Source organism: Chrysemys picta, chromosome 1, assembly GCF_011386835.1.
Source record: "Chrysemys picta bellii isolate R12L10 chromosome 1, ASM1138683v2, whole genome shotgun sequence".
NCBI classification, from domain to species: Eukaryota; Metazoa; Chordata; order Testudines; family Emydidae; genus Chrysemys; species Chrysemys picta.
The window spans coordinates 22,959,055-23,181,012 of record NC_088791.1 but is presented as its reverse complement, the minus strand read 5'-3'; the positions used below and the strand labels follow the sequence as shown (position 1 = coordinate 23,181,012).

At 41.2% G+C, this 221,958-nt stretch overlaps 1 protein-coding gene across 6 annotated transcripts; it reads right to left on the bottom strand.

The window, feature by feature from the left end:
* Nucleotides 1-19,155: 19,155 nt before the first annotated feature.
* On the bottom strand, nucleotides 19,156-180,309 carry SEMA3C (semaphorin 3C). Of its 6 annotated transcripts, XM_065554556.1 has the most exons (19): nucleotides 179,554-179,906; nucleotides 176,146-176,286; nucleotides 106,955-107,001; nucleotides 86,672-86,832; nucleotides 83,743-83,805; nucleotides 79,025-79,144; nucleotides 72,925-73,015; nucleotides 67,676-67,795; nucleotides 65,503-65,645; nucleotides 61,329-61,443; nucleotides 59,035-59,104; nucleotides 56,122-56,266; nucleotides 49,018-49,240; nucleotides 36,753-36,841; nucleotides 33,737-33,778; nucleotides 32,145-32,302; nucleotides 28,981-29,048; nucleotides 25,191-25,321; nucleotides 19,156-23,409 (listed from the first exon to the last, which is right to left on the bottom strand). In XM_065554556.1, exons 3-19 carry the CDS (start codon nucleotides 106,959-106,961, stop codon nucleotides 22,996-22,998), a joined length of 2,160 nt encoding a protein of 719 aa, XP_065410628.1. In that variant the 5' UTR covers nucleotides 106,962-107,001; nucleotides 176,146-176,286; nucleotides 179,554-179,906; the 3' UTR covers nucleotides 19,156-22,995. The 6 variants fall into 6 exon arrangements, 5 of the variants coding, with proteins under 5 accessions (XP_065410628.1, XP_005297022.2, XP_065410588.1 ...); XM_005296965.5 differs by lacking the exon at nucleotides 106,955-107,001 and having other exon boundaries at nucleotides 179,554-180,287; XM_065554516.1 differs by lacking the exons at nucleotides 106,955-107,001; nucleotides 179,554-179,906 and adding an exon at nucleotides 179,154-179,434.
* Nucleotides 180,310-221,958: the final 41,649 nt, after the last annotated feature.

Below are 221,958 nucleotides of genomic sequence, written 5' to 3'. Positions count from 1 at the left end.
TGGGTACATGTTGTCAGCCCCCTCCTCCCCCTTCCGTGAAAGCAACGGCAGACAATCGTTTTGCACCTTTTTTCCAGGGTCCCATCTGCTGGACCCACTGGATGATCGGAACCCCAGGCAGGCGGTGGGCTGAACAGGGCCGGTAGATGGTGCTTCAAAGGGGCAGTGGGCTGAGTGGCTCAGCCCGCTGCCGGTCTGGGGCTCTGTCTGCTGGCTCCTGCCAGCCGGGGTCCCGCTCAGCTGGCAGACCTCAGTGAGGTTGATCAAGGGTGCCTGGACAGACATGGCTATCCTCCTCTTAGAGCACCAAATGGGAGTGAATCCAGGTCATTCTCTTCTTTAAGTTTTGTCTCATGGAGATTCAGTCCTGCCTGGAATATCATGCGAGCTGGAGGCTTCTGCCTCAGGCTGCTCTCCCAGCCGGCAGCACCGTGCGGTCGCACCAACCCCAGCCTACCCCTTGCTCCCATGGCTCATGAAGCCTGGACAGTAGTAAGGAGCAGTTCAACTTGTGGAATGACAAATCCAGAATGAAGGATTGCACTCTATGGGCCACGTTAAGATTATTTCAGAGTCCTAGATAGCATTAGTCCCTATAAAAGCCTTCATGAAAATTTTCAACTGCCCCTTACAAAAATGTTAATTTATCAGAGCAGCTGAAAGGTTAAGGAACGCGGGACTATAACTTAGAGAGAGCTTCCATATTATTTAACTCATAATTGATGTAATTCAAAGTAAAATTTCACAGCGCGGTCTGTTCTAAGACTAAAAATGCAGGAGGGGAGTCAGAAAAAGGAGCAGTGACCTGTTTCCACCCAGTTTCAAACCAGGGATGTTTTGCGTGTTAGGTGAACATGATAACCACTACACTACAGGGCTTTTGTGTGTAAGTGAACATGATAACCACTACACTACAGGGCTTTTGTGTGTTAAGTGAACATGATAACCACTACACTACAGGGCTTTTGTGTGTTAAGTGAACATGATAACCACTACACTACGGGGCTTTTGTGTGTTAAGTGAACATGATAACCACTACACTACGGGCTTCTCTTTTTTTGCCACAGACTTTGCTGAATGCACAGAAATGTTTTCTCTAGCTACAGAAGCTACCTAATGCAATGTCTATATCTATGGCCTTCTTGCTCACAAAGTGGTCATGCCCCCGCCCAAGGCTGACACAGCACGGAGTGCATGTGACACAGTGACCTGGCTCGGGCAGGATCGCTAGCAAGGCATGATACTTTTGCCATTAAGCAAACACAGCAATTCTTTCCTGGCCTCTGCCACTGAATGCCTCCATGCATTACACAGTTCCATATCAGTGTGGGAGGACTGCATGAGCTCAGAAAACATGTCATAAATTGATCTAACACTGCTAAATTCGACCTAAACTCTTAGTGTAGACCAGGGCTAAGAATGTTTGGTGTTCCTCGTCTATCACTTCCCCATGGGTCTGTAGAAAGAACAACAAATGGAATGTATAAAGCCAATGTGATTGTGTCTGCTGTTTGGATACTGTTTTATATGAATCCAGCAATATTCTCTTTGCTTTAAACAGAATTGGAGCTCTAACTATATCTGTTTAATCTACCCTGAAACGTGTTACCAATCCTTGCACTGGCACGAGAACTGAAATCCTTTCTTTACAGAATGGTTAGTCACCACTAAGACTTATGTTCTTATCTGATGACCTTTAGCACCTTCCCTATCTCTACTGATCCCTAATGAGTTACCAGCTGCCTTTCCCTTCACGTACTAGATGAACTCCTCCACAAAAACATCTTGTCACCTTCACCAGTGTAAATCAGGAGTAAAAGTATTGAAGTCTATGACGTTTCACCAGTGTAAAACTGGGGTAAAAGGAGTATCAGAATACTGTCGCTTTTCACTTATGCACTTCTTATTGCTGTTATTATTAACAGCCAAACACTAAAGTCCTTACTGCGTAGAGCTGCGTTAAGGGCACAAAAATTAGATGCAGCTAGCTAGTCATTTGAATGCAAAAGCAGATTTGTATTCAGCTGTATATCCAGGCCCTTGGTACTCTCTTTTGTAGACAATTCAAGTGCTCAAGCTTTACTAGAAAAAATTGTAAGCTGAAAGGCGCAATTATTGGCTGAAACTTTGAATGGCATATTCAGCTGTAAAATGTACCATTTGTAACTTGTGCTGCATTGATTAATTAGGAGTTATCTAGTCAGAATATAATTGCAACTGAATTAATGTGTTAGTGATTGCCTAGGTGTTTCAGTTGCTCCCCCTCCCTTTTCGCTCCCCCCCACTCTTTTATAGTCTTATTTCTTTAGGCTTCCAAAGGGTCCAGTCCAGCGTTGTTAGAGAAAATTCTCATTGAATATAATGGGGATTTTACTCAAGTGAGACCTGCACGATTCCTAAACAAAGTAGGTGCACACATCTGCTATTCAAAGATACATTCCGTTCTACTTCTGCAAGGACCAGCTGGCACCGCTGAAGGGGAGAAATATAAATACCATGTGATGATGCAAGTAACCAGTGCACTGCAGATTGTCACTATTCACTTTTCTAAAAAATCTACAAACTCAGTCACTAAAGCAATGAGTGTACAATTTTGAGTAATAAAATACATCTTTTGCAAAGCTTACATCCAATTTGCAATCTGTTTGCAAGAAATTTGTGAGCAGGAAAAAAGGAATCCTGTTGCACCATTTAACTCAGAGATTATTCTTTTCCTGGTCAGTTTCCTCTGTATTCAGTTAGGAGTGTGGGATATGGCAGAACTCCCTGACTTTAACACCAGGTCCCTCACCAGAGCTAGTTCTTGGTGCTTTGGGAAATGAGTCTTGAGATTCTGAGGATTTCCATAGTCATGGGCCTTCTTCTTCTCTTATGTCTCGTCAGAAATAACCAGGCTCTGAAGTACTCTGATGACCCTGTTTATATTTGTAGACATTTTATTACTGAATATCTTACATTGAATATAAGGTGACTGTTTTAGTGTGTAATGTCCACAATGACCACTAGATGGCAATGCTATATCTCAACTGACTATTATTTTGTGTTTTCCAAATGCTTGTTCTACCCTTTAATTAGGATGGACAAGTTGCAGTGGTTCTTAACCTTTCCAGACTACTGTACCCCTTTCAGGAGGGTGATTTGTGTTGTGTACCCCAAGATTCACCTCACTTAAAAACTGCTTGCTTACAAAAAATACATAAAAATACAGAACTGTCACCATACACTATTACTGAAAAAGTGTGCACTTTCTCATTTTACCATATAATTTGAAATAAATCGCAACCCCCAGGTTGAGAAACACTGATATAGCATATAGAGCAGTATAAACAAGTCATTGCCTGTATGAAATTTGAGTTTTTACTGACTTTGCTAGTGCTTTCCATGTATTCTGTTGCAAAACTAGGAAACTATCTAGATGAGCTGATGTACCCCCTGGAAGACCTCTGTGTACCCCCAGTGGTACATGTACCCCTGGTTGAGAACCACTGAAGTAGGGAATATTAAAACCTTGACTTTTGCATTAAATTTAGCACATAAAACAATATTGCAACATCACCTCACAAATGAATGTTATGGTGCAATAACTGCATAGTTCACTAGCATAGATATTCGATAAGAAATAAAAAGGTATTTATTTTTAAGCACTTGTGTTTTATAAAATTACATTTTGGCTTCTGAACACATGAGAAAATATTTGAATACAGACAGCTCTCATGTTATCCCTGGCACTGGTTAGTGCAAAAATTCAGAAATCATTAGCCAGTTACTTTACTCACTATCTATGTGTCTATCCAGCCAGCCTTCCTCTTTTTTTGTAGTCTATGAGTCCTTCCCACAAATTTAAAAATAGCTGTAACTATGAAAATCTCTCTTTTCCTTCCCAACCAGAACTATCTGGATTTTTTCCAACAAAAAAGGTAGGGTTTTTTTTCAAAATTTTCCCCAAAACTGATTTTTTTTTGTAAAAAATTGCTAAAGTTATTTTTTTATATATATATTGTTTTTTGACTGAAAATATTATAAAATACTATCAAAATAGTTGTTGAAATTTTTACTTAAACTGGGCTTTCGGTAAACAAAAAAAAACATTTTGCAAATCATTTAAATCAGATTTTTGATAAGCATTTTGAAATAATTGGGTAAAACAGCAAAAATCATGGGGAAAAAAACCCAAACAATGCTTCAGAATTGAAAACAATTTCTAAACCTCTAAATGTTTGGCAAAAACAGATTTTCATTTTTTGACCAGCTCTGTTCCCAAAGCTTGATTAGTTTATAGTTATGTTTGGGTGAGGATGAGTGGATGTACAAAAGCAAAGTCAACGAGCTGAATTTTGCATTTAGTTCCGAAGGAGGTGTGGCCTAGGTGCTTTCTTACTTACCTCTTGCCAGTTGGAGTTCCATAGTTTATGTGAATGTTCTTCCTCCCACATACATGAGCCTCCCCTTATTGGCTGATTGATTCATTTTTCCAGTGGAGGATAGCAATCACAGGAAGTCATGGTGAGGGAGAAGCAATCTTTCAGGGATGGTGTAGAATATGAGAGACATTTTATCTGGACTCTGCATTCAGTGTGCAGAGAGTGAGGCACCAGGGCGATATGTTCACAGCCACCTTTGTCAGTAAGTAGATGGGCTGCTGAGTTTTATACCAGTTGGAGATTCGTTGTTCGTTTTTGTTTACAATAATCATGCCTGAGTGTCATGGTGCCATGGACAGGCTCCTGTCTGATAGGAGGGAGAACAACATTCTGGCCAGAAATATAAATACTCTATCTCTTTTTAATCTATATGCCTCATGGATGCATTTGGTAGGAAGTCCTGGCTTATGGTCGCATTCTAAGTTGGTTTACAAATGGGACATAAACTCCTGTTTTTTTCTAAAAGTAGATTGTCAATTGGTGTGATATTGCACTCAGGATAAGTTTGTATTGTCCTTTAAATGTTCTGTGTAGTCTTTGGTTTCTCTTCAAACATTTTGAATAGGAAACCTTTGACTTTGGGCTCTGTCTGAAATTTTTTCCTTGGCAGTCCTAGTTTTCATTGGAGACCAAAATCACTGAAGAAAACATTATCTACAAAGAACTTGGCAATGAGGGGGCCCCTGAGAAGAACTGGTGCAATGGAGAGGATTTTTTTTGAATGTTGGATTTTTAGCCATTTTTCACACTATAACTAAAAATGTATGTGTTATACATGCAAGCCTGATTGATGGAGGCTTGGCACATGGCAGTCTGATTGTCTGATGAGGACTATTTACACTGAAGCTGATTGGTTGATGGTTGAGGAAGCCAAACACACACAGGCCTGATTGGTTGATCAATGGGGGGAAGCTGGACACACAAACGTCTGACTGCTGGTTTGGGGTAAGGAGGGACTGTCACATACAGACTTGATTGATAGAGGTGAAGCACACATAAAACCTTCTCCTTGAGGCGCTGCAACAGAGAAGGGATCATGCAGGGCTGCTGACAGATGAGGGATCATGCAGAGCTGCTGACAGATAAGCTATTCTCCTCCTGTACTTCTGTCCACAAAAGTCTGCCTGCCTATTGGTGCCTACTGTGCTCAGATCCAGGTAGGCATTAAAAAGCCCTCGGCTATTAATACACAAAAAGCTTTGCCATGAAGCAGTTAGGGTTGTTCCACACACAACGTACCAGATGCAAACCCACAAAATCAAGAAAATTAAAGAAGAAGCCACAAAACAGTACACACCCTCTACTCCCCCACCCACAAACACACACCTTACCATGACCACCATGCAGCACAACCTAACTCTGCGCTCAGGGATGCCAGGCTGCCATCACCCACTTTGGCCAAACACCCCTTTACCAACCTGCCATCTCCCGACACAACCAGCTACTATACCAAATTGCTGCAACTGCTAGAGTTAGGGAGCAAATCTGGTCAAAGGATGACTCAGAAGGGTGAAATTCAGGCAGGGGTCAGTAATGTTAAAGAAGTGAAATATCTCATGGCACTTGTCAAAATGAGTACGGGATTTCCCCCAGCTCCTTGGTCAACATTACCATTCTTGCAGAGAAAAAAAAGGGGGGGAAATTCAGGCATTGTGGATGACTAATTGCTGTTTTGTATTTGTAACACATTGTCAAAGTGAGTCTTCCCCTCCCACCCCCACATCTAGAGCCTGAACCACACAGGGGGTTGCTTCCAGCTAGCAGGCAGTCCTTTAGCCTAGTGGCAGAGGTCTGTGCTCCACAATGAGAGATTTCAGGGTCAATTCTCACTGACAATCCGGCCAGAGCATTAGTACATACCTGTTACACGCAGCTAGTGTGCTCAGTTCAGCACAACCGCACCCTCGTTGCCCCAGGAACATACAGTGTACATAGACGAACAAGAAAAACACAGTGAGGACCCGATGTCCTAGGGGGCTGTGAGTGCTTTGTGTGATGGGCTGAGTAGCCTCAGGTCCCAGAGACTTTAGCACCTTGCAGGACTGGGTCTTACAGAGATTTAAACTGAATGAAGGGTAGTGAAGGCAGCTCTCCTGGCAGAAGCTATTGATGATAACTAATGTTCAAGGATGTAACTCTTGACTCCTTTCCCAGGCAATGCTCCCTTGAAATCAGCTCCCCTTGGTCACAGCCAGTGCTCAGACTGAGCCAGTATGCAGGGGCTGGCAGACCTGCACCTCTTTTATGCAGAATTATTGTTCCCCAGAATCTAAGCTTTCGTTCTTTCATTTTTAACAACAGCTGTAAATCTCTGGCTATTCTGGATGCTCGTAGCCGTGACCTGAGCATAACTGGAGTAGCGACTGATATCTCCCTATGTTTGCAGACCCTGGATCACTAACTGAGAAGTGTGACTAACAGCTAAATCAGCGGAACTGTTGTGCACGTAAATAGTGCCGGATTGTCCCCATAGCTGTGTGTGAGCTATTGCAGTGCATATGGCTGACAAGTTTTCCTGCACGTTTTAGCACCCGATCCAACTTCCACTAAAATCAGTGGGAGTCTTTCCATTGACTTCAGTAAGTCTTGGCTCAGGCCCTTTAAACCAGCAGAGGATCTGGCCTTCAGGCTGTTTCCTGTTCTGCTGTATCTATCTGTTTGGAAGGTAAATGCTGGGAACTTACACACATGTGAACTTGGTCATTTGTTGGCATCCACTGAAAGTCCGAATAACACTACAGATGACAAATTTTTGCTCTTCTGCATGTGTGTTTTTCTACTGGCAATCAGTGTGAACTGCTGTTTAGCCAGTGGTTAATAAATGTACCAGCTTTCAGCATCTGGAGGGATATTAGTCCAAAACAAATTGAACACTTCACATATTGTTTAGCTCTGGTGTGGTCATTTGATTCCTGAGAAATGAACACATTCTGCATGTGCAGGACAAACTCTTCACCCTAAGAACTGCAATATCTAGCAAGCAAACACCAGCTGCATAGGGCTTTAGCCAGTAGAAAGGAGTGTGGGGGGGAATAGAAAGTTGTGTTTGCAGTTGCACTAGCACTTAGCAATGCGAATTGCTTTAAAAACGTCAGAACAAAACTGGCCTGCAGGATTAGCAAACTCAGGTCTTAAAGGTGAAACATGGCCCGATTATGAACTTTGGCTTGGAACTGCAGCTCGGTTTGCTTGCCATGCTTTCCCAAGCAGACAATAAATCTGTCCTTCGTGTGTGTTTTGATTTAACAGAATGGCTCGTGCGATTCTTTCAACTGATGAAAACATGCCCTAGACCAGGAGATTCTATCATGGATAAAGGAGCCTGTTTTTGGGCTGTCTAGTTCATGACAAGGCTCGGTGTGCTGAAATGCTGCCTGCCCATGCAGATGCAGTCAGCTATTGATTGGAACTGCAGATTCAGTTACAGAAAATGACATTACCTGGTCTCCTTCTGAATTATTTAATGCAATCCCCTGGGGCTGCAACAATTTCCATATTGAAGTGTGCGGTTCAGATATGGCTGTAATGAGTGGAGATGAGACAATCTCTCTGAAAGCTGCTACACTGAGGCTTGAGGCCAAGGGAGGTTTTCTGTGAGTGAATTAAACAGTCTTAAAAGCTATGTGGATCAATAGGGATGCCAGGGTTAAACAAGAAGGCTGGGCAAAATGAATCAGTGAGTAGAGAGAGATGAAGCTACAGTTGTTCATTTCTTGCATGTACAGAGTAGATATGGACAGAGAGACCGATGGTGAGAGGCCAACGGTGAGCATTGCAGTGGGATGAAGGGGTAAAGGAGGGCGGCTCTACCACAGATTGTCTATGTGGCCTAGAGAGGCAGCATGGCTCAGTGGGTAAGGTACTAGACAACGAAACAGGTGATTTGGGTTTTAGTCCCAACTCTGCTACTGAGCTGCTGTGTGACCTTAGGCAAGTCATTTAACCTGTTTTCCTCCCACCCTTTGTCTGTCATGTTGATTTAGAATATAAGATCTTGGAGCAGGGACTGTCTCTTATTAGCATTTGTACAGTGCCTGAATCAGAGAGGTTCTGATCTTGGTTAATAATAAAATAATAATAATAATGATAGTAATAATAATAATAGGCTCAAAGGAGGTTAGGTCCTGCAAAGGACTCCAGTAAATTACATCTCATGTAAACCAGGGAAGTAGGAGGGAACCCAAAGAAGGAGTTTTGACCTTCACTGTATTGTTCCTGAGGCAGCAGAATTACACTCTGAATTAACACAATTAGACATGACTCTCAATCAAGCCCATACTCCAAAAGCACTGCATACTTGTGGATTAAGATACTTGTTCCCCATCACCTTTGCTCAGGAAGGGTGGCAGAAGCAGGTCTAAAAATAAGGTAGTGATTTCTAAATTTCACACCACACTTTCCTTGTTGCAATAACCTTGGGAACTGCTCCTCCAGAATGTGTAACCCCAAAGAGATATTGTTTTTCTTAGATGGCTATAAACAGCTGCATCAATATTTACCTTAACAGAAATTGTTTGATCTGCATCGGTTCCCTTCTTTTCTTGAGCATTGTTGGGCTGACATCTGGGAAGAACATGATTTTGGTTGCTTAAAATTCCACACCTGGTATTTTTGTTTTGTCATTTTACTTTTAGAATGATTGTTATTGTTATCTTGGGGAGCTGCATCCAGGATTCTGTTTCTGTTGCTTGACAGGGATTGTGTGGAGGTTGGCATGTTGCTGGCAGTGTGTTTTGTTGCTGAAGGTCCATAAAGATTCTCACCAGGTTTAGTCTCAAAGTAGAGTATCAACAAGTGTTTCTACAAAGGCAGTCAGACAAAGATCCATCTATATATGCAGACCCAACAATTATATGATTGTATTTCATTCTCGTGCTGTTCCAAATGTCTTTCTAAGTTTATGAAATTATAAGTAGGCCTGCTTTTTATGGTGGGGGGAGAAGTTGTATATATTGGAGGTTATAGATCCCCTGAGACACGCTCCTTGGTGGGTCTGTAGGGGAACTGAGGCCTTCTGTATATTTTGGCTTCCAGGCCATGGACCATGCCATAAGCAGTCAAAGTCCATCTACTTAGACCCCTTACTTCCTCCTGGGACTACTTCCTACCCTAGCCTATCTTTAGGCATTTCCCACAGCTTCTTCCCAGGTTCACTGTATCTGCATCTATCTCAGCCCAGAGAGCTTCCTAGACCTTTCTGCCATCCAGTTGGTTCTGCTGCAGGTGAGTTGGCTCAGCTCCCCTTGCAGGTCACTCCCTGACCCTGCAGAGCAGAGAACACTCTTCAGAACTGCTTCAAATTCCCTGTTTCAGCCACCCTTTTCCCCAGGAGGCTCTGACAAGCAGCCATCTCTCACAGACCAACAGGCAAGGTGCCGCAAATAAACTTATACTATAGTTCTGCTTCAAGCCTGGCTTCCCTTAGGGAGTCTCTGTCTGCCAGTAAGCCAACTCAGCAGCATCTGTCCCTGCATGAGAGCCAGAGGAGCTGCTCTCCTTTCTGAATTCAGCTCTTTTATCTCCTCCTTCCAAGCTTGACACCTACGGCACGTGCAGCAGACAGGGCTGACTGGGGCCCCGGTGTGCCTTTTTGCACAGTGTGGGGTTGTACAGGTACAACGAAGTTTGAGAATGCTGCTCTCTGACCAACAGTAAGGAGAGTGTGAGCCGCACAGTTACATTAATATACCAACAGAGAAGTGTGCTGTAGCACTATCTAGCTAACTTCTAGGGTAACTCTCATGAGCAAACGAGACCAAAACGCTCCTTAAGAGAAAAATCTGGACATGCTGAACACTTCACCAAACTAGCAAAACTGTCTTTATAAGACAGAACTTTTGCTAATGTATAAGGGGAAGGAGGGTGCTAGAAACCATTTATTTTGAAATTCAAGTATTTTTGGAATGTGAAGAACGGAAGATTGAGCCCAATATAATGACTACCGCTACAGTAAGACATGCCAGAGGAAGACAAAATTACATGTATTTTAATTACTATTCTGTTGTATAATTGTGTTATTGTGTGATGGAGTTAGCAGAGTTGGTTCTAATTGTGACCTCTGAACCTCACTCGATAATACAGTGTGCAAAAATGTCATATTTTGCAACATGCTCTAGTTGTTTTGTTCTGTGACATATGGTTAGTGTCACCTAAAACAATTTGAATTTTAGTTCTTTATATCTGGATCTTAGAAACGCAGCAGAAACTGAAAAAAGGAACTTTAACGTGAGCTGTTCAGTAGCCATTCACAATCAAATGAAGTTGCATAGAATGGGCACAAAAATAACAATACCCAGATCTTATATACCACATTTCATCAGTAGATCTCAAAGGGCTTTACAAAGGAGGTCAGTACCATTATCTCCATTTTACAGATGGGGAAACAGGGGTATATAGTGGGGAAGTGACTTGCCCAAGATCACCTGAGTCCCAGTCCAGTGCTCTATTCACCAAATGCATCCAGTTCCTGGTGTGATGAGGAGCTGCAGGATTTCAGAGCTAGAAGATCCTAGACACAGAGGGCATGTTGACACTGCAGCTGGGAGCATGTCTTCCAGCCCGGATAGACAGCGTTGCCCAAGCTAACATTAGCAGTGTGGCTATTACAGCCCGGGTAGCTGGCCACCCAAGTAGAGGACTACCTGACCCCTTATGTCTGTAATCAGGTGGCTAGCCCATGCTGCAACATCCAGACTCCTATTTTTAGTGTGCTACCTCGAGCAGAGCTAGTGGATGTCTGGCTACCTGAGCTGGGTGGTGCACTCCCTGCTGCAGTGTAGACATAGCCATAGAGACTGAGACTGTGCACACTTTTCAAAAGGCCAAACCCCGCAGCCCTTGTTCAGTCTTTATGCGCAGCATCTATTTACGTCAGTGGGACTCTTGACTAAGACCTGCAGAATGTGCCCAAGAAGCTGAGAAATGGAATATACAGTAGAACCTCAAAGATACGAACACCAGAGTTACGTTCTTACTGATCAAATCAGGCAGCAGTGGAGGGACACACACACACACACACACACACACACACACACACCCTCAAGTATCAGTGCTTCAGCCGAAGGGTGGGTGTGAGGGCTGCAGCTGCAGAGTGTGGAGGGGGTCAGGGGTCCACGCAGGGGTGGGCGTTAGGGCTTCTGACCCTCAGGAGCACTGGGGCTCGGGGCTTCAGCCCCTTGGTTCTGGTCCCGGCTTTAGCTGCGCGGGTGCCAGGGTTCGGAGCTGAAGTCTGTAATGTCTTGTTCAAAGTTATGGACATTTCAGAGTTATGGACAACCTCCATTCCCGAGGTGTCTGTAACTCTGAGGTTCTACTGTATTGGACAATATTACCTTCCAGTTTGTCTGCAGAGAAATAAGAGTTGAGTACATGTCAGCCAAGGGAGTTTATGACATCTGCACAAGAACTGGGGTATTCTAAGTGAAACTCTCTTGAACTGGAGCTCTGTACCTTTCATGTTTCCCTCACCCCCAGTTTTTTCCAGTTACCCAATGTTGAACGTAAGCTGCAGCCTTTGTTAGGGACATTTGCTTTCATCAGCAAAGGATATGTAGCATCAAAAGATCTTACAGCTAAAAAGGTCACAATAAAAAATAGTTTGTAAGTCATGGATGTCCCAGTTGTCACAGTGAGTATCAGGTGTGTCCTGATTTAGATTTACTTCGCTTGTGATCTCAGGTTGTGCCTCTGCAGAAATGGTGGTTTGGTTTGGTAAAGGAACTTAAAATAACTGGCCAGATTCAGTGGTACACTGTGATTGCTTTGCCTACTCTCATTATGAAAAACAGCTGTGAAACCGACTTAACCATCCAGTTAAACTGTTTACGGCTGGAGTGTACCATGAGAGAGGCCCACGTTCTCCAGTCTGAGTGTAGCTGTTTGAAATGAGCAGCACTTTCACCCTTGCTTCAAGTAGTGAATGTCTGAGGCTGAAGAGTAACAACATCTCTTTGCTCATGACAAGGAAGATGGAAGCTGTTCTGAATGGGTGACTTCAGCACCTGGCATGGTATGGCCCTCTCTGCCATGATCAGTTGTGCCTTCCCCAGGCTGTAATAGTTCAGTCAACAGCAATTACTGCAGAGGGTTCCCTCAGAATGACATTTATTCTTGGCATCCAAACCTGAATGTTCTCTGTGCAAAATGACTTGTACAATTTCCAAGATTACTGCTGGCTGACTTTAAAATTGGCTGGAGGGATGCAGGGGGGAATTTCTGTTCAGCTTATAAGGCTTTTGCCTTCATGTTGTTAGCTCCTTCCAAAATAACGGCTTGACTTCTTGACAGGAAAAGAATAAACTAGCTGGGCAAATTTTTCTTTGTTAATCCCTCACGGCACTCAAGCAACACTGGAAAATGAGCTGTCTCTCATTTCAGTTAGGGGCCCTGGGCCGTAATATGTACCGCACCGTAACAGCACTGGTGGCAAGAACCAAGTATTGTGCTTCACGATGTCAGCTGGTCACCAAATGGTATCAAGGCATATTCCCTCCATCTATACCATTGCATAATCAACCAGGTGCATTCTGAACTATCGGGCACCTGACACTGCCAGAGGCCGGGCTTGATGGACCAGGTCTGGGTAAATCTCATGTGTCTGGATTCCCTGAAAATCCTAGAGAGGGGAGAAGGCTTCTTAGCTATCCCTGGAAAACTCAGGGCCTTATTGCCAGAGCCATGTGACTGTCGATATGTACAGCACTGCAGAGGTGCATCTGTACTCCCCCCTCCACAAGCGGCAGAAGCTTTGTCGGTGGGAGAAGCTCTCCTGCCGACATAGCGCTGTGCACTTGAGCGCTTATGTCGGTGTAACTTACGCCGCTCAGGGGGGTGGTTTATTCACATCCCTGAGCAACGTAAATTACACTGGCAGAAACTATAGTTTGACATAGGCTAGTATAGAAATGAGGTAAGGGAGAGCCCTTGCCTGGGTCATTCAGTGACAGACGTGGTCTCGGCATTAGGGGCGGCAGTTTGCATGGGCTCCATAGTTTCAGGTAATCAGACTAGCGATATATAAAGATCTGAATTTTTGGCTGTTTTTCTGGGCAGAACCCCAAAGTGATCGAGCGATCGCTCTACTTAATAGATGCATTCTGAGTTATGTCATTTATTTTTAAAATAAACTAATCAAAGCTAATCTAGTTACACTGCCCACTACCCCATCCTGTGCTATCAAAGAGCATGAATACCAAACATCCATATTACTGTGTTTTGAGCTTTCTTCTGGAAACTTATATGAGGTATGAAATAGGGCATATGCTGCCATTGTCATACGAGACCATACACTCTGGCAATATTGTTCTTCTGAGGAAAACAAACCCGAAATATGGCCCAATATGTCTTTTTATCACGGAGGTTTGAGAATGCAGTCAAGTAAATAACAAGGGCTTGAAATTTAATCACAGACCTGCATGTATTGAAAGGTTCTATGGTCCTTAAAAGTGGCTCCTTTAGTTGTTTTGGTTTGGTTTTTTTTAACCAAACATTAAAACAGCAAGCTCAGCAAAGCACGAACTGTTGTTCCAGACGTGTAGCATCTGCTCAAGAACAGAACAGACAGTACATTTGAGCGTGGCATGGCATAATGGATAGAACTTTGGACCGAGACCCTGGTTCTGGTCTTTGGTTTTCCCATCTATAAGTGGTTAGATATATACCGACCTCCTTTGTAAAGTGTTTTGAGATCTACTCTTGCTGGGTATTATCTTTATTATAACTGGTTTTTATAATCAAAGCAAATTAGCACAGAAGGGACTTCTAGAGACTGGCTGAAGAAGGGGAAGGGATTAAAGAGGCTACAAGAAGAGAAGCCTGGGGAAGAGATGGCTGGAAGAATTTACAACAAAAACAGAGGGGGACTTCTGAAACAGAGACAGGGAAAGGGCTTAATCCAACTTCCATTGTAGGCAGTGAAAAGATTGATTTCACTGAGATTTGGAATGGGGCCCAAAGAGGAGGGCGAGGCGAAAGAGAATCTTCAAAGACCAACACTCCTTCCCATATAAAACAAATACAGTATTCAGTAATAAATGCCAGTTTATATAGTGTTTGAGCTCTTGCTATGGAATATTCTATTATACTGCTTACTTTGTCTCCTTAAATCGTCCTATTCCTGTCTGTCTGCCACTTTGATTAAACCCTTGAATAGTACTGCAGTATTACTGCTCCAAATACCACATAAATAGTAACATTTTAGGAAGATTGCTGTAATGTTATTTCTATTAAGGCTGGATTAGATATAGAGGGCGAAATGATGTCCTGGAAGGAGAAGAAGAGAAACATGACCTTGGAAGCAAATAGAGACCCTGTGTCTCTGTGGGACCTTTGAAAGGGAGAGAGAAAAAGAACAGATACTAGGAAGAAAAGCACTGCAAAATAGCTGAGTGGTCAAACCTTGGGAGGCCCATCTGGCCAAGACAATTGTTAACCTGAGATTAAATAAACATATTATTTACTCTCTCCCCATCTACAAGTTGTTATATAAGTTGTTTAGTCAGAAAACAGTCTTTTTTTGTTGACTCTAAGTAATTTCTCATGGACATTTGTTGAATGTAAATGTCTTTTATTTCTTTTAGAAAAATTCGAGGGAACTTTAAGATGTAGGGTGTTTTAAAATCCCCTTGGATGCAAAACTCAGCATACATTCTGGGTCATGTCTGAGCCTGGCATTCAAATAAAATCTAATGAAGACGATGGCATCCTCAAAGTACGTTAAATATTGTTTGCTCTGCAGAGCTATATATTGAATCCAGTGGTGAATCCTGGGCTACAGAACAGTCTATCACTGTAATGCAATTACTTGGTGACTTCTGAACCAGCTGTGTTGAATTTGCTTTTTGGAATATTCACAGCTCCAAAGCATCCTTAAATCTCAGTCTTTAGTTTCGATTAGACATGTTAAATTATAGCACAGTTATGATATCTTGCATTGCACTAGAAGGGCTAATAATAGAAGAGCATTCCTCATCTTGAGAAATTCACCAACTTCTACAGGGTATAGAAAAAGGCAAACTAGAAACACAGCTGATTAGAGGAAATGGGTGTTAGCAGCCCAATTACTTGGCTGTTTGAAATGCAGAGCTTCCAGTGAAGTTAATGGGCATTCTGCCCACAGAGCTGTTGAAGGTTTGTGTCCTGGGGCCTGATTCTGCTCCCTTTGAAACAATAGAAGGAGTCCCAGTGACATTAAAAGAAGCGGGATCCGACCCTGTATGAATTAGGCAGTGCAATCTGAAAGGGAAAATTGTTTCTCATTCCACCCCTCTGAAAAGGGCCTGCTAGGGGTGTGTGTCACTTGGGTTCATAGCACACTAACAAGTCACTTTCATTTTGGGGTTTAAGTAAAGGGCTAAGTATGCACTGGGGAGGGGGCTGGGGATGGAGGAAGGCCCTTATTTGGCCCTTGTAAAAACTGGGCAGAATTGTAGCCTGTGAGTTCAGCTTGCTGGTCCCACTGGGAAGGATTATGCTGCACCCCTTAAAAGAGTATGGTGGTTTGTGTGGTTGGCTTGTGCACCAGGCAACTCCAGGGGTCTCCCCCGAGGGTAATGCAACTGCATGCCCAATGCAGAGTATGGCATGTAGAACTGTGATGTAATAACTTTATGAATACTGTGTGACCTCGGCATTGAGAGAGACTGTACACTCACACTGGGCTTGCAGAATCGTTATTTTATCCCGATATTGCTTTAATGCAATGGGGGCTTTCGCCAACAAGAAGCTAATAGCTCTCAAGTAAGACGCATAGTCTTGAGAGATGATGGGGAAAGCTATTCACTTGGAGGATCCCCTCCAATGCATTGGCAAGCCTAGGCACTAACAGATCAAAGGGCAATATACAGCTAAAAAGTGACGTAAACCCTGTGAAGGTGTTGGGGTGAGGAGCTCAAAAGACTGAGCAGGATTTAAAGACACATTCCCTGAAGAAGCAAGAGTGAATTTTTTTCTCTGATATGCTTTGGTTCTAAATAAAATAATACTTTGCTTTAAAAGGCTGGTCACTGGGTACCACTGGGCATAGCTCTCACAGGGAAGTGCACTGCAGAAGCTGAACCTAAGTCATCTTTCATGATCACTACCTGGGTACTGCAGCCCAAAGCCCGGTCTGAGCGTGGGAGAATCACATGATTCCATCCCAAAGGATAACACAGCTCAAGGCATGAGACCTGGGAGGTGCACTCAAAGAAACCAGGAGGGGGTTAGTAACTGTGAATAGGGAATCTCAATGGAAATGTTGGCTTGCTACTGTTTTTGCCATAAAATCATATGGATCCATGCATTTCACACACTGTCTATACAAGATCATAAACTGGCCAAGGCTCCCTCAAGCCCAGACTCCCCTTTGCTCTAACCCAGGGATCGGCAACCTTTGGCATGCGGTCCATCAGGGAAATCTGCTTATGGGCCGGGATGGTTTGTTTACCTGCAGCGTCCACAGGTTCGACTGATTGCAGCTCCCACTGGCCACGGTTCACCATACCAGGCCAGTGGGGGCTGCGGGAAGTGGTGGCCACCACATCCTTCGGCTCCCGCACTGCTTCCAGCAGCCTCCATTGGCCTGGAATGGCAAACCGCGGCCAGTGGGCGCCGTGATCGGCCGAACCTGCAGCCACTGCAGGTAAACAAACCGTACTGGCCCATAAGCAGATTTCCCTGATGGGCCGCGTGCCAAAGGTTGCTGATCCCTGGTCTAACCTGAAGTTGCTTTCCCTCATACCTGGGTGTGACCGTAAGAACCCCTCAATGCCAACTGGCAAAGGGGGTCACTGTTCTGTACAGTACCAACTGACAGGCCTGGCCCTAACTAGCACACTGCTTCCATAGTATTTCTCCATAAAGAATGTGATGTGAGGTCTTCACTGACAGGCGGGGTCATACTGGTCATTAATGTTGTGAAATGGATGTACAAATACCATGTAAAAAAGTTATGCGTATACTATAAATATGATCCTAAAAAGTCTAAATCAAGGCAGGGTTACAAAAAGGTTCTGGCAGACAAAGGTTGTGTACTCACCTGTCTGTCTTGGTTCACATAGAAATTAAGCATTGTAAGCCAACACAATGGAGGCTCTGTCTGCATACAAAATCAACATGAGGATGTGACCTCAGCATACAAGGGAATAAGCCCCGGGGAATGGGGGCATCATCCTGACTATGTGGACAAACAATGGATTTGAGGGGATATAAGGAGATGGCAAAAGGACTACTCTTTATCCTTTACCCAAGGAAGTGCAATGCAATTAGTCATGAAAATGGCATCCAACCAACCCTGTTTGGAAGCACTGTGAAGGCCATTTAGGTGAGATAAGCCAGCTTTTAGACAGATGGTTAGCCTGTTAAAGTTAAGTTGAGTCTTGAGACAGTGTGTATGGATTTTGTATTATAGGTAATCTTTCTGTCTTAATCATTATCTTTACTCACTATCTCTTAAATCTTCATATTTGGTAATAAACTAATGGTTGTTTTCACTATAATTATATGTCGGTGCTGTGAGGTATATAAGGGACAGCAAACCTGGTGTTTCTGTGAGTACCCAGTGACAGAGGCTCAGAGATTGGGGGGCACCTACTGTTAACCTGCAAAGCATAGTGAGAGCTGGCATTGCCCTGAGGAGACTGGGTGACTAACAGATTGGTGGTATCAGGGAGCTGACACCCAGGTAAGCACCAGCAGTGCTTCTTCTAGTTGGAGGCACAGGGGTAGCAAGGACACGCCAGGGCACCCTGAGAAAACATCACACCGAGGTTCACATTCCCTCAAACCTGAACTCACCTCCCTCAAAACTTGGTTCAAGTTTACTCACAATTCATTGAGCCTTTCAACCAACATGGGCTGGTTATTGTGCTTTCATTCTGTCACTGTCACTCAAGTTCAGTAGTACCTCACTGACATGAATAGTATCTTAGACTGTGTCCCAGCCCTTTGCAGCCAAGTAATGTGGAGTAAAACCCCTTCCCTTGCTTCCTTGGCAGCTCCCAAGAGGGAAAGCAGGCTCTGTAGGTCCTCTACTGCTCCCACATCAAGAGTGGGCAGAGGTGTTTGGCCACCACCACAGCTGAGATAGCACATTGTGCCATGGAGAAGAAAATTGTATGGTACAGGGGAGGGGCAAATTACTTCACCCAGCAACAGGGCAGGAGATTTGAAGGAATTGTGACTCTGAGTTGTCGTTCTGTCCTTGTGTCCCTCGTTTAGAGCTGCTGGAAAAAATGTTATATAATTGGTGCAAAAATTCCAAACAAGAATGTTTCATTTGAAAATTTCCATTGAATTTTTTTCAGTTTTTTCAATGAAACAAAAACGGAGGGGGAAAAACTAACTCCCCATTCCCCTCCCTTTCTAAATCCTTTTTGTTAAATAATTGGAAATTTTGAAAATGTCAAAACAGAAATTTCTTGCTAAATTATATTTTCTGTCAAAAACCAATTTCCTGCCAAATCATGGTCAAAGAAAAATTTCAGTCTGATCATGATGGGGTATACAGATCCTTTATGATGCTCATTCCTAGAGCTTCAATCTTGATCTTAGATAAGTTCCAGACTTTTCTAAGAAACCAATAATATTAAACTCAATGTGAGCCAGGGAGGGCAAAAAAGGCTTATTACAAATCTTGAAACCAGCATGTTTTGCATGGTTTTGTTGCAAAGAGGTATGGGACAGCTGTTCTTCTGATAAGTAAGAAAGTTTTTGGGTTGTTAGCAAAGATCTACAAAGGGAAAAGCAAAACAAATCCTTAAGTTGTTTCAACACACTTTATTTTGTCAGGCAAATAATAATTCCAATTAAATAGCACTGTGTTAAACTACATTTTGTTCTTTCTTTCACAGGATATAATGAATATTCACTGTAATGACAGTTTCATCATGCTAGGAACTATACACATACCTACACTTCTTAAAAAGAGGGTTTTCTGAATGAAACACGTTTATGTACAGTACTGAGGATTCAAAGAACACATTGTTAAATCAGGATTTCAGCAAACTTTACAAACTACACAAAATAAAAGCAGCAAAAAAAAAGTACTTATGGAGTTCTTGACAGAGAACTTATCTTTACATTTGGCAAAGTTATATCTAGAAGGTGTTTCTTTAAAAAAGGGAATAAAATTATATACATTATTCAGTAATCCTCAAAATAGGAAGTTATTAAATAGCACAAACAATATTACAATCTTAAAAGTCCATGTTACATACAAATGGGGACCGGGGTCTACTTTAAAAAGAAAAAACTTGTAGTAAGTCTAGCCTGTACATTTAGGGCCAGATCCTCAGCAGGTATAAATCCCTGTAGTTCTATGGAAATCAAGGAAATTACACCTATTTACACCTGCTGAGAATCTGGTCCCTACCTACATTATACACAGAGGAGACCTGCTAAAGCATGAAAGGCTGGACTGGCTACACATTGACAGAAGTTTGTTATGTATACACTTAAGTTTTCATGCAGCAGAAAAAATGTTAGTTTAAGTATAATCCCTTAAACAGTCATACCATAAGAATTGTACGTGAAGCAGCTTTAAAAATATTATTTTATAATCATACGAAACTCAGAGCTATGCTGATTGTTTTAACTGAATCCCATATTGCCAATATTCAGTTATAAACAATGTAACTATCATTTTTGAGGCCTGATGGGGGCCTATTAAAATATCAATGTAGTCAACCGCTCAAAGAATAAATCGTACCCTTAAACGCTTATTAAATGCCATATTTCATCTGGAATCAATTATGAGCCTCACAACAGACATTAATGTTATACTAACTGTGCAGTGAATCTCCTGGATAACATTGGAAGAGCAAGTGCAGCATACAGAGTATATGAACTAATGTCAGTCTAGGAGGTAGTTTTGTTTTGTGGAGCCCAAAACAACTTTTTGGTTTGTAATTTAAGTATTGAATCTTCAGAAAGTCTCCCATCCTACCAAATGGATATTTTCTCCACTGCAAGACACCTGGCAAAAAGTGATTTTCATTTACTCATTTTCATTTAGTCTTTGTTGAATCTACCCTGCCAGCTCTTGAGGCCTGATCCAAAGCTCAATTAAATCAATGGGAATCTTCCCATTGGTTCCCATGGGCTTTGGTTCAGGCCACTATACACCAGTGTACATAGTTCACTAATATGCATTTAGGCCTTGATTCAGCAAAGCACTTAAATACAGGCTCAGATTTAAGCACATGAGCCATCCCATCCCCCTTTAAGCAAAACAATTCAGCGTGTGCTAAACTTGCAGTTAATTATGAGTGGTCCCACTGATGACAATGGGACATAAGCCTGTGCTTCCGTGATCTGCTGAATCAAAGCATATTTCCCAGCTGTTCCGTCACTGAACGGCAAAATGGTAACACGCCTGACTGCCAGCGCATCAGTTTGAAACCAGAATCATGTAATTGTGACATACTCTTCATCACACTACTGTAAATCTTGAGTAATTCGACTCACTTCAGTAGACTTACTCCCGATATACACCAAAGGAAGTGGGCTAAGAATCATGCTCAAAAAGCTTTCACAAACTGTTTTAAAATAAAGTTAAAATAATAATGGATAGAATAAGGGGTTCTCAAACTTCATTGCACTGAGACGTCCTTCTGACAACAAAAATTACTACATGACCCCAGGAGGAGAGACTGAAGCCTGAGCCTGTCTGAGCCCCAGTGCCCCAGGTTGCGCGGGGCAAAGCCAAAGCCCAAGGGCTTCAGCCCCAGGCGGGGGGCCTGTAACCTGAGCCCCACCACCCAGGGCGGAAGCCTTCAGGCTTCGGCTTTGGCTCCAGGCCGCAGCAAGTCTAACTCTAGCCCTGGTGACCCCATTAAAACAGGGTCGCAACCCACTTTGGGGTCCTGACCCACAGGTTGAGAACCTCTGGATATAGATACTTTGTTTGAAGGCATCATTTTATTAGAACGGCTGGCATTTTTTTTGAAAACCGCCTCTGGGTTTAGAAGTTATTTTTCCTCAGTTCATCATAAAATTATGTTATTTTGTTTGAATATAAAATATCTTTAATTAGCTTATTTTGCTGCAGACAGTCGCAAAATGTCATTGCATTGCCTGTGATATTCTGTGGTGCTATCTGTTGCTAATAACTGTCTTATGTGAGTAGTCTTCGTGGACCCCAGGAAACTTCTCACATATGTAAGGCTAGCAGGATTTGCCCCTGATATTTTGCATTACAGATGGTTGGAAAATGGTGACATTTTTGTACCAAGCTGGATGGATGGACAGAAAGACATTCACCAAGTTTTCAACCAGTTCTATTTGGCATGTTACAAATCATGAGCTGGTGAAGATTTTTTTGTAACAAAAATGTTTTTTGCTGAAAAATGGCTTTTGAAAATGAAAATGTCACCAAAAATCTTATTTTGAAATGTTCCTTTTTTGCGGGGGGAGAAGGGGGAAAGACAAAAAACAGTTTTTTCAATTTTCTTTTTTTCCCCATTCTAAACCGTTCCCTTGTTTCCCCCTTTTCAGCAACAAATAGCACATGGGTTAATAAAAAAGGAGAAAAGGATGAAAGAAAGGAAAAAAATTGAAAACTGGACATTTTTGAAATCAAATAATTTTGGAAAGCAATTTTCTGAACATTTTTTAGTCAGCTCTCTTGGAAAACTTTGAAAAGATACTGGTTTTGAAACTTTCAAACATTTTCATGATATTTTCTGCACATCTTTTAACCAGCTCTAACCTTTATCATTTGGGACATTATAAAAGAAATCTGTGGTTCTAGTATTTGAGGAAATGTTGTACCAGACATCCACATTCTGCTCACATTAAGGTCACATTTTCAAAAGCACCTAAGTGACTTATATACTTTTGAAAATGTTACCTATAATGAGAGTCCTCATGTTGCTTACAAAGCTATGAAGTGTTATAGGGCCAATATGCTATTTGATGTCAATATGAGCAGAGATATTTGTAAATTAAGTCTCAGAATGTATTACAGCTCATATTATGGACAATAATTAGTGTTTCCTGAAGTATAAAACCATTTTTTCTCTTTTTGTCCTACTTTTACCTTAATTTGACCTTGAGGGTTTTTTTTTCTGTACTATCCACTTCTACTGTACTTTACTTTTGCCAGCTTCTTAGCTTCATGCATTCACATGACTTGTACAGTGAATGAAAATTGTAAACCCAACATTGAACCGTAAACAATTAGAAACTCATAGACTTAAATGCAGTGCAAGAAATCCCTGGGCATCACCCTCATTTGAACAGCCATCTTAACCCAAATTATCTCTCTCCCCTTCTGTTCTGCTCAATTCCAAAACTGCAAATTAATGCACTGATTTTCTTTCTTTCTCTTCAACTGTAAGTAAATATCAGGATATCAAATGGATTAAGGTACATATTCAGTTTTGCTGCTACAATAGGGACCTATGCAGTGCCAGTGAGCATCTCACAAAGAAAACGCTGGTTTTATATTTTCTTTAATTAAATTACACTGCATTTTACTGGGAGAAGACTGTTTCTCAGGCATGCTTTACTAATTTTTATTTTAATATGCTCTCAACAGACAAACAAGAGCCCTCTTCAGGGAGAACAAACACATCTGAGGCTCCAAATGAAAAAATTAAGATCCTGGTAATTGATTCCTTCTGTTCCTACTTTTCCTGCTGTTAATCAGGGCCTTTAACTTGCCATAGTCCCCTCTCATCTTCTGGGATTCTTCTCCGCGCTGTCCTTGCTGTCTGCTGTCTTTGCAGTATTGGTTAATCATCTGCATTTCTGAATGGCTGAAAGCTCCAATGAAGTCCTTTGGGTGGAACTGCAGTGCTCGTACAGAGCTGGCCCAGGTCCAGGGGGACCACTTGTCAGTCATGAAGGCTACCATATCTGAATCTAACACTTTGAAGTTGATCTTTGCTATGGTTTGCTTGAAGCTGTTCTCTGTCGCAATGCAATGGTAGAGTCCTCTGTCAGTATCCTGGACAGAGCGAATCAAGAGTCCTTGCTCAGTCAATATGATCCTTTCATTAAGTTTGACCTACAAGGATGAAAGGCAAAATAAACTTCTTATACAGGATGATGGGCCAATTAATTATACAAGATGCATGTAATATCTTCTGGTGACTCTTTTTCACATATGGGAAGCTTGTTCTGTGGAGAGTTTTTCTGAATTTAATCTTTATTATGAGTTTCAACAGTTACTATTAACATTTGAGAAGATCAAGCCACAGAGACCAACCTAGGCTGTTGGGAGGAGCCACACAAGGCAGGATTTTCAACCACCTCTAAAGAGGGTAGACCCCTGGGTGTAGAGAGACTTTTCTCTGCCAGCATTACAGACCTGGGGAGCCTGCCTGCTAACATCAGAGTGATCTGCTAACATCTGCTGAAAGGAAGATGGAGTCCGTAAGACTCGTGGTTGATGTCTCACTGGACACTGGGTGGCTTTGGGGTAAATGCTTTAATTGGATATTGGCACCAGAGGGCAATTCTATAAAGAATTATATATCTGGTGTAGATTCTATACAATGGTGTAAAAGTGTCTGGAGGATGGATGTCAATCTGTATTCAGTTTTGTAGGGTTTGGAAGAAATTTATACAGCACACTATTTAGTTTTTGTTTCATGCCTATGACAGTCGATGATGGTGTTCTTATTAAATATTTCTATGTTGCGGCAACTCACATGGCATGAGGCTTTGCAGAAATCTCTTTTGAGTAAGTCTATTCTTGTGAAATTTCCAGCCCAGTTCCTCAAGCAAAGGGGTTTTAGAATTCAGAAAGACTCAGCTTAGCTGAAAAGAAACAACCCTCTGATCCTTTCATGGTTCATCCATTACTAATTCCAGCATGTGTTATTCCGACACAATTACAAAACAGAAAGACAAAAGGGAACTCAGCTACGGTGTATGTTTTTCTTGAGTAAGGAATAAAGAATTGTATCTACGTTGCTAGCACAAGGTTTGAGCCTTCTCTGAGTATACCTGAGAAACAGCATGTTTTACTCAATAAACGCCTTATTAGTCCTCTCTCTCATTTCACAGGGTGGCTTGACATGAGTGAGTGTAACACTTTCCATTATTTATATTCTGTCACCTGCACCATGTTACCGTCTTACTCTTACAACAGAAGTTCCTTTTTTTTCCTCCAAAGAATATCTGCCTCAGATTGGAAATGGAAATGATGTTTCCTTTTTGTATCACTCAAGGAAAGCATTATACTGTATGTGCGAGTGCTGAAACTTGAGAGCCTTGGAGCGTGCAGTAATGGAAAATGTGATTACACCACAGTGGGGAAAATGCTTGTAGCCTAAAGTGTTTTTAGCTCAGGCTAATTTCTTGCTAAGGAAACCTGCCCCATTTCCCCTCGCTCTCTCTTTTATCTTCTCCATTGCACAAAGGTGCTGCTGTAATCAGACCTAGCTCCTTGATTTTACACATCTTGTTTCTTTTATGCCTGTTTCCTCAGATCAACAGCATGTGCTGACTGAGCAAATATTCCCATTACAATCAACTTGTTGTAGAGGAAAGATTTTCTACTTTGCGTTTTGAATATAGGTGTACACTGGAATTTTCTAAGGGAATTAGGTGCCCAATTCCCATTAAAAGTCAGCTGGAGTGAAGTGTCTAACTCTCTTAAGCTCCTTTGAAAATCTCAGCTATAATTTATAATGCGAGCTGTCCCTCCTCATGCCAAAACACTAAAATATGCAACTCTCCTAACCTGCTTCATCATAACTAGACTGTCTGAAGCCCCTGACTGAATGCACTCCCCTGCCCCCCACCCCCGATTGATCTGTGGTCCTGAGCTGCATTACTCACCTCTTTCCTTCGGTCATTGTCTTTCTGTAAGAGCCATTTAATGGATGCCTGGGGAGATTTAGGGGTGCACTCAAGAAAGGTGGTGTTGTTTTTCACTCCGTACTGAATGACTTCTGCTGCATTTCTGTACGCTAGAAAGCAAGAGGGGGCAGATAAGACTATTGTACTACCGATGCCTGATTCTGACTTGGAAAGCAAACATTTACACGTCAGCAAAACTGGCAACCAAGGCTCCTTAACCTAGCTGAGTCACACCCTGGCTCAGACTCGCTAGACTGAAGGCATCCAGGAATCTGTAATTTGGGGCAAAAAGCTATAAAAGAAAAAGAATTAAGTTTGGAGAAACTTCAGGCCAAATCAAACTGCAAATATTTCAGCTCTGGGCACAGACTGTTATGAGAAATTAGGGCACCTGCTTGTGGGTCACTTAGCAAATCCTGGGTCAAATCCTGCCTGGTGCAGCCCAGGAATAATAAAAGGACAGAGGGAACTTCTTCTACCCAGTGCTCTCAGGCAGCAGCAGGCCAGGGCATCATCCTAGTGCTCTCTGTGGCCCATCAGCGACTGCCAGTAGCAAAAATCCCCAACATCTGGAGACGGGACACTAGATGGGGAGGGCTCTGAGTTACTACAGAGAATTCTTTCCCAGGTATTTGCCTGGCAGGTCTTGCCCACCTGCTCAGGGTGTAATTGATCACCATATTTGGAGTCAGGAAGGAATTTTCCCATGGGTCAGATTGGCTGAGACTTTGGGGGGGTTCGCCCAGCTTTGTAGCATGGGGCACAGTCACTTACAAGTTTAAACTAGTGTAAATAGTGGATTCTCTGTAACTTGGAGTCTTTAAAACATGATTGGAGGATTTCAGTAACTCAGCCAGAGGCTAGGGGTCTATTACAGGAGTGGATGAGTGAGGTTCTGGGGCCTGTAATGTACAGGAGGTCAGACTAGATGATCATGATGGTCCCTTCTGACCTTAAAATCTATGAGTTTAAAGAAGGATGAGCTATTTAGCATGCCTGTCAATGTCCCAGCATCAAAAAGATACAGCCTGCTACTCCCAAGGATGTGGTTAGGCCTGTAGCTGTTCCCTGAATGTGCATTTTGAGGTGAGGTAGGGGCTAAAAATGGCCAGAAACAGCTTCTTTTTCAAAGCAGCATTAAGATGCTCTTCAGTCACCCTTTAGCCATCATATAGTGTCACTCCACCCCCACCCAGTAGGACAGGACTTAGCTCTAAACCTAAAGTCCAATGAAAAGCGTTGATCAGACTGAGTCCAGGATACAGAAGGAGGTGATGCCAGTCTTCTCCTTGGAAAGGCTTTCAATTGATTTATAACACTCTAGCAATACTTGGGCATATGTTGAGTTTATATCATCACCTAAATTTATTGTGCCACTTCACACTCTTTATAGATGAGCGATTGTCTGTTACCAACATCAAGTGTTTAGTTTTTTATTAGTTTGCTCAAATAATAATATTGTCCCAGGCTTAATTTTTCTAACATTACATCAGATGTAAGTTCTATTTTTGAGTAAACAGTAATGGTTAAAAATAAATACTGTAAATTGAACCACCTAGACATAGATGCCTAAATCAAATAATTGCGTCATCATACGGTTCTCACCCTGTCTTTCCTCATTCTATCCCCCATCTCCTATTTCTCACCCTCAGTCATAGAGTCACTTCTAAAATTGGATTCTAAGCTAGTTGGGCAAGGAACCTTTGCTTTCTATTTGTTCTGTAAAGTGTCTAGCACACTTTGGATTCTGTAATAACAACGGTAATAATATTGTAAATGCTATGGAAGCAATCCTGAAGTACTTGGCATTCAAAGGCCCTAATTTGGCAATTAGTAGGCCTTTGTGCCTGCATGGAGCTTACTGCAGGACTGGGGTCAAAGTGAGTTTTATAGATATACTTTAGGATTGAGTCATATAGGAACATACATCATACAGAATGAGAGTCGATCTGTCTACATTTTCTACAGATTTTACAGTTTTCTATAGCACTGTAGTATCTACATGCTTCCATCCTTTCGCTAAACTTTTATCTATTGCATATTATTTTTACTTGTTATGTGCGCTTTGAAAGAGAGAGAGAAAGAAAACAAATGCTTTTTCATAACAGCCCAAAGAGCTAACAATAATTTGGTAATGCTATAAGCCTTTACAGAATATATAGAATATCTATATGTAGAGTGGCCATACAAACCTATTGGTGCTCAATGCTATATTTAAATGTAGCACTGTGTTGAAAAATGTTAAAGCCTCACATGTTAAAGCACGTTGAGGCATGAAACAGGGCATGCTTTATGCCTCAGTTTCAAAATTGCATTATAAATTTGCTAATACATTTTACTCACATCACTCTTTTGTCTTTTTGGTGGTTGTCCGATGTTTTTTTCTTCTCAGTGTATTAGTTTGCCATAAAATGGCTTAAAATATAAATTATATGTTGAAAGAGTCTAAATTATGGTTTCTTTATTACCTTTTATTACACTGGAAAAAGTGGGAGAAGGGCCACCTATTATACCCTAGCTCTTCTCTTCCCCACTCTCACCAAAACTTCCTTGAAAAGAGAGAGTGAAACACCCTCATTAAGATTAGTCAATAGCTCAGTGGTTAGAGCACTCATTCAAGCTGTAGGAGACCCATGTTTAAGCCTCTGCTCTGTCTAATTCAGAGTAAGGACTTCACACTGGTTATCTTTACTCCCAGGTTAATTGGCTATTTTGGGATCTCTCACTCTCTTTTCCTAGAAATTGCATCCTGGACCTGAGAAACCTTCCTGATGAAGGTTGCATTGAAACTAGATAGGTTTCTATGAAAAGTTTTGTTTTTGACAAATTGACATATCCCAGCAAAAGACATCAACTTTACAACTGATGGCACAGAGTGAAATGGACAAGAGTTCAAAACAGGATTAAAATTGCAAGTGAAAATGTTCTTGATCCCCTAATCTCAATTTGTGTGGATTACAAAGCACTAGACTGTCACAGCCCTTACTCAGCCATGCAGGGGAGTAAGATGGAGTAAGACACTGGTCCTCAAAGGTATTTAGGCACCTAACTCCCTTTGAAATCAATGGGAATTAGTCGTCTTTTGAGGATCTGGGCCTAAATTACAGGTATCACCCTTGTTTGGCCTTGCTTGGAATTGGAAGTGGAAGGAGCCTTAGCTCCACTGCCTCAACTCATTGGGCAGTGTAGATGGTCTGGTGCACATTGGGGTGTAAAATGCTTCATGAAAAGAGATGAAATAATGTATTCGTCCCTCAGTGCAAAGAGGGAAAGGGGAAGAATTGTGACTCAGAGTGGTGTCCAAGTCACAGTGCGCCCTGAGGCTATTCCGGGGTGGGGGGTGCAGGAGGGGGCGCAGCTTACACACCACCCCTTGTTCAGGACTATGCCCAAAAGCACAATCTAGACCCAAATGACTTTACAGTTCAGCATAATCATCAGGCACAAGATTGGAACAGGTGGGTTTAAAGGACATGGGCAGAAGTGTGTGTGGAACTAGAGCAGTCCATGATTTCCCTATAGCTGACTCAAGTCAGTGCTACTGGACTCTCACTTTATAATATCTCATGCCATGCTATCATACAAAGGCAACACTTCATGTAAAATGCAAGGAAAGGATGTTAAGGAAAAAAGCCTATCTCAGGTTTGGAACATGACTGTGCTTTTTTGCTGCTTTACCAGTAAACCACATGGCTGACCTGAAGGATGAGTCACATGAAGGAAAGTTCAAGTGATCTTTAACAGTATGATCATCTTTCAGTTACAGTACCTTTCAAGTTAAATCCTCGGCACTGAGTCATAGGATTTCCATGTCTCACATCTTGTCTACGACTCCGCCTGTAATATTTGGGAAGCACAAACTATGACTCTAAAATAGCCACACTGTAAAACTATTCACCAAATTATATATTAGTATCAGTGGTCATGACTTACTGTCAACAATTCCATGTTTTGCAATTGGCATGCATATAAGGCCCAGACCTTGGTCCTATTTAAATCAATGGAAGTTTTCCCACTGAAGTCAAGGAGAACAGAGCTGGGTGCTAAGATTGACCCTATTCATGAAAAGAACAGCCTCTTCTGAACCTCAAAGAAGATGAGTTGTATTCAGGTTTCTGAGAAAGGTTTCAACTGGTTTGTATTGTATCCATACTGGTTCATCCATTCTTCACTATCAAGCAGTATGTCCTTCCAACAGTCTCTGTTGTACAGTGGAGCAACATAAAGCTCAGAGGTTTCACATACAGGGGTTCATACAAATGTTGTCAGTTCCTTTTGAAGGCCAGGGCAGTCTTATAGAATCAATGACTGCTCCTCATCAATTACTCACTATTTGACTTTAGATAGGTTACTTAGGCCAATGTTTCCAACTTGCCTAAGTAATCTGATTACCAGAGGTACTGAACACCCACGCCTGTCATTAGTTCTCACTGGTGAAGTTGAGGTTGCTCTGCATCTCAGAAAATCACACTATTTATTTTGGTGCCTAACTATGGATTTACCTGTCCTGCTCTAGGCAACTGGTATGGAAATGTGTGCCAGAATCTCTCTGTGTCTTGGTTTCCCCATCTGTCATATAGGATGAGTAATATTGCTCTGCCTTAAGGGGATATGGAGAATTTTAAGTCATTAATGTTTTTGAAGTGCTCTGTGATCATCAGGTGGTCATGCTTTATCCTATTATAACTATTTTTCTCCACATTAATTCATGCCTCTCAGCCCAACACAAAATTTGCTGGATGTCTCTCTGTCTCTCTGCCTGACTTTAGAATTTGCAGCAAAACCTGAAACTAGGCAAGTGTTATGTGGCTGAGGATTTGTTGTCCTCCTTTACATTTAATACTCAATTTTAAAAATGCTGCAGCACTATAACATGGCCTGAATGATATGAGAGAAAATGAGATGAGAGATGAGATGAGAGAGAAAATAGTGAACACCAGAGTAGGAAAATATCTAGGTAAACCATAATTTGCGGTGGTCTTTCAGAAGCTGCTTCCACACGCCACTAACCTAATCAAGAGATCTTATCCTGACAGTTTACTATTTATCCAGAAATAAGAAGTGGAAATGTTTATTTGCAGAGGATGTGTTTGTGGGTGTTTTCAGGACATAAGGAAAAAGTCAGGTGTTTTGAGGTTATGCTGTGTGGGATGACACACAGCAGGCAGAGAGGTGGCGAGAGAAAGATTGACCGTAGAAAGATACTACTGTCTAGACTTGGGGATTTGGCTCAAATTACTGATGTTTTCTCCAGCACAAGCTGTTTCTTTAGATAAAGAAACAACTCATTTCCTTAGCATATGAAAAACAGATTGTTTTCCATACTGTGTTTGGTGTTTATTTTGGTCTGCTATAAGAAGCACATTACAAACAAAATGTTAGCAGCAATATAAAACCCAATGGAAATAACATGGATATACATTATGGAAATGGCAGGAGGTCAACTGGAAATTATATATGTTGGGCTTGAGTTTCTACTCTGTTATATCTCTCAACAGTTTAAGTTGTGTTGGCTTCAGGTGGGCTAAGAATCAGAGAGCTGGAGTACCATGCACACAGTCCCCGGGCTCTTCCTTGCATCTACAACTGTGATGCAGGGAGGTTACACAGGGGAAGTGGGTCTCATTCCCCTTTTGCTCCTGCACAGGCCAGGCCAGGCTAGAACCCACTTGTAATGAAAAGTTTAGTTTGCTAATATTTCACACAATATTCATTAGATATTCTGTAGTCATTTGTACAAGCACTGAAGCCCCAGTAATATGAGACCTCACTACAGCCTTCTGCTATTAAATATTTCCCCAGAGAAGTGGAGCGAGATTGCTATTTTGCATAAAAAGTATAGTTTGTGCCATTAACTCAGTGAGAACTAGAGACCTTCTGTTGTAAATTAAAGAAAAATTGCTTTCTATGTCTGCTTTAATGAACTTCATGTTGAAAATCCCAAATCTAGTGGGTATGATATGGAAATGAAATTTGCCTGTATTGGTCTGTTTCCCAGAGCACGGTGGGAGTCTTCTTGTCCTGTGAATATTTTTGAGAGTTAGAAAATATTTACCATCCTGAATGGGATTGAAAAGTCAAAATCTCAAAAATGTTTGCAAATTGAAAAATTTGTAAAAATCGGTTCATGTCAATCAAAACCTTTTGTTTCAATAATTTGTAAATGTTTTGTTTTGATTTCAACTTTTTTATTTTTTTAATCTTTTTTTTTTGTCTAATAAGTGTACATTTTTAACCAGAATAAATTATTTTGGTATTGGTTTGTTTCAAAAATATTGAAATGGAATATTTTGACAATTTCCAAACTTTTTTATTCCAACATTTTTCAAGTCAAGAGATTTGTCGAAACAGACCCAGCTCTATAAATAGTTTTGGTGTCAACAAATCAGTGTTTTCTGATGAAAAATGTCTCTCTGAAAAATTCCAGACCAACTTGTTTCCCTATAAATAGTCCTTTTCAGTGAGGAGAAACACAGAATATGAAGATTTAATGCACCAGACACACTCTCAGATATTATGCTGCATGAAAGGGATTACCATGATAGTTACATCCACAGCAATTTTAAACAAAGGCAAAGGCATCATTGGATTCTGATTCTATTCCCACATCAGCATTACCTCAGTGTAACTCCATTAAAATTGGTGCACATATTGTATACCAGAGGAGGATTAGGCCCTTGTTGCATTAAAATTAGAATGAAATCTTTCTTTCACAATATACTGCTTTTAATATAAAAAGTGATCTCTTTAGCAGATAGTTTTGGTCAGCGTGCAATGCCAAAAACAACAGGTATTTCAGTATTATTTTTAAAGATGCCAGCAACAACAACAACAAACAATCCCTTTCTGCTATCACATTACATGACCCATGACTACATATGGAAGTAAACCCCTGACTTGTACTTTTCTTGCAAATCTCATCAGACTCCTCACCTCTTCCCTGTTGGGTAGAACCTGGAGCAGGAATTGCCATCCCAAGCGCAGTAAGGATCTCTAGCGAGGCAGCAGTCAGCGCAGGCTGTTCCATAGATATGACAGCGATGCAAAGATACCTGCGTGATCCCTTCCTCCGAGCTCACATATAACTGTTGCTGTTGAAGGCAATGGAAACCACGATTTGAGGATTTCAATAACTCAGGCATAGGTTAGGGGTTTGTCACAGGAGTGGGTGGGTGAGATTCTGTGGCCTGCGTTGTGCAGGAGGTCAGACTAGATGATCATGATGGTCCCTTCTGACCTTAAAGTCTATGAGTCTATGAAACATTTATTTCAGATGTGGAGCCTAGAGGAGCAGCTTCACCCAGGAGCTTAGTTAACATATGCATAAAGCCTTCAATTCGTTTTGGAATTAACTAAAAACCAAGAGGTGAGCCACTAAAGGGTTCAAAGCCAAAATAAATAGAAATCTCCCAGGTTAATATGCCTATAACATTATCATCTCCTGTTAGAAAATATTTAAAATGCTATGGAGAATGCTAATGGTTTTTTGGACATCGAGTCTCATTATTTTGTCCTGCTGCAGCAGGTCTGAGTTAATATAGTTCAGATTTGAGGACTTGGTCCTTAGTGAGGATTATTGAATCAAGCCTTTGAGCTCAGTAACTTCTCTGCATACAGTCTCCTTAAGAAATATTGTGCAAAGATTCTAGTTGGATTTCTCCAGGGCATAGATTCCATAAACACAAAACTTAGAGGTCACTATGGACCAGATTCTGAGAATCTTACCTTAAATAGAACCTTACTCCAGACCAATAGGGCCACTGGAGTCAATGAGACTACTCATGGAGTAAGGATCATTCAAGGTGAGTGAAACCATCAGAATCTGGAGCAAAATGACTGGTTCTAACCAAAAGTCAGTTAAATAGCATTTCTTAAAGTGGAAATAAACCCTGGATATGAGCATACCTGAACTGTGGTGACCTGAGTCCCTCTCTCTCATAACACTGGCAAATCTCATTGAGTTTAATTTCATAAATAGTAATTAATTAATTAATAATTCTGAAAAGTCTTGGGCACAATTCAGTAAATTTAAATTGTTTGAATACAGAATTTTAGCTACCTTTTATTTTGGTTGTGCAGTCACACAACTATTATGATCACCATCACCACATTAATATTCATGTCAAAATAGCCATTATGAATTAGCTTGACAGACATAACCTCATTATCGGCCCCATACTACCATTCCTACACTCCCCAAGCGATGAATGAATAATTTAGACAAATAGCTTCAGTCTATGGATTGTGATGTGATTGGTTATATGGTAATTTTTTTGTTCCCTAATTGGACTGTTGACACTTTTTATCAATTGAAAATAACCAATATTGAATAATGCACGAGTGGATTTTGTCCTACTGGTGCTGGAACAGATCCTTAGCCAGTGCAAATTGGAAGTCAAAGGTGCTACACTGAAGATCTGTGTGTCCGTATGTAGTATGGTGCATCCTAGTTAGCCATTTTAGGACCTTAAGTTAATGTTGTCCTCAGATAATAACCATTGAATGAGTGTTCCACTTTTCTTTACCTTTTTAGATGAAATCTTCATTGTTGTTATGGGAGCATTATTCTGAAAGACAAATCACATTTATATGCCATCTTTTATTTATGTCATGACATTAAACTTTTGTAAGCCACAGGCATTTCTAGATAAACCATTCTTTTCCAGACTCTCGAGGGGATGTCATTCACACCTAATCATCTTTTGCCACAACTCAACAAACATGACATAAACACAAAGTTTGAGTCAGTAAATATATTGGCTACATGAACCTCTGGACTTGACTCAGACACATTAACAAGTTCTCACACTTCTGGCTGAACTGCTCTTAAGAGCTGACTCACTACTACAGATAGGCAGTATGTGTTTGCAAACCATCACTCTCTCTCTCTTTGGAAGGCACAGCCTTTGTTCTTGGAAGGTGACAGCATGCAGGAATCATGTAACAGCTCATACGTAATTAGCACATGATCCAGACAAGAAGAATTAATATTTCTTCCACACTGTATCTACAATGTGTACACTTTGGTTACTGTCCAACACATGTTTTTAGATTATCAACAAGAAATGCCAACATTACAAATGATGTGTTGTGTTACTGATTTTTTGTTTTTGCTCAGTGCACTCAGTGGACACTGCGCACTACTGTATGTAGTTTTCAGTATCATTTATTATCTGTGTCAAACTGAATGTTAAAAAACACCCTTTGGAGTTATTACATCCACTGTATTAAGTCAATGAAACAATCCATTATTCTCATCAAAATTAATGGTGTCGGTGATGGCAACAGTAATGGCAATCATTATTTTGGGGATCAAGGATTTACTGTAGTAATCACAAGAGACGGATGCCATTGTGGTAGGTCAGGATTAGAGCGTGCCACACCAGCAGAGCTGTGAGGAGGCCCAGGGCTGGAATTGCAAGGGGATTGCAGAAATTGGAAGTTGCTCAGAATTGGGGCTGTGGGGTTGTAACACTTCAGGACTGAATACTTGGGAGCTGGGAAATCTGAGTTCAATTCCATGTTCCACCAGAAGCTTCCTGTTTGATCTTGGGCAAGTCGCTTAGTTTTTCTGCGCCTCAGTTTCCCATCTGTAAAATGGGAGATAATAGTACTTCCCTACCTCACAGAGATGCTGTGAAGACAGATACAGTAAAGATTATAGGGTGTTCAGATGCTACAGTAGTGGGGGGCATATAAATACCTGAGGTGAAGATAAGCGCATTGGCAGATGTTGGGGCTCAGGACTGGAGCAGTAAAAGTTTAGTAAGTGGGAAATGAGTCATATTGACATAGCTGCAAGGGATAAATGGCCAGATTAATAAGGTGTTGCTGCCAGTTCACGTCTAATGGGTAGTAAATTTGCAGAGGTCAGTGTGTGGGAAGCATACAGTGCCTATTCCCTCCTTGCTTTGAACAGTTCTATCAGTCTCATTTTCACAAACACTGAAGTAGATCAAAATGTCCCCGATTTGTGTCTGCAGTGCTGTCCTGGGGCTCTGTCTCTTGTGTCTTGCATGGAGACGAGATTAAATAGCTTTGCTCCAGCCGTCTTTCTCACTGCAATCTGTCAAATGCCACTTTGGGCCTCAGATTCCACTTTCCCTCTCAGAGCTACTTTTCAAAAAGAAAATACTTGACAGCACTACTGCATGCTTTACTTAGGATAGGCCTTTACTTACACTAAGCCTCTGCTACCCTTGTCCCTTCTGTTTTTGAGAGTCATTAGTAAAGCCCCAGCCCAACTATCATATGTTTTGAGCCCTGAGTTTATGCTAATATGATCTTGAGGGCTCAGGATGTAATGAGAAGAAGACCAAGCAGGGGACTGAGAGTCGTGACCCTGGGTTCTCTCCCAGGCTTTGGTACAGACTTCCCATGAGCCCTTGCTTTCCCTGCCTAGCGTCCTCTGCTCTAAATGGAATGAATAATATTTCTGGTGAAAGAAGTCCCATAAAATATTATTCATGTGTACTTTTTGAAAAAAGTAGGCTCAGTTTTCCACACAAGGCATAACAAGACCATTTAAATTCACAGGGAACTCATCCTGGGGTACAAAGCAACTGAGGAACCTGGGTTGGGACAGGCATGTATGAAGGTGTGCAGAGGAGGAGGTTGTGCAGAGATGGCAGTCCCTTGTATGGCTTGCACAAGGGAGGGCCTCTGTCCACAGGGGATTGGTCCTGCTTTGAGCAGGGGGTTGGACTAGATGACCTCCTGAGGTCCCTTCCAACCCTGATAGTCTATGATTCTAGGGGAGAATGGGGTATGCTTCCTTGGTGTGCCCAAAAGAGGGCTGGGAGGAGATGGAGCTTGCCCCTTCCACACCTGCCCACACAGCAAGTTAGCTGCACCATAGCAAACGGGCTGCCCAGTCCCTCTGCACAACAGGCTGAGCTGTTCTGGGAACAGAGACGCTCAGCCTAGATTTGCATCACTTGCCCTGAGTCTACCTGGTAAATGGCAGTCCATTCGCAAATTTCAAAGAGCTTTCACCAGTCGGGGGAACAATTCCTTATTATTCTAACAGGCTGCTAGAATGATTGACAGAGACTCTTTTATCGTTTTTGCCATTAATTGTCTATGCCTCTTTTCAGCTTAGGGTGATTTAGGCCTAAGGCTTTTTGACTCCAGTGACATCTGGCTTTAAAGAACTTGAGCAAAGTAAAAACAACACCAGTTTGCTTCAAATCTGTGGCTCATAATCAGAAAGCTTATCGTATAATCAATGATAAAAGTCTCCTGCTGGCAGCCAGTATAACATGACCTCTTAAAAAAAATGTGATTATCAAAATCCTTTGAGCCAGGATGACAACCTAAGAAAAACAAGGCATTTGAATGCAGAAAAAAAGATTTAAGCCCATTTACCCTCCACAGTACACTAGACACCACCTTATTCCTACTTCCTTCAGTTGGAGGGCATCAAGCTGACATTCTACTAATTTATTTGATCTTTTATCAAGTGCTAGTCACCCTTGCTTTAGACCAAAGTGTTTGTGTGAACATACGTGTTAGAGGAATGAAAGGGGGAGCAAGACAAACCTGAAAAACCTCCAATTCTTCTAAAATGAGCTCTCCACTTGCAGAAGAGTTGGTGGGTAGGACAACAACTTTCTGTACAGTCCCCTGATCTGGAACATAGAGAGAGGACAGATGAATTCTTACCAACTAGGAAAAAATATTAGAGGAAAAAGCATAGTGGAGAGAAGGGTGGAAATGATTTTCATAAATTCATAGATTTAAAGACCTGGAGGGACCATTCGATCATCTAAGTTTGACCCCCGTGTAGAACACAGACCATAGAACTTCATCCAGTTACTCCTGTAATGAGCCCAATAACTTTGTGTTTGATTTTAAAATATCTGTAATAAGTCTTTCTAGTGGGATTCATTCAAGCAGGCAATAGATGTATAAAGGGATTAGACTTTTCTCACCCAGTTTTTTGTTTAAGTCATGGTCAGATATTTATTTATTCATTCATTTATGTATTATTATTTTATAGCACCCATAAGTAACAGTCAGAATTAGGTCCCCGCTGTACTGGGCGCCATACAAACCCAGAGGAAGAGGCAGCCCCTGCCAAAAAGAGTTTACAATCTAAAAACACAAGAGAAACAAAGGAAAGGAGAAACGGATACAATGCCAAATGTTATGTGCAATTCATGGCAACATATAACAGAAACTAATAACATGTAAGCAAGCTGCATGGTACAAATTTCAGTGCAGGAATCAGTTTTAACGTGGGTGAGATGCAAGCCCTAGACAGTATGGGTTGGTGTGTACCATCAATAATTGGGGCCTTATGTAGCAAAAGAAGCCACTTTTTCGATCCACATGGCAATAAAGGATGTCCATGGGAAATGCACGAAAACTGCTCTCCCCACAGTGGCACCATAAAACACATAGTAGCATGTAGTCTCTGTCTCCAAAATCAATTTGCTAGCATTACATTTGAAATGGGGATTGTGGTGGGACTTGAAGGAGGGCAAGGTAGTGGCTTTATGGTTCAGGGAGGATGTTCAGGGATTGCTTCAGGAAGGATGTTCTGTGTGAAAGGGATGGCATGGAAGGCAATGTATGAGGTGACAATATGATACAGGAACAGATAAAATGGGAGAGATTTATATTATATTAATTATTATTAATTATTAGTAGTAGTGTTACCATTGCACCCAGGGGCCTGTGTCATAGGCCCTAGAACACTGGAGTTCTGGTCTCCAAAGTAGGGACAAATGTATTGCATTTGATGCAGTGGAAAAGGCAGTGTCAGAAGATGGACTCAAAGGCCTGGTCTACACTAACCCCCCAATTCAAACTAAGGTACGCAACTTTAGCTACGTGAATAACGTAGCTGAAGTCGATGTACCTTAGTTCGAACTTACCGCGGACCAGACGCGGCAGGCAGGCTCCCCCGTCGACTCCGCGTACTCCTCGCGCCGAGCAGGATTACCGGAGTCGATTTATCGCGTCCAGACAAGACGCGATAAATCGAACCCAGAAGTTCGATTGCCAGCCGCCACACCAGCGCGTAAGTATAGACAAGCCCAAAGAAAGGTTTGAGATGGTTAGAGTGATAGATCAGAAAGATGATCTTAGCAGCTAATTTTATGCTGCTCAGCCAGGACTTTGTTGGCTCTTTAGAAAACCAGGCGCCTTGGGCTACATCTACACTACGAGATAGGGGCGTGATTCCTCTGCTCATGTACACATAGCTTGTGCTGGCTCTCACAGAGCTAGTGTGAGAATGAACAGCAGAATAGCTGCTATTGCAACGCTGAGCCCTGCCGAGCAGGCACCTACCGGTTTCCGGTGGGTTGTATGCAGCAGCACTCAGCTGTGCTTCCGCTGCCTCTACCTGGGCTACTGAGGCTAGAGTGTAATTTATACTCATGCTAGTTCAAGACAGCTAGCACAAATGTGTGTACATGAGCAAGGGAATCACACCTCTATCTCGTAGTGTAGACATAGCCTTGGATGAAAAAAGGGCTATGGGCATAGGTGCTGGAACTAGGGTGCAGGGGAGGCTGCAGCACCTCCTGGCTTGAAGTGGTTTCCATCACATACAGGGTTTACAGTTTGGTTCAATGGCTCTCAGCACCCCCACTATACAAATGATTCCAGCACCTATGGCTATGGGTTCCTCTTGTCAGGAAGGACTAGAACTCAGACTGACTATAACAAACCTATTTGTCACAGAGGAGCAAGATCAAATAGTTTGTATCCCCCTTTTGTCATGAAATGTTTCAATAATAATGTTGAATTGAGCAGGTCAGTAAAATGTTAGGGCTGCCGTGTGTGTGTGTTTGTGTGTGTGTGTGTGTGTGTACGCGCGCGGGCTCATTTCTGCCTGTAGGGAGGTGATCTGAGCTTCCCATCAGGCAATCTATGATGTTGACAGAAGAAAGCAAAAGCGGGAGACTTGTGATTTTGTTTTTAAGGTCAGTGACTACATTCCATAGCTGGAGTTAGAATGCAAGTTGGTTGGTATAAATAATTTAAATCATTCTTTTTCCCCCAGTGTAAGGCAGCAGATAGGCATACTTTGGCTTCAAAATAAAGAATTGTACTCATGTATAATAATCCTGACCACACACCTAAACCACACTGTTGTTTTTTAACATTAAATCAAGAAACCTAAAGCAGCCAAGATATAAAAAAAATGTATAGCTATCAACTGTACATGCTCAGCAAATGTTAGCCATGAATATTTCATGAGTATTTGTTCTATGGTTATCGTCCTCATTATGCAATGACATGATAAACCAGTTCTTTCAGAAGAAACTTTCTTGAAACTAAATCTTTTGACAGTATCCCAGTGGTCTGGACAGGGTGCCAGCATTAGCAAAACTGTGAGGACCTGAAACAGATTTACTGGCTGCCAGGACCTACATGATCCCTAAACTCCCTGAGTATTGTGGAATGTCCTTCCATGAAGCTGAGATGAAGAGCACGTGTGTGTGTGGATAAGGCACCAGCCTTTACCTCTATAAAGCCATCAAGTAGTCATGAATACGTGTGGCTTGTACACATAGTCTGTCTCTACTCCCTCTCCTTCTTATCTCCCTTCACAGCATTGTGTTATGACTCTTCTCCAGCAATGTTCTTTGTTCCCTCAATATCAGGATATACAATATCCTGGTGGGGAGGAGTTGCTGATTGTCATGAATTTTGGAATACACTCTCAACTGCCTGTCTTGTGTCATCTAAACCTCACTTACAGGATATAAAATACTCAAACGCACATTGGTACAGACCCTTCCTATCCTCACACGTGCAATATGGGTCTGACCCATACAAAAGTAAGTGTGTTTCAACTATGCAGCAATCCATGCCACGCGTTTAAAACTGTAAACTGGTCTTCAATGCACAAACCCAGAAATGGGATGCTGAAATTAGAACTTACAGTAGGAGACCAGCATGGGCATTTACATAACTAAGTACTGATATGAGCACACAAATTCAGATACTTGTGTCCTTATAAGGAACTCCACATCTGAAAACTGAATCATTAGCTGCTGCAAATCCTTGATAAAACAGGGCAAGCGGACAGTATTTCCCATATGTATCTCAACTTATTGCCTGTTGTCGCAATATTATTTTAACATGACAAGCCAGATCCTTGTCTCCAGATACATTCATAAGGAATCCCCACACCACTCTACTGTGCTTACTAGTCCTGCTATAATATTTCAAGATATTTTATGCAATGTAAAGCATGACAGTGGAAAATTGCTCATTAAAAATTTTTTATGCAAGGAGTAACCTTGGCCGGTAGGCTGTTCCCAACAATACACAATAACACCAGTTTTACTGTTATTGTTCAATCTTTTCCTTGGTAAGTGAAACAAAAATAATGGTCCCCAGATGGCTTTCCTAGTCCCTTTTCCAAAATGTTTAGCTCTCTAGACTATAAGTACAGTGGTTGTCAAACAAGTGCTCTTCTACATATTCATCTCAGAATAACTACATTTGAGTTTTGTTGCAAATCTTATTTGTTAACTTCTGTTAATGGAATTAAGTTCCTGGGTCAAAAGGAGAGATGGAAAGGATACTGGCAAAATAGTAATGGACACAAGAGGTATGCAAAATTACATACATTCTGATGTGTTTTCCAGTTCATTATTGTTCTGCAAGCAAGATACAAGAGGACACAGAATGAATGTAAGTCATTTATGTTCACAACAAGATCCTATAAAAATCAAACAAGTAGAGGGACAATTTCCTTCCCGGAGTAACTCTACTGACTTCCCTAGAGTCACTCCAAAAATGAATTTGACAAAGAATGTGTTAGTTCTACTAAATTAGGAGACAAGCCATTGTGTCTGCTAAACACTAGAATATACCTAGCTACATGGCAGACATATGCCTTTCATTGGTCTCTCTGTAGGTAATACACAACACTTGACCTTACTACAGTAGGTGTCAATACCCATGTTGTAACAGAGAGAAAGAGAGAGAGCCAAGGAGAGGCGAGACCTGGCTGAGCTCTAGGTGGGTGCAGCCTTAGTTCAAATAGGTGGTCTATTGGTTGAGCTCTGTAGAATGTGAACCAAAAAGGAGTCTTTTCCCAGCTGAGACCGTAGGAGCTACAATATATTAAGCTTCTGTCATCTGGAAGTTACTCTTTGCATGATAAGATCATTTGAGTTCCTAGCTCCCCACTTATTTTTTTCTTTTTTTAAAGCAGATTCTCATTTACACATTACTTTTCCCTTCAACGGCCTCTTTGGTCTCCTGCTATAGTTTGTTAAACATGTGGCCTTTACGCTACACAGTGAAACACTGTTTTATACTTTTTTTCCTCTGTCTTGTTCCACAATTTCCAGTGGACAAAATTCTGAGAGTTGCTGAGCACTTGCAAATTCCTCTGACATCAACACCTCTCAGGATCTGGCCCATAGCTTCACATAACAGATCTCTTCTTTCCTTACCTCCCTCTGTACAACATGGGTATTATCACCTACTGTAGCAAGGTCAAATACTGTATATTAGCTTCTTTCGAATGCAGACAAAACTCTTGGAATGATAAACTTTAATCCCTAATCGAGACCTGATAACTTCCATTACCGACTAGTGACATTCACCCTTTCTTTGGAGACTACAGCCACATAAACTAATAAAGAAAGCTGCTATGATTGCTTTCCTGCCCCACAGTTAATAGTATCCTAGCCACAGATAATCATTGGCATTGGCATTATATAACCCACTGGTCAGTGTGCATTATGGGTACCTCCAAGTCCCTTGTTCAATGCCTGGTATGTTGACCAACATAGCAGCTATCTCAATAGCACTTTCTGGAAATACTGAGTTAAGTTCCAAAGATGAAGCAGTATTTTTATTTAGAGAGCAGGTACAGGGCTGGGGAAAACCCACCAACGTTAGTTTGCACAGGTTTCAGTGAACCTTACAAGGCTGACCCATAAGCTTTGCTTTGAGTTTGGGGTTAATTTGAATTCCAAAATATAAATTAAACTCTTAAATAATTTGGAACAAAGTAATCACGTACATAGAGCCTGACCCAAAGCCTAATGAAGTCAATATAAAGACTCCTATTGGATTAGGCTTATAGTTAACCTATTTAATAACATGATCTTATTACTATTAACCTCATTCTCCCTTCCTCTTCTCTTCTATTGTTTTTCACACTCACATCAGCACGGGGATCATGTCTTCCTCTATGTTTGTACTGTGCTCAGCACACTAGGGGTCTCGGTCCTGACCGAGGCCTCTGGGCAACCATAATACAAATAATAAATAGTGAGAGAATGCAATTTCTTTCATGCCAAACCTTCTCAAACAACACAGGTTTCAAAGTTTGACTTGAACTCGAATGTTACTGGGATCACTTCTGTTACATACGAGGGATTGGAAAGAGTGAACAGCATGAGGAGAAAGAGCAAACATCCCTTAGGCTTGGAAATTGAGCAGAGAGTAGACAGAGTGGAAAACAAACAGAGAGAGAGAGACTGTGAAGAAAGGAACACAGAGAGAGGAAGAGAACAATGTGAATGAAAAAATAAATAAGGTGCAAGATCCTCCGGTGGTGCAAATCAGCAGATTCCTGTAGAAGCCAGTTGAGCTATGCCTGCTTACATCAGCTGATGACCTGGCCCACAGTGTATAACAAAGGAGGTAAAAAATAATGAATACTGATATCTATTGCAGATCTGTTTGGCTGAAATACAGTGGATTGAACAGAAGAGATTTGAGTTTACATCTCTTTTTCCAAATTACCACCAACCGTTGTTTTCCACAATGACCATTGTAGCTCAGTATTGCCAACTTCAAAGAAAGACTTAGAACAAACAAACAACAATCCCAGAAAAAAACAACAAATCAAAGGGCTGGCTGTCCACATCCTCAAAACCACCATCACAGTTGACACTAACTGCAACCGTGCTAAACATCTTACGGAGAGGGCTCTTCCTTTGAGGGGGTCCCTCATGTTGAAGCATGAGGAAGATTGGTGGGGCAGCGTGAGAAAACCTGTAGTGCTTTTGCCCTGGTTGTACCTGTAGCAGGGGGAGATGGAGTCTGTGAACTCATGCCTTAAGGTCGTTGATTGGGCACATTTCATAAGCATTACATTGACTTGAAATAAATAAATAAAAAGAAAAGAATAAATTGTCCATGCTGCCCAAACTCTCTTTGTGTGAAACCCTTTCAGTCATGGGACAGCACGTGAGATTCTGAGATGAATGATTGTACTGCTTAGCAGTTAAAGCTAAGGACTGACAGGGCTCTCTCTTTCTGGCTCTGTCACTGTTTTGCTGCATGGCCTGGTCAAAGTTACTTAACTGTTCTATGTCTCAGTGTACCCCATCTTGAAATGGATATAATAACTAGAACCAGTTAAGGCAGGCAGGCTAATTAAGACACCTGGAGCCAATTAAGAAGAAGCTGCTAGAATCAATTAAGGCAGGCTAATCAGGGCACCTGGGAATTAAAAGGAGCTCACTTCAGTTTGTGGTGTGAGTGTGAGGAGCTGGGAGCAAGAGGTGCAAGGAGCTGAGAGTGAGAGGGTGAGGGTGTGCTGCTGGAGGACTGAGGAGTACAAGCATTATCAGACACCAGAAGGAAGGTCCTGTGGTGAGAATAAGGAAGGTATTTGGAGGAGGCCATGGAGAAATAGCCCAGGGAGTTGTAGCTGTCATACAGCTGTTACAGGAGGCACTATAGTCAGCTGCAGTCCACACGGCCCTGGACTGGAACCCGGAGTAGAGGGCGGGCCTGGGTTCCCCCCAAACTTCCCAATTGACCTGGACTGTGGGTTCTTCCAGAGGGGAAGGTCTCTGGGCTGTTCCCCAACCCACATGGTGAATCTCTGAGGCAAGAAAATCCGCCAATAAGTGCAGGACCCACCAAGATAGAGGAGGAACTTTGTCACACTACTCATTCCATTTCCATGAAAATTTGAGTAAGAACTGAGTAGGGATCTCAGGATACAGACCTTGGGAGGGAATTTGCAACTCCTAAAATGGCTGTAAGGGTAAAAAAGCTTTGGAGGAGATGATCATCATAACACTTCAAATGATTCACTCAATATGCCTGAGCGGACAGGGGGAACCAGGCTGCCTTTAGTATCACTCTTGTGTAAAACCTTCTTCCAGAGTGCAAAGACAGAACTCAAACTAGTGAATTTAATGCTTGCTTTTCTGACCAGATTATCTAGCTATGTAACAATCTGTAGTTCATTACATATTATGGGTTATTCCATTGCTGGATACTATTGTTGTTAGCGAGAGTTAGTCTTCCAAAAAGATAGCCATCATGTAACACTGCAAAAGCAAGTACTCCAGGGATTTAGTCACATATGTGGCATCCATATTTTAACCTCATGCTCTGAAAGTGCTAAGTGCAACCAGTCTTTCAAATGATGGGTTCAAACAATTGGACGAGAGAAGGAAAGATAATTAGAAACACTGAACAAACACACACAACCGTAGACATTGGAGACAAAACCACATGCACACGGCCCAACTTAAACATATGAAACTGTGCTAAATCATCCTGAAATCTGAAACACCTTCTACAGTAGTAATTTAGCCCCGTTTTCAAAAGCTGCATGACATCGTGCCTTACAGGAGCCGAGAAAGTTCTTAAGGATGGCCAGTGATTGCTGAATGTGCCTGAACCTGACATGGATATTTAAATATTTTCATAACAGTAACAACAATAAAGAAAGCATGTAGAGTCCAAGGATTGCACAATCTGGTGCACTCTGTACAAAGACTTTGGAAGTGCAAGTGGTAGGTCGCAAACTTAAAAAATAAATATTAATCTCAAGAAAACGCCTGCATGCTGCTTTGCTGCTTTTCTTAAACAAATGGAAAACAACCTACCAGGGGATAAAGTGGAGAATTTGGAGGCTTGAGACATGGAGTAATGTAATTACAATAAAATGCAAGGGAAACGAAATGCTTTATGAGCTGCAAAACTAGACAAGCGGAGAAGCAGAGTAAGTGAAGAAGAGATCTAAATCCAAGGTCTTGACCAGACGACATAGAGGAAAGGGTATTAGCCTCATTGTCGTTGTCAAATATGCAAATGGGTAATTACACTATGACCAGCTAATTACAGCTGTGGCTTCTATTGGGATGATAAGGTATTCTACACTTGTCTATCTACCGCTAAACTGTTGCTGCTTTTCACCCCACAGGCACCTCCATTTCAGTGGTGGATGTAGAGATCCCCATTGTGTCAAGCCTTCGCATCAGCCTGGCAGGTTTTGTAAAGTGCTTTGGGATTCTTCAAGACGAAAGGCACAGCGTAAATGCGAGATCATTATCATTAGAAAAGCTGTGTGTAATGTTTCAAGAACAATGTCAGTCTATGGGATTTATTTCACTAGTCATGTAGCTTAGAAAAGAAGTACTGTACTGAAATTAACTCTTGGAACAGTTGCAGTGAGTTTGACATGCCTGGCTGGGGGGAGCAAAGGAAATATTACATTTATTTCACGTTAATGTAAAAAAAGACATGGCTGTCTGTACCCTTCCTGTGCCATGGCTACATGATGAAAAATACAGGGGTTCCTAGAGCTACTTTTGTTATCGTTCATTTGCACTCAGGAACTGATTTACTGCTGAGAATCTCATGGAGGAGGAGGGGGGAAGCTAAACATTTTTTGTGCTCTGCATCTGGCAAGACATAAAACACTCCAATTTGCAGCATGAGACAGGTCACTGACAGTGACAGACGTGACTGGCAACATCTCAGTTCAGCAGCAGTAACTAAGCTTCAGATACTGAGTGTAATTGTCACCAGGTGACAAATCCCATTCTCCACTGCTGAGGGGCTCACGGCTCCCAAGAAATTATGAAATGAAACTCTGTTATACAATGTGCATTTTGCATTTTCCAGGATGAACTTACATAAAAGGAAACCCCCTCTGCATTTCTTCTGACTGTTAATATCTTTATCGAATGCTCCTGAGTCTCACAGAAAGCACAGAGCCAAGGAAAAGGGTAAAGAGTCTTTCCTCACAGAGACAGAAACTCGATCATTTGTATTTACAAGGGTTGAGAGGCACTGTACCTATGTCATATCTGTTTATTTTACGGCAGGGCTATGTAGCTATTAGCATCTTAGGAAGAATCTCTGCATCACCCAGGAATTGTAACATCCCAAAAAATAGATTAGCAGAAATTATAAATAGTACATATCACAGGGCATCAAGTCTATTATTTCAGTAGTTGTGGCTCTAATCTTAACTCTTTGAGATAGTGCACTATATTGGATTTCATAGAATCATAGAACCATAGGGTTAGAAGGTCCTGCAAGGAGGGTGTGCTGGCAGATTATAGAACGAAAACAAACACATATAACCAGCCCAGGTAATTTAGTACTTTTAATGAGCCACCTGCTCATTGTTTATCCATGGCTGAGTCACTTAGCTGCTCTCTGTGATGCCTAACCAACCTATATAATGAGGTTGCCTGTACTTATTCCCCTCAATGGAATTTGATGAGGAGTAATTTGTTAATATTCAGTAGTTGACTTTGAGACTTGATCCAACTCCCACTTCAAGTCACTGGGAGTATTTTTATTGACTCAAGTTGGATTGGGTCCTAAGTTATTGTTCATCATTAAAACCTGTGACATCATTAATGAGTTTCAGTTTAATAAAGTTAGTAAAGTACTTTGAGAACCTGAGGTGGAAAGAACCATTGAAATGCTAAATATCATTATTGTCCAAAGCTTCAAAAATGTAAGGCACTTTATATGTACAGCACATTATTCATTATTATTACTACTATGTATTTTGTAACTGATATAACAAGTACCTTGTGTTAGCTGGAGACTTATATGGCTTGGCTTCTTAATTAATCTTTAGCTGTATTTTTTCCTCTAGTTAAAAAAAATCATATGTTTAGACAAATGATACTAGTTTAAAAACTATACTGACATTTAAATGTTCATTTGAAAGCTCTATTCTTGCATGCCAAAGTACTTGTGTGGTTAAAAACAGTGAATTGGCACCGAGAAGCTATGCTGGTAGAAGACCAAGATTTTTTTGTTTGTTTGTTTAGACATGGCTGATGCTAATCCATGTGAACAATAAGTAGGGAGGGCACGTATAAGCGTTCCTCTAGAGATTTCCACAGTAGCATGCACAGCACCCTTCTTTGCTTCTTCCATAGGAAAGGCAATATAGGACCTACTGTGTCAAATTAAACCCTGAAGGATCCAAAGGTCCCGGGTTGTCATTGGATTCACTAGGCCTACTAGTAATGCTGATACTTGCTAGGAAAAAAAGTGTCTTAATTAGTAATTAGTTTCTTATTTAGTCTGATGACCTGACAACTAAAGCAAAGCTGAGAGATCTTAAGGCAATTTTAAAACTAATTTTGCATCAGATGGCCAAGAAAAATAAAAGTGCCCAGATCCAAAGCTCACTAAATTCTTACTGTAATTCAATACCCAAAGCTCTATGCATCTTCTATCACTGCCATGCCTTACAATGATGTACACTAGCCACTAGAGAGAGTGAGTGTCATTCTGATGAATCATGACATAGTGAATGGAGGCCCTTGGTGATGGTTTGCCATGGGAACAATAACAGAGCTTTTCTGTATTCTTATTTCCTTTGGTGGTTGGGGACTTGCTTTAAGAAGAGTGAAGAGAGTTTCTTTTAATCCCCTCCTCATAAAAGTCTGGCGATTTGAAAGATTTTTAGCCTTGGCTTCCTGAGTCTAATACAAGGATGGTAATTCCCAAACCCATGTGGTCTAAATGGTAGTTTGTTGGCAGAAACAGTAGTTCCACATCTCTATAAGACTTGTCTGATGTTCAGAGACAAACCTGTTCTCATAGAATTATCTGCCTTATTTTTAGTTGAAACTGCTCTGTTCTAACAAATAGAATCAAGAAGACTGGATTGTAGTTTATCAGAGCTCCAGTCCCCAAGCCCTTCACAAGCACAGCCCCCCACTAAGTCAATGGCAGTTCCAGATGCAGAGGGCTTTCAGGATCCAGCCCTAGATCATCTACTTTAGTCAATTTCCCTGACACTGATTGATTGTTCTCTGCAATTCCAATCATGTCCCAATAAATTTGAAAAGTAAATTGGATCACTATCCTCTAACCTTACAGTTCTTAGTGAAAATCACTAGACTTGTCAGTTACACTGGTGTCAGTTCAGTACATCCATTGACTTCAATGGAATTGCTACAGATCCTCACTGGTGTAACTGAGAGCAGAATTTGGTTTGTTATGTTATAAAGGAAATATTTGTAATCATTGAATCAGACTTAGAAAGTCCTACAACACAGTCCCACTAGAACTACAGTTTTCCCTTTTCTATTTGCTAAAACCCTCTATATTTTTACATTACTGTGAAGTTATTTCTGCCCCTGTAACTTTCTGGCCAAGTTACCATTCTTTTCACAGGCACCTTACCTCATATGATGATCGCAATTAGTAATAATACAATGTCAGATTCCCATATTCCTACTCCTGGAAAATAGTACAGTAATCCGTGAAAGTTAATGGTACTATTCATGGGTATGATGCTACTCAGGGTGAGTAAATCTAGACCATACATTGCACACAACAAAGTTGGCTTTTGTTGCTGATGAGAACCATTCTATTTTTTACCATAAATATTCATTTTATTTTCTTTGTATTTTTGTTCTGATTATAGCTCTTAAAACATATTTGTATATATAGTAATTATATTTTAATAAGCACTTGTGAAGACAATAGGCTGTACAGGGTTTGGAGTTGACTAAAAACTACAATGCAGTACATAAAAGTTAAAAAAATAAAATAATTCCATGCATATCTGCTGTTGAGTGCAGCTTACCTGTTCCAAGAAATAAGACATGGTATCGTCCGTCAGCAGCATTAACTCGGTCCACTGCTATCTTTGTATACTTGTAGTCTGTTCCTGTCCGAATGATTAATGGCCTTTTGTGTATTGGGTAAATGGGATTGAACATCAAGGGGTGATTCCTAATAAAGGTCACAACGTCGTCGGGGAATTCCTTGGTTGTCCGCATGTTGGGTGTAAAGGCTCCTCCAGGACACTGTGAGGAAGCATTCATAATAATGCTTAACAATGCATAGCATCTATCAAGGATATTTTGTCTTCAATCTATCCACAAACATTGACTGATGTTCAGGCGACATGGTAACATTTTTTGAAAAAACACTTCATACTCCATGTGAAAATGATTATATTTATATAATGGAAAAGCTGTACTCTAATAACTATGTCTGTAAACCGCCCTCACTTGGGACAAAACAAACAAACATATTTGTGTGTTGTTAAAAGCTAGGCTGATGGCAATGCTCCATGCTTGGGGGGCCTTATTTTTGCATTCCTTGAGCTCCCAAAGTTCTCACTGCAAAGAATGCAAGTGACTGGTAAGGGGAAAGATACAAAGATCTTGCCTCCGTGTAGTACAAAAATAGATGTAAAGTCCAACAGGTATATTTAGATGCCTAACTAGGTACCTACCTCTGCCGTATGTTATAATTGTTCAGTGCCCATAGGGCTAGATTTGGACAAACCCTGTGCAAATGCACAAGAAGGGAGAAAATGCAAGGAGCCTTCCCAGATCCTTTGAGACTCTACATGAGTACCTAGGGTAGCCTAACCCCGGTGTGAGGAGCCTCACTGCAAAGCCATTCCTGTGTTACTGTGTCCTCACTGGTTCTGTGCTCACGTGTGTATTTCACGAAGACTTCTGGTGCAATAAGCTGAGCCATGCTGTATTTCTTTCCCAGTGACTCGTGAGAGAACTGGGCGGACAAGGAGACTGGTGGAAGGCACTGGAGGTATTACACCCACCCTCAGCCCACAGGTGAGTTAGCCTGCATCCTTACTGCAAAGTGGGTAGGTACCCAGCCCAAATGGAAACAGTATCTGGGCTTTAACCCACACCCCCAGCCAGGACAGTTACCTCGGGTTGAAAGCACTACTGAAAGCTAAGAATGTGTTTACGTGTTTTCCTGAATCAGGCTCAAATTTCGGCTTGCTGCACACAACTTATGTAAACAAGTGACATGGCCACACCCCTGCCCTGCCCCTATCTATGTTACCATTGGAAGAGTCACCCACAATACACTGCTGCATAGCACAGGGTTTACAAGGCAGCTTCTGTGCAGTTCATCTAGCTCTGGAGTTCTGCTGCTTTTAAGGCCCTGTAAAATGTGAGGAGGTCCGGATTTGACCCTATATCTCATCAAGGCATGAAGAGACATTTGACAGGTAAATTCTGAGCCAGGGGTTTGTCAGAAGAATCTGTAGCTTTCTGTAGAGTGCTCGGAAAAGGCCTTACGATGACCCTGTCCTCCAAAGCCCCACAAATTTTCCAAGCTATCCAGCTGTCAGGGACGGCTCCAGGCACCAGCTTGGCAAACAGGTGCTTGGGGCGGCCACTCCAGAGAGGGGTGGCAGGTCCAGCTATTCGGTGGCAATTTGGCGGACGGTCCCTCACTCCCGCTCGGAGCGAAGGACTTTCCGCCGAATTGCCGCCGCAGATCACAATCGCAGCTTTTTTTTTTTTTTTTTTTTTTGTGGCTGCTTGGGGCGGCCAAAACCCTGGAGCTGGCCCTGCCAGCTGTGAAGGTTATTGCCCAGATTAGGTACTGCACACCTGCCAGTAACAGTACCCACACCCTAGCTTGATTCCAAGTGTGCCAAATGGATGTTGGTAATAACAGAGATGCACTGAGCTCAAAGATTCCTCTAGCATCCTAAACTGAGAGTTCTCACTCAATGTCTGTACAACTTTGGGGACAAAGACAGCAGAACCTCCCTGCCTTTCACCTTCACTCCTTGATTGTGAGACAATGAAAGGACCCCAGGGGCAGATGGCTCATCCCCCCTACAAAGAAACAATATTTTGTGGTTGGTGGGATAGAGATGGGAAGACCCCATAGAGAGAGGTGTTATTAGGGACAGGTTCCCTCCTGCCCCTCCCCCCGCAGCAATCTGGGATAACAGAGTCCCACCCAACTCTAACCCTTTCTTTACATTGAATGAAGAACCATCCCATTGATCCATCCTGTGATCTATCAGTCCCCTTGGGTACTCACAGGGGAGTAATTCCAGTCTTAGAGAGCTGACAGGCTGTGAGTATCCAGGGGAAATGTGGGGAAGAAGTCAGGGAGAGGAGAAATCAACTCCAATATAGAAATCTGTGCTGTGCAGGGACTTCTCTCAGCCCCAGCCAACTCCTTCACTTCCTGCTGCTCTAGAACTCTATTGGCTTTCTGCAGCTCATGGACCTTTCATTTTCCAGGAAACGCAGGGCAAATTTCAGAAATTTGTAACTAGTACTGACAAACAAGGATGGCTACAGGCTTTTGAGGGCTCCAAGTAAGGTGATTCTTGGCAAGGGACCCCAAAACTCAAAGGCACTCCCAGATCTATGTCAGAGAGCCCCCTCCCCACCTGCATCCTAGACCAATATCACCTGTCCTTGCACTCCTTTCTTAGAAGACAGGTACCTTTTCTGTCTTCTAGACCAGATTTCCCAGATGCTAGGAGTGGACAACAGGGGATAGATCACTCGATAATTGCCTGTTCTGTTCATCCCCCCTGAAGCAGCTGGCATTGGCCATTGCTGGAAGACAGGAGAGTGGGTTGGATGGACCATTGGTCTGACCCAGTATGGCCGTTCGTATGTTTCCCCACCTTCCTGCCTCAGAGATCCTAGGCCATCTTCCTGTGTATTCCCAGATTCAACTGTCCCTATTTATTCCCACCCTGGCATATAAATCCTCATGAATTGCAGCTGGATAATTAGATGTTTCAGGCAAGTCCCAGACATCCTTCTTGGACCAGTTCATTGCCTCTATTACCAACCTAAAAACCCATGTCATGACAATTATTCCTTTAGCCATGAAGGACTGGACTCAGAAAGCTTCATTGCTTGTGTCTCTCCGCTGCCAAACAGAGAAGTCACTGAAGAACAAAATGAGCTGTTCCCTTCCTCAGAGAGTTGAGTGTACCTCTGCTGCACTCACCACCCTACAGATGATTTAACCATATGGTGACTGCACTCACAGTACATTTTGCACCCACAAGCCTGCTGGGATAGCCCCACACATTAGAGATGAACTAAAGGAAGAGAGGAACCCTTTGGTTTATAGTACATTCTTCAACAAGCTATGGGTACAAAAATATTTCTGTAAAGTCTGGATAATGGAAACAACCCTTAAACAGCTCTGAATGTAGTAGGAAGCTGCCAATTATGTCATAAAAGTTTTTCCATAAGTAATTTTAGTTTGTGGAAGAAATAAGAAATGATTGGTATGTAGTAAAGGGGCAGCCAAAGACTGCAGAGTCTGACGGTGGCCTAGCGAATGCATTACTTTATTTAATTCCATTTAAGCTATGCTGAAGCATTTGTGATGTTTACAGTTACAGCATTTTGGCTGATTGTAAGTGCATTTATATCAAAATGTTTAATTTGAAAGATCTATTTACGCAAGTGGAACATATGATTTGCCATATTGGGTCAGATTGCTTGTCCTTCTGATCTAGCATCCTGGTAGTGACTGATATTGATGTTCATCAGGAAAGGGGCTCCTAACCCAGAATGCATTTTGGCCAAACTTTTTGAACTTGGATGCCCACAAGTAGGCATCTGAATATACATTTAAGCTTCTAAATAAAAGTGGTCATATTTTCAAAAGCCCTGCACCTACACTGACTTCAGTGGGAAATAGAATTTAACCCTTAATCCTTCCATGATGTCAAAGACAGAATCTTCTGCCAATGGAGAAGAGCAGAGATAAGCTACAGAAATCTCATGTCAGAAAATGTTTTGTTTAGTGACTGTGATGAAGTAGGGTGGTTTGCGGAGAAGCATCAGGGGAACAGATGAGAGGATAAGGCAGTTTCACATGATAAGGATGCAGAGTTTAGTCAAATTTGATGAGATTATTGTCCTGATTTGAACTGGATTGGATTATGCAGAACAATGGAGGTACCATGGGAATTGGCTGACATGACAACGGAAAATCAGTGACACGCTTCCTTGTGTGTTTGTGTAATGGCTTGTTAAAAGACTTTTGTGTAGAAGAATTTGGAGAGTCTTGGGGAAAGAATATTAGAGTCCAGTCATGTCTTGTCTTGGAAAAACTGGCAGCATAAGGGGGAAAATTTGGCTGAACGCTCAACATGGGGTGATTTGGATAGCTGTTCTCATGGCCTTCTCTGAACTACTACCCGGCTACTTGAGGTTTGGATTTGACCCGAAGAAAAAATATAGGGATGAGTTCCAGTCAAAAGATTCAGATCCAACTCTCCAATCCCCTAGAAATGTGCAGAGCTTTGGTTTTAACATTCCAGTTTTGTCACTAATCATGTCCTTATATTATACTATCTATTTTCGCCTTTCTTTATTAATGTACCAAACCATCTTTCTGGCTTTTCTTTTCATTGCAGCTTCACACTGAACTAATGCAAATACTGAGGTGTCCATAACAATCCCCAAGAATCTTTCTTCTCAGGATCCTTCAAACTCAGAGCCCATCAGCATATCTGATAACTTTAGACAATTTTTGCCACTATGTAAAGCCTAATTCTAAGTTAAATTTTCCTTTCCTTTGTGTTGCCTGATCCCTTACTGTGTTTAGCCCCATTTGGAATACTTCACAAGCCTTCATAAGATGAACCAAGAATAACATGGCAGTGGTTGAAAAAATACATAAATACAATACTCCTGAAGCAGCAAGAAACACTGAAATGTGACTAATCACCAAAGCATGAAACTTCCTGGTTAAATGAGCCATTTATTTTATATTTTCATACACAGTAAAATTAAAGCAACAGTGAACTCAGGCGATTAAGACTGTTTGAATTAATCACAAGCAAGAATGCTACCATTCAACCACAGCGGAACATCAGGTATTTATTAACAAACTCTGAAAAGATTTTGTGATATGAAAGTCCTAAATCTGACAGCCAGTAATATCATAAGAGGCTGAACTGATATTCCCGAAGCTACAAAGAATTACATTTCTCTTGTCCCTGGGACTTTTATTTTTGCAAATCCCAGGTGTAGTTGTAACCCACACACCTCCTGGGCGCAGTGTTCTGTCCCATCTAGTGGCACTGGGACCACTTAGAGAGAGAGAGAAAGATGTAGAGGCTCATGCGCTAAGCTCCAGAGTCCTCAATTCAATCCTGCCCGCTGACAACCAGGGTCTGTCGGCGTTACACAATCACTACTGTTATATTATACTGGGCTAATCAATTTCTGTGTTTTTGTCACCACCAGTATCAGGTATTATGCTTCAGTTTTAAGTTTATCTACAATGCTCTCATAGGTAATTAACCGCATGAACGATCGTCGCTAATAAAGGTATTTTCATTTGTCAATTCAGAAGCAATGAAAGGTTGCTATGGTGCCAATATCTAAGAGCTGAGATGTTCATCACAAATATGATACAACAAGCAGATGCTTCTAAAGTTATGAACAGAGTATTTAAGCCACAGTGCACAGGGTTGCCTGACAAGGCTACAGAGTCCACTGAGGCCTGTACAGGGATTGGAGCCTGTCTGATCTGTAGCCCACAAAGAGTTTCATTACTAATGACAGCTACTCACGGTGGGCATAGTAGGCACTTGCCTATCCCATTTCCTCAGGCAGAGGAGCAAGCACTAAGAGAGGGTATAATATTTGCAGGACTGTTACATGGACATGTGGTTAAAGGGTCTTGTTGTGACAGGGAAAAGTTAAAATAAATAAAGAGGTGGTGGGAAAGTGGGAGCCCTTTTTTCTTCTTTATGACATAAGGAGCAACTATTTAACTCAGGTGAATATAGAACAGTTTAGAGAGAGGCGATTTTTAGTTAAAGGTACAATAGTGCAACTCTTCAGTTAAGATGCCAGGTCTTAGAATAAACATATCAGAGAACCTCCATAGATCCTCCAGTAAAAATAGAAGACTCCTGATATTTCTGAAGTAAAATTCAAGCAGTTTTGCGGGGAGAGGGTGTTTTTGGATTTTTTTTTTCCTGCAGGCCTTCTCTATACATTACCTGTACAAAAAAGGGCACAATTCAATTTTATAAAAAATCCTTACAAGATTTGAGGCATAGACCTGGCCATGTTGTTCTATGCATTCAGTATCTCCAGGCTGATTATTGAACACATTATATCTTGAAACAAAGCCCTGAGAAAGCTCTGACTGGTAAAAAAAGAAGCAGCAACACAGGTTGCTGTGAAAAGATTATCATGGCCTCTCATCCGTCACACAGTCCATTTCAAGGACTGTTTTCTAACTCTCAATACCGTCCATGGGATTGGCATAGTCAATTGAGACACTCTCTCCCTCAGCAACCATGACCTCCCACCACAGCTACTCAAATGTTCCATTGGAATAATGAAACTGTTGAAAATTGGGGAAGATTCATGAGCGCAGGAGACAGACTTTTATGGGCATTAGACCTAAAATATAGAACTCGATACTATAAGAGGCAAGAATGATCAGGGTGAAATATAAAACTCTTCAACTTGGCTTCTCTTACTAGTCCCTCGTCTTTCTTTCTTTCTTTCTTTCTTTCTTTCTTTCTTTCTTTCTTTCTTTCTTTCTTTCTTTCTTTCTTTCTTTCTTTCTTTCTTTCTTTCTTTCTTTCACTCTTTCTTTCACTCTTTCTTTCACTCTTTCAAATATACACATGCTCTTAAAAAAATAACAGACATCTAATGAAATAATTTACTTCTACCTGCTGGACAGAAAGAGCAAGCGAGAGAGAGAGAGAGATTTTTTAATAATTTTAATAGTTCTCAGGTATTATAGTGATGTGCATGATAGATTGAATTACAACTAACTTTAGATATAATTTATAGTCTGTGCTTTAGCACCAATTTTAGGATATTTCATTACATTAAACAAAGACAATTAGTTGTCAAGCCTGACTTGCATAAACATCTTTAGTACTTACTGTGCCAGGTCGTGGATATGGAATTCTGCCCTGATATGGAATTAGCTGGTGGTTAGGACCTTCCTTATGTGCAAAGGGTCCATTGAACACTGTTTGGATCTCAGACAAGTGATACACACACACTGCTGAACCTTTAAATACAGAGCTGGAAAAAACAAGGAAAATATTTGCACCACAATCTGCCATTTCTTACATAACCTTTTCCATCATCACAAAGGGTTCAGGTATCTAAAAGGGTGTCATAAGGAGGAGGGAGAAAACTTGTTCACTTTAGCCTCTAAGGATAGAACAAGAAGCAATGGGCTTAAACTGCAGCAAGGGAGGTTTAGGTTGGACATTAGGAAAAAGTTCCTAACTGTCAGGGTGGTTAAACACTGCAATAAACTGCCTACAGGGGTTGTGGAATCTCCATCTCTGGAGATATTTAAGAGTAGGTTAGATAAATGTCTATCAGGGATGGTTTAGACAGTTTTTGGTCCTGCCATGAGGGCAGGGGACTGGACTTGATGACCTCTCGAGGTCCCTTCCAGTCCTAGAATCTATGAATCTATGCAACGTTGCCCATAAAGATAACACATTTAATAATATGTAGCACTTCTATAGCATCTTCCATACAAGGACCTCAAAGAACATTGCACACATTAATTTACCCTCACAATACACAGCATTAACCTGTAAGGCTAGGTAACATTTTCCTCATAAAGAGTATCTATCTTCCAATGAGAAGGGAAAGTATTATCATCCCCATTTTACAGATGACTGGTTAAATCACTTCCCCTATATTGTACACATGAGAGCATAACCTTTTCCCAATGAAATGACTTCAGTGAGACCAGGATTTGACACTCTGTGTGTGGTTAAACTGGAAACAGAACACATCTCTCCTGGCCCTCAGCCCATGAGAGCCCATAGCTGCCTTATAAAACACCTGGATAGAACATTCATTAAAACAATAATCACAATTAAGTGCAGTTAGAATACTGTAATCAGTGTTCTAATATGGGCTCAGATCATGGCGTTACATGCAAACACCCCCATAGAGGCCAGGAAACTTCATGAGATTCCCCTTACAGAGTTTCCTATACATTCTTCCTCAGGAGTGGTGAGGTTTGACTTTCCCACAGCCTAAACTAGGGTTCTGACCCACTAACTCCAGGGATCCCCGGAGATTAGTATGGATCCAATTGCACAGGCCCTGTGCCTTCACATTAATCGGGGCCCATTGAGGCTCTGTCTGGGTTCCTTGGTGCTGTGGAACCCTATTGCCAGGGACTTTGCAGCCAGCACATGTCCCTAGCACTCTCCATTAAGGATGATCTCCAGTGTCAAGGAGATGATCTTCAGAAGCTAAGACATTGGCTGTGATATTAACAGCCCCCTTCTTGTCCACTGTGTGAAAGGGCGCAATGTGTGTGTTAGAGGAGGGGGGAAAGGCACACTTTGGATGTTTATTCAGATATGAACATCCAAACATTCCAGATTTGCTCAATATTAAGTGTGAGATGAGGAAATTGAAATTGCTCTTTGTTGTGCACTGAACAGGTAAAATCACTAAAGAGGAAAATGTGGTAACTGCTACAGGACATTACCGAGCAATCACCATTGCTCTATACCACAAGTGCTACCTTGAGAAAGCCCTCAGATGCATTATAACCACATCTGTTGTCTGAACGCTCTCTTCCTCACAACTGGTTTATGACGTTTTCCCCGGTATTCATGGGAGCTATAAGATAAGGTTTAAAGGATGCACTTGATCATTGCAGACAATGCAGCTTTATTAGTTTTATAATAGTTCCTGCTATAAAAATAATTCACGTCAGTTACAGCCTAGACCAATATAATTTAGTTAAAGTTATAATTATTTTTATCTCATAGCCTGTTTCTCCAATTACTGTTCTCAGGTTGGGGTCTGCAGAGGTGAAAAAGATATGGGCAGTACTAGTAGATGAAATTCATTATGACTGCTAGGTTTAATTACACAACATGTTCAATCAAAAGTAAAAACAAACAAACAGAAGTCTTGTGGTTTGTGGAAACAGAAACCTAGACAAAAGTAAAACTTTGTATAGAGTGAGAAAATGTCTAGAGGGTCTGGAATAGACCAAGTGTTCAGTCAGTGGCATTTCCATTGTTCAGATAATTGAGACAAGAACCAAGAGCAAAAAAACCCAAAACAGCAAAATACAAGTAAAGTTACTATCTGTTGTTTCTCAGAAAGACTGTCCCAGCAAACTTAACAAGAAATCTTGAACTTTCTCAGAAAACTATCCATTCTGTCCTTATAGCACGGTGGGCCCTTATCTGCCAAGAGATGAGGAGTGCCCATCTTTTGCAGTGATCTGAAGACTCAGGTTGTGATTAAGGAAGGACTTTTTCAAACAGGATATAAGTGTGCCTTTTGAGAGCCAAAGTCCAATGGCATAAGTCCCTGCCAACTATGAGACTGGGAACTATTAGCATTAATTTATTTAGGAATTCTGGGCTTGATGTTTCAGGTGCTAAGGACCCCTGATGAGATGCTGAGAATCCTCAGTTGCCACTGAAGTCAATCACACACTATGTCCTTGTTCTTCCCCGCTATCTAATAAACATATGGAGACAACAGGAAACATTTACTCAATATATTTTTTAGAAAGCTGGGAGCAGAGGGGAAATTTATCTCAGGTACAGTTGTATTGAATATACACCAGGGATCAATTTGGCGTCTACAGAGATCACAAGTAATTGTGCTTCTAGTTGATGAGAATAAGCAGAATTGAAAGGACATCTCCTAGGTGGCAATGATAGTTGTGGGATATATTAGTAATGCATTCAATCCCAATAGCCTTGACACAAAATACCTCTGTCTGTGTTTATATGGAATTGGAACTGAGGCCACTCACAGAGGCTGCATCTACAAATCTTCAAAATTACCTTGATGTTGTAAAAATTCCATACACCAATGTTGTTCTAGGGTTATCTGTTTCTAGGAGAAATACATCCTCTGTGAGAAAGAAAGAACACAGGTGTTGAGTAATTGCTCTAGCTTGACTTTCAAACCTCGAAATTTAGGGCCCCATCCTTCTCCCACTGACTTCAATGGGAATTTTGTCTCTGACTTCAATGGAAGCAGGGTCGGACCCATCATATTTAAGGTTGGTCATAGTAAAACTAGCATTTACACATTCTGAGCCAGATTTTCAAATGAACTCAATACACAACTGCCCCCATTTAGAGACATAAATAAAAGGATCAAATTTTCAAATATGCTCAGGACCCATCTTCTCCCATTCTTCTCAGCAGGACCTTAACTCATGAAAGCATTTAATCATGTGTTTAACATTAGGCAAATGTTTAAGTCCCACTGGAATTGAAGTTACAGTGCTTTCAAAGATGTGTAGAATTTAAGGCTAGAAGAATCTACCACTTTCCTTGGGAGTTTTTTCCAGTGGTTAATCACCCTCACTGTTAAAAATTTGCACTTAATTTCTAATTTGAATTTGTCTGGCTTCAGCTTTCAGCTACAAGTTCTTGTTATATCTTTCCCTGATAAGTTAAAGATCTCTTTAGGACTTTGTAGTTGCTCCCCATAAATGTACTGAAACACTATAGTAAAGTCATCTCTCAGTCGCCTTTTTGAAAAACTAAGGATCTCATTAATCCTTTTTGCCACGGCATTATCCTGGGAGCTCTTACTCAGTTGCTAGTCCAACATGATCCCCAAAAGCCTTAATGCTCAAAGCTAAACATAAGTGCTTTGCTGAATGGGGTGGATTGATGAATCAGGGTCTTGAAGCTGTTGGGAGCAGAGTGCTTTTGAAAGGTAACTCTCAAAGTATCCTCTAAATTTTGAATTTGGTCTTGTTTGTGCTTTATTGCAAGGACTGAGACCAGCAATACATACCATACGGTGTTTTATCATAGGATAAAAGTACAGTGATCGAGGATCAGGTTCTGATAACCTTACTCACATGGAACATTAAATTAGGATTTGATCCAACTACCATTACATTCTGAATCAAAACAATTGCACTGAAACATTTGTAACAATCCATAGCCACAGAGATTCTGGATCCCATTTATAATGGTGAAAATCAGGGGCAATACCACTGAGGTCAGTGTAGTTACACAAGTGTGGAAACAGTGTGCACGAGTCAGATTCAGACCTAGAATGTGGTTCATTGGCTAACAACATATATCTTATCTGAAATAGAATTTATGTCCTTAGCTTCTCAAAGCAGAAGACTCTACAGTCTATTCATTGAGTTAAAGAAGGCCAGGGGCAATTGATCAAGTTTGTCATTTTTACCTATTGAGTGGTGCACAGACAAGCCCACTCTCTCCAGTTGAGATAAAGCTTGTCTGAGGTTATCTGTCCAACAAATGGGGTTCAGATCTGTGACCATGCCTATGCCAATCATAGACATCAGATGTCTGCAAACACACAGCATTAGATATGTGATCATGACATTAATAACCCATATTTATGTTGGAGACCCTAATAAGACCTTACACAAACAGAACCTCACACAATTGTTCTGAGGGTTAGTTAGTTAATGTTTGTAAAAAGCTTTGCAGATGTAAAAGCGTGCATAAATTCTAAAAAATTATACTTAGTAGTAGTAGTATTTAGTATCCTCATCATTATCAACAACAACTTCTGCTTCCAAAGAGACTTCTACCAAGTGACCCAAAGGAGCACCTGTCTTGTCATCAAAAGGACATTAGTGGTACATAAAAACTGACACACTGATACTCAGTTTTAAATACTATAAGCAAATCTTAATCGTCAGCATAAACAGTAGGAACAGCAACAATTATATTTTGCATTTACATCTCTCCTTCCATCAGAAGCTCTCCATGTGTTTTGCAAACATTAATTTAACCTCTTACTACTCCAGTGCATAGTCAAGCATTATTATGTCTGCTTCAGAGATGAGGATGATGAGGCAAAGAAATTTATAATGAAATCTTGGCACTATTGAAGTCAATATGATTTTTGGCATAGACTTAAATGGGGCCAAGATTTCACACTTAGTGACTTATCCAAGGTGACATAGGAATTTTGTTGCAGAACTGGGAATCAAATTCAGATGTCCTTAACTCCCAGTATCTGTGGCTTAAGCACAGGTATATCTTTTCTCATTTGAAGTTAAGATTTTCAAATACTCACAGATACAGAGATAACATGATATAGATGATACTTCATAAAGACTACACTGCTATACCTAATTCATCAAAGTATGTCTCCGTTCCATCCTCGTCCATTACTGAGCACACAAGTCTTGCTTTCAAGAATGTTGTCCACTTGTTTACAAGACTACGCTGTCCACCAGTATCATTCTGAAAAGCAAAATGAATTTGACACAAGTATAACAAAGCAAAACTAAAATCTTACTTAATCCCTGCAATCTTTTCTCGGGTTATTATGATCCATCATCTAGCAAATACCTTGTTTATATTAATGACAATAAACAGAGATAGGCATGAAACAAACCCCTCTCCCAAACACCGCCAAATCTGGGAAAACACAGACCCAATTATGAATGTTGAAATTGAGGATTATCTTGAGCAAACAAAGGGAGATTGAAGTTCCACTCTATCAAATGGCCTCATGGGAGTATCATAGAATATCAGGGTTGGAAGGGACCTCAGGAGGTCATCTAGTCCAACCCCCTGCTCAAACCAGGACCAATCCCCAGACAGATTTTTTGCCCCAGATCCCTAAATGCCCCCTCCCCCCAAGGACTGAACTCACAGCCCTGGGTTTAGCAGGCCAATGCTCAAACCACTGAGCTATCCCTCCCCGCATCAGACAACAACAGTGCTAACTTTACAAGCTTGTGATGTTAGACATAAAAACGTAAGAACATAAGAATGGCCATACTGGGTCAGACCAAAGGTCCATCCAGCTCAGTATCCTGTCTACCAACAGTGGCCAATGCCCCAGAGGGAGTGAACCTAACAGGTAATGATGAAGTGATCTCTCTCCTGCCATCCATCTCCACCCTCTGACAAACAGAGGCTAGGGACGCCATTCCTTACCCATCCTGGCTAATAGCCATTAATGGACTTAACCTCCATGAATTTATCTAGTTCTCTTTTAAGCCCTTTTATAGTCCTAGCCTTCACAACCTCCTCAGGCAAGGAGTTCCACAGGTTGACTGTGTGCTGTGTGAAGAAGAACTTCCTTTTATTTGTTTTAAACCTGGTGCCCATTAATTTCCTTTGGTGCCCCCTAGTTCTTATATTATGGGAACAAGTAAATAACTATTCCTTATTCACTTTCTCCACACCACTCATGATTTTATATACCTCTATCATATCCCCCCTTAGTCTCCTCTTTTCCAAGCTGAAAAGTCATAGCCTCCTTAATCTCTCCTCATATGGGACCCGTTCCAAACCCCTAATCATTTTAGTTGCCCTTTTCTGAACTTTTTCTAATGCCAGTATATCTTTTTTGAGATGAGGAGACCACATCTGTACACAGTATTCAAGATGTGGGCCTACCATGGATTTATATAAGACCTCAGGCTTCAGGGTTTAGAACAATCTCTAACTATAGGGGATGACAGGAGAAGAACTCATGTAGAGCAGTGGTTCTCAAAGCTGGTCCGCCGCTTGTTCGGAGAAAGCCTCTGGCGGGCCAGGCCAGTTTGTTTACCTGCCTTGTCCACAGGTTCGGCCAATCGCGGCTCCCACTGGCCGTGGTTCGCCGTTCCAGGTCAATGGGGGCTGCAGGAAGCAGTCCGGGCCGAGGGATGTGCTGGCTGCCACTTCCCACCGCCCCCATTGGCTTGGAGCGGCGAACTGCGGCCAGTGGGAGCCGTGATCAGCTGAACCTGTGGACGCGGCAGGTAAACAAACTGGCCCAGCCCGCCAGGGGCTTTCCCTGAACAAACGGCGAACCGGCTTTGAGAATCACTGATATAGAGGGCAGATGATCTCATATCTGCCTAACGCAAAGTTTTTTGAACCTTCTTCTGAAGCATCTGGCATGGACTCCAGTCAGAAACAAGACACAGGACTAGATGGACTCTGGGTCTTATCCATTATAGTAATTCCTATATTACCTATGTTTGTCCATGAGAATCTTTTCAACAAAGCACCAAATGCCACTCCAATCAGATTCATTCAGATTTCCTCTCTCATCCTCCAGTGGACATAATAGATAGAGCAGATCTTACAACTTTTCTGAGGATGTGCAACAGTTACCTGGAGACTCCTGTTTGTCAGCCAACCAGACAGTAAACAATGTGTTTAATGCTAGCTGTGATTATAAGAAACGTAGGCAAAAGTACCAATAAAGTATGAAAACACATATTTAACCCAACTCTTGCCATGGTGAAAAATGCTAACTAATTATTTAAATCATATTGTAAGTGGCACTATTTAGAACTTAAATAAACATCATAAAACACTAACAAGTAACATTTATACTACCATTAAGAGACTAGTTTTCAACAATTTAAATGCTTTCAATTTTGCACATTTGTGTCTATTACTGGTAAGCAAAATTGGTATTTGCAAGCCTAAAGTGGGTGCACAAGCATGACACTTTTGCATGTCTAGCCTTTGAAAATCAGGCTTTTAATCATTTTTCTATAAAAATCATTTAAAAATGTGGTTGCTGTATAGAGTAAGGATCACAGTGAAATATCTCAGGAAAATTTTAGGTGGAATCCGAAAAAAAATGTTTACAGCAAAGTTCACCGCTTAGTCTCTGTCCCTCTGACCTTTCTGATTGACAGGGCCTCTAAAGATGGACTATTTTAGTTAACAGAACTAAGATTAAAGTGCTGCTTTAATAGAGGCATTAATAAAAATGTGCACATAAGATGAAATAAGTGGTAAAACTTTATGATGCCAGATTCGGACAAAATCTCATTAATGTACTAGTCAGGTAATTGTTATCTGAGGGCAAGTGACCTGGAAGGCTCAATTCATAAAACCTAAATAACCAATTTTGTTCTATTTAAACCACGCCAAAAATGGGAATATGTTTTGTGAAAACTCATCAAAACGATGTTAAATTTTTGACCAGCTCTAGTTTTATTCTGCCTTTCATGTGCATGTGTAAGAGGAGTTTTGCCCAGCTATGAAGGGGGAAAGTGACCTCTTATTTTAAACTGGAATAAAGCCTTTTCGGCCGCCTGTCCATACTTTGTTTGCAGCTGGACCATCAGGCTCAAGAGGCTTGGGCATTAACTTTCGTGCTACCAAAAATGCTATTAGAATAGGTCTCCTTAACTGACCTAAAGTTAGCAGAGCTCATGGCAAGTCAGGCTGACACCAGGAGGCTTGTAGCAATGTTCACTCCTTACTGCGGTTGTTACAGTAGATTACTATCAACATGAAGGATCAGCTCTTGTTCCCTTTGGAATCTATAGGAGTTTGCCATTGACTTCAATATAAGCACAATCAGGTCCAGAGTTTAGAAGCAATCTGGACTTTATTATAACAATAACAACAACAATAACATCCTACTAATGTTTAATGTCTTATTGAAAAATATCCAGAGGCCATTGGGCACCTAACCAAAAATACAAAAAAATAGCAATATTATAAAACTAGGTCATATGTCATACTGAACTGCCAGAACAGGAATGGAGCAAAAACCAAAGCGCACAACCATTCCCCTGCACAGCTACATCACAAACCTCAATGAATACAAAACCCATATTAACCGGGAGTGGGAGAGGGGAGACCTTCAAACTTAATCTCCAGTTTTGTCCCTAGGTAATGGGTAAAGAGTTTATCAGAAAAATAGAGCATTTTACAGTTTTAATTTTACATGCATCCATAACCTCAGAGAAAGAGATAGCTGCTTCAATCACATTGCAAGCAAAATTGACTCTGGTTACAGAAAAAGGGAAATACAGGCAATAACTAAGGCCCTGATTCTGCATGGACATATGCACATGCTTAACTTTGACCCACTGAAATCAATGGGACTATTCATGTGCTTAAATTAAACAAGTGCATAAAGTGTAATTGTTTTAAGAATAAAAACAATGTTTTCAAATGCCTTTACATTGAATTTCTTGTGGGAGATTTGGTACGTCTGTGATTCAGTAAAGCTCACATCTGAATTATGGAAAGAAAAGAAAGCTCAGGAAGTCAATGTTATTAACTACACTGCACCAGACACCAAGGTGCACAGATTCATCAAGCGCTAATATTCCTACTAAAATTACAGATATATTCCAGATATATCTAACCAGGTCAGGGCTTGGCTGTGTACTCAACAGCCTTTCTTCTTAATTATGGAGATGGAAGCAGGAACAGGAAATGTGCTTGTAACTGGAATTAAAGGCTTTTAAATAGTTTTAATGCAATGGATTCATTTTGATTATTCAATCAAGCCAGCAAATCAGCCCCTGAACAAAAAATGATTCTTACTGGGCATATTCTAGCAATCATTGAATGAATCTGTTTGGTGCTGCCACTGTTGTCTGTAAGCCTCTCTTTGAAGAAGAAGTACACTTTGGCATCATTAGGGTCTGTGCCGTCTGGGATGAGATGAGCATCCACAAAAATAGGCTCTGAAAAGAGACAGATACAGAGCAAACAATGTGTCAATATAAGCAACTCTTGACAGCTACTGATCTCTCTGGGTACCTCCACAGAATCCATCTGCTGCTGCTGTCCAATGAGCTAGGGCTTGGCCCTACTCACGTGTAAAGTTAAGCACTAGTGTCAGTGTTTTCAGGACTCAAGTTAATACTAGAGCAGATTTGTCCCGGTTTTCAAAAAAGCAAGTCTGAAGCAGAAACAGCAGTGCTAGTTTACTACAGAGACTGAAAGCCTTGCAGCAGAAGAATCAGTGAGCAAGCTAGCGAAGACTCTTTGAGGAAAAAAATTTGAGAAGAGAAACAATGATCTGAAAAACTGTTAGGGAGAAAATGAACAAATTACTTTTCAAACCTACTCAATCAGAGGGTAAAGGATGTGGTAAGGCTACTGAAAACCAAAGCAAGGGAGACTTTGAGGATGTGAGAATGCTTGAGGAGTGAAGTTCCCTCAAAGGTATTCATATTAGAATATGGTGAACATATTTATTTCAATATGTCTCAATGAGCACAGAGATAGAGGACTGCAGCGAGCTAGTGTCAAATTGTTTGTGTACCATAATATCACTGCAGACTACTTTTAGGTAGTCACAGCTATCAGTGTTGCAGCCTGTGGTACACTTGCTTTCCTTTGGCAATTTTCTTGGCTAAAATCTAATGAATAGCATTGGAGACCTCAAATGACCTATATTCTCCAGTCTGGAGGTCAATTACTTCCTATTATTCATGCCATTTGATTGGTTGATATCCAATACAAACCACTTTTGACTTTTTGGTGACCTCTGATGGAAAGGTCACATTTTCAATTTTGGATATCTTCTGTACTCTTCAACCCATTATCAATGAATATGTCACATTTCATGATGCTAGCTCAGGAGGAACATGGAAATACATTGTGTGTGTCAGTCACCTTTTCCAAGCAACTGCATTATGTACGTTTTCTAGCAATGAAGCATTTTCTGTGCAGTCCATTTTCTAAGATAGTTTGAGGAGAGTAGGCAAGCTTAAGAGAATGAAGACAACTAAAGGCAAATTTTAGAAAACAGATAGAGTTTCCCTCTTTTGACATATTTCATTTATTCTGTTACAAAAAGTGCAAGTTAGTATTATACCACGTGCTATCACATTAATTATGAATAAAAAGAATAGACGTGTTAGGATTTGCCCTGTAAAATTGCATGAGGTAGAAAGACCGGATTGGTTTCCATCAATGTACCTCAGCAGGCTTGGCAGCAATAAATGCAAATCTTCAAATCAGAATGATAAATTTGGCCTATTCCTATTGGGTGAAATCCACCACTTTGCAGAGGGCCAGCACAAAACCTATTGCATATGATTAACTTTAACACAGTGAAATCAATGGGACTATTTATTTGCTTAAAATTAAGCACGGGCATAAAGTGTGGCTGTTTTAAGAATAAAATAAAGCCTAGCGTATAAGACATGGGTGGGATCCTGGCCCCACTGAAGTCAGTGGGAGTTTTCCCACTGATTTCAATGAAGCCAGGATTTAACCCCTTGTACCTCACCATTGCACAGAGGTGACTTTTCCTCATTGTGCCATTTTATGACAATCACATAGTTAATCAGTTATTTAAATATACTACAGTTGAAAATTAAATGTAAATAATTAGAATCAAATTTTCCTATATCAGACGATCTCAAATAATTAGGGGTTAAGAAGAAACTTCCCTGGGAGGCAGATTATCCCACATCTGTCTATAACAGGCCCTTTCCTCCGCAGTAGCTAGTTTTAGCCACTTCAGGCACAGCGTACTGGAGTAGATGAACCAGGGGTCTCCTCCAGTATGGCAATTCCCATGTTGTGTAGAATTCCTATTCATCATACAGAGTGCATTGTCTGTGGTATGTTTTTATTCCTATTTCTTGCCCACATTTTCCCTTAGTAGATTCATTTTAGAATGGGAAATAAAGAACTCTTTGTTGAAAACAACCATTCTCTTAGTCACATATCAAAAGCTTTAATGAAGCAATAGTCTTACCACTCAACCACTTAGAATTGTGTTGGTCAGTTCTCACTGCATTCCGTTTGGTTAAACTGCGAAAAATTGCTGCATCGGTCCCCATGAAATCTATGTACATTCCTGAAAACAGCTCTTCGTCTATAGAAAGGTAGAAAAGGAAAAGGGGGGAAAAACATGAATGTGTCTATCTTGGCTTTTTGGGAAATCCATTTCTAGTGACCTATTTTTGTTTCAGACAATGCCAGTTCTTTATTTGCATAGCAGTCACCACATAGAAATATCAGTCCGGTGGGAGAGGAGTTTCCTCTGAATCATGGAGCAATCATCTAGCCTAAGGAGGAAGCATCAGATGTTGCTAAGAACTTTAGGGAACTGCATGATTAAATATAGCAGCTAACCACATGTGTAGTGAACCTTTCATTTGAAATACAGCTTAGTGACTGAACTTACATTGTTAAACATCAATGCACAGACAGGGTAATAGTATAAAAAGGAATCAAATTCAATTTTTTTTAAAAGTACTTGAAAAAGCTTCTATGTTATGAAAGTAGCCAAAAATACTGGGCCAGTATTTGCAAGTGGAAATTGGCATAGCTCCAATTGAAGTCAACGGAGTTGCTACTGTTTTCAAGGCTGACTTCAGACTCAAGCACGATTCTGTATTGCAGAAACTGGATGAGGAAGCTATGAACCTGGCTCAGTTTAAAGTGAAGCAACAAATACCTGTATTATATACTAGAGTCAGAGTAAATTTCAATGTAGTGTGAAGGAAATTAGACATGCAACTCTAGTTTACTTTAATAGGATTAGGTACCTAAATTCCCTGCGCAGGACTCTGAAAATTCAGCCTATATGTCAGTGTATATATATATATATGTATATTTCCACTGGCTAATGGCAAGGCAACCCCAGAGTTCAACACAGTAGCTAAAATAATTTTTAACTTCCATGCTGGGAGCAGCGTGGAACGAACTCCCAGACAGCTAGGTTCTTCAATGTTTTCACCCAAATGACAGGGCTGCCATGAGTGTGTGTGGTCAAGCTGGCAAGAGCCACAAATATTGAAGCAATTGAGGCTTCTTTTAATTTTTTGTTTGTTCAACAATAAGAAATACCCGTTCACCTTTGAGAGATGAAAACTCTGGTGGGTTTTTTTTTTTTCATTGCTTGCTAGGTCATGAACCAGATCCCTACTGATTAGACAGTAGGTAGTGCAGGCATTGTGTCGCCTACATGTCTTTCCTTTAGCTGAGGTTCAATGTATGAGGGAATCCATTGCGCGGGGGTAACAACAAGGAGAGTAGAGAGGAGTTTACACAATGTGATTTGTTCCACTATTTATATCTCTATGTAGTGCTGTTAGATCAATAGCGACTTATTATGAATCTCTACATCAACGTGATTTCCCCCAGAACCATCTGGTGTCTTATTCCTCTTGTTAAATAGATTGCCTGCAATGGATCATGCCTATGGTTCTCACAGAGCTCTCACGTTCATTCCTGGAAAAAAATAGAAAGGCTGGAATGGGGCTATGGAATTCTTAATCCTATTGCATACCAGCTTTATTAGTTATGTCTTAAGCATTCCTAGAGCCTACTAGTCTAATCAGGTATCAAATGATATCTGTCAGCTCCACTTCCTTTTGGTTTAATGCTTAAATTCCGCACAACAGTTTGTCTTTGCAGGGTAACCAATTCACACTGTTTCTCTTTGTTACTGGGGGAATTGCTGAAGTGATGTAGGTCTGCTCTTGTAAATACCTCGGAGCATTGGTTGCGGAAAGAAAGGGGGTGTGCATGTTAATTATTCCTTGCCTGCCCAAAGATACATTTTTCATAGCTTTGCTTCTAAAGCGTTTTTGTAGAATGGTGAATTTCTCCTACCTTCTAATTTGTTTGTCATGTGGTGTTTTCCTCTATGGGGCCATTCACTTTTCCTGTTGTATTTCAAGCTTGTGTTCTGTGTTGCATAGGTGGAAGGCGATGCCAGAAATGGACACAAAACAGGGACCACACTATAAAACGATTATGTCATTATACTTTACTAGTTCCAGCGGCATTCGTCAGTTGAAGAGGAGGGAGGAAAGAAGGTCTTGTGATTAAGGCACTTAACCAGGAACTCTGGGTTCAATTCCCAGCTCTGTCTTTGATTTCCTAGTTACACAAGCTCTCTACTCCTCCCTTAGTAGTAGTACAGTTCTCCAATTGGTTGAATCTTTTAAAAAAGAAGAAACTTTTTAAAGTGTGAGCACTGTACATTGTGTAATCCAAATAATTCACGGTCTCTGTACACCGTCTCTGAGGGCAAGGAGCTCCTTGCACCGAATGCACACATATGCCACCTGCCCATAGGGCAGGTAATCAGACATGCTGCATTGGGTGCAATAAACTGGATACGGAGAAATATTGCTTTGGCGATTAACTAGATATTGGGCCTGCTCAGTCACATAACTGGGAGATTAAAGCAGATAAAGTAACTTCTACTAAAATGAAGAAAACTCCCATGTGTCCAAAGGAGACAAGCCTTTGTCCTACTGTGTGTACAGTATCGTAGAAAAGAAGACTTTAGTGGGCATTCATAAACCCCAGGATGAAAAAAGAAAGTCTCTATTCTTTGATGGCAGTAACTCATTTAAGAATGTGAAAAGCACAATTGGCGTTTATGAGTGGACTCGGCTATAACTGACTTTGATTAAATTCCTTTACATGCTGCACACAGATCATTGATGAGGTAAGCTGGAAATGCAGCCAATCATTTAAAGAGGTAGAATATCATGCTAGAGAAGTGACACTTTCCCTTCTTCCATGCAGATTGGAATCCCCTTCTGCTCGCATCTCTGCTCCCTACCATGCCAGGCGGCCTTGGAACTTTATATTTTTGAAGGTAAGATGCTGAGATGATTCTGTTCAGTTCCTTGTCTTTGATAGAGTTTTGAGGAGAGGACAAAGGACCTGTCCCTGGAGCCCTACTCTTTCAGTTGAATGCCCGGCACTTCCACTGTGTACCTCTCATTGATTCCAATGGGAGCTGAATGGCTAAGACACCACATGGTAGTACTGTGAAAACTCAGGGCTAAATGTCTTGCTATATTGTGTGCAGTAGCTACGAAACTCAACATACTGTACACAGAGGTCAACAGAATTCTTCTCTTTGTTTAAAAAGAACAGGAGTACTTGTGTCACCTTAGAGACTAACAAATTTATTAGAGCATAAGCTTTCGTGGGCTACAACCCACTTCTTCATATATGCATCCGAAGAAGTGGGTTGTAGCCCACGAAAGCTTATGCTCTAATAAATTTGTTAGTCTCTAAGGTGCCACAAGTACTCCTGTTCTTTTTGAGGATACAGACTAACACGGCTGCTACCCTGAAACCTGTCTCTTTGTTTAACAAATTCCTAAGTAAGTTTGAGAAATCTGTGCAACTCCTGCTCTTTCCCTTGGCTAAAAACATACTATGTTTGGGTTGCTAATTTAGGTTATGTCTATCCTAGGTGTGAATAGCAGTGCACACCAAAGTGCTGTCCTGGAACTCCCCCGTGTGGATTCTGCAGGCACCAACTCAAAGACTCCCAGTTCGCATTTATGTAGTCCGACATTAATACCAACTAGGAACCTATTAGTTCACACCCATAGCGCCACACAGGGGAGTTACAGCATAGCACTTTGGTGTGCGTTGTTATTCGCACCCCTACGATCAAAACTGCGGGGCAGCACAGATGGGCCCTCAGAGATCAGGGATTAGATACAGATTCAAAATCCAAGGCTTTGGTATCAGTAGTCTCTGAACACACTGCAAATCTAAATGGCAAAATGTATGTCTACATTGCACATTCAAGAGCACATGTGGCTCAAGTGGTTGTAGCATTGTCTGTGCAGGCAGCTGCTGCTCCAGCCCGGCTGCTAGCATAGTCCTAAGAATGTACTGCAGACGGTGACTAAGGAGAGGGCAAACAAAACCATCGATTGAGCATGCTTAATGAATTCAGGGCAACGTTTAAATTAATCACCTAAGCCCTGCCATCCAAAGTAAATTCTTTTCATTCCTTGCTGTGAAAGCCAGTGAGGAGTTCATTATGGACTGACTAACTCAGAGTTATGGCTATAGCATATCTTGCTGCAATCTGGGAAATCTGAGGGTCTGATGACCCCTTTCCCTGTGCCTGCTGTAATCTTTTTCACTAATGCAAAGCCAGTGCAACTGAGGATAAAACGCTGCTAAATCAAAGTGATAGGGCCTGATTCTCCTTTTGCATTAAGGCCATACACATTTGCATCCACTTGAAGGCTCTTTATAATGCCACCAGAGTGTAAAATGGTCTTAGTGTAAACCAGAATTAGGCCTGTAGTGTTTTACACCCACTTTGCACTGGCATAGGTGCAAGTCAAAGAAAGGGAAAATCTGGCCCTTAATATGCTGGCTTTTTTTCCAGCCCACAGACCATTGGAGATCAGGCACGTTGAAGTGAGGATATGTTGTTTTCTCCAGGTGGAATTTGTGAGCTGTCCTTTTGTTCTCTTTCAAGGTGAAATTCACCCCTGAAGGGCTACACCAGGCCTAAACCCCACTTAAATCTCAACAAAGAGCTTAGGTGGCACTGAAGTGGAGCACAGGCATTGTGCTTGCCCTGTGTGCCAAGGTTTCACTCTCACTGAACACTCTGCCAGACAACCTACAGTGAGATGTCAAGGGAACCAGCTGTCACACTCTCTGCCATTTCATATGGAAGTGAGTTGCTAAATTTATAGTCAGTGATACAGTGGGGATGAGAGAGGGGTAGGTAAAAACGCCTGCTGCAGAGCAAAGAGCCTGGCAGTAGCTGGTGGCCTCAATAGCAGAGACAACAAATATGAAATGCAGAATAACTCGAAAGACTCCAGCAGGTTTTGCTTCCCTAACTACATGGCAATGAGACACAAGAACTGGCCATGATGAATGAAGTCAAAAAGTGTTTAAACATTAAAAAAAAATGGTCAAGATGTTTAAAAGTTGTAGCTAACCCTGGGAAAATGTGAAAGATGAAAAGGGGACAATCTCTTGCTCTCTATTCCTCCCTCCCTCGTTGCTGCTTCCTTCTGCATTTCCTTCACACATCCATGCTTAGCTCCATGCAGACCTTCAAAAGACGTCTGACAAGCAGTATGAACACAATGGTTTCCTTTTCACGGGCTGTGCCCTGTGCTCCATTTGTTTATGACACCCCATCATTTCACACTCGGCTCAGTAATAATGATTTAAGCCTCCAGGATCTTTGGTTATTTTACTTACTGATCATAACAGATACTGTGTTCACATTAGGGTTGAAAGAGCAGCGCCCCTTCCCCGATTCACACTTGGAGTCGATCATGAAGACTTGCTCCTGTAATATAGACATGCATGTCACTGCTGATGTTTAGAAATCTTAGAAAATGAAAATAAAGTCAGAGGAGCCTTTTTTCCTGTGTTGTTATCGACAATAAGAATAGTCAGCACTGGTGTGGGTTTTTGCTTTACTACTTACAATAACACTGTCTTATGCTGAGTTTTCATTATCTTCTCACTTGTACCCAATTATTTTCACTGTAATTACAAATGCAATACACTCTTATATGTCAGCAATAACATCTGCAGACATTTTTTCTATAGTCCTGAAATTACCTGTGAATTACTTGATGAATTCATGGTGGTATTTATACCAGGGGCCTAGCCTAAAGCACTTGCAATAAACTACTTTAGTAATAATACACAAGAATGCAAGCCTCTCTTTTCAATTGTCAGCTTGTCATATTATAAATCATAAGGGTTAGATTTTTACACCTGTTCAGATGTTGCTGTGCTCAGTGTCGCAATGCCTAACTGATTTAGAAATCTAAATCTCATTTTCAAAAGGGATTTAGGCACTTAAGAATCTAAACTCCATCAACAGACAATGGCATTTAGACTTCTAAGCGACTAAATCTCTTTTGAAAATGAGACTTAGGCTCCTAAATCAGTTAGGCATTGCAACACAGAGTGCAATGACACCTAAGCAGCTTTAAAAATCTGGGCCTGTCTCCTTACTCCTTACTCCAAAATAATTCCTAAAGCACACACATTTTCTTCAGAGCCTTGTCTTTTGGACTACACTCATTGCTCAGACACTATGGTGGTAGGTGCCTTATAGATAACAAAAGCAAGTGTAGGACTAGTTCTCTTGCTCCTGTTAGAAGATTGAGCAATCTTGTTTAGATGGTATAGGTCATGCACAACACTACAATTCAAAAATGGGTGAGGTGTTTAGGTTAAGAAGAAGCAATCTGGACCTTTACTTGTTCCTTGAACAGAAGCAATCTTTGGTTAACTTGCTTTCCCACCCCATCTTGGTGTCCCTCTTAATTTACTGACTCCAGCCAGTACCAGAAAAAGAATTGCAAGGATAAGAAAGGATTTTAAATATCAGGGGGGTAGCCTTGTTAGTCTGTATCCACAAAAACAACAAGGAGTCCGGTGGCACCTTAAAGACTAACAGATTTATCTGGGCATAAGCTTTCATGGGTAAAAACCTCACTTCTTCAGATGCATGGAGTGAAAATTACAGATGCAGGCATTATATGATGACACATGAAGAGAAGGGAGTTACCTCACAAGTGGAGGACCAGTGTTGACAGGGCCAATTCGGATTTTAGGCTATTTCTGTCCCAACCAGAAACAGGTAATTCACAAATACTCATAAGAAAGCCAATCAGAATGAAGTTTTTGTGATGTGGATGCCAATCCAGTAGAAACTGGAATGAGTCATGTGACGCTGGCAGACCAGGTGCCAGCTCGTGCCAAGGCCCCTGGGTCTCAGCTGAACACTGACAAATACATAGCTGGAACCAGTCTGGCTCACCTGTGTGTGAGTACTGTTAAATATGTATTAGAGTTATAAAAATGTATTTAGTGTTCAGACTTTAACACAGGCAGCAATTTACAAGCATTCCATAATCTCACTTATACCATCTGTATCCCATCTTATAAGGTAACATTCAAGTGTTTGCTCTGCAGGGGCGTGAGCAGGAATTTTAATTTGACCGCTTTTGGAGGGGCACATTAGACACACACAAGGAGGCAGTGGCTCCCAACAGGAGCACACTCCGTGTTCCTGCAGCATGGGGAGGGAGGAAGCAGCACAACAGTTGCCCAACAAAAGAAGGCCCATAGACACCAGACAAACCATTGAGGAACATCAGAGGACAAAAGACTTTGTTGATTGCTCCCCCACCTGCTAGGAAGAGACATACAACTGAATTCCTCCCAGTGGCTGAATTTGCAACTCAAAGAGAAGTGGGGAAGGGATAAAAAGACCTAAGAAGGAAAAATGGTATTTTTTTATGCTGCTTAGTCTCTGAGTGGCAAGGATTACTAAGTATATACAAAAGATCCCCAGTGCTTTGCCTGGGTTAGCCCTAAAAGACATAGAAGCTTCTATTGCCCTTAAGACAGGAATTCTTTTGTGTGTGTATGTGTTTACCTGCTTTAACTTTGTAAATAACTCTTTTATTTTTTTCCTAGTTAATAAATCTTTAGATAGTTTATTATAGGATTGGCTACCAGTGTTGTCTTTGGTGTGAGATCTAAGGTGCAATTGACCCGGGGTAAGTGACTGGTCCTTTGGGACTGGGAGTAACCAGAATATTGCTAAAAAGAACAGGAGTACTTGTGGCACCTTAGAGACTAACAAATTTATTAGAGCATAAGCTTTCGTGGACTACAGCCCACTTCTTCGGATGCATACAGAGTGGAATATTGCTGTGATCTTTGGTGTAAGTGACTGTCTATCCCAAAGGTAAGCTTATCTGGGTGGCAAGATAAATCAGAGTATCCAAGGGGACTATCTGTGACTCTATGTTCAAGCTAATATAGTGACTGATGAGTTCACACTTGATAATGTGTTGGCAAAATCTAAGTATAGAACTCACAACCAATATGGGGTTGATACCCTGCTTCTTAACAGTCTGCCCTGAAGTTGGTACTCATGCTGTTGATCCATTGTAAGACAGCTTGACAAGAGCACCAACTCCTTACTTACTCCTTCCCTAATAAGACCAAGCATGATGGCACCTCGATGCCACACAGGCTACTAAACAACCATCTGAGGCTAATAAATTTGGTCTCTACTAACTTGAGACAGAGTTTAAATGTTCACTAAAAGCTGCAAGTTCCCAAATTCCATTACTATCTATCTATCTATCTATCTATCTATCTATCTATCTATCTATCTATCTATCTATCTATCTATCTATCTCATCTAATGCTATGGAATCTTATCTATGTATCCCATCACTATAGTCATTAGACAGATCTTGTAAACAAAGTTTCAAATCTAAGTATAAGTCTGTCTATGTTCTCGGTTTTCTTAATGAATATGTAGTTTGATACTAATGTATATTACTATTTTATGCTTACTGTACACTACTCCAAAATGCCCAACCATTGCACTGGCAATTTGCCAGAAGCCCCAGGAACACATATATTTTTCAAACGTGTTAAGTTATTTTTTCTTAGCCCATCATAAATCCACACAGCCATAACATTTGCTTCTACTTGCACCCACTCTGATTTTAGAATAACACTTGGTTAAGTTCACAGTAATCACATTCTGCAAATGATTAGCCTTTTCCTCACCTGTTCTTGCAGGGAGAGTTTAACACAAGTCTACATTTTATGATAGCAAGAGGGGCATTCAGCTTTGCGAAGAACATTTTCCTTTGGCCAGTGTATCAAGGCACAGGATGAGAAAGGGAAGCAAAGAAGTGTTTTCATAAACTGCGACAGGGAAATACAATTTAACCAGAGATGGCCAAACACTGCCTCCCCAGTGAGGGCTCGCTAGCTGGGAACACGGTGCCCTCTTTTTGCAATCATGTACTAACCAAAACCTGAGACCTGGCTCCTATGAGTGCTAGGCTATGGTGCTGTCATGCTGGGTGGTGTTTTATGGTTTCCAGGGAGCGTTTGCAGCAGAAATAGATGTGCCTGTTTAAAATAGCAATTTTACACCTGCAAAAACAACCATTTGTTTGTGGAAAATAGTGACAAATTTGAAGTGAAATCATGGTTTTTGCAAAAGCAAAGGAAACACAACTTCTCAGTAGTCCCATCAGCACGACATAATTTTTCACTCAGCTCTCCTAATTAGGCATTTGCAAAGGGAAATACTTGAATTTAAATCTGTACTCTTTAAAGTGCTTTGCTATTGTTGGCCTGTACAGTACCAGCAATGAGAGTGCAATGCCTAGTCAAGTGTCTGACAGACTCCAGACGTCTGAGACAGCAGTTTATTTAATCAATAGTTCATAGGCATGCAGCTACAGAGACAAGCTAAGTGAAGCCAACTCTACTCTCCAAGACGTGTATCTGTATTTTTAACTTCAGAATTTTAACATCTTGCATCATCTTGAAGCCTCATGTGTTATTTAAAGTGAAATCACATTTCTGACAACAAAGAAATCATCAGATTCAATATTTCTGTAGTGCTTGGTATAACTGCTACATACGTTTTAAAAGATATCATATTGATTATTCTACAGATGGGATCACTTTCAATTTTAAAATTAAATTTCCTGATAAAATTAAATTAGAATGAATGTCACCAGATGGTACGACTGAGAGTTCCTAACTAGTTGAGAGCAGAAGAGTAGATTTCTACTGTAGAGAGATCCATTCATTCCAGAGATTCATTCCCAGCGGTTCTGTGCTGTTGAACTCAGGCTCCTAAGCCCCAATGGCAGGCAGTCTTCTAGGAGTGGAAGTACAGTGATTCAGTCTGCAGAGTCTACTTGGGGGCCTGGAGCCAGCCAATGCGCCCCCAAATTGCTTGGGACTATTCCATGGAAGGATGGGGCAAGGTCTTCCAGGAGATGCACTGATTTGTAGCCCCTCCATAGTCTGTACTTGAGGGTTGAGAATTTCGAACCCAGTCCTCTCCCTTTGAAATCAGTGGTCAAACCACATGGACTTCTATAGAAGCAGAAGCAGACATTTACAGCTGCCTTCCCCTGGCAGAACTCAACTAGCAGTGTCTGCCCTTCCCCTGCAGCACAGCTGTTTCTCCATGTGCAGCAAGACATACTGCTCCTTCCTGTGCCTGTAAGAGTCAGTCTGACCCAAACTCTACCAAAGTGCCAGGACTCAGATAAGAACTTTCCTTTTTCCTTCTCCCTACTCCATTTATTGCTTACTACATTTGTATAGAAACAAAAATTTCATTTTCAAATCATGAAGTCTGGAAAATGCAGACTTCATGATTGTCTGGAAAATAATCTGGGCTTTTACATGTTTAGCCAATACAATGAAATGAAACCAGGCAAACTGACTCAGGTAATGTACTAAGAGGCTGCTCTTTACAAGAAGCGCTTTGGCTAGCTATTATTCCATGACAGTGCAGTATGTGGGAAGGAAAAAATGTTTTATGATTTAAAATGTAGGAGGACATGTACTACTTAGTAGCACAAATTGTGCTGCCTGGAAGGGAAAAAAAACCCCACAGGTGTGTGGAGGGGAATCTTTTAAAAATGGTAGATGGGTGGTAAACTTTACAGAACAATTAGACTTGTCACAAGAAGACTTTAGAAAGTTACTGTGATACTTAACCCTTTAATTGTTGAATTCTCTGTTACCATATGTAAACTAAGTTGCTTCAGTGGTTCTTAGGAATTAAATCAGCATACCTCAATTGGAGCCATCAATGGAAATAAGCAGATTTACACCAACTGAGGCCCTCACCCTAATAATCGATGACCCAACCTTGCAGCATCTATTCAGGCACAACTTTTCTTGTCAATGAGGCTTCATGGGGAGTTCTACCCAAATAGAGATTAGACGTTCAGGATTGTAGGTCCTCCTCCTGCAAACACTGACACCTATGAGTACTTGGCCTACAGGAGTAGTCCTATTGAACTTAACAACACTACTCCCATGGATAAATGCTTGCAGGACTGGGGAATAAGTGAAGGACCTTATTGAGTTTTCTTCTACTGTTATTTATTTCCAAAGATTTCTCCCAGTTTTGGACAATGAATTAGGAATGAATGAACCAGTTCAGATAAAATGAAAAGTAGCCAAACCTTAGCCCAAAGTCTGAAGTGAGCTTTTTCTGACCCAAAGTCTGAAGTGAGGCTAATGCTATCAAACCATTTTCTATTTTTATGCATGCCATGCTCTCTGGTAGCAGCTGGGACTGGAAACAGAAGTATCAGAAAACCAGGAGAATGGCTGTCCTTGTGCTATTTGTAGCCTGACTGGACAAAGTAACCTCATGAGATCTCCAAGCCCAGTTTCCAGACTCATCCTCTTTGGATAAGTGTATTTGCCCAGCACTAAAAATATCCACTACAGGAGCATGGGAACAATGAATGAAAACACTTACCTCAGACCTGCGCCCTCTGTTGAGGTATGTGCATACTGGACTGAATGCTCCACTCCCACAGACGTACAAATGGGTGCGATTGAAGGTCTGTATCACACGTACATAATTTCCACAGCCATGCTGTAGAGAAAGAAAAAGACTTAATAAATATGCTTATTGAATGTTGGGAAACACCAAGGAATAGGAACAGCTGATCATTTTAATGCTATCCTTGTCAACTTATTTATTACAATATGTTCTGTTACAATCAGTCTCATTAATTAGGACAAACTCCCTTGCTTCCTTTCTCATTCCTTGTATAGAGCCAGATCCATGACCCCTGTCCAAAACCTTCAGTCAACAGGCTTTGTGCAAGTGTTGGGGGCTGGAGAAGGGACTCTTGTTCTCATCTGAAAAGCTATGGCTACTTCACTTCCCATCCACAGGGAGTTTTGGCCAGTGGGGCTATATAGACATAGACCTACAAGCCATGTCTGTGCCCTTTCTTCCAGCCTGTTCTGATCTCTGGATTGCCATGGATGGGCCAGCATGAAGTATGCAGAAATGGAGGACTCTCCATGTTCAGCTTCTCTATAGCCTGCTCTTTTTGCTCAGAGAACCGCAGCATATCAGGCCAGGAGTAATTCTCATTTACTTCAATGGGAGTTACCCATACCCTGCAAAGGGAGAATCAGGCCCCCGAGGGAGAGCAGGCTTTTGTTCTTAATCTGCAGTGCCCTCAAGGAAGTCTCTGCAAATAGGTCATTCCTTTTCCCAGTTACTGATGTTAAACACCACTAGTTCAGAAGTCATTGGAAAACAACAGCCTGTATTACTTGTCTAGACAACTTCCCTCCAAAATAATAAGAGCCTGAGAAGCTCATAACATAAGCAAATCCCCAATGGATGTAAAATGTTGCCCCATATTGAAAACCTGTTTTAACGATTTCTAAGTGGCATACATACAGCAAATGTACACGTAAAATCAGCCTTGCTCTGCATTCTCTCCCATTCTCCTCCTATCATCCCTTTTCTTTCATTCCCCCTTTTTTGACACTGATCAGCTGCTGCTGCTGCACTTTAGATTAGGTCATGTACCCAGATGTTTCTTTTCCATATTTTTAGTTATCAATATCCCAGTTCTGCCCTCGTATTCAACCGGGTAACATTCCTTGAAGTTACTGAGATTTGGGTGTGTATAAAGAGTCCAGGGTTGGAACCTAGGCCAATCAATCACTCCCTTGCTAATCATTGGAGCTAATCCTTGCTCAACAGGCTGCACATTTTATTTATATTTGAAGACGTTCACGTTTTCAGTCCTATATATAATGGCACTCTGCTATGACACCTGTTTATAAAGGCACCCAAAAAGTGGTTATATAACTGTCAGGAGCTCTGTGTTGGTGGAAATAAAAGCTTCCCCATTAGGAATGCTGTGAAGCAAACAGCAAGGAGATTTAACTCTTGGTGCATTAAATGAGTTATTATGGTAGCCTTATCAAAATAGACAATTTTCCTAAAGCTGAGAGCTGTCCCTACATCCTCCCGCTTCCCCACATCTAATAAGTCACTGCTGTGCCTGCCTCAAGAACTGCTTTGCTGTGCGGTCGTGCTGTCAAAATCAGTCCTGCACAGGAAATATCTCAGTGTTGTCTACTTGTGCTATGGGTGAAGAGGAGGAAAGGAGCTAGTCAAAGACGCACTATTGGCTCATATGCACCATGTAACTTCATGCCAGGAAGGCAGAATGCTGCTTTCATGTCTGTTCCTGTCAATGGGGGCTTTACTGCAACAGCTCTACATAAAGGATTATTTGTTGGGTAATCATATAAAAAAGCTCCTCGGAGAGTAAGACAGGGAGACTATGCGTTGATGAATAGTACCTGAGTGTAACACAGGCTTGTTCTCTACTGTTACCAAGGATAAAGCCCCTCCAGTACCATTGTGTCTTCTTTCCACAGTATCTGCAGCCAGGGTATGGAGATAGCTAGAGGAATCTGACATTCTTTTATGGAGAGCATTGTGAGCTTATGTTTTAACATTTACTGTGTCCTCAACTCTCCTCTGTGGTGATTAACAGGCTAGTTACACAATCTGGCTCAATGCTAATTTTCTGAGATTTTAATTTTGCCTCACAGAATGAGGTCAGGGAACCAGTTCTGAAATTGTTCTTTCAATCCCTTGCTGATGTCTAATATTCTCCAGTGTAGTGCCAATGAATTCTCCGTATGATTTTATAAATGATTAATCTGGTGATTCTCTTACAGTCCCCATCCCATTAAAACAGGGCATTGTAACTTAAATCCTTAAAAAAAAATAACATTGGGACCTGAAGAACTTTGATTCAGCAACACTTATCTTTCTAGTATCTTATTTGCCCTTTCTAGCTATTATGTTACTTTATTTTCCTTTTAAAGTCTGACTTGTCTGAGGTTACATGATAGCACAGAGACAGCTTTGGTTGGGAATGCAGATGATCAATTTGTCAGTGCTGATGCTGGTTTGTCATGAGCTCATGTATTACTGGGTATTTCCACTGCAAATAACGTCAATAATCATGAAATCAGGGTGAATTCTTTGGAATCTTAAATTTCTTTGACAAGAATTGCACTTGATTGATTTTGTCATATTTAGCTGACAGTGTGTAGGCTTTTCCCTCTCATCTCTATTTCTACTGTTCCCCTTTCATCTTGTGTCCTTCATGGTTCTCTCTTACATCCAGTATTATTCAGCATTTACCAAAATTACTTCAAGTGACATGGACTGGAGTTTTACTTCTATGTATCTGACACATTCTAATCTATTTGTAAAATCAGTCTCATTTTTCCTCCATGTCTACCATATTATTAGGACTTATTTAGATTCACACAAAAATATATAAATGCTATTAAAATGGAGCTACCAGTTGCTGGTTCCAGACATTGACTAAGGTATCATTTCTCTCCCTCCTTTGGAAATTTTGATACACAGCCATGGCCTCTAGAAAAGAGACTGGGAATTCTGATTGAGCTAAGCCTCATTTTGGCTTTCCATATCTCTTCAGTAGTAAACACGGATTTCTTACACTTGAGAAATATTTCCAGAATTTCTAAATGTCTCTGATATAATAATTCCAACCCAGATATTCACGTCCTTCCATAATGGTTATTACAATGTGCTACCTATTGGAATTTTGACTTTCAGCCAACATTACTGGTATTCAACAGGAACGGAATATAATGGCTAAGATTCTGAAGGGGACTAGAGAATGTATTTGTGCTATCCTATATGCGCTGATACCTATTGAATTGTGGACTTACTATATAAACCTTCGCCAAGAGGGACATTAATTTTTGAATATTAGTGATTTCTCACTTTTCTAGACATTGCCTGAAGTAAAGTATGCTTGCATTTGCATATTTTGCTCTTTGCATTGTCAATCAATTAGTTATTATGCATTGGCTTTTTGGGATCTACTGGATTTTGAGCTCACTATCAATGGTGTACATCGGGGTGGCCAACCTGAGCCTGAGAAGGAGCCAGAATTTACCAATGTACATTGCCAAAGAGCCACAGTAATACGTCAGCAGTCCCCCATCAGCTCTTCCCCCCTCACCTGCTCACAGCGCCTCCCGCCCACCGGCCCTGCCAGTCAGCACCTCCACCTCCAGGACCACTTTACTGAACATCAGTGGTGTGATCCTGTATTTAAACCAGCACGAAAGCATGATACAAAGCCCATTAAAAGTAATGGAAAGTCTCCTCTTGACTTTGTTGAGCTCTGGATCAGAACATCAATAAAACCGGAATTCAACCAAGTGCCTCCTGAAGATTGGTGCTGGGGAAAAACAATTTCTTTGTTCACATTAGTAACTCTGGTGCTTAAACTCTTATATGGAAAAATAGTTGTGTCTGAGGCGATGATGTAAGTGAAGACTGGGATAATTTCAATAAGGGGTGTGGCATCTCCCCATTGGTTAAAATTGGGGAGAACAGCAAATGTTGCTGTCTATTTGTTTGACCATACCAATTTTCTATCTGTGTGTGAAACAAGCAAATGTATACAGGCCTTAGTATCTGGTCTTGCAATGAGAGGAATGCAGGTCGATACCTACACCCACACACAGCTTCACACTGAAATCAGGATCTGCACAGACCCAACTTCAGTGTATAACTGTTTAACACAGCATATCTTTGGTTTTCATTTCCCACGTATAGTTATCGTGTGTGTCAAATTTACAGGTTTTAAGGAAGCACTACTATTTCTCAGATATTTGCCTAAAACATTGTTTTAGAGAACTAATAAAAGTGGGTTTTTTAATGACCAACGCTGTGTGCTGTTGGAATGTGCAGAATAACCACTGCCCATTCGCAAAGATTCTTTCCATAGAAAAGACTATATATTGTCTGGGAGCTAGTCCAGGCACTGACATTATCATTAGCTCAGCAGTCTACAATATAGTTTCCAGGAGATACTTGGAACAAGCATTATTAATGCTATCCATCACTAACAAAAAACAAAACAAAACAAAAATCATAAATCCAGTTTTGAAAGTGAGCAATGTACATATTTTTTCCAGACAAAATATGAAGACATATACTGTGTAAATATTCTCATTTCCCAGAATTTCACTTTACCATTTGGCCTGGAGAGTATTAAAAAAGAAAAGCCCACACCCCTTACATCTTGCTTTCAGCTGCACTCAAGGTGCACTGACTCAATGGCCAAATATTTAATTGTGTGTGTGTATAAAACTTACTGTAGGATCTTTGCCAGCCATTTTGCACTCTTCAACTTTGATTGCTGATGCTGGCCAGAAAATCTATTTGGAAAGAAATAATAATTTAAGGAACTACATAATTTTAGTTGAATATATACAACATTCATCACCCCACCTAGTTTATGCTAACAGGTTTCCTTCAAGGTATTTCTGAGTTCACAAAGTCAATATTTTTACAGATTTCATACCTTTTTTGCTAGGGAAAAATATTTCCTCCACATATTTTTCTGACAGAAATCCAGTTTAAACAGTAAAGAGAGTTTTACTTTTCCCCACAAGTCTGGATTAGGCATGCATCAGTTTAAAACAGGGGTCCTGAAAGACTGTTGCTTTTATTCTTTTATAAAAGTTTATTTTTACATAAACACAATGGTAAATGAGCGCTTTGTATTTTAGGGTGCAGCACTGAAAATAAGGGGCCAGATCCTCAAATGTAATAAATTAGTGTAGCTCCCTTGAAGTCAATGGAGACAAGCTGATTTATATTAGCTGACTATCTGGCCTAAAGTTTGCTACTCCAGTTAAGGATTAGTTAACCAACCTGGACCAACTACAAACCCCTCTGAACTTTTGCTGTTCTGTAGAACTGAACAAAAGAACTTTAGGACTAAAACTTTTCTGAGGTTCTGAAATATTTGAATACAGGATATATTTTTTATTAATAAAAACTGTTGCATATCTTTATGCTACTTCCAGGGATGGTCCATGACTGGAATCAGAAGTGCTGAAATATAGCAAGAAAGGCTGTTATTACAGTGTTTCTTTTTTGGAATCAGAAGCAGAAGTGCTGGATATCTCATGAGAAAATGTGTTCTCTTAAAATTTCCAGCTGAATTGAGCAGACTCTGGAGGTATAGATAACTTTCAGATAAGCACCTCAAGCTCTGAATGTTTATCCAAACCATACTCAAACTCTGATTTTTTTTAAAGTTCATCCATCATTAACTCTGATCTTGAAACAGAAAAGGCAGCATTAGAGAAACACTCTCTATACTCTTCATAGGTGGGTTAGCCTGATAAGGAAAAGTAAATCAGAATTCTGTCTCAAGATACCACTGGCAATATCAGAACAATAAAAAGAGCATTGTGATAACAGATTTGAGTCTAACTGTATTTAGCTGATGGTTCATTTCTGTGCATCTTTCCTATATTAAAAAATATTATTTCAATAGATGTTTTAGTGATATTTAAGCAAATGAATCGCAACATAAAAGAGATCATGTTGAACAGGATCTCTCAGGGACAGAAGAGTAGTAAAATGCAGGCACTATAAAGAAAAATTAAGTAGCAATCCTGCAGATATTGGATGGATTCCAGTTTAGAGCAGCCTAATATTGGCTGGTCATGTGATCTGTCAGAACTGTATGGGGATATTTTTTGCCTTTGTTTGGTTGTTTTTATTTTTGTTTTGCTATATATGGGTATATGTAAGTAGACCCTGACTCTGGTTTACATTTTACTATTACAGTGCATTGCAACATTATTTTGTAAAGCATACTGCTTGCATGCATATCATCTATCATTTATCTATCCAGCTACACATCCACCCAAACACTTCATAGAATAAATAATAGCAGTTTGAGAGAAGACTGACATACACAGAAAAAGAAAGAAAGAAAACAGGTTTTCACATGAGTTTTGCAGTGGGGTTTAATCAGTGTGGCAGAGAGGTACAGTAAGGTTGTTCCAGATAGTACAAGCTTTAGTACCAATGGAGATTATAAATTATGTGGTGGTACAGCAAAAAATATGGATGCTGGACTAAAGGACCAGATGAGATTCATAGATTCCAAAGCCAGATGGACCACTGTGATCATCTAGTGTGACCTCCTGTATAGCACAGGCCACAGAACTTCCCTAAAATTATTCCTAGAGCAGAGCTTTTTTTTAAAAAAAAAATCCAATCTTGATTTTAAAATTGTCAGTGATGCCAAATCTTACTGTTAAAAATTCACACCTTCTTTCCAGTCTGAATTTATCTAGCTTCAACTTCCAGCCACTGGATTGTGTTATACCTTTCTCTGCCAGACTGAAGACCACATTATCAAATGTGTTCTTTATCAGGGAGACAAGATACATGTTCTTTATCAGAGCGACAAGATCTATTAAGTATATTTTACAGAAATCTGAATTTGAACAGGTTCTGGAAGTAAAACAGGAGCCTTTGGAGGCTTCCAAATACTGGAATGATGTCACTGCATTTTCCATACAGCTGAGGGAGAAGGCATGAACATTTTGCACATGCTGGAATATAGAGAGCAGATGCATGAGGTGGCCAGAGCAAACAGTGTTACAATAACTGAAAGGAGAGGACAGCATGGAGAGGGACTGCAACGGAGACAGGATTAGCGTTATGTCTCTGAAACTAGGAATGGATCACTCCCCTACCATACAAAAATGGGAGGTATTATAAAACAGAAGCAAAAAAGTTCAGAGGACAGGCTTCAGCTACGGGATTTTCTTTATCGTAGGAAAATAAAACAAACTTAGTCTAAGATTAAAGACAGCTTTGTCTTTTTCCTCGCATAGCCTGAAAAAGGAGACAGTTACAAAAAAATATCCTCATGTTGCTTACAGGGTTCTTTTAAAGCTGCAGCTATGAATACTCTCAAATCTTTGAGACAAGAGGAAATTTTACATCCGTCACCTCATACAAGGTGTTCCTTGTGAGACTGAGCCACCACGCAGATGACTCAAAAACAAGTAAACAGGTTGAATGAAGTGTTTTAAGTCATTTGAAAGTTTTGTTCATCTCATATTACACATCAAACAAGTACTAACTGTTCAATGAGGTGTGGATCTGGACTTCTGCCTACTGCTGGTCTAATGAAACACACATTTTTTTTCCTTAAAAAAAAAAGGCATGCAGTAAAATGATATTGGGTTCTGGAAGTACTTTTAAACTTACACTCAGAGGGTCCTGGCTTATATTATTAATATTCAAAGACAAAATGTGATCTTTGCTGCCCACATAGATCCGGTCCTGATCTTCATCCATTAATAATATCCTGTAATCGAGTGGGTGGTGGGATATATGGTAATATTCAGAGGTCTTGGTTTCCTGCAGTTCTGTAATAGTGAGTACCACAAGTTAGCAAAGGCATTCAGTTGCTTTTCTTGGTTTTATAATTGCATCTTATTTTAAATAAAAGACTTTTGAATATAAGTATAGCTAATAACAACAGAAAAAATTATATCAAGCTGTTGGCAATAAAGCTATTGTTCAGTTAAAACCAATTTTCCTTTCCAAGTTTAAGTGAATGGTATTTACAAGGTAAGTAAGAATTAGTCATTGATTTATCCATTCAACTAATGAACCCCACTATTTTAATGGATGTTATTATTTACAGCTTTAGCTTTTAAGGCAGATAATATATAAAATTAAATAATGGACTCAAAACATTATAAAGTTTATGACAGAAGAAGATCAATAAAAGCTACATAAACACATTCCAGTTACTTTTCCTAACAGAGGATTTCACTGAGAATGGCTGCCTATATATTTTTAAGGGGAAGGTGCTTTTTTGTTTCTGACAAAATGAAATATTCTCCTAATTCCCCATAATGAATGTTAACTACTTTTCACAGGCTATGGTTAGTCTAAAAGAAAATCTAATTATGAAATCAAACACAAATAGGCAATTTTCTTTCTTTTTTTTAATGGGACAAGAGCTATTGTGTCACCCTTGTAGGTTGAACTCATCTTTTTATTCAGATAAACCCCACTCTGGCCCCTACTGAAGTAAATGGCAAAACTCTTATTGCCTTCAATAGTGCACACTCATGCCCATTACAGGAACAGCACAAGCATTTGCAATGTTAACAACCCTACATCGCCTTGCCAATGCTCTTCTGTTCTGTTCTGGAGAGACAATTGCTGTAAGAAGATAGAGACAAGGTGGGTGAGGTAATATCTTTTATTGCACCAAGTTTTGTGACAAGCTGTGTAATTTGAAAGTTTGTCTCTTTCACCAACCAACTTGGCTCAGTAAAAGATATTACCTCACCCATCTTGTCTCTCTCATAGTTAGGAATCAACACAACTACAACACTGCCAACAACATAAGAAGATAAGTCTTCCTCTCCTTACTCAGCCAATCTTTGGCCTCCACTTCAATTATTTTATTTTTAATTGTAAAGAAGGGGATATATTTTTAATAGTTGAGAAGGGAAATTAAAGCTTTAAAAAGTAAAATAACCTATTCTGAATACCTAAAATGATGTACTTATACCACAGGCACATTATTTTCAGAGGTGCTAAGTACCCACAGTACCAAGTGAAGTCAATGACAGCTACAGGTGCACAGGACCTCTTAAAATGAAGCCCTATTTGCCCAATCCTACAAACCTTATTCACACACTTCAAGACAAAGTCCATTGCCCTCACTCAGAACCAGATCTTTACTTGGATTAAAGTGGTGTAACTCCATTAACATCATTGGATCTATACCTAGTTACTCCAGATAAAGATCTCGTTCTCAGTTTTTGACCAGTACTCTTGCAATCTCTAACAAGAGCTTTCCCTGAATAACGATTGAGTAAGGGCTCCAGGAACTGGCTGTTAGCCCTTACTGATACAACCAGTCAGAGTGAATCAATGGGGCTATAATACAGCTGGTCAGAAAACCAAAAATATTTTGGTTTTCAGATTTTTGGGATGGGGAGTTGTCCAAAAGTTGAAATTTTCTGCAGAAAGTAGACACTTTCCATAGAAAACTTTTATTTAGTTCAAAATTCCAATTTTCCATTGAAAACAGTTTTGATGGAAATTCTCCACAAGCTCTAGATTATCCATGTGAGCAAAGGTTTCGGGGTTGGGCCCTCCATACATGTATTGCTGATATAAGTACAGAGAATCAAGCTAACTAGAAAAGATTTGCATTATCACATTAACTCTCATAGACAATAGCTCATGCTCATTTAATTCTCACTGTGTTTAGCCAGTAACCTTGGAGACAATGGGGCAGATCCTCTTCTGGTGTAAGTTAGCAACTTCAATGGAGCCGTGACAACTTACAGAAGCTAAGTGTCTCTCCACTGTATATATTGTAATATTAAAAATAGTACTATTTATAAGTAAGATTCAAACTCCTTGCTTCATAGCTTAAATCAAGGTGATTCTCATAACCATGTATGAAAATTGTTCATATTGCACAGGTGAAATCCACAAATTTACCTTTAATTCCCTTGGAAAATCCATTCTCTGTTTCCTTTTTTCATTCAAAATTCCTCTGTGTAAACTTTAATGGTTGACTTTGCCAAGGCACCTAAGGGAATTAGGCACCCAAATCCCAAAATTCAACCCCATGGGCTCCTTTAAAATTCTCAGGCTCACCTTTCAAACAGATTATGGAAGTTTCGTTCTCATTAAGCCTTTTGGTTACTTTAATCATCATAGTGAGTTTGCTTTGCTGCAGTAAGGTAAAACTGAATCTTCTCACCAGTCGTACTATCAGAGCTGAGCTATAGCTCAATCACATAGAGGTACCCAATGAAAATATCACATTCCTCTGCTATGCCGAATTACTGTGCTCCATAGGCGAGTACATACTATAGCATCAGTGAGTCAGTATGTCAGAATGTACAAACTTTCCTTTAATGATACCTTTTAGAGTAGTCAGAGATACCGTGAATGGTATCATGATGAGTCAGGGCGGTAATGACTCCTTTCAAGGAAGGGACCCAGGAAGCAATGAACATGGTTCTCATGCTCATATTAGGAGATATCTATATGTTCCTGCGCTTCAAGCTCTTTGTTACGGCACTGTCCTTGTTACAAGGCATATGGTTACAGGCAAAAGCAGTGGAAGCGGAGAGCTATAGAGCTACTCTGTTTCAAACAGGTCACTGGCTGGAAGGATACCACAGGACACGACCCTACCCTATGTAAGAGTCTGAATGAGCTCTTCCCTGACATCTAGTGGTGAGCTGTGGAAAAGGACTTCAGGAGCTGATCCCTGCACCCACCCTGTCTTGGTGCTCAGCATGATGGGATTGTTTGTCCAAATGATCCCTTGTGGCTGGTGTTGGATCCCCAGTCTCCTTGTTATTGGAGCAGGAGTAATAAAGAGTTATTATCTTTGCTGTGTGAACCGAGGGCAGCAGAACTGTACCTGACATACCACAATGGAGGGATTCACCCTCAACTGAACAGCACACACTAGGCAGGGGACATGGGTTCCAAAGCCCAATGAGTGAGAGAGAGGTGGGGATAGGTACTTGTATTTGCTGGTGTGGGCTCTGTTTAAGCATCCTAGACACCATTTGACCTGCCCTCCATGGTATAATAGCAGAGCTAATTTAGACTTAATTGAGAGTCTTTTTTACATGCTGCAGAGCTGAAATCACTGATACCTAGGTCTAACTATTAGACCTACTTTGGGACAGTATCTGTATTTCAAGAGGCTGCCCAGTGTGCACCAACAGTGAGGCTCCTGAAATCACTGAGAGCTGTGTTAAGTGGTGGACCCTGAAGACACCTTGGCAAGTGGCCAGCTGGATGGTTGGTGGAGAGGTGTGACAAGCGGCCAGCAGGGTGGCTGGCAGAGAGGGCCAGACTGGAGCCCAGCAGGGAGGTGCAGCAATTGGCCAGCGGGGCGACGAGCGAATGCCTGAGCAGTGTAGAGTGTAAGGTGCCTTGTTACCCCCACTTCAACCCAAGGTGGGAGGTGAACTCTGCAGATGAACTTCTGGACTTTGGGGCTGCACTGGCCAAGGACAGCAACTGTGAGTGGGGTGCAGAGAAGGGACAGGCACGTTAAAGGGCTTTTGGGTTGCTCCACTTAAGAACCTGAGGGGAAAAGGACACTGCCCAACTTACTTGGGGGTGGCTCTTTTGCTCATGGTTTGTATTTATGAATCCTAGTTGTGGTGTTTTCCCAAATTAATGCCGAGTTACTTCCCTCCTTTTATTAAATGTTTTTGCTACACTCAGACTCTGTGCTTTCAAGAGGAAAAGTATTGCCTCTTAGAGGCACCTGGGGGTGGTGTGTAATTGTCCCAGGACACTGGGTGGGGGCTCAAACCGGTTTTCTGTTGTATTGTTGAAAAGGAACCCCTAGATACTGAACCCAGCCCTTGTTGCTGCTGGCTTCACCTGGCAAAGGGTTACATTTACAAACAAGTCAGAGGCATCCACAAGTGGGAAGGAAAGACTCTCCTTGTGGTAAAACACCACCACAGGAGATACAGTCCCATACAAGCGTGTTACTTGTACTTCCTTTGGGCTGAGGCCTAAGAATGAATCACAGGCCTCCTGTGGGTTTTTGTCAGGTGGAGAGGAATTCATGGTTCCATACACTGTCTTTTGACATAACAAAATTTGCCACAAAACCGCCTTACAAAATTTGACTTAATAAAGTATGCTACTACCTGGAGACTATTATTTTGAAACCTCAATGATGGAAAGACACTATAACAGTGGTGGGAAAACTATGGCTCACAGGCCGCACACGGCCCATCAGGGTAATCTGCAGGCAGCGAGACATTTTGGCTGATGTTAACCATTGGCAGGGATGGCCCCCCGCAGCTCCCAGTGGCCGCAGTTTGCCATTCCCAGCCAATGGGAGCTGCAGGAAGCGATGGGCCGCAGGGATGTGCTGGCCACCACTTCCTGCAGCTCCCATTGGGTGGGAACGGCGAACCGTGGCCACTGGGAGCTGATGGGGGCTGGCCCTGTGGACGGTCAACATCAGCAAAATGTCTTGCAGCCCGCAATCAGATTACCCTGATGGGTCGCAGGTTGCCCACCACTGCACTATAATGTCCCCAATGCTCGTCCCAATATTTCATAAGAAAAACTTCTTAGAAGGACAGAATCTTGTATCTGAAATTATCATGTCTATACATTTATTGACCTTCAAAGTAAACCCAGTTGCTTGCCTTGGGAATTTGGGAATTCAACCAACTTCCCTAAAGCAGTAAACTCTGCATGTAGTATGAGACCCCAGCAAGTTAAGCCTCTTAGCACTTTGTGAGTATTTAATATTTTTGTATGGCAATCAAAATAAAGGTCATAATTTATTCCATGTGTAAATAACTTCTGGCTATAACCACACAAGAGTAACCTTTGTTCTCTCTGTTAAATAGGTCAGTGAGTTTGGTCTTGGCTTTCATGATTAAATCAATACCAATCTGATTCACACACTTAGAAATCTGATCTTAAAAAACAGATTATTTAGCCCTCCTTCCTTTAACAAACAACAAAATGTTCAGTGAACTCTCTCCCCAGAACCATATACTATTCTGAGCTTTTGGGAAACTGCAAAGGTTGACGGTTATCTTGCATTAAGAATGTATGAGTTCTAGGATATACTCCAGATATGCATGTATCTGCCTCACTAAATGACTCTCTCCAGCAAGTTTCTCTATTAAAAACAGAGGAAATAAAGGACAGAAGATGAAAATGAGTGGTATGTGCATACATTTTGAGTTTCAGAATATGCACTGTATTATTCTTTTTTAACAGTGAATTAAGGGGTACCTGGATTACCAGTCCTGGAATGTGCAGTGCTCTATTTATCTGCAGACAGGTACAGCATGGGCAGGACCTCTTGAGACAGGATCGATTCCAGTATATATGGGTACCCTGTGAAGCTATCAGTTTGGAACCCCTTACAGTAAGGCACAAAGGACAATTAGTGACTTCCTTTTCTCTCTCTCCCCAGTCTCAGCAAGTGTGTGCATGGGGAAGGCTTGGGCACATGCCCAGCATTGTTACATGTGTTTGTGAAAGAAATTAGGGGAAGAATGGATGGATGGTCGAGGGGAAGACCTGTGACATGCCTCATCCTCGGGCCACAATGAAGTGGAAAAATCCTGACTCCCCAAAGGGCTCATTCTACCATCCCTACACATTACTCATTCTGCCCAACCCACCATCCACTCTGTTTCATCTGCAAAGAGTGAAGCTGAATGCAGGTTAAGCTAAACCAGAGGAACTAGCAGAACACTCTCTGTCCATGTGGCTTAGATGCTTCCAGCTTAACTCTACCTGTGTCCTGTACCCCAGTACCCCATCAATGACAGCCCCTCCATGGAACATGGGCTCTTCTTATCTGGCTCCAATTACACTGATCATGATACATCTTCCCTGTTTTACAAACATTTTAATACATACCTTAAAAACAAATAATTGATACCCGGATCCCCACAACTGTGTTCCTTTGACCAGAGATTGTTAGCACATAGCTGAGTTGGAGCCTCGTCTTTACCACAGACTCAGCTGGTTAGGTAGTCTTTGAGATAGTTTGGTCTCCCCAACCTTGCCGGGGGTGACTCAGCTCTGTCTACCTGTCACCTGTGTCCTTGTCTAGCTAACTATCTCTGTGGAGTCTCCTTCCTCCCTGTGGGGTTGGTGTGTGGATGGTTGTCTCTCTCTCGATTCTGTGATGACCTCTGTATCTCTGTAGGCTCTCTCTGGGTGTTGTGTCTGCTGGCTCATCTTTCCTGCTCCTTGGGATCATTTGTCTCTCTTGCATAATCACCTCATATGCTCTGCGTGCCACTGTACCCCTCATGACCCCTTTAGTCCACTCCTTGTGGTGTCTCTCTAATGACTGGATCCTCACAGGAGTGCCTGCTTCTGGGATGGTAGGTCCTTGTCTGACCTATCATATGCTAGTGCCTGCTTTCTCTGATTGTTGGCCATCTCCTTTTGGCATCCCCATCCTTCTGGCTGCAACAAGTCTCCCCTCATTTGTAGCAAGGTTTTGGTCCTTTGTCCCCTTAGTGCCTGTGCTTGACTGTTTTGGCACCGCTATTGTGGAATATTTCATGTGACAAAAATGGTAACCAGGGTTATGAACCAGAGGAAAAAATCTTGTGTGACAGTCTGTTAGTTGTTTTCACAGCTGAGTCCACTTTCTCATTAATCTGCGAATGTGCTGAAGAGAAGGTGTGGTGGTCAAACTCCCATTTGCATGCAAATTCCTTGAATTCTTCGGAGGCAAATTGGGGTCTGTTGTTGCTGAAGACCATGTCCAGAATACCATATCTGTTGAAGTGGACCTTTGGTTTACCAATCACTGACTTGCTTCTTGTATTAGGCAGGGAATTGACCTCACAAAAGTTTGAATAATAGCACACTGTAATCAAGTACTTGAAGGTAAATAAATCCACTCCCTCCTTTTGCCATGGATAGGTGGACAGCTCATAGAATTGTAGGCTGGAAGGGACCTAAAGAGATCTTCTGGTCCAGTCCTCTGCACTCAAGGAGGGACTAAGTATTATCTAGACCATCCCTGACAGGTGTTTGTCCAACCTGCTCTTAAAAATCTCCAGTGCTAGAGATTCCACAACTTCCCTAGGCAATTTATTCCAGTGCTTAACTACCCTGACAGTTAGGAAGTTTTTCCTAATATCTAACCTAAACTGCCCTTGCTGCAATTTAAGCCCATTGCTTCTTGTCCTATCCTCAGAGGATAAAGAGAATATTTTTCTCTCTCCTCCTTGTAACAACTTTTTATGTACTTGAAAACTGTTATTGTGTTCCTCCCTGCCCCCTGGAGTCTTCTTTTCTCCAGACTAAAAAAAACTCAGTTTTTTCAATCTTCCCTCACAGGTGATGTTTTCTAGACCTTTTGTAATTTTTGTTGCTCTTCTTTGGACTTTCTCCAATGTGTCCACATCGTTCCTGAAATGTGGCACCCAGAACTGGACACAATCCTCCAGTTGAGGCCAAATCAGCGTTAAGTAGAGGGGAAGAATTACTTCATGTGTCTTGCTTACAACACACCTGCTAATACATCCCAGAATGATGTTTGCAATTTTTTGCATCGGTGTTACATTGTTGACTCATATTTAGCTTGTGATCCACTCATTACCTCGTGTGGCAACAGAGTCTCTTTCTGCTGATGGTTATCACAAAACCAGTAGGTGTACTGTGGAGGAGTGGAGTTATATATTCATTCCCAGTGAGTAAACCTACTCTCAAGCCCATCTAAGAAAGCAGTCTGTGCCCAGATGTGAGGTGTGTATTTTTTGCCTTATGTTGTTACATAATGAGGTAGGGACAACAGCTTTCTTTCCTCAAAATATGTTTCCATCTTGTACACTCTGCTCATCTTTAATTTGAAAATATGGTTCTGCTCCTACCAGCAGTTGACCTTTGTCTTCTGGACACCATGTTAGGATAGCTCTTTTGATTGCCTGTAGTTGAGTATCTCTCTCTGAAGCCTCTGATTTCCATTAGTTTTGTTACTGAAACTGGGAGATAGTGCTGCATGTTAATAGAATCAATGTCCCGATCCCTTTCTCCCAGATGGCTGATTCTGGGTATATTTGCCCTTGCTCAGGGTGTCAGCTAACACCAGTAAGCATCCTGGAAAATATCTGCTCTCTAGCTGGTACCACTGGAGATGTGTCAACATGAGGTGCAATTTCTTTGAAGCACTAAGAAGGGTCTTTGCCATGATTGTCTCTTTGATTTGTGGTCTGATTGCACTATTACTCAGTGGCCATAGGTATTTTGATGGAATCACTCCACTCCAAATACCAGAACCAGAAGCTCTTTTTATTTTCTATTTGGGCATATCTCTGTCAGTCTCTGACAGGGCTCATCTGTGATAAGCAACCAACTGCTCCTGTAAAAGAACCACACCCAATCCTTTCTCTTTTGAAGCACACTGGGATGGCAGTGGCAGTCCTGGCTCGCAATACTTCAGGATAGGGGTATCTGTTATCATTTGTCTCAGCATGTGAAATGCCTGCCTTTGGGGGCCTGCTCAGCTTCATTCAGCAACCCACCTTGTGAGCTGACACATGGGATAACTGATCATTTCTATGAAGCACTGTACCTCTTTCATATCCACTGGAGCGGGCATGTCTTTGACTGCCTTGATCATATTGGGATCTGATTTCAGTCTTTCTCTGCTGTGAGTAGATGTCCAATGTAAGTCACCTCCTGCTGAATTGCATTTTTTCTGGGTTCAGTTTTATGTTCTTGTTCCTGCCTCGCTGTAGAAAAACATGTAGTTTTCTGTCATGGTCTCGTTCAGCTTCTGTATTATTATTCCCTTCACAAACAGAGGATATAATCACAGTTATTTTCGCTCCAGGCAGTCCTTCTGGCTCTTGGGTGAGGATGCTGGACTCTTTATCATGTGCCAAAATCAATTCCTCACATCACACACTGTAAAGATTCTGGCTTTGGAAAGTTTGTCAAGATGTAATAACATATGGGAAGTGGGTAGTGGAATCTTTTCAATGCCTGGTTCAGCGGTTTTGGGTCTATACAGATGTGTAATTTGCCTGATGGCTTCTTGACCACCACTATGCTGCTTACCCAGGCTACAGAGGCCTTTACAGGTGTTCTGATACCAATGCTCTGCAGACTTTCAAACTCCTTGTGTACCGGATTACATACTGCCTCTGGAATTTTCTCTCATGCTAAGCACACAGGGTCCACTATGGGTCTACTTCCAGTCACTGCTTTGAGGCACTAGTCATCTTTGAAAATATCTCCATATATTCTAAAATAATCTCCATTGCCCATGGGACCCCCTGTTTTGCTTCTTGCACTGCAGCTTAAAATTCTGACGTTACACCATGATCAGATACATGATTGTTATGGCTGTGTTCTCCATGAGGGGTCTGTGGTACATCCATCCACCACACACGTCAGTTGGTACCATCTGTTATTTTTCAGGTTAGTTATTATGAATTCACATTTTTCCAATGGGCTGCATTATGCTCTCATTGTACATTATTAGAGTGCACCTACTCTTTGTAATGGGTGTGCTTGAGTCCAATTCACTCTGAGGAATTACATTGCAGGAGCTCCCACTATCCAGCTGAAATTGCACAGGGTGTTTCCCCATTAACATTGTTGCATGCACAGAAGTTAGTATCATAGAGTTAACAATTCTAAGGAAGGGTAGAAGGGAGTACAGCAAAATAGAGACAATGAATTTCAAGAAGGCGGATTTTGGTAAGCTCAGAGAGCTGATAGGTAAGGTCCCATGGGAATCAAAACTGAGGGGAAAAACAACTGAGGAGAGTTGGCAGTTTTTCAAAGGGACACTATTAAGGGCCCAAAAGCAAGCTATTCCGCTGGTTAGGAAAGATAGAAAATGTGGCAAAAGACCACCTTGGCTTAACCACGAGATCTTGCATGGTCTAAAAAATAAAAAGGAGTCATATAAAAAATGGAAACTAGGACAGATTACAAAGGATGAACATAGGCAAACAACACCAGAATGCAGGGGCAAGATTAGAAAGGCAAAGGCACAAAATGAGCTCAAACTAGCTACAGGAATAAAGGGAAACAAGACGACTTTTTATCAATACATTAGAAGCAAGAGGAAGACCAAGGACAGGGTAGGCCCACTGTTCAGTGAAGAGGGAGAAACAGTAACAGGAAACATGGAAATGGCAGAGATGCTTAATGACTTCTTTATTTCGGTCTTCACCAAGAAGTCTGAAGGAATGCCTAACATAGTGAATGCTAATGGGAAGGGGGTAGGTTTAGCAGATAAAATAAAAAAAGAACAAGTTAAAAATCACTTAGAAAAGTTAGATGCCTGCAAGTCACCAGGGCCTGATGAAATGCATCCTAGAATACTCAAGGAGCTAATAGAGGAGGTATCTGAGCCTCTAGCTATTATCTTTGGAAAATCATGGGAGACGGGAGAGATTCCAGAAGACTGGAAAAGGGCAAATCTATAAAAAGGGAAATAAAAACAATCAGGAAACTACAGACCAGTTAGTTTAACTTCTGTGCCAGGGAAGATAATGGAGCAAGTAATTAAGGAAATCATCTGCAAACACTTGGAAGGTGGTAAGGTGATAGGGAATAGCCAGCATGGATTTGTAAAGAACAAATCGTGTCAAACCAATCTGATAGCTTTCTTTGATAGGATAACGAGTCTTGTGGATAAGGGAGAAGCTGTGGATGTGGTATACCTAGACTTTAGTAAGGCATTTGATATGGTCTCGCATGATATTCTTACCAATAAACTAGGCAAATACAAGTTAGATGGGGCTATTATAAGGTGGGTGCATAACTGGCTGGATAACCGTACTCAGAGAGTAGTTATTAATGGTTCCCAATCCTGCTGAAAAGGCATAACAAGTGGGGTTCTGCAGGGGTCTGTTTTGGGACCGTCTCTGTTCAATATCTTCATTAACGACTTAGATATTGGCATAGAAAGTACACTTATTAAGTTTGCAGATGATACCAAACTGGGAGGGATTGCAACTGCTTTGGAGGACAGGGTCATAATTTAAAATGATCTGGACAAATTGGAGAAATGGTCTGAGGTAAACAGGATGAAGTTTAACAAAGACAAATGCAAAGTGCTCCACTTAGGAAGGAACAATCAGTTTCACACATACAGAATGGGAAGAGACTGACTAGGAAAGAGTATGGCAGAAAGGGATCTAGGGGTTATAGTGGACCACAAGCTAAATATGAGTCAACAGTGTGATGCTGTTGCAAAAAAAGCAAATGTGATTCTGGGATGTATTAACAGGTGTGTTGTGAACAAGACACGAAAAGTCATTCTTCCGCTCTACTCTGCGCTGGTTAGGCCTCAACTGGAGTATTGTGTCCAGTTCTGGGCACTGCATTTCAAGAAAGATGTGGAGAAATTGGAGAGGGTCCAGAGAAGAGCAACAAGAATGATTAAAGGTCTTGAGAACATGACCTATGAAGGAAGGCTGAAAGAATTGGGTTTGTTTAGTTTGGAAAAGAGAAGACTGAGAGGGGACATGATAGCAGTTTTCAGGTATCTAAAAGAGTGTCATAAGGAGGAGGGAGAAAATTTGTTCACCTTAGTCTCTAAGGATAGAACAAGAAGCAATGGGCTTAAACTGCAGCAAGGGCGCTTTAGGTTGGACATTAGGAAAAAGTTCCTAACTGTCAGGGTGGTTAAACACTGGAATAAATTGCCTAAGGAGGTTGTGGAATCTCCATCTCTGGAGATATTTAAGAGTAGGCTAGATAAATGTCTATCAGGGATGGTCTAGACAGTATTTGGTCCTGCCATGCTGGCAGGGAACTGGACTCGATGACCTCTCGAGGTCCCTTCCAGTCCTAAAATCTATGAATCTATGGATCCCGGTTACTTTCCTGTCCTGACAGACTGAAGCTGAGATGGTCTTGGAGTCAAATAGAGAGTGATGATATCATCACCACTGACTGATGTGCCATTCCCCTCTTGAGCAAGTCTGACTGAATCTTTCTGGGACCTTCCTCTGCTCTTGCACACACTGCAAAAATGGCTTAACTTGTCACATTCCTTGCAATGCTGTCCAAACACAAGGCCATCTCCTTAACCCACTCATCTGTTGTCCCACAATAAATGCATTTTGCTTCAGGCCTGGAACCCTGACTACGTGAACTCCTTTGCTGTTGTCTTACTGCATGTACTTAGGGGGAGTTTTGCCTCCTAGGGGTTTCATCCTTTCTTTTGAGGCTTCCGATGGATGTCCCAACTCTACGTATCTGTCTAATGTGAGATCCCCTTCCCAGAGCAGCCACTCCTGCATGTGGTGATCCCAAGTTGCACAGACTATCCTGTCCCGAATCTGGGAGTCTGTCAAGTTTCCAAAATTGCATGTGTAACAGCCAGTGTGTGTAAGGCAGTAACACAGGGGTCTTTCTCTTTCCTTTCAGATGTGTACATAGTAAGAAACCTTTATTGCTCCACAGTTTCTTTCTCCAGGGCTCCTAGAGCAGCTGTGAGGCTTGAAGCAGTGGCAAGCTTCAGAATGGTACAGGGCTCTCTTCTTTGTTCACCAGTAAGGTAAAATAACAGTTTTACTTTCCTGCTATTGTCCTCCCAGATAGCCAGGTCTGCATACAGCTTGAACTTCTCCTTCACCGGGTCCATTGCTGGTCAAGGTCTCTGGTTGGCTTCAGATGCTGTCACCATTTTTCATTAGCAAAGAGTGAAGTTGAACACAGGCTAAATAGAACAAGTGGAACTTTATTAAACCCTGTGCATTGCTCTGTCCATGTAGGGGAGTTGTTTCCAGAATAACTTCACCCATTCCCTGTTCCCCTGGTGTCCCATCAATAACAGCTCCTCCAGGGAACAACGGCCATCTAACGCCAGGCCCACTGAGGTTGCCAACCCTCAGGAATTAAAGATTAATCTTTAATTAAATATGTCATGTGGTGAAACCTCCAGGAATACGTCCAACCACAATTGGCAACCCTAAGTTCCACATGACCCTGAAGACTTGGCAGGCAGCAGCATAAGACTATTTCAACTTGTCCCTCATGCGTCATAGGTCCATATGAGTCAGAGCCCCATTGTAACTGCAGCTGTGGCAACATTGTCTGACTAGGCCCTGGATGAAGGTACAGCCTGTAACACTCTTTTTAGTTTCATTTAATCTTTGGTCTACACCAACAAAGGTGCCAGGCAGTGTCTCATGTGTTTTTGTGATGTGACCTCTTGTCTGGTTAGGGAGTGCAACGAGACCAGTTTTTTTTTTTCTTGAAGTATCTATTTTAGTAGCATATACCTTTTGCACACAAAACACAAAGGAGAATGTCTCCATTTGCTTTTGGGGTAATTCTGAGCAGGTGAAAAATTTATTATTGATATATAGCACTTTCTCTAATTTCACTTATAGGCTTTTCAAACATTTCAAAAATATAAGTGGAATCTGGAATGTTGCCCCAAAAATCATTTCTGTGAAATTTCTCCAAGCCTGCAAATAATTTCAGTTTGACAAAGAAATTTTGGTTAAAAGAAAACATGTATTTTTATACATTTTCTTCTTTATGCTTTGCAGTACTCGATATGAGGTGACTAAACAATGCTTTTAGTAACTTGTTGGGGGATTGACTTGAAAAGTCCCAGATGAAAGACAACAGGCTTCAGACAAAGAGAAAAACAATCATCTTAACTTTTCTTGATCTTCTTCCAGATTTTTCCAATAGAATGACATGACCACAGGACATGAATACATTACTTTTTTGTTTCTGTGTTTGTTTCTTTAGAGTGTATGCAATATTCCTGGAAGAGTATACTATTTATATTATTGATTTTTATCTGGAGCTGAGTTTAATTTGGGTCTCTTTGCAAACACAAGACAAGGAATAGTTCAATATAAAATTCAGGATAGGTTTGTTTTTTTAATAGTTTTTTTTTTTTTTTTGCCAAAGACATGTCAACATCTCATTGTCAATATCACATGCATTTAGGTGATCTGTGATGCATGATGCAGATTGCATGAAGAACTTCATTACTGGCTTAGTTAGAAGAAGCCAAACCATTAGAAAAGGACTTTTCTCATAACAAGGTTAACAGAGCCCTGCAGTTAACAATATTCAAACCACAGCATGGCATTATGCAGAAGCCTATACAATCATGCTTTTCCATGATTGTTGTTGAAAGAAAAGCTGAATTTTAATAGCAAAGTAATAGAGTTATAAGAATTGAAAGTCACAGGATAAATGCATCCAGTCAGTCTATAAATCTCTTGTTAGGTTTTAAGTGACTCTTTAATTAAAAAGAGAGAGCGAACAAAACAATAGATGAAAATCAGGAAATCACAAGTTAACTCATTAACATGGTCATTTGGGACAAAAGTTCACTATCAATATAGAGCAAAAAAGGAGCTGTCTGCCAAGAGCCACTGCTTAAATGTATAATTTACATGAAAGAAAATTAGTTTCTGTGCTTGGAGTGAAGAATAAATAACAGAAATGTCTGCCAAGGAGATATAAAAATGATCATGCTTCAATGAGCACTGATTCTCCACTGCCTTGCACATTGTATAATCACTTATACCTATGCAAGATAAGTATAAAATGGATGTAAAACACTCCCAGATCAGAATGGTAGCATTGTGTACAGATATCAGTGACAGCTCAAGGTATCAATGATTGCACAAATGCTTTGGAGAATTAGGACCCAGAGCTAGTTCTAGCATGTTTGCAAAACAGTCACCTCCGGTAACACAATATGTGTATTAGGGGCAGTGCATTCAGGAACTCTTTGTGAAGATGACCAGGGGCTGGTAGGGAAAGATACACCAGACAACACAGAGGAACAGAGCTTCTACAGTTGGCCTTGAACAGTGCATTGATATATGCCATTGGAAGTAGTGCATTTCACAAGCCAGTAAGAGGACATGATCATGATAGTTTGATCATCTTCAAAGCTGGTATATTTTAAAATAATTAAAAACAAAAACAAACAAACAATCAAATGGCGACCTAGCTGTAGGAGAGGAAAGTGACTTGCTGCTTTAAAGACTAAAGAATGAGGAATTGCCTCTGATGGAGACAGGTTGCTGTTCTATTGTGATTTTTTCAAAAGCATTTTAAAATCTACCAGCAAATCTACTCACCTTTGATTTGCTGCTTTAAAGTATAAAGAATGAGGAGAGATGGATTGCAGAGATCTAGATCACTGTCCATTTTGCAGGTCAATTTCTGAGGTATGGTGAAAATATGACTAGAGACAAATACCGTTTCTTGTATGGGTGGCAATGTGTGGGGAAGTGGCTCTGTGGCACATTCATCAATTCAAGCCATCTAGTAAGGTTAAGTGCATTTGTATTGCAGCTTTAGACTATGAGGAATGGGCACTATTAAAATGCCTAACCATACTTGTTTGATTTACCGATATATTGGTATGGTGCAATCATGCTACATTCCATAGTACAGACCCCAGGTTTCTCTAGAAAGGAAAAGGGAAAATAAGTGAATTTTTCCCTGACTGCAGGAGCAGAGTTATTCGATGTCTTGCCAAAGATTCCAGGATCCAGATTCCTTCATTCAAAATTATGCAAGACCACCCACACCCTTCAGCCAGGCAGTCTAGCTAGGGTTTAGCAAATTCTAATCATAATTCTTCAATTAGTAGGCCAGATTCTTCTCTCACCTACAACAGTGTAAATCTAGAGTAACCCCACTGAAGTATGTGGCATTACACCAGTATAAAAAGGGTGAGAGAGGTGAAAAGTTCTTCTTAATTTCTTACTGTGCAAGTCTTATGAGTAGTTTTATCCTTATGGGGAGAACCATCACACACTTTATTCAAGAACATCATCACGATTTGTGTACCTCAGAATAAAACTATCACAACTAGAGCAGCGCAGGGGGATTCTCTGGAAAGAGGCATTCAATTATTCAGTTGTTATTTTGACCAAATTATTTATTATCTTTGCTCCCAAAACAAAGGAACGACTGTGGCAAGTGTGAAGGGCAGTGAAGACATGTCAATTTGGTTTCAAATTACTTCAGCTAAATCAGTTAGCCTTTTCATATAGAAGCTTCTCTCTCTCTCTCTCTCTCTCTCTCTCACTCTTTCTCTCTTTCCCTCCTGTCTCACTGTCTGGCGTACAAGGTCAACAACTAAGCAGTGTTCAAGCTGCTCTGAAGGAGATTTAAGCGGTATACGTCAGAGTGTGCCTGTACATAGTAATAGAGCTCCCTTTTCATTTCTTTTCAAAAGAGATAGAGAGGGACCTTAGCACATTTCCTGCTGCTTTGAAAACCAGAGGAGCCTCAGCTGGTAGCCTGCATGTACACAGAGGCTTTTCAATCACAGCTCAAGACATTTTTAATTTCCATATGCAGGAGCAGGAAGCTCTTTTCTTGCCAAGTATGACATGATTGTTGAGCTGGAGAGGCAGAAAAAAAAGCCACACCCGAGGAGAAATCAGACATATTCTACATTGCTTTCCTCCTTCTGGGAACATCTTATCTGTTCATTATAATCTCTTGTTTTCTCTCTTTTTTTTTCCTACTGGACCAAAAATCACTTCATAAAGGAAGCATGGCAGAGCTGTCTCCCTTGAAGTTCATTCACTTGCAAAAATGCTTCACAAAGCTGTCAGGCAAAGTTCAGACAAAAGAGGCTTTGTTTGTACACACAAAAGTCAAAGAGTTGAAAAACCAAATTGATTGGATTATTGGAATTCCTTCCATTTGAAGATGAATCAGAAGCTACAGCTAATGTTGATGATGCTGTCCTCCCATTTAGTAGTGTCAACCAAATAGGATATATAAGATCAGTACTCCGTAGCCATTATCTTGCACCACTGTCAGTGGATTTGAAAATGGATCAGGCCACAAAGGCTGAACTTCCCTTTTTTTCAATTTGGGATGCCACTGCTCATGCTGTTATGTTTGAAATATAAAAGCCCTCTGAGGCCTGGGTTTCATCTCCCCGTGTATTGCTGTGATAGCGGATATCAGCTGGGGCGCTCTTGCTAACAGTCTCTAAATTTGAACATCTGGAGGAGGAGTGGGGTGGTGAGTATGAAGATGGGACATTTCCAACAGAGGGCCCTCATTGTTGAAATTCTCTTCCCTTTTTAGTTTATCACTGAGTGTGTGCTAACCTTTAAGGCACAGTGTGAGTGGTATGTGACTGTGGTGAAGATCCACAGCTGTTTGGCCTAGAGGTCTACTTATTTTGAGGCCTATGTTATTAATGTTTGTAAAGTGCTTTGACAACAGACTGGTTCAATGTGGAGGCTGGAGTGTAACAGAGCTGCATTTTATGTTGTTTGGCATTGCCATATACTGAATAATAAAGAAGTATATTAGCAACACAAAGACCAGTATTGCAGGGTAGATGGCAAATGCCTAGAAGATCTAAACTTTGTTGATGATATTGTGCTACAGAGCAACATCCCTGAAAAGTTGCAAACAAAGGCAGACAACTTGACTAAAAGAGCAGGTCAAGAGCAGCTCAAAATTAGTTATGATAATACAATCATCCTTGAAACCCTGACATGAAGCAGTAACATCACATTAGAAGGAAACAATATTAAGAAAGTAGAACAGTAAATCTATCTGGACAACACTATATTAGTCAATGGAAACTTAATGAAGGAAATTACATCAAGGATAGGAAAGGCATTTGCAGCATTTAATAAACTAAAAAATACATGTGCAAGTCAAAGACATATAGCACCAGAACAAAATGGAGAATTTTCATTTCAAATGTAATCTCGGTGCTACCATATGTCTGTGAGAGCTGGAGATCTACTAAAAAATCAGACAGAAAACTAGACACCTTTGAAAATAGGTGCCTACAAAAGATTCTGGGCATTGGTTGGAAAGATGTTTATCACCAACGAAGAAATCCGAGAAATCACCAACCAACAGTTTCTACCAGAATTAGAAAAAATGCTGGACGTATTTGGGCATGTACTCTGGATGAAGTCTCCCACATAAAGTTGTCAAGTAGAAACCAACTCGTGCGAAGAAACAAGGACACCCAAGAGAAACCTTAAGAAGAATCCTTTGCAGGGAGGACAAAATAATCAATCTCAACATCATAGAGCAAATGGAAGCAGCAGCAAAAGACAGAAAGGCATGGAAGAGACTGGTTTCCACTTTCCACCTTGTGCGCCAACATTGGTGGAGGAAGGATTTTTTTATAAAATACGAGCCTTGAGATCCTCCCATTGGAAGTCACAATAGAAGAGCAAAATATTGCTTCAGATAAAGGAGGCAACATAACATTGTCTTCAAAATCCAGCAATTGCTTAATGCAGCCAAGGCCATCACACAATACAGCCTGCCTCCACTAGAACTGGCAAAAAGACAATATCCATCTAAGAACATTCAGTTTCACTTTCCATTACTGCGGCCACTGTCAAACCACACCCACCCTGCAACGCCCCCTGGGAAGGGAAGGAAATCCCTTCCCAGTATTATTATTATTCCCAGTAAAATACAGTGGAAACAAGTCAGCATTAAATCACCCTCTTGTTTTCCTCTACCATTAACAGAAAGTTGTTTTGTTACTGTATTAAGTAGGTGGCATTGCATGGAAGTAAAGCTGATCACAATTTTTTATCAAGCTATTTTTTTCCAATGGAAAATGGCCCTTTTCATGGGAGAGAAATGAGGAAAAAATGAAGAACCAAATTTGTGTCTGTTTCCATTTGAACTTTTTCATGGAAAATATACAGCATTTTCCAACTAGTTCTCCATGAAAAGTAAGCTGCATTTGTACTTTACCTGTAATCAACTGTCATTTGTTGTTATTTATGTATTTACTGACAGGAGGATTACTAAAAGGCTGTGGGCAAAGTAACTACCAAGAATAGATATGAGTCACTGAAATTTAATTATTGTTCTTACTGAATAAAGGAGTTTTGAAATATTGCTGCCACTGTACTTGTTTTCCTCTTAATTTAAGTGCCCCAGCTTACATCATTTTCTTTTATGATAGGCTATCACTAATTTTCTCTGTTGCTTCCTGCTATTGACCATAAAGAACTTGAACCAGAACCTTGCTGGTTTGAAAGTCTAAGAAAGTCAGAGCTTTATTAAAAATCTGTCATTCCCAAAGGCAGTCACTACTTAATGTAACAGATACAGATGTGTCCTGCCCACAACCCATTTAACCTATTCTTTAGCGATATAACCAGTTACCACAAATACTTGCTGCCCATTTCTGCAATGTGCTGGAGATGGCTCTTAGTATCCTCTTATTAAAATTCACCAAGGATATGGAAGGGAAGATTGGGGTTATTTGAAGTTCAGCTCCACACATCTGGATGCTTCTGCTAACCTATCCCTGCCAGAGATGACTTACCGACCCTCTGTGCTCATAAAACACTTCTGAGAAGATACTCTTTAGCCTTTAGGTTCAGGTATTTCTAAAAGAAATTGTCTTGGGATGAATATCCTCAGAATCTGTACAGCCTCTTTTTCAACCTACCATCGCTATTTGAAACTGAGGGCATTAAACATTATTAATGTTCAGAATTGTATTGATTGTCTAATGGAAGCACCCATAAGGAGCTAGGGACTGTCCATGCACATAGGAAAGCATGCTCCCTGTCCCAAACAGCTTACAATCAAAGAACATTTTACTATAATATCACTATACTTCATACAATTTTCCATCCATCCATATATGTATGCCTCCATCCTTCCTTCCTGGTTTTTTATACAATGGCAATTAACATAAATTCCCAAGAACAAAGGATAAAATGTCCTAAAGGCCTCCCTCATCGTTATTATGGGGATGAGGAAGTGTTCGTGTTTAAAAGGGAATACAGATACACACATACTCTAGTCCCTCCCAACACTTTTCCTTCCATCCCCCAGTACCCTGGAGTTAACACAAGCTAAGGGGGAACATTTCTGAGGGAGACCCCTCTCAGAATATTGACAGCCCATCATTTGCCCTTTGTGCATTTCATATGGCAGCCATTCTCACCATGTCTCATTGTAGCTTTCAGAGATTAATAAATTTACCTTCCATTGAATACTACAGCACTGTTCACAGAGTCCAGACTGTGTGCCTGAATTGGAACAGAACATGGTTAAATGCTCCAAAATATTCAAAACAGTGTAAGTGACAAAAACATGATAGTTTTTAAGCATGCACTATTGAGGTTACAGTTTTTAGACTTAGAAAGTTTTCCTGTGTTCCTTTACTTCCTCCCTACATTCCCCCTCACAGTCAAATTGATGCAGAATTACATTCACTCCCAGGGCTAATAAAAACACATTGACAAAGCACATCTCAAGTGCTGAGATAGTTCATTACGATCTCTATAAAAAAACAAGAACCATCTCCATTGTGGTCAGACTGAAGAACCCCTTTCACTGTAGTCCTTTCTTTCTCAAAGAGCAAATTCTCTGAAGAGTCAGCTAATTTCCATATATCTAGGATTGGTATTACTGCTCATGCTGCAGTTTAATCCCTGACTTTAGTGATGTTACTAGTTTCAGCTGCGTTTCTAGGCTCTTGGCACAGAAGCTGCATCACTACCCACAAATCTCCTTAAAACACAATGGTCTCTCCCGCAGCAGTCTTTTCTCGCCACTGTACTATAGTAACAAAATAGAAAACATATGTTTTCACAGTCACTATTCCATTACAATATTTTTTAATCAATTTAGAATTAGCTGACAGTGGGTCAGGATCTGAGGTCCTTCTTTTTTTTAATTCATTCTTCAGTGAAGTAATGAGAGTTTTGATTGAGCAAGGACTGAGAAAAAACACCTCAGTGTTGGGGGGGGGGAGGGTTAGTGCCTAATGGATCAGCTGAAGGAAAAGTGTTCCATGTTCAGCAGGAAAATGCAGAGATGTTTGCGGGAGAAGTGAACAAATGGGCTTTAGAAGCTGTCGGTGGAGTAGGTGAGGCACAACAATATCAAGTGACAAGAATGATTAAGTAGCATGGAAGCAAGGGAAGGTGAGGACAAAAAGCTTGAATCTGATGCAGAGGAATTCAAAGAGGGGTGACATGGTAAGTGCAATAGCTGGGGAAGATGATCTTAGTTGCTGCATGTTATATGGAAGGAAAGGGGAGGGGTATGTGGGTGTCTAGGAGCCCAAAGACAAGGTGATATAGAAGGCCAATACTAAAAACATAGATTCGTAGATTCTAGAACTCGAAGGGACCTCGAGAGATCATCGAGTCCAGTCCCCTGCCCGCATGGCAGGACCAAATACTGTCTAGACATTTAGCTTCTCTGCAATGGCCTTGTTTTCCTTGAGTGCTCCATTAGCACCTCGATCGTCCAGTGGCCTCACTGATTGTTTAGCAGGCTTCCTGCTTCTGATGTACTTCTAAAAGATTGCTGTTAGTTTTTGTATCCTTAGCTAGTTGCTCTTCAGATTCTTTCTTAGCCTGCATAATTATGCTCCTGCATTCATAGATTCATAGATTCATAGATTCTAGGACTGGAAGGGACCTCGAGAGGTCATCGAGTCCAGTCCCCTGCCCGCATGGCAGGACCAAATACTGTCTAGACCATCCCTGATAGACATTTATCTAACCTACTCTTAAATATCTCCAGAGACGGAGATTCCACAACCTCCCTAGGCAATTTGTTCCAGTGTTTAACCACCCTGACAGTTAGGAACTCTCCCCTTTAAGGTCAAGTTCAGGCCCATGGTCCTGTTTTGACAAAAGTAACCGGAAATGCTGGTACCAGAAGCTGGATATAAGTCAGCGGTATGCCCTTGTTGCCAAGAAGGCTAACAGCATATTGGGCTGCATTAGTAGAAGCATTACCAGCAGATCAAGGGAAATGATTATTCCCCTTTATTCGGCACAGGCCAGATCTGGAGTACTGCACCCAGTTTTGGGCCCCCCACTACAGAAGAGTTGTGGACAAATTGGAGAGAGTCCAGCGGAGGGCAACAAAAATGATTAGGGAGCTGAGGCACATGACTTATGGGGAGAGACTGAGGGAACTGGGCTTATTTAGCCTGCATAAGAGAAACGTGAGGTGGGATTTGATAGCTGCCTTCAACTATCTGAAGGGGGGTTCTAAAGAGGATGGATCTAGGCTGTTCTCAGTGGTGGCAGATGGGGGAGGTCTAGGTTGGATATTAGGAAAAACTATTTCACTAGGAAGGTGGTGAAGCAATGGAATGGGTTACCTAGGAAGGTGGCGGAATCTCCATCCTTAGAGGTTTTTAATGCCCAGCATGACAAAGCCCTGGCTGGGATGATTTAGTTGGGGTTGGTCCTGCTTTGAGAAGGGGGTTGTACTAGATGATCTCCTGAGGTCTCTTCCAACCCTAATCTTCTATGATTCTTCCACGAGTAAGGGTCTCTGTTCTGGCAGGTGAGCAGCACTGAGGCTGGAATTACATAGATCACTGGATTGGTCTTCTCATATAGTTTCAGTATGCTACTAATATCAGTATAGGTCAATATGTCATATCTATGTTCATGTAACAATTATTCTTTTCCAAATTTCAAGTTAAGGGAGTTACCCATCTCTACCTTGTTCATACCGGAGGGATAGAGGAACAAGTAAATGATAGTATATCTCAGTAACCAAAATTGCAGGTAAGTAAGTGTCACTTTTCCTCAAGCCATTAATAAGCCAGTGCCCTACCATGACGTTATGAGGTGTTGTGCTGTTGGAGATACCATCTTTGAGAAAAGAAGTGGTCACTACTGATTCCATGGCACTTTTTACAATTGTACCTACACAAATCTTGGTAATTTCAACTATTCAAAATATTCTTCACTCCCTGTCCTATTCTGTATTGTTTCTCTGTACTACTAAATTATCCCCTGTGGATCTAATTCGGGTAGTTTGGTTCAATTTGGGTCAGCCTCCAAAGGAATGCTACTCAGGCTTTGCCACTGGAAAGAAGCAAGCTGATGTCTGTAGGTGGATGTGGGAGATTCTTCCAGAAGCTAAGGAAAGTTTGGTTTGGGAGATGAGCACAGCTCAGGCCTCTTCTTATTCTGTTTTCCTGTTTTTCCCTAAAATGTATTTTTGTGGTATACAAAAATGCATCCACGCCCAGAAGAAGGATGGTGATGTGGTTGCATCTGCGTAAGGTTTTGTGCTAATCAGCTTGCCTATGTTAGAGAAATCATTTTACAAATTCATGGGATGTTGTAGCTTGCTGCCTTAATGGCAAGAGCCAAACTAAATAAAGGTTTCTGTCATTACACCTAGTCGTGAATTTCAAGAGAAGTTAGAAGTAACTTTGAAGCATTAAGTGCATCCTTAACATGCATTACTTGTATCACTGACAACCCCAGAACTTCTGGAAAATCTTCCTTAGCAGATAATTAAGGCTTGTTATGTTGTTTTAACTGCACAAACAAAAAGCCTTCCAAAATGTAAATATGTGTGCGAGTATTTACTCCTTCCTTATTTATTTTTTCTACTTCATTTAATAATGGATTTGGAGGTTGTGAGTGGATCCATTACCAAAAGTCCTTTATTTGATGTGGGTGTTCCCTTAGTGAGTCAGCCGTCTGGTGTCCCCGCACCCTCCCAGCCATCTCTAAAGTTGGTAGGAACAGCTCTTGTTTGAGGACTCATACTTCTGTGAGTAACATGGTTGTTGTTCAAACACATGCTACATAACCATATTTCACTCGGTATGTACCCCATAAAGAAGGTTGAATATAGGTGAAGGGTGAATTTAGGAGCATATTCCACAGTCGCATACTACCATCAATCTTCATACTCAGCTGATCACCAGCTGTTGTTTGGAAGAAACTAGAAAGAGAGGCATAGACTAGTACACTGAGCATGAGCCGGTACATCAGGAACTACATCATTCTAATTGTGCCATGTCAGTGTTTCCCACTGTGGCACGTCACATAAACTCTCTGCCTTCATTTCTTCATCTGTAAAATGAAGATAATAGTAACATACCCACCTCACTGGGAAATTAGGAGGATGTGTTAGGTAGAGTCTGTAAAGCACTTTGAAAGGGAAGGACTGTAGGAAGTTATTTCAAGTGCATTTCCCATGCAAAACCAGTTTCTTTTGCTTGACATCCAGGACTTTCAGACTTAATAAGTTCAGCCAAAACTCTGGTTTGGATTTAAGAGATAACTTTTGTGCTTTTCTGTTTAGATTTCATCTGAACGGGAAGCTATTTAAATAAATAAACCTTCTGCAGTCACTCACTCCATGTTTAAACTAGACTTGCCATATTTATTCAGCAGCAGTATCATCCAGTATTTGAGGAGTGGGGGGGGAGGGGAGAAGAAGAATTTTTACTTCTTTCTTGTTCACAGATAAATATGAAAATATTTTAGATAAACGCTACATGTTTAGATAATAAACCCTATGAGTTATTTAGTCTCTGGTGATTTCAGCGCAATCACTTATAGATAACGATAGCTCCTAACATTAGTGGGCTATTAGACCCTTTGGGTATGCAGAGCACAGACAAAGAGAAGAGGATGATATATTATTGTTTCCAGGTTGAAGAAATAACAGCCAGGGAAAGCTGCAAAGTGTGCTAAGTGAAAATAACACATGGCTATTTGATAGCCTGTGGTGTTGAAACAGCAGGTTCAAGGCTGCGATGTCTCTCCCAGGATTCCAAATCCAGAAATAATGACCACGGTTGTTTAGATTCCTCCCTGATAGGCTAGACTGTGACTGGCAGATCATAGGTGGGCAAGGTGAGTAGGGTGCAAGGAGTCAGTCACAACTACAGTCTCTGTGCCCTCCCATCTTGGTGGGGAAAAAGCAGGGCCATATCCCTACCCCTTCCACATTGACAAGAAGATCTGGCCAGATACAAGAAAGCAAACACACTGCACCATCCAGATGGATAGTGAACAAGACATGCTCCCTCTGTATGTATCAACTGAGCTTAGATTACACAACCTGGCCCTTAAAGTACAGTGCGTGGTTTTGGCATTGCTATGAAGAGCAGTTGGAGTCTGATCCTGCTCTCAATGAAGTGTACAGCAAATTCTCATGGACTTAAATGGTGCAGGTCTGAGCCCTGGTTTATAAGTGTTATAACTGGAATGTGCTCTCCATATATAAATGCAGGGCCGGCTCCAGGCACCAGCTTGTCAAGCAGGTGCTTGGGGCGGCCGCTCTGGAGAGGGGCGGCACGTCCAGGTATTCGGCGGCAATTCGGCGGACGGTCCTTCACTCCGCCTGGGAGCGAAGGACCTCCCGCTGAATTGCTGTCGTAGATCGCGATTGCGGCTTTTTTTTGTTTTGTTTTGGTTTTTTGTTTGGGCTGCTTGGGGCGGCCAAAACCCTGGAGCCGGCCCTGTATAAATGCATGACTCTCTGGCCTTGTCCAGTCAAGACATAAGCAAAATGCTCATTAACTTTAAAGGAAGGTTTGCCTATGTCAGGACTACAGGTCAGTGCCCTTTATGTACGCACGGTATGTAATACATTTTTTCTCATGAAAGTGTGACCAAGAAGGTAACATCAGCATTCATTTAGAAAATCATTTAAAAACCATTTAGAAGAAGGAAGGGTCATTTCATGAACTGTGAGTCAGAGCTCCTGGGGACTTGCTAAGTGAACTTGTGCAAGTCTCCTAACATCACTGTGTTTCAGTTTAACCATCTCCTATCTTTCAAGGTTATTGCTAAACTCAGTTAATAAATGCTTGTAAAGTGCACAATGATCCTCAGAGGAAAGGAGCGTATAAATACACATTATTATTATATCACATTGCCACTAAATCATCTAAAGCTTGTATACCAGTGGTGGGCAACCTGCGGCCCATGGGCAGCATGTGGCCTGTCAGGATAATCTGCTGGCGGGCCACCAGTTTGTTTACATTTGCACAGCTGCCCGCAGCTCCCAGTGACTGCGGTTCGCTGTTCCCGGCCAGTGGGAGCTGCGGGAAGTGGCGTGGGCCACAGGGTGTGTGGACAAGTTAGACCTATGTGAGTTGCAGCAGAATGAATTGTGACAGCTCTGAACCTCTTTTAATCTGAGAAATCATTTACCAAAGGTGTGTTATCCTTGCTAGAATTTCTCACAACTGGGAGTGCAAAACAGTGACCTTTTAAACTCATAGCCTGTTGTACACAAATATTTTGTAACAAGTCCATTCTTTTAGCTGGTATTTATTTAATAGGGCTTGACTGCGTTATACATGATATTTTGGCTTGCTACATCACAGGGAGAATACATGCATGCATTTTAGGAACCTGATCTTTTAGCATGTTATGCTAAAAGCAATAATCACAATCATCACCTTTGTTACACTCCTACCTACACTCACACCCTCCTCATCTGCCTTTGTTTGTTACTCCATGTTATGTTATGTCTAACTGAGACTAAAAGTTCCTTAAATCAGGAACCTCTTATTTGTTTTTTTTTAAATATGGTCTCAGAGAAAATAGTGTCATCTCAGACCTGTGTATATTTGGTCTGTGGAATATAAATTATCAAATACATTCCTTTTGCAGGCATTACGTCAGATTAGGGACCATAAAACTTTGCATAACCAAGGGATTTATTGTCAATCTTCCACTGTGTTACTCCAGTTTTACGCAACTGTACCACCACTGAACTCAACAGAGATCCATGGGCATAATAAAGCAGTGTAAAGCATTGGAGAATCAAGCCCTGGTTGACTAAGCAGGGCATTACGAATAGTGCAATGGTTAGAGAGGTGCCTGGGAATCTGAGTGACCTTCCCAATTGGCTGCTGGCAACATATGATGAAATGGGAGCGGATGGGTATCACCGGAAAGGCCCCTGTGAAGAGGGTCCCCTGTTCTTTGCAAACAACTCTTGTCTCAGACCTGACAAACTCACTACATCAAATATGTTGCTTTCATGGTATTTGTCTATGAAGGGCAGCTTGTGAGGTCTCTGCTGAAAACTTATCAATATGCATGATCATTGTGAGATGTGTGTATTGGTAATATTTAAGGAATAATGTAACTATATTGAAAATTATACCCTTATGGTCTTAGAGTAAAAGTTAGTCACCAGGGAATTATATGTCTTGATGATGAGCCATTCAAGCGGGATGGAGTTGTCACAGCTGATTATGCAGTGTATTGTTCAATTGCCCCATCCCAGAACAGTCAGTGGCAAATCAAAGATGACTGTAAAACAGTAAAAACAACTTGTGGGTGGGGGGGGAGCAACATTACAACAGACAGGGGATCACCCTGTCTGCCAATAGAGGCAAAAGACTGATTCAGTATATGAGAGGGCAGAGAAAGACCCTCTGCTTCCATTCACTGAGGATACATCTTATTGAGTGGGGATATTTTTCATGACCGATTGGATCCTGGTTCCTGTGAAGCCAGTAAGCGCTGCAACATTGTGGACTTTCGGGGGGGACCTAATTTATTGGGTAGGAAAAGTAACTGTTGGCCCTAGTTCACACTTTCTGATATTGTTTTGTATTGTAATCCTTTGTTTCCATCACTCTCTCTTATTTATAGTGGAATCTTTATTCTTTTTTAAATAAGTCTTCTTTTCTTTCATTACAAGTGTTGTGTATTTTACAGGAGTGGTGGTTAAAGGTAAAACTGGTAAAGTCAGATACACTGCTCCTTTGGGGGCTGAGGATCTGGTATTTCTGTGAGTAGCCAGTGTCAGGGGCTGGATACCACAGGGGAATGCTACAATGGTACAAGGGGACTTGGGTATTGGGGTGCACCTCTTGTTAACCTGCAAGGCAAAGTCAGGGCTGGCATAGCATGGAGGAGAGTGCTTGTGTGGCTGAAAGGCTGGTGGTGCTAGGGAGCTAACACCCAGTTACCACAAGCAAGACTCCCTCATCCTAGAAGCAGGGGGTAACAAGGTGACTTGCAGTCCCAGGTATCCCAAGAGTTGTCACAATATGGCCTAGTGGTTAAAGACACTAGGAATCAGGACTCAAGTTCCTGGTTCTATTAATAACTTGCTGTGCAGAATAGGACACATCTCAACCTCTGTGTCTCAGGTTCTCCATGTGAAAAATCAGTATAACAATACTTATTCACCTCACCTGGGTATACTGATACTTAATTATGCATTTTTTGTGATCTTCAAATAAAAGTCACTTTCCAGCCTCCAATATAACACTGCTGCCGATTTCACAATTGGGAAGACTGCTCTGAGCATGGAGCAATGTGAGAGCGTGTCGTAGTGTGTCGTCATTGTGCACTGCATTCTGAGCACTGCTGTTTCACGTGCATTGTTCTGCATTGCCCTGCAGATCTAAGATAATTAGTGTAGGAAGTCTAATTTCTTATCCTAACCATGTGAAGCAAGGCAGGCTGTCCCTTCTGAATTCTGACTCCATATGCCACTTTACCACTTAAAATCAGGGTATGGGAAACAACGTAGCAGTTTAGAAGAAATGAACGACAGGTTCATGGGTGGCATCTTTGAATGATGAGTGATTTACAACTGGTAAAGTAAATCCCACAAAAAGGACTTTAGTTCATTCACCTGTTGTTCTGCAGTAGTTGATGCATAAATCATACACTAATAGAGAAAACATATAACTATTTCCTGAGGCTTTAAATTATGATACAGCAACCACAATAATCATATTTTAGGCCTTGATTTGAGAAAACCTGTATAAATTCTCACTTTTTGCGGGGGATGGGGGGAAGGGAAGGGTGTCAGGGTATTTGAGGAAAGAGGCAGAAGCAAACAAAAGCAAAAATAAGCCTTCATATACATGTTCTGACAATAAAGAGTAGCAGTGAAACAGGGCCCAAACTTGGGATTCAGTGGAAGTTTTGCCATTGATTTCAGTGAACAGGCAGGGTTATTCCCATAGTATTTTTCTATGCCTGAATGATGCCTAGAAATATAACAAAAGCTAGAATCAAATCACCAGAAGACCATGAGAATCATTTATTTCTTTCTCCCCACATACTGGTCAAATTGATATATCTGGACTGGCATAGAGGTTACATAACAGAATTCAGTAATCATGACCAATTTGTAACTTGAGATGCGACTCGAAATACTGCATACACAATGTGTTTTAGTTACCTTTGGTATTTCAGGGGATGGGTGTATGACAATGAAAAATAGTTTTCAAATAGTTAAATAAATCTTTTTTTTTAAATCTTACTGATTCAGTTTGGGTCTGGAAATTGGCAAGGGCTCTTCTGTGTATAAATGTATATTACAGTGGCACCCAAAGGCCCAAATCAGAATCAGGGTCCCATTGTGCAGGGAGCTGTACAAACACATACTCTCATAGAATTTATAATCCAAGAAGGCAGGTGACATTCACTGGGGGAAATTGCATATATGCAAATTGAATATATTTCATATATTGCAATACTTTTTTTCTGACTAGAGAGAGAGAGAGAGAGTATATAACAGCTAATCTACTTCAGTGCCTCAAGCCTTTGTAAACTGGATGGTTTCTCCTCGGCATCGCAACAGAGGAGCAATGCAAACCAGGGTCCTGATCCTGCAAACCAATATTTATGAGAGTAACCACATTGTTTTCAGATGGACTAATCACGTCAGTAAGGCTACACTGATGATTCTTAGGCTACATTTTCACTACGGGGGGGGTCGATTTAAGATACGCAAATTCAGCTACGCGAATAGCGTAGCTGAATTCGACGTATCGCAGCCGACTTACCCTGCTGTAGGGATGGCGGCAAAATCGACCTCTGCGGCTTCCCGTCAACGACGCTTACTCCCACCTCCGCTGGTGGAGTAAGAGCGTCAATTCGGGGATCGATTGTCGCGTCCCAACGGGATGCGATAAATCGATCCCCGAGAGGTCGATTTCTACCTGCCGATTCAGGCGGGTAGTGTAGACCCAGCCTTAGTGAGTATGCAGATATGGTTCGCTAAAATCATGGTGCTGATTATATAAATGATACTGGCTTGCTACTGGGCAGACATTTTTCTGTTCTCTTTTCCAATCGACACAAAGCCAGACACACACTTACCTGGTACAAACCGATATAGCTCCATTGAAGTCAGTGGAGCTATACCAATTCACACTAGAGGAGAATCTGGCTCAAACTGTGAAATTTGGTAGCTTCCACCCCTTTTACCAATGTGTCTCCTCTAAAATTATTGTGTACATTTGCTGAAAGCAGATTTCCTTGCTCAAAAATAGCTCACACTCTGCAAAATCAAAGTAATTGACACTAGGAATTAATTTAATTGTTCAACTATTATATACTAAATTCCAGACAAAGCTATTTATATAACTCCAATATGGTTCTAATTTAAATAAGCCCTATTAATTACATTTAATTAATGGTGGTAGCATGCATGTGTATAACAACTGAACGTACAGTATAATATGTTTGGCTTTCTGTTCTACTGTGATGATACCGTTGCTCAGGAGACATTAGCACTTGGCTAGATTTGACTGAACAAAGGAAACTATATCAATAGCCTTGGGGAAAACATCCTAATCAGAAACAAGTTCTTATTTAGACAAGATTGCCTATACTGGACACTGAAGCAATAAAAAAGCATAAAATAACCACTGATGTCAGTTATAGAACAAGAGTGTTGCCATTATGGAACAGACAAATGGTCTAACTATCCCCAGAACCTTGTCTCTAATGCATCAGAGGAAGATATACAACACTTATTATGCATGTAATTGTATATCCACAATCTTATACTATTTCTGATTCTATCTGATGACTATGGATTGAAGGTTCTGGTAACCTTCCCCCCATATCTCTGTAACATCAGAGGCTATTCTTATTGGTCTAATGGATTGGAGGACAGGAAAGGGAGTCAGGAGACCTGGGATATATTCCCAACTCTGCCATTGACCAGCTGTGTGACCCTGGGCAAGTCACTTCACCTCTCTCTGTCTCTGTTCCCCTCCTGCCCTTGGTCTGTCTTGTCTATTTAGATCATAAATTCTTCAGGTCAGGGATTGTCTCTTACTATGTGGTTGTAGAGAATCCAGCACAATCTCATTCTAGGCTCTATGGAAACACAAGTAATAATGAGGATGAGTAATAGAAATGCCTAATCCTTTTATTTATTTATTTTGTTAAATCTAACAGCTACTGTGTTTGCCTGTGGATTTTAGCCCTTCCAGTGACTTTAATAACTCCCCCTCCTTCAGCTTGCCATTTAGCCATATGGTACTGCCTCGTGGTCAGCACCACCTTGCACAGAGGTCAAAGATAATTATATTATGGCTGCTGTTAATTAGTGGCTCAACCACACTGACTTCTTCAATGGCTGACACACAGAACTATGAACGATACAATCATCCCCCATCATGGAAATAGAACCTGAGAAGGGCCAGAGACCACAGGAAAGTGATGTGCAGTGACGGCCCCCAAGTAGTACGTAACTAAGTCAGTGCTGTGAAAGGTCAGAAATCCATTGTGAGGGTGCATTAACCACAGGCACAATGTCAGAGCTGCCACTGAACGACCGTAGTTATGTCACCGAAGGCGGAAGTGCATGTCTTCAGAGACCAGAAATCCAAAGCCCTTCCCACTCTCAGACCAACAGCCTGCATACAGACTAGCAAGAGGCTGGGCTGAGCAGCCCTGAATGACCAACCCAAGGAGCAACCAAGGCTGGGAAAATGGCTTACACTGGGCTTTCCACTGTGTTCTTGTTTACGTGTTTATTACTAGTGATATCCCAGGAAGAGACAAACTTTGTACTTACACAGATCACATAGACTGGAAATTCACCTTGTCAGATGAATGATAGTTGGCCACCATTCAGAAATGTCAATTCTGTACCAGGCTTGTCCTTTCGGTCAGTAATTCTATTTTTTCCTGTAAATTTTTAAGTGTAGCCACATTTGTGATTTCTGCCATGACACAATCCATTTTATGAACAGTATCTGTCATGACTACATTTGATTACACTTCCATGTTCCCTTCCAATGTCATCATAATTATTATGGGCCTGATCCAACCAAAGGATCTGCCTGTGTGGACCCTTACACCTTTCAAAATCAATTGGATTCCATGAGCTCACAAGATCCCATTATAGGATTGTGGCCATATTTTCCCTTCACATGGACAAGTTAATACATGATAAACTAAATGGGGGGACAGAAGGAAATAGCTAAGATTCAAATCTTAAACATGAAAGACAAATGTTGATGTTAATTATGACAAATGTCTATGATTAATAGATTAAGAGGCAGATCCTCAGTAGTGCATCTGCCTCTATGTGACTAAATAAGGTGTTAACCTAGCAAACCAATTAAGTATTAAGCGTAATTTTAAGTGAATGGATAGTCCCATTTAGGATTACTCAGGTGCATAAAACGAGGCATATCTTTAAGTGCATTCTTAGATCAGGCTTTAAGTTAGGATAAAAACGTAAGTGAAGAAAAGCATTCTTATGGGAGGAAAACAAAGAAATTAGATAAAGTGGACATTATTGGTTTAGTTACTGCAAGAGGGAATAGTCTTGCATTGCCTTGCTGCAGGTAAAAAGATGAACTTTAGGAACAGCCAGAATTTGTAAATAAACCCAGGGCTACCACTGTTATAAATAAATATGCCAGCAGGGGAAAGAGTCCTCAAAAAATAAGAAGCGAAGAAGACGATGCAGCAGCAGCACCAATCTGGAAGTCAGATTGGCAATATAAAAGAAGACTGGTTCCTGTGTGGGAGTAGAGGAGGGCTGAGAATACCAGAAGTTCTGCTGCCCTTGCACAGGCTGGCCCGAATGCCTTTGAGGAGCACAGCCATTACACATTTCTGGAGCCCACACAGGTGCTTGCTGTGCAAATGTGGGGAAGTAAGGTAGGGTGGCAGGACATATCCTGCCGCTCCTCCTCAACCCCAGCTAAGTAAGGGGCACATATTATTTTTTGTTTGTATTACAGTAGCCCCAAGAGGGCCTACACAAAACCAGGACTCCACACAGTGCTCCAAAAACGTAGCAAAAGTCCCTGACCCCAACTGGTTTTGATCTAAGTAGATAAGGGAGGGAAACCAAGGCACTGAGGGGAAAATGACTTGCCCAAGGTCACCAAGAAGGGCAGTGGCAGAGCTGGGAATGGTACCAGGTCCCCTGAGTCCCAATGCCAGGTCCACTTGATCACATGTAGCATTTTGGAGCCTCCCAAGGAAGGTGGAGATACCACTCTGGAATGTATCTGGAATGGGCATGCTGGCAGCTTGTATAAGGGGCACTGGCTGACTCAGAAAGCACGCCTTGTGGGAGTTTTAGGTGCAAGTTAGCCCTCCTGCACCCTTCCCAATGCACTTGAGGGTGCCAAGGATTGACGGGTGTACTGTGTATTTGTTATGGATAGCAGACTGGCAGCACATGCTTGAGGAGAAATATGTGGAAGCTCTTACTCTAAACAGTCATGAATGGTTTGTGGCTTTAACTAAAAATAACAATAGCCAGAAATGTAATGTGAATTTGCTTTTCTTTTTCAGTTCAAATTATCTTGCATGTTATGATCAAGAAAGGCCATGAGTTTCAAGTGCATGGCTTTTCTAGTCTTCCACTCTTCTTCCCCAGCTTCCGCAATGCACACTTGTATTGCAGCTTAACAGCACCTATTGTGTATTACAGGTGCTGTCAAGGTAATAATGCTTGAAAAGGAAAGGACAAAGTTTGACTCTGAGAGCCCAGAAGGAATTTGATGTGGGGGGAAAGTTCCTCTTTTTACATGTAATCTGAAAAAAATTGACCTGATATCACTGACACACAATAAACATGCAATCCCATCAATGCCATTTTTACAGTCACTTTTCAGAATGCAATCACACTTTAAATACAGTATGTGAAACGACACCTTATCACTGAATTAGGTACAGTACCTGTTTATTTTTGCATCAGAATCTATGTCCAACTAGTGTTAATGATTTCCACCCTCCTTGTTTGACACTACTTGCCTGGCTTTTATGCTTAAATTGCATTGCACTGAATGTGTACTAAAAGTAATTTCTTATTTCTGTTTCTCATTGTCACAGGATTTATGTCACTGCATTGCAATGCATAAACTCACCACCCGAAAACCAAAACAACAGCGATTAAAAAAAAGTAAAAAAAGAAAAAGAAAGAAAAAAGAAAAAAATCCAGATGTACATTGAACAAAAATTCTGACCTTTCCTAGAAAAATACATCTTTTAGCCAGGCATGTATATCTTGGCGAGTAAACGTCCCTAATGTACAAAGGAAGGGCTTTGGCTCAGAAAAATGGAAGAATTACTGAAACAGTTGCTGACATTTCTGTTAGCAGAGACATGCTTCAAAGAAAATTCAGGGAGGGGAGGGAACCAGACTGAATGAATATTTGCCACCGAGCACACAGTGGCAATCAGTGGTATCTTCTGATCTGTGGTTAACCTTGCTCTCCTCTCTTCACTCATTAGATTGAGCTGCAAAAGTTTCATTGCCCTGATAAATGTCACCTTCTGTAGGAACATTGTACAAGCCAAAAGTTCACAGAGTGCATTTTCTTTTAATAAGCAAGCAAATACTAAGGACTCAGCTAATGAAGACCAGAAACCAGAGCCACGCACTCATTCCTGCACAAGAAAGGCTCGGGAACACTGCCTCCAGTGGTGGGATGGGGAAAGACATGCTTACCGGAAGCAGCTGGTACACTTGTAGAAAAGTTGCTGAGTTCACTCTCCCTGGTCCAGACTTCTTAATGCTCGTAGGTCCACAGAAGGGCTGGGACCATCACCAAGTGTGCCCACATTAGCTCCTCTGAGGTGTCCAGCACTGAGTTTAGGAAATGCGAGCATCTGCACTTCCTGCTTCTTGCTACACCTCTACCCCGATATAACGCGACCCGATATAACATGGTAAAGCAGTGCTCCGGGGGGAGGGGGGGGAGAGGGAGGGCTCCGCACTCCAGGGGATCAAAGCAAGTTCAATATAATGCGGTTTCACCTATAACGTGGTAAAATTTGGCTCCCGGGGACAGCGTTATATCGAGGTAGAGGTGTATTGTAGAAATTCCACGAGGAAAGAGGCTTCCTAGCTCTTCCCCTCCAGACACATCCAGTCTTGGGAGCAATTATTTCCCAATGTTTCTTATATTGTAAGTTGTTCAGTGCAGAGACTATTGATTCCTATGGGTTTGTTCAGTTCCTTGCATAAAGGGAACATGACTCCAGCCTGTAGGTGCTAACAGAGTGTAAATATTATTATCAGAAGTTTAAATGGTAGCCAGCTACTGCATGCCAACCTCAAGCACTGAAAAATCAGCAGTCTGTCCTCCAAAAATCTTAGAAATGATGAGATTTTTAAAAATCACACATCTGGGGTTCTTATTTTGCCTTCTGGTTTTTGAGCCTTTAGGGTTCATGTTTTCAAGCCTTTCCCTGCAACCCCAGGGAACTGGAAACTTAATCTATAAACCTTGAAAGCCAAGATTCTCATATAATCACAGAATTCCAGGAGTGTGGGCTCTAAGAAGAACACAAACTATTGCAAGAATCATGATTTAATCAGGGGAGTTGGCAACACTGTGATGAAAAGCAAATGGGGAGGATTGGTAGAGAGGAATGAATCAGTTTCGATAAAATATGAAACCCTTCCCCCTTCCTCCAAAATGACTCCAACCCTTGAGATTGAAAAAAGTCTGCCTATTTCTCCCCTGCGCTATTATTTTTTAATTGTGTTCCCCTCTGTTCTTTCAGGATCCACCCAGAACTAAAACAAAGGGGGACAAAATCCCACAGGAAATGCTATTCTTGTGGTATGCCCTGATTGAGCGGAAGAAAAGTAGGATGGGAATTTCAGAAAAAGCCTATTCTGGAGACACGAGGCGTGAAATCCTGAGAGTTTTTCCATTGACTTGGATGGAGCCACCGTTTCAATCTAAGAAAGTTCAGATGAGCATACTGAAGTCCTCTCACAGGGCTTGATCCTGCCCCATTCAAGTCACTGGAAAAACGTCTGTTGACTTGAATAAGGCAGAATCAAGCCCACAGTTACCACCCACTTCTAACTCTGACAAGCTGACACTGAAGTTAGGAAATGGGAGTAATCCTGAGTTGGACTAAACATAAATTGAATCAGAACTTCAGGATTTGGCCTCTAAACTTTTGCTTGTATACCTGAAAGGAACCAAATCCTGGATTTTTTGAGGGTTTCCCACCACAATAATAACTGACTGAGCTGTAAAAACAGGCCACATAATAACAAGGCTTTTGATAGTGTTTCTCAGTGCAAATGTTTCATGGTAGTTAAATTTGTTGCCTAACATTCAATAGGGAAATCATAAAACTAGTTAAAATATGCGGGTCTTTATGGACTCATAAGAATAATATTGTATTTATTGCAACCAGGATTAAGTTGTACATAGTCCAAGCTGCAGGCTAAATAATAACAGGTTTTAATTAATTTGTTAAAGCTGCAGCATTCAATTCCATTAGTACAAGAATTCTATTAATCCATCCTGGCTATATTATAATAACTGCCTGAGAAATATGGTCCTCTATTAGACAATGCATGCATTCAAAGAGCAGAGAAACATAAAATACTTGTAGCAATTAGCTAATATGGTAAAGCTAATAAAGGGGCTGTTCACAGAGCCAATGGCTGAGAAAGCAATAGAAATTGGTTTATCAAAACAATATAACATCCATGTTTATTGCGTGCAGTAAATGAACATTTTGTCCCCCCAGTAGGATTTTCCCCCAAGGAAATCACACAGTCTTACAACTGGGGTCCTAAAAGAATTCTGTCCTTCCCCTCACCCATGTTCCCACAGTGAAGAAAAGCATTGAACAATTACCAGGTAGACTTGGGGAAATTATTTCCTTCCTCTGAAAAATAACAAGCCTTGGCTCCTTCCACAGGCAGGACACCCTAGTAGCCTTGTTTGGTTTTCAAAACCTACCTTTTTATCTTAAGTTCTTATATGACTCCATTACCAGAGTATCTGAGTACTTCATGATATGTAATGTCCTTATCCTCACAATGTCCCACTACCGTAGGGAAGTACTATAATCCCCATTATACAGACCAGGAACTGAGACACTGGATTTTCAAAATCAATGGGAGTTAGGTGCCTAAATACCTTTGAGGATCTGGGCCTAAGTGACTTGTTCAGGGGTCACACAGGAAATCTGTGACAAAACAAATAACTGAACCTAGGTCTCCCAAGACCCCAGCTATTGCTCTAACTCCTAGACCATCCTTCCTCTCTGCTGTTTTGAAGCTTATATTGTCAAATGTCGGTATAACATATTGAAAAAGTGTATTTTGTATTTGCATTATGGGTTATTAATACAGTAGGTAATGAAATAAACACAGACCAACAATACATCTTTCATCGAGGGATCCCAAAGGGCTTTACAAACATTTAATTAAGTCTCCTGACACACCTGTGAGAAAAGCAAGCTTACTAGAGGGATCACGCTTTTTAACACCCAGCTCTGAAGCAGCTCTTTCACAGTGCATAGTAAACAGCACAGAGGTTTAGGAGTGAGAATGACGAAGAATGCCGAATCCAAGCAAAATTGCAGGGGATGGGGTAAGTGTGAAACTCAGAGTTTCTTTTTCATAGAGCTTTACTTTTGGTTTGGTTTATGTGGGGGTTCACAGCCTGCATTTTGCTCTGACTTTTCAGATTCAAATAACTAAGCTGACCTCTGTTTAACATCTCACCCAAAAGACTGCACCTCCAGCCACACAGTGCGCATTGGAACTGCTGTACTGATTTAGGAGAGTGTCACCTAATGAATTATCAGCACAAGCAGCTGTAGAAGCTGGGTGTGCCCTGGATGTTGATCCAGCTTGGCTCGCTCTATCTGTGGAGAGCTGGCAGAATCTTTGCACAAAACAGCACAGCTGCAAAACCTAGGTGGGGAGCTGTATATAAAGCACATTAAGTTGCTAACTGTCCAAGTATGTTTATAGTTCAAATATAAGAGAGTCATGTTTTGATATGAGTGGTTAACCGGGGAAACTTCTGAATACCCCTTTGGAAAACTGTCAAAAATATTGGTTTTACATTACCCACCACCCTTCTGCTAGCCAGGAAAAAGAACTTAGAAAGAGTTGTCAGGTGTTTCCAGTAGTTGCATTTGGCAAGGCTGAAAATAAGCATATCTAAGATTAGTGTTCATCATTAACACTAATTAGCTGTCAAAATGGTGGTGAAAATATATATGCTACAATTAATCAAAAGGAATGATTGAAAATCCTTGTTGGAAGGGAAATGCTTTACATGCTAGCAGATCAATTCTTACTTCCTTGGGTACATGAGTAATTTTCCTCAGGAATTTTCTTCTGTATTTGTTGTGATGGAGACTACAGACCCAACACTGACTGGAATGGTGTTAATGAGAGCCTGTGGGCCCAATGAGACCCTTCCCCTTACACCTGTGAGAGGTGTCAAGCCTGGAGGGAGGAGATAAAAGAAGCAATTCAGTAGTGGCTAATTGAGAGAAGGAACAAGCCCCCTGAGTTAGGCATAGCTAGGTCAGCCCCTAACAGAGACTGTCTTGGTAGCTACCTGGAAGGAATGACCAGCTGGGGCTAGTATCTAGCTAGAGACTCTGGAGTGTCATTGTTTTATTGGGGCAGGTAGGCCTAGTACAGGGCCTTTTTTGTTTCTCATAACAAGTTTGGTTTCCCTTTTGTTCTTGCTCGTGTGCTTAGGTTTTAACAGATCACCATAAGTGGGGTTAGGAAGGAATTTTCCCCCAGCTCAAAATAGCAGTGACCTTAGGGGGGGTTTGTCTTTGCAGCACGTGGTTGCAGGTGACTTGCCAGGATTATCTGGGTATAGCTCACTTAATCATTTCCCTGCCCTTGCCTTCCTGTTCTCTGCCTGTGGCACCCAATAGTCTTCGGAGGGCTATAATACTCTGGTCTAAATCCAGTTAGGGTTTAGTATGAGGGTGTTGGTGGCCTGTAATTTACAGACAGCAGACTAGAGGATCTGTTGGTCCCTTCAAATCGTGAACTCTATGAAAGAGGAGTGGCAAAGATTGAAGCATCCCCCGTCTTTAAAGAGGGGGGTAAATCATAATAATGAAATATAAGTCTCCAAAGCTACAGGGAACCCACCATTGCTTTGAGACTATTTTGTATTAAATAGAATAAAGTTGGGGAAAAAAGCAAACACAAAGCAAAATTATTTTTGAACACTTGACTGTAATATGTAGTAAGATTTTCACTGTACTGCATTTTTAGAATATTTCAATAACACTGAAGATTACTGAATGATTTAATAGCCAATTAACTTTGCTCTATCATTCCCCTCTTATTACTTAATTCACCGTTGCTTGGTGGCATGGTTTAGATCTAATATCCCATGTAGAATAGATTGCCCCACTTGCCAGTGGTCGTGATACTTGATAATTAACTGAACTGAAAAGGTCAGGGAAAAAGGCACCAGAAATGAGGTTCCTGTGGTGAGATCTTGTGTATACTAGGCTTGATCAAACCATCTGTGCTATGAGTCCAGATGTAAATTGCTTTGAACTCTGAGGTAGTGGCTTGGAGGCAAATACATATATGTAGACCTAAAAAGCTTGCTGAACAAGAATTCTGAGAATTTGGATCAGGACTCTTAATATTGTCCTCAGCCACAGTGAGAAAAATTAATTGAAAGGTGAATATGACAAATAGTTTACTGCCATTGCTGAAAGCCATAATTAAACACTGAAGAATATCATGGTATTAGATGGAAAGCTCATTGTTTAGGATTTTGGGGTAATTTACAATATTACAGGCTAGAAATGTAAAGAAGGCCTTGTTAGACCCCACAGATTAAACATTTAAATTCTAAAAAGGAACAGTCCTGTTGCTAGTTATTAAATCAGTCTACTTATTAATTATGAGCTGGGGTTAACACTTCACCCTGTCCCCCCATCCTGAGCCTCTTCTACACATAGTGTAATGAAATACGTTGTTAACTCCATTCACTTAAACCAGGGCAAAGCCCTGTGTGGAAACTCTTAATTTGAATTAGTCAGATTTATATTGATTTAGTTTGATTTAGTGAGAATCAACTTGAATTAACCCAACATACAATAGGTTTAAATCCATTTAAAAGTATTCACAAATAGGATTAACTAAAGTCATGTTTCAAACTGATTTTAGTTCAACCAGTGGCACTTTGTGTATAGACAGAGCATAACATTTCAGTTAAGGCCTTGATGTAAAGGATTAGCTTTTCCTGACAGCTCTGTGGGTGTAAACCTGGAATAACTCCACTAGAATCAATGGGATCACAGTGGTGAAAAAGTGGCTTAAAGGAGATCACATTCAAGACAAAACCAAACCCTTCTGAATCTAACATAGCCTGCAACCAGCACAAGACTTATTGTTAAAAAGTGTGAACACACTTGTCACCACCCATAAAAGTGTGTAGAGAAAGGACACATGTGACACATGCTCAAATTTCACGTTTCCAGACCCTTTCCTGCAAAATATGCCACCTGCAGCATGATGCCAAGTGCCTCAAGGGTCACATGAGGATGGCTTCAAGGGCGTACAATGGTTACATCATGGTGGTGTTGACACCCTGCCATGTCCAAGCAGCTGCTAAAAAGATGACAGGATACCATCTGTCACAAACTCATGCCCAGCTGTTGTCTAGTGTGAAGATTACTTCACTGACATGATGCAGATTGCATGAAAAGTCGGAGGAAACTGAAATTACCATTAGAAAAGGACTTTCCTCACCTCAGGGGTAACAGAGTCCTGCAGTTACCAGTGTTCAAACCACAGCCCAGCAAGAAGAAGAGAGGGGGAGGTACTGAACCACCAAATCACCACAGGGCAGAACCAAGGGCAAAGAGTACACTAAAGTCTGGTTTTAGACTCTCCACCTATCTGCATCCATGTTTGTTAATAGAAACAAACCACTTTCTTTCCTTCCCCACACAGTTTTAAGGATGGGCTCTTTCTCCCTTCCTCACACTGAGTCTACATGCTCCCTGTGGACCCCCGGGTCTCTGTGTGGAGTACAGTTGACTCCAGGGCACCTCCTGCATGGTGTATGGGGTGTAGGGGACAATTTCCTGGTACAAGTGCTGGAGGACCAACTAAGGGCAGAGCTCTTCTTGACCTGCTGCTCAGAAACTGTGAAGAATTAGTAGGGGAAACAAAAGTGGATGGGAACCTGGGAGGCAGTGACCATGAGGTGGTCGAATTCGGGATCCTGACACAAGGAAGAAAGGAAAGCAGCAGAATATGGTCCCCGGACTTCAGAAAAGCAGACTTTGACTCTCTCAGGGAACTCATGGGCAGGATCCCCTGGGAGAATAACAGGAGGGGGAAAGGAGTCCAGGAGAGCTGGTTGTATTTTAAAGAATCCTTATTTAGGTTGCAGGGACAAAGAACAAGGAACAAGCTGGGCAGGCGACCAGCTTGGCTTAACAGTGAAATCTTTGTTTATCTTAAACACAAAAAAGAAGCTTACAAAAAGTGGAGAACTGGACAAATGACCAGGGAGGAGTATAAAAATATTGCTCAGGCATGCAGGAGTGAAATCAGGAAGGCCAAATCACACTTGGATTTGCAGCTAGCAAGAGATGTTGAGAGTAACAAGAAGGGTTTCTTCAGGTATGTTAGCAACAAGAAGAAAGTCAAGGAAAGTGTGGGGCCCTTACTGAATGAGGGAGGCAACCTAGTGACCGAGGATGTGGAAAAAGCTAATGTACTCAATGATTTTTTTGCCTCTGTCTTCACGAACAAAGTCAGCTCCCAGACTACTGCACTGGGCAGCACAGCATGGGGAGGATGTGACCAGCCCACTGTGGAGAAAGGAGTGGTTCGGAACTATTTAGAAAAGCTGGACGAGCACAAGTCCATGGGGCCGGATGCGCTGCATCCAAGGGTGCTAAAGGAGTTGGCGGATGTGATTGCAGAGCCATTGGCCATTATCTTTGAAAACTCATGGCGATCGGGGGAGGTCCCGGATGACTGGAAAAAGGCTAATGTATTGCCCATCTTTTAAAAAGGGAAGGAGGAGGATCCGGGGAACTACAGGCCAGTCAGCCTCACCTCAGTCCCTGGAAAAATCATGGAGCAGGTTCTCAAGGAATCAATTCTGAAGCACTTAGAGGAGAGGAAAGTGATCAGGAACAGTCAGCATGGATTCACCAAGGGGAAGTTATGCCTGACTAACCTAATTGCCTTCTATGATGAGATAACTGGCTCTGTGGATGAGGGGAAAGCAGTGGACGTGTTATTCCTTGACTTTAGCAAAGCTTTTGATACGGTCTCCCACAGTATTCTTGCCAGCAAGTTAAAGAAGAATGGGCTGGATGAATGGACTACAAGGTGGATAGAAAGCTGGCTAAATCATCGGGCTCAATGGGTAGTGATCAATGGCTCCATGTCTAGTTGGCAGCCGGTATCAAGCGGAGTGCCTCAAGGGTTGGTCCCAGTGCCCGTTTTGTTCAATATCTTCATTAATGATCTAGAGGATGGCATGGACTGCACCCTCAGCAAGTTTGCAGATGACACTAAACTGGGAGGAGTGGTAGATACGCTGGAGGGTAGGGATAGGATACAGAGGGACCTTGACAAATTAGAGAATTGGGCCAAAAGAAACCTGACGAGGTTCAACAAGGACAAGTGCAGAGTCCTGCATTTAGGATGGAAGAATCCCATTCACTGCTACAGACTAGGGACCGAATGGCTAGGCAGCAATTCTGCAGACAAGGACCTAGGGGTTATAGTGGACGAGAAGCTGGATATGAGTCAACAGTCTGCCCTTGTTGCCAAGAAAGCTAAGGGCATTTTGGGCTGTATAAGTAGGGGCATTGCCAGCAGATCGAGGGACGTGATCATTCCTCTCTATTTGACATTGGTAAGGCCTCATCTGGAGTACCGTGTCCAGTTTTGGGCCCCACACTACAAGAAGGACGTAGGAAAATTGGAAAGAGTCCAGCGGAGGGCAACAAAAATGATTAGGGGTCTGGAGCACATGACTTATGAGGAGAGGCTGAGGGAACTGGGATTGTTTAGTTTTCCGAAGAGAAGAATGAGGGGGGATAGCTGCTTTCAACTTCCTGAAAGGGAGTTCCAAAGAAGATGGATCTAGACTTTTCTCCATGGTAGCAGATGACAGAACAAGGAGTAATGGTCTCAGGTTGCAGTGGGGGAGGTTTAGGTTAGATATTAGGAAACACTATTTCACTAGGAGAGTGGTGAAGCACTGGAATGGGTTACCTAGGGAGGTGGTGGAATCTCCTTCCTTAGAGGTTTTTAAGGTCAGGCCTGACAAAGCCCTGGCTGGGATGATTTAGTTGGGAATTGATCCTGCTTTGAGCAGGGGGTTGGACTAGATGACCTCCTGAGGTCCCTTCCAACCCTGATATTCTATGATTCTATGACATATACACAGGGATGGGATTCTTTATTCTGTCCCACTACTACCTGCATGGCTCCCGGTGAGCAGGCAAAAGGGTCTTGACTTCCTGCCACACCCTCCTCCCTTCTGCCTGTATGAGCCCCATTGGATTCATCAGTCAGAGTCAGGATGCTAAGAAGCCTATGGAGGTACTTGGTAAAACTCCCACTGACTTCAATGGGAGAAGAAATAGACCAACACTGAAAATCCTGTTCCTATAAATCCTGTTGGAGATTGGACTGTAAAACATTATTTAAATGTAAACAAGTTAAGATTGCCACGTCGGTGTGTTTATGACTTTGATTATTATGATTTAATGACTTTTCATGATCCATGCTGCATGTTTGATGAGTAAAATATGCAGATTTCACCCATATGAAATCTGTGGGTGGAATTTTCAAATCCACTATATGATATAGCAACACAAGCCCTGGTGACTTTCAGTGGGACTCGTGTTCTTAAGTCACCTGTGTTCTTCTGAAAATCCAACCCCCAACGAATTTTTTAGAGGAAATAGCAAGGCTGTATCTTATCTCTTACAGATTTCAAACAGAGTACCTTCAAAGTACAGGCATGCTGTGCGCGGCACTTAATACAAACTAAAAGCTTTCTCATTGTGTGCCAAAATGCATAAAAATAAAAAAAGAAGGCAATGCCAAATGTGAATAAAGAATTTCGTTTTAGTTGCGTAATTAGTTTACAATTATCAAATGCTCTAATTCCATTTAAGGTTACAATCTGTGGAGGCAGCGCTCATAAAGAGGTGCACAGCTAGTAAAGAAGCTGGATGAGTAATCTTTCTTTTTATTTATGTATTTTACAGACTGGCTTTGAAATAACAAGGAGTGCTGGAACAGTATTCTAATGCTTCATATCTAAATACCATACTTCACTCCTTACAATGCCACCTCAATGCACTTGCTATGCTTTTCACTGGGATTGGTATGCATTCGCTAGATCCACACTTTGAACTCTTTCTCCTCATACGTACAATACCCAGGCTCTGTACAACATATGTATGCATGTATGGCTCCTAAACAATAGATTAGGGATGGGCAAAAACGTTTTAGATTGAATTCAGATGATTATGCAAAGCTTAACTAGAGGCAGCTTGGTTTAATAGAGAGCTTAGGGCACCATTCCTAGCTGTGCCTCTAAATCTCTCTGGGCTACATTGTGATTTGGACTATAAGTTGCCACAAGGGGAAAATGAGAGAGGAACCATTTTACATCCATATTCAGGCAACCCAGATCTTAAGTCCAAACATATAGAGAGTAGCTCTTATTTCGGTCTGTCTTACTCGTAAATACTTGGATCCTATTACTGTAGTACCTCAAAATCTTTAATGTAGTTAGACACATAGCATCCGTGAGGTATGGAGGTACTATTGTTACAATTCTACAGATGTGGAATAGAGGCACAGGAGATACTGAGTAACTCGCCCAAGGTCACACAAGAAGTCTGTGGTAGAGCAGGTACTTGAACTTGGGTCTCCAGAATGTCAGACTTGCATTCTAACTATTGGATGACCCTTCCTCCTGAGCAGGTGTGTGGGCAGTGGACACAGCCTTGGCTTCACCTCTTTAATCACTATCACTGCAGCATCTCTTGCTAATGGCTGTACCTGAAGGGGCACTGTAGTCTTATCAGCACCTGGACAACTTACCTAACTTCTCTGCACCTCAGCTTGCCCTTCTGATATTTTGAGATCTTGCTTAAATAATATTTGTCACTGTAGTTTGCTCTGAGTCAGCAAAATCAGGCTGGAAATCTCATAAGAACAAGCTATAAACTGAAATTCCCCACATTCCTTTCTGGTGTAGGCTGGATACATCACCGTAAATGCTTACATTTTTTAAATGGCTTGGCTTAAGTCTGGTTCTAGAAACTGGCAAATTTTCAGGTGCTTGGGGAGAAAAGAGGTCCTTAGGTTTCCCAACCCACTATGTCTGTTCCTAGGGTAAATATCTTTTGGAGAAATACAAGATCAACTTTCCCCTTCTGCTTCCACAAAAGGAAGAACTATTATTTCAATCATATATGTCATGTATTAACCAGTTTTACTTTTTTATTTCTGCCCTTCTGCCACTTTTAGGGTACATCTGCACAGCAAGTAGGATCTTGCAGCAGCGAATCTCAGAGCCCAATTCTACAGACTTGGAGTCACACTATGGTGCTAAAACAACGGTGCCAATGTTTGGGCTCAGGGTGGAGCTTGGGCTCTGAAGCCTGGGGCGGGGGAGAGGGTGTGTGTGTGTGGATTTCAGAGCCTGAGCTCCATTCCAAGCCACAATGTCTGCACTGCTTTTAGTGCCTAGCATGAGCCTGTAGATCCAGGGCTTGTCTTCACTACCTGCCCGGACCGGAGGGTAGAAATCGATCTCTCGGGGATCGATTTATCGCGTCTCGTCAGGATGCGATAATCGATCCCCGAATCGACGCGCATACTCCACCAGCCCGGGTAGGAGTAAGCGCTGTCGATGGGGGAGCCGCAGTGGTCGATTTGCCACCGTCCTCACAGCGGGGTAAGTCGGATCAGATATGTCGAATTCAGCTACGCTATTCCCGTAGCTGAATTTGCGTATCTGAAATCGATCTCTCCCATAGTGTAGATGTAGCCTGAGACTCGCTGCTGCAGGTTTTGCAGTGCAGTGTAGACATATGTTTAATGTTCCTGGGCTAAAAGTGAAATTCATGGATGGTGAGAGACCACATTGCCCACCCAGTGCTTGCTGAAGAGAAGTCGTATCGGTGATTGTCCCTACAGCAATCTAAGTTCTGTAATGAAAAGTGGCCAACAACCATTCCCTGTTTTCCCTCTCTGTAAAGGAGCAGCATTTTCAAGATCAACTCCCTGGCTGGATGTTATACATGTTGAATCGGAAACTCGTATCAAATCAGCAGGCTGGGAAGGAAACCATAATCTCTCAAGTACAGTAAACATTTCTTACTCACCATCAGCCTATTGAGACGTTCTGCCATCAAATATTTTATTGCCTAAGCAGGTGGGGAGTGCTACAGTTATGTCTCCAGCAGAGAATGACTTTTTCAATTATAATTCAAACACAGATGCATCACTCTTTTGCAGAAGGACCATGTCTAATTCTATGTCCATTTACAGCATTATATAAAGTCACTCAAATAGTAGTGATGAGTATGACAGAGAGATAGCTAGAGCTTGCATCTATAGTCACACTTGTACCATATTAACAGTTCTTTCTACTGCTACGGCACAGAATTATTGCACATACAAACATTACAGGTATTTGGTTCAGACCAATCACTAACTGATGAATTAGGAGACACAAGGGCATTGTTGCTGTACACTAAATAGGCTCAGAGTATCTACAGCAGCTAGTCACAGGATAAACCCTCATTCATCTGCTGGCCAACAACCCTCTTGTACCCTCTTTCCTCCCAGGAATGCATATACTCCTGAGATCTTCTCCAATACTGAGTGAGCAACCCTGCCATCTCTCTGCATCCAAGTGTCAGGGGAGGGATATCTCCCACCCCTTCTACAAGTGTGTGTGTGTGTGTGTGGGGGCTAATATTGGGGGATGTAATCTTTTGGTTTTGTTTTTAAATGCAAAATTAACATATTTGAACCCGTAGTGGCCTCTGTACCCATCTCTGGCACCATCTGTCTGGCTTACTAGGGGTGGTGGCAAGGCTGTGAGCTGTGATAACAAACATGGGGCTGCTCTTGTAGCCAATCACTCAGTCAGCAGAGAGTACTGTGCTAGCAATAGATGGAGGTTAGCACTGTTTCATCGTGTATATAGTCACTTCCTAAACCTCAGCAAGACAATTTCATAGATCCACAACTCTGAAATATAGTCCCAGGTCTGATCCAAATCTGGCTCCAGATTCAGAAAACAGATTCAGATCTGGCCCACATCTAATCAACTGAATTATCATATGTAAGGTGAGGGATCCCACCTACTACAAGGCCTTTAGAGTAGCTATGGCAGTTTCATAGAACCAAACACCTTCTCCATATGTGCCTAATCTTTAAATCATGCAAGCAATTAACTGGATTTACACTTGGATTCACAGCAGCAATTGGATGCTGGATGCACTTGGTATGTGGCATTGTGGTGCTAACTATTAAGATCGGCTAATAGGCAGGTGGATTTGGCTGGTAAAAGTGTGAAGGAACTGCTGACCCTCGTAAAAATATTAATGATGTTTAAAAGCCTGTCACATTTACAACTAACATTGGGGACACTTCTGCAAACCCAACAGGCTTTTTACATCTTTAACAGTTTACCAAGGTCAGCATTTACCTGTACTTCTGCCAGCCAAATCCACCTGCTTATTAGCAGCCAGTGGCCTTTCTTATGAGTTATCACCACAATGATAACACCAATTTAGCATGCCAAATGAATCCAGCTCCCAATTGCTGTTATCCTTGCCTCTGTATGTCAGCAGCTAAGGGACAGTTCAGATAAGGTACTTGTATCACCTGGCAATATTCAAAGCAGAAATTACACCCTAGATACAAATCTACCCAAGCCCTGGCCTCACCCAGTTCCCTTCTGCACCTTGAAAGAACTATTGCTGGTCTCTGGAAGATCACACTGGCTCCTTTCCCCCCAGTTCTTCAGCAGTGTCAGTTGTCTGTTCCCCTTTCTGTCTTGATAGGGGTGAAAGAGGGGGCCAACCAGGCCAGGACATTCTGTATTGAACCAGGCAGCTGTCCCAGCAAAATACTAGTTGCATTTGTGGGGCCAGGTGCATTAAGCTATTTTTTCACTTTGAAATTTTCAGTTTAGTTTAGAAATTAATACTATTGTTAATGCAACTGTCCTGTTTATTGAAAATACTATGTGTGATTCACCCATGCATTAGTTTGGTTGTACAGCAATATATTTCTCCTGAGTTAGATCCCATGCGAAAGTGAGGTAAGGCAGGACTGAAACAGTCCCATAAGTTTTCTCAAGAGGATGTAACAGTTTTTATTGTACCTGAACTTTTCTGTTAATTTTTCTTTTTAATATAAGAAACTGAACCATTGCAGCTATGTTATAGCAAAAGAGAAATATCATACCATGTGAGGAATGTGTTTTTAAGGTTCTGGAAAATTGTACAAAAACTAAATTGTGTTATTTGAAAAATATGGTATCACAATGCATACACAATAGAGAGGAGTTAAGATTGTATACACAACTTTAATTTTTCCATTTGCTGGCTTCAGAGTGACTTTGCAGCTTAGCATTCTTTGAATGTAATTTTTTTATTTAAATTCAAATTCTTTAATTTCAAAAGAAAAAATTAAACAGAATGAAAAGTTCCATCGTGTGTAGCGCTTTGCTAGACTGCACTAAAAATACTCTGTACGAAAACATACAAGCAATAGTGCTGCATCCCTGCCCCCTTCCCTATATACTTTCACCGAGGTGTAGGCATAGACCACATACAGGCTAATTCAGAAGGCTGTGATGTGGGGAGGAAGGGTGAACTAGGGCTGAGGCAGGGGTAAAGTCAGACCTCTACCTTCGCATGAATCCAGCAAACCAATACTTAATTCAGCTGCTGTGGAATTGCAACCAAAAAGCTTCATCTGACACTAGTGTAAAGTCTGAAAATTTGATGGGAGAGACTCCATTGAATTCAATGGGAGCCGACCCATCACAAATCTCAAAGCAATCTGCAGTGGTATAGCTTGATTTTACATGCAGTGTTACTGAAGGAAAGAGATTTGGTGATGTGCATATGTTCGCTCAGCAAAGAAGTGTCAGCCAAAAAATGTGAAACCAGATATTTTGGGTTAGGGGATAACTTCTATTCCACTGCATTATGGATTCACTAAGGCAAGTCATTCAATCTGTGCGTATCAAATGATCCATCTTTGAAATGTGCCTCACTTGGCACCTTTACAACTGTAGATTCGAAATGCTTCAAAAAAGATTGGTACAAATTAGTGGCCTAATTTTTCTGATAGTGGAGACTGAGGCCTGGTCTAATCTAGAAACTTTTGTCAGTATAGAAGAGTCTATTAAGAGTGTTATCCCTTGACCCTTTATATTTGCAAAAGCTCTAGTGAGGACAGTAATACCAGCAAAAAAGTATGTTTTTTCAGGATCGCTTATTTTGTTTGGTTATAAGCTATACTCTTTTGTATAAGTCTTGTCTACATCAGAAGGTAGGGTTGCCAGGCATCCAGTTTTTGACCGGAATGCCCAGTTGAAAAGGGACCCTGGCGGCTTCAGTTAGCACTGCTGACTGGACTGTTAAAAGTCTGATTGGCTGTCCGCCCAGCTCCGTGCGGCTCCCAGAAAGCTGCGGGCATCTCCCTCTGGCTCCATGGCATAGGAGTGGTCACTGGGGCTCCGAGCACTGCTCCCTCCCTCCAGTGCCAGCTCCGCAACTCCCATTGGCCAGGAACCACAGCCAATGGGAACTGCAGGGGCGGTGCCTGGAGGCAGGGGCAGCGCACAGAACCGCCTGGCCGCATTTCTGCCTAGGAGACAGAGAGAGATGCCAGCAGCTTCCTGGGAGCCACCTGAGGTAAGTGCCACCCAGAGCCCGGATCCCAAAACCACTCCCACATCCCAACCCCTTGCCCCAGCCCAGAGCCTCCTCCTGAACCCCAAACCCCTCATCCATGGCCCCAGCCCAGAGCCCACACCCCCGCCCACACCCCAACCCCTGCCCCAGCCCAGTGAAAATGAGTGATGGTGGGGGAGAGTGAGCAACAGAGGGAGGGGGGATGGAGTAAGTGGGGATGAAGCCTCGGAAAAGGTGCATGGCACGGTGTGGGGCAAGGGTGTTCATTTTTCTGCAAATAGAAAGTTGGCAACCCTATCAGGAGGGCTTGCTAGTATAGCTACACTGACAAGCCCTTTCTAGTGTAGACAAGGTCTGAGGCACAGAAAAATCAAGTGTCTCGTAACCTTACTCATGCTTGGTAGCACTTTTTTGCACAAGTGCATAACTTCAGTCTCAGTCAGGGTATCAGAATTTGCTCCTAAATGTACTGGGGGCAGGTACTATCTTCCCCTATTGCATTTGGATGTGCGCAGAGTTGCCATTGGCATTCATTTTAATAATAATGGCCAGGGTTACTTAAGCATTTGAAAGCACATATTAAAGGTGAGCAAAACAATGAAAGTTTGAGTTCACAATGATTGCTCAGTGCTAATGTTTAAAACTAAGGCCTAGAAGAGCCAAACCAATAGAATTATCCTGGCAACAGTCATTGGCAATCAGGGTGACCTTATGTCTCACATTATATTTTTTCTTTCTCGCATATAGTACAATCTGAGCCACTGGGATGGATTTGCTTTGCGTATACCATGCTATGGCGTCTACATTTCTGCCTTAGCTAATGTCAGTCCAAGCACAGGGGACATCCCAAGAGGGATTCCAGAAATGTATCCAGGCATCCTCAATACAGGAAACTGAATCAGTGTTTTTGGAGCACGAAAAGAACATAAATGTATGAAGGTTGAATGAAAATTGTGGGAAATGGCAGACTTATAATACTTCGCACCACAGTACAAGTGATGGCAGCACTCACAGATGGCAGAGGTCCCAGACATATATCAGGAAATATGCTATTTGGAAAAAGTATCTGAAACCTGAATTTTGGAGTCCCCTTTTTGCTCACAAAAAAACTCGGCCCTTCTCCCATTGAAATCAATGCCAAAAAGTCTATTCACTTCAGTGATTTAGAGGACTGCTCATTTTCATTTGGAAATGGGCTCATTTTCATTGGAGAAGAGGCCCATATTAGAGCAAAAAATTGTGAAATGTAGTACTACTACTTGGAGAAACAGGCTCACTTCCAAGCTTGTGAAGAAATGCAAAGAATCAGCACACTTCTAGAATTTTCACTTTAGGTTGTGAATAATTTACACACCTCTGGAGTTCATCCCCAGAATAGCCCCATCTTGTGCACTGAATCAGGCTTGTGAAAGTGAAGGAGGCTGTTGTCCATAAGAGCCCTGCCTCATTTTTGTAGGCCTTATTGGAAAATGTGTAGGGAACGAGTCAGGGGATTGCAGGAAGAGAAAGGATGATCTCATGGTTAAAGCAATTGAATGCTGCCATGGAGAATTGGAGCCTATGCCTCAGTGTTCCTATAAGATTCTAGGCAAGTCACTTAAACCACATTTTTCACAGGTGGTCACTAACTGTGTGTAGTCCTCATTTTCTGGGTGCCTGACTTGAGTCTGATTTGCAGAAGGGCTGAGCACTCACAATTGCCACTGAAGTCAAGGGGAGCTGTGCTTTGAACATATACAGTACTAAATGATGTTATGTATTCCTAAAAATCGGGTTCTAGGTATCTCATATTGGGCACCCCAAATTAGTGGATTATTTTGACCTTCATCTTTGTGTATCTCTGTTCCCTATCTGTAAAACAGAGTTTATAATACCCCCTTATCTCACATGTTGTGAAAACAAATTCATTAATGGTTGTGAAGCTACCTTAATGAGCACCACAGAAAAGCCCATGAGGAAATGAATATTTCCATCTTCAGAGAGGGTTTGAGTAGAGCTTGGGAAAGAAGGCATGGGGCCACATATTGAACAATGAGGTGAAAACTAAATATTGAATAGCTGCTCCGTGAGCATTTTATATTCTGGGCACAGAAAAATAGCATGTGATCATGTAATTAAAAACTGTATCATAATGCATATGCACAAAGGGCTGGAATTAAGATTGCACAGACAACCTTTAAACTCTGGAATTTCCTAACTTTTGAGTGACATTGCAACCTTAAAATTCTCTTCCCAAAGTTTTTTCCATGTAATACATATACAGAGATGACCATTCCAGTTACATGTTGATGTGAAGGGATGATTGACCTATTACACTAAAAGGCTTCCATTTTCTATATGCAAATTATTGTATTTGCTGATTGTGACGGGGTGTTCACCCCACACCAGCCCTGAAGTAAATATGGCAGGAGACCAGCTTGGCTTAACAGTGAAATCCTCCCTGATCTTAAACGCAAAAAAGAAGCTTACAAGAAGTGAAAGACTGGACAAATGACCAGGGAGGAGTATAAAAATATTGCTCAGGCATGCAGGAGTGAAATCAGGAAGGCCAAATCACACTTGGAGTTGCAGCTAGCAAGAGATGTTAAGAGTAACAAGAAGGGTTTCTTCAGGTATATAAGCAACAAGAAGAAAGTCAAGGAAAGTGTGGGGCCCTTACTGAATGAGGGAGGCAACCTAGTGACCGAGGATGTGGAAAAAGCTAATGAACTCAATGCTTTTTCTGCCCCTGTCTTCACGAACACGGTCAGCTCCCAGATTGCTGCACTGGGCAGCACAGTATGGGGAGAAGGTGATCAGCCCTCTGTGGAGAAAGAAGTGGTTCGGAACTATTTAGAAAAGCTGGACGAGCACAAGTCCATGGGCCCGGATACGCTGAATCCGAGGGTGCTAAAGGAGTTGGCGGATGTGATTGCAGAGCCATTGGCCATTATCTTTGAAAACTCATGGTGATCGGGGGAGGTCCTGGATGACTGGAAAAAGGCTAATGTAGTGCCCATCTTTAAAAAAGGGAAGAAGGAGGATCCAGGGAACTACAGGCCAGTCAGCCTCACCTCAGTCCCTGGAAAAATCAAGGAGCAGGTCCTCAAGGAATCAATTATGAAGCACTTAGAGGAGAGGAAAGTGATCAGGAACAGTCAGCATGGATTCACCAAGGGCAAATCATGCCTGACTAACCTAATTGCCTTCTATGATGAGATAACTAGCTCTGTGGATGAGGGGAAAGCAGTGGACATATTATTCCTTGACTTTAGCAAAGCTTTTGATACGGTCTCCCACAGTATTCTTGCCAGCAAGTTAAAGAAGTATGGGCTGGATGAATGGACTATAAGGTGGATAGAAAGCTGGCTAGATCATCGGGCTCAACAGGTAGTGATCAACGGCTCCATGTCTCATTGGATATCAAGATGAGTGCCCCAAGGGTCGGTCCTGGGGCCGGCTTTGTTCAATATCTTCATTAAGGATCTGGAGGATGGCGTGGACTGCACCCTCAGCAAGTTTGCAGATGACACTAAACTGGGAGGAGTGGTAGATACCTGGAGGGTAGGGATAGGATACAGAGGGACCTTGACAAATTAGAGAATTGGGCCAAAAGAAACCTGACGAGGTTCAACAAGGACAAGTGCAGAGTCCTGCACTTAGGATGGAAAAATCCCATTCACTGTTACAGACAAGGGACCGAATGGCTAGGAAGCAGTTCTGCAGAAAAGGACCTAGGGGTTACAGTGGACAAGAAGCTGGATATGAGTCAACAATGTGCCCTTGTTGCCAAGAAGGCTAATGGCATTTTGGGCTGTATAAGAAGGGGCATTGCCAGCAGATCGAGGGACGTGATCATTCCCCTCTATTCGACATTGTTGAGGTCTCATCTGGAGTACTGTGTCCAGTTTTGGGCCCCACACTATAAGAAGTACATGGAAAAATTGGAAAGAGTCCAGCAGAGGGCAACAAAAATGATTAGGGGCCTGGAGCACATGACTTATGAGGAGAGGCTGAGGGAACTGGGATTGTTTAGTCTGCAGAAGAGAAGAATGAGGGGGGATTTGATAGCTGCTTTCAACTACCTGAAAGGGGGTTCCAAAGAGGATGGATCTAGATTGTTCTCAGAGGTACCAGATGAGAGAACAAGGAGTAATGGTCTCAAGTTGCAGTGGGAGAGGTTTAGGTTGGATATTAGGAAAAACTTTTTCAGTGGGGAAGCACTGGAATGGGTTACCTAGGGAGGAGGTGGAATCTCCTTCCTTAGAGGTTTTTAAGGTCAGGCTTGACAAAGCCCTGGCTGCGATGATTTAGTTGGGAATTGGTCCTGCTTTGAGCAGAGGGTTGGACTAGATGACCTCCTGAGGTCCCTTCCAACTATAATATTCTATGATTCTATGAGAGGATTAGACTGGCGAAGTAATCCCTGATTGGAAGATGGAGCTCAGCTGACCAGGTGTGGGCTGGGCTTTTATAAAGCCCGGAAGCTGGAACTAGAAAGGGCTGCAGTCATCCTCTGTGCATTACAGAAGGATGGAGGGAACCCAGGAGAAGGGCAGGACCCTGGTGAGCCTGGCCCTGAGGGAAGGATGTACGAAGAAAGCCTGTGGGAGGCAGAGTAGGATATGGCCGAGGGAGAGAGCAGTAAGGTTGGGGACTGAGCAGATCTTGGCTGTATGTTGTAGGGTCCCTGGGCTGGAACCTGGAGTAATGAGCGAGCCTAGGTTCTCCTAGCAGCCACTGATGGAATGGTATTGGCTGTACAGCAGATCCAATGGGGTTAGGAGTCTCAGAAGGAGAACACACATAGTGAGCTGGCTGGAGGGCCAAGTCATGAAAAGGAAGCTACAGCTCCTGGAGCGAGAGAAGGGTCACAAAGTGAGAGGACAGCATATTGAGAGACAACAAGTGGAGGCGTCGGACCTAGAAGAGAGCTATTCCCCAGAGCAGTCAGGAGGAGGCACCCCAGCAGTGAGTGTACCCCATGACGCCGATCTTTGATAATACAGCTTGTCAGCTTCCCATTTCTCTTACAACCCTGGCCCTGAGGAGTGGGGAGACCTAGAGGTCTCTCTGAGAGACAAGAGCCCCAACAGCACCACTCAGGACAGGGGAGTCTTTTCATTGACTTTAATAAACTGTGGATTGGGGTCTAAAAGAGCTGACATGGCAGGGTGCTAACAATCCTATAATTCAGATAACATGATAAAAGGTTATTCCAGTACAGTTTACACTATATTATAATAAACCCCAGGTTTAGTCTGTAAGGCATGTGTATATACAAATAAGGTCCTAGTCTGTGCATGCCTTGGCAGTGTGCTTCACCAGCGCAGAACTAAGGTAACCCAGGCCACTGATGTAAACTATAAACACGTGTACAGTAGAAATAGTACAGTGGTTTTGTTTCTAGCTAGAAGAAATTCTCTGTGTGTTTATAATGTCCTTTGATGTGTATCATAAACCGGTGAACAAAAGGCCATAGGGTCCTCTGGATGAAACTTCAATCATAAATACAATATGTAAAACTGTTTTAAAGAATTGTGGAATAAATAAACAGTGACATATACATCACACAAAACATAGCTTGGTTACTTTTGAAAAACTTGCCAAGACAATCTTTGGTTCCCACAAATTACCAAGCATTGTTTTTGAGATGGTAAAAACCTTCTTTAAAACTAGTTAGTTATTTAAACTGAAAAGTATATGTTTGAACAGACAGGAGATTAGGATTTACATTGAAAATCTTTTTCATTGCTCTTAAAACAAAATACCCAAGCTGTCCACATTAGAATTAAGCATGAAATAAGTGATTTGTTGCGGGGGGGTGGAGAAGACCTAGGAACGGCTACATCACTCATTTCTATTACTGAACTCAAACAGAACCTACTTTGGTGTTCTAAAATATAGATCCTAAATATATTCAGATGTTGTTTTCACCACTCATTTCCAAACAGGACTGTGTGGATGTGCCAAGACTTGCTTTTAGTGTATTTCCTGCTCTATCTGGAAGGGAAGAACAGAGAATCTTGTGAGAGCCTCTTCTGATGAGATGTCTACAGCAATTTAAAAAAGTTCAGAAGATCTGGATACTTGATATATTCTAGGTAAACAGCCAAATATATGCTTGCCTAACTGAACCACTGGGGAACTCTGAATTTTTCCAGGATCACCCATTTATAATAGCACAAGTCTTGATGGCTGCACTCATTCAAGCTGAGGCACTCCTTTTCTTGCCTAGCTATATGCCCCTGTTTTGACCTCACTACAATAATATACACATTGGCAGAAATTGTGTATAATGTTTACATCAAACAGGTGATAACATATCTTATTGCACATGATGCGAAGGCTGAATGCAAATTTAGTTCTTTCTAAATGGGTGTCTTTAAATTGGAGCCTACAGCTTGTTCCGTCCATGGGACTAAAGTACAGATTTTCCCAGTTGAGCCGAGTGTGGCAGAGTGGAGAGATAATGCTTGAACAGTACTGGCTGGAGTCATCTTTCTTACCAGGAAAGTGGGGAGGGGGGGTGGCTCTAAAGGCACTGAGAGCAGTAGTATTCATTTCTATACCTTGTAGTGCAGGAGATTTCTGACCAACCACGCAAAAATAAAGGTAATTTACCAGAGAGGCCAGAATGCTTTCGGTATCCCTACTCATCCTAGGCCTGTCTCGTCTTCTCTTTCAGATCATATTCAAACCACAGTCCTGACCACTTGTTGGTATTGACAAAAGGAGGGTGTCTTGGCCCAATTCCCACTGACATATTTACCATTCAAATTTTATGCAGGGAAAACATAGGATCTGGCCCATTGCAGTCTCAGGGGGTCGACCTAAGATACGCAACTTCAGCTACGTGAATAGCATAGCTGAAGTTGTGTATTTTAGGTCGACTTACCTGGCGGTGAGGATGGCGGCGAGTCGACCGCTGCCGCTCCGCCGTCGACTCCGCTTCCGCCTCTTGCCGCGGTGGATTTCTGGAGTCGACGGCAGAGCGATCAGGGATCGATTTTATCGCGGCTTCACTAGACGCGCTAAGTTGATCTCCAATAGATCGATTGCTATCCGCCGATCTGGAGGGTAGTGAAGACATGCCCTCAGTGAACAAATAGGCAGGGCCTGGTTCTCAGATGGTATATAATAGCATAGCCCTACTTCAATGGAGTTATGCTGATTGACACCAGCTGAGGAGATGACCACAGCTTCTTTAGCCCACAAATATTAAAAGAGATTGGAAAAAGAGACCAACATACCCTGAAATTGTTCCACAGTAATGTCTGCAGTATAACCAGCTATCAACAGCCTGATCTTCAATGAACAAATTACAATTTTGATTAGCTTTTACAAACATTCATCTTTTGCTGCCTAATTCAGGCTGCAAAACCCTTTCAACTAAATGACTTGCTGTTGCACAGTGTACCATTAGCTTATAAAAACCTGCTGCTGTAAGCATCCATTACCACAAAGCTGCTAGTGACATATTGATTTTCAAGCTGCAGCTGATCCCCTTGAGACTACAGAGCATATGGCTGTTTGTTAGACCTGCTGGGTAAAACATGTTGATGACAAAAAAAAAAATGAAGTCCTTTATTGTAGGTGTGACTTCTTGTTTCATTTAAAAAAAATGAAACATGTTAATTGTATTTAGACTGAACCCTCTTAAGTACAGGTTCTTGGTCTTCCTCTGTGTTTCAGCAGTAGTTGGTAATGCTTAAATATTATGGCTCTAATAATTAAACACATTAGAATTTTGAACCAAAGCAAGGTATTGGAAGACTGTATTAGGCAGTATCTATCTTTACAACCTTGATTCAGACTATAGTAAAAGATATGCCTTTAATGGGCTTTGGATCAGGCCCTATATTAGTCACTGGGATTCTTTCCATTGACTTCAATGGGTTTTGGATCAGGCTTGGAGAAAAGAACACCTGAAAACAAAATGTCATGTTTACCCCATCAAGTTCCTTCCAATATGTCTATATATTGGTGTATCATAACTTCCATATTTAGTGTAAAATCAGATTCATTTACACTTTTGAATATTAACAAGTACAATTATTTTTTAAAACCTAGATGTAGGTGACAAGACCTCAGCAGAGCTGCTCAATAGGGACCTGCTTTTTTTTTTTTTTTTTTTTTTTTTTTTGCTTTCTGTATCTAGTCATCGAATACTTGCATAAAATCCACTCTACATTGAGCAGTAGATACGTCTGCACTGAGCAGAATGCTTAAATGTATGAAGCAAATCTCAAATTCAGAGTTAGCAGAATGATGACCCTTAAATAGTTCAGCCTAAATGTAAACCCCCATTTCTTTTTCTTATTTCATGATGTTCAGCCAATAACACTTATTGCTGTATTTACAGCTGCTGTTTCTACATGCTCTGAGTCGATATGGAAACATTCTGGACATGGTGGCAGTATAGCGTCTTGAGTGACTGCAAAGAAGTAGTTGCTATTTCAGAACACTAAAAGCAGCAAAGAGATAACTAGAGATCTCTAGCCTTACTCACTCTTGCTTGCATATTTATACCTCCCCTGGAAATTTCCACTACATGCATCCGAAGAAGTGGGTATTCACCCACAAAAGCTCATGCTCCTATACATCTGTTAGTCTATAAGGTGCCACAGGACTCTTTGCTGCTTTTACAGATCCAGACTAACACGGCTACCCCTTTGATTCAGAACACTAGGGGGCATGCAGGAAGTTGCTAACCAGTCTCAGGAGCTGTTTTGAAGCTAACGTTGCAGGAGTCATAAAGGGCAAACGTTCCTGCGTGTACCACATATCATTTTAATTAGAAGCTGGAAACACCTGGCCAATCAGTAGTAAGTTCTGTCATAGGTACAAAACTGGTCTCCACTTGAGCACCAGTCAGATCCAGCCCAACCCTGCAGGGAGAAAATAGAGCTGCCTCGGGTAACTCAGACTGAATTGGGTGGGTAGGAGGTGGATCTCAGTGCAGTTTCCTGTAAATTTTACAGAAGTCAGTGGGATTGAGACTAGGAAACACCATTCAGGAGGAATTGGAAACTGGAGGCCACATGTCTTCAGGAGGTGTACTACATCATTGAACCAGAGACCGTATGAGCCTAATAATTGTCAAGTTTACTTTCTTATATGAAGTTGTGTATTTGATCAGTATTGTGGAAGCTGACATAACTGGTTATACAGTACAACTAAATGCTTTATCTACTTGGCAATATAATACACAGGGTAAACCCACGTGACAGCAAAGATCTCAGATTGTCAGAAGTCCCAATCCCTGTATTTACTTTATAAGGTATTTTATATTTTATTTTGAGGTTCAGGCCCTGTTACATTCATTTAAAGGTAAATAACCTATCTAGTTGGTGGTCGTGGTAGTCCAGCTAAGGTACATTGTAATGGCTGTGCTTGTAATGGTTTATCTTTGGAGTCAGGTTTCAGAGTGGTAGCCGTGTTAGTCTGTATCAGCAAAAACAATGAGGAGTCCTTCTGGAACCTTAGAGACTAACAAATTTATTTGGGCATAAGCTTTCGTGGGCTAGAACCCACTTCATCAGATGCATGAAGTGGAAAATACAGGAGCAGGTATAAATACATGAAAGGATGGGGGTTGCCTTACCAAGTGGGGGGTCAGTCTAACGAGATAAATCAATTAACAGCAGGATACCAAGGGAGAAAAAATATCTTTTGAAGTGGTAATGAGAGTGTCCCATTATAGACAGTTGACAAGAAGGTGTGAGTAACAGTAGGGAGAAATTAGTATTGGGGAAATTAGGTTTAGGTTTTGTAATGACCCAACCACTTCCAGTCTTTATTCAGGCCTAATCTGATAGTATCCAGTTTGCAAATTAATTTCAGTTCTGCAGCTTCACAGTTGGAGTCTCTTTTTTGAAGTTTTGTTGTTGAAGAATTGCCACTTTTAGGTCTGTTATTGAGTGACCAGAGAGACAAAGTGTTCTCCTACCAACCCGGGAACCAAACTCTGCAACAAACCCCAGTGCCAACTCTGTCCACATATCTATTCAAGGGACAACATCATAGGACCTAACCACATCAGCCACACCATCAGGGGCTCATTCACCTGCACATCTACCAGTGTGATATATGCCATCATGTGCCAGCAATGCCCCTCTGCCATGTACATTGGCCAAACCGGACAGTCTCTATACAAAAGAATAAATGGACACAAATCTGACATCAGGAATCATAACATTCAAAAACTAGTAAGAGGAATTTTTAAAATTAATTGTGTGTGCTTAATTGTCTTATAGTAAAGACTTATACTGGATTCCTAAGAGAAAGAAGGTGAATCCTCTTATAATTTCCACTTCTAGTATTAATATGGAAAATCCAACTGTCTTTTTGCCTTCTTGTCTTCTAGGAATTCATGGTCTCTGCAAATACTTTGTCAGAGAAAGGAACTCTGAATCACAGAATTGGTAAGTAGATAGACTCACCTCCCCTCTACCTAGGTTACATAAAGGTCAAATGTCTCATTCAATGTGCGAAGCCATTTACTGGCACTATAAATACAGGTTTCAATCTTCTGAGATAATTACAATGGTGATCCACTATACCCAGTGAAAATACTGCTGACTGAAGGGGTTCAAGACAATTTAAGTACACCCTATAAATCAATACAAAAGGAAGAATATATAAGTATTGTCATTAGGCAGCAAAGAGGACCAACTGATGTAAATCAATGTAGCTCCATTGACTATGCCTGTACCTCTGGTGGTTAAATCAAAGATTAGTGATTATTCACAACCTAAAGTGAAAATTCTAGAAGTGTGCTGATTCTTTGCATTTCTTCACAAGCTTGGAAGTGAGCCTGTTTCTCCAAGTAGTAGTACTACATTTCACAATTTTTTTGCTCTAATATGGGCCTCTTCTCCAATGAAAATGAGCCCATTTCCAAATGAAAATGAGCAGTCCTCTAAATCACTGAAGTGAATAGACTATTTGGCATTGATTTCAATGGGAGAAGGGCCGAGTTTTTTTTGTGAGCAAAAAGGGGACTCCAAAATTCAGGTTTCAGATACTTTTTCCAAATAGCATATTTCCTGATATATGTCTGGGACCTCTGCCATATGGTGAGAAGAATACATAGAACCTTCAGAATCATGGCATGTTAGTAATGAGTGAGTGAGCATACAATTCATGTGGTAGATCCTTGAACGGCATACAACTGATCCGGTAGCTCTCTGAAAATAGATCAAGACTTTAGTTCCAGAGATGTTCTCTGAAGAATGATAGCCTGGGTATGACAATGAAGGAAAGTGTTTGTTTTTTTCTTCTTCTCATTTTAGGTCTGCAACACAAGATTCTTGTATCAAACAATTTTGTTTCCACTATGGTTATTTCAGGCATCAGGCTTGAAGCATCCTAGACCAGCTGCACGCCAATCTGGTCCCCTGATGGAATACTCATAACAAACTAAGAACTGCTTTTGCCCATAGACCTTAGAAGCTCTTTTGGCTTCCATTCTGCTTGCTTCTAGGTGGAGAGATGCATCAGAGAAGGAGATATGCTAATGAAAGGAAAACTGCAAGGATTTCTACCTACACGTTAGAAAGCCCAATAAATAGTTATTAAGTAAGGATACACGGTACAGGTATATTGAAAATGAACATTCAAAGATGTTTTAGAAATGCTGAGCCTGCGGTTTTCTACCACAAACAATATTTAGCTCAGTCAGAAAAGCAGGATACAACAAGAGCAGAAGTAAAATGCTTTAACACATCTTAGTGTGTTTATAGGGGTGTACTGTGATTATAGCACCCAGGCTGCATACCACAACACCCAAACCTTTACCCTTTCTTCACTTCCTCAGCATAATCCCACAGTTCTAGTACCTTCCTAGTTGTCAGAAAATAAAACTCAAACCACTTTTCTTTTTAATTTACTGACCTCCCTCACTCTTGCCAACTTGTTCATTGCAGGATCATTGGAAGCCTGCCACTGTGCTGCACTGGCTGTTGTCCTCAAGCCTCACTCATTCCAATCATTACCTCAATTAGAGCTATCCCATGATGCATTGTGAATTTCTAACCTCTGGAAAGCCCTGTAGCACTTAAGCCTGGCAGATCTACTAAGTGTACACTGGAGTTTGCTGAGTGTCAGCAAAGGAAGGAAATCTGTGAGCAAAAGTTACTTTTGGTTGGATATGCTAGGAAACTGAACCCGTCCAATCTAAACTTTAAAAAAAAATTGATTCAGTTTAATTCAACTAAAGTTTGGCAGTCTCATCTTCACTGTTTTTTGTTTAAACTAACCAGTTGGTCAGAGGACAGATACACATATGCTCAGTAGCTCTTGAACTTTTCCTAACAAGTCTGGCATATGTTTAATTGTAAAGTCATGCACTTCTAAAGCTATAGTGTGGGTGAGAAGCCACAGTTTGGTATCAATTGCAATTCTCCCACCCAAAGACTGTTCTCCAGTTAACAAAAGTATGTTCAGTGGTAGGATAGACAATGATTGTCAGCTAGCTTGATAGCACTCATGGATCTAGGCAAAGGGTCAAGACAATTCAAGTCTTTTACCTCATTCCCAGTGCTGATATTACAGTACAATAATTGGGAAAGCTGAATTGTTGGGGTACCATCTTTTGCATTAATGTGCTGTGCTTTCTATTTCTCTCATGTGGAAACTAAAGAACCAGTTGGACTTTTCCGAAAGCTTATAGAGTAACCCTTAGCCTGCTGACCAAGATTTTCTCTTAGTAAACTAGCTGATCTCTCCAAGACTGCTGTTGCATATGATGTCCTGATTTTTATAAGCACTGAGTCTAATAGCACCCACAAATCTTGGTAAAGTCAACACCTCTAACAAAATCTAGAGCAGACCATAAGTGTCCGATTGCTGTCAGATTTGCCTACACATTCAGTTCCCAACTATTGTCTAATACATTGCTAGGATATCTTAAGTGTGAGGCTCAGAATCAAACCAGGTTTTGGCTTTTTTAATGGGGAGTTATCTTTACAAACACATGTAGGGCTTTTCATTGTTTCTTCTATTACTCTTGCATGGTTTATAATCTGACAAAAATGAAACACCAGTATATAAATAACTTGAAGTAAAGAATGATGGAGGGAAAAGAGAGGAAATCTACATATAAAAAACCTAAAAGATAGGATCGATTGACTTAATATTCCTTCCCCTCGGTCTCCTCCTGTGTAATATATACTGTAGTCAGTACAGAAAGCTTTCTATACTCTCTTACATAAGAAAAGCCGTGCTGGACAGACCATTGGTCCATATAGCTCAGTATCCTGTCCTCTGGCAGTGCTCAATGCTTCTGGCCATTGGAGGTTTAGGCATGCAACTCCATCCAGAGCATGGAGTTGCATCCCTGGCCATCTTGGTTAACAGCCATTGAGGGACATATCTAATTCTTTTTTGAACTCAGTTATAGTTTTGGCCTTCACAACATCTCATGACAATTAGTTCCACAGGTTGACTGTCCATCGTGTGAAGAAGGACTTCCAACCTTATAGATCTGGATCCCCATTTCTGTATCTTACTGAGCAGATGAACTGTCACATGGAAACTCCAGTTACTTACTCACTGCACAATGAGAATTCAATGATCTCATCCAAGTTTTTCGGCTTCTGCTTTTAGTGTTTCTCCATAGTAGGTAGCAAAACGCTGCTTAAAAAGCTCAGAGGCCAAATGCTGAGCTGCTAACTTCATTGATTTCAGTGGAATTTTGCCAGCTCAGCATCTGGCCCTAGCAACGTAGTCTGGGCACATGGGACTCTATACTTTATATACTGTCATCTATTTTCAGTGGAGTGATGCAACTATCAGGCTCAAATAAAACAATTATTGAACAGTACAATGTACATATGTAATTTCGTTTAGTATTATGAATGCATAGCATCACCATAGGCTGATAGCTTGTCTTCCCAGGCAAGGAAACATTAAACACCACAATCAAAGTCTGTTCAGGCCTTTCTTTTCAGTGCACACTTGATTCTTCAAACAAAAGTTCACAAAGTAACACGAAAACAAAGCTATTCCCCTGACCAAAGCATGGGCCTAGAGGCCTTTCCCCTTGTACCTCTCCCCCCTGCTCCAGGCTCTACCAGACAAAACACCTGCTTTCTGCAGCTTCCCCTTCAATTGAACTCTCCGGCCTTTTATAGGAATTACCTGACTGTTTCCAAGCTGTGTCTGACAATCAAACAGGACAGGCTGGCCCCAGGCCCTTAAAGGAGCAGATCACCCTGTTACAATCAACCGAACCATTACTACTACTACTACTACATGCCTGAAGAAACTTGTCATATTTTGTGCATGTGTTGTGTTGAGATAGAGGCATATATCCAAAAGAGAAGGTACTGAACAAAAAAAGCTGCTCAATTATTCAGATACTAGCTTTGGAAACTTGTGACAGTTAAAACTGCCTCCAGGACTCAGGTACCGGTTGCATAGAACAGAACATAATAATTATGTTATTAAATACAAAATAAATATAAACATAAATAAGATCTTGTTGCCCAGATCATATTTTGCATGGATGACTTCTTGAACAATTTCTCTAAAATATTTGACAATAAACAAGCTTGTTTTCAACACATGGCCTGAGAGTCTTCCCTGGTCTCTGTTGTTCCTTAAAGTCCACTTCACTCCCCATCTATGCCTATTTTCCTACAGAGAAGTGATGGATCAGCTGATCTTTTTCTTCAGGAGGTAAAACCTAGATTGGAAACTCCTAGAGAGAGTGACTGCTTGTCTGTATCTCTAGGAAACACCACAGATGTTGCATAATAACTGTAACCGGCCGTTACCACAAAATACTTTGCTATTGTTTTTTAGCTCTTCTCTAGTACTAGTGTCCAGGGCTTAATTTGTGCCAGAGCTTGCCAGGGCTGAGTCTTGGCACCTCTAGGCTTGGCAGTTCATAGCCCCGGCACCTCTGGGCTTGCCACATCAGTTATGAAAGTAAAAAAAAAATTGCTTGAGACCTCTTTCATTACAAATTAAAAACTGCTTGTGTCGTATTGTTTTGGGGCGTGGGAGAGAGGATGACTAAATGAAGGGATTGCTTAGCCTGTATCCTTGCCTTCTCTTTGAAGAATGTGGTTTGGCACCAAAACAGAGGTTTGGGTGGCTGCAGCTTTTTGAGGTGTGAGAAGCATCAGTATCCGTGACTTAGCCCAGGTAGACAGTGCTGAGGCAGTTATTCCATCTCTTCCCCGAAGAACAAGAAAGTTGCCCAGAGCAAAATCCCAGATCTGAATCTTCCTTAATGTTGGGAAAGAGTGAAACTTGGTTCATATCATGGCTGCCTCTGCGGGACAAATGAAACATCCCCACAACTTGGGGAACATTTTGAACTGGATGCAAGATATGCTGCTTAGGCCCCTCTGTAGTTGTTTTCTCATAGGGCTGTTGGTGATTGCTTTCCATTTGCAGCAGAACACCATGCAGGATATCAGGCATTGTTTCCTTATAGAAATAGGGGGGAAAAGGAAGTCCCATGATTATATATAACATCCTCAGTCAAACTTAATGGCAAATGCCTGTGTGAAGTGTTCTGGAAGCCTTTTGGACTCAATGCCTTAATGCCAATGTACCTGCCATACTGTACAAATGGCCCTTACACATATGTCTGTGTAAATCAAAAATCCTAGGCTGCAGTCCTGTATAGTTGTACAGCCGTTCAGCCAATGTCAAAGTGACAGGTTTCAAGTAACAATAAACATGCAAGTGAGATTTTGATCTCAGTTACAATAAAATGCCAGCAGCATTAACGTATCACAATGACAGGTGAGGGTGGCAAAAGCCTTGGATTAATGCCTTTTTATTATTTTAAAACTAACTCAATAGAATAAATACATTGGTGTAAATCCAGTGTAACGCCATTGATTTCAGTGGGGCTACTCTGGATTTACACTAATTTAATTGAGCTCAAATGTGTCTATGGATACAAATGCTTACAAGAAGACAGTAGAAATTATGCTGGGCTACATGCAGTGCATCTTTGAGCTGCATACGTGGTGGCATCACATCATGGAACAAGAAGACAATAATGCTCCCCTCCACAGCTGTAGTGAGACTGTAGCTGGAAAAGTGCGTTCAGTTTGGGTTCCCTCTTTACCAGTAAGATATGGATGAACCAGAGGGAGTTTAGAACTGTGAAAGTGATCAGGGGGCCAAAGGGAATGATTTATGGGGAAAAAATTATAAAGCTAATTATGCACAGCTTGCATAAGAAATTATTCAGAAGGAACATCACAGTCCTCCTTTATGTGAGAGGTGTAAATTCCAAGAAAGGAAAGGAATTAGTACGATGGTGAAGGAGAATAGAACTGCCACTACTGGGATGGAATTAATATGAGAAAATGAAGGTTTCATACTAAGAAAATTGTTCCCGTCCCTGCACAAAGGAAGTCTCATTGCCTGGGAGTTTCATAGCTGGGCTAGACAAAACACTAGTAAAATGCATTACAGGGAACAATTTTGCATTAGCAGGGAGATGGGTCAGAGCAGATATGATCTCTAACATTTACAATTCCATGATGCATGTGTGCAAATGAAAAGGATGTGTGTTAATTGTAATTTGGTCTGTTTGATAGACACAGCCCTTACATAGGCATATATATATTATCTACATTGTACAGCATGTATGCTAGCATGCTTAGAGATATTTAGTTATGTTTCAACAAAATGCTCTCAGTTCACATCTCTGTTGCTTACTGCCCCTCAACATGAGACTCACAGGACACACCACTTACTGAAAAGAACATAATGTGTTGGTGTAAATTGGCATAACTTCATAAGTCAATGTGCTGCATCAGCTTACATCAGCAGCTGTAGATGAAGTTGGAAGAAAGTTGCAGCTTGAATGTGTTTTTGAGCAGCTGAGAACTAAAAATATTTAAAACTGCTATAAGAGTTGTAAAAATATTTTTCTTTTTGCAATAGTCACCTACAGGTGGCAAAACAAGTTGACAGTTTAAGCACTGGTTATTTCAGGGCATAATTACCAACCTTATCAAAGTTACGAGAAGCTAGTTACTAGGTGCCCAATTACATCACTGCTATTTCCAGTGCAAAGGATCTGCAATAATCTCTCTCATCCTGCATTTGTGTGGTAAGGAAGGGGGAGTTTGAACGGGATCTGAAGCATTTCCTCTCCTCTGCCCTGGAATATGGACTTTGTGAAGAACCCTTCACAAGTTTATGGGAGAAGAAAATCATGTCTTCAGTAGAAAACTGGCATCCGTTTAAAGCAGGGGTCGGCAACCTTTCAGAAGTGCTGTGCCGAGTCTTTATTTATTCACTCTAATTTAAGGTTTCGCATGCCAATAATACATGTTAACGTTTTTAGAAGGTCTCTTTCTATAAGTCTTTAATATATAACTAAACTATTGTTGTATGTAAAGTAAATAAGGTTTTTAAAATGTTTAAGAAGCTTAATTTAAAATCAAATTAAAATGCAGAGCCCCCCGGACCGGTGGCCAGGACCCAGATAGCGTACGTGCCACTGAAAATTTGCTCACGTGCCGTCTTGGGCACCCGTGCCATAGGTTGCCTACCCCCAGTTTAAACCATTCTCTTGTGAAGCTTGCAGCCAGTGCCACATCTCACCACAGAGGTTCAGATAAGTATGGATAGACTTCAGATAGGCTTCCAAACTTCATTTTTGCAAGGCAGGCAGATCTCTGAATCTTCTCCCACTCATATCTTTGCGCTTCCTTCCATCTCCTTCCTCTTATGTGCTCGTCAGGAATTCCCTCCCTAAAAACACACTTCGTTGGTGACATCTTGCAATACTTAACTGATGATTAGAAGAATAAAAACACAAAAATAAAAATTCTTCTGCACCATTTTGAGGATGGAGTTTAATCACTCTAATGTAATTTTAAAAGATCTAATTTAGTCTATGATACTTGTAGGTGCCATAGTAGCATTTGGTTATCCTCAGTGAGATTTTAAAGATGCAGCACGGAACTTGTAGCAAAGGGCTAACAGGAGGCTAAAATGGCTTTAAGCCACCATTGTGCCTTCCCTAACCTTGGTTGTTCTAGGGCTGGTGCAGCCCTCTGCATAACATAGCTCTGGGTGTCCATCTAAATTACAGCGGTCTGTCTGGGCTGCCCTATGGGCCCCAGCATTTCCATAGACCCTCCGAAGTGTGGTGGCCCCATCTCCAACTTGCCTCTCGTGCCCTGCTTCAGGAATACCCCCTACACCAGGGCTTGAGGAAGGGTCCTCAAAAGGCAGCCTAATCACTGTTTTCTGCAGTGGCTGTCTTTGGGGAATTATCCCATGGCCAGATATAGGGCACTTAAGACCCCTTCATGCTACTCCGGCCCTTCTATCAGGCTTAATGAGCCAGAATGGGAGGTGGATTTCCCCTAAGGTATATAAGGTGTCTTCAAAGTGCCCTTTGTAGTCAATGGAAAGACTCCAATTGACTCAGTAGGAGCTGGATAAACCTCTTAGTTTGGAAGCGTTTCTTGTTGTGAAGGCTGTCTTCCGATCTCTGGCAAAACATCAAAGATTCTGACATGACAACACAACAAGTAATAAATAACTACTACTACTAATTAATCTTTGGAAGCTCACCCACTATTAATTTGTAGGACATGTTCAAGCAGAGAGTTTAGTTTAGCATTCTCTGTATCGCAGTAGCGCCATGAGACCTCAGTCAGGGATCAGGGCCCCATTATAATAGGGACTGTACAGTGCATACTAAAAGTTTGAAACATACAGTATATTTGAGCCTCTAAAATTCCAGCTGATCAGTTCGCACAGGTATCTGCCATCCCTCTGCTAGCATTGCTCCAATGTTGAGATAAGCAGGGCTTGGGGAAATGGATGAATAACGTGTTTTCAGACTTCCATAGTCCAATGTATCAGAGGGGTAGCCGTGTTAATCTGAATCTGTAAAAAGCAACAGAGGGTCCTGTGGCACCTTTAAGACTAACAGAAGTATTGGGAGCATAAGCTTTCGTGGGTAAGAACCTCACTTCCTCAGATGCAAGAAGAAGTGAGGTTTTTACCCACGAAAGCTTATGCTCCCAATACTTCTGTTAGTCTTAAAGGTGCCACAGGACCCTCTGTTGCTTTTTATAGTCTAATGTGACAGTTTAATATGACAGAAGAAAGCAAATCCAACCTATGTGGGTATAAAAGTTATCTATTCCTGTTGATCATTTTGCTCAACTGGTAGCACGTTTGCCAGGAAAAACTGAGAACGCAACTTCTTGTCTCAATTCCAACTTCTTGCTCTAAGGCAAATTATATATAGGCAGATTCTTGTTTATTTAATGACATATGTGTGAGCTTCCACCTGGTGCATGTGTAAATTTAAAAAATTCACAGTACTTGGATATCGGGCTTAGAAGGCTTCTAAAGAAACATTATAAAAACGTGGTTTTCAACTTTTAATCATTATCAACACAAAAGCGCCATGGAGGCTTGATCTCTCTTCTTTTCTATAGCCTTAACCTAAAAATAAAACAAATTCAGATTCCTTTTTGTTAAATTTCCATCTATTATAGTTTGAACTTTTCTGAAAACTCACTCAGCTAATGAAGTTTAATCCGCACGTGGCTTAAAGCAACAAGAAAGGGGCCTGTGTGTGTGGTGGGTGAATGTGGTTTGGCAAAAGAGGAAGCCTTCTGGATCTAAGGGGCAGAAAGCAATGGAAAATGGAAACCAGCCTATTGCCCCTGTTTTTCCAGCTGTCTGACTGGTAAAATTTTAGTCTAATAAAACAGGGGGAAAACTAATGAGGTTGTGAAGAAATCCTAAATAAACTGACAATACCATTCACTGTTCAGTTCACTGTTCACACTTAATCTCCATAATTTATGCTGTTTTTCTATATGAAATAGCCTGTGTACCCCTGTATAGAAAAATAAAGCTTTCATCAGTGTGCTCAGGGGCTCGAAGATCTCTTTTCCTGGGGGCTGGCGTATCAAATTGGGGGAGATATTTAGTGCTAAGAATTGTCAGGCCAGTGCATATTTTAGCTTTGCAAAATAGCGGGTTGTCCCCTAACGATCTTAGAAAGAAACAATAGTGGATTTTAGAAGAAAAAAGAGGGACATTAACGAAATCAGCTGTATGAAATCCTTCTATAATTATATTATTTGAAAGAGAGCCAAATTGGCTTTAAAAAAAAAGGGATTGGGGAGCTCTGGATTCACTATGGGAAAATCTGTGATTTCAGGTGAAATCTCTTATATTGAATCAGGATCTATAATTCAGATTATTAGTCCATTGATCTGTGGTTTTACTTAGGGTGAAACATTTTGAACATGTTCCACAATTTTGTTTAAGATTCAGTAGATCTGACTATTAATTAGGAAAGAGTCAGTAAAATTTTTCAGACACAGAAAAACCGATTTGCATTTGTACAGGTCATAATCATCTATAAAGGTGCTTATGTGACTCTTGTCACCTCAATATTTGAATGCCTCACAATCATTAATGGGTGTTATCCTCACAACACTCCTGTGCGGTAGTGAAGTAGTATTATCCCCATTTACAGGTGGTCACATTATTGATAATACTAGATGTATTACCAATTCTTTATCATTACCAGGTTGAATATAACTAACTTTCTCAGCTGAAGAGTATCTTGCATCCCTTTTAACAGGTTATCTAAAATGCTCCAGTGAGTGGGGAAACCGGTTGCCCTGAGTAACAGACTTATGTTTCATTTAGAGATGTGAAAAGCTGGGGGTGCTTTTGATTTTGCAAAACCTCCTTTTGCAGAGGTGTTCACCCCCACACTGGACTGGAAAGGGTTAATGAGGATGAGAAGGAGCGGATTAAATGGTAGGCCATTTATGAGATGGCCTAGGTAACCGCTGATTGATTATGGAGCCCTGCTGAGAAGGAAAGGGAGAGGCTAGTCTAAAGGCAGGGGGTTGACAGCAGAAATGAGCTACACTGAGGAAGCCTGCAGTTACTCTCTGCGTATTACAGTGGTGGAGGCCTCCCTTACAATGCTGGGGGAGAATGTGAGCACTTAGTTGCCCCTGATACAAGGGATGGTGAGAGACTGAAGTAGGAAAGAAACAGGGAAATAGACAATGGAGCTGCAGTATGCGGAGGCCTGCTTCGCTGAAGGCAGTTGCACCCTCTCTTGAGGTAGGCTTCAGAGTTCTTGCTGAAGGGGGCTGACCATCAGCAAAGGGGGCTCCAGATCCTATTCATGCAGATATTAAAAAAAAAAAAAAAAAAAACGGTAGAGATGAGGCACAGATATTTCTGCTTGGCAAGGTTGGCCAAGGAGCAGAATATCTGCTCAGGATCCTGCAGGAAGTGAGCTCCAGGCCCCAGAGGCCATAAGCCCACCCAAGGGACTGTTAGGCCTGTGGGTGGAGGGGACACCTAAGAAGAGACTACCCCCACCTATACAGAGACCAGAAGCCTTAGCCTGAAGGCATCCAACCTGTTAGGAGAGCAGGAGGGAGAGGCTCTTGCTTTTCCTGTGGGGAAGTGGGACATGTGAGGAGGCATCACCCTCACAAAAAACAGAACCGTTGCCCAGGGTGGGGCAAGGTTCTGGCTAAGGACCTGTAGAAACAGGCAGTGGCTCACAGCATGGGCATCACAGTAACAGAGAAGGCTGACTATGCTGTAGTGACAGAGGGTGGGAAGGAAGTGGAAGAGAGAGAGTGAGGTTCCTACAAGGATAAGCGCGAAGGAGGCAGGAAGAAAAACAGACTAGGCAGAGTACTGTGGGAAAGGGTACTGGGGGGGGGGGGCTGTGAGTAGCAAGGGAATGGGCTACAAGAAGAGCTGCTAGCCGCAGAGCAGACCTTGCAAGTGGGTGTGCAAGACCTGGAGTTCCAGTTGGAAAAATTCTGAAACACTGTGGAGGAGCAGGGCAGATTGCATCTCCTGGTGGAGGACCTGAAGTAGGAAAGGGATGACCTGTGGGCCCAGCTTTGGCAAAATACAGGGCAGGAGGCATCTGTACCCCTTAGGGTTGCAATCTTGAGAGGGAGAGTATGTGATGGGGATGTTTACCCAACAGTAGCCTGGAAGGGGATAGTGAGGTTGAGAAGGGGCTAATTAACCAGATAGGCCACCTAAATTTCCCTCAGATGTGGCCTAAGTAACCCCAGATTGATGATGGAGCTGAGAAGGAACAGATGGGGCTAGCATACAGGCAGGAAGCTGGCAGCAGAAAAGGGCTGCAGTGGGGAAGCCTGCAGCCACTCTCTGTGCAGAACTAAAAATCTGATTGAGGAATGTCACGGGTCTGCTCACCACTCTACTGCCCAATCAAAACTAAAATGAGGGATAGCTGACATCTGGGTTCCACATTCTTTCCATCTAAAAGTTCAGAGATGTTTGAAGACATGGTCTGGGGTTTGGCCCATTTCAATAGAAGCTTATTATTTTGATCAGGTAGAAAGGCAGAAAACTTCTTGAATCAGTTTGTCTTGAAATACATTTAACTGACTGCAAGACAATAATAAATTACTGCTTTCCTTCCACGCCCATATTTTTCCCACTGAAATATCACAGGCCTTGGCACTACTTAGACAAAATAATCTTTGGCCTTGGTTTTCCTGAATTGTAGTACAACATTCCTCGATTAGGGAAAATTAAATAGACTAAAATATTAGATAAATATATGCAACAGCACAATTACAGAGGATCAATATTTCTCTGACCTTCACCTGAACTTGTAAATTATTGATTTCTTTTTGTGGTAGTTGCTTAACATGCCCCACTTTAGCTGCTGCCAGTTATTATAAGACAGCCAAAAAAAAAAAAAAAAAAAAAAAAAAAACAAGGATCTTTAGCTCAGTTTGAACCAGACAAACCTCAAAAAAAGTTTGGGTGCAGCTGTGAGGATTAGTGGCTAAAATAAAAAGAAGAAAATTCAAACCTGCAAACCAAAGCTTTGTATCTATAAATTATATAAAGTAGCAATTACTGGCACATGCACTGAGGAGAGGAGCGTAGCAAGGGTGTGCCTTTTTTATTTCCAAGAGGACACTTAGGACAATAAAGTATGCACGTCCTGAGGTTATGCAACTGTCATCTTGTTCGTTGATCCTGACTTCTGGAGTTGCAACCACATGAATCCAAAAGTTTTCATGGATATCTGAAGGCAATAGCTAAACAGGGGTATAAAGAGTAGTACATACTGAAGTTGGGAAATGAGACTACGTTTTGAGGCAGGAGTTCAGATTTTACCAAGATTCCAAATAATAGAACTGATGCACTTCCAAAATTCTAACTTTCATTTATAAAACTCACCCAACCTCTCTTATAGTGAGAAAAAAATCCAACTTATTTTCATGCAGGCTTTTTGTTAACTTTTACAACAAAGTGGAGATTTCCAAAGTGAAATTTTTGACTTCAGTGGGGGAATGGAAGTTTTGCCGCTGACTTCAGTGTGAGCCAGAATTTCACTCTATTTCTTTTTCTTCCTGTTTATGGGCCTGGTCCAAAGTCCAGTGATGTCAATGGGCATTAGAACACACCCTATGTTTTCACTAAAATTAAATCTCTTTCCCAGCCCAACTTCTCCCTTTTGAATAGGGTCTCCCACTAAACTGTGATGTAGCCAATGGGCCCATACATAACACACGCAGAGTTTTGTCACACTAGCTACCTAAGGGCTTGTCTAGAGTCAGTCCCACAGTTCAGACTATGGGGGTGTGAATTTCAGTGCACACTAGTCCTCTAGAACTAAGTTAAAACATGACCTAGGTACCTTATAATTTGTGCCTGCAGCATCCACATGGGCGAGTTACAACGTAGCACGCTAATGCACACTGCAATTCAAATCCTCCCCCTCTCCCTCCAGTCAAAACTGCAGGGCCACGTAGACATATTTTTATTTTAACTCATACAGAATTTCTGTTAACATTGACCTAAAAATGAAGGGGCAGAGGGGAAGTTTCTGTGCCCCATTCCCCTCCCCCTTTAATGTATTAAGGAGCCCTGAAAGCTGTTGGTTGGTTTTTATCTGTTTCTCTTTTTACTCCAGAGCAGCAGTTTTTAATCTTCTCCATAGTATGACCATGAGTTTCAACAGCAAAACAGTTTTGGGATCCCACTCTCCTAGGTTCAGGATCACCATCCTATCCAGTCATAAAGAAACAGAGCCGCCCTCCCATATTGAGAATTCATACACTGTAAGTACTGGGTTTTGACTGCCCTGTTTTGCTGGGGACTGTAAATGGAAGCAGAAGGGCCTTATTCTGCAACAGTGTTGACATTAGTTAAATTTTAAAAACAGAGTAGCAATAAATCTATTCTTTCTCCTTTTCAGTTTCCTTTTCCCACATACAGCAGGAGTTATGCAAGAGAGGGTGTGGCAGCTGGGAAAACAGGCAGCATATTTTGCTGTGATAACAAAAAATCCCAAGTTTTATTCACTAGAGAAGATGAACAACTGTTCTATCCAAGAATAACCCTTGTCTGACCAAGACAGATATTGATACTTTCTGCAGACAAAACTACAAAGGGATTCTATTATTTTATGTTAAAAGTTGATACTTTTTGAAGAACAAATGAAGTCATCTTCATCTCACCCACAATCTTTTTCACTGGTATTTATTACCATTGATAACACCTGCTGAGAGCCTTCTGCCTGAAGCTTTTGAAGGCTGATGGCAGCTTCATGCTAATATCCTTCAATGGCCCTGGGATTTAAATCCATATCCTTAGGATTAAGTAAGATCAGTTAAAAATGAATAACCCTTTATAGCTAATATGCCTGTATCCTTCACGAGACACAGAATGGATCGGTTTAGATGGTGGAGTTTAAGCCGGTCAATCTACTTAGATTTCTAGATTCAATACCCTTTTCTATGCCTTATATTTTACTCCTATTCACTGCTCTTAAATTGGCCTAGTGTTTAAGATAAGTGACAGAGCTCTCAATTAATACTTAATAGTATTAATACTCAATATTTGTCTTACAGTAATACCTCAGTTCCCCTCCCTGCAGGGGACTGATATGGGAGACTGAAGCTTTCACTGCTAGTTTGTGCATATGAACTTAGTCATGGGTAGGGACCAAAGTTACCATCTGAAGGTGTCTGACGAAGTGGTGGTGTCAGTCCAGTTCCTAGTGAATAGATAGCCATCCCTCAAAACCCACAACCACACTGGCCATAACTGACACAGAAGTGAAGGGTTTAATCCTGGTCCCACTGATGTCATTGGCAAAACTCCCATTGACTTCCATAGATACAGGACTACCCCCACCCCCTCCAAGGATTTAATGGTAAAAACATAATGTGGTCCTGATTCTGAACTTATTCACGTCAGTTTTAAACTGGTGTGCCTCCATTGTCCAATACACCCTGGAATGGTAAGAACAGAATCAGGCCCTTATGCTTTCCTGGGAAATACAAAGTTAGTCTGGACAACAGATCATTCGTTTTGTGGGTTTGTCCAATACCAGAAATCGGCTTAATACTGGTATTTTGTATCTCTGTGGAATGACAGCTGACAGGTGGTTAAGACTGTGAAGCCACTGAGCAGTTACTTGAATAGCAGCCCCATTGAAATCAACTGCTCACCTATTGGGATCTGGCCTTAAGAGTTCAAGAGAAAAGACAAGACGAGGGAAATCTGCCATTTTCACAGTCAATATTGTAAAGGGACCATAACTGTCTGTCATGGATGATGTGGTGAGTTTACCAGGAAAAAAGAGAATATTAAAACCTAGATACTCTTAATTCAGCTTTCATGTTTCAGAAATAATATAGATACTAGTAACATGTCTCAAAAGGATAAACTTATGAACAAGTGTCATATTACCAGACTGCTGCAATTACACGCGTCTGTAATATATATTACAAATAATATATATACATATACACACTATAAATATTTATAGTGTGTGTGTGTGTGCGCATACGGCTGATAATATAAAACTTGCTCACAAGTTCACATACACACTATATAGTGTCTGTTTTATCTTTTATATATAATATTATACAGACAGACACACACTTTGAAAATGGTGAAATTGAAATAAACTTTATCCAGATGTTGCAGTAAGCAAAGGTCTCAAGCCTGTCTTAAAACCAATGTTTATTTTGAGATTTGGTCACAAACTCTGTTTGTTTAATTTAGAAGTAACTTTATCTTAGTGCTGAAGGAGTCAATAGAATTTCCAAAACTAAATAAATAAAATACAATTCTGCACCTGAAAAGACTGCATTTAATTCCACTCACTCTGCACACCCCATCAGAACCTGTGCAGTGATTTATTCATCCTTTTATGAGTAAGTTCAGTGTAACAGCAAAGAGGCAATCTCTCTTTCACTTAAATGAGACAGCTAAAGAGATTAAGTGCAGAAAATGTAGGCAGGATCAACTGACAGATTGCTTTTGTGTTGCTTCATGTCACATTTCACATATAGGATTTCTATCTCTTCTTAAGAAGGATCTTTCTGAATATAATAGATATGGTACAGAGAAACACAAATATATATAAAATACACACACACTGTTCCCTTTTGGGGAACTGGACTGCTTTAAAATAGAATAATTTGCATATAATCCAAAACTTTTATATCTGGGTACCAACATTTTAGGCACTCTATTTCGTATGAAGCAAAAGTGACTGGTGTTTGGAGGTGCTTTTTACCTGAGGCTCCCATATGAGATGCAATGCTCATTTGGGTCACATTTCTGATCACTTTTGGGAAAGTTACCTTTTCTCTTCTGGACAGTGTCTAATAAGCCAGATGCCCTGAAGCCATTACTTGAAGCAGATGCTAACATGTTAACAGTAATTTACCATCACACCTGCTCTGCATCAAATGACAGCTTTTAAAAATCCCAAATTGTCATAGTGGATCAGAACCAGGCACAAGCGCTGTGCAGAATGCTAACTATGCAATTTGTTTCCTCACCGATAGCAGAGCCTGAACACACATGCATACTCCCGTGCTCTCTGCTGTACAGAAGCAGCTGGCATTGATGGATGCCTTATTTATCTCCTGTAGAGAATGTCCGCAGCACCCATCTCATATGTGACCACAGAGGGTGCATAAGGTTTTACAGGGATCTGATATCTGGGTCCAATATCTACATCATAATATTTGAGGAGTTATGTATCTATACTGAAATTATGTTTTTAAGGACTTGGAGTTAAGGCAGCTCACCAGAAGGTGTCATTCATCAGAGATGTTCCTTTCAAGCAGAAGGTAACTTACACTTACCTCCCTTTCTGTGTTATATGCCTTATGCTGCATGCTTATTTGCATACTAAGCCAGATGTGAACTGAGAGATGAGGAAATCTACAGGAAGAAACAACAAGGGGTGTCCTGTTTATGAATAAAGACAGAGGATTGGTCTAGTATATCTTGGAAAGAAATACATTTCACCTAGCAGGTAAACTGGCAGCATGCTTGTCTCATGAAAGGAGGGTCGCAGCCAGCAAGGCTGTAAAGCGCTGCAAGGATTTTGGGTGAACAATACTCTACTAGACTTGAAATATCTTATTAATTAAGTCTATGCTCTAAAATGCATATTATTTTATATGTAACCCTTTGTTTCCAATACTTCTATTTGAGTCTGTCTGCTTTGTGAAATAAGCATATTTGATGTAGATATGAAATCAAATTGCTGTGAGGTAGAACCGATGAGCTGGGCTGTACTGTTTCTTTGGACGCAGCGGAGCAGTGAATACAGCGAGTGTCCAGTGGAGCAGGAGCTGGACACTCCAGGGAGATGCTTGAAGGCTGGAGTGTGCCAATCACTAACCTGAAGAGTGACAGCGGGGCCTGTGAGGCCTAGCGGGGAGAGCTTATGTTGCCCGAGGCCAGTAGGGTTGGAGAGCTGACCCATGGCAGGCACAGACGAGGCTTCCTCACATTAGATGCCTCATAACCATTAGTTCATGGTGCTTTAAAAGTTGTGGTCCTATTTTCCCAAAGATCCATAGCAATGGTAATGGTCATAGTCTCTTGGTGTAGCAAACAGTTCATGTGCATGTGGAAAACGCTGTTGTAACTAGGTGATGGGGATACGGATATTGAGACATGCTGGGTCTCCAGACAAACACAGCTTCATATTGCATAGTCATGTATACTTCCTTTGCCTAAATCCATATAAATATCCTGAATACAAAGTACAACAAAACTCCTGAAGGTTTTAGCCCCTTTTCTCTTTGCTGTAGGTTATGTACATTAAGGAAATAGTGCAGCTGATACAGTTATTCTGAACTGTGGCAGGAAGTGAGGATTTTAACAGAATGAGCTTTAAAAATTCCAGATGTATTCTCATTAAACCCACCAAAAAATCTAAGCCCAGGATCAGCTCTCCATGCCAATTAAACCCTATCAGGCCTCTAAAAGTAACTTTTTGAAGAAATGCCAGCCTTTTCTTAGAAAATCTTAATTGGTTCTTACTAATAAAACAGAAAATGCCATTTTTGGGGGTGACAATACTTGCATTGTTTTATTATAGTTTGCTAGTCTCACTTCTAAGAACACTCCACATATTACTGTGTTCACTCCAAAAAGCCCTCTCACAAAACTGAAATGATTGGGATTCTGTAGGTTTGAGTGAATGGAGCAGCAGAATGAGGAGGAACTTTTAAAAACTAGAAGGGGTCCTTTTACCATGCAAATGTTTTAAAGGCAATATTCTCAGAGAAGTCTCAATTTCTCCCATTTTCAGGTGTTCAAGCTGAACAGTAACACAGAGGTTGATCATATTTCCAGGGTGCTGTAGGAAACAGCATTGGCAATTTAGGAAGGTTAAGCTCTTCATCTTATTTAGAAAGTGAATACTGGTGTTGGGAGGCAACACCATCTTTTTGGATAAGGCATCAAACTGAGGTCTAGATCTCCTAAGGTTAGTCAAGGTGGCACTTTTCACATGGGCACATCAGTCTCGCTTTTGGAACCAGGTGAAATTCTTGGGTAAGTACATCCTACCTTCTCAAACGTCCTCAGCAATTCAGTAGAATACAATATTCATCTCCATTCCCTGTCCCCAAATAGCATGTGGTGTGTTATATGCTGTTAAAAATATGGCTGATGTTTCACTCTACAGGTGGCTGTGCTTCAGTGTTAGGCCAGGTGATTCCTGGACAGGTCCAGAGTCCAGTCTTGCAAATCATCTGAGCTGAGTGGCAGTGGCAGTTCCAAACACAGAAGTCAGGCCTGTACTTTCTAAAGTGCTTTGGGATCAAACAGATCATGTACACATCTACATGGACGGATTAAACCTGAGCATGTTTTCCATATGCATTTGACTTTTTCCATCTCTAGTAACTGCGGTTGTAGGAGGTTTCCCAGCACATTTATCCCATCATTTGATTTGCTATCTAAATTTTGCAGACACATTCAATTATCTGCCAATTTATTTTCTCCTCCTGTATAGATTTTGGCAGCCTTGCTCTGGCATGTTAAGAGGTAGGGAAAAAAGTGATATAGTGGTCAAACAGCTGCCTCATATAACATACTCCCTTTGCCTTGTATATCCACTTCACCAGCTCATTTAAACTGGGCCATGAAGGGTTACAGAATGATTTATGCAGCTGTTCAAAGAAGCAACGTATTTGCCAAGCTGAATCCCCATAAATCGATTTATTCTGCATCACATGCTACTTGTGAAAGCTGAGGCTATAATAAAGATTTTTCACTAAGAAATTGGGAAGGACAACGGGAGTTTAAAAGGGCTCAGAGAAAGGAGTTCAGGAAAGCCACTAATTCTATGAGAAGGACATAGGAGAGTGTTTAGAGCTGCTGGAATATGAAATAAATGATCTTAAGGCAAAAAGGAAACTGAAAGAACTGCAAAGGGAAGAGTAAAAGTAGATGAATAGAAAGCACAGAAGAAGTGAATGTTGATCTGACACATTTACATTTACTGTATGACTATAAAGTCCTTATTCCACATTTCAGAGTCTAAGTCTGACCCTTTTAATGGGTGAAAGCAATGCCTTTAATCAAAGAATTTGGATCCAACCTCCTCTTGACTATTAATTTTGTAGAAAATCCAATTTAAGACAAAATTCTTCCATTAAGCAACTTGGCAACGCACATGCTAGAAGGTAATTATAGTGAGGTAATCATTTATCCCAGCAGTAGCTAACTAAATTAAATAGGACACCTTAAAAGTCTGTGTGTGAAGTCCCAAACAACTGCTAAATGTTATATTACATGCAACCATACTGGTACTTGACATTTGCACTGGGAATAAATACTTCATATAGTAAGAAAATTACACCACATTCCCTCCCCAAGATTACTGCGGTCATTAAAAAAAAAATCACATGGCACTTAGAACAAGCATAGGGGTGTCATGTCCTGATGTCCTGGCCAAATTCTATTTTGAGAGAGTACTAAGAGCTCAGTCCTATGTGGTGCTGAGAAACTGCTGCGGTATGCTGAATGCCCTCAACTCCTGTCAGTTTGAGGGTGCTCAGAACCTCTCAGGAAGTACTCAGCACCCGACAGGTTTGGGCCCAGAATGCTTACCTAAATGGCATCTACAGTTTCAAATAGATGTTGTGTTTCTTTTCACTCCCTTATATGAATTCACTGTGACTGCACTGGTGAACAGTTGCTGAAGTGATGTGCTGCCAGTATATTTTAAGAGGGAGCTCCCAGAAAAAATGTTCCCCTTAGAGCATGATAAACTTCATGTACCAGGCTGCCATGTAGATAGGAGGTGTGAAATACTGGGACTTTTATTCATGCATTCTCTCATTTAAACCAATTACTGGCACATGTCTCTCTCTCTATATATATAATGAAAAGGATTACATAGATTGGCAAATGCACTTATATTAAGTCTGTAGGTAGAAAATATTTATACTATATTCCTGAAAATATCCTCACTAGAGCTCAGCGGTCAACTTGTGTACTTTGAAATGAAAGGGAGTGGAGATTTTGTAAGGAGCCCAGGGGTATCCACTTCTGGGATCATTAATTGTATTCCCATAGTGCCTAGGAGCCCTTGTCATGGACCAGGACCCCATTGTTCTAGGTGCTGTACAAACACAGAATAAAAAGTTGAGTCCATTCTAAAAGCAAACTCCAGTTCATTTTAAAGGCAAACAATTTTCTCTCCTGGAGTATTTTTATGACCCTCTGGGGAAAAAACATCAATATCGGGGTGATGTAACCATATCCATAGGAGTGATTCCCATGCAGAGGCAGTGCAGTTACTCCCAATCCTCCCATCAGTTTGGTAGCAGGATTTTAACAAGTGACTCATGAAAATCACATTAGTGAGCAGGCATTCTATCCCCCGAACAATTACCCTGTCAGTGGTGCATGAAAGGATTCCATAAGTATGCCACATGAACTGGGATCCTTAGGAATGAAACATCACTGTATAAATGTAACATTTTACAGGAAGGCATAGAATGCACCAGCAAATTGTGCCCGTATTCGTAAAAGCTTCTTAGGTTAAGAAGAAAAAAATGGGGGGGCCCACAGGAACGCCCAGTCCTCTATAAGGGAGTGTTGCTGGAGTTAAATAGAAACCTACATTGTAAAGATCAAAGCATCCATGCTGAAGGAAGAAATAACCAGTCCAAATGAGAGAGCATAACATCTAATCAATCTGCTTATTTACTGAAGGAGCTCACTCAACACCCTCCAATAAAAATGAGTAATTTTTGTGTGTCACATGTCAGTAATAATCTCTGACACACACACACAGGCTTCTGAAGCATCGTATATCAAAGTGCACCGAGAACTCTTCAAGTCTGTATACGGTTTTATAGAAAATGGCCCATGGTGCAGCTCCTGTTACTGATATTCATATAATTCATGTTAGGATACTAGGCATGTCAATGCCTTTCTCTATTTGTAATTTTTTTTAAGTAACAGAAGACGCATTGTACACTGTTGTCAATACGATCTCTACCTGAGCAGGGACTGCAGTGTTTGGCCTGGAACAGCGAACAGAAGGGAAAATTGTAGCAAGGGAATAATGGAATTGACCATTCCATTTCTTCTGTGATAACTAGAAAGGATTAAAATAAGGAGGGTTTGTCAAAACGAGCTCAGACAGGCTTGGCTTTTGCTAAACCAAAGTCAAAACCGGAGGTAGTTCAGAGCCGGCATCCACTCATCCAAATCTCCAAGGATTGAGAATGGGAGTAGGATAAGGGACACAGCCCCTCTCTGTTAAAATATATTCTAACAGAAAGAAATAGAGCTCTTAGCACTCTGATGAGTAAATTAATTTGTGAATTGAGCAAAGAAAAGGACTGAATTAGCAAGCCTTCTACCAGATTTTGGGCTTGATTCTCCATCACCTTCCATCTTTTGCAGTAATGTATTGCTCATCATTTCCTCTAATGGCTTGAGAGACTCACTGATGAACAGACCAGACAAAATCTTGTTTCACCTTGCCGATCCCCCTGACCTCACTGTATGATAGTTTTCATAGCTGAAGTTCATAATCCACCCCACACATCACCTTGGGAAAGCAGGTCTGAGTCACCTCTCACATGCATTGATGTCAGTCAAAAGTCATTCCATGGCAGTCAATTGAATGACAGAGCTATGAAATAAGGGTTGGTGAGAGAAGATTCTGGTCATTTATCAATGAGAGCTCTGCAGGTGGAGCACTTCCAGAGAACACTGGGCTTTTCACATGGCACAGCACTTCCTTTAATGCTTCTTAAAGGAGGATTTAAAAAAAAAATCAGTATGTGCCCAGTTTAAATATTTCAATTAATTATGCAGATGTAACGCTACCTGCATTATGTTCACACTGGCACAGCACAGTTTTAACAAAACAGCAAGGTAACTGAACCCGCTTAAAAATAAACACATTTCCTATGCACAGAGGTGGGCTGTTTGCTGCTGAATGGCTAATACAATTTTTAAAAAAACCACACAACATTGTATTAAAATCCATACATCTAAATTACAAAGACAATCAGACTATTTGGCTGTCACTTCCATCAGAGGCAAGGGTACCTACTTTTCTATATTAAAAAACAAAGTGCAGTGTTGAGTTTTGTAGTTTGTGGTCCTAAATTTTCAAAAGTGACTTGTGATTTTAGGTGTTCAATTTGAGATGCCATAAAGGGGCTGGATTTTCAGAGGGTGGGTGTACAGCATTTTCTAAAAATTAGGCTACTCTGGGTACGTCTACTAAGCTCAAGTTTGCATGACCTGGGCTTGTGAACTTAATGTTTCCAAGCTTTTGCTTAAGTGTCCACATAGCATTGTGAACCTGGGCTTATAGTTGCTGGACCCGGGTTTTACAACCGTGCAGATGCATCCATACTGCACTACACCAACCTTCTGACTCAAGACTGTGGCTTGACCTGCATCCATACTGCCACATGAGAGGGTTTGGACCTGACTCATAGCGGGACTTGTGCTCAGACTCACGCCCCCAGCAGGATCCTGGGTCCTGCGTGTTTGCTGACCCAAGTCATACTGATTTGTGTGTGGATGGAAGCAGAGCTTGGGCTCAAACCTGAGTCAGCACCCGAGGTTATTGTGCAGTGTAGACACATACCCATAAAAGGTCCCTAAATTTGGGAACAGAAAATTATTAGTTACTTTAAAAAAATGTAGCCCAGGATTCCCAGAATACAATGATGCTATGTTAAAATCTGAGAGAAACTTGATGAGTTCTGCATTCAAAACAGAAATAAAATCTCAGATTGATAGGTCTTTGGGGGTTTTGTAAGTGCTGTAGTCTTTTACCCTACAACTGTCGCTTCCCTTTGGAAATAGCTTTCATTACATGAACAACACCGAAGAGCCCACCAACTATTTGACCACAAAACTATTGACTACTTGGACTGTCAACACCACAAAGTAGCCCAAATAATAAATGAACTTTTTATTAAGTGTGGTAACATTAGCATTACAATGAGGGATTGTTTGAAAACAAGCTGTATTGCTGTTGCTCAAAAGCTAAAAGAAAGTGGTTCTCAGTTTCTTTATTTCTCCTGGAGGGTAACCACAGGGGTTATATTAAATCTTTTAAAATATGTTGACAGTTGAAAAAGTGCTGCTGCTGCTCTAGTGACATTTTATGCTTTTTAATTACTATTGATGAAGTTGGGTGAGTCTTTCTTAGAAGTTGTTTACTTGTTCTAGTAAGTTTTAAGCCTTGTGGAGAGACGTAGCTGTCTGTAAACTTACACAAACTTAGACCTGATCCATTACTTATTTGTCCTTTCCAGTGAAGACAGTGGGGGATCTACATGAGAAACTTCTGTTTGATTGTGGTGTTATATACATGGATGTGTGAAATGTGCACATCAAAACCTGAAACCTGTGAAACTCACCTGGTCTGGACATCTCAATAGGAATTCAGAAGTGAAAACAGGTTTGCTAAAAGGGCCAAGGCTCAAAAACTCTCTGGAGCAGCCTTGCACTGCTTCAGAACAATGCAGCACACATGGTTTGGGAGCACATGAAACCCCACACTTGAATTGTAGCTATATGTAAATTGAAACCAAAGCAAATGTTGCACTACCCTGGGGCCTGATCCTGCACCTCTTACTTGAACAAGATTCCCTGGCTTCAAGAAGAGCTTTGCCCCTAGGAGAATTGTAGGAAGGGACCCCAAAATCTCATTTTCCCACCCCTGTAGTAGCACTGAGGAATGTGTGTGCACAAGTATATACGTTGGTGGGGTCAGAAACAGCAGGGGTGGTCTGAGTAGTCCATGAGGTAATTATAGATACAATTTAGCAGAAGACTATCGATTTAGACTGCTCTAATGTATCCTGGGGGGTTTATCCCTCCCCCGCCCCACACTACCCCCTCACAACTGCAGAATTAGGGGAGCTTAAAACTACCTTCCTTCCCTCCTTCTCCCATCCCCTTCTCGGCTCTGCTGAGTGCAAAAGCAGTGAAGCAGAGGATCTGGCCACTACAGCTAACAGGACAATGAGGCGATGATAAAACTGCCAAGCCAGATTAGTGAATTCCTGAGCCTGATTCTCCATGGATTTATGCCTTGTCTAGTCACTTATACCCATGTAAAGTGAATGGTTCGATTCTAAGCTGACTTCGCCTTGCACAGATATACATGATAGTACAACATGAAAGGCAATAGAAAATCAGACATAATGTATGCAGGACATTGGAATTTTTAAGGCACGTAAGGCACATAAAATGCTAAATTCCACACGAACGTCAAATAAACATTTAGCAACAGCAAATGAGTCACAAACTCTATTTTAAATAGAAAAGGGGACATGTTCCTGATTTCAAAAATAGAAATTAAGGGTTTAATCCTGCTCCCATTGAAATTAATTGCAAAACTGATCAAGCCCTCAAGATATTAAAGTGGCTTACTTTTAATTACATTTCCTTCTTGATGCAAAGCATGACAAGGAATGAAAGCAACTAATGATTCAGTCATTTCAGATCTCTATCTTTCCTGATGAAAAATGGAATGGGTCAAGATGCTGACTGGATTCCCTTATGTTAAATGCTGTTATGTGAACATAAAGGGACTTGTTCCTAGAAGATCATGTCAGCTTTAAAATGCATCACTCTTTTTTAGTCCTGATTGCATTCTCTCCACCCCGACCCCTTTCCTTCTTATTCCTGTATGTACTGCTATTATAATAGTGAGACATGAATCCAATCCAAAACATGAACAATCTCGCACAGGCATCCTGAGTTAAGAGGAACATCTTGACTGGTAATTGTTGCCTAATTTCATTACGTTTAAACCATAAGGGCTGATAAAAATAGTTAAATTTTCATAATATGCTTTTTTTTTTAAAGTGAGAATCATTCTACCAAAAATCAACAATTCTTACATGCAGTGTCTTCTGGTAAAGAGATTATTATTATTAGAGAATGGACTTGGAAGTACATTAAAGCTGAAAGGCGGTATTGTCACCTTTGAAGAATAAACAGCATCACATTTCACCTTTTTCTGTCAGAACAGTGCACAATAGTAGCCCCATTGTACTGTAGATGGGGCAATTTTCCTGTCAAACACAGCAAGCTAAGAAATCCCTTTTCACATCCCAAAGCTCTTCGGACCATCTGGAAAGCAAACTTAATAAAAAAATAAACTTACTGTTTTCATTTTACAAGGCGAGCTTACCACTCAGTGCTTCAGATAATGCTGAATATATTACATATATATGTATAATTTTTTTATGTCATTGTTTACTTCAGAGACTCAGAAAGAGCTGTTAAAAAGCAAGGAATTCAAAACATACTCTATTGAAAAACAAAAGAAAATTGCTCTAGGCTTGACATTTTGATGTGCAGAACTCAGAGCAGATTCAGAGGAAATCCATGAATATGGCTAATAGCTGAGGCACTGAGAGGAAATTATTAGATCAGGCCATTTAAATACAATCACAGCACAGCCTTGCGAGGCTTGGGAGCTCCCATGACTACTACTTCTCTTCTCTGAGGGACAGAGACTGTCACTGTTAGTCACACTGAATAGCAATCTGGGGTAAGGAACTATTTATATAAGAGTAGCAGAATCTAGCCCGAAGCAAAGATATTGCAATATTCATTACTCTACAAAAATTGTGCTAAATTCACCAGGGCCTGAATGGTGGTAGAACCCCTTGTGGATGGGCACTTCACCAAAAGAATGGGTTGTGGTGGTATAAAGCAGCCCTAACTCCACTTATGGAAGGGTGGGGCAGCACCAAAAGTAGGCAGTACTGGCCAAAAGGGGGTTGTGACCCTCAAATTAGATCTAATAGGGCTTGCATTACCATAGCATGTGAGTACCTCACAATCTTTTAATGTATTTATCCTCACAGCACCCCTGAGGTACTATTAATAGAAGTACTATTATTCCCCCTTTGCAGATGGACAGCTGAGGCACAGAGAGACTAAGTGACAGGCTCCAGGACAACTGTGGCAAACCAGGGAATGGAACTCAGCTCTCCTGAGTCTCAGGCAAACATCTAAAGTGCAAGCCCATTCCTCCTGGCTTGCTAGCTCATCCAGTTGAGATCTGTAAAAAGTGGAAGCTCCTGTTCAGACTAAGGCACCCTACTCAGTGTTCTCAAATTAGGGACAGGTATGCTATTTTCTGTGCTATTTAATGTGAAAAATAGTGTGGTCTGGTTTGTATAAGCCTGTTATGGCTCTGGCTAGAGCAGCACCACACACTCATAGCAGGCTTTGCCTCTGTCCAGACTGAGCCTGGGGTCAGAGTTTGCTAAATTTTGACAGCCTGGGAGGTTAGACTCTGTTGTGAGGAATACTGTCGCAAAGCTTAAATGTCCTCTGCTCTTCCAGGTGGCCACGGCATCTCAGCACCAAAATAGTGACCTTAATGCCAATGCCAATTTACACTCACTGGGGATTTGGCCCATTGTGTTCATCACCTATTACTGTACAATGTACAATACGTTGCAATCATTCCTCTTTGTGTGGGCTTCTTTCCAGTAATACCTTCCCTGATATACTGGCTGCCACCCTAAAATCTCAGAATCATGGAAATTAGAAGTGGAAATGACCTATTAAGCGTAGAATTTAGCTCTACACTGTTTTTCCAGGATGGAATTAGGACTATTAGAGATGGAAAAGACATTCATTATACTTAACATTTACCATGTGTTTCTCCAGATATTACCAGTTGGGGGGGGGGGGGGGATTCTGCCACCAGAAATAGGGTTACCATCATGTGGAATCTTTGAGCCAGTGGAAAAAATAGAGAGTGGGGTGAAGAATCCTGACAGACCTACTTCCCCACCTCCCGTGAGGGAAAGAAGGGAAATATAAAAACAAAGAAAACAGATCCTTTGATCTATCCCTTGTGCATTTATCATTGCCTAGAAGAGAGGAGAGCCTTACAGCCACTATGCAGCCCATTAACTGGCATTGAGGTCACCAGGTTGATCCCAGGGAGCAACTTAAAACCACCTTGGGGCTGCTCTAACTTATACTAGAGACACCCTGGTCACACTCACTTTCTCCATGCCAAACCCACTACACCAAAGTCCTGGTGGTAGAGCAGTGTAGGAATCACTAAGGTGACTCTAGGCTACCCAACGATTTCCCTGCAGGGTGGGGGAAATTTTCAAGTGTCAAGACCTGCCAGCTTCAGGGCAGCCATGCACCAGGAGACCAGTGCAAAACTGCCCCAATGCAGGCAAGAGCTGCTCTATGTGATTCAAAGACAGGCCAAAGCCCAGCATCTGTATAAGGGAGAGGGATCTGAATATTAAGTGCCAAATAGTTACTAATATTAATTCAATAGAATTGATAGGCCCAGAGGGCATATATATCTGGAGAGGTGACTGGGCTCACAGTTTCAGACAAAGAATAATACAGCAAGTGCAACAGCTTTCCAGACATTTCAGTGATTGAAGCAATAATAGAATAAATGGGGTCCGTCATAAAAACACAGATAGCTCCTGACTGGCTGATTGGCCTTTCCCCACTTATTCTTCCTGTATTTCTTTATTATGGGCTAGATGACTTAGTCACACTTGCAAGTGGTTTGGGCCCTGAGCAGTGTGGGCTGATAGATAAGTCTGTCATAATGGCTCGGCCTGAGGCTTGAATTCCTTCTAAATTTCATGAAATGTGTAATCTCACTAATTTCCATTCCAGCCCTGGAAACAGCATATGCAGAAAACATCAATTCAAAGCATATTTTGCAGCATTCGATTCTTTTCATTTAAGCACAGCATTTGTCAAAACCTCTAGGAAATTCTCATGCAAATACACGGAGGGGGAAAAATTACTACAGTAACACATGGATGCACCACCATAAATGCTAACAGCCAGCATGCAAGGAGGTCCGGTTTTGCAATTAAATGCAGAATTTTAAAACGTTTACATCCTATTATGAAAAAGTACTGCTCAGCATTTTAAACGAAGGAAGTTTTAGAAGTGGACTGTGCAAACGTTTTGAAAGCAAGCGTTTTAATAGTCTGTTTACAATATATGGGCATCAGTAATTTGACCCCATGTGAATTTAAAATTCATAAGCATGCCCACTACAGTACACACAAAACCAATAGAGTACAAAATGGCAGGTGATTTTTTATGCCCAAATGAAGATCCCTTAAAAAGGCCTGATTTTCAGATGGTGAGTCGTCAGCCGTTTCGCAAAATCTAGTCTCTTTAAAGGTGTCTCTAGATGGGCACCAAAAAATGGAGGGAACCAGAATCACTGATGTCTTTTGCAATGGTTGGCCAATCATCGCAATATGCACTGTAATAATTACATTTAAAAATACAAAAATTAAGGAGAGGAATACATGCGTTAATTCTGCCTAAGCCATAATCACACCTTTAAAAAAGAAAAGAAAAAAATAAAATAAACCCCATGTATTTGTGCCTGTAATTCCTGCTAATACTAGCCTCTGTGTAAGAGTTAACCTCAGCATTGGGCTTTTCGGCACTACAGTAATACAAATAATTAAGAAAACAACAATTATGTGGACACACATTTAGAAGCCATCACCTTATTTATTACTCAGTTATTGGACTGAATGAAAAGAAGAAAATGTTCTACAATAACATTTGCTTAGGAGTGTTTATCTGCTTTCTTACCATTGAATGTTAAGAATACCCTGGCCTGAGGCTGGAAGGATCCTTTTACAGTGCTAGAGTAAATAAACATCCCAATCAACACGTGGACTGCTAGAAATGCCATATCTTCAGATGTGAAACTTAATATCCAAGAAATAAAACCTAAAAGAAAAAAAAAAGAGCCCATTACTAATTTTGCATTATATAAATTGTGTGGACCAAAATCAACAGTACAGAACAGTAGGTGTCAGAGAGCTTTGCCAGATTGAAGCTATAATAAATGACACTTCTGCTTTTTCTTTTTAAATCTGAAAATGTTTTGTCTGGATATGTTCTGCTTAGGCATTAAAAGAACTGTAAGCATTTTACTTAGGACGCATTGAGATAAAGTTTTAGGTGAGTAAAGACTGCAGGATTAGACCCAGTTTATTTCAATAAGGACAATTCCACCTGCTGGAAAAATAATTATGCTAAATGTCAAGGCAGAGCAAAGCAAGGACAGGAGATAATGTTTCATGAATAAAAGCTGGTTGATATTTTTAGACCTCTTTCCTTACTGTACATCATGTTTAATCAATACCGTTTTTAAACTTCGGGCCTGCTCCAGAGAGCCCTTGACTTTTTGTTTTTTTCAAATTGTCTTTTTTGTTGTTTCTTATATACTAGAAAATACACTAAGTGAAATACTGGCCTCATTAAGTCAATGGCAAAATTACCATTGACTTCAACAGAGCCAGGATTTCACCCTCACTCTTTACACCTAACATTCATCAACTGTTGCTCAGGATAATCCCATTCAGGGAGTTTAGTCCCAGATATGTGTTTTATAATAGGAATACTTCAGACTATATGATATATAAATACTCTGCTCAGTCCATTGCTTCACTCACTTCTCATAACCCTGGTGGGTGTATTTGCATATCTGAGAGAACTCACCTTTCTGAGTAGCTTTTCAAGGAAGAATACTATGAACGTGCTGCTTTTCTAATTCCACAGTGGCTCATATAGGGCCTGATCCAAAGTCTAGTGGAGTCAATGGGAGCCCATAAAATAAAACCTCATTCAAAGCTAAGCACTAAGACTTAGCACTTTTACAACACCTCCCATTTGTGTATCTCAAATCACTTTCCAAAGGCTAATGGAGCCTGAGAAACAGGCAAGTATAACTAGCCCCATTTTACAGATACAGAAATGGAGGCTTAGAGAGATTAAGGGATCTTCCTATGGTCACACACAACTAGGCTCTGATTCCCCATTGATTCAGTTGCACCCATTTTACATCAGTGTACCTCCTTTGATATCAATGGATTTACACCAGTATAAAACTGGTGCAATGGAGTGGGGAATTAGCTCCCAAGTCTATTGACTCCATATATACTGATTCCTAACCCCATTCTTCTTATACCAACTTCTGGCTACCTTTTTAATAAGAACAACCCCTCTTCTTCATGCTATTCAGTGCCTTCTGAGAGTGCTATCATAAGAAGGTTACACTGATTCAATGGGCGGCGAGGACACTCAGCACCTTGCAGGATGTGGCCCTTAGTGTCCCACAGAGTAAGAATTCCCACAGAATAATAACATTAGGGACTGAAAGTTTATGTTTACCCCAAGAACTGACATTATCTGGACTATGCTAATACAGAACTACTGTCTTCACCCTTAGAGGTGATCCTGCTAGAGTATAGTTGAGGTGCAGTGTAGAGTAGTTTGTATCTGTGTCCATTCAGTCCTTGCCCTCTCTGGTGAGACCAACATCTGTCCTAAAAGAACTGGCTCTAACTTCCAACTAGTTTCATATAGGGCAGTAAACAGCTGTCCGATAATGACAACTTCAGATCAGTCCCAATTTGGATTGGATTCACAGTTGACTCAGAGGTGAAAGGCTCAGTGTCTCATTACCACACCTCAGTCATCCAATATTCACTTACTGTACATCTTTTTAAAAAGAGCTACAATCTGCACCAGAATTCCATAATAAACTGGGCTTGTGGGGGCAGAGGGAGAGTTTCTGCAACAGTCAGACTGTTTCAGCAGCGTTAACCCCTTGCAGTTGATCTGGAGCTGACTAACGCATCAAGATCAGGTATTGTGGTGTTTCTCTGCTAACTGACAAAACCATTGATGCGGGCAGTTTACCAAATACAGATCTGAAATACAAAAGGAAACAACCCATTTTGGAACATCCCCAGTTAATTTTTACGGGTTTGTTAACTAATACAATTATACTTGTGTAGCCTTTGCCAAAAATAATTTTTAAACAAGCTGCACCAATTCCAATATTAACACTGCTTTGTGTGTTTTAAATTCAATACCCTACCACTAGCCCACGGGATAGCCTTCTGCTTAACCTTCTTCAAACACAGAAATGCCATTAAATCCTGATAAGATTGCCTTGTCCGGCCAAAACAAATGGCCAATCATACCAAACATGTGATTTTAACAGATGCAATGGGATTAGTATTCTACAGTAGTAGTACTGTGCCTTCTTTGCAATACAGATGGGAAGGAAAAGAGGGAAAACTAAAGGGTTCTGCTAAATCATATTGGAAGGAACTATCAAAAATTAAAAAACAAAAAACCCTTCATCCCTCTTTCCCTTCTCCTTCCACCTTCCTAGCCAAATCTAATGTCATCAGTTTTATGGGTGAAATATTGCTATACTTCACTGCTTGAATTGCAAATTTCCACTGTTACACAAATGTGACAAGCAATATAAGATCCAAACAATAACCTGCACGCTCCCTGCCCTGTTGTTAGATACGGATAATAAAGGCTTATTGCTGCCAGAAAGGTATCTCAGGGCTTTGTTATTACAGCCTTCTCTGACACGTGAGATAGAGAATGGAAATATGTTGAATTTTAGGAATCTTGGGGCCCCCTGGCAATTGAACACAAACTCATTTCAGTTTAGAATCCCAGTTTGGGCTAAAATCCCAGTTCTGTATTTATCTCTAGAAAATCATAATAATAAGTAAAATCAACGTATTCTGCGCACATGATCTTTACCGGCAAGCAACTGCACTAACCTCTTACAAGTGCTCCCCTTTAGCACAGACACACGAAATAGTTTCATTTCTCACTGTGCGTTCCTATTTTCACAGCGTGAATAACAAACTTGTTACAGTAAAGAGGGAAAGTTGCATTCACGTGGAGTTTTGTGGTTTTTGTTTTTTTAAAGAAATGCTCCACGGCTTTAGAAAAAGTCGTGTATAACTTCACTCTAAACCGCCGGGCAGGTGTCATATGCTCAAGGCTGGATTCCAGACTTACTTTCTGCACGTCAAATCACCCACTGCCAGAAAAATAAGGATTATGCAATTGTGGAAATAAAAATAGCATTGTAATTAACTATGAGCTGTGGCAAAATTCAGCAATCACACTTCACATCTATGACAGCGCTGAAAGAGAACTTTTAATCATGCTTACCTAGCTACTGAAGGGATCAGTAATGCAATGCCATCAAATTTCTATCAGTTTATGGACTCCGCTCCTTTCACCAGAACACTTTAATTCCAAACCTGGCTCATTGCAGAAAACCTTTTCCTCCTGGTAGTTGCAAACGTGCTCCTAGTTTCTTTGTAAAATAATCCTTATTGCTATCAGGCACCGGGAACTCTTCTCCCCATTCCTTAATTAAGCACCTAAGAGTGATTGGAAAGTAGCTGAGCTCTGCCGGTGAAAGCTTTGGTTTCCAATTACAGTCACCACTCACTCTGGTCCTACTGCCCTCCCAGCAACCGCTTTACAGAGGCAGCTAACCCCAGGCTGGAATACATCATTAGCTGAGCAAGTAGGGGCAGATCTCATAAATATTGTAGAGGCCACACCCATAAGGAAGAGAGTGAGACACAGAAAGAAAGGCAGAGGCAGAGAGAAAAAGACAGCAACAGGGAAAGGCGCCGAAACGCAGAGAGGTGAAGTCAGGGAAAGAAATCCAGTCCTGGATTGTGCAACATAAAGATGCCAGCTCACAAAATCAGTTTGCTTCACAGGCTGTAGAGGAGTCAGTAGGGTGGGTCAAGAGGGTTTCGTACAGTACTTGGAAAGCAGGCAGACCCACTTTGGTCATAAATATGAAACTGCACTATGCTTTTTAAGTGGAAAAAACGATTAAATCCTTTTAAGGAAAATATTTCTTTCTCTGCAGGATTCCAGGGCCGAGTCTCCAGAACACTCCTTATAAACGCATGCCAAAGAAATAGCCAAGTTTAGTTTCCACAGCATGCCAGTGATCCGAGATACCTTTGAACTAGAAAACAATCCCTGTTCTGTTTATGACGGCTATTGTTTCCTATTACTATCTCCTCTGCACCCTGAAGCAAGTATTGTCTGTGACCCCCTCTACAAACCGACTTACTCCTTTTCTTCCTCCTCCCCTCTGACAATCCTTTAACTCCACCCTACCTGCCTCAAAAGAATTTATTCCGCACCACAACCTTATATAGAAAAGTTATTGTGAACGTTCAAATCCCGCAAACCGAAGTGTTTCAAGCCAAGGAGAGGACTCCAAGTCAGTTACAAGACATGCTTTGATGTTCATGTTAAAAATGCAATTCTATCAAGAGCCAAACGAAAAGGCTAGGGGACTGGGTCTCAGCGATGAGATGAACAGCACTTGCTGGAGAGGGATTTCAACATATAAAAACCCAGCAGAGGTCGCTATACAGAGGGAAAGAGGACCGGGAAGAAAAACTAAACATTTGATTAGGAGGGAAAAATTGGTGCAAAATCTGATTCTTGCAAGAATGCCTTTCTTTTTAAAACTTTAAATGGGGTGAAAATGGAGTTTATCAGAGGGGCAGATGATACCACTGATTAGACCCAGCTAGATGAGTATTATGAATATTAAAAATAAAGATTGTGTAGATAGCTCCAAATATTTTGACCAGGGTAAAAATTTCAAAAGCAGCTAAGTGATACAGGTGCCTTAATCCTGTTCAGCGTAGGTCTCCCCTTCAATGGGACTTAGGTACTTTTGCAAATGTTACCCAAGGTGCTTTAAAAACACGTATTAAGATAAAAGCTTTATCAGATTCTCAGATGAGGCTCTGGCACATAGTGTAGACATGCTCTGTGCAAGATTCCCCTGAACTCTTTTGGGAGTATCCTGTACAATCAACCTGACCTGCAGACCCAGACACTTCTGAGCTAAGATTGCCATTCTTCTAAGTGAATCTGCTCTATGCCCAAGTCTATGCAGTGCAGATTCCAGAAGGGAACATTGGTACAGCAATACTTCAGGGGAGCACTTTAGTAATGCTGGCCTAAAACAGGAGGGGAGGAGGAATTCAGGAAATGCCACCTAGATTTTTGCCAAAAAAATAATAAAAAAATTATCATAATTTTAACCACACAAACAAAAACCCACAAAAAATGTGACTAACCAGGACCACCAATACACCAGCCTACCCCATTATACCTTTGGAAAAAGGGAACTGAGGAAAATTTTCAAATGTAAGTTGCTGTTAGCCTTAGCTGGAATCATTTGCACATCTCAGTATTTTCACATGTGGAGACACAAAGGAACCATGTGGCTACCTGTGTTCTTTTTAAAAAAATGTTAGCACAGTTAGAGATCCAAATGTCAAATGTAGCACGCAGGAAAAGTATATGGATTTCTGACACTCCCTTGAGGACTTTGGGTTCATAAAGCAACAAATGAAATATAAGAAGAGATATGAACACAGAACTTTAATCAGGGAGGTGTAATCTTGTTATGAAAGGGGAACTACGCTTATTTCAGAAATCAAAATGCAAATCTAAGTATGAGCAACCATGCTATATTTATTTAATTGCTTTATTCATTGTGTGAGTGTATGAGAGAGAGAGAGAGAGAGAGAAGGAGCGAGCTGATTAACTGTTAATCATTAACTTCACACCATATTTTAAAACTCCACACATCTGCAATGAATGAAATGGTTAAAGTTTTATTTTAACTGTATTGGAATAAATAGCATGTGTTAGTGTCAAGCTCAGACAGTGGAATGGAAATTACTTTTCCAAACTATGAGGTGGGGTTGGAATAGTTACTGGAATGAATCAGGCCTCTGAGTGAAATGAAAGGTATGCAACACGCTTGCTTTCCTAGCTGAGGATTTTAAAGCCAAACACAGAGATACAAATGTCTGAACAGGGGCCCAATTCTGCAGATCAGTATTAATTATTTATATCGTGCACACTGCATGGTAGCTGCTTTAAAGCCCACTTGTGATCTCACATACACCACGTTTACCATGGTACAACACTGCGGACTTGAATGGAGTTACTCCAGGTTCATTATTATCTATGTCAGAACAGAATCACATCTTGATCCTTACCTCAGATTATTCACAGTGTAAGGTTCTAATTCCTGCTAAGAGATCTGCCTGGGCAAACCCTCATGTCCACACCAAGCATGCTGAGAACCTGCTGACTTCATTGTGTCTCTGCTTAGGTCCAAGGTTTCACCCATGCAGAATCAAAGGGCAATTTAAGACATAACATACCAAATGACAGCAGCAAATAATAAGGGGATAGGTAGAAGGGGAGGGCAAAGGTAGAACATACAAGTTATATCCCTTTTCTTTACTCTGCCTTGTCTATTTAAGTTGTAAACTCTTTGGGGCAGGATTGCCACTTATTCTATGTTTGTACAGTGCCTAGAACAATGGGGCCCCGCTCTTCATTATCATTTAGAATGTATTATGTTTGCAAAATGTAATAAAGGTGGTGACAGGGTTAAAGGAGACCAGCAGAATGGGGGAAGGGCCATACCGTTTTAGGCGATGATGATGCGGAGTAGAAGCCGAAAGGTGGTGATGGAGAAAAGGAGGACAGGGTAGTGGTGAGAAGCAGGTGGCTGAACACAAGTGGTGTAATTGGATTGGATCAGCAGGAAAGAAGCTATTAAGAAGATCAAGAGGTGCAGCAATCAATTTCCGTTCTAACACAGACACTGACTCTCAGATCAGACTAGATCAAATGCCAGCTATGATAAAAGACACAATCATTAGCTGATAAAGACACAGTAAAATTACTATCAAGCACAATCCGTTGCTGGCAATAAAATGAAAAACAATTGCCTATCCAGCCAGTGGCCAGAGCCCAAGTGACAAGAGTGAGTGATGTCAGCTTCCCTCTCTATTACTGCTCACACGTCAGTGGAGCACCAGAGCTCCTCAGTGAAATACGGGGTCATCAGGTGGACAGTTCAGAACTGATGTCCCTTCGGTTCTCTCCTTTCTTCCCCAGCCAGGAGAGATTTGAAGTGTGTGATATATATCTATTTGTGGTTGTGATAAAGCTGTGTCAACGGGTTTTTTTCCTAAAGGCAGCAAAATCCAGTGTCATTCGGCTTCTTATTCCCGAGAGTGCAGGAGACTATGAGGATACAGCCACTGCTGATGTATGTGGTGCCTCTGAATGTGATTTGGTTTGTGTTTTTTAACAGACCTAATAAGTTAGCACTCCTTTGCTGGTGGTTAAATTAGGCGGTGAAGAAAATGTGTGTTTTAGGAAGGATTTGAATAATGAGGACACACCAGGGATGGCTCCTGACTAAAGGAGGAACAAAGAAAGTATTCAGAATATGGTGACAGAGGATACAAAAGATACAATATTTGTATTATGGAGGCACTTTGGGTGAGAAGGAAAATAGGGGCACAGAACATTGTGGTGACTTGCCTGAGGTCACATAACAGATCAGTGGCAGAACTGGAAATAGATCCCAAATCTTCCAAGTGCCAGCAGGGTGCCCTGTTCACTGGACCACACCACAGAGGGCTGAGCCACCCCAAAGGGAATATTATTATTATGAAGGGGATTTTTTGGTGTAACTATTCCAACATTATTTTGCAACTATCAATATTTATAGAACACTTTCAGCCACTTACGTTTAAAAGGACTTGTGAATTGTTTTCAATTCATTTTTGGTTTGAAACACACTCCTAAACACCTGAATATAGAATGCTTTCCTCTACCTTAATATAACAAGCACAGTTGCCTCAGACCTCAGCCATACTCTCTGCCTTTCCTCACCTTCCGTCTCATTTTAATTGGGGAAGGAACCAAACCTGGCCACCTTTGGTTCCTTTCACTGTCTGTGTACCAGGTCTGAGGTCTAGTGAGAATGCTTGTTTGATTACTGCCCAACTACGAGTGGCACAAGCTCCCTAAAAGTGGGGCACCACCGGTACCTGAGCTGTGGCCCCATCCACCTGAGGCCCCACCCCCATGCCGCCCCATCCCCCTGATCTCCCTCCCTTGCACCACCCCTTCTCCCCAAGACCCAGCTCTCTGCTCAAGCCTCTCCCTTCCCCCTGTCACTTCTCCTTACGGCATAGCCCTCCCACTTTTAAAAGTGATGGGGTCATGGCCCCCTGGTTACCTCTGTTCCGGTGCCCCTGTGCCCAGCACACACCAGGGTGGAGTTCTCATGCTGTTAAGTTTTCTGTAAGGAATTTAAGCAGCAGGAAGAATATAATTGCCAAAATCTGCTCACAGTTACATTTGTGCAACTCCAGATTAACTTCATTAAGGGCGTGATGCAAAGCTTTCAGTCTCTATGGCATTTGAGTTATTCTTTTTACATCAAAGAAACTGACGGAAGAATTTGCCTCAGTACTTGAAATCTGGAGGACATTCTTTGTTGCCTGCAGATTATCATAATGTGTCCTTTTACATTCCTTAAGAAGGATCTTGTATTGTTTGGTATGTATCAAGGTTTGTCTTTGGAATAAAAGCATTATTCAAATTGTATTTTATGGATGTTGCAGCTTCAGTATTGATCTCTTCATTGCTGTATTGTTCTGAACCCACTGTGTTCTTCCAAGGCACCAGACAAGACAAACTTCAAATGCTGTATGTATCATACATTAATGTGATTGCTCTTTCTCTCTCCTTATACATATTTATAATATGTCTTTGAATGCTGATGTGTGAGAGGGACAGTTATTTCTTTTATTCTACCAGGCCCTCAATACAATAGATATTTTGAAAGATAGTTCAAAAACATTTTTGCAGGATAGCAAATTATTGAATTCTAATTGAGCAAACTAGTCCCATGGGCTCCATTGGTACTTCTTGCATGAGTAAAGTGAGCATGCTTTGATCATGTACAATGCAAGCTTTTGGGGCTAGATCCAATGTCCACTGAAGTTGATGGGAGTATCTCCAGTCACTTCAAAGGGCATTGTTTTGGGCCCTAGGACAACAGAAGGGGTATAGGCTAATATTTAAAATGGACTAGGAATGGCAGTAGCCCGTATACCACAAGCTATATCCAGGCAAAACTTCCATTTGCCTCAACAGCTGTTAACTGAACATTGATATGTATTTATTAAAGCAGGTTGATTTATGCCAAAAAGAAAGACAAAAAATAATCTATATTTTGGATGGCAGCCAGTGTACAATATCCTTTCCTTGGTTACACCTTCATCAGTGAGAATCAGTTATTCAATGTCAGTAGGAAGAAAAGCAAAGACAGGACAGATAAGAAATTGTTCTTAAGACCTTTTTCCTGTAATATCAACATTTCTAAAAGATTAAACTTTGTTTGTGGAAAACCAAAGCTATTGCAACATACTGTAGAGGAGTTCTAATGAAATTAGATGTAAATGTATTTTACGTTAGGATTTCAGCACATTTTTTTTTATTTACCCTTCATAGTTTATTTACATTCTGAACCTCTCCAGAATCAGTAATAGTAGTTTGTTTTTAGGAATCATTAAAGTATTTATATAAACCTTCCCATTTCCTCTGCAAAAACAAAACTTGCTCAGTTGGCCCAGAATGCTGATCAAGAAGTTATAGAAAGAGTTTTCCATCCTATCTATACAAGTAGTAGTTACAATACTTGGGTTTTCTTCACAAATTTCAAATAAGTGGAAAAAAGTAGGGATTTGTGCATGTTATCACTTATTACTGTTATGCAATGCACAGCATATTTGACTTTTTCTTCTTTCTTTATTTTTTTTCCTGTAAAGTTTATTTAGTTTACTGGAATGTGAAATCAGAATTTGAATGACCTCAGACCAACTGAATTTTGGGGATACCTAAGTTTTGCCATAAGAGGGCATTATTTATGCACTTTGAATAGAACATTCATCTTACCCTATTCTGGTACATTTTAAAGGATGACAGTGCCTAACACACTCATTGGTCACTGGAGGGAAAATGTAGATGTCTTTGTAGATTGAATATCAATCCTGCCCTTTGTACCCATTAACATGTTGGGAATCTGGCATGATGAAGTAGGACAGACATAGATCCTTTACCTTTGAATTTGCATCCTAGATATATTGAAAACACATGGGAAAACCAGGGAAGAGGCAAGGTACTCCTGCTGCAGCTGAGGGCTTGTCTACACTTACAACACTGCAGGGGCTCAGCTGTACTGGTGCAGCTGCACTGCTATAGGGGTTAATGAAGATGCTACCTCTGGTGACCGTAGAGTTTCTCCTGTCAGTTACTCCACCTCCCTGAGAGGTGGTAGATATGTCGACAGGAGAAGCCCTCCAATCAAGGGATTTTCCATACCCCTGAGTAACGTAGGTATACTGACAGTCCGTTAGTCTTTAAGGTGTCACCGGACTCCTCGTTGTTTTTATACTGACATAAGTTGGTAGTGTAGACCAAGCCTTAGAAATCGCCATTGGAAAAGGCGATTTTCAGGAAGGGTGCTTAAGCAGACAATTAACATTAAGCACTTGTTTCAGACCCATTGAAAGCCTATGTTCAAGTATTGTCTTTAATTGGGATCAATATTTGCTACTTAGATACAAATGTTCAGTTCAGGCTAGAAAAGATGTAATGTACAATATAAGGTTTCAGACCAGGAGTAAAAGTTGTTGTTTAGCCTTTACTAACTTCCTAAAACATCCATTTAGCAGATAGAGAAAGGTAAAGAAAGAAAAAAAGAAAAGTTTATAACCCCCCCCCACAAACATTTCTCCAAATAGAGTTTACAATATAATTCCACAGACCCTGAAGTTTACAGTTTGAACAGAACTGTCCAAGCATTTCAATTTCAAATTAAATCAACTATGTTGTCTATTTAAAAACCACGTAGTGCACAATTCCAGTAAATTACAAACATGGAGGTGTAAAGACATCCATATTTTCATAACAGTAGCCAGTTATACTCTGATGATGTTCTAGAAGGCACTGAGTGACCTTTATGCCAGGTGGAACTCCAATGCAGCCAGTACGTTAAACCATGGAGAAGTATGGCTCATTGTGTCAGCTGTTATGGGCTTAACTCAAAACCCACTGAAGGCCGTGGAAATACTCCTGTTAAATTCAAGTCAGCCAAAGCCCTGAATTGGGCCCTGTAGGCTCAAAGGTTAAAGCTTCCTCCTTTTAAAACAAGAAAACTCACTACAGAGATTAACATGCTGTGTACGAACATCCTTGAAAGAACTGTTGTGGTTTTGGCATCAAGCATACACTCTACTGTGTGCAGGCACAAAGGTGAATCATGCACTCAGTTGCAGGATTGAGGCTACAGACCATAAACTGCCTGAAGCAGTGATTGTCCTTATTTTAGCCTTCTGTAGTACAAGTGCTGAACAACAAATAGAGATGACTTAGCAATAATGAGTTAATATTAGGAAGGATCATCTTGCTTAAAAAAACTCTGTTTTCAGGTAATGCTAAGGTCCAATTCAAACCAACACCAGAAAGAAATTTCAATTTCAATTAAGGCACAAACACTTGCCTGAGCAAAGCAAAATGCGTTGTCAAGTGTTGAAAATAACATCAAACATACTGTGTGCTCTGCAATATCCTGGCACAGTGGGGTAAATTAAGGGTGTATTTAAATCTTATGTGTTTATTACACCATATCTAGCTTTGTATTTCATTGTCCTCTTTGCTAAAATTCTCTCATTTACAATATGATTTCCCCCTCTCATTCACTTTCGCAAAGAAGCATGTGGCTGAACAATCTGACCTTTGACGAGCAGAATACAAGTTACTCTAAGATAGGTTTGGATTTTGACCAGCCTGTCAGGTCTGTTTCCCCAAGGACAATTCACACTGTGAAATCCGGACTGGTATATAACTGGGAAACACAAAAGTCCATCATTCATTAATGCTGCGCAGGATGGAATTTGATTACTTTGGTCTAAAACAGATCTAATTTTATGAGGGTTCCACTATCAGAATTATCTACGAACAAATTTTGTCTGGAAAACATTTAGTATCCTCAACAAGATATTTAAATTTCAGTGTATTTCACGTCTTCATTTTATGCTTATTTTATTGAGAGTTGAAGGGCCCGATCTTCAGCTGATGAAAAAGAGTGCAGTTCTATTTACATTAATGGAGCTACATTGATTTAAACCAGCTGATGATCTGGCTTGAAGGACACTATTAGATCATCAAGTACATACCTATGCAAGAACTGGATACAGACCCCAGGAGTGGACATATCAGTTGATACCATCACTGTCTGTGAAAAATGAAAAATATTTTTCTTATCTATGGAATCCTGCATTATGACTTCATAGCTTTTCCACAGTCATTCTGGTGTAGGATAAATGCCAGGATTTCTGTGCACTATATCAGGTAACAAGATCTGAAACGACAAGCTACATTACGGGCCCAGGACCAACGTGCAAACAGTCATCAGCAACAGATTTGGTATGCTTATTTATGCCAGATTAGGATCATAGGACTCAATCCTCGTAGTGATAGACTCAAAGAGCTCAACCTATTTAATTTAACAAAGATAAAGTTAAGGGGTGAGTTCTCTCAAGCAGTCCTGGGCCAAGTTCCAGAATGTCATAGGCTTATTTTGTCTATAATGTTATACAAATCTATTTGGTCTCTGTCAGTGTCTCAGAGATGCAGCATATGGTATTTGTAAGAGGCATATCTTCAGAGCAAGAAGAGACCTGAGTCTGGAAAACCTGGTTACAACAGAATCTATGTGTTTACTGCAAAAAAGAGTCTCCACTACTATTCATCCAAATAACATCATGGAATAATCAAGGTTTTTCGCATCCCCTTTTGGCTGCTTCCTGCAAACATTCAGAAGAACAATTCTTATACTTTTAAAGCAAAAGTCTCGTGAACATTTGTGACACTATGTGTTTCTGACAGAAGTGTTTGCTCAACCATCCTGAAGCAGCCCGTTACTTACTGGGCCTCTTTGACTCTTTACAAGAGCTACAGTCAGCCAATCAAAGAGTGTCCATTTGACTTAGATAACCAATCACAGAGCACAAGTAGTGAATTATGAATGGTGAATACTAAAAGCAAGAGTCTTAGCAAATGATTGGCAAGCAATCTATAGGCTAAAATGTTTTTACATAAAAAATGAATAGCTCTGAATAATGAGGAAATTCATAAAAATCAATGTCTATTCACAAACGATCCATGGACAGATAATTTATTGAATACATTTTTCATTCTGAATAGCTTGCCTGCTTCAATTTCCAGCTTGTGAAGAATGTTGATTTCCCTGGTGTGGTATCAAAATACACATTAGTTCTTGCACCATTTGCACTCATTTGAAGTTTAGATATGCTGATTCGCTTCTTTAACTGTTACACAAATGATGCTGACAGCAAATCTACGAAAGATATCACTTCCTGTAGTGATGCCTGTGCAAACTGGATGCAAAACGTGGCCAGATCAGATTTTAACACTCCCTTTGCTCAGGTGTAATAAGTACATGTGGTGCATGGCTGTAAAGTGTAAGGCCCATTGTGTCAGTGTTTCTAATTAAAATATCACTCACACCGATTCTTCAGTTTCCTTGTCTCAGGAAAATAAACTTCCAGCACACATTTTCATCAATGCATCTTTTGTGGTGGTAGTGATTTTTGGTTACACAAGCACAGAGAATATGTATGCAGATACACGCAGCCCCATAGAGATACCCCTCCATCTTTATTCCACCCAGAAGGATTTTTTTCATGGGATGACACTAGGAAAATTCCAAGGTGAAAACTTAAGCCAGATCCCCCTCCCGGCTCACAGGAGTTGACTGAGATGGGGAGGAAAACTCTTAAGATCAGTACCAGACAGATTGCAAATCCATGCTAGCAGTCCCTTGCTCTAGAGGAATTCAGTACCGTAACTCTAAGCTAGCCCACATCTACTTATTACCACAGCCTCTGAAAAGGTCAGAGAAATAAAAGAAACTATGTATAGCGTTATAGATTTTTAAATGCAACCAGATAAACATGATGATTAATGAAACATCCTTCCCTTTTAACCATTAGTGTCAAAATAAATTCAAAGCCTTTATTATTGAATGCTCGCAGACAATCCCATCTACTCAAATGGAACCTTTTTAATAATATTGCTGCATAAATCACCTCTATTTAAAATCCAAAATTTATTTTATCAATCTCTCTCTCAGTATGAGACAACCTGGTCTTCTGGGCTAACAGAACATGGCGTGCTAGTTGTGGAACACCCTGCTCAGCAATGTACAATTTACAGAATTTGCTTATCTGTCTAATCTAAGTACTTAGCTATTTCTAGACCATTGCTCACCCTAGTACCTAAGTTTAGGTGCACATGCTATTATTGTGCAATTTTAATTTAGGATTGCGATTCATGGGGGAAAAAAATCTGTGCCAGACTATTGTAGCACTGCCTGTTGAAAAATCTCACCGCTACTGCTTAAAGGAAGTAAGCTAAAGAATGTGGGCCAGATCCTTAACGGGTGGAAATGGGCACAGCTTCCCCAGTTTCAGTGGACCTATGTGCATTTACACATAGTAAATTCAGATCTCAGCATTACAAAATGCTCAGGTTTCAGGTGAGTTTTTTGTTAAAACAAGTCAGCTGGCCCACAGGCCTGGCGCTGGCAGCATCATGCTGCTCTGCTGTTGCACAAGAGACATGGGTTTGGAAGTGAATTTGGCATTCTCAAGCCTTTGCGAAAGATAAACATGCATATATCCTGACTGTATGAAGAATGCTACAATGATGACTTGCAGAGGTGGTAATATTGATAGCCCTTAAAAATGGGCCAGTTTTACCAGAAGCAGGTGTCTTCAGTACCTAAAACGTTCCCTTGAATTTCTCTATACTTGCCATAGGAAATACTTCATATACTTCAAATACTGAGGTTATCTGCAGATGCCTATATAAGGCCAAATTATTAGCTCTTAATTATGCTGTGGAACACATAACAGATTCATTTAAGTCAACGGAACTACTCATGTAAGTAAGTGCTCATCAGCACAGAAAGGGTTACAGAATCAAGACCATAGTTACCTAAGGTAATTGGCAGGATTTTAAAGCCCATCAAAGTATAGTAATTAGGTAAATGGGAAATAATTGTCCTGAAGATATATTGTTTCATCAAGAGAATATACTGTATATTAGAACTTGGATTATTTTTTTAATTGATGTACATAAGCAGATATTTTTGGATAAACAGACAACGTATGATGTAGCGGACTATAATCTGACCAAACAAATATTTATGGGCATAAACCAAGATCCACAATATTCATTGTAAAAAGCAACAGAGGGTCCTGTGGCACCTTTGAGACTAACAGAAGTACTGGGAGCATAAGCTTTCGTGGGTAAGAACCTCACTTCTTCAGATGCAAGACTGAAGACTAATATTCATTGTATTATCTTTTATGTCTCAATCGATTAGCATATTACCTTTGGTTGAGGTTAATATGAGTGACTAGTTCTTTTTCCTTTGTACTCTGTTGCTCATGTTTTTTCCCCTCAGCAATGTATTTTATATACACTAGGCACAATCATGACGTCTGTATTCACTCTTTAGATAAAGTGTGGACTTTCATTGGAGTCTTACCTGATTATGGCGTGAGTATGGTCTTGAGGTCTGAACTCAATCTCTGAATGACCAACCTTAATGATTCAGAGATAAAATAATACAACAGAAAAATGATCTGGGCAATTGAAATTGCTGTGATCCATCATATGAGCAAACTATTAGTGAAGATAACAGGGTGGCATGATTCTTACCACACTCAAACACACAGTCTCCACTGTGAACTCATGAAGTTCAGCATGTGATATTGAATATGTCTACTATTGCTACCTTAAAAATATCTGGGGCTGTGGTGAAGTTGTGTGATCCAGTGTGATTCTGGGAATGTGGATGAATGCACCCTGGGATTAAAGGAGCATTAAAAGGAGGGAACGTGAAATCCAGATTTATACTTCTCATGTCCAGTTTATAATGAAATACAATCAAAATTCAGTTTTGGTCAATGTATTGTAATGTGAAAATTGCAATTCTGTCTGTAATGAAATTCTAATGTACAGTGAAGAAACAGAAATTAATTCAGATAAAGCCTGTGGCCTGTGTAATGCAGGAGGTCAGACTGGATAATGGTCCTTTCTGAAGAAAAAAATAATCTGGCAACAGTTTTTTTTTCCAACATAATTTGTCCCCTTCTATCCCTACTTCTCTGCATGGGGTTTGCTGAAGTGGTTTCAAATTAAAATAGATTGGCTAGTGTTGTGAGGCCAAGTGGCCTCCCTCTGAGCAGGAGAGCAAGGGACCATTACACACTCCTTGGAGGGCGGAGCCTAGATCGCCCCACCCCCCTCGCCAGAAGTACCGGGGCGTGGCTGGAAGTATAAAAGGTCGGCCCTGCAGCACAGTTGGGGGAGAGCCTGTGGAGGAGAGGGATGCTCTGCCTGTTCTGCCACGTCCCCGAGAGGAGCCTACACCTGGCTGTTCCCGATTCACAGATGCTGATGAGGACTGGCCCGGAGTGCCTGCCACTGTATACCCTGAGGAGCCGGAAGAGGCCTGGAGGCTGCAGGTACCAAACCCCGGGGAGGCAGGAAGTAGCCCAGGAGTTGTCATGGAGCAGCTGGCTGCAGAGCCAGGGCCCTGGGCTGGGATGTGGTGAAGTAGAGTGGGCCGTGTCCCCCTGCCACCCCACCCTGGGGTAGCTGATGCCTACACTGTTCAGTGAAGCTCTAGCTCTGAAGAGGAGCCTCCCTTACCAGTCCTGAAAGACTGTTTGTTTGCTGCCTGCCTGAGCTCCGCCCAGGCTAATGCCAGCCATGAGACTGTTGCTTACTGACAACCTGAGCCTCTCCAAGACCAGGATTCAGTTCCCCTGAAAGACTGTTTGTTTGCTGGCTGAAGCCAGCCTTGAGACAGTTTTGCTTGCGGGCCTCCTGAGCCTTCTCAAGCCCAGGCCCAGCTCACCTAGAGACTGTTTTGTTTGCCGGTTGCCTGAGCTCCGGCCAGGCCAAAGCCAGCCCAGATAGACTGTGTTTAAGGGCTGACTGCTTGAGCCACCCAAACCCAGGCTAAAGCCTGACAGGGACTATTAATCGCCCAGCCCTATTGTGGGCTCTTGCCTGTCCTGCAGACTCAGGTCCTGGCCAGACAGGACCAGCCTGAGTGGCCTCTCTCCGAGCGGGAGAGCAAGAGACAATTACAGCTAGATTCACTAAAAAAGGATGAGGATACCAGACAACCAGACCTGCATGCTTTTTTTCTCCCCCTATTTATTCTGATAATAGGGGATCCACTCCAGACTGAGTTACTGAGTTTTGAGACAGCTCTGAATGCTTAACCGAGACATGCTATGAATAAATGTTCTAACATGGGGCCAGGAGTCTGCATGTGTATACATGAATAATTGTTTTGTCTCTTTGACTAGGTTGAAGAAACCTGTAGCTCCAAATGCTTGCAGCCAGTACCCCAGACAACAGCAGTCCTCTCCTTTAAGGCTCTGCTCAAACTTTGGATTGCAATCCACCATTAACCATCCAACCTTGCTCTCCCTCTCCTGCCATTTCTCATATTCCTTTAATGGAAGTCACACTACAATTTAAAGAGTGTAAACATTGGGACTAACCAGAAGTGCGCCAAATGCACTATTTTACTACTTTACTTTTAGATTGTACCTCTTTCCTTTTCATCTATATTGTGACCATATATATATATTGTATGCTCCTAGGAGTAGGGAACATGCCTTTTTGCTCACATCTTAAGCCGTATGCACATCAAGGGCACTTGTTTAAATAAACCTGTCTTGCTATAGCTTATTATGAAACCAGTGACTTACCAAAGTTTAAAGTGCTTCACTCCAATCTCTCTCTTCCCTGGGTTCCTTTGAAACCAAAGTGAACAGATGGGATCTGATAATGAGTCAAAACATTCCATACACAGAGCATGGGAATGGCGAGCCCCTGCCAAGGGCTCTGTACATGGAGCTTCATAGGAGTAGGACAAACAGGTGTTGAAGGAGATGGAGACCAAACAGTGAGAGGGGACATAGCAAACATGAACCCATGCTGTGTTTTATTTTACAAGAAATGGAAAGCAAACATGTACCCGCTCTGTGTTTTACGTTATGAGAACAAACCCAGAAAGAACAAAAGTAATTCTCTCTGAGAGACCAGACCATGAGTGCATCCCCTCTGTAGGGCACTTGCATCTCAACACAAAATGGCAGCACAAGAAATATAATGGTCCCTGAACCACATTAACCCAGGATCATGTCTTCTGCATTTGAACATTCCAAACTCACATCCGGTGGTGTTGTCTAGGCCACGTGCCCTAACATTTGCCATGATGTGCAAACCTAATGTGCTATACAGGTTTAAGCTGCAGCAGGAAGATTAAGGTTGCCACCCATTCTGCAGGACACTACGCAGTGCCAGAAGTCCTGTTCTTTCTCAGACTCTCTCTCTCATACAGAGACAGGAATCAGTTGCATTTACAAAGACAGAGAGTACAGCCAGGCTAGATTACAGCAGCAGCAGTCCAGTGTTCACTTTAAATGTTGCTTCTACTATTAGTTAAATAAGTTATTCTAAAGCCTGCCTCATCCTCACTGAAATACTACACCTAAATCCAACTTTGAAAACCAATAGAACCGTTGAAGTGCATCCCTACATGGGATAAAATGTATTCATTTAAAAGTTTGTCAGTATACAGCTATGGTTCTTTAAACCTCAGTTTAATGGGGACTGTTATAGGATACAGTGTGACTTGCTACATCCACTAATCTGTAGGCTACAGCGAGTGTTGCTGGATTCCCTGTTTGCCTGGCATTTAGCTCAAAAGAGGAGGTGTAAATGCCAGCATAATGTTTTATGTTGCAATATGTCTGACCTGAAAATTGTCTCTTTTTTCCAGAGCAAATATTAAAGTTTGTAAGAGGATCCCTTTTATTGCCCTTCACTGCGTAGCCTTAAGAGGGTTGTTTCAGTGTGCAACTGTAGCCTAATGCACCCGGGGATATGGAATCATACAGCCAAAGTGCAGGAGCCCTGCAAATGAGGAATAATACGTTTGTTTTCTTCAACAAACTGAATTGGTAATTAAATACATTTCCCTCCAAGTTATTACACATGTCCCAGCATGATGCTGATAGCTATTGTGCTGTAAAAAGTGCCATCTTTTGGAGGAGAAATAAAACTGTCTATTTGTTGTAAGCACTCAATAGCATATTTAGGGCCAGATTTGAAGAGTGAAGAGCATTCTTGCAACTCCTATTGACTTGGGATGGAGAGGCTCAGCATTGTCACAGTAAGACCATTAGCCAGAACAGGGAGGTTAACCCTATTGTTTCCACCAAATTCCAACTTAGGTAAATGTATTCTTCCTGCAGGTGCCTAAAATTCCCACTCTGGTTTCAAGTGGCTACATTAGTCTTTGCTTCCACGTCTCAAAATGTGGTATAGTGATTATTGGGGCAGAATGACTCACATGTTCCACCCCAGATGTAGATGTATTGCAGTGAGAACTGAGTAGTATTTGTAATACTACAGCACTGAGATGTGCTATATAACTACGACATAGTAATGCTAGTTTAGTGTAAGTGACCCAGTTATAAAGTAATGATACTAATACTTGTAACATCTGATATTTTGAGAACAAAGGCCACTAAATGCACAAAGGCATAATGTCTATAGCTGTGATACGTGTTATCACATATAAGTGCTTCTTTGCACACAGTTATTTTAAGTATGTATGTATACACACACATGGAAAAAACGATCTATAGATGGAGTGGAAGGCAGAAAATGAAGTACTGTGGGAATTTTTGTAAGACAATCTGAGACACACAATTCATAAATAACTTGAGAAAAGAACATGGAAGCAAGTATTAAAATACGCAGCGGGCATGAAACTGGAATGTCTAGTCAGCACCAAAAGAATGATTGGATTCAAAGTTTTTTAAGTTTACACAGAGCTCTTCTTCGGGTTATACACATTTAGCAATGTTAAATATATAAAGTAAGAAGAATCGGGGGCTCAATTTTCAAAGGTTCTCAGAAACTTCAGATACAAATAAGCACCTACTGAGGTTTTCAAAATACCAAGTAGGTTGGGTTTTTTTATATATATATATATATATAAAAAAACCCAACCTACTTGGTATTTTGAAAACCTCAGTAGGTGCTTATTTGTATCTGAGTTATATATATATAAACTCTTCCCTCTAAGTTAGTTATTTGCTTAGACACTTTTGAAAATCCCACTGTGTGCTTCTCTACATCTATCGGTACCTAAATACCTTGGAATATCAGGCCTTGAATTAATAGTTACAACTATCACCACAGTGCTAGGCTCCACCCAGGAAAATGAAAAGGTAGTTGGATGTGTTTCTTGAGGAACAGACTATCACAGATTATAATAATGACACTATCTGGTTAATAATTCCACACCTACCTGTACTACTGAATACAACTGTGCATGTTGTATCATAGGAAGAGGCAATATACAAGACGGGTATTTCAAAGCAGCAAACAATCTTTATTGTCTGACAGCTCTGATTAGTGTTTAATGTCTTGCACTGAGCGGTCATCATGTCAGAGTCCAAAGTAGCAACAGACACTGTTGCTGTGATTACGTTTGTTAACGAAGATAACATCCTCCCAGTACAAACTATTACTATGAAGTTTCAGCATAGGCATCATTGTTCCTCCCCATGCATGCTGTCTCCAGTATACCACTGCATTCACTGGGTACAGGATCCGATTTCAGCATGCTATGCTCCCTAGCTCACCCTTCAAAATTCCCAGCCCAAACAAAAAGGAATAGCATTTAGACATTACTTGCATTGTAAGTTCAATGTCTAAGGCCATCAAATTAGGCTTTCTGTTTATGTGGACTTTGCTTCTTTCTTTTCCTCTGCAAACATTTGTTACATCTTGCGTCAGGCCAGTTGTTCAATTTCCCTTCAGCATCAGCAGAGGCAATAACAACAAATGTCAGATTAAGTAGGTTAGCAGGGTCATGGAACCATTTATATTCTGTTTGTCATTTGGAGTTTTTGATGTACAAAAGATTTTAAACGTCACTATTTTTATATCAGAGAGAGAGAGAGGATTATGAGGAGATGGATCCTGTTGATAAAGAAGGTTCCTAAATCTCACTCCTATGTTGGAAACCGAGAAGTCAACTATATATGAAGCGCTGTCAAATGCACAAAGTAAACAAACTTCATTAAAAAAACCAAACTTCAGTCAGAGTGATCACAGATGTTTTTTGTAATCATAATAGAAATAACATTTTTCTCTGACATCGTGAGAGATCATCAGTGACTCCAGATCAGATTTGCCCAAGTTAAAACTAAAATGCTGTTTCCTCTCACTGCCAGTCCTGCACATTTACTCTAGGATCTCAATTGTCACTCTGTGATCTTTCCTGCTTGTGCATCATAAACAATAAAGAATCTGCAGGCAGAATTCTGCCCTCAATTACAGCTGTGTAATCCTGTTGCCCTCAAACTTCTCTCATTAAGACCTGTGCAACACCATTTTCTTCAAATTCTGCACTTGGCTACACTTGTACAACCCCTTTATCTATATGCTTTTCCCTCAGCTACACCTGTGCAACCTCATTATCTTCACATTATGTCCCTGGTTTCACCTGTGTAATCTCATTGGGGATAGTGGCCCCACAGTGGGAACTTAAGACAGTTCACAGTACTTTTGATTATGAAAGAGGAGAAACAGAATCTCTCTCTCTCTTTAGTGCTGAGGTCACCTTACAAATCCCACAGACATAATTATGTAAAAATATAGTGCCTTTTGCCTACATGATTACAAAAGAATTTCAAAAACTATATGGTACATGGATATGAATTCAATTTAATACAACTGTCTTGACAAACCATACATGTTTCTCCAAAATAGAAGATAAAGAGATAACCCTCTGCTCTCTGTTAGAGGTAGGTACAGTTTACCTAGGCTAGGGTCCCACTAGAAATGGTTTAAATATATCATTTTTGGAAGGAAGGAGTCTCCAACAGCTACTCCATATCAGGTGACAGGACAAGGTCAGAACCAACGATATTCAAAGCCAAACCCAGCAACTGTCTTCATCAGCACTGGTTCAGTTTCAGCATCTTTCTTGATATTGACATATTGTAAGAATGGAAGACCAACAAATTCCAGAGCACGTGTACCAAGGAATGCTGCTGCGTGTCCAGTGATCACATTGCAGCAAAAGCTTTGACGATAGGACAAGATTGCCACTGATGGACATAAACTGACAATACAATCGGACCTCCTTAAGCACCTTGCCAGACATCAATCAAGGGGGTGCTCAAATGTGCAAGTAGACCATGTCCCATTGGGATTTGCCATGATGATGATGATTTGCTGAAAATTGAACTTTCAATGAGAGTTTTAATTAAAATTTTTGAAACTCAGAAGATTCCAATCAGCTCTTGATTTTACTAGGCTGAGGTTCAGCACTATTAAAATGCAGCCACCCCTGGAAGGGAGGGTAGCAACCAAATGCTTCACACACAACACGTTGCAAAACACTGCGTGGGAAGGAGCCAACATTTGGACAGACTTATGAAAACTGCCTTGAGATCTTTTGCACCTAGGCAGAGGAGATGAAACCTGAGTTTGTAAGATGGCTAAATTCTGAATGGCCTTCCCATGCTTTGTAGGGTAAACTACACGGAACAGCCAACTGCTTTTGCAACAGTTTGAAACAAACCAACCTTAGAAGTTCAGTGCTAAATCAAGACCTCTTGCCAGCACAAAGAAGTAAGGAATTTAAGAATGCTAGTCACAGCTGTATGAAGTAATGCAAAGCCTCTCCTTTTTGTGTATACCCCAACATTTTCCATTTTTGTGCCAGGCTATCAGAAAAACTAATGCTGAGTCAGACATGGGTAAGTTGCTCTGTAGGTTACCAGCTAAAGTCATATCGGTGTTAATCAAGAATAACTCCATTGTCTTCAATGGAATGAACATGCATATACACTGGTGTAGCTGAGAACAGAATATGCCTCATTTCCTTAAGCTAAAAAGCCTGAAAGTGACTCTAAAGAAAGGGTGTTTTTAGGGCTGTTACAATTTTATAGAATCCTTGAATACCATAGCTGGTATTTTATTCAGAAAATCCATTGAGTTATCTAGATCTATCTATCTATCTATCTACACACACACACACACACACATTTTTAATGACTTCAGTCAGGTTAGCAAGGCTCCAGAAATCAGGGCCAGACCGTCACTTGGTGTAAATTGACACAAGTACATCACAGTCTCTGACTGGACTGTGTGCAGAGTGAAGGGGCTCAGAGCTGCCAACATTATGGGTACGTCCAGGCTACCTGCCGAATCGGCGGGTAGTAATCAATCTATCAGGGATTGATATATCGCGTCTCATCTAGACGTGATATATTGATCCCTGAATGCACTCCCATCAACTCCAGAACTCCACCAGGGCGAGCGGCAGTAGCGGAGTGATGGGGTGCGTCTTCACTACCCGCCATATCGGCGGCTAGCAATTGATTTATCCGGAATCGATATATCGCGTCTCGTTAAGACGCGATATATTGATCCCCGAATGGGCTCACCATTGACTCCGGAACTCCACCAGATCGAGCGGCAGTAGTGCAGTCAACGGGGGATCCGCGGCCATCGATCCTGCGCCGTCTGGACCCCAGGTAATTCGATCCAAGATACTTCGTTTTCAGCTACGCTATTCATGTAGTTGCGCGTCTTGGATCGATCCCCCCCCCCCAGTGTAGACCAGCCCACGGGGGAGCCACGGCCGTCGATCCCGTGTCGTGAGGACCCGAGGTAAGTCGAAATAAGATATGTCAACTTCAGCTACGCTATTCCCATAGCTGAAGTTGCGTATCTTACATCGACCCCCCCCCAGTGTAGACCAGCCCTATAACTGGTCCCCACAGACTATAGGTTTTCAGACCTTCCTGTAAGTCTGTAGGGAAAACCTGTGATCCTCCAGAGAAAACCCATGTGATTGGCTGTCCTTCCTTGGAAATCCAGTAGAGTGGCTCCACTTGCTGAGGAGATTCTTCCACACATGAAGAAGGCAAATCTCCCTCCTGCCTCAGGCGTGCTCCTGAAGCACTTGGCCCTATTGGCAACAACTCCTATGCCTCCTAGCTGCACCCTTCCCGGAGCCAGGATGGGAAGGGTTGGTAAGAAACAAACTCCTGGGGTTTGGCCCCACCTCCTCAAGTTCCCCCAGCACTAGGCAGAGAGTGACGCAGCTGAGGAAAAGAAAGCAACCCGGTGCTAAGGAGAGCAGTGTGAGTGAGAGCAGCGTTAGTATCTGAAGAGGTGTGTTTGGTTATGCTGAGATCTGTGGGCTTAGGCAGATTAATTCATTTGAGGGGCTATATGTGGGGTGGGGAGGTAGCAGACTAATTACTGAGGGCTGGGGCTGTGAAGGTGGGGGGCAGAGCAATGCACTGGGAGATAGTGTGTCTGGTGGTGGTGCAGATACTTCCAACTCCTCTACTATTGGGGTCCTAATAGTATGGGGAATGCTTGGAAGCTCCTTAGTTGAAGGATCAGGCCATTTATATATTTGCATGCTGTCTTGCTTTATCCTTTAATATTCAAAATGGGGCAGCTAAAATAAGAATAATAAGAATAGCATTGGGATGTCCTTGTAACTACAGCACATGCTGGTTTAAACAAAAAAAATGCCAAACACTTCCTGATTAATACAAAAACAGGTTCAAGTCTTCTGTTTCTGGCCTTATAGTTCTCTACTTAATTCCATCCCCAGTTGGTTATTACCTAATCAGTGGCAGCCTAAATATTCTCTAGCACTCTTCTAAATATTTATATCAGTTTGACTTGCCAGCAATATGCTAATTTTCTTTAGCACTAAAACTGAGTACAAACTGATCTAATTCCCAAGAAATGCACTAATCAAAACTTCTGAAAGTTAACATGCATGAATTTTGTTAGACTAAGTCTCTAGCCTTACCTGAAGTATGTGCAGAAGCACTGTCCTGAGGATTACTGATTACAAGCATACACAGCAGAAAATAAATTACTTGCTCTTCATCTAGATTTTAAAGACAACCCATAATAGTTTAATAGGCTCATTGGAACTGAATTGTTCCAGACTCACTGAGTATCCCCCCAACGATGTCTTTTATTTGTGTTGTTTGGGAAACTGCTGCCTGCTCAGAGGTCTGGACTTTTTTATAATTACTTGTATGATAAATATGAAAAAATAAACGAGCTGATTGGAATCTTAACCAAAAGCAAGAAGCAAAAAACTGCCTGGATGATCTCAGACATAACAAGTAATAACAGGCCACTTTCTGTGCAACCAGTGTCTTTGGAAATGACTTTAGATTTATCACTACCATTTTCACATGGTTGTTATGCATCGGCTGGGGGGGAAGAAGAGTGATTAAAAAGCTTTTTTTTCCCCCCAAACAAATCACAGTTTTCATTTAGAAACTGTCACTCTTTGAACAAAGACATTTTTCAAATACATTCGCTCCCTGAAAGGACATCTTAGGTATTGCTCACGAAATGAGAAAGAGTGTTGGTCACATCTTTATAAAAGTTATTTAACATAGTGTGTAGTAAACATGGCACTAAAGGGGCATGGTTGAAATTCTGGCAAGAACATTAAAGGAACGCGTTCAAGTGCAACTCAGTCCAAAAGGTCACTTTTATAAAAATAAGCTTTAACAAAACTCAAGAACAAGATTTAGAAAAAAAGTGAATGCAGTGGAAATCTGAGTAGGGGCTGTTCATTGTATCTTATCTAGAGTAAAGGATTAGACCCTGATACCACTAGCATGTGACCAAATGGGGAAAAAAATATTCCTAGAGTAAAAGGAGGAGGCACTCTATCTATTACTGACTTTTCCTCAGTACTTGCAGCATTGCCTTGGATAATGCAGTAGGCACAGCATCCTATGGAACCCAAACCTGGTTGACAGTAATATGAGAATACCCCCATCTGGTTTGTAGGAAAATTAGGAAGGTTATGGCAGGAAGAATTCTGAATGATGATGGGACTGAGAGCAATTGCAGGCTCTCAGAATGACCTAATTGCCTTCTATGATGAGATAACTAGCTCTGTGGATGAGGGGAAAGCAGTGGATGTGTTATTCCTTGACGTTAGCAAAGCTTTTGATACGGTCTCCCACAGTATTCTTGCTGCCAAGTTAAAGAAGTATGGGCTGGATGAATGGACTGTAAGGTGGATAGAAAGCTGGCTAGATCGTTGGGCTCAACAGGTAGTGATCAATGGCTCCATGTCTAGTTGGAAGCCGGTTTCAAGCGGAGTGCCCCAAGGGTCGGTCCTGGGGCCAGTTTTGTTTAATATCTTTATTAATGATCTGGAGGATGGTGTGGACTGCACTCTCAGCAAGTTTGCAGATGACACTAAACTAGGAGGCGTGGTAGATACACTAGAGGGTAGGGATCGGATACAGAGGGACCTAGACAAATTAGAGGATTGGGCCGAAAAAACCTGATGAGGTTCAACAAGGACAAGTTCAGAGTCCTGCACTTAGGACGGAAGAATCCCATGCACTGCTACAGACTAGGGACCGAATGGCTAGGTAGCAGTTCTGCAGAAAAGGACCTAGGGGTCACAGTGGACGAGAAGCTGGATATGAGTCAACAGTGTGCTCTTGTTGCCAAGAAGGCTAACGGCATTTTGGGCTGTATAAGTAGGGGCATTGCCAGCAGATTGAGGAACGTGAACGTTCCCCTTTATTCAACATTGGTGAGGCCTCATCTGGAGTACTGTGTCCAGTTTTGGGCCCCACACTACAAGAAGGATGTGGAAAAATTGGAAAGAGTCCAGCGGAGGGCAACAAAAATGATTAGGGGTCTGGAGCACATGACTTATGAGGAGAGGCTGAGGGAATTGGGATTGTTTAGTCTCCAGAAGAGAAGAATGAGGTGGGATTTGATAGCAGCCTTCAACTACCTGAAGGGGGGTTCCAAAGAGGATGGAGCTCGGCTGTTCTCAGTGGTGGCAGATGACAGAACAAGGAGCAATGGTCTCAAGTTGCAGTGGGGGAGGTCCAGGTTGGATATCAGGAAAAACTATTTCACTAGGAGGGTGGTGAAACACTGGAATACATTACCTAGGGAGGTGGTGGAGTCTCCTTCCTTGGAGGTTTTTAAGGCCCGGCTTGACAAAGCCCTGGCTGGGATGATTTAGCTGGGAATTGGTCCTGCTTTGAGCAGGGGGTTGGACTAGATGACCTCTTGAGGTCCCTTCCAACTCTGATATTCTATGATTCTATGACTGGTGGAACCATGGAAGTCCTGGTTAGGACTGAGCAAATAGTTGATTTTTGTATGTGTGTTTGTGTGTGGGGGGAGGTGGCAACAAATTGCTGGAACAAATTGCAGCGTCGGGGTGCTGAGAGCCATTGAACCAAATTGTAAACCCTGCATATAATGGAATCCACTTCAAGCCAGGGGCTGCAGTAGCACCCTCAGCATCCCTAGTTCCAGCACCTCTGAAACAATTCACTTCATTTTGAACTGAAACTGATTTTTTTCTTGCTAAAACAAAAAAATGAAAAACTTCAGTCTGTGTGGAATGTCAGTTTGACTTGACGTTTTTGAAATTGTTCATCTACACACATGCACGTGTGCACATATACACATAACTTGCATTAAATCGTCTCTGGATTAATTATATTAAATGAAGAATATGAAATGTAGATTGTTATCCATACTGTATTAGGTGACTACGTGCAATGAGGAGTGTAATTCATTCACCGGCTTATGGATTCTGAAACAAAACTGATATGATGTCTTTTGATGCCTGGTTTTTCATGCACATCTTTGATTTACTGATTTAACGGAAGGGATTTGGGCAAAGTCAAGTAGCCAGACGGCTAAGTACTGTTCGCTGCAAATTTGTGGTATATAATTCTAGATAAGGTTGGAAGTAATTTACATTTAACAGATTTAAGCTGCAGATCCACCTGTTTCTGATAATAGCATAGGAAGAAGTTAATTGTTTTGCTAAATCCACAGTTTTACTACATTTCCATTACAAATATGCAAGTCTTTAAATCCTACATATCCACAGTTTTTAGAAGGTGGCAGAATGCTGCTAACTCAAACATTCAGTATGGGGGCTTCTCACATATATAATTGCTATGCACTATAATATGCATTATGCAAATTGACACAGATAATTTCAGAGATCTGTAGTGTGGATGTGTGACAAAACAAGACCCTTAGTGATTTGAAATTAAAATAGCTACAGGATAATATCTAGATCTTATCTTGTTTTTCCTCAGTAGATTTCGAAATGCTTTACAAATGAGATCAGTAGCATAGCTCCATTTTATAAATGGAGAAACTTAGCGGGGACGTGACTTGCCTAAGGTGACACAGCACATCACAGCCAGAAATAGAACCTAGGGGCTAAAGCCAAAAAGGGACTTAGGTGTTGTCACACCTAACTTTTAGGTGCCTTGCTATCCGCTGGACACCAGAATTAGGTGCCCAGGCTCCCTATACAGTGTGTGCGGAGAGTTAGGTACTTAAGAATGGGATGCACAAAAACTAGCATGCTGAGCAGGTACCCACCTAACTTAGCCAGTAGGACATGCCAAGGAGAGGTGTGGGTCCTAAACCCTGTCCCTCTCAAGGAGTTGGGTGCCTTAATCCAGGGTAGAGGGAGGGACCTATCTTCACTTGTGATTCTCAGCTGTTAACCCTCTCTTGCAGTCAGGATCCTAAGCAATTTCTGCAAGAAACACTAGGGAAAGGGAGGGGGAATGAAGAGGGTCCCTTATAATTTTTAGCCCAGTGGACACTCAGAATGGATGTGGGAGACATAGGTTCAAATCCCCCCTCTGCCTGTTGTGGAATAGGAATCTGAACTTGGATCTTCAGCCTCTGAGGTGAGTGCCTTAACCAGTGGACTGTGGGATGTTCTGGTACAGGTTCCCTCAGTCTCTCCGTTGAAGCTGTTCATTGGGTATAAATAATTAAATATGTAGTGGGCCAGCAGGCATGTGAGAATGACTCTGTAGTCCGGTGGCTAGGGCACTTACCTGACGGAAGGGAAACCTGAGCTCAAATCCCTTATTGATGTGAGTTAGCATGGGCAATTGAACTCCCATATTCTGGATTGGTGCCATATCTAACTGTAAGCAGAGTCAGGATGAGCTCTACCCTGACATCTGGTGGTGAATTATGGCGAGAGTGGAAAAGAACTCCAGGGGCTGATCTTGTTTGCATAGGCACACCCACTCCACCTAGCATGAGGCCACGGCAGCCCAAAATGGTCACTTTGGCTGCTGTGGGATCCCCAGTTTCTCTGTTATTGGGGCAGAAGGAATAAAGTGTTGTTACGCTGATTATGTGAATCAAGGACAATGAAACTGTTTTATGACAGAGGGTCTCACCATCACCTAAGTAGCACTCACTAGACAAGGAACATGGGTTCCAAAACCCAGTGAATTGAGAGAGGGTGGGGACAGGTATTTGTACCTGATGGTATGGGCCCCCCTTTGAGGGCCTGAAACACCAATTGCAGCACCTCCTCTCTCCACTGTTGAATAGAAGAGCTAATTTTGATTCTATTGAGAGTCTAGTTACAGCCTGCTATGTGGAATTCACTTTGGGCCAATGGTACACCAGCACTGGGGCTCCCCTACTACAAGCTGAAATCGCTAAAGTTACTAAGAGCTGAGATCACTGAGTGCTGTGTTAACTAGTGGGGGAGCCTGAAGCTATATTGCTAAGCAGCTGGCGGAGCAGAGTGGAGCAGTTTGCGGGATGGCTAGTGGAGTGGAGCAGTTTGTGGGACGGTTGGAGCGGAGTGGAGCTGAGCAGTTTGCGGAGACGGCTGGAGGAGCAGAGTGGAGCGGAGCATCTGGTAGAGCGGAGCAGTTCGTGGGGCAGCAGGAGCGGCTCATGGGACAGCTGGTGGAGTGGAGCGGCTCGTGGTGAAGGCCGCAGCGGAACCCCACGGAGAGGCGGGCAGTCGGCCTCAGACCACGGAAGGTGCCCCTTAACACCCTGCGTGTCCCCTTCCCCCCACCCTTTCCACCCAGGCTGGGGGGGGGGGGGGGGTAAAACCCTGCAGATAAACTTTTGAACTCTGGGGCTGCACTGACCAGGGGCAGAGACTTTTGGGTTGTTGGACTTTTGGGACTTTGGGTGATTTTTGGGTAGCTGGATTCAAGAACCAAAGGGAAAGGACACGGCCCAATTTGCTGGAGTAGGTATTTTGCTCATGATTTGTGATATGAATCCTGTTTGTAGTGCTTTTCCAATTTAATTCTGATATCGTTTACCTCATGTTATTAAACATTTTCTGCTACACTCAGACTCCGTGCTTGCGAGATGGGAAGTATTGCCTCTTAGAGGCGCCCAGGGGGTGGTATGTAGTTGTCCCAGGTCACTGGGTGGGGGCTCGAGCCGGTTTTGCATTGCGTTATTGAAATGGAACCCCTAGATACAGAACCCGGCCCTTGTTGCTGCCAACTCAGATGGGCAGAAGGCTTACATAACTATTATAAGGTGGTCCCCTGCTGTCTCATCTCCTTTGCCATTTTGAGTGAGTTGAGGGGTGTGTTGAACATGCCCAATGAATCGGAGTAGGCATACTCAGACAGGCAAGATAAGCAGGACTTGTTTGAGAATCAAACTGGCCCTTAGGTGTGAGTGGCACCAATGGGCCTAGGCTGAGATGGCTGTGCTCATGCTCATTGGCAGAAATGAAGGTGCCTTGGGGACTGCAGGTGCTTACAGGGGTAGGTGGCAGCTAAGCAGGGCTTTTATGGATCTCAGTGGCACTTAATGTTGAATTTAGGCCCCCAAAATGGCAATTAGGCTCCTTAGTCCTTTTGTGGATCTAGATTCAGGTCTCTAGAGTCTCCATCTAGCACCATTCCATAAACCAGTCTTAGTGCTAACTAACTTAAGCCTCAGTTACACAACTTCCAAGCAATGTAGGGAGGAGATGGGATGTGAAACAGAGAGAAAGAAAGGGTCAAATTCTGCAATAGATTTTGTGCACTCAACTCCCATTGTTTTTAATGGGACTATTCCTGTGAGCAAAGCCTGCTTTCGTGAACAAGAGTTGTAGTATAAAATTGAGCCTAAGTGAGCTACATGAAAGGTTGCACCAGTCTATCTGAGCTGAATGACAAATTCACTAGAAACATTTCCCAAGCCAATTGGCTCAATGTGACGATGAATGTATCTTTCCTAGCCAGATTACAAGGACATTATCAGGTGGCAGTTCTGTCCAGTGGGACTTCTAAAAGACATCCACCATGTCAGATACTTATTAGGAGGTTCCTCTTTTTAGGGAAAATACAGCTTTCATTTTACCTCAGTAATTCAAAGCAGTGGGGAAACATATCAACTATAGAATTCACTCCACTTTGAAAATCAGTCATCAGCAGTGTCTTGGACTCTTTCTGATCACTTGCAGATAACTGCTCTGACTCTGTGCCACTATTAAGATTGCCATATTGTTTACTGAGGGTCTGTGCTTGAGACAGGTTGAGTTACATCTTTATGGATATCTAGATGAAAGTTTATTCAGTCATCTAGTTGGTCTTTTTCTTTAATATTTCAGACACTAGTTAAAGTGACAATGACCATGTCACACCAGTTTTAAAAGCTGTTTCATAGACAGAATGCAACTTTAAAAAGCTGTTTAAATTCAGTTTTACTATCTCTTTTTTAAAAATGGCTAAAATACAGTAGAAAGTGTGCCATAAAGAACAGTCCCCCTACACTGGTTGTCATGACAGGGAACGGGACAGATGTTCTATATATCTCTCCTGTCTCTAATTCCTATGATTCTATTAAATATTATCTATTCATGTTAAATAGTTAAAAACAACAATTAAAAAGAGGAATGGCAAGATGAATACTTTTGAGTCCCATTTTTCCTAATCTAGTTTTGTGAGCAAGGTAGAATATAATGTGAAGTGGGCAAGCTATTCATATTTATCAAATTATTAAACACATTTACCTGTTTTTCTGTTCTCGCTTCTTATAAAATTTTTTATTCATAATCATTTGAACACTTTATGCAAATATATTTCAACAAATGGCCTAATTGTTCACTTCCACTCTGCCTTTAACTATTGACGGTTCGTTATTTACATTATATAGGATTGGCTACCTCATAAGTCACATGCTAGTGTTCTGTTCCTTGATAGTATGACCAAAACTTTATAAACATGTGGTAGTGTGAGCACTTCTGGTGCAAATTATACTTGTTAAAATTTAAGGCTAGATTCTAATCTCATGCTGCTGTACAACCAATAAAACTCCACTGACTTCAACAGAAGAAGTCAGATTTATACCAGTATAAATGAGAAAAAAATCAGGTCCTAATATTTAAAACACAAGTTCATACCAAAGCGAGGTCATATTTTGCATTAAAGGTACATTTATACATTGTTTATAAAAATGTTAAGAAATGATTAATAGATGTTATAAGTAGATACATACATGAGTAATATGTATTACAGATGGGTATAAGCACATCAGTAGATGGTTTTAGAGATCGTTATAAGCCATGATGGTAAGTAACCTATTGAACTATTGCACTCTATAACAATTGCTTAACCAATCACTAAAACATCTATTAATCTATTATTCAACCTTTATAAACTATTTATAAATGTAACCTTAAGATAAAGTGTGACTCAAATGAACATCTGGTATAATTTCAAATCCTGTTGTCTTTACAATTAGGGCTTATTAAGCTCAGCTCCTTCAGTTCGAATTAAAAATTTAAAAATCTTAAAGCTTCATTCAGTCCTGTGGGTTCGCAGGATTTGACTGAGCACAGAGAGAACTGCCAAGTGACCAATTGTCATAAAAAACATTGTTATTAAATCAAAATGAAAACATAAATCCCAATCTTGGAAAATAATGGCCCATCCAGAAACAGCAAAAAGAGCATTCTTTGGACTATATCCCCACTATGCTTTGATGACCTCATCTGTAAAATGGTGGAGATCATTACCAAGCTGTGTAGAGGTGAGGAGATGGTAAGTTGAAAGGAGCTATATACGTATATTATTATTATTATTATTATTAATATTAATGTATTATCTTCTTGATAGACAAGTGTAATTCTCACTTGTGTTATCCAGAATTAGACATGCATATAAAGTGGAAATTAGGCTTTAGATCTATTGGAAAATACGTTGTGCTAAAATGGTATTGTGCAATGGCAATATTAATAATGTAAGGGGCACTTAGTAATATCATGTGCATTTCTAAGGCACTTGCCATAATTGAATCAAGGCACCACGTATTGTTTTTCATTTATATTAGCAATTTAAGCATCTCTTGGGCTATTACTCATCTACCTGTGATGGCATTAACAGTGACTCTTTATTGGAATTTGACATAATATCTTCCATGCCTCTGTACAGGATATGAAATGTGCCTTTATTGATAAAACAGCATACATAAACTGAAATGAATAGTAATGTTGGAATGAAGAATGTATAGTTTATTTTTAATTTTAGTGTTCAAGTAAAGTTTTATTCCAAATAATTACATATTAGTCATACAATACACATTGTCAGTATTAGAGTGGTGGATATAAAGCATACTATAATGCATTTGATCTATTAATTCTGTGTAATAACTTTTCAACTGAGTCCAACCCATGATGAATATGGCATATTGTAAGTAATTTAATCATTGGTAAACTGTCTTTATTCAAAAGCAACAGAAACCAAGTATGCTTTACAGGTGTCCTGAGATATTATGATGCAAGCAGTTTTATAACATTGAAAATAAATTAAATAAACTATCACCCTAAGCAGTTCAGTGATAGAAATCCCAATAAGTAACACAAAAGCAAACCACATGTTCATTAGCTACAATTAATTCAATTCTCCGGACCCTATATAATATTTACAGAGGGTAGAATGGGGGTAAGTATTACCAGTGGTGACTCAGCTGTGCAATTTGCCCTTTATAGTGTATATTGTGTCACTTATAAACTACTCCATTAAATTAATGGAGGAAGTCATTACTGGAAAAGCTTGACTCCCACGCTTGTGAGAGCTTTGAAAAACTGAATCTCAAACTGTGGGTCAGATGTTAATCTCAAAGCCTCTCAGATTTTACTTTACCGATAGCCAGGAAAACTAAAAATAATATAAAGACAATTCTGCATTTTTTCCTTGCTATCACATTCCTGGGTATATAGAGGGTTATTAACATTTAATGTTAAGCCTTGAGTACCGAAAGAGTGAAGATCACCTTACTGAATCCCATCTCAGGTACTTAATGCAAAGATGAAGGATACTGCAATACTACCCTGGGAGAGGAGGGTTCAATTTCCTGATGTGCCACAGACTTCCTGTGTGACCTTGGGCAAGTCACTTAGTCTCTCTATAACTGAGTTCTTCATCTGTAAAGTGGAGATAATAGCACTTTCCAGCCTCACAATATTATTGTGAAGATAAATACATTAAAGACTGTGAGGTGCTGAGATACTATGTAATCAGGGTCACCTTAGTTAAATCTTAAATGGCAAACTAATTTTATGTTACTAATGCTACCAGGTGGATCTTAAAAAAATTAGCAATCCAGCATTTGCAGTCTAAGGCCGTGTGCCTAAGTCCTATTGACTTTGGGCCTGAGTTAGTCACAAATGATGTCTTCAGAAAGTAATGGTCACATTCTGCCTACACAGGGACCCCATAGAAGTCATTTTGGCCCTTAGCATATGTATTAAGAAATCTGACCAGATAATCTTGATTCCATGTAATTCCCATATGCCCGGTGCTAAAATACTATATGGTGAACCTTTTGCTTTCATCTTTCTGATCACAAAGAGGCATGTAGGGCTTGATTCTCCTCTTCCACCAGCTTTACACTAGTGTAACTCACTTAACTTCAAGGGAGTTACTCCTGATTTACAGTGTGTTTGTGAGAGGAGAATGAGGCCTATAATAGCATAAATGATGACTTAAAAAAAGAAAGTTCTCATTCATCAGCTACTGTGCTTCAGAAAAGTGTGTGACTGCCAGCACTCGTTCTGCAATTGGCTCAGACAAGTCATGGTATTGCTAACATTTAATAAGAACCATGTTATAGCCAGATAAGATGAGAAATGTTAAAGATAAAATTAGATTGGTTCCATATTACATTTTTCTCTGTTATTCTGTAGGTTCTATCTTCCTGCATGATTTATTTATAAAATATAAGGATGTACTACAGGCTATGGAGTCTGTAATAAACACTATGATAGTTCTTCCAGTTGCGTTCTGTCCCTCTGAACCTGACCTCTGATAAGATCTGAGCTTTATAACATTTTCATGCATTCATATTTTAATAGTTAGCATAATTTCTATGCAAGCCAAGCTAGAATGAACTAATTTGTATTTCTTCCTGAGGTATGATTTCACCACAAATCTTTCCCTTGGTAATTGTAGGTAACACTTTACTTTTCTATAAACTTATCCTCAATTAGGATGGAACATTTAAAAATACAAAAACGTTGACATGACATTCACATAAAAGAAATGTAAAATCTGTTTGTTATGAATTCTTCCATTACTGGCATATAAACGAATCCACAAAGATGGGGCTCTCAAACTAAATTATTAACAGATTTTTATCCTTCTTACCTGAAAGAAATAAAGCCGTCGTGTTCAACTGGGAGAGGTTTGGAGCCAGTACATATGCACATGGCTTTTTTCCCTGTCCAAGTTTTTCCTCCTCCCTTTCGCTGCTGGCTGACCTAACGGGGATTCCGTAGCTAACGTGAGAGTCACTCCCTCTGGGCTCAGTTGTGCCATTTAGGCTCAGCTCCATGTTGGGGTGAAGTGAAACTCTGTACCACTTAGGGAGAGAGAATTCCTCATGGAGCTCTGCGAGAATGGGTGACCAGGGCTCCTTCTATTTCTTCAGAGCATGCAGCTTCCCCATCTCTGGTAGTCAATGATTGGTGCAGGAGGTAGCACCATGGCCCCAGCTGCTCCCATTCTCTGTTGAGTGTACAACTGCGTCCCTATTGTTCAGGGACACAATAGAAATCAGGGAGGAAGCCACTGACACTTTCTTCCTGCCCCCCTTACACTCTCATAGAGAAACGGGGGTCTATCTGGGCTGAAAATGACTATCATAGATATTAACTAGGGGCCAGATCCAGGGTCCACTTAACTGACTGGAAAGTCTTTTATTTCAGTTGTTGAGTCAGGCCCTAAATACCTATACTAACTTACAGTAGATGCCAATGCTTCTAATCAAACCCAATGCAATCTACAGGCCATTACTCAGGTGAGTTGTCTCCCTGACTTCACTGGGGCAACATTTGTAAGGAATGCTGAATTAATCTGTAAGTGATTCAAATGTGGGTGTTTAAGAGAGTGTGCTTTGCTAATAACTTTCTCATGAGGAGAAAATATCGGGCACTGACGGTTTCTTTAATCTGGCAGAGATAGGCATAGCAAGAACCAATGGCTGGAAGTTAAAGCCATTCAAGTTAGAAATAAGGCACATTTTTTTTTTTACAGTGAGAGTGATTAGCTGTTGGAACAAACTTCCAAAGGAAGAGGTGGATTCTCCATCTCTTGTGGTCTTCAAGTTTAGACTGAATATGGTGTTCAAAGTGGTACCAACAGAAACTGAGGCACTCAAAACTAGAATCCCTAGGAAAGCTTAGGTCCCCAGCCATACATCTATGATCTGCCTCTTGGTCCAGCACACTGCAGCCACGATACCATCATAGAGACAGCACACATAGGGCCTGCTCCAAAGTCTACTGACTGCAGTGAGTCTATCAATTAAGTTCAATGGGCTTTGGATCTGGTCATTGGTGCCTTGTCCTGCCACCCTTCTCACAGTGTGTAATACCTTACTCCACTTGCAGTCCCAGTCACTGTGAGGTAGGTGGCAAAATCCAGCCCTGGTCCAGATTGGATAAGCAACCGATAAAGTTTGAATGCCCAGTAGGTGTCTGACTCTGATATTCCTATGAGCAGCATCGTACAGGCTGAGTCATCTTGATGCCTTTGGGACTACTCAGGGAGCCAGATATTACTCCACATGAATAGGGGTCAAAGAATCAGGCCCCTTAAGGACTATGGGTGAAACTCTGGCCCCACTGACGTCAATGTAAGTCAGTAGGTACTATTCACCATAATGTAAAGTAGTAGAATCTAGCTCCTAAACGCTTAGCTGGACCAGTTAGGCTGCAAAAATTGGCTGGAAATGGTGCCAGAATAGTCTGTTTGTGAGGCTTTCAATCCTTCTTTCTAGAGACAAAGTGGGTGAGGTAATACCTTTTATTGGCCCAACTTCTGTTGTGAGAGAGACAAGCTTTCAAACTTACACAGAGCTCTTCGGGTCATCTGCCTGAAGAGGAGCTCTGTGTAAACTTGAAAGTTTGTCTTTCTCACCAACAGAAGTTGGTCCAATAAAAGATATTACCTCACCCGCCTTGTCTCTCTAATATCTTGGAACCAACCAGCTGCAAGAGCACTGCATACAATTCTTCTTTCTGTCAGCTGGGCCAGAAATACCAAAAAAATGCAGCTCTTGTCATGATATTTTGGCATTTTCTTTGTTTTTATGGAGTGCAGAGACATGCAAAAATAAAATTATATTAAAAAAAGTTAACTGAAGATTCAGAGCTGTCAGAAAGCTTCACTTTCATAGGGTAGAGTTCTGGAAATGGAGAAAGAAGTGGGCTGGTTGGTGAAAGGATTCTTAATTAGAGCTGGGTGAAAGATTTTTGGCGAATAGTAAATTTGCTGAAAAATGCACATTTTAGGGCATCTAAACTATTCATAAATTTGTGTTGAATTTGGAAAAGAGTTTCAGATGAAAAACAGTTTAGAAATTCAAAACTTATTTAGACTTTTTCGAACCTGTTTTGAATTAACATTCTTGAAACATCAATTTGAAGTGTCATTTTCAAAACAGTATTCAGACATTTCATTCAACCTGAATACTTTTTTTCTGTTTTTTTGTTTGTTTGTTTTGGCAAGAAAAATCCTAAAAAAAAAAAAAAAAAAAAGATTGGATCGGAAATGAACCTTTTTGGCCACCAAACTGAAAAATCAATTATTTACTCAGTTCTTTTAGTTCTTAATTCTCTTCCAGTCTTCACCCATCCCTACTTATTATAAGTGAAGAGCATAGAAGGATCATTTCTGCACAGTGTGGATAACTGACGTTACTCTTCTATAAATGGTAATGGGAATCACATGGCTTTAAATCTCCATTCATTACAGTAAATGGGAGATGTGACAAATTCAGTGCAACTCACTGAAAATTGATAGGAAATGCTTTACCTTTTCAATTTCCCATTCCTACCTAAAAAGGTAGATTAATGTCTCTTGTTGTTTCAAGTTAATGATTCTTTCGGGAATCATGATGAGCAAAGGGCAAAACTTAAGTGTTTGGTTCAGCTAAACACCCAGAAGTTCAGATACCTCTCAAAGCTTTATGTGAGTCTTTGGAACTTTTCAGTCTGCAAAATGTGGTTGGAAATCTCACAGGAAGAGACTATATTATATGATTTCCAGGATTCATAAGCTAATACAGCACTGCAACTTCTGGCAGGAAATACGCGCTTGAAAAAGAAAAGTGAGGTGAACTTTTCAAGACGTGGCTTGCCTTTAGGGATGTCAAAGCATTGAGCTAGCTTTTATTTTATCTGAACAAATTTCTGCATCTCTACTCATGATGCTACTGGATTTTTAATTGTTTTATTTAGTTACTTATCTTTGTAGTTATTTAGCCTGATATCTGGGGTTTGTAAATTAGGGATGGGTAAGGTTCAGAAAAAAAAAATAAGAATGGCACCCTTCCCGGAACTTCCAGTTCACCCAAACTTTATCTTGTTGTTTGTTTGGGTTTTTTTAAAACCAAATTAGACTTGAACTTTATTTGAGATTCTGAAATGTTTCCATAACTCTAATTCCTCCAATTTCGATCTCCTTTGAACTTCTGAATTCCAACCTGGACTAAAAGATAAGTAGCAAAAATCTCATGGGAGATATTGAAACAGTCAGCCTGTAACAGTGTGGCTTGCCACTTTCAGGGCCAGAGGCCATGGGCCAGTCAGCCCTGTTTTATTCACTTTGCCCTGCTGTACCTGTGTAGGGTTGGCCAGAAGGAAGGAAGCTCAGCAGGAGAGGGCTGGCTGGACAGCACAGCATAGTAACAAGCAGGCAGAGGCCTGTGAAAGATCCTGGATAGGAATGCCTGGCAGAGGCTGCATGGGAAGGAGCAGGAAGGAACCCAGAAGAGCCCAGGAGGCATTCACGGGAGAGATTAAAAGAGCCCAGGAAGGGTGAAAAGTGAGCCCAGAAGGGTGGGCACAAGAGTGCTTGAAAATATGCCTACACTGGAGATGGAAGTTATAATTCCCAGCTCAAGTAGACATACCCGTACTAGCTCTGATTGATCGTGTGGAAAGTAAGAGTCGCTGTGGCAGCACTAGCCTCTGAGGAGGGGAAGAGGGCTATCCCCCGAATATGTACTTAGGGTCTGAGGTGGCATCGTACTCAGGGCAGTTAGCTGCTCCCACTGCTAAAGCTATGTGACGTTGAGCAGTCTATATGGTTTTATAAAAACTTGATAATAAGTCAATATAATGTAACTGAGATGGTTTTAGAGAAAATACGGTAATAAGTGAATGTAACGTAACTGGGATATGCTTCATGCAAAAGGTCTCTTGTAAGGTATCATTACAAAGCTTATAATCTACTGAGTATGATCATCTGATTTGTATAAATGTACCACTCTTGTATCTAAAACTAGAAATATAAAATGTAACTCTGAGGGCCTATTGTAATTGTGTAAAGTGTGGACCATTAATGATGGTTTGGAATCTTGATGACTCCCATTGTCTGCAGATGGCTGTATTTACCTGTGAGTCTTCCTGTATATGTGTGTGCTGACAAGTGAGTAATGAAGTCTTGCAGTGACATGTGATCATGTCACCTGAACTGGAATCCATCTTTAACCTGGTGCTTTTCCAGTGAGGTGGGGGCGGAAACCCAGAGAGACAAAGAGTTCCCGCCTTATGCAAAAGATATATAAAGGGGGGAAGAGAACAGAGAGGGGGAGGAGCCATCATGAAGAATCCCCTAGCTACCACCTGAGCTGCAACAAGAGCTGTACCAGGGGAAAGAATGGTGTCCAGTCTGAGAAAAACTTACTGAAACATCTCTGAGGGTGAGAGTATCTGTATTTAGTTTGATTAGACATAGATTTGCGCATTTTATTTTATTTTGCTTGGTGACTTACTTTGTCCTGTCTGTTACTACTTTGAACCACTTAAATCCTACTGTCTGTATTTAATAAAATCACTTTCTATTTAGTAATTCACTCAGAGTATGTATTAATACCTGGGGGAGCAAACAACTGTGCATATCTCTCTATCAGTGTTATAGAGGGCGAACAATTTATGAGTTTGCCCTGCATAAGCTTTATACAGGGTAAAACGGATTTATCTGGGTTTAGACCTCATTGGGAGTTGGGCATCTGAGTGCTAAAGACAAGCACACTACTGTGAGCTGTTTTCAGGTAAACTTGCAGCTTTGGGACAAGTGATTCAGACCCTGGATCTGTGTTAGAGCAGACGGGAGTGGCTGGCTCAGCAAGACAGGATGCTGGAGTCCTGAGCTGGCAGGGAAAACAGAAGCAGGGGTAGTCTTTGCACATCGGGTGGCAGCTCCCAGGGGGGTTTCTGTGATCCAACCCGTCACAAGCTAGAATTCCATTTATATAGCACTAGCTCAATCAGAGCTAGCACAGGTATGTCTCCTGGACCTGGAATTTAAACCTTGCAGCTTCAGAGTAGACATATCGAGAGTCAGAGGAAAGAAAAAGAAGCTGGATCCAGTTTGAGCCTAGGGCAAAGACTGTATTTGCTATTTGTTTTTGACTGGTTTTCCCCATAAGGGGTGGATTTTTGTTGATGGCTTAGTGGAGGTCCAAGTCCAAGGGGTAAACTGAGGCAGGGGGCCACAAACCCACACCAGACCATGACAGGGTGCTGAGAAGGCAGCAGTGACCCAAAACCAGCCCAGTTTTTCAGACACTAAGGGTGAGATTCTCACTTTCTTTCTGGCCCCTGTATGCCACATAAAAGGGCTAGAGTGGCATAAAGGGGCCCCAAAAGCCCCAGTTCAAGCCTGGGAGGGTTCCCTTGGCACATACACGATAGAAGACAGCTGTAAGGCTGCTTCCCAAGGACCCCTTCATAAGCCCAGGTGGGGATGGGAATGAGAAGGGCATGTCAAGTTTGGGGTGACAGCACAAGCACTGTGGAGATTCCAGGCAGCCTGAGGAGTATGTCATAACTAAGTTACACCAGGGACCACTCCAGCCTCTGGAGCAGCTCAGGATCAGGAGGCTTCAACATGGCTTAAAGCTGCATTAGCCTTCAACTGCCCCGGGCAGTGAGTCCTGTGCTGGGTCCCTTAGAGTATGTCTACACTGCAATTAAATACCCGGGTGTGACGTTATGAGTGTAATACAATATTTCATTGGAAGGTGACAGGGCCAGAAAGAGTTAATTAATTCAGACTGACCTGACCCATGGGTGAACCATAAGGACTGGTTAGGAAGATAGGTAAATGAATAGAGCTTTGAAATGCAAGTCTGCATTGTTAGAGATCTCAAGGGTAGATGTTTGCTCAAGTCTTGTGATGTAAGCAAACAAGTCTTGTCTATTGCTATCATTTTAATTCAAAGATCAAAAAGGGAATATTAACATTTGTGATGATACTTGAGTGAAATAGTATTATTGTCTATATGTTTCTTTAAAGGGTGTGGTAACCTGTATCTGAACTGTTTAATGGATAAATTACCCTGTGCTAATTGCCAGGATGTTTGGAAGGAGAATTAAGCCTATTGTTTTCTCAGGCCGAAAGGCTGCTGGAAATGTATAAGAACCCTGGGACACGATCCTGCTGCATCTCAGATCTGCTTTGGGTTTCAAGAGGGGGAAACCTTAAGCCACAAGGATTGAGATCTCCAGTCACTGACTGGAGCCACCCTGAATATGAACATTGGACTATAAGCTATGGACTATATCTAAAAGGACTTTTGGCAACTACAAGCTCACCTCTGCTATGTATCTGAACCTCAAGAATTGAATTCAAGTCTGTATGTATATCGATCTTTTAACCAACGCTCTCTCTCTTTTCTTGTTTAATAAATTTTAGCTTAGTTAATAAGAATTGACTATAGCGTGTATTTTGGGTAAGATCTAAGTTATAATTGAACCTGGGTATATGGCTGATCCTTTGGGATTGGAAGAACCTTTTCTTCTATATGATGAGATAAGATTTTCAGTAATCATCATCATATCTGATATGTGTGTCTGGACGGAGGCCCGAGGCTGGGTACTTTAAGGGAACTGCATTGTTTGGACTTCTAAGTAACTAGTGAGGTACTACAGAAGCTGTTTTGTGCTGGCCTGGTAAATCTAAGTATTGGAATATCCACCAGCATTTGGGGTTTGTCTGCCTCGTTCTGTTTGCAGTTCACCCTAATTGAGTGACCTCAGCTGGCTCCCACGGGCAGCACTGTCACACTGGGACTCGTGTTAGGGGCTGTAATATTGCAGTGTATATGTTTGGGCCCAGGCTGGAGTCTGAACTCTGGGACCTGGGCTCCAGCCTGAGCCCAAACATTTACACCGCAATTTTACAGCCCTGTAGCCCGAGCTCAAGTCAGCTGGCACAGGCCAGATGCAGGAGTTTAATGGTGAAGTAGACATACCCTGAGAGGTGAAGCACAGACTCTCACCCTGAAGACTGAGGACTAAATTCTCAGTTGTCTTGTGCTGTGTAGTTATCTACAGAACATATGCATTTCCCATGGGGTTGGAGATGCAACACCTGATTATTTTCCCTCTCTTTCACACCAGTATAACTATTGATTTCTGTTTATCGCCTCCTGAGGCATGCGTGCATAAGCAATAGCAATGTTAAGTCCATCCCTCCCCTCCAGAATCAAGGAATGAGTTCAAAGAAACATCTGAACTTTTGGATGCAGATCCAAACTGAACCTGAATTCTATTTTTTTAAAGAACATATCTATCCTAGACTGCTTAAGCACTGACAATCTTCTTTCAATAAAGGAAATGAAAGACATATGAAATTATGTTCAAGGAGAAGAGTGTGCAGAATTGTGTATGAAAGCATTTGGTAATTTTACAGGCCCAGTGCCAGCAGAGAGATCTTCCAAGTTCTATCTGCAAGACTGGAGTTGGAGACAGACATAGGAATTCCAAGCCTCAGAATTTGTGTGGATTGGGAGGGTGGGATAAGAAGATGCAGAGTTCTTTAGCAACCGTTGTAATAGGAAAGTGCAGATCATGTTACGCTAGACATTCCTTGTTCAGTGCTCCATGGAATACCACAGAAGCTGCTTGTAAGCTTGGCAGTAGGGAGAGGTGATGTGTTGTGGTTGGTGGAATAGAGACGAGGAAACAGAAAAACCTGGAAGAAAATAGGAAAAAGTTCCAACATCTGAAATTTTAGAGCTCTGTGGGGCTTATGAAGAGTGGCAGTTTTTAACCATTTAAATATAATATATAAAGGCCATTTAGAGCTGTCTTAAATACTTGCATCAGATATCAAGCCCACTAGAACAACGAATACTGGGTTCATGGGTGCTTAGATACCAACGTGATGGACATGGAATAAGAATCTAAAGAGTGAAGAGTTGTGAAAGTTTAATGAATATGGAAAAAGGTTGCTCTCACTGGTGGAAACTTGACAAACTCTGCTCCAGCCTGTTTCCTTAGTGTCATTTCCAAATAAGGGGATGAGCACTGTAAAGCCATTTAAAGTAAGGGAAGGAAGTGGTGTCCCCATGGCTTATTGTAGGGAGGTGTTAGCTGGTGGGGTTGAGGATCACTTCAGAGATTTCAGTTTGAATTTTCAAGTAACCCTGAGATTGCTTCATTTCTAACCCAGACTTCAACGTCCTTCACAAACCAAACCCTTGTACAGCTCAAAAGACAGATGGTTTTAGATTGCTGGGGGTCTTAAAAAGCAATGAAAAAGGGTATTTAAATAAGTAAAAAATAAAAATAAACAAAACTATCACCTGCCTCTGGGCAAGTTTACTTAGAAATGAAAAAAGCAATAGAACAGCAGTCCTCGTTTATCCTGTGTTTTAAATTGTAGGAATATGCATCCATTTTGCCCCCAGGGTTTTTTTTAAACCAAACTCCAAAATAGATATAGATATTTGTATTTGGTGTATGCTGAAGGGAAATAGACAGCACAACCACATCTCCATTTTCTTCATTGAAGAAAATGTGTTTTCCTGATCAATATAATAGCCTTTTTATTGCATTATGGCACAGTGGTAATCACTCTGCTCTAGTTGCATATAAATAAAAATATTTTGTTATCTTTCAAACTTTCCATATTGTTAAATCTAAGTGCAAATACATATCCTGACTATATCTGAAGTAACAGATTGTTGTAACTAAGCAAAGTTATTCATGATTTTTGTTTGGGATCTAATTCTGCTCCCATTGATTGATTTTTGTCATTGAGTCTGTCACCACTGCAGTGTAAGCACAGGGTTAGTAGAACTCAAATTACTAAACCCTGGATTTGTTAACCTAGGGCTTGAGCATCTACACTCATTTTTAACCAGGTTAGGAATTGCTGAACTCTAAATCCAACCTGCGGATCCAGCAGCTACACTGCATAATGTATGCTTGAGTCCAACTGCCCACATCCCAGATTTCCTAGTACCCTTCCAAAATGTGGTCTTTCTAGTCCTTTGCTCATGGTGCAGTGTGGAAAAACTTGACTATTCACCAAACTTGATTGTCCAGAGGACAAAGAAAGTCAGCCTGTGAGATTGTAGCATACTTTTGATGGACTCCCAGAGCAAGAGTCTGGTGGGGCTGCATCTACACTGCAAAGCAATCGGACTTGAACCTGCGTTCCAGCTTCTCTCAGGCTTGCACCCTCCGCCACCGTGAGGTCCTGGGACCCTGCGTCCGAGCCCTGGGTTACCATGATTTGTGTGTGTAGAGGGAAGGGGAGGTTAGGTTTGAGCATGAGTTTGAATCTTGGGTTTACATTGCAGTGTAGACATAACCATTGACTTCTTGTGGGAGCAGGAGTAGGCACTATGGGACTCCTCAAAGCACACTGAAGTCATGGGAGGGGGGTCTTTCCATTGACTTCAGTGGGCTTTGTATCAGTCCCTAGGTGTGTGTACATGCGATCATATAGCCCTCTCTGGCTCTGATTTTGCAAACATTTATGTGATCAGTTTTAAGCATGTCCCATTGAATTCAGTTGAACAACTCACAGGCTACATGTTATGTGTGTGTAAATCTTAGCATTTTGGAAGCCTACTGAATGTTTGCAGTTTAGCATGGGCATAGGAGTCCTTATATAACAGTTATCTAAGTAAGGCTTTAATCCAATAAAACACTTAAGCACATGATGAGTCACATTGAAATCAATAGAACCTCTCACATACTTCAAATTAAGCCTGTGCTTGTTTGTTTAAGTGGATGGGGCTTAAGAGCTTTCTTTACAGAGCTCATCAGAAAGTGTGTGAGGAGGAAATCATGACAAATGTACTTCATTTCATTTCTCATTAAAATTGTCTTCTTTTTTTTAAATT

What these genes read in the sequence shown, in the direction of transcription:
- SEMA3C (XM_005296965.5), bottom strand. Translation starts at nt 176,248, where the DNA reads ATGGCATTTCTAGCAGTCCACGTGTTGATTGGGATGTTTATTTACTCT. An exon ending in CAATTCTAAGTGGTTGAGTG is followed by an intron (nt 65,646 to 67,675) that starts GTAAGACTATTG and finishes GTCTCTTTTCAG; the next exon opens with AGCCTATTTTTGTGGATGCT. An exon ending in GACATACTTTGATGAATTAG is followed by an intron (nt 59,105 to 61,328) that starts GTATAGCAGTGT and finishes TCTTTCTCACAG; the next exon opens with AGGATGTATTTCTCCTAGAA.